This window comes from Salminus brasiliensis, chromosome 20, assembly GCF_030463535.1.
Source record: "Salminus brasiliensis chromosome 20, fSalBra1.hap2, whole genome shotgun sequence".
NCBI classification, from domain to species: Eukaryota; Metazoa; Chordata; class Actinopteri; order Characiformes; family Bryconidae; genus Salminus; species Salminus brasiliensis.
This window is the reverse complement of record NC_132897.1, coordinates 19,455,860-19,744,217: the sequence shown is the minus strand read 5'-3', so window position 1 is coordinate 19,744,217 and position 288,358 is coordinate 19,455,860. Positions and strand designations below refer to the sequence as shown.

Genomic DNA, 288,358 nt, shown 5'->3' with positions numbered 1-288,358 from the left:
AGGACGCCCATTAATAGTGAGACACGTGGCTCTGCTCAACTGCACCAGATCAGATACAATAACAGTTTTAGCATTAGCAAGGAAGCTAGCTATACTACATGTCCAAATGTTTATGGACACTCCTTCTAATGAATGCATTCAGCTACTTTAAGTTGCACCCATTGCTGACACAGATGTGCAAATGCGGACACAGCTTGTCTGGTCCAGCATTGAGCTGTGGAGCAGTGGAACTGCATTGTGTGGAGTGATGATCCAGTGTTTTTGGGATGAGTTGGGGAGTTGTGGAAGATGAGGTAGGGTGGTGATCATCCAGCATCCTGACCTCACTTATGCTCTTTTTGCTGAATACTATTAAATCCTCACAGCAATGTACCAGAATCTAGTAGAAAGCCTTCTTCCCTGGACAGTAGAGACAGTTTCTCCAACAAAAGCAGGATAAGCTATTCTTAAAACTCCTGATTTCTGAAGAAACAATGAATCCATATAGTCCATATAGTGTAGCTCATTAGCATTAGAGATAGTCTCTCTGCCTGCATGAGACTCGTCCACATAACTGCTGAGTGTGTTCAGACAGACTGCAGACAGTTTTAACTCAAGCACTGACCAGGTAACCCTATCTAACAGGTTTACCTTAGGCCAAGACAGGCTAACACTAGCTAACAGGTCTAACGTGGACTAAGACAGGCTCCCCTTTGCTGATTTAACCCAGGCTAACCCTAGCTAAGAGGTTTAACCCAGGCTAACATTAGATAATAGTGTGATAGTTGATCATGTCCATCTTATTCCACCACGTCCGCTTTCAAGAGTTTGCCTCTTCTGCCGGTCATTTAGTTTCTAGTGGTTTAAAGTCGTATGGGATTAAAAGTGAATGCAGTCTGAAGCAGGCTACTGCTGTGGACACTGATCATAAAGGACCATATTGTGGCTAGCTGTGCTAACCCAACATTCAAACAGGCTAGTTCATGTTATTTAGAGCTATTTAGAGCAGTGTTTCTCAACCCTGGTCCTGGAGACACACTGCTCTGCTCATTGTAGTGGACTTCTGCTGTAACACCACTGCAGCTCTAAAAGGGCTTGCTAATGAGCTGATTAGCTTTATCAGGTGTTGGGTGTTGTGGGGTAGCTACCACTTTCAAAGAAGACGAGGACCTGCATCTGTGATTAAAGTCCCTAAGCTTCAACATCCACCCAAACATTCACACATCTGCTCTTAACATTTTGTGGAGGAGAAACTTGGTTATGATTTACATTACATTTACAGCATTTAGCAGAAGCTCTTATCCAGAGCGACTTCCAAAATGCTTCACTATTTACTCAAGAATAACCTCAGCTAGTTTAAATAGACCAAAAATTTAAAGATACCTCTAAGCTTAGACACTACTAAACACAAGTCAATATGGATAGCACTCTATGATCTCCATATTGGTTATGATGCTCTGGTGAGGTAGATGTGTCGGGTATTTCTGAGACTATCAGGTAGCCTAAAAGCTAATTCAGCAAAGAACCTCACTAGAACCTCACTTCGCTTCACCAGAGCTGCATAACCGAGTCATTTCTCTGGGTAAAGATGTTCTGCTGTTTGTTTGTCCTCCACAAAATGATGAGAGCAGATGTTCAGATGTTTGGCTGGATGTTTTAGATTCAGGTCCTTCAACCACAGAGGCAGGTCCTCTTCTCTAGAAGGTGTTGGATGGTTATATGGTGTCACACAGCACTCTGATCTCTTTGTGTTGTGTTAATAACGGTGCTGTTCAAGCAAAGTTCTCCTCTTCTTCCAGTTACTGTAACACCCTCTAACTGAGCATGTTACACGACCCTACTGTATGTACATTATCACTGTAATTATAACAGGTTGTATATCTCTATAGAACCTGTTCATGTTCTTTTCTGCAGATTGTGTTCCTGCCTGTTCACTGAGATTGAGATCTTCAGTCTTTCCAGCATTTTTGATGATTCTAATGCTGCATTTCTGTTTCAGGAACCTGGTTCTCGGCTGGATCTTGGCTTCTGGATCTTCATCTGCTCCACAGAGTCCAGTCTAGAAGATCAGCCTGAGGGCTCAATTACCTGAACTGTCAGCCCACATTGCCTTTGTGATTGCTTCCCACAATACAAAGCATCCACTACCTTGTCCACATTCTCCCACATGACACACCTTTTTTGAATACATTTGCATATTTAATGAGCAAACAGCCAATCAGGAGCAGCAATTAAGATGAGTCTTTATAAGGCACGCGATGTGACCAGTATTCTCGATCGCGGTGAGGACGAGAAAAAGTGTAAAATCAGAGAAATTTCCACCGCGGCCGAGAAGACTAGAGCCGCAGACTAAGTTTCAGCAGCGTAACGGAAAAAACTTGCAAAAAACTGTTTCAAAAATATGGTTGATTTTTTTTTTTTTTTTCCTTTAACTGGAAAGTCTGATGGTGAGGGTTTTCTTCAGGCCTCTCAGGCAGGGGCAGTGCCCCTGGGCCTAGTGCCTCATTCTCCCTCTGGCCTGGGTCACTCTCTGACCCACACAGGATCAGAGAAACCCTTAGGCCCTACCCACAGGGGACAGAGAATGGGGTTAGGTTTGTCTGGGCCAGCCCCACCACTGCTCCTCCACTCTCAGGGGGTGGAGCAGTAGAGGGCACGCCATACAGGCAGCCCCTTCCCTGAACCCACCCACACTGAGTGGAGAACAAGAAAACTGGGCCAACCCAGACATATAAAAACATATAAGAATTAGAGCTGTGACTATTTTAAAGCAGGGTTTCACATTGATGGTTACTTTTACTCAGCTCCTGATTGGCTAAGGTGGGAATATGCTATTTATCAGACTTACCATCAACGTGAAGTCTAGAGCATCAGCATAGATTGATTGGATAGGGATCAAGCTCTGTTTGTCACTATGAGAACAGATAGTCCCCATCTTCTGCTTTGATGATCATCTCAGTCTCAGTTCTGTTGTGTGTTTTAATCACAGTCAGCAGCAACTCAACACACTGCTGCTCAGTTCTGTGTGTAAAGCTCCACCCACACTACACACTACACGCTACTCTCTACTCTCTACTCACACACTGAACCAGAGTTGCAAGTGCACTGCTTTCTGAAGTTGTATGTAGTTCAGTGCTGGTTTTCTAGTTCATGGTAAGTGCTCCTGAGTCCCAGATAATTACATACAGCTGTTCTGAAAATTAGATGTAAAATTCCTCAATAAAACAAGAGTCCCTGTATAAAAATTAAAGAGCAGAAATCTTTATTTCAGAATAAATGAGACCATGAGCTTTTTCTTTTCACTGGACTACTTTAGGATTATGAGCATTGTGAGACTAGTTTTCACAATGACAGTACCTGAAATATGCTGAATCTGAAGTCTGGAATATCAGACAGAATATCAAAACACAGTCTGGAAATTTGGGGAATTTACACTGCTGGACCCATGCTGAAGATACATTTCAACTATATGTTCAAAAGTTTGTGGACACCCCTTCTCATTAGCTAACCCAATCAAGTAGCTTTGGTATGAGTTGTGTAACAGGAGACTCCACCTAATGCTGGGAATGGCTGTAGAAGGTTTGTCCTTCGTTGCTTTATCATCTAACTCCCTAGAGCTGCAGTTCAGAAAGGTCTGCCCGTTACTTTATAGTAATGCTGTTCAGTCTCTAGTTCATAATATTGGTGAGAATCCTACCTGGTGCTTCCACTCTCTGACTAGACACAATATTTCAAGTCCCTGTAGAGAGGAAGTACTGCCAAAAGAATAGGACTCTTTGAAGGAGATAAACATGGACCTATTGGCTCCATACATGGGCTAGAATGTTATACAGCCCCCCAGCATTGAACAGTAGAGCTGTGTTCTCTGGAATGATGGTGCTCCATCTAATTTTTTTCGGATGGATTGGGGATGATGAGGCGGGGTGGTGACAATCCAACATCCTGCACCAGAATCTAGTGGAAAGCTTTCTTCACTGGACAGTATAAACAGTTACTCCAACAAAAGGCATCAAAAGTTTTTTTTTTGTTTTGTTTGTATTTTGTTTTTTTTAATACACTTGATTTCAGAAGAAACCATGAAAGTGCAGATGTCCCAATATTATTCTCCTCATAATGTAGCTGGTTAGTATTAGAGAAAGTCTTCCTGCCTATATCTCCACTTATCTGCACACATGCATAAGTCTAAGCTGTGTGCATGGAAATTCTGGATTTATTGATAGACCAGTGCCAATATACAAATATATGTGATATAAAACTGCTAATGCATGCTAATGGTAAATTAACGAGATTCTGAGAGGACCGATAGTGTTATCTCAGACTAAAACAGACTACCCTTAGCTGAGGAATTTCACTCAGGCTGACACAGGGTGTCTCTAGCTAACAGTTTTAACTCAGGCTCAGATGAAGACAGGCTAGCATTAGCTAGCAGGTTTAACTCAGGCTCAGACAGACTACCCTTAGCTGACATATTGTATTAGCTTGATGTGGGAAAGGCTACAGCTCACCTTTCTGTGTGTTGGAATGTAAAACTGATCTGCTATCAGGAGAGCTAACTCTTTATGTAGCCTACTTTGATCATCCTGTACTTTCCCACTGTCAGCTGTGATCATTCTGAAAGTCTTGTTAAATCATAGTAGGACATGTCAACATTAAGAGACACTTCACACTGAGGGGTTCTCTATAGAACCTGTTCATGCTCTTTTCTGCAGAATGTGTTCCTGCCTTTTCACTGATGCTGGAACATCAACATAACTCTGAGAATGACTTCAGCTCATTAATCTGCTGACTGACAGTAAGAGAACAGCATCTTAATTCACAGTAATACACTGAAAACTGTGTCTAGAGCTGCTGTAATATTGTAGATAGGTTCTAGATAATATATATCACAGCACAAAGAACATGAGGAGAAGATGTCCAGTGTAGAAGATACGTCTGGGGATTAATTTATATTATGTCAGCACTAAATGGGATTGTTTCCCACACCACAAATCCTCTGTTAACTTATCACTGTTCTCTCTTTAAAAGGCCTGTGATATGATCAGTGTTCTCTATCGTGGTGAGAATGAGAAAAAGTATAAAAAGTGTATTTCCACCACAATTGATTGATTGATTTATTTATCTTGGAACACCTAACGGAGGGGGTGAACTTTCTTCTGATCCAGGTACTTTAAATTGCCCCTAACTCTAAAAATCTTCCCATCTATACTATCTATCTTCCTCCATCAGATCTAAGACACTCTTTCAATCAGACTCATGAACACTCTCAGATTATTCAGACAATAAACAGACCAACCACCCTGATCTTTCCCATCCAAAGGAGAAAAGAAGGTGTGCTATACTAGCAAGCACTCTAACAAACCCCAAAACCATTAGGCTTGTCTTACACACTCCCACACTAAGAGAACAACAAAGCAAACAGGGCTGAACAAGACTTAGAGCACATGAGTGAATCAGAGCTGTGACTATTTTAAAGCAGGGTTTCACACTGATGGTTACTTTTACTCAGTTCCTGATTGGGTAATGTGGGAATATGCTAATTATCTGAGTTACCATCAACGTGAAGTCTAGATCATCAGGCTAAGATTGACTGAACAGGCCTTCATTTTTATTAGTTTGAACAGATAATAAACATCTTCTGTGTTGATAATCATCTCAGTCTCAGAGCTGTTATAAGTTTTAATTACAGCTATTAGCTACTGAACACACTGTGACTGAGTTCTGCATGTAAAGTCTACACTGCGCTCTGCACACTGTCTGCAGGTTTGCTGCTTTCTGAAGTTATAGTATGTAGTTCAGTGCTGGTCTTCAAGTTTAGGGTAAGTGCTCCTGATTCCCAGCTAATTCTAAACAGCTGTTCTGAAAATTAGATGTAAAATTTCTCAATAAAACAAGAATTCATGTGTTTATTAAAAGAGTTTATTGTTTATTGAAAAAGAAAAGACAACATGAGTTTCTCCACACTGGCCTACTTTAAGTCTATGAGCATTGTGAGACTAGTTTTCACAGTAATGATAACTGAAATACTGAACCTGAGGGCTGGAATATCAGAGAAAACACAGACTGGAATTTTTAAGGATCAGTGAAAATCATTTTTTCTCTATAGAAGAGTGTGATGTGAGACACAATCCTCATCATTCCAAAACACACTGTTCCCTCCAGCGTTCATTTAGTCCAGTATGAGGAGAATACTCTATTAAAGTGAACAGTGAGAGGATGCACAAGGTAGGAGTGTCTAATAATTCAGTTTTCTGATCATTCAGATTTATTTGTATAAGATTTTCACAATGAATGTTGTCACAAAGCAGCTTTACAGAGATCCGAGTCCAAGCCTCTTTTCAGCAAGACAGTGGAGAAAAACTCCCTCAGATCCAGAGTCAGAAACCTTGAGAGGAACCAAGACTCAAAAAGAGAACCCATCCTCCTCTGGTCGACACCGGATAGCACAACACACAAACCAATAAAAACAGAGAAAAGAAACAACTGGTCTGTTCTGAGAGCAGCAGGTCTAAACAATATTTACTTCCAGTAGAAAACAGAAACATCCAGAACACATCAGTAATGCAGAGCAGTGCTTTATTAATGCTCTCTCTCTCTCTCTCTCTCTCTCTCTCTCTCTCTCTCACACACACACACACACACACACACACACACACACACACACACACACACACACACACACCCCTCATCACTCCAGATCACTTCAGCTCTTTCCTCACTGCTCCAGTCTCACCTTTACCCTCACAAACTTGTCTTGACTGCTGAAGGGTTTTTCTTCCAGACTAAGCTGTTTGTGTAAAAGTGTGGTTAAGAAACGTACAGAGTCAGAATTGATCACAGTGATTGTGTTTAGAAGCAGAAATCTGAGTTATTACACAGAATGTCTCCCTCTGCTGGACTCTGCTATCAGAACTGCTATCAGTAGCTCTAACTCTTTATGTAGCCTACTTTGATAATCCTGTACTTTCCCACTGTCAGCTGTGATCATTCTGAGGGTCTCGATAAATCATAGTGTGCGCTCCATGTGCTGAAGAGACAACTTAAGAAAACAAGACCCCAAACAAGCAAGAGCTGAAGATGTCTCCATTAGGAGATACTCAGCACCTGGAGAAGTTTATGAACCGTAGACTTTAAGCTGTCATTGCATGCAGGAGATATTCAGCACAGTTCTAAACATGAGTGCTTTAATATAGCCATCATTGCTCTGAGGGGGATGGTGTAAAAAAGTGCTGTAATTTCAACTCTGTGAAACCAAAAAGTATGAAACTTCACTTACAGTAAAGTCAGGAATGTGTAGTTTCATCACATCTGATTGGTCTGATCTGAAATGTTAAACTGTGGAGCAGATGAGCTTATCAAGGAAAGACTTTTTGATTTAGATTCACTTTAAGAAGGTTTTGGCCTCACCTTTGTTGAACTACATTCATGGTAAAGAAACACATGCAGGGTTTAATGAGTGAAAGTAGTTCCCAAAGCAAACATCTTTATTCAGATTTACAACTATTACCATTACCAGAACTCCTATCCCCACTACTTTAAAGAAGCCAGAGTCAGTTTCTTCACAGTCAACCATTTAACACTAATTTACTCTGAATGACTTTGTTCAGGTAAAAAAAAAACAAGAAGATCAAAGCAAACAAGGCAGGTGTTTGAGTACCTGCAGCTCCCCACATGTGTGAACACACAACAAATCACAAGTGAAAAATTCCTGCATTTCTTTTATTGAGACAAAGATACAGTGCTCTGAAAAAGTGATATTCTCTGATCTTCTCTGTTATTGCAAATCTGTCAAAGTGATACTTTTTACTAAATGAAATATTTAAAAAGAACCTCATCACCACAAACTGCCTAAAAAAAAACTAAACAGTGCTCGTCTCACTGAACACTGTCAGCATCACTGCATCAGGGTTTACATTTAAGACTCTGCCCTGTGCTCCACTGAGTGTGTGTCCAGCTCCAAGGTCCACCCCATGCTCAGGAGAGCACTGGGGCATCAGGGTCTACTTCTGAGGGTCTGTCCTGCACTGAGGAGCGTAGTGGGACTCTAAACTGCTGTGTATAAAACGTTGTACTGGTGTCTGAACCAGTGAGAGAAAGAAGCTAGATTCAGAAAGAGGGGGGTCAGATGGTTTGGTGGAGTTTAGCAGGTAAAAGGTGAGGAACTGCTTTAGCTGAATCTTCTGGTTGTGCTTCTTGTTGAGGTGAAGTAAAAGTGCTGAGTTTAAAAGTTATGAGATCAGATCAGGAAGAAGACGGCTGAGTGCAGAGATTTCATTGGATTCATTAGCTCTAGTCATGTTACCACAAGAAATCCAGTAGATATCCGGGTCTAAACCCCTAATGAGCAAACACCGGACAACAGTGGCAAGGAAAAACTCCCTGTGGTGTGAGGAAGAAACCTTGAGAGGAACCCAGACTCAGTAGGGGAACCCATCCTCCTCTGGTCGACACCGGATTGAGGACAGTTGTGTTGGATACTGTCGTTATGAAGCTGATACAAAGACTGTCAGAAGGAATCAGCAGCTTGTGAAAGTTGGTCATTGGTGTAATGGCCCGAGGAATCTGGATGATGCTACTGATGCAGCAAGAGGCAAATGAGGTGAAGTGTTGATGCTGACTTGGATGGATGGCTACTGAGTTATTCTGGTGATGAAAATTGCTGAGGGACACGTAAGATAGAGGAAGGTGCTCGTTCAGTCTGACGTCACTTCGAGACTTGACCCTGATGCTGGCCTACAAAGTCAAGAACGGACCAGCCTCTCCGTACTTGATGGCTATGGTCAAGAGCCCTTCGAGCTTCAAGTATGGCTCAGCTCGACCCACCATCCCTCAAAATCCACGGAAGACAAGCGTCCAGACTTTTTTCTGTCCTGGCACCAAAGTGGTGGAACGAACTTCCCTTGGGTGTCCAAAAGGCAGAGTCGATCGCTGTCTTCAAACGCAGACTGAAGACCCACCTGTTCAGAGAATACTTGAGCAAACAGCAGAGTGGTCTCCTTACTGACTTGTGTTTAGTAGAGTCTAAACTTAGAGGTATCTTTACATGATTAGTCTGTTCAAACTAGAGGTTTTTCTTGGGTAAATAGCAAAGCACTTTTGTAAGTCGCTCTGGATAAGAGCTTCTGCTAAATGCCTTAAATGTAAATGTAAATGTAAATGTAATGTAATGTAATGTAATGACTTAAGGAAGGTTCAGTTCAGTATAGTTCAGTTCGGTTCGGTTCAGTTCGGTTCGGTTCGGTTCGGTTCAGTTCAGTTCAGGTTCAGGTTCAGGTTCAGGTTCAGTTCAGGTTCAGTTCAGGTTCAGTTAGCCTACTTCCTACTGGACCATGCTGTTCTGATGTTTCGGGCCATAGACTTTAAAGAACAGAAGAACCTGAAGAGCTTTGAGGTTAAAGAGGGTTTCTTTGGTTTTGTCTCTGATGAAACGTCGCTCTTTGAGCTCTTCTTCAGTTTCAGTATCTTGCTGATAAAAGGGAATTTCCTTTTCTTGGTTTTGCTGGTGTTGTTCTTGGTGTCCACTCTAGACTCTAAGCATGTCCCACAGTAATTTGTTGTAATGGTCATGTCGACACCTTCCTGCTCCAGTTCCTTAGTCAGAGATCTCATGAGGATACAATCAAATGTAGAATCCTGAGCCCTCATGACTTCCCGGAGTAGCTGAGTTTCTCCAAATATGTCTGTCAGATTTTTATAAATGGTTTGACAGATTTGAGGAGTCTTTACATCTTGTTCATCACGAGCAGAATCACCTGAGCTCATGGAGAGGAACCGATGGAGGAGCTCATGTGCTTTGTGTGAGAAGTCAGGGCAGCTGTCCAGATACTGTTTATGGATTTTGGTCAGCAGCTGCACAATGAGAACATTCAACAAGTCAGTGTGCTGATTATTCTCAGCATCCAGTGGAAGGGCAGGTTCCTGGCTTTCAGTGCTAAATACAGGCACCTGCAGGTCTGAAAGTGCTGGTGGAGATCCAGTGGAATTGGGAAAGCTTGGGGAAAACAGAGTGTCCATTTCACTGCTGGTAGAAGTTGCAGAGTTCTGTCTATCATGGCTACTCAGAGATGAAGGCTGCTGATTATGAACTAGCTTTTGTAGATTGGAAATAACCAAATCCACAAGTTTGGCGGACACATGGTCAACAGCAGACAAGTCATGGTCATTTACTGTTTCTTTCTTGTACAGATCAATGATCTTACTGATCACAGCATTTGTACAAGAGTCAAGATCAAAAGGAAGCTCTGCTGATTCTCTTGGCAACGGCACCCTTTCTTTCAAAACTGACAGGAAAGAGGAGAATCTGCTCAGTTTCTCTCCAACAGTTTGATAAAAGCCAACTGCTGCTTCAAAGCTTGTGCTTTTTAGGGGTTCATCCACCTCATCCAGAAACAGGTGGATTATCCACTTGATCCAGTCCTCTGTTGTGACTGGACTGGTGCTTTGAACCCCTTCAACAAACCTCTGCACATCATGAACAAACCTCTCCAAGATCTCAGAAGCATCATCATGGAGGGCTGTGGCTGCTGGTGTTAAAGAGCTAATCAGAAGCTCAGTTACTGCATCAGAAACTCTGTTCTGAAAGGTGTCGCTACACAGTTCACCACTTAAATCATCCTCATGATCTATTGAGGAACCTGTGTCATGTCTGAAATGTGAATCGTCCATCACTCCCCCAGAATCTGAGTCGTTACCTCTTCCTGTGAGGATCAGGAGTCTCCCCTGTAGAGACCACTTCTACATCGGCTAATCCCGAGCAGCTCACGTGTCTCGCTCCTCGTCCTCCAGGAACAGAGTGAAGAATCAACTGACGCACGTCCCTTTATATAGAGTCCCTTTATATAGAGGCGTGACGTCACAACCATCTCATTTGCATATCGTTATATGAGTCTATGAGGTTCTCCGGCAACTGCCGACATTCAGCTCTTTTGATGTACAGAGGTAATCTCAGACTCGCAGGTAAAATTAGTAATGCATAGATTTTTAAAATATATTAATATTTTTGTAATTTTTAATGATTATTTATAATAATTATTATTATTATTATCGTTTTTATTATTATACTATTCTTTAGATTATTATTATATTATTATATTTCTCCTGTTATTGTGATTATTTAGTTCCCTTATTGTTATTTTTATGTTAATAAAATTAATAGACAAAAATAGAAATCTTCAGATCAGCATGAGGAGGGGTTCGGACAGACCATCGTGAGCGCGGGTCTCCGTGTGGAATTTCGCTCGAAGCTTTAGAGTCGACTCTCGATTCCAAAATGAATTGAATCAGAGAATCGACTCTCGTGAGGTTCACATTGAGCGCCATCTACTGGCGAGTCCTGATTTCAAATCTCTGCTTTTAGCTTCAAAGAAAGCGATTTTTAACAACAACAGAATCAAATAAATATCAGTAGTAAAATAACTGAGCTGATAAAGACTCCTTCAACCGAGCCAGAAGAACAGATGTGGAAGTGGTTCTTTTTATGGAGACGAGGGTCTTATTAGTTCTGGATCTGCCACTGCTGGACCCTAGAGGAACTGGCATGGGCTAGTCCATTAATGAGCACAGCTCCAGTCTGCCAGTGTGGTCAGCATGCAGATCATGTAAAGCTCTAAAGTTCTTATAATCAGACATGGAAATTTAAACGAGGAAATGAGTCAAGTATCAAAACTAGCTCAGACTCACTGAGATTGGATGGATTTCTTCCAGGAACTGAAAGTCTGATTGTTCTGGAATAAAGAAACTGGATTAAGTTTTGAGACTGTGTCTGTGCCCCGAATTAAACCCAGACATAGAATATCTAAATCAGCTCGTTTTAATAATTTAATTAGAGCTAAATTCTCACATTCAAACGATAACAGCAGCACCTCAGACCTAAAGCTCAGTCTACTTAATATTAGATCATTAACCTCGAAAGCAGCCATTGTAAACGAAATGAGATGTTTTCTGCCTCACTGAAACCTGGATTAGACCTGGTCATTATTTAGCACTAAATGAAGGTTATAAATATGTACATAGCCCTAGATGATCAGGCAGAGGAGGTGGAGTATGCATGATCTACCAGAATACACTTGATATTATTCAGAAACACTGTATCACCCTCACTTCTTTTGAGATTCTCTACATTAATATATCAAATCTGGTCACAAATAAAAATACATTCACACTAATTAATATCTATAGGCCTCCAGGACCCTACTCTTTTAAAAATAATTTTTAAATAATTTAGAGATGTTGCTGCAGACTTGGCAGTGTGCAGAGACAAAGTTATAATAGTAGAAGACTTTAAAATTCATTTTGAAAAAGCTGATGATCCATTAACAAAGGCGTTGATCTTAGATTCTGTCTTCATCATACAAAACGTAACTGGACCCACACATTACTGTATCATACCCTAGATTTAGTCCTGACCCTGGGTGTTAGCATTGATCATCTAAATATTCTACCTCAAAGCTCAGTAATATCAGACCATTATCTAATCTCCTATGAGCAAAATGTTCATTTGCCCCCCGACACTGTCTAAAGCGTGCAGTAACCCCAATGACCGCTGTACAGTTTACTGAAAACCTCCCAGACCTCTCGACCTTAGCTCACACTCCTTCAGATCAAACAGAGCCAGACAGATTAACAAACGGTCTAGAAAACACCCTTCCATCAACCATCAAAGTGGCACTGCTTAAATGTAAAATGACACGGTAAAAAAGACTCACACCGTGTTGGGCTTGTCCTGAACGCCCCCACACTGAAGAGCTTAGAAAGAAAAAAGACCCAGATTTAGACCACATGTGCAAATCACATTTAACTGAGGAAATGAATCAAGTATTAAAACATAGCTCAGACTCACTGAGATTGGATGGATTTCTTCCAGGAACTGAAAATCCTGATTTTAGATCACATATTTAATCTATATATATAATCTACTCCAATTTCATCTGTTCTTTTATTTCTCTATTATTTCTATCTTAGCTCTTCTTTATCTGAAAATATGAACACTCTACATTTATTTATAATCATCAAACTCTCCTTATTTATCGTGCTAGTCTCCCCTACTATTAAATCAGGAAGGACGCCAGAGCTTCATCCCTCATCATTTAAAATCAGTACAAATCTGTGAATGAGTGAACAGAAAATATAGAGCTATAAATCTGGAGGATCCTGCTGCAGGATTTAGTCTCACACTGATCTTTCTGTGGGATCACTTCTTTACAAACTCTCTAAAGCCTTTCCTTGCAGTGTTGTCTGAGGAGCTCTCAGTCCTTCACACCCGCTCCTCTTTTTAGCCTCTGCACACAAGCGCTGGTCTGGGATGAACCTGAGGAAAGCTAAATCTTTGCTAAGTGACTTTCCAGAAAGTACAAAGCAGCGCAGCTAACTGTGCTGTGAGTGTGTCCAACATTTACACAGTGATGGCAGTTTATAAAATACTACGCCTTCCTGACCTAATGAAGAGACTGTAGGTGGAGTTTACTGCTTTACCTGGCTAGCTAATTATGCTAATGTTAGCTACCAGGCTAGCACTAGCTAATGTTTGATCAGGACTAGTTAAGCTGAACTTCACTGAATGAAAGTCATTGGATTTAACCAGGCTTGTACAGTTTATGTGGTTGTAAAGTATAAAAAGTCAGCTTTTATCCGCTGTGGTAACGAGATAACAGGGAATTTAGCGTAGCGTTGTGCTAGATTAGCACCTAGCTACTAGATAAGTTAGCAGTGTTTACTGAGGGTGGGGTGTGTGTCTTTTTGTGCTTTTAAAGGTTTTCAAAACAGCTCTGACCCATCGAGGCATGGACTCCATGTGAACTCCTGAAGATGTCCTGAGGTATCTGGCACCAAAGCTTTAACAGCAGATTCTGTAAGTCCTGTACTTTTCAAGGTGGGGCCTTGCATCACTGAGCCATGTGCACCCATGACCCTACTTTAGGTTTCCTGGTTGTCCTTCCTTCAAGTACTTTTGGTAGATGCTGACCACTGCATACCTGGAACATCTTTCCAGATGTTTGGAGATGGTCTGAGTCAGTCGTCTAGAACACAGTCACAGTTTGGTTCTCTGTATATTATATCAATAATCACACTGTTATGTAGATAAACATGGATAAGTGAGATGCTAGTTTTGCTACTTGGTGAAGTGCTTCTAAACACTGCCACAAGGTTGTGGGTTTATCTTTTACTGTGATTGACTTTTACTGATGTGGTCAGTGACTTTTAGTTCCAGGATGAGAACCACTGCTTTACAACAACATGAGCATGTATGAATGTGTCATATTTAGGATGAGCACAACACAGTGATGGTAGTAGCAGAGGCTGGAGAGGAAGAGCAGCAAATAGAGGAGAGAATGCAGATCCTGGTTCTTGTCCAAGATGTAGAGTACAGAGAGGAAGAGCCAGGCGAAGAATATATCAGCAAGCGATCAGCTAATCAGAATCAAGCATTTATCCACTTATTGGTCTGTGTGTGTGTGTGTGTGTGTCAAAACAGTCAAATGTCTGACAGCATGAAAAGGAATTTGTGAGAGGAGTCAGCCGTTTTGCAGCACCACCAAAAGTGGTTAACATCAGGCTAGACTGACGCAGGCTAGAGTCTGTGCTGCCTGTAAAAGATGTACAGAAAAATGACAGTCAGGTTATGGAAAGTTGTCATTCATAATAAATCAACTGCAGATGGAAAGAGCCCTCGGTGTGCAGTGGTGCGTGGCTTCTGATGAGTCCCAGTTCAGAGTGGTCATCAAAGAGAAACCACTTACTTGAAGAGGAGAGTTGGCTACTGTTTCTTCAGTCCATGATCCTCTCGGATTCATGGCACCCTTAATTCTAGTTGGAAAGCAGATCCTACAGCAGATGTGTTGGGACAAGCTCAGCTGGGATGGTACTTCACCTGATGATCTGCAACCTCAGTGGGAATGTTGGCTCCTAGATCTACAAAACTTGGCTGATGTTAAGATCCCAAGATGCTACGTTCCATCAAGCTTTAAGAATAAAGAAGCTTTAAAGAATTCCACTATTTCTCTGATGCCAGTGTTTCAGGCTATGGTGCATGCTCGTACCTCAGAGTGGTCAGTGAATCAGGTGAAGTTCACTGCTCTTTAGTCATGGGGAAGGCAAGAGTTGCCCCTACCAAGGTCACAACCGTACCAAGGCTTGAGCTGTCAGCAGCAGTTGTAGCTGTTCGCACCAGTGATTTACTCAAGAAAGAACTGGAAGTAGAGTGTGTACGAGAATTCTTCTGGACTGATTCTAATGTTCTCCTTGGGTACATCAATAATGAAGCCAGACGATTTCAAGTGTTTGTAGCAAACCGTGAGTAACGCATCAAGCAAAGGACAGAATCCATTCTATTGAAGTATGTGGTTTCTGAAGAAAATCCAGCAGACCACGCTGCAAGAGGTCTTACAGTAGAGCAGCTTATATCCTCTGACTGGTTCACTGGCTCAAGGTTTCTGTGGCAAAAGGAGCTACCAAGCAGAGAAGTCAAAATGGCAGAAATCTCAAGTAGTGATCCTGAACTCAAGAAAGCCCAGGTTCATGGCGTTCAGGCGAAAGAGACAAAGTCGTCGTTAGATCGTCTGCACAAGTTCTCTGACTGGTCCAATATGGTAAAAGCTATTGCCAGACTCAAGCGCCATCTGAAAGAAATCAAGGGTCTCCAGCCAAGGTCCTGTGAAGTCACCAGTCTAGAGGAAAGGAGAGAAGCAGAGCTGACCATTATTAAGATCAAGAAGCAAGGTACCCTCTGAGATTAGTAGGCCGCTTAACCCGTGCTGCTCTACGTCTGCATGTTAAACATCCAGTGGTACTTCCGAGGGACATTCATGTGTCAGCATTACTCATCAAGCACTATCATGAGAGAGTGCTCCATCAGAGATGAGGAAAGACTGTGAATGCACTCCGATCCAATGGATATGGATACTACGCTGCAGCAAAGCACTATCATGTGCAGGTAGTTCAGAAGAAGTTCAGAAGAAGCTCAGAACAGCAAAGGATGGCAGACCTCGCAGAAGACAGGATGGAAACCACCCCTCCATTCACCTACTGCGGCATGGATTGTTTTGGACCATTTTACATTGAAGAGGGAAGAAAGGAGCTAAAGCATTATGGGTTGTTACTTACCTGTATGTGTTACAGAGCAGTGCATATTGAGCTGCTGCTGACCTCGGATGCCTTCATCAATGCTCTGCGTTCCTTTTTTCACCATTTTCGGAACAGTATGCCAGATAAGATGTGATCAAGGGACAAACTTTGTCGAAGCTAGACACGAGTTTGCTGAAGCACTGAAAGAGATGGATCAGGAAGAGCTCAGAGAACTTGGATGTGAGTTCTTCATGAACATCCCAGCCTCAAGTCATATGGGTGGAGTCTGGGAAAGACAAATTTGCACCATCAGACGTGTCTTGGCATCCATCCTGGAACAGTCGGCCAAACAACTTGACTTCTCCACCCTACGAACATTCTTGTATGAAGTCATGGCAGTTGTCAACAGCAGACCTCTGACCACTGATTGTCTTAATGACTCATCAAGCCCAGAGCCCCCTACGAAAACCACAGCTTGACAATGAAGTCGACGATTCTCGCTCCACCTCCTAGAAGGTTTGTCAAGGAAGATCTTTATCTCCACAAGAGATGGAGTCGTGTGCAACTCTTTTTACAACCTCTTCTGGATTCGGTGGAAGAAGGAGTACCTTCTGAATCTCCAACACAGACAGAAGTGGATCAAAGATCGCAGAGATCAATGATGATGTTCTCCAATACCACCATGTTCTCCAATACCACACCACATAACCAGTGGAAGAGGTCATCGAAGTATATCCAGAAGCTCATCAGTGACTCCAGCCTTAATAAGAAGGGACAGCGCGTCCCCAAACCTGTCCATCTTGAGAGGACCATCCATAAGATGGTGACGCTACTGGTAGCTGACTGAAGACTCCAGCCTCATCCTCTCTCTCTATTTTTCCATCTGTTTCTTTCTTCTATCTCTATCTCCCTCTAGGTGCAGTCGGGTGACTATCCCTGGGGAGCCAAGACCTGAAGAGAAGAGAAGATAAGGGGGAAGGAGCAGGTGAAGAGGTGGAAGGAGTGAAAAAAGAGAAGGATAAGGTTATGGTTGTTTTGTTGTTAGTGTTACAATACTTCTGTGTCCTATTGAACAAGATCTCATTGTATGGTCTTTTTTTGTGCAGAGGGAGTACATACATCACAAAAAAATATTTTAGGTTAGTCTAGTTTTCTTTATCTTTTTTCTTCCTTTTATGGGAGGAGTTTGAGATTTTGCCTCTTAGTTCTGTTTTGCCAGTCATGGTGTTTCTGGAGAATCATTTATTTCCAGGTAGGATGCCCACTCTTTTCTGATGCAACTCTCAAACTCTGAGTCTGTAAGTAAGGATCTATTAAAACACCATCTAAAGGTTTTATATGTTGGATTTAAATTCCATGTGGTCTCTTATTCCTAATATGAACTGTTTCACATGAAACCTCAGATGAGTTTTTAACCCGTGCAACTGTGATGACTGTGATTAAATTCAGTATATATACGTCTGCCATATGTTGGCACTCCTTCTCCTCCCTCCTCTTGTCACCCCATAAATATTTTTCTATTGCTAACTGCTTTAGACAATGCTCATATGTTATGGATGCCCGTTTTCTTATTAAGTCATCCTCAGAGACAACCTCAGGTGGAGCGGGACAGATGGGCGGTTGAGTGGATGGAGGGGAGTCAGTTGATGGGGGATCTATTTCAGGGATATCATGAACAGTCTCATTAGCTCCAATAGTCGGCAGACTGTCAATGTAATTGTGAGGGACAAACTGTATCCAAAATGTAGATGCTGTATAATTATTACGTGCTTATCTTAAAATACTGTGTCCGGCACTATGTCAGGCAAGCAGAAGGGAGATAGGTAGCAGGCAGGCAAGCAGGTGGTACACAGTGGACTGAATCCAAATTGTTTGTAATCCATAAAGGAGAGGGTTAATCCAAAATCCAATCCTAAATTCCAATTAAGTGTGTTTCAAATTTTTAGGTTAAAGCAGTAAAAACTATTCAACTACTGCATCTTCTATTATCTACCTGAGACTGATCACCATGTGGAAGATGCCATCTTTACCTGAACAAGTGGTCTAAGGCTACATCAAAATAAAAGTACCAGGCTAAAGGCCAGCCTACAGAATAAAATAAGAGTCTAAACCAAAAGCAAATTTAATTAAATTAGGTTCCAACATATCCCGCCCCTCATAGCAACTGCGTGTGGCTATAACAAAATATTCTCACAAAGGGAACCAATTTATCCTTTTATACCCTGAATCCTCTCATACACCAGCATCACCAACCTCAACCTGAACACATAAGTTGAATAGTAATGTTAATAAAATGAACTAACAAAATTAGAGTTTTTAAAGGTAAAATTATTATTCCAAAATAAAAATAATAAGTTGTGATTAAGTGAAAAACAGTTTATTGTCGTTATAATATATATCTTTCTTAATGAGTTTAAGCATATAAAATACAAACAGTCCCATATCATTTTACCATTTATCATTCTACCCAGCATACAGGCAACTACCCAAGCAAGTGTGGATTGAAGAAACTGATCTGGTGCATCAGGACTGCTTTAACAGTACAGGGATGTTTTCAGATCTGTTGCTGTGAGAGAGGACTGTACTGTTAACTGTTGTAACCAACCACATCAGCACCTGCATGGAAACCATTGTTCCCACAAAGCTCTGCAGATATTATCCCAACCAGAAACCCTGGATAAACTGTAATGTTCGGTCCATGCTACGTGCCCGCTCCACTGTATTTCTCTCAGGCAACACTGAAGACTCCAAAAGGGTCCGATACGACCTGCGCAGATACATCAGAAAGGCTAAGAGACAGTACAGGCTGAAGCTGAAGGGGTGCAACACCTCTGCAGACTCCCTGTGCATGTGGCAAGGACTAAGACACATCACAAACTATCAACAGGGGAGCAGAGAGGTCACAACCAGCCACACTATACTACCAGACCAGCTAAATAAGTTCTATGATCGATTTGAGGCACTTAACCCCGAGGCAATCAACCCAATTGTTATAAGTTGCTTCAAGAGAATAGTGATGAGGTCTTGCATACCGTCAGAACCGATCCACTGACCACACAGTCAACACTGCCATTCACACAGCCCTCACACACCTGGAGGGCAAGGACACGTATGTGAGAATGCTGTTTATCAACTACAGCTCAGCATTCAACACGGTCAATCCAACCAAACTGGCAATAAAGCTCCTCACTTTCGGACTGACGCGGTTGTATGTCAGCCAAAATTCTCAGCAACTTCTACAGGAGTTCTTACCAGCTCCATTACGGAAACTGCACCGCTCAGGACAGGAAGGCTCTCCAGCGTGTGGTCAAGACTGCACAGTCCATTTCCGGAGCAGCCTACCCCTCACTGCAGGACATCCAAATGACCAGGGTCATCAGGAGGGCCCACAGCATTATCAGGGACTGTTAGGGACACACTCTCAACACAGCCTCTTCACGCTCCTACCATCGGGCCACCTATACAGTCCAGGACTGACCAACAGTTTTTATCCACAAGCCTGATGGCTTGTGAACACCTCCTCCCACCTTCCACTCTGAACTGGCTGAACTCTGACATGCACCATTAATATGAGCCCACTACATATATCACTGCTACTGTTTACTTTTGTTCTTGCACAATGCCCCTTACACATGCACATGCAGCTCTACTCACACAGCTTGCATATGCATCCATACTGTACACCTACTCTTCAACTTTTTTTCTTGTACTTAGCTTTACTTTAGTGCACTTAGTTTATATATATATATATATATATATATATATATATATATATATATATATATATATATATATATATATATTATACTTATTCTGTTTCTCTCTGTTTCTGAGATTTGTGTGCACGACAATAAACTTTTGAATCTTTGTGAATCTTGTGATCTTTGAATCACAAAAAAGTAGTACACTACACAGTACACTTTAGGTGGACTCCTAGTTGCCGAACACCAAATAGCACCACATAAGGCGAATAGTCTAGTGGTACTACTAAAAATTTTACAAAGGGTATCAAAAATGGATTACCAAAAGTGATATAAATTTGGACATATGGAAGATATTCCCATTCCACTCTGTCAAAAACTGTTTCGGAATGGTCATCAATATTTTGGGCATAGACATTAGCTAAAATGATTGGAAATCCATATAGTTGTCTGGTCACAATAACATATTGCCCTGTGGAGTGTTCTTTAACTCTGACTTAATCAAGGCAGAGAAGTCAGCTCTCAGTGAGGAAAGGATATCAGCTTTCCAGGCTTCGGTGTCCGTGGTGGACTGTGGTCGTCGGTTAGCAGGGGGTTCGTGGTTGTCTGATGTGGCAGGTTTAGGCCCACTACCTCTGGAATATTTATATTTACATTTATAAATGTATATTTACATTGTATCTATAGTCTATCGGCCATAGTTGCAGTGTTTATGGTTATAACTTGGTTTAGGCTTCGAAGTGGACCCCCTAAAATGTATGATTTGAACTAAATATATTATATTTAATATATATTTAATATATTTAGGTATAACAAATTAATTATTTTAGAGCACACATTGACACAGAGTATGAGAACCCATAACCATGGCTCTTTTAAATATGTTACCTTTATATGCCTTTATTTTTACAGGAGAAACAATCAGATCTGCTAAAAACATAAAGTTATATCCTACATCTGACTTTAAACCAAATAACACACAGATTTATTGAGATTATTTGGGATTTCATAAAAAGTCATAAAAAGACAAATGTATGATGTTTCATGGGGTTTAAAAAACTGCACTGTTGCTATTTGAAAGCCACTCGTCACCCAGGCTTAAACATTTGCGTAAATTTCTTCATCTCTGTCAGAAAAGAAGGATGAACAGAAATGAATTGTACAAATTAACTGAATTTAGAAATGAGTTCAAATGGTTTGTAAGCTAATTCCACAGTAGCCCTCACCTTTCAAAAGACCTGCTTTTTCTGAACTTCATTTCTTGAGAAGTGGCCAAAGGCTCAGACGACCCTGAAACAAAGCAGTGTGAAAACATTAATATCATTTACAGCCACAATTATGAACCTCTGTGTGGTCATTTTAAGAGATAATGATCTGACATGTAAGATCCCCTAAATATTATCTTACGTTTGTTGTATTTAAAATATATAGATTCTCTCAAATCCATCATGAGATCACCTTAGAATACGTTCAGCAAACAGCACAACTCGACATGCACCAACTAATGAATGTTGTTATTCAGGGGACTGAGATGTTCTGCTGAAGGCTATTATTAGGACGGTCTTGGTGTGTGAAGCAGAACTGAAACCGAATAAGTGAAACCGCAAGCGTATGAACTACCCCACAACAAGCTTAGTTACCTTTCCTCAGTATAACCTCTGCTTGCCCGTTCTATGAGACATTAAGCCACATAGAATTTAAACATACTACTGCATGTATATAAAAATGTGAAAGAAAAAAACTAAAAGTGAAAGAAATGTAATACACATCACAACTGCATTACTATTATAGACTGAGGGTTTGAAATGCAAAAACTTCATTTATTCAAAAGTAAAAACTATGTTTGGTTGTAGTAGTTAAAATGAGGTTGTCCCCAAAATAAAAATGTAAGTTGTGACCAAGAGAAAAAAACAGTTTATTGTTTTCACAATAAATTATTTTTTTTACTTTATTTGAATTATATTTGCTGTTTTTGGGTAAAGAAATATTTTTGATTATTAAATATATAAATCCAACACATGCGCAACCAGCCACTGCCTCTTCTTCAACTGCTGCCCATGCCACAGCACCAGGCAACTAACACACTGAAGTGATGTAGGGAGAGAAGGAGCCATCTACCCACCCTGAGAGAGTGTAGATCAATTGTGCTCTCTCTCGGGCTCCGGCTGCTGATGGCAGACGGCATGATCTGGAAATCAAACCAGCGACCCTCAGGTCAAGTAGGGGCAGTGGTGGCTCAGCGGTTAGAGCGCCGGGATATCGCTAACAGGGTTGTGGGTTTGATTCCCGAGCTCGGCAAGCTGCCACTGTTGGGTCCTTGAGCAAGCCTTTACCCTCTCAGCTCCCCGGGCGCTGGAGTTGGCTGCTCTGGGTGTGTGTGTACTCACTGCCCCTAACACACAGGTGTGTGTGTTCACTACCAGATGGGTTAAATGCGGAGGACACATTTCGCTGTACAGTGTACACTGTGTACAGTGACAAATACGTGCACCTTTACTTTTACCTTTAAGTGGAAGAGCCGTAGTCCACTGGGCCGCCAGAGAACCCCCAGTTATTTTCATAGTTTCAGTTTTTTAGCTTTGTGAAATATAACTAACAGGTAAAATAATGATCTTTTTAAATGGTTCACTTTTGAGGTTGTTCATCTTTCGCTTGACAAGAAGTGCCCAAACATTTGCAGAACTGTATGATTCTGATTTCATTGTGCATATTTATTTAATTTAACTTTTTCTATTTATTTATCTGAGAATGACTGCTGAGCTGTAAATATGAAATAGGATGAGCCTGTTTCTTACCTTTTCTGTAAATTACTGCCAAAGTAACTGAAATGATGAAGAAAATTCCAGAAAGGACGACAAAGACGATAGACAGCGTAAAAGGGATCTGCTGCTCCTGCTTCTTGCCTGCCTGGTAGTAAATCGACAGCCGCTGCAGTCCGTTCTCTCCATGTATCTGGCAGGTGTAGTCGATGTTGGTCAGATTTGCAGGAATAGAGGATGACGCTCTGGCCCAGTCACTTTGAACAGACACCAGTGAGGCACTCGTGATCTCTGGATTGATCCATGTTACAGTTGGAGGAGGTGTTCCTTTAACTTCACATGTAACAAACTGCTCCCCTGATGGAAGTGTTCGTATGTAGATGCTCTCTAGAGATTGTGGCACTGCCAGAAAAAAGAAAACAATGAAAACCTGTGTGAAATAAGTAAACCTTTGAGATATTGTCTCGTTTTCCTGCTGTAATCCAAATCTATAATGACTAGACATGAGTAAACCATCATAACCTTATTTTTACATGACATCAACATCGCAGTTTACTTGCAACACTCATTCACCAATACATTCACCAATATCTTCATAAGAATCTTCTTAAATTAGTGGCTGAGAAAACAAGCAAAGTCCTACCAAAAAAGTCTACATCAGATTCATGACGTGTTTTTTGGAGCAGGATTGTTCACAGCTCTGCTCTTATATAGATGGATCTCACTGTCCTCGTAAACTGAACAAATCCCAAATGAGAAAACACTGGTGACTGTCAAGATCTGTGTGAAAACTGTAAGGAAATTTCTTTCTAAAAGTGGTTGGTGAATAAGGCCCTAAAATTGTTCTAAAATTGTTCCATTCACAAAATCTTTCCTAAGAAAAACTTTATGAAAAATCCCAAGATAAACATTAAAAGTTCTTCATTGCAGTTCTCCAAAAAAACTAAAGTTCTCTGCAAACTAAAGTCTTTTCTTTAGTTTCTATGAGAAATGTGATATGATATTGAAAAACCATTATTTTCCTTATATAGAAACTAATAATACATATAGTACTTATAGTAATAGTATCTCCTTTTAATCCTGTTAAAATATAGAAATTAATTATTTTAATTTAACTATTTAAACTGAATTGTAAAGGCTGACCCTCTGAGCTCTTACTTAAAAAAAGTCTTGTTGAAAATATTTTTTATACTAATGGTCTTAGAATTTTTTTTTTCAGCTAAGCAAAAAAAAGAGAAATGTTTGAAGATCAATTTTCTATAAATTAAAAATATTTGATTCTAACTTTTATCTTATGTGGGATGTAAAAAAGTAAAGTTAAAAATGTAATTAAATTTAATGTTTATTTATATGGCGCCTTTTACAACAAATGTCAAAAAGCGCTTTACAGAGATCCGGGTCCGTGCCTCTTATGAGCAAGCACCACAATGGAGGTGATGCAAAAGTGGCAAGGAAAAACTCCCTCATACTAAGGGGAAGAAACCTTGGGAGAAACCAATGCTCAGTCCGAGAAACCCATCTGCGTTAGGCCGACCCGCACAGCACAAACAAACAAACAAACAAATAACATTACACAAAGAACTAGACAGAGAGATAATGAAAGGCTAGAGCTAATGTAGGAGCAGGTTATGAAGTACGAGTGCAAAAAAGAGCCTTTAGTGAATCTGGACCCTCATTCTTATTAGAAACCACAAAAAAAATCCATATTTCACACCTTGGATGTTTAACCTGGTTCCTGTATCAGTCTCGTAGTTGTCTCCTTTTGTACTCATCTCAACTCGACAGAAATACTGTTTATCATCCAAGAAGGAGACACTGCTTATCCTCAGAGGGATGTTGTTGCTTCTCGGGTTGCCGGATAAAGAATAACGTCCAATGGATTCTGTGCAGTTCTGTCCACTTTCTGATGGCTTGTTCTTGCTTAGACACTGGAAAATAATTGGACCCTTAAAAGGGTATCTGATTCGCCAAATTACTTTAATGTCCCCCTGATAGTTTTCATATGGAGTTGTGAAACTGCAGGGGATGATGGCATCTTGACCAACGTTTAGGTTCACAGCTTCAGGCACTGTGATTGACCACTTATCAGCAGCCATGAGACCTAATGTGAAAGAAAGCTTTGTTTAATATGTAATTCAGAACAAGATATTCCATTTATAAGCAAACAAGAGAGAGCGTCATTTTCATCTTAAAAAAAGTCATATCATACCTGAAGAGCAGAAAGAAAAGAAGAATATGGTTTGAAAGAGCACCATCTCCACCATCTCGTCTGATTTTTAAGCTCCAAAAGCCACGCAGCCAGGCCCCTCCTCTTTACTGACAACCTCGTAGTTGTGGCTATTTTGGTCTAATCACATGATTCATTCATTAGTGTTAAATTTGCCCCATCAGTTAACTGGTCTAACACAAGTCTAACTGAGCTAACATTTTACTAAATGGTTCTCAGTGACCCTCTGATGCTGCCCATTTTTACTTTATCCCCATGTACTGCAAGACGGGCTGAAGACAAAAATATGGGTAGATATGGGATCTATCCCTTAAGACCAGCCCAGGAATCACAGCTTTAAAGCGTTTCTCTAAACAAGACGTGTGAACAAGAAGCACAGAAACTAGTGATTCTAGTGATTCTATACCACTTCCTCTAGGACCCAAAATTCAACCCACAAGCCACGTATTCCTCTGGTACTGAAGCCCATCAGCCACTTCTGTTGTAGTTTCACATGTCTTGACAGTTATAAACATCTCACGTACCCAAATCCATCTCAAAGTCCTGCATGTGCTTTCATTCAGCACAGACTTAGCATCAATAATGTGAGCATTTTAAAGAATGGAAATAAGAACGCAGCACTGTGTTACACTTGGTCCACACAGGATGGCTTAGGAGGTGTTTGTGGGTAAAAAGCATAGAGACACAGGAAGCAGTGCCCCGGAGACTATTGTTGCCCAAGTGGCTGGGTGGAGGCCTCCACACACCACAATCTGCCATGTGTCGCTGGCCAAATATTCACCATCAGTCTCTTATAGTAAAGACTTCAGAGAATCCCAAAGCCTGAGAAAACCTTAGATCCATTTATTTCATCACATTAAACAAGAAACTACTACATTTTAACAACACTGCCTCTCTCAGACAGAAGACAAATACCCACCACTCAAAGGATTAAAGCTGTAGATGATCTCTACATTTCAACCATCTCACACAGTCCCATTTAACCCATCCATGTAGCAAACACACACACACAAGCCACTGAGGGGAGTGGGTGTTGACACACCTCAGAACCCAGGGAGCAATAGGGTGCTAGAAATGGGGTGTAATGGTGCACAGAAGTCACGGTTTGGCTTGCACCTCATGGTTCACAAAACCAATATCTTTGGCCGGGTTACCGGCGTCCTCGGGCACTGACGAAAGTTCCTGCGGCGTGAAGGCTGTTTTCTGCAGGTGTCAACATGCAGGTGTCAAAGAGTAGCACGTCATCCTTGGCTGCGTTTACGGAGACTGTAAGCCTCTTCATGGAAGTACTGGATCTCCAGGAGTACTGCTGGGGCTACAGGCTGCTGTATAAGTTTGTCTTACACTTTGTGCGACACAGGCTCACTTGAATGGCTGTTTTTATGTGATTTTAAAACAAAGAAGCCGCTCACCAATTAAAGTACAAACTTGCGTAATCTTCACACTATTACTTGCACAGAAAGGTTAGAGGAAAGTTACTGTAAGCTGGCCCTTCTCAATGTGCGATCTAACAAGACTTTTGTTATGAACAACTTCAAATTTTTTAATTACAGAGACATGGCTTAAATCTGGAGAATATAGCCAATTTGTTAAACTCTGTCCCCAAGACTATCTGTATTTTAGTTCCCTGAGAACGTCTGGGGTGGTGAACTCTCCACAGTGTATAGAAACAGCATAAAATGTTCTCTAATCAGTCTCTGAGAATCTTTTGAGAAAGTTTTGAAATTTTGGCTTTTAAGATAATGTATGCAAATCCTGTCTTGTGTATTAACGTGTATCGCCCTCCTAAGTCTAAAAGAATATTTTTAATGAATAAGCGGAATTACTGTGAGACGTGGCTCACAACTTTGATCAGGTTCTTTAACTTGGTGATTTTAATATACATGTAGGTAAGGACACTGAGGTGTTTGCTACAGAGTTTGTAAGAATCACAGAATCAAGACATTACTGGCCCAACTTACACTAAAGGGCAAACACACTGTTCACTCTTGTTTTCTTAATGAGGAATGAGTAGTTAGGTTTAATAGTCTTTTCTATAAGTTACATCTTTCAGTGTGATCCTCCTTCTGTCCGTTTGATGTCTTACCACCTACATTTTCAATACAGGTTTTGTCATCCATTGCCCCTTGTCTGCTGCATCCGGTCTGTTACTTCAGGTTGTGTTCCTTTGTGACTCTTTTAAACTGGCATGTGTGAAGCCCTTTCTAAAGAAAACTCATCCGATTGTAGCACAATTTCTAAGCTTCCTTTTATTTCAAAGATTTTAGAGAACGCTGTCTGATTTCAGCTTGTGCAGTCTCTAGAAGAAGCATTTTTCTATCTGGATTTCACCCTAAGCATAGCACCAAGACAGCTCTGCTCAGAGTTGTAATCTTTTAATGTATGGTGACATGGGTGAGGTTCCTGCGCTAGTTCTTCTAGACATTAGCACAGCTTTTGACACAACTGATCATGGTATTTTATTACAAAGGTTGCATCGTCAATTTCTGGGATGGCACTAAAGTGGTTTCGTTCCTATTTAATCAAATGTCTGCATTAGCATCTCTTACCAGTGGGGTTTCTTTTACACACAGAGCCTGTTGAGCATTTCAGCAAATGCAACGTCTTCCTTTTGCTGCAGAATTATATGAATTAAAAATAAGTCTGTGATATGATCTGGAATCAATCTTTCCATATGTCCAATGCATTGTTCTCAAAATAGCTTTGATGTGGGCAGACTGTCAAAAAAGCATTTCACTGCAAGTTATACTGTGTATTACTATGTATGTGACAAATTTTGATTTGATTTGATTTGATTTGATTTAAAAATCTAGCGAGCTTTTCCTTTTTCAACGACAGGCAACTGAAAAAAGTCCCCTACAGCAAGAATAGAAACTCCTCCAAATGATGTCTTCCTGCCTTTAATCTGCTGAAGCCTACAGTCAACATAAGCAAAGAGCTTCTTGGACACCATATAAATTAATTTATATTTCAAAGTCATTGGTACGGTGGTTTCAATATTCAAACTACCAAGAAACTTGAGTGCAGAATGTTTCCTGATCTGTTGAATGCAGCAGGTCCCCTGAAAGAGGTCAGTAGCACTGTTGGCACTGATTTATCAGTTTGTTCACTTAAACTTGGTAGGCTTCTCAAATTTTTTGCTGCTTCTTTGTAGACGCATTTGATTAAATGAGATTTGCCAGTGCCCAATCACCCAGTCTCCGGGCGCTGGAGTTGGCTGCCCACCGCTCTGGGTGTGTGTGTGTACTCACTGCCCCTAACACATGTGTGTGTGTGAGTGTGTGTTCACTACCAGATGGGTTAAATGCGGAGGACACATTTCGCTGTACAGTGTACAATGACAAATATGTGCACCTTTACCTTTAAAAAAAAAACATTCTCCTTTCTCCATTTCAGAGGTGTCAAGCAACAGAGTACAAATACTTTGTTACCTTACTTAAGTAGTAATTTTGGTTATCTATACTTTACTGGAGTAAAAAAATTTCAGACGTTGTACTTCTACTCATTTCTACATTTTAAAAATAGCCTCGTTACTCCTAATTCTTTTCGTTTTTTTTTCATTCTGGCTTGTCATCATTAAAAATGAAATAAAAAAAAAACCTATCCAGATAAGTTGCGCCATTCAGAAAGTGTGAATTTGATTGTGTTTGGATGAGAAGTATAAACACACCATTCTGACACCCTACTGGTTTGTAAGCGATCCATCGCACCTGCACAGATCACGTCACACTCCAGCAAGGACATGGCAGACGTTTGTAGCCTAGTATGAAGATGCTCGTGGCATCAACACAAAGACTACTTATACCAGCAGACCAACAAGCAACACCTGAGACTAACAAGAGGGCAGGGCTACAAAAGGCATAGGTGGGGAAAAATTACAAGCCCCACTCCTATAATGGCCGCCCAGACCACATCTCTGTGATCCTTATTCCAGCATAAAGACCGTTCATCAGACATGCCAAATCGGGCCAGAAGCAAGTGAAAACCTGGCCCCCCGGAGCAGTCTCTGCTCTTCAGGACTGTTTGAGCACACTGAATGGAACATGTTCAGGGAGGCAGTGACTTCAGGCGACTCCATCAACTTAGAGGAGTATACAGAATCAGTGACTGGCTACATCAGCAAGCGCATTGATGATGTTACTGTATCCAAATACATCCCAATACACCCCAAGCAGAAACCATGGATGACTACAGAGGTGTGCATGCTGCTGAGGACCCATGATAGGGCTTTTAAATCAGGAGGTAAGGCAGCAAAGGCCTTTAAGGACACTGCTGACACACGGCACATGTGGCAGGGCATCCAGGCCATCACCAACTACAACTCTCCGTCTGTCCACAGCTGATGTGTGCAGAACTCTACACAGAGTCAACCCACAAAAAGCCCCAGGATTGAATTGCATATCCAGTAGAGTGCTCAGAAGGGAATGTCTGTAAATGTTCTTAAAGATATCTTCACAACTCTTTGAGCACTGCAGTCGTCCTTACGTGCCTGAAGCCCACCACCATCATCCCTGTGCTGAAGAAGCCCCCAGTGTCTTAAACCACAATCGTCCTGTTGCACTTACACCCATCTATATAAATCTCCACCTGGCTGCACAGTCCGCCTGGCTCTCACCCATCTGGACAGTAAAGACACCTATGTGATAAAGCTGTTCATTGACCTTAGATCCGTGCTCTATAGAGGGACAGAGGAGAGGATCCTGAGCAGCTGTATCACTGTCTAGTTTGGGAATTGCAGTGTCTCTGACAGATCCTCCAGTCCTCCACTAGGCTCCTGCACTCATCCTCCTGTCCTCATATGACACACCCCACAATGGCAGTATCATCTGAAAACATCTGCATGTGGCATTTTTTTCAAATAGAAGAAAAGGTGACAGTACAGTCCCCTCAAATTCATCCCAAAGGTACAGGATGAAGCACCACAGCTCGGTGCTGGAGGGCTTTATAACTCTATACACACAATATTAGCCAGTGGTTTTAATGTGTAACAGATCCTAGAAAGCAGTAATGTACCAGCTGGTTTTCAGTATTGTAAATAGCAAGCACCAAACACTGAGGGTAAGTACTGGTAATCTTCCACATAAGAAAGAAAGAGATTACTGTAGGCCAGTCTGAAAACCCCAGGATCGCCTATAGAGCCGGGGCAAACACCACCCAAGAGACAACACTGCCCCACTTCTCTGTGATTTGGAGGGTAAAACCATGAACAGTACCAACTCAAATGGCGAACAAAACAAACCTTGGACTGGGAAGAGGAGGGAGCTGAGCAAGGGAATAACTAGAGGGATAAACAAAGAGTGGACCAAACAGAAAACCCCAAGGCGTGCTTGGGTGACGTGGGAGATAACAGAACAAAGGACAGAGCCGCACTCTGTATATAAACAGGGGTAGCTGGGGAACCAGCAGCCAGAAACAAAGAACAAGGCCAACCTAACCTAGAACCGGGGTTGCCTTGTGAACTGAGCTGGAAGCGAACGTACCTCGCTTGCCTCTAGACGAACGCAGTGACTAGCTCCTGACCCTGAACTAGTACCATAGCAGGAAGCGAGCGTACCTCGCTTACCTGTAGCATGCCTGAGAATCTCTCTGTAAAAAGAGAGAATCACTCTGTACCAAGTTCTTTACAGTTTTTTCCTGAATGTCGGATATTTGTGTGTAAAACAGTGTGGTCTAATTAGTGGTTAGCCAGGCAGCTAACGCTAGCCTAGTTAGATGCGCTGGGCTTGGTAGGGTTTGTCCTCGGTCTAGACCAGCACTTTTATCTTCTGGAGGAGGTGGAGGAGGAGAGGGAGGAAACAGGACTAGAAAGGACAATAAGGAGTTTAATGAGTTTAACTTAAACTTTGGTTAGCATGTTCATTTTATACATTCATCTAATAAAGCTACGTTTGCCTCTGTGTTAAGACTCTACTCTGGAAAATGGGAACAACACTGGCTTTTTTTTTTTTTTTTTTTTTTTTACAACTTCAGCTCCAGCTTCCTCTTTATTCTTAAGTTGTTTTACCACCTCCTCACTAAGATCCCGCCTCATTCTGCTTGGTTTAAGTCTATTTTCTTCTTATTATACTACAATTTCACGACACATCTGATAAAGTTGTGTTTCATCTAGAATCCAGATTATCCCACGTGTAAATAGAAGGGATTTACAATAGCTCCAAAGGGTATATCCTATTTTATAGAGCGTAGCCATGTAGGATTGAAAAAATAGGTGTGGCAACAGCTCAGTTTACACCTCTTTATTCTTTTAATCTTTATTACCTCTTCGCTGAGATCCTGCCTTATTCTGCTTGGTTTATGTATATTTTCTCATTATTATACCACAATTACACGTCAGATCTGGTACAGTTGTGTTTGATCTAGAATCCCACTTTTTCTCTTGTCTAAATACGACCTCACTGGCTGATCGAATGTCATTTACAATGGTTAAAAACTGAATGCCCCATTTTAGTTGTTTTACATTGAGAATGTCACACAATGTTGCTGATGTTTAGTTTAGAACATTTTTTAAAATGTGCTGTGAAGAGCGATTAGGAATTATTTAAAGAACTTTTATTAGAAGTTCTTAGTCTTCAGGGAACCAGAAATGGTTCTTTTATGGCATCACTCCAAAGAACCCTTTTTGGTTCCTGTTGGCACTGTGGGGGAATCTTTTCAGGCATTTTATGTGTACATTGATTTCAGGCACAGCCAGATGGTGATTTTGTTACTTGGGCGTTACGTTTACTGCAGGATTACAGTGTGTTTTTCTACATTCTTATGGCTGACTGATAGAGTCGATTCTTTAAGTGTGGAGAAGCAAATCCGACTACCACAGCAGCTTTATTTTTAAGAGTGGATGTGCTTTGATTAGTGTAGTAGTAGGAAGTGAAATCTTGCTGTATTAGATTTTGGATCTTCCTTTTATCAACAAGAAAAAATCACTAGGAGTTGTGCTGGAACTTTTAGCTGATAGAAATAGATACAGTAAACAGACGCAACGCTGACAGCACTCAGTACTGAATGTGTGTGGTGGGGATAAGCTGCAAAGGTATGTAATGTGCTATGACAGCTTTACACAGTCAGCTTATACATACGTTAACACAGCAGTTACTGAGAGTTACTGAGTTACATTCTTTTGTACTACAGTATTCAGCAGCAGTATCCTGATAAGTGTTCAGATGTATGTGTGTGAGTGTATATGAAGTGTCTGTGCGTGATGTTAGCAGGGATCTCAGCTCAGTGTGGGTCCAGTGTGGGTCTCAGCTCATTGTGGGTCCAGTAAGCGCATCAGCAATGCGCTTGCTGATGTAGCCAGTCACCGATTCTGTATACTCTGCCAGGTTGATGGAGTCGCCTGAAGTCACTGCCTCTCTGAACAAGTTTCATTCAGTGTGCTCAAACAGTCCGCTCCTGGGGGCCAGGTTTTCACCTGCTTTTGGTCTGATTTGGGACGACTGATGAATGCTCTAGGTAGCCGTAGTGGGGGCGGGGCTTGGCCCGAGAATGTTTGTGTAAAGAATATTCAGCATGTTAGCTCCCCTGGTTTCAGAATCAACATGCTGGTGTAACTTGCTTGTTTTTGTTCATTTTGGATCTTATTTTGATTTCTGTTAAATGAATTACCTGCACTTACGTCCGCCTCCAAAACCGTGACAGAACACCAGACCATAAGAAATGGACGTAGCAGAAAAATCCCGGGCCAGGTGTGCATCAGATGGACACCCCTTCCTGGCCCGCCTGCCCGGTCCCAATCTCAGTGTATGTTCCTGTGCACGTCTCTAGTTTCGTCTCCAATTCAGTTCAGTCTCCCATCATGTCTCCAGTCCTGCCTTGTGTCCAGTCTCCAGTCCAGTCCTGTGTATTGTGGGAAGAAATCACATTTTGGACTGACTGAAGCTCAGATAAATAAATCCTTAGGCTGATCTTACAGACTGGACACACTCCCCTCATGATCTTTGTGCTGTGATGTATTACCTAGAACATATCTAGAACATTTCAGCAGTTCTAGACACAATTTTCGCAGTTCTAGAAACTGAGAACTGAGACACTGCTGTTCTCTTACTGTCAGTCAGCAGATTAATGAGCTGAAGTCATTCTCAGAGTTATGTTGATGTTCCAGCATCAGTGAAAAGACAGGAACACCATCTGCAGAAAAGAGCATGAACAGGTTCTATAGAGAACCCCTCAGTGTGAAGTGTCTCTTAATGTTGACATGTCCTACTATGATTTAACGAGACTTTCAGAATGATCACAGCTGACAGTGGGAAAGTACAGGATGATGAAAGTAGGCTACATAAAGAGTTAGCTCTCCTGATAGCAGTTCAGTTTTACATTCCAACACACAGAAAGGTGAGCTGTAGCCTTTCCCACATCAAGCTAATACAATATGTCAGCTAAGGGTATTCTGTCTGAGCCTGAGTTAAACCTGCTAGCTAATGCTAGCCTGTCTTCGTCTGAGTTAAACCTGTTAGCTAGATTCGTATTCCCTCAGTGTTTAATATCTGCAGACTGTCTGAACACACTCAGCTGTTATGTGGGTGAGTCTGATTCAGGCAAAGATACTTTCTCTAATGCTAACAAGCTACACTATGGAGAATAATATTGGGACACCAGCACATTCACTGTTTCTTCTGAAATCAAGCGTATTTTCAAAAAGGTTGCTTTTGTTGGAGTAACTGTTGCTGGATTGGGTTAGCTATTGAGAATGAGTGTCCACAAACCTTAGTGCAAACATATAGTGCAAATTGATCTTCAGCATGTGTCCAACAGTGTAAGTTCCCCAAATTTTCGGACTGTGTTTTTTCTGATATTCCAGACCTCAGGTTCCATCATTGTGAAAACTAGTGTTGAGCTCCTGCTAGCTGTAATTAAAACACGACAGAACAAAATTGAAATGATCATTAAAGCAAAAAATAATAGCTACTGGCACCCCTTGTGACAAACAACGCTGACCCCCTGTCCCCCTGATGCTCTAGACTTTACTCAGGAACTGATTTAAAATAGTCACAGCTCTGAATCTTATACAGTGAAGCCTGAAATGATTTGTATTATTGGTAATTTTGTTGACTTAATTTCAGTTATTAATCCAGCAATTTTGACAGCAGATGATCCACGTTGCTTTAAGAACTATATACCTATATTCATTTTGCCATGTTTTTCTAAGATATTAGACTGTATTTCATTCAGACTCTGATGTTTCTGAAAGTCATACTGGTGTTCATACAGAATTCAGTTATTCTACTTCTATGGCTCTGCTTTATCTGACTGACAAAATAACCGCTGCACTTGAAATTTGCTTGTAGTATTTTCACAGATCTTTCAAAAGATTTTATACAGTTAATCATATTTTTGCATAACTATGTTTTTTAATAATATTACACATAATTTATTAAAAATCTATGCTTCCAACACCTGATCATGGATGCTAATATTGGTCTGCAACCCGGTCAGATTTATACATGGCATCTGCTTCTCTATTTCAGAAACTTCAGATTCTTACTGTTTATGATGTTGATGTTGATCAAATATGTGTATTTTATAAGATATGATCAAATAATGAAAAATATTCCAGAGCAGTTCATGAATTACTTTACAACAAATTCAGATCTTCCTCCTTCTCAATTTCTCACTTCATTTTATTTAAGATGTTTAAAAGATTATTTGACAAATGTGGTGTAACCTTTACTTCTATTTTTATTGTGATGTTTTGGCTTAGATTACGTTTACATTTAACTTTTTAACTCCTTTAGTTTTGGACAGTTCTTCTTTTTACTTTTTCTACAGTGAACACAGCGAATCACCACGCTGTTGGAACTTACCTGGAGGTGTTCTGCCCTTCTTCATGTGGCGAGTCCCGGTTTCCACAACCTTTCCTTCATCCACACTAACCAACAGAGAAGTGACAATCTCACAATGTGTACATACATGTGCTCCATAAGTCCTCCAGTACTGATCTCAGGACTGAAAAGCTTGAAGTAAAGAGCTTTTTACAAATAATGACTGAAAGAAACCCCACTGAAGGAGCTGAGGATGCTGATCTACATATATTAACTAGGGGAAGAGAACAGGGAGGCAGACAGTGGCATTTGGCTGGACGTTGTTTTGAACTACAGGGTGAATTAAAATAATATTCTCAGTTTATGTATTTAAAGCATCATATGTTCATTATTAAGGTACGTCATTTCCTGTAAAGATTTACTTTTAGAACTTTCAGATCCCAAAACACACTGTCCCTCCGCAGTTGATTTAGTGCACTGTGTGAAAAGCACAAGGCAGGGGTTTCTAATAAAGTGGCCAGTGAGTGGAAGCACAAGGAAGCTGTTTCCACAAACTTTTCAACATGTATCATTCATCAAATTATTCACTAAACCATGAAAACTGAAGCTCTTCCACCTGCAGTGTTTCTCCACTCTGGATTCCAAACCCATTCAACACCAACACCATCCAAACTCCACCCTAACCAGCTGTGCTACACAAGTCATTGACCAAACAGCCAATCATGTTAGCTAATGAGCTAATCAGCCAATCAGGAGAGGTGTTGGAAGGAGAGTGACTCTAAAGAGGAAGAGGAAGAAGAAGGGCTCCATGTTCAGGTAGGCTGCTCCTACATTATCAAACCTGGGAAAATCTAAAGCTACAAGAACTTTAGCACTAGAGTCGCTCACACCTTCATTTCTAAACCTCTGGAGCTGCAACTGTTCATGATTTAAATGTTACTGTGGAAAATATGGGCTAGCTAGCATACATGTTAGCAGTGTTAGCATTAGCATCTTAGCTCTCTGTGGGATAAACAACAAACTCCTGATTTGTAGAGGAAATGTTCAGATCCCTCCATATCATCCATCACTGCCTCCTGGAGGTCTGGAGTGGAAGAGCAGCCCCTCTTTAAATGCTGTAGTTCTTGTGTTGGTGCTCCAGACAAAGAGGAGAGGACTTCATCTCTCCAGATTAGAACCATCAACACTCTGTCTTCCACCTGAGGCCTGTGGAAGCTCTGCTTCAGTCCAGCAGTTGAAGCTCAGCAGTGTTTCCTGCAGCTAAAGGTGTTTAATTAGTGAAGAAGCTCACCTGCTGCTTGTGAAGTTTCCAACAGGACACGCCCATTAATAGTGAGACACGTGGTTCTGCTCAACTGCACCAGATCAGATACACTAACAACAGTGTTAGCATTAGCAAGGAAGCTAGCTATACTACATGTCCAAATGTTTATGGACACTCCTTCTAATGAATGCATTCAGCTACTTTAAGTTGCACCCATTGCTGACACAGATGTGCAAATGCACACACAGCTTGTCTGGTCCAGCATTGAGCTGCGGAGCAGTGGAACTGCATTGTGTGGAGTGATGATCCAGTGTTTTTGGGATGAGTTGGGGAGTTGTGGAAGATGAGGTAGGGTGGTGATCATCCAGCATCCTGACCTCACTTACACTCTTTTTGCTGAATACTATTAAATCCTCACAGCAATGTACCAGAATCTAGTAGAAAACATTCTTCCCTGGACAGTTTCTCCAACAAAAGCAGGATAAGCTCTTCTTAAAACTCCTGGTTTCTGAAGAAACAATGAATCCATGTAGTCCACGTAGTGTAGCTCATTAGCATTAGAGATAGTCTCTCTGCCTGCATGAGACTCGTCCACATAACTGCTGAGTGTGTTCAGACAGACTGCAGACAGTTTTAACTCAAGCACTGACCAGGTAACCCTATCTAACAGGTTTACCTTAGGCCAAGACAGGCTAACACTAGCTAACAGGTCTAACGTGGACTAAGACAGGCTCCCCTTTGCTGATTTAACTCAGGCTAACCCTAGCTAAGAGGTTTAACCCAGGCTAACATTAGATAATAGTGTGATAGTTGATCATGTCCATCTTATTCCACCACGTCCGCTTTCAAGAGTTTGCCTCTTCTGCCGGTCATTTAGTTTCTAGTGGTTTAAAGTCGTATGGGATTAAAAGTGAATGCAGTCTGAATCAGGCTACTGCTGTGGACACTGATCATAAAGGACCATAATGTGGCTAGCTGTGCTAACCCAACATTCAAACAGGCTAGTTCATGTTATTTAGAGCTATTTAGAGCAGTGTTTCTCAACCCTGGTCCTGGAGACACACTGCTCTGCTCATTGTAGTGGACTTCTGCTGTAACACCACTGCAGCTCTAAAAGGGCTTGCTAATGAGCTGATTAGCTTTATCAGGTGTTGGGTGTTGTGGGGTAGCTACCACTTTCAAAGAAGACGAGGACCTGCATCTGTGATTAAAGTCCCTAAGCTTCAACATCCACCCAAACATTCACACGTCTGCTCTTAAGATTTTGTGGAGGAGAAACTTGGTTATGATTTACATTACATTTACAGCATTTAGCAGAAGCTCTTATCCAGAGCGACTTCCAAAATGCTTCACTATTTACTTAAGAATAACCTCAGCTAGTTTAAATAGACTAAAAGTTCAAAGATACCTCTAAGCTTAGACACTACTAAACACAAGTCAATATGGATAGCACTCTATGATCTTCATATTGGTGATGGTGCTCTGGTGAGGTAGATGTGTCGGGTATTTCTGAGACTATCAGGTAGCCTAAAAGCTAATTCAGTAAAGAACCTCACTAGAACCTCACTTCGCTTCACCAGAGCTGCATAACCAAGTCATTTCTCTGGGTAAAGATGTTCTGCTGTTTGTTTGTCCTCCACAAAATGATGAGAGCAGATGTTCAGATGTTTGGGTGGATGCTTTAGATTCAGGTCCTTCAACCACAGAGGCAGGTCTTCTTCTCTAGAAGGATGGTTATATGGCGTCACACAGCACTCTGATCTCTTTGTGTTGTGTTAATAACGGCGCTGTTCAAGCAAAGTTCTCCTCTTCTTCCAGTTACTGTAACACCCTCTAACTGAGCATGTTACACTACTGTATGTACATTATCACTGTAATTATAACAGGTTGTATATCTCTATAGAACCTGTTCATGTTCTTTTCTGCAGATTGTGTTCCTGCCTGTTCACTGAGATTGAGATCTTCAGTCTTTCCAGCAGTTTTGATGATTCTAACGCTGCATTTCTGTTTCAGGAACCTGGTTCTCGGCTGGATCTGGGCTTCTGGATCTTCATCTGCTCCACAGAGTCCAGTCTAGAATATCAGCCTCAGAGCTCAATTACCTGAACTGTCAGCCCACATTGCCTTTGTGATTGCTTCCCACAATGCAAAGCATCTACTATCTTATCCACGTTTTCCTATATGACACACCTTTTTTGAATACATTTGCATATTTAATGAGCAAACAGCCAATCAGGAGCAGCAATTAAGATGAGTCTTTATAAGGCATGCGATGTGACCAGTATTCTCGATCGCGGTGAGGACGAGAAAAAGTGTAAAATTAGAGAAATTTCCACCGCGATCGAGAAGCCTAGAGCCGCAGACTAAGTTTCAGCAGCGTAAAGGAAGAAACTTGCTAAAAACTGTTTCAAAAATATGGTTGATTTTTTTTTATTTAACGGGAAAGTCTGATGGTGAGGGTTTTCTTCAGGCCTCTCAGGCAGGGGCAGTGCCAGTGCCCAATTCTCCCTCTGGCCTGGGTCACTCTCTGACCAACACAGGATCAGAGGAACCCTTAGGCCCTTCCCACAGGGGGCGGAGAATGGGGTTTGGTTTGTCTGGGCCAGCCCCACCACTGCTCCTCCCCTCTCAGTGGGTGGAGCTGTAGAGGGCACACCATACAGGCAGCCCCTTCCCTGAACCCACCCACACTGAGTGGAGAACAAGAAAATTGGGCTGACCCAGACATATAAAATATATATAAGAATCAGAGCTGTGACTATTTTAAAGCAGGGTTTCACATTGATGGTTACTTTTACTCAGTTCCTGATTGGCTAAGGTGGGAATATGCTAATTATCAGACTTACCATCAACGTGAAGTCTACGGTATCAGCCTAGATTGATTGGACAGGGCTTAAGCTCTGTTTGTCACTATGGGAACAGATAGTCCCCATCTTCTGCTTTGATGATCATCTCAGTCTCAGTTCTGTTGTGTGTTTTAATCACAACAAGCAGCAACTCAACACACTGCTGCTGAGTTCTGTGTGTAAAGCTCCACCCACACTACACACTACTCTCTACTCTCTACACACACACTGAACCAGAGTTGCAAGTGCGCTGCTTTCTGAAGTTGTATGTAGTTCAGTGCTGGTTTTCTAGTTCATGGTAAGTCCTCCTGAGTCCCAGATAATTACAAACAGCTGTTCTGATGTAAAATGTAAAGACGTAAAATTCCTCAATAAAACAAGAGCCCCTGTGTAAAAAATTAAAGAGCAGAAATCCTTATTTCAGAATAAATGAGACCATGAGCTTTTTCTTTTCACTGGACTACTTTAGGATTATGAGCATTGTGAGACTAGTTTTCATAATGACGGTAACTGAAATATGCTGAATCTGAAGTCTGGAATATCAGACAGAATATCAAAACACAGTCTGGAAATTTGGGGAATTTACACTGCTAGACCCATGCAGAAGATACATTTCAACTATATGTTCAAAAGTTTGTGGACACCCCTTCTCAAAAGCTAATCCAATCAAGTAGCTTTGGTATGAGTTGTGTAACAGGAGACTCCACCTAATGCTTGGTTTTTGGAATGGCTGTAGAAGGTTTGTCCTTCGTTGCTTTATCATCTAACTTCCTAGAGCTGCAGTTCAGAAAGGTCTGCCCGTTACTTTATAGTAATGCTGTTCAGTCTCTACTTTATAATATTGGTGAGAATCCTACCTGGTGCTTCCACTCTCTGACTAGACACAATATTTCAAGTCCCTGTAGAGAGGAAGTACTGCCAAAAGAATAAGACTCTCTGAAGGAGATGAACATGGACCTATTGGCTCCATACATGGGCTAGAAGGGTATAAGCCCCCAGCATTGAACAGTAGAGCTGTGATCTCTGAAATGATGTTTCTCCATCTAATCCTTTTGGGATGGGTTGGGTAGCTTTCTTCGCTGGACAGTAGAAACAGTTACTCCAACAAAAGGCATCAAAAGGGTTTTTTTGGTTTTGTTTTTATTTTGTTTTTATTTTTAATACACCTTATTTCAGAAGAAACAATAAAAGTGCAAGTGTCCGAATAGTATTCTCCTTATAATGTAGCTGGTTAGCATTAGAGAAAGTCTTCCTGCCTATATCCCCACTTATCTGCACACATGCATAAGTCTAAGCTGTGTGCATGGAAATTCTGGGATTATTGATAGACCAGTGCCAATATAAAAATATATGTGATATAAAACTGCTAATGCATGCTAATGGTTAATTAACGAGGTTCTGAGAGGACTGATAGTGTTATCTCAGACTAAGACAGACTACCCTTAGCTGAGAAATTTCACTCAGGCTGACACAGGGTGTCTCTAGCTAACAGTTTTAACTCAGGCTCAGATGAAGACAGGCTAGCATTAGCTAGCAGGTTTAACTCAGGCTCAGACAGACTACCCTTAGCTGACATATTGTATTAGCTTGATGTGGGAAAGGCTACAGCTCACCTTTCTGTGTGTTGGAATGTAAAACTGATCTGCTATCAGGAGAGCTAACTCTTTATGTAGCCTACTTTGATCATCCTGTACTTTCCCACTGTCAGCTGTGATCATTCTGAGCGCCTCGTTAGATCATAGTAGGACATGTCAACATTAAGAGACACTTCACACTGAGGGGTTCTCTATAGAACCTGTTCATGCTCTTTTCTGCAGATGGTGTTCCTGCCTTTTTACTGATGCTGGAACATCAACATAACTCTGAGAATGACTTCAGCTCATTAATCTGCTGACTGACAGTAAGAGAACAGCATCTGAATTCACAGTAATAAAGTGAGAACTGTGTCTAGAGCTGCTGTAATATTATAGATAGGTTCTAGATAATATATCACAGCACAAAGAACATGAGGAGAAGATGTCCAGTGTAGAAGATCAGTCTGGGGATTTTTTTATATTATGTCAGCGTTAAATGGGATTTCCTCCCACACCACAAACCCTCTGTTAACTTATCACTGTTCTCCCTTTAAAAGGCCTGTGATATGATGTGTTCTCTATCGTGGTGAGAATGAGAAAAAGTATAAAAAGTGTATTTCCACCACAATTGATTGATTGATTTATCGATTGATTTATTTTGGAAGACCTAACAGAGGGGAAGAACTTTCTTCTGAGCCAGGTAACTTATATTGCCCCTAGCTCTAAAAATCTTCCCATCTATACTATCTATGTTCTTCAATTAGGTCTTGGAACACTCTCAGATTATTCAGACAGTAAACAGACCAACCACCCTGATCTTTCCCATCCAAAGGAAAAAAGAAGGTACACTATACTGGCAAACACTCTAACAAACCCTAAAAACCTAAAAACCTGTCTTACACACACACACCCACACTGAGAGAACAACAAAGCAAACAGGATTTAACAAGACTTAAAGCACATGAGTGAATCAGCGCTGTGACTATTTTAAAGCAGGGTTTCACACTGATGGTTACTTTTACTCAGTTCCTGATTGGGTAAGGTGGGAATATGCTAATTAGCTGAGTTACCATCAACGTGAAGTCTAGATCATCAGGCTAAGATTGACTGAACAGGCCTTCACTTTTATTAGTTTGAACAGATAATAAACATCTGTGTTGATTATCATCCCTGTCTAAGAGCAGTCATGAGTTTTAATTACAGCTATTAGCAGCTGAACACACTGTGACTGAGTTCTGTATGTAAAGTCTACACTACACTCTACACACTGTCTGCAGGTTTGCTGCTTTCTGAAGTTATAGTATGTAGTTCAGTGCTGGTCTTCAAGTTTAAGGTAAGTGCTCCTGATTCCCAGCTAATTCCAAACAGCTGTTCTGAAAATTAGATGTAGAATTTCTCAATAAAACAAGAATTCATGTGTTTATTAAATGAGTTTATTTTTTATTGAAAAAGAAAAGACAACATGAGCTTCTCCACACTGGTCTACTTTAAGTCTATGAGCATTGTGAGACTAGTTTTCACAGTGATGATAACTGAGATACTGAACCTGAGGGCTGGAATATCAGAGAAAACACAGACTGGAATTTTAGTTTAGTTTTCTGATCATTCAGATTTATTTGTATAAGATTTTCACAATGAATGTTGTCACAAAGCAGCTTTACAGAGATCCGAGTCCGAGCCCCTTTACAGCAAGACAGTGGAGAAAAACTCCCTCAGATCCAGAGTCAGAAACCTTGAGAGGAACCAAGACTCAAAAGGAGAACCCATCCTCCTCTGGTCGACACCGGATAGAACAACAACACACAAACCAATAAAAACAGAGAAAAGAAACAACAGTGAATTAAGAGAACAGAGCAAATGTTATTCTACAGTGAACGCTTTCATTAAATCCCCACACTGCTGCAACTTACCTGGAGGTGTTGTGATCGTCTTCATGTGGCTTTATGATTATGATTTAGTGGACAGTGGAGCCGCTGATTTCTAACTGTCCTCAGCTCTTTTTACACCTTAGTGGAGTTTCATTTTTATTAAGGAATTATTATTATTATTATTGTCATTATTATTATCTTATAATATTCTATTTCCTCAAAATGATCAGTTCCTTTAGTTTTAAAGACTCAAAATTTACTTCCAGTAGAAAACAGAAACATCCAGAACACATCAGTAATGCAGAATAGTGCATTACTTTATTAATGCTCTCTCTCTCTCACACACACACACACACACACACACCCCTCATCACTCCAGATCACTTCAGCTCTTCCCTTACTGTTCCAGGCTCACCTTTACACTCACAAACTTGTCTTGACTGCTGAAGGGTTTTTCTTCCAGACTAAGCTGTTTGTGTAAAAGTGTGGTTAAGAAACGTACAGAGTCAGAATTGATCACAGTGATTGTGTTTAGAAGCAGAAATCTGAGTTATTACACAGAATGTCTCCCTCTGCTGGACTTAGTGGAAAACTGCTGTCAGGAGCACTAACTCTTAATGTATCCTACTTTCATAATCCTGTACTTTCCCACTGTCAGCTGTGATCATTCTGAGGGTCTCGATAAATCATAGTGTGCGCTCCATGTGCTGAAGAGACAACTTAAGAAAACAAGACCTCAAACAAGCAAGAGCTGAAGATGTCTCCATTAGGAGATACTCAGCACCTGGAGAAGTTTATGAACCGTAGACTTTAAGCTGTCATTGCATGCAGGAGATATTCAGCACAGTTTTAAACATGAGTGCTTTAATGTAGCCATCATTGCTATGTCCTAAACATTATGGTGCTCTGAGGGGGACGGTGTAAAAAAGTGCTGTAATTTCAACTCTGTGAAACCAAAAAGTATGAAACTACGCTTACAGTAAAGTCAGGAATGTGTAGTTTAATCACATCTGATTGGTCTGATCTGAAATGTTAAACTGTGGAGCAGAGGAGCTTATCAAGGAAAGACTCTTTGATTTAGATTCACTTTAAGAAGGTTTTGGCCTCAACTTTGTTGAACTACATTCATGGTAAAGAAACACATGCAGGGTTTAATGAGTGAAAGTAGTTCCCAAAGCAAACATCTTTATTCAGATTTACAACTATTACCATTATCAGAACTACATATCCCAGCTACCCCTGGCTCCTATCCCCACCACTTTAAAGAAGCCAGAGTCAGTTTCTTCACAGTCAACCATTTAACACTAATTTACTCTGAATGACTTTGTTCAGGTAAAAAAACAAGAAGATCAAAGCAAACAAGGCAGGTGTTTGAGTACCTGCAGCTCCCCACATGTGTGAACACACAACAAATCACAAGTGAAAAATTCCTGCATTTCTTTTATTGAGACAAAGATACAGTGCTCTAAAAAAGTAATGTTCTCTGATCTTCTCTGTTATTGCCAATCTGTCAAAGTGATACTTTTTACTAAATGAAATATTTAAAAAGAACCTCATCACCACAAACTGTCTAAAAAAAGCTAAACAGTGCTCGTCTCACTGGACACCGTCAGCATCTCAGCATCAGGGTTTACATTTAAGACTCCGCCCTGTGCTACACTGAGTGTGTGTCCAGCTCCAAGGTCCACCCCGTGCTCAGGAGAGCACTGGGGCATCAGGGTCTACTTCTGAGGGTCTGTCCTGCACTGAGGAGCGTAGTGGGAATCTAAACTGCTGTGTATAAAATGTTGTATTGGTGTCTGAACCAGTGAGAGAAAGAAGCTAGATTCAGAAAGAGGGGGGATCAGATGGTTGGGCTTCATGATGGGGAATGTTAGGAGTCAGATGGTTTGGTGGAGTTTAGCAGGTAAAAGGTGAGGAACTGCTTTAGCTGAATCTTCTGGTTGTGCTTCTTGTTGAGGTGAAGTAAAAGTGCTGAGTTTAGAGAGATCAGATCAGGAAGAAGAAGGCTGAGTGCAGAGATTTCATTGGATTCATTAGCTCTAGTCATGTTACCACAAGAAATTCCGTAGATATCCGGGTCTAAACCCCTAATGAGCAAACACTGGACAACAGTGGCAAGGAAAAACTCCCTGTGGTGTGAGGAAGAAACCTTGAGCGGAACTGAGACTCAGTAGGGGAACCCATCCTCCTCTGGTCGACACCGGATTGAGGACAGTTGTGTTGGATACTGTTGTTATGGAGCTGATACAAAGACTGTCTCTCAGAAGGAATCAGCAGCTTGTGAAAGTTGGCCATTGGTGTAATGGCCTGAGGAATCTGGATGAGGCTACTGATGCAGCAAGAGGCAAATGAGGTGAAGTGTTGATGCTGACTTGGATGGATGGCTACTAAGTTATTGTGGTGATGAAAATTGCTGAGGGACACGTAAGATAGAGGAAGAATTTAAAGAAGGTTCAGTTTAGTTCAGTTCAGTTCAGTTCAGTTTAGTTCAGTTCAGTTCAGTTCAGTTCAGTTCAGTTCAGTTCAGTTCGGTTCGGTTCGGTTCAGGTTCGGTTCGGTTCAGGTTTGGTTCAGGTTCAGTTCAGGTTCAGTTCGGTTCAGGTTCAGTTAGCCTATTTCCTACTGGACCATGCTGTTCTGATGTTTCGGGCCATAGACTTTAAAGAACAGAAGAACCTGAAGAGCTTTGAGGTTAAGGAGGGTTTCTTTGTCTTTGTCTCTGATGAAACGTCGCTCTTTGAGCTCTTCTTCAGTTTCAGTATCTTGCTGATAAAAGGAAATTTCCTTTTCTTGGTTTTGCTGGTGTTGTTATTGGTGTCCACTCTAGACTCTAAGCATGTCCCACAGTAATTTGTTGTAATGGTCATGTCGACACCTTCCTGCTCCAGTTCCTTAGTCAGAGATCTCATAAGGATACAATCAAATGTAGAATCCTGAGCCCTCATGACTTCCCGGAGTAGCTGAGTTTCTCCAAATATGTCTGTCAGATTTTTATAAATGGTTTGACAGATTTGAGGAGTCTTCACATCTTGTCCATCACGAGCAGAATCACCTGAGCTCATAGAGAGGAACCGATGGAGGAGCTCATGTGCTTTGTGTGAGAAGTCAGGGCAGCTGTCCAGATACTGTTTATGGATTTTGGTTAGCAGCTGCACAATGAGAACATTCAACAAGTCAGTGTGCTTATTATCCTCAGCATCCAGTGGAAGGGCAGGTTCCTGGCTTTCAGTGCTAAATACAGGCACCTGCAGGTCTGAAAGTGCTGGTGGAGATCCAGTGGAATTGGGAAAGCTTGGGGAAAATGGAGTTTCCATTTCACTGCTGGTAGAAGTTGCAGAGTTCTGTCTATCATGGCTACTCAGAGATGAAGGCTGCTGATTATGAACTAGCTCTTGTAGATTGGAAATAACCAAATCCACAAGTTTGGCGGACACATGGTCATCAGCAGACAAGTCATGGTCATTTACTGTTTCTTTCTTGTACAGATCAATGATCTTACTTATCACAGCATTTGTACAAGAGTCAAGATCGACTGGATCAAAAGGAAGCTCTGCTGATTTTCTTGGCAACGGCACCTTTTCTTTCAAAACTGACAGGAAAGAGGAGAATCTGCTCAGTTTCTCTCCAACAGTTTGATAAAAGCCAACTGCTGCTTCAAAGCTTGTGCTTTTTAGGGGTTCATCCACCTCATCCAGAAACAGGTGGATTATCCACTTGATCCAGTCCTCTGTTGTGACTGGACTGGTGCTTTGAACCCCTTCAACAAAGCTCTGCACATCATGAACAAACCTCTCCATGATCTCAGAAGCATCATCATGGAGGGCTGTGGCTGCTGGTGTTAAAGAGCTAATCAGAAGCTCACTTACTGCATCAGAAGCTCTGTTCTGAAAGGTGTCGCTACACAGTTCACCACTTAAATCATCCTCATGATCTACTGAGGAACCTGTGTCATGTCTGAAATGTGAATCGTCCATCACTCCCCCAGAATCTGAGTCGTTACCTCTTCCTGTGAGGATCAGGAGTCTCCCCTGTAGAGACCACTTCTACATCGGCTAATCCCGAGCAGCTCACGTGTCTCCCTCCTCGTCCTCCAGGAACAGAGTGAAGAATCAACTGACGCACGTCCCTTTATATAGAGTCCCTTTATATAGAGTCCCTTTATATAGAGACGTGACGTCATAATCACCTCATTTGCATATCGTTCTATAAGTCTACTAGGTTCTCCAGCAACTGCCATTCAGCTCTTTTGATGTACCTCAGACTCGCAGGTACAATTAGTGATACGTAGAAAAAAATATTTATTATTATTATTATTATTATAATTATAATTATAATAATAATAATTATTATTATTATTATTGTTGTTATTATTATTGTTATTATTATACTATTCTTTAGATTATTATTATATTATTATATTTCTCCTGTTATTGTGATTATTTAGTTCCCTTGTTGTTATTTTTATGTTAATAAAATCAATAGACAAAAATAGAAATCTTCAGATCAGCATGAGGAGGGGTTCGGACAGACCATCGTGAGCGCGGGTCTCCGTGTGGAATTTCGCTCGAAGCTTTAGAGTCGACTCTCGACTCCCAAATGAATTGAGTTGGAGAATCGACTCTGGTGAGATTCACATTGAGCGCCATCTACTGGCGAGCCCTGATTTCAAACCCCTGCTTTTAGCTTCAAAGAAAGCGATTTTTAACAACAACAGAATCAAATAAATATCAGTAGAGACTTTCAGTTCCTGGAAGAAGTCCATCCAATCTCAGTGAGTCTGAGCTAGTTTTGATACTTGACTCATTTCCTCGTTTAAATTTCCATGTCTGATTCTAAGAACTTTAGAGCTTTACATGATCTGCATGCTGACCACACTGGCAGACTGGAGCTGTGCTCATTAATGGACTAGCCCATGCCAGTTCCTCTAGGGTCCAGCAGTGGCAGATCCAGAACTAATAAGAACCACGTCTCCATAAAAAGAACCACTTCCACATCTGTTCTTCTGACTCGGTTGAAGGAGTCTTTATCAGCTCAGTTCTTTTACTACTGATGTTTATTTGATTCTGTTGTTGTTAGAAATCGTTTTCTTTGAGCGCCACCTGCTGGCGAGTCCTGATTTGAAATCTCTGCTTTTAGCTTCAAAGTGAATCTCATGAGAGTCGATTCTCTGATTCAAGTCATTTGGGAGTCGAGAGTCGACTCTAAAGCTTCGAGCTAAATTCCACACGGAGACCCGCGCTCACGATGGTCTGTCCGAACCCCTCCTCATGCTGATCTGACACTGATGGATAAAGACCCCCGTGTTGAAGAGCACTGTGCTCCAAGCCCACCTCCACAGGTAGGACTCGGGGCTCTTCAGGAGCAGCTCTGTGAGCTTTATACTGAACTGATGGAGGTTTTATTTTCATACGCTGGGTTTGAACTATTTCTACACACTAGTTTCTGGGTTTAAACCGAAAATCTGATTATATTTAATAAAATAAAAAAATCATAACTGATGATAAAACAGTAACATTAAAATATTGATGTAGTAATGTATTTAGAATGAAAATCAGAAACACCTAATCAATGTGTAATAACTCATAAAGTATTTAAAAATGTAGTTATGAGTTGACGTTGAACTAAATGAAATGCTGCTTCTGCTTTAAAGCTGTTATGATCATAATGATCATTTATGATCACAACTTTTAAAATCACATGAACATCTAACAGTTATCAGTGTCCTTAATATAATGATAGGATAAAGATATAATAATTATAATAATAAGAACATGACAAATACAGTTTTAATGACAAAATCAAGAACATAAAATTAAGAAATCATTGAAAAAAATAACCAAATGTAATAATAATAATAAAAATAAAAAACTATAACAAAAATAACTTCAACAGGCATAAGCCATGAAAATAACAAGTGGACAAAAACAGTAACTACTAATAATAATAATAATAATAATATTCTTCAGGATTCTACATTTGATTGTATCCTCAAGAGATCTTTGACTAAGGAACTGAAGCAGGAAGGTGTCGACATGACCATTACAACAAATTACTGTGGGACATGCTTAGAGTCTAGAGTGGACACCAATAACAACACCAGCAAAACCAAGAAAAGGAAATTTCCTTTTATCAGCAAGATACTGAAACTGAAGAAGAGCTCAAAGAGCGACGTTTCATCAGAGACAAAGCCAAAGAAACCCTCCTCAACCTCAAAGCTCTTCAGGTTCTTCTGTTCTTTAAAGTCTATGGCCCGAAACATCAGAACAGCATGGTCCAGCAGGAAGCAGGCTACACAGTGCTGCACTGATTTTCTTGATGATTGCACATTTGTTAAAGTTTGAACTGAAGGAGGACCATGCCTGAAGCTCTTTCCCTTTCCAAGCTAACCTTCCTAAGTCCTTCCTAAATCTTACGTGTCCCTTTGCAATTTTCATCACCACAATAACTCAGTAGCCATCCATCCATAACGCCCATAACGACAGTATCCAACACAACTGTCCTCAATCTGGTGTCGGTCAGAGGAGGATGGATTCCCCTACTGAGTCTCAGTTCCGCTCAAGGTTTCTTCCTCACACCACAGGGAGTTTTTCCTTGCCACTGTTGTCCGGTGTTTGCTCATTAGGGGTTTAGACCCGGATGTCTACTGAATTTCTTGTGGTAACATGACTAAAGCTAATGAATCCAATGAAATCTCTGCACTCAGCCTTCTTCTTCCTGATCTGATCTCTCTAAACTCAGCACTTTTACTTCACCTCAACAAGAAGCACAACCAGAAGATTCAGCTAAAGCAGTTCCTCACCTTTTACCTGCTAAACTCCACCAAACCATCTGACTCCTAACATTCCCCATCATGAAGCCCAACCATCTGACCCCCCCTCTTTCTGAATCTAGCTTCTTTCTCTCACTGGTTCAGACACCAGTACAACGTTTTATACACAGCAGTTTAGATTCCCACTACGCTCCTCAGTGCAGGACGGAGCCTCAGAAGTAGACCCTGATGCCCCAGTGCTCTCCTGAGCAAGGGGGGGGACCTTGGAGCTGGACACACACTCAGTGGAGCACAGGGCAGAGTCTTAAATGTAAACCCTGATGCTGTGATGCTGACAGTGTTCAGTGAGACGAGCACTGTTTAGCTTTTTTTTAGACAGTTTGTGGTGATGAGGTTCTTTTTTAATATTTCATTTAGTAAAAAGTATCACTTTGACAGATTGGCAATAACAGATAAGATCAGAGAACATCACTTTTTCAGAGCACTGTATCTTTGTCTCAATAAAAGAAATGCAGGAATTTTTCACTTGTCATTTGTTGTGTGTTCACACATGTGGGGAGCTGCAGGTACTCAAACACCTGCCTTGTTTGCTTTGATCTTCTTGTTTTTTTACCTGAACAAAGTCATTCAGAGTAAATTAGTGTTAAATGGTTGACTGTGAAGAAACTGACTCTGGCTTCTTTAAAGTGGTGGGGATAGGAGTGAGGGGTAGCTGGGATATGTAGTTCTGATATTGGTAATAGTTGTAAATCTGAATAAAGATGTTTGCTTTGGGAACTACTTTCACTCATTAAACCCTGCATGTGTTTCTTTACCATGAATGTAGTTCAACAAAGTTGAGGCCAAAACCTTCTTAAAGTCAATCTAAATCTAAATCAAAGAGTCCTTGATAAGCTCCTCTGCTCCACAGTTTAACATTTCACATCAAACCAATCAGATGTAAGAGCATACTTCTGTAACTCCCTGTGGCCAAATCTCACACACTGCAAAACATCACTGGGTAAAATCTTCTTTTAAAAACACGTTTACCAATCAATGTATTTTAGTTTCTTACATTGATTTGATTTGCTGCACTGATAATGGAAATGTCCGAAGTTTGATCTGTAGATTTCCAGCTGTGTTAGTTAAGCTGCTTCCACACCACACACTACCACACTAAATAATATGGCTTTATTACTATAGTATGTAAAGTATAGAAGTGTGAGGTTTGGAGAAGCAGAATTAGGCAGGTAAGCTTATTAAAACAGTGTTGCAACTCCAGTGATATTTAGCTTTGCTGTCTTAGATGGTCATTAACATGTCCAAATTAGGGTCAGCTGGATATCTACAAATGTTGATAACACTTTACTATAAGGAATCATTTATAAAATACATGACAGCCTTCACAAATTTATTTTGAAATAAAGGTTATTGAAGGGAAGGCTTTTGATGATGCATTTGACTGCATTCAGCAAAAGTGTTAGTGAGGTCCGGATGTTGAATGATCACCACCCCACCTCATCCCCAACTCATCCCAAAAGTATTGGATCAGGCACCAACCATCATTCCACAGAACACAGCTCCACTGCTTCACAGATCAATGCTTGGGGGACTTTTTACCCCTCTAACCCATACTTGGCATTATGGTATGGCATGGGGCCAATAGGTTCATGGTTATCTGCTCCAGAGAGTCCTATTCTATTGGCATTACTTCTCCACAGGGACCAGACAACCAGTGTCAGCAATGGGTGCAACGTAAAGTAGTTGAATGCACTCATTAGAAGGGTGTCTGCAAACAAGACAAGACAACCATATTCACCATAAGTGATGGAATCTGGTAAACTATATGATTCACTGTGGAATTGTGCTGTACCCTGTAATGAGAGTTATGCTCATTGTGTTTTCTTCAGAGCAAAAACATCACAATTATTAGCACTTCCAAAACTTTCCGACATTTCCATTGAAAAAATGAGCTCCAACCCTTCCGTCCTGTATCAAATATCTGTACACAACATGATCCCAAAGTAGAAATGGACAACTGAGACCCCTACTGGATTTTTAGGGTTTTTCACTAAACATTAGGATGACTTTATTTGGCCAACTGTGTTACTTAAATATAAATATATAATTTGTCTTGGTGAAATATGGTGGGTGAACACATGTATAACATATAACCCATTGCATACACCAGAAAAGTACACTGACTGTCTACAAATATAAAGGAAATAAGACCGTAAATAAAATGAGTTGAGAATGAGATGGAAGAGTAGATAAAATAACCAGAAATCATTAAGTGAATATTATTTATAGCGGATTACAAAATGCTATGAGCATTCGTACAGTTATGCAAATATGCTTTATGGTCCAGATTAGCGCTGAACACCAATCAACACAATTGAACTTTTTAGAGAGCGGTTTCCACTACAAGGTGCATTCCAGTCACCCCAGGAGTCAGAATTGCCAGCGTATTGTACTTCACAGATCATTCTGACCATTTAAGTAAGATTCGGAAGCGTTAAGGTTGAAGGGAACTCCTGAAACTGCATCGGGAGTGAAGAACGGTTTATCATTATACAGGACGTTGCCATAAAGTTTACCTGTCAGTCATAGCGTGTCTTTAGGGATGAAACAGTAGAGCGATGCCATACAGGAACCACTTGGTTCCATAACAACTCCTCTGATGTGACCATTACATTGCTAAAGAACCTTTGCACCAAGAGAAAGGTCTTTTAGAGGTTCTTCACACTCACACACCTCTATGGTATACATGATTCTTTATGGAACCTAAACTGGTTCAATATGAACCAGAGTTTTAAGTGCGTATGTCCATAAAATCCTCATGTATTCCCAAGTCATGTATTCCCACATTTCATACATAATATGATACATGGATGTAGTTCATTAGTTTGCTAGTTACTTTAGAAAGCAAAGAAGTGTTGAGGGACTGCTGCCAAAGCCATGCATGTCTTACTTGATAGCATTTCATGGCATTCGAATGAAGGGATTTAGCAAAGTGAAATTTTCACTGACTTTCACTAATTTATATATTTGATCTTATGCTACGCTCCTAAAAAGGATCGAATAGTGGATAAAATAGTGAATAGAATAGTGGATCTCAGTCCTAGTCCTGGAGTTTCACTGCCCTGCAGTGTTTTCTCTGCCATATCCACTTTACCTCAGGGTCAGAAAGGGCTTGCTCTTTGGAGGGCAGAGCTACTCCAGGACTAAGGCTGAGAACTACTGGCTTAAGAAAAAAAAACTATTTTTGAAAGGTGTGAGTGAAGAACCCTTCACATATGTTCCATAAAAATCTGTGTTCTACCTAAAACCTTTGCATAATTAAACTTTAAAAATGCTCTTATCTGAAGAGCCAGGTTGTTCTTGTGGGAAGCAAAGGCAGTTGTTCTACGGGATCGCCTTTTAAAAAGCGTACACTTGGTTTTGAAATGTAGGTTTAGAAGAACCATTTTTTTTATACAAAAGATGTGATTAGTAAACAACCCTTACTTATGTAACCACCCTACTGTGTGGTTTTGCTTTCCCAGTCAAAAATGACCGACCCATTATAGCTGATTATAAATCCATTATAATACATACAGCGGGTGAAATAAGTATTGAACACTAATTTTCTAAGTAAATAAATCTCTAAAGGTGCTATTGATATGAAACTGGCACCACATTTCAGAAAACAACCCATCCAATCCACACATAGATGTCTATAAATGATGTGTAATAATGAGAAATGACAGGGGAAAATGTACTGAACACACTAACTGAAATTTATTTAATACTTTGTACAAAAATCTTTGTTGATGATGACAGCTTCAATAATAATTCTTTGCACTCTGCTCTCTGAATTTTTGAGGGGAGCATCTTGTCATGTTCTTTCCATATCCGGATTATGGCCCCAGCAGTGCTCACTGCTCGCAACAGGAGGGTTAAACCGTTTAAAGGTTCTTTACACTCACATCTCTTTTACCAAAAGTTATATGGAATGGCTCAAATACCCAATTGAGACTGCTTTATTTTAAGAGTAGTTATATTAACGATATGATTAAAAAAATAGTGATTTGAAATACAGAAAAATCTATTACAAGGCTGCCTGATGATCCAACAATATACATTTCACTCTCAACCACTAGGGGGCACCATTTATCTCCTTTACCCTCAAAGACTGACTGAACGAGTTTTCTTATCGTCCCTTAATCTGTCCTATAATGTTTTAAAAAGCCCAATTTACTGTTAAAATGACCAAGACATCTCTAAATATTGCTTATTGAAGAACTTGGCACTGTTTAAGTTCTCCAGTCAGACCACTTTTTTTATTATTTGTGTTTATTTGGTTTATCAAATGTGAAACGTCACATTTGCTTCAAAAACAAACAAACAAACAAACAAACAAACAGGAAAACATGCAAAAAAACAATGCAGTAGCTTTTATACAGCACACCTGAGCTGACATAAGCTGTTCATTTATCCGCAACAGCAAACCTCCACTCATTTCCCAACACTGTAGGAGATGCTGGTCCACCTCCGCCTCCACGTCTCCTGTCGGTTTGACGGGCGGTCCCCGCGTCCAATGGGCGCGCAGGGAACGCGGAGGCCGGCCAATCGCGGCGCGTGAAGAGGAGGAGCTGGTCCCGCCCTCGCTCTATGACGTCATGCGCGAACAGCTGGTCCGCTGCGAGACGTGAAAAATGTGGACGAGCACGGCGGTATAAAAGCCCCGCACGGCCGCGATCTCGAGGAGGTAAACACTCCGTGTTTTGGGTCACGATCCGCGGCGGCTTTGGAAGGCTCGAGCTCGGACATGGGCCGCGCGCAGCTCCTGTTGCTCCTCTCCGCCTGGTTGAGCTCCGTAGGAGGTGAGTGGGGGGAAATTCCTATCTCGGCGCAGAGGAGCTGTCCCTCTCCGCGGTGGTGCTGAAACACTTGGAAAGAAGCGCTTGTAGCGCTAGCCGTGATTTCGCTTGGAGGTGCCGCCGCGCACACTTCGGCATCTTTATCCTCTTCTAAAAGCCTACAGTGTTGTCCTGTGAAAAGCAGCTGTGTGAAGAATGAACGAATCACTATATGAGTGGTCCGTCTCGGCGATTCGCTACTTAGATATACATGGACCCCGGTGTGCATGCTATAGGCAGTAGCTCAATGACTGGTAGATTGGTACACACCTAACTATCGCCAGATTGTCACTTTTCTACCTTCTGGCTCCACAAATGCACGAGCAATGCGAAAAGTCAACACGGCAGTTGTTGGAGAGATCGACCACCATTGCAAAACACTAACAACAAGCATTAACAAGCGTAAAACCACGTCCTGGTTTGATTGTTGATGGCACCCCTCAGCTTTTAGAGCTTGTATTTCAATAAGTTTCTGTTGCTTGTGTTGACTGCTCTCAAGTATGCCAAGAACACTCAATGTTCTCATTGAAAGCAGACATACAGGTAGACGTCCCCTACATATCTAGAGAAGATGGGCAAACACCTCTCATGAAGCCTCCTTAGATCTCACCTGAGAGTAGTTTTGCGGGGTGCGCAGTGTTAGGAGATGGTGTCGATACTGGCTGAGATACCTGAGCAAGACAATAAGGGCAGTGTTGTGCCGCGAATGACGGATGAGGAGCACCACTGGCTTTTACTAGCATGCTTGCATTGTGGTGTGTGAGCAAACTCGCATCTTCATAGGTTCAGTTCTGAAGCCTACAGCGGTGCTGGCTTTGGCTTTAGTTGATGCTTATTTTCAAAGGACCTGGAAAAGCATAAAACCACAGAAACTTTCAGTAAGTTTCAGTTTCAGAGTCAGAACTTTCTGTCCAAACATCTGGAAGCGCTCACACAATATAGAATATAGAGTTGAAAAAGAGGAAAGTACAAAAAGTAAACATATATATTTTATTTCATTGCCTGTATATATATATATATATATATATATATATATATATATATATATATATATATATATATATATATGGTATAGTATGGTATAGAACAGTTACATTATGTAGAGGATTATGTAATGCATCTGGTATGGAACCTATACATTATGTGGAGTGGAAGTTAATGTGTTGTTTATAGTAAAGAACCTTTACATTATCTGGGGGGTTCTGTAAAGTATGTGACTGTTACATGGAAATATATACATAACACATAGGGGACAGATAGCTAGATAGATAGACAAAGCATTCTTTGTCATTGCTCAGTATTTGTACAAGGCAACAAAATGTGGTTAGCATCTACCTGAAGTGCAAGTAGTAGCATTTTGCAATAACAGAACACAGTGTAGAATATTCACAGTATATTTGTATTATACTGAATAAATGTGTATGGTGTGTTTAGTGTATGGTATGTTGTAAATTGATGAATGCTAGGTATAAATAAGTCCAGTGTGTGGAGTTCCAGTGGAGTTCTAAGATAGAACAACTAGCTGGAACCTGTTACATTATGTGGAGGTTTACATGATGCGTACAGTATAGAACCATTACATTATGGGGAGGTATATTTAATGTGTATGGTATAGAACCTTTACATTATGTGGAGGTCTATGTAATGTGTACAGCATAGAACCGTTACATTATGTGGAGGTATATGTAATGTGTATGATATAGAACATTTACATAATATGGAGATATACATAATGTGTATGGTACATAATATTTACATTTTTTAGTTTTCATAAAAATAATCAAAAATAATCATTTCCATATCAAACAAAACATTTAAAAATCTCTTCTGGCAGTTAACTGTTAGCACATATTTCTAAAGGAGGCTCTCATCAAAAAGAACACAGAGGCAATTCATAAACATTGCTGGACTGATAAACAGAGCAAAATCCGATACATGATAATCAAGAATTACAGAACTGAGAGGTAGAGCCCTGTCGATTGCCCACATTGATTGCAGCATCAATGAGAAGCAGGAGTATAGTGATCTGCAAAGGCACACATAAAGGACCTCGCCTGATAAGCCATGTAGTCTCGTGGGGGCATGAGTCACAGCAGACCAAAGGAGACAGTTCACTGAGACAGGCTTCCGCAACGGGGCAGCCATAGACAAGAATTGGGTGGGCTGTACCTCTTTTTCTTTGTCCTACAGTGTTGTTACAGCTTGGATATGTCTCTCTTTCTTCTGTCAAATGTGACATTTGATCACATTTTTAAAGGAAAGAGTGAGGAGAAGAAGGTGGGGTGGGGAGGGGGTGAGGAAGGGAGAGTTTTGTTTAACCTCAAGGATCACCAATCACCTTGTGATGAGGACTGATGATCCTTCTCAATTCTTCTTGGAGATTTGACATTCATAAGCAAGCTTTTAGTAAAGTCAGAGAGGCTTATATGTTTTGTCTTTGTGAACAAGCATCAGAATACACTCTTTAAAAAGAGCTGCCCCATTATTTGAGTGATACTATAGAAGAACCACTTTTGGCTTTCTTATAGAATCTAGTCTGAAAAAGATTTGTAAATGTGAGGAACCTTAAGAGGTTTAAAGAATCTCCACATAATATGAAGGTTCATCGACAATTTAATTAACCTTAATTGGAGGTTCTTTAACCCAAGTTTTAATAATGTTCTTTACACTTACAACTCTCATTTCCTAAAATACTGTAGTTTTTGAAATAACCATCCATTGAAAGGCTGTTAAGGGACTCAAAGATAGTATTTCTATGGCATTGTTCAAAGACTTGTTTATGACTTGTTTATGAATGTACCACTCTTTAAATAATAATAAAAAATTCTATATTAAGGTTTTGTCAACTTAAACAATGGTATTTATAGCATCTCCCCAATTACAAAAGTGTTTCTTTAACTAGAACACCTTTACTTTTTTACTAACTGTAACAGACATAGCTTCTCTCTCACTGCCACTCTATTAATGCCTGGCCGAAACACTGATGCTGCACTGTGTAACTTTGGTGGAGCTGAGTGAGACCTCTTGCGAGAGCTGCCTAACACTGCTTAACTCGAGTCATATTTGTACAAAATGTTGTAATTATTCTCTTCACTTCAGCTTGAGCTTTAGCACAACTTGTATTTACAGCAGTGGCTTAAAAGTGAGCCCAGTAGCATAAAAGCCAGTACTCGCATAATGATGCTTTAAAGAGCTGTCGGCTGAAACAAAATAGTTTCACTCATAGTAATGGCACTAAATAGTTCTCTACACTGTAACCTCACTTAACCCCTTAAAAAGCCTATGGACCGCCGGAGGGCTGAAATTCATATAAAAACAATTAATTCCAAATTGCCAAAGAAAAGCCCCACCAGTTTGTACAGAAGTCCCTGTAGTTAGTAAATAATATGCCCTAGTGTGTAATAAGCTTTGGAGGGTTTGATACCATATCATCAAAATGTTGGGGGGCATACTTTATTCTACTTCACATTTAATCCAATTCATGTGTTTTTCTTAGAAACCTTTCCAAATATGTATATATGTTTGTCACTTGTAGAAAGGCTTATGCAGGCATGGTGCCAGCTTGTGAACAGAACCAGGGGTTACCTAAAGGTAACCATAGTTGTCTCCAGACTTTTCTTACACTTCCCTGCAACAGTTTTTACTAGCTGAGGACGAGAGCAAATCTTTTCGTCTGAAATCCTGCGCACTCATGGAAAGCCATTAAAAGAAGAAATGACCCATGAAGAGGTGCTTTGCATTAGACAGAGGAACATTTCTTAGCGCTCACATCTCCTGTGTTAACACTGCATTTAGAATAGATGTGAGAGAGCTTAATTTCCTGAGCTGGGGCGAACAAGGAACATGTTGCTGCAATTGCTGGTCCACAGTGTTCTGCAATGAATATTCCATGTTTTTGAGGCTGACAAAAATGGCTGGCTCCTTCCCCATTAGACTTTTCAGAGAATGTGTTGTGAACAAGAAATTTGGTGCTTTACGGAAAAATAGTAGTGTCATATGATCAGGTAAAAAGAGTAAAATAAGGACATTTCTATGGAGTCCAAAAGGTATTTCCCAAAGCTGGCTGGATACCACCGTATGTTTAGAATGGCTGATGAATCATCTTGTTTCAGGATGTGACACATTACTGTTTGTCCTGCGTATCTGTGCCCAATCATTGCTTAGTCCATGACAAGAAGGAAATTGCATTAAGCAGGCAGATCAGTTTACCAAGCTACACTACGTCATTAGCTTCCCAGACAACTTTGTTCTCTAGGTCCAATTAAAGCCAGCATGTTTAAACTGTTCCCTGGGCATATCTCTATCTTGTCAGCTGCTGTACCTTGTCAGAAGTGTTAATTCATTAGCTTCACAGCTAAGAAGGGCCATTTCCCAATGCTTGCAGATATGTTTGCAGGTTTAGTTTTAGGTTAAGCAGGCCATTAGCTTCCTACACAATGTTGGTGTACAGGACCAGTCAAAACCTGGAAATGTGCCTGGAAAAAGGGGCTTTTACAACATTGTCAGATGTTCTTCAAAGGGCCCATTCATCTGTTGTTAAATTAAGTGTCAAACATTTTTTTCTATTGCTATTAAGAGGAAGTATATTGGGTTGCCTAAAGGGTCTTCCAATACATGGCTCAACAAAGAACAGTCAACTGTGCCAACAATAGTTTTGTAAGTGTGTAGGCTATAAACAATCTGTTTAGCTGAAGGAAGGCTTCCAGAGTAATGAAAATGATGTTTTTTATTAGTGTGTGGTTCTTGAGAGACTCCTGAACGGTTAAACTTGACATAATGTAAAAGGTTCTATTCCTAATAAAAGATTTATTGTAGAACATAAATAAGATGAATTATCTTTATTTGAAGAGTACACATCTTGTCAGTAGCATACTCTTATCGCCTAAAAAAGAGGTTCTTCTAAGGTTCTCCAGGAGAGACAATGGTTACACACCAGACCAAGACAACTCAAAAGAACCATTTGAATGCTTCAACAATTCTCTTCTATGATATGAGTCAAAGACCTCTGTATAGTCTTTAGGGAACCATTTTTTTTATAGCTAGAAGGTCTTTCCCATAGGACGTTGAGGTCCCCAAGACCAGTTGTGATGCTCCACATATCCCCTTAACTTGCCCAGAATCAATTAAAACCATGGAGAGATAAATGGCGCCTCTCTAGTCCCATGGGGGGGATGTTTTAGGGCATCTTTGTTTTGCACAACCTTGATCAGCACATCATCCGTCGCAGAGCTCTGATTGATGCGACGCCAGCGCATAATTCAATATCGTGCCGCACCAACTTGCTAATCTCGTATTCACCAGGAACTAATGGAAGTCTGGCTCTGTGCGCGGCCAGTTTGCGGGAACTCAGACTGTGGGAGGCATCCAATGAAACAGCGTTTGGTTTTCAGACGTCTGAGCCAAGAACGAGACCGACTCACGGCAGGGGCGATTAAAAGGTGACGAAAGCATGGCCCAGAGCTGTCAAAAAAAAAAAAAAAAAATCAATACCAGATTCACAGAAGCACATTCTGCATTTAAATGAGGGGATATATGCAAGCAGAATACTATGCACTTCAAATGCAGAGACTAGTATCTCGAGCTGAATGTTTTAGTATAGGAGGTACCTGAATAATTTATTTACAATTTATTTCAGAGGAGATTGATCTGATCTATAGTCTCCTTATATCAAACATGTGGCTTATTAGAAACTGAATGTAACTCACAATGACTAAAGATTATATAGACAGGATATTATGCATAGGTGGACACAATAAATGTATTGTAACACATTTTACAGTGCTTTCATACAGCATATCTCCTGTCCTACCACATTTCAAAGGTGTTCCATTGGATATTGGAAGTTGAGTGGACAAACCATGTTTTACAGTGTGGGAAGGCCACAGCCTGGTTTACTGTGCTGGAAGTAGTTGTTAGAAGGTGGTAAACTGTGGTCATGAAGGAATACACATGGTCAGCAACAATACTCAAACAGGCTGTGGAATTCAAGCTATGATTGATTGGTATTAACCAAGAAAACACCATTATGCGACCTCCCCCAGCCAGGTTGGATCAATGAATTCATTCAGTTTGTGCAAAATTCTGACTCAACCATCTGTGTGCTTCAGCAGATATCCAGATTTATCAGAACAGGCTATGTGGTTCCAGTGTTGTCCAGTTTCGGTGAGTTTGTGCTCACAGACTTCTGTGGCTAACAGAAATGGAACCTGACCTGGTCTTCTACTGTTGTAGTCCATCCACCTGAGCATCTGAGATGCTGTTCTGAGTCACTGCAGCCTTTGTCACCTCCAACTAGTCTGGCCATTCTCTGTTGACCTCTCTCACTCATAAGGCATTTCCATTCACAGAACCTTGACTCACAGGACGGTTTTCTTTCTTGCACCATTCTGAGTGATCTCCAGAGCCTGCATGACTGCAAATCCCAGATCAAATCAGCCCATCCGAGGCTTACAATCATGCCCTGCTCAAAATCACAATAAAATGAATGAATCAGAAGATTCTTTATGCCTGGACTCCAAAAACCTCACACTCAAACACTTCTTCCACCCCATCATCACATGTAAACACAGCTCCAAGCTCATTACAGAGTGTGTTAAAGTGTCAGGCTCCTCGCTTTTTTCTTTTACTCAGAAAAAGAAAAAAAGGACAGTCACAAATGTCCTGAGATGGCTTGCAGTTGATTTGCCAATTATTTTAAGGCAGGTTTTATGATGGGGGGAAAAAAAAAAAAAAAAAAAGTTTATTTTTCTCAAGAGCAAAAAAGCACCAAGATAACCACCACCAGGCTGACGAGCTAAAAAGCTGCACTGTGGAAATGTTACAGTGCACTGGAGTTCAATTCCAATCTTGGGGCCCCTTCTGCTCTGCACACTTAAATGTTTTCCCTGTTCTAGCAGTCCCGATTCAGCTAATCAGCTAATTACCAAGCCCTTTGTGAGTTGAATCAGATGTGTAAGAGCAGGGGGAAGCACAAAAATGTGCAGCGCAGAAAGCCGAGGTCTGAGATTAGGATTTGATTCCACTGAAATAAAGATGTGACAGAACAGCAGGGACTTTCATGCATTAGTGAAGTCAAGCTGAGAACTTTGTAGTCATCCTATCCATGTGTAAATTGCATGGTTGGTATAGTGTAATTCTGCTCTGAAGGATTGGGGTATGATTCCTTGTTTGGGCACATTGTGCTACATCAATGTACTGTACTTGAGCAAAAGATACCAGTGCCAATGCTACTAATTTGCAGACCTCTGTCACTCGATTAAGTTGTAAGTCATTGTGCATTGCCAAATGCCATAAATGTAATACATAATTAACAGAAGAATGAAATAACGTTCTACCAGGGCCTCATTACGATTTAAAAGAATGACCAAGGCATGGCCAACATACAGTGTAACACAAAAACTGGGCTCAACAATTAATGAGATATCAATAAACATGTAGGACAAAACCGTCTAATGGCGGTTTCACACTAGTGAAGAATACAAGTCTGGGCTCGTTTAGGGGAGGGGCTCATTATTGCTGGTTTACTTTCACACAAAATTTTTTACACGAATTCCATATGAACTGTGGCTCCTTTTTAATGGAGTGATGGCCTTTCACTGTGCAGGAACACCTGCAAACTAGGAGGCATCCTAGTAGGAGAAGGTTTGTAGCTATGCAGGCAATAAGTCTTGAACCAATAGCGCAGCCTCATATGCAGCGCTGGGATCGGATTGCTTCCACACCTGCAGCTGACCACACCAGAGTTCACTAAAAGGGAAGCCCAGACCACAGATTTCAGGAGGACTAGAGATCGGTGTTCTGGGCTGCTCCCGGGCTTGAAATCCTTTCACACTTTGGTACCAAACAAACCAAACTTACAAAGCAAGCGGACCTGAGTCTGGAATAAAAACGCCCTAGGACACATTTTCACTGTAATGTCTAAAGACGGAGTTTGGGTGAGGTCAGATTCCTCTTCTGATATGTGAACTATGAGATTGAATTTGATGAATGGGCTTTAGGCATGTTCCTCCTTCCAAAGTTCATAACTCCACTAAATAGTGGTAAATGTGGACAGTCCAGAGAAGAACCTTTCATTCCACGATGACCTCAGTTAAACCCAGCCTTCAGATGTTCTCTAACTCTGTCTGTCCCTCCACCATTCCAGCCTTCAACCTTTCTGCATTCCCAGACAAAACGGGCCACAATTTGTGACTCAGAAAGCAGCTGATACAGACAGGCCCCCCTCCCGTGTTTACGGAATGTTCATAAGCACAGAACAGACTGCCTTGCAATCTGTCGGTTCATGCGACTCATATTGAGTCATAACTTGGATTCGCACGCCCCACTGGATTTCTTTCTGCCTCTCCATGCGTCGGACGGCATGTTCAGGTTGGAGCGTGCTAAAGTCGGTGGAAATGGGGTGCAAAAACAGGCCACAAGAAGTGTCCTGTGGCCAGCGGGACATTGATAGAGTGGAGGACGCAGGATCCCTAACCCCACCATTAATCAGAATGCACGACTCATTACTCAGGAGCCACACTGGCCATGAATCAAAGTTCTAAAGGCTGCTGTGCCAAAACTACCTCCTTGCTGCTACAAAAGCAAGGAAGGTGAGGACTTCTGTTGGTTCCAGATAAACATCTGGGGTACACTGGGAACACCCACAACATTCACAAATATGGGAATACATTTGGGAATTCACTGTTTTATCATCATCATCATCATCATCATCGTCAATGTTTATGATATTATAATAGACAAGGTAATAGGTTTTGTAGGAAGCTGTAAAAATAGATGTGTCCAGTGCCATGAATGCAAATGCGTTTCATTTCATAACAACCAATAACCAAAAAAGTTAAATGAAGTTTAAGAGATTACATTTCTAATAAAATTAGCTTCCATAAAAAAGTCAATTTTTAAGTAGTAAGCAAATTCTGATTAAAATACAATAACTCAACAAGAGATTAATATAGATTGATGATTACACTATGCAATGCACAAAAAAGTATTGGCATACCTCTAACATTATTTTTTATAATATAATATTTTTAGAAAGTTTGTAGTATGGAAAGTGTTTTTTTGGATAAGATAAAAAAAAAAATAAAATACACGACCTACCACCCTCCAACACACCAGCCTCAAACTGCATTAACTTTTGGAAAAATGCTTTAAGAAACTTGGACATTAAGTTAAACTGTAATCAAAAAAGAGTAAGTGGGTCACGGTTTTAAAGCCTGAAGGCATAAGCAGGCATAAGCACAGATAGTATTTAACATAAAACAAAACAAAACAAAAAAAGAGCCAGAGACAGAAAGCAACGAACATCAACTGCAGAACAAATCTAAAGAGAAACAAACTTACAAGAACCAAAGAGTCCCAGACAGGGACTAAACAGACCTTGAACTGCAATGAAGACCAGACGAAGAACCACTGAAACAAAGACACCACAAACAGACCAGGAGGCAAAGGTGGGAACAATAATGACAAGGCGGGGCGAGAGCGGAGACAGGAAACAAACATAAGCCATGTGAAAATGTGGACATGACAGGGCAAAACAGGCACACAGAGCAGGAAGGGAAACACAAGCGCAAGAGAAAGACACCTGATAATTTCTGTGACACTAAAAACACTACAAATTCCAAAATCCAGTGTGATAAATCATAGAAAAAGACAAAGTGTTTAATGACACACTAATTGGACCAACAAGCCATGCTCAGCATCATGCACTAAATGTCTAAAAGGTTTATATAGTTAAGTTTTCAGTTAATAAACCTGATCCTTATTGCTGGAGCCATGGGCTCCTCATAGCAGCTGCATAGCACTTTGAAAATGTAATTATTTTAACCTTATAAAGCAGATGAAGCCTAAAAGAAGATAGGATGGGTTTTCAGGTAGCTGTTTCCACAGTTTGTAATGATATTAGGAAATGCCACTTAAGTGCAAAGAAAGTTCAAAGAAAGTTTTCCAAGTTATTTTTAAAATAACAAAATGAAAGCACTAAACTGGGGTATTGACCATTCAGGGTTCCCAATATTTTTTGGTTATTCTGAAACCGTAAAAAAAACTGAAATAAAATGTAATCTTGTATACAATATTAAAGAAATGTATTTCATTTTTGTTTTATTTTATTTTACATGTATGCCTTTTGGAAAATTAAATCATCTTTTTCTTGCTTATCTAGTCACACTAAGAGTTATTTTGACCAGATGTAACTAAACATTTACACGCCAATGTAACATTTAATTTGTATTATATATGAGCAAAATGATTCTTACAAATTATTTAAAACTTTTGAACAATATTCATATATTTAGTTATTTGTTTGACCAATCTCCAGTGTCCAAATAGATCTTTTTGAAGGTATTTACGCTCCTGGGCTCCCCCTGCAGTCAAGACATGTAATTAATGATTTAAGCCACCCCTAAAGAACACGCTTTAAACATGCATTTACAGAACCGTCACTGAAAGTGAAAGAAGCATGTGGACTGAGGCGGGATAGTAATAGTAAAGGGTTTTGGGCATATGAGACTCCATATGCCATATATGGTTACGCTGCGTCGCACAGTTCTCGTGAGTGTCCTCGGTTGCATAGTGCAGTTAGCCGTGTAATAATCCTGGACTAGCAACATTAAAGACGAGTCAGTGGAGCATCACAGTGACTCTGTAACAATACTGCTTAATGTTGCTTTAATGTCAGCTTTCTGACAGATAAACCGTCGGATGTAGCCCACTGTCACAGCGGTAGCCTATTACCTGGTAGAGGGAAATGATCTTTTCAGAATAACGCAGCAATACCAAGACCTGCCATATTAATCAGCTCCTTTGCCATCTCAGGGTTCAACATTATTAAACTGGCAGTAGCTTGCACAACCATGAGCTGCCATCCATGATGAAAAACAAGAAAATTAAAATGACACCAGGTCAAGGCTTATCTGCGAGGTATACAAGGCACAGGGAGCCCGTAGATAAACGAGAGCTATAGTGCAAACCTGCGAGAGAATTCAGAGCCATTTAACAGATCATGTTTATTCAGTCCATTTAGGAGGCTATGGCATCAAAAGGGCCATAAAGGGATTCTGTAGCTCATTATTACTGTTCAAGTAGCCGGCCAGAGACAGGAGGAGAGAAGGTAATTGATGAAGATGTGGACATGTCTGGCGTTAGCGCATTCGTCAAAGAGACAGTCTCGCGGCCCCAGCGAGTATTATATTGACATATCATGCACAGTTTGCTTGTCACTGGCTACAGTTAGCGATTTTACACAGATTCAGTAAAGAGAGCATAGGCATGGCTCTTAAACTGCCTGTATGTGGCCCACCCTAACAGCTCACTCTAATAACTTACACACTACTTTCACAGCAGTGACCTTCTATTCGTCCATCAGTGGAAAGGGACCATCGTTAGATCACCACAGACCAGAGGTGATTTGGGTGGAGGGCAGTGACATGGTCATGACATCTTAGTGTGCGGCACTGGTCTGAGTGTATAAAGTACTGTGGTGTTAGCAGGATTTTTACAAATGGCAGTGTCACTGCTGGATTCAGAATAACTGCCCAACCAAAAATAAGCAGGCAAAACCGGCGCTGTGGTCAGACACTGACCGCTGATAAAGGTTCTAGAGGATGACTAGTACACTTCAGAGAAAACATTAAGAGAGTTGTTTAACACATTTGCTCATTTATAAATGAGGATTACTGTCCATTTTTACTTTTGCCCTTTGCATGATTTGGCAGAATTACGAAAGTTTGCTGCTATTTTGTGATTTAAAGCAGGATTAATTGGTGCGGACTGGTATTTTCTGCTCCTGGGCTCCCCCTACAGTTGTGGAGGTGAGGGTAAAGTAATGTAAGATTTTACACAGCGTTATACAGTTCTTGCAAGAGGTGTCGCGCAGCTTTACCAAATTTATATTCGTCAGCGTCAGACAATGTGCAAGACAATGACAGTAAGACTAATCTTTAATCACATCAAAATGATTTGAAATTTTATTTCTGTATTCTAAAGTAAAAGTTTTACATAAGATTTCTTTGGCGTGGCGTGCTGTCATTAATATGCACTATATGTGAAATCTAGGGAGAATTTATAGGAGGAACATTTAAAAAAGTACTATGGTGATAAGGTGGGAGCAGTATGTTGGTGACTAAGATGGTAATCAGGATGTCGTGAATTTGACCCATTGTTGTATGTATGGAAAATGATTATCTGTAGCCACTAACTGCACACCTACAAATGTAACAGTACCAATAAGGTATGAATGAGTGAGAGCCCACCTTGTTTAAAAACTTACACTTAATGCTGCCGTGTCTGGTATAGTGTACTTGTACCAGTATTACACACTACCATGCTTTTACCATGCCATTGCAACAGCTGTGTTGAGAATGGTCTCCTGTGATGCTCCTATTGGGGCTAATTAGCTGCAGCCTTAGATATTCCGCCTACATCTAAGCAGAGCATCATATTGTCGCTGTCATGGAAAACCTTATTTCTTCATTTTTTTGTTTTTCATTTTTTAATGCAATTTGAATCTGATAAATCTTTATATCGGGTTCAAATCTCCTGATGAATGGACCAATAGAAATGCTTCAAAATGCCTATGAATATTTTTTGCAATTCTGGTTGGCTCTCCATATGTCCCTGTTTGTGGACTTTTGTTAGTGCAGCTAAATTCTAGTCAGCAGTAGCAAACAGCTGCCTGTGGAGCTTCCCACAGTCACCTGTCCTAAATTCCAAGCCAAAACAGTGGACTGGCTGTTTTGCATGTCAATCAAAGGCCTTTTTACTATCAAAGTAGGTTGTTCTTGGCCATGCTATGCACTAGTAAAAAGCACTAGATGAAAAGCACTATGACAAAGTCTGACTTGGGACCTGGAAACCTACAAAGAAGACAGATATGGGGGTGTACCTGATAAATTTTCCGATGTGTGCAGGTACAACCTGGCAACGATGCGTTAGTTGAAGTAAGAATGCAGAACTACTGTTTCCGACGCTAGAGGGCACATTCACTTTTGTACCCGCCATGCTGGCTCATATTTTCATAGTGAATCAGACACTTGTGCACTTGAGTGAAGGCCACATTTTGCTCCAGAGGGCGAGTCTGCCAGCCTCTGCTCAGCTCGCTGTGTGGCCCTGGCATTAGCATCGCTTTGCTAATTGCACCCACCCCGGTATATCCGCTCCCTCGCTGACTCACCAGCTGCTACCGGGGGAAAAAGTGCTCTTCATCTACTGTCAGGACCCCTTTCTTCTCTCAGCCTCTCTGTGTCTTCTACCTCTGTCCTGTGTTTTACATGGCCTCAGCAAAGGTGACTGCGACGTTTCCCGTCATCCCCTGGCACACATTCATTTGTGAGAGCACTCAAAGGTAAAAACTAAGCCTTAAAAGCGAGGGCCTGCTTGATTGCGAGATGTGTCAAGACTAATGGCAGTGGAGCTCCTGGAGGTTTAAAATGAGATTGAGCCAAATTGCCACTTGACCACCCCTGCGTTACAGACAAATGCTTTTCGGAAAGTTCTGATCTTTCGGTGGCCCACCCTCTGTTTTTGTCGCTGCTTCAAATGAGAGGATTGATGAGAATTAGGAGAGATCAGTGCCATTAGAAGCACTAATCCGGACCTAATCTGGCACAAGCCAAACAAAAGCTGGCACTGGGACCTCACTAGAACACCCCCCTCCCCATGTGGAGTAGGAGTATTGCAGTTGTTGCAGTTTTTTTCCAGCATATTGAAAGCATGTCTATGGGAGAACTAAGAACTAAGAGAGAGTCTGTTTGGGGAGCTGCCGGAAAACAGATTGTGTGTGTGTGTGTGTGTGTGTGTGTGTGTGTGTGTGTGTGTGTTTGCACATAAAAAAAAAGCAGTGTAAGCCTCTACTCTCCTATTCGAACTTCCACGGACAATATTTGTTCTTGGGGAGGGGGGGAGAGAGATGGAGGATTAGAGAAGAAAAGAGTGTAAATGGGGGAGAGAGAAGCATGGAGAGACAGCGACAGAGAGAGAGAGAGAGAGAGAGAGAGAGAGAGAGAGAGCGAGAGAGCGAGAGAGGCTGACAGCTGCTTTGCCCGCAGCCATGCAGAACGGCGGGTGGGTTGAGGAGGCTGAGAGTGCGACTAGGGCTTTGACAGACAGAAGCATGGGCAGAGTCAGAGCGAGGCAGGAAGAAAACTTTCTCTGCTGTGTTTACTAGCAAGTCAACAGTCCTGCCCATCCTGCCTCTTATTATTAACTGTAATTATTATTTGCATCCTGATTTATAGCTCACAGCATTTTCTGTTTATTGTGCATATATATATATATACACACACACACACCTAGCTTAGCAGAACTGAGTTCTTCACAAAGGTAATGATAGAAACCAGACATCCAAACTGTTTAAAAGCTAATTCACAGAACATTGGTAAACTAAAAAGCAACAACATTAATGTCTACAACATTTTACAATTGCACAGTGGTACAGTTTGTAACTACTGCATTTTAATGGCATTCATGTAAAGAAATATAGTCCTATAAAAATATAGTTTTTGTTAGATTTACCTCTATTTCATCATTACAAACCATACAGAAATTGGTGGGATTCACAATATTTTGCCAATAGACCATTTTAAGAAAAAAAAGTAAACAAGTAAAACAAATACACATATATTATCTATCTATCTATCTATCTATCTATATATATATATATATATATATATATATATATATATATATATAATCTACATCTCTGTCATTATTTGTGACAATATTGGGTAATGGTGGTATTATGCAATCTGTTAGCAATATTAGCTTCATAAAATGTTTTATTAATTTATAATTAACATAAGACAAAATAGTAAATATCTGACTGAATATCTGCAAGCCAATTGCAGTGCTAACAGATACTTCATCATACGTCAAAAGTTTCATGCAGAATAATTGTATTATTATTGTATTATCACACACTAAAACTAGTCAATGTAAGGGACTGTTAACAACAAAGAGTCAAGTAAGATTTCATTAATGCAGACCAATGAAATTTTTTCAATTGCACTTACCTTTGTATTCTTTAGGGAAATGTTCAAGAAAGCCTTTAGATAGATATCTTGTGATTCTTTAGGTAAACCAAGAATGGTTGCCGTCAATTATTTTTATAGATATTTTAACATTTTCTGAATCAAATCAAAATCAAACTACTACTTGCTTCCTTATTTTTAGCCTTTATCAAATTAGGAGTAAAGCAAAAGGCAAGGGAGGATCCCATGCAAAAGAAGAGAAGTTTCTAATTCACAAAGCCTTTTGAGCAAATTCACAAACTACCACTTGTTGTTTATTTAAAACGTGTATTTTCATACATAGTCAGAAGCAGGGCTTCCTATGAGGCCAAACACTATGATTGTGTTGCAAAGCTCTGTGGATCTGTATCCACCAAATGTTGCTCTGAATTATTCATGGCTAAACCACAGGAAGCACCTCCTACAAAGGCCCACCTGTCTTAAAAAAAGAGGATGGGGTGGGATGGTAGAGAAAGCTATACCTAAAGTATTCTCACTCTGGAAGTTAAATACATTGGCTTGTTTAGTTACACCTTTCTCATATACAAATGAAGTTAATGTACTGATCAGCTATTTATCTCAGTGTTACTGAACTCTACTAAAGCATGAGTAGACTGATAAATCACTGTGCTGATCAGTTATTCGTCTCAGAGTTACTGAGCTCTACTAAAGCATGAGTAGACTGATACATCACTGTGCTGATCAGTTATTCATCTCAGTGTTACTGAGCTCTACTAAAGCATGAGTAGACTGATACATCACTGTACTGATCAGTTATTTATCTCAGTGTTACTGAGCTCTGCTAAAGCATGAATAGACCGATAAATCACTGTGCTGATCAGTTATTTATCTCAGTGTTACTGAGCTCTACTAAAGCCTGAGTAGACTGATAAATCACTGGGCTGATCAGTTATTTATCTCAGTGTTTTTGAGGAATGAACTGGACAGTTTCGACAGTGTTGTTCTTGAGTGCTGTATTGGTCTTTTATGGCATGAGGTTACATTATATAATTAAGTGTAAGTGATTTTTTTATTTTATTTTCTAGTATGGTCAGTTACCAGTAATTCTTTGTCTTAATCAGATTAAATAATAATTAAAATGACCTATTAAATAATACAATGATGTTTTATTATGTTTTCTGAAAAGTATAATAAAATTGCATTATATGTATATATATGTCACAAATTGTATTGTCCTATCTAAATTCAGGACAGTGTATTCAGTATTCAGCCATCACAACATTGTTCTGCCAACTGCCTAAAGAACACAGTTTTTCAGTAATCTGAAATTTGAGCTGTTCTGGAATGCCACAATCCACAGCTTTCTATTTCTGGTTAAAATGCTGAACTTATGCACCCACAGATTTCAATGCTTCTGCTAGTGTGGGTCAAAGGTATACCTTTATGTAGGCCACCTAACACACATTGTGCTCGCTGATCTGAAGAAAGAACGGAGAGAAAATAGTACCGTGGCGTTTGATATGGAGTGCCCAACAGCAATTATGCAGACAATTTTAAACAGGAAGACATAGAGCCTTTCATATTAAGAAATGGACATCTGCATGGCCTGCAGAAACTACTCCATGAATATCATACATCAGCAAGAGGACATCTATTCACTCATATTAAAGTAATAATTTGAGGGAAAATATAATTTATACAGCTTTCCCCATTTTTTTTTACTGGAACTTAGAGGCAATTGCAGCTAACAAGTAATGAAAGCTAATATACAGCACCAGTTAGCACTGTGAAAACTACATGCTAAAAAAGTGAGTGACTAAATTATCACACACATCCCTCATGGTGTCTCCCTCATGCGAGACATACTGTTATCTTTACAAACCTATATAGAAATACACAATGAACTATGTGACTTTTCACCAAACATTTCTTTAATGGACATGGCAATGTTAAGTTGTATAGAGTTTTTAGTGTGATGCCTACCTGACCATTTAGGGATCATTTTTGTGCCAAGATGCTTTTGATAAATCCTACCTAGATAGGCAGACCTACTTTATGGTTAAATTGTGTGTAGTATAAATTAAAAGTGTTTTTAAATAATTCCATTTGGTTTCAGATAAATGTATAAAGTATTTATGAGCTAGACCTGTGCAACATCAAATGTTTCAAATAACTGTTATGAAACTTAGACTAAGAAAAAAAAGAAAACTATGAAACTGGCGCAGTGAAGCTCACTTAAGACCAGGTGCACACAAATGAATGCTGTAAAAAGTTAAATTTGAGCACTGAGGATTTTCAGCTGGGAGTGGGATTGCACAGTCATCCTTTTCAGCTGACAAGTGTCACCCATTATCATGCTTACAAACGTTCCTTTGAACCAAATGTAGAGCTCAGGCTGTCATATCTGCAGGACATCCTGGCTCAGCTGGCATCTCTGACTGCATCCCTCAATCATTCACACTTCGTTCCCCGCCTCCATTTTCTCCCACGTTAATGTTAACTTTAAAAAATAACTCACCTTTGCCCACCCAGCGCTGCGGCACAGTCAGGCAGCTGAAACAGGCTCACCCAAGGTCCTGTCAGGTGCAATATACCAAACTCCACTGATGAGACTTTGGTTTTGCTGTGGATTACTTGGCCTGGCCTATGACTTTTCATAGGTGTGAAGCCTATTACACCCAAAAGCCTAGTACGACACCACATGTTGTAATATACACTATGTCCAAATGTACGTGGACAGCCCTTCTAATGAATGCATTCAGCTACTTTCAGTTGCACCCATTGCTGACACAGATGTGCAAATGCACACACACATAGCTTGGCTAGTTCCTGTAGAGAAGTATTGCCTATAGAATAGGACTCTCTGCAGCAGATAAGCATGAACCTATCAGCACCTGCCATGTCATGCTCTCTGGAAAGATGGTGCTCCATTCAATACTTTGGGGATGTGTGAGTTGGGGATGAGGTGGGACGGTGATCATTCAACATCCTTACCTCACTCTTGTCGCAAATTCTCACAGCAATGCCTTAGACAGTAGAGACAGTTACTACAATAAAAGCAGTATACATTCTGGTTAGTACCCTTGATTTCAAAAGAAACAATGAATGACCATATAGTGTATCATATTATGGCCTGTTTTGGGTCCTTCACCACAACATTACCTTACACTCTTGCCGTAATAAATTATTTCAAAAATCATAGAAGAACCACATTCAGATCCATGAAAGCTTTCCAGTGGATGGCCTTTGAAATATTTACTGCATAATTAATAAATAATTATTACATTATGATTTTTATTTTGCTGAAGGACGCAAATTCGGAAAGGTATAGGAATAAACTTGAATGGACTTGGATTCTGAAAGGGTCCTTTAGCAGTGTATTCATTTACACCCAGTGGATGCATTTCATGCTAATTGATTCATGCTGTTGCCGCGTGGCAACAATTATACTCAACGCTAATATCCTCTAAACTAGTTTCATGAATTTTATTTTGTAAGTACTCATATCTAAATATGAAATTATGCACACTCACTTTTAAAAGGCCTTCAGTAGCCAACCTTCACCATATGATTTGAGACTGCAACAGGAAGGCATGTAATTAGAAAAAACGTACACCATTTTACACAAAGTCTTAGCAGTCTGAAAATAAAATAAAAAAGTCTTTTTGTAGTAAGATGGTAATAATAATAATAATAATAATAATAATAATAATAATAATAGATACTTCTTGCTATATGGCAACATGGCCCTTAACCCCAAACCAAAACCTAACCCTAAGTCATCCTGGCCCTAATCCTAATCCCAAACCAAAACCTAATCCTAACATTTATCCTGGCCTTAATCCTAACCTTAACCTAAACCCAAAACCTAATCCTAACCTTAACCAAAAATCAAACTCTAACCATCATCTTAGTCCTAGTCCTAAACTTAACTGCAGTCCAAAACTTAATCCTTTCATTTATCCTGGCCCTAATCCTAACCTTAACCTCCACCCAAAACCTAATCCTAACCTTAACCTCCACACAAAACCTAATCCTAACCTTAACCTCCGCCCAAAACCTAATCCTAACCTTAAACCTCATCATGCCACCTTAATCCCAGCCTATTCCAATACAGCTCCAGTTCCAGACTGGTGCCAGCAGCAGGTCTATAACAGCTGGTTGAGGTCTGTATTAGGCCTGTTAGACAGGTGAACATCTACAGATCTGAACCTTGACTCTTCAAATAAAGTGAAAACCAGCTGAATTCTGTAGAACTCTTCAGTTAAAGTCTGTTTAATGTTCAGAAGCTGCTACATCACTGATGTGTTGCTGGGATGTTACTTGAGGGTTTATTTAATCTAAAAGGAGCACTCTAAATAAAGTGTCACCCTTATATCTGCTTTTTTAGAAAATGCTTGCTGCATTGTATGTGAATCACGGTCAACAACACTTACATAGTAATGGCACTGAACTAGGCTGGTTACCTATAGCAATAAAAAAAAAGCAAATAAAGAAAAAACCCATAAGGTCAGACAAAGCCTCATTTGTCTTGTGCAGATGAAGACTACTGATTGTTCCCCTTAATTGCACTCCTGAGTCTTTTGCCGTAACAACATTATCTTGATCATTTTCAAGGTTATATACAAAGGATTCCTTTACTGAAATCTCTCATTTGCTTTATCCACATCTCAGTAGCCTTTCAGGCATTATTCCTTTACATATAATTAACATGTAAGTGTAACCCAGGAATTTAAATTGTGTATCCCTGTGCTGTACTTCTTGTGTAATTTTTTTAATTAATCCCACACACCACTATATCCACAATGACCTTAACTGACTAGATTAAATCATCTGGGAATACCATAGTATATTTAGAAAGCCTACATCAACAAAACAAGTTTTTCCCATAACATTAAAACCACTCCCAGGTGAATAAGACTGATGATCTGTCAGTTGTTAGAGTTGGAAGAAGTGTTGGAAGGTCTTGTAGGAGTTTTTCTGGTGTGTTGTGGCCAGTACTTGCCAAAGCTGCTCCAAGGAGGGACAACCGGTGAATCGGCGACAGGGATGCAATCCACGGAGGCCCCACCTCACAGCTTATACAACTTAAAAGATCTGCTGCTAGCATATCAGTGCCAGATCCCACAGGACACCTTCAGGGGTCTTCAGGAGTCCATGCCTCGATTGATCAGAGCCGTTTTGGAGGCACGAGAGGAACCTACACAATAATGTTATGACAGCATTTACAGCACATTTACATATATCTGCTTAATCAGCTTACAGCAGTTTAGCAGCTCACTGAGTCACACTGAATAAGAAGCCAGGCTGCTTTTTTATTTAGGCCCAACACAGGACAGCCATGTCATCCACACATACCTCTCTTAGAAGCACAGCATCAGCTAAGGCTGTCTAACTTTCGATGCAAAAATCAATCGGGTCTTTGCTAGTACATAACCTCCCACAAATGTCATGAGCAGACTTCAGGTAGAGGACCTAGAAAACACAAGGAATGTGTAGAATATGGACCTTTTAAAAATCATCCAGGAGTTGTTAGAAGTTCTCTTGTGGATTGTCCCCCTGTTAAAATCTACAGGTAAAACTACTGAAGCTGAATTAAACATAAGCAGGCCCATCTACATCTGCCATAGACCCCAACTGTCCCTGTGATCAATCTGCCCACGGCCCCTGCGGCAATAACTCTTCTACCATCTCCATTCTTTCTCTGATGTAAAAAAATGACATTTTACCGCCTCTGCTACAAAGCAACCAAGAAAGCTCTAAAACAATGATGAAAAAGTGCTTCAATCTCTATGATATCAGGGTTACATCCTTACCATTGTGGCCTCAGCTAACAAAAGCTCCTACACAACAAAGACAGGCCTATAACAATGCCAAAGACCTGCACCATCTAGATGAGATCAGTATGACCTCTGTGCGCTTGGACAGTCAGCAGATTACCGGTCTTTGATAGCGTTCTGGAGGTGTCCCCTCTATACCCTGCAGCTCCAGAACATAATAGAAGCGCTATCATAAAAACTCGGGACAGATCTGCTCCTGGGAGACCAGCGGTTGCTCAAAGTTGTGTGACTGAAAGGCGTCAGAAGATTCCTAAAAGCAGCATCCCTCTCTGTCATCTAATAGTATTTCGGAAATGTCATTAATGCTTAACGACCTGCTCCACAGCCTCATAAAATCCTTGGCCGCCTCCCCTCTAGGGAGACTCTTAATTGGATTACATTTTCCCCCTTCCTCGGCTTTCCATTTTTTTTCTCCTCTCTCTTCAGAATCGTCCTTGATTATCTCTCATCTGATCTGACACTGTGTTGCCTTGCACAGGTCATTTGGAATGAGAATTTCTCCCCCTCACTCTCTCTCTCGCTCGCACGCTCTATCGTTCTCTCTAACTCAAACTCAGAGAAATTTAACAGGCCCCTAGTCATCATTTGTATCTCCTGAAGTCTACTTAAGGAAGTTTGTGTGGTTTCATGTATCACAACCAGCCCTAATTCATTTTTACATGACCCTCTTTATCCCTTAAGAAGTAAACAAGCTGTTTTTTGTTACTGTGCTTTTGAGGCTAATATATGTAAATGACCTCAAAATATGAAACAAGCTGAGAAGCTCTGACTGAAATCCTCTGGGATGTCAGAAAAAATCTGCTTCCGCTTCAGCCACTTCTTTCGGATGTCTGGATCCTTGGGAAAGGCTATAATGATGCCTTTGCTTGGCCACAGCCAGACAGCACGTGTGATTGTTTTTCCCCACATCTTCCTCTCAAATAACTCTGCTACAGATTGTCTGGGTGGGACAGACTGCTGTAGGCTGAATGGATGTTCACCATGTAGGGGAGACGGTGGCACAAACTAATGTGGAGTAAATTGTAACATTCCTTTGGCCATCATCTTATATTCCCATAGCAACATCATCTAAAAAGTTTGATAGTATTCAGACAGATGCTCCAGAAGATTCGCCCTGTAGACCCAGTTTTGTGGGAATTATGAAATGGAATTATAAAATAACAGATTTTTAACCCAGATAATTACCCAACCTACTTGTTAGTACCCTATCACATGCAATGATGCGGACACTGGGAGGTTGGGAACTGAAACGCCTCCTACTACACATGTGCAACCAGCCAACATCTCTTTTTGAACACGTTCTGAGGAAATGGCCGGTCACCCAGCTCTGATGCGTTGCCCCGTGCCGGCCAACATGCATGTTCCTCCCCCGGAAATTCAGTTATTGCTGCCTCCCATTGGCAGCCGTAGTCCGGGAGAGCACAATTGGCCTTGCTCTCTCCAGTTGGGTAGAGAGCTGACCTTCTCCTCACATCACTTCCATGTGATGCTGGCTGGCACAGGCCAACTGTTTTACAACTAAAGCCCTATTCAGACATGATTCGTTTTAGGATTAGGTGTAGTAATGTAGTTGTAATGTAATTTATGACAGATTCACATGGGATATGAAATCACGGCATAAATGACTGAGATGACGGACTGGCTACTCGATTTCCACACTGTCATCACCGCCAAAAAACACATTGCAAAGCAATCTTATAACCCACTTACAGTCATCATGAAATTCTAGTTTAAAAATGAGCTGCTAAGACTTCATAACACATGTGTAGGCTTTAGGCTTCGCTACACAATGACTTAATGCCTAAATCTGCCAGAAGTGTCACGACTCTGAGGAGTCATCTGGATTTGACTGTGGTTTGTAAACATGACCAATCTGAGGTATCTGTGCTATGCACAACGAAACTAAACGCCTCCTTAAGTCTCCATACTTGAGAAAAACTGTGGATGATGGAATATTTACGTGTCAATTTGTACGTGTTTAATATGACATGAGGTTATTATTATGGCTTATTTTACAGAAGATAAAAGGCGTCAGAATCATTATTGACATTGGTTCTTTAAATCTCACACTCAGAGGAGACTAAAATCACTGGTAACAATTACATTACCCCACTTCCTCATCAAATACATAGACACCAATTAAATATGAATTTAATAAAATGAAACAGAATTGAATTATATAAAATTACAAACAATGTGCATCATGGTTGTGTCACCATAACAAAACCCCGAAATATTTTGGATTTGAAGCATTTTTCAAAAGTATACTGTATGCAGGCTTTTTAAACGTGTGGCATAGCAGTTTTGACTGCAGTTAGCAGTCTGGTATTAGCACGCCTAGAACTCCAAAACAAAGGAGAAATAAAGGAGTCAGCACTTCACAGGTGCCATTGTCAGAGACAGCATTTTCCCCCCTGCCATTTGGATGCCGGCAGTGAGGGGAAATTGAGCAGACATGATTGGCTCAAACAGCTGCCACTCAAAGCCTCTGTCTCCACTCGGCCACAGACGGGAAAGAGACAACTGGGCGTGGAAAATGACCTTGAAGTTTGGAAAGTCACAAGTGAGCCTCAGCGTTCTTCTTTCGGAGCAGGCCGATGATTGAAGATATCCTTTTCGGACATACTGCATTAAAACCCATCGTGCCATAAACTTTATTTACAGAGCACTTGGTTAATATCTGTCATAAACGGCAAATCAAATTTCCCCTTGGTTTTACGCCAGGCTGGAGAGCACTTAACGCTGTGCTCTCTCTGCCTTCTTCCCGTTACAAAGGTGTGAGCCCTGATGAATTGCACTGCTGTTAAACTTGAAATATGACTGTGCTGAATTTAGCGTTCATGGTTTTAAAAATAGTCCTGTCGTCAGGAGAAACCGCTGTACTGCTCATTGTTTTTCACCCCCATTTATATTGTCAATTATTATAAGCATACTTATCACTGCAGGATATTTGAGTTATATTCGGTATAATGTTTTATATGCAGTAATATTCTGCTGTAGAGGAATCTATCCTGAAAAAAGACTGCAGCCTTTTTTTCCTTTAAAGAAACCAACCTCTCTGAAATATAAAGACTTGAGAGAAATGAACTTCCTGTTATGGTAGAAAGCATGAAATTGTGATTACAGGTGCTGAAACAAACTGCAGAAAAGGTTTTCTACAGCATGGAAGCATGCAGGTTACCTCCTGTTGTTGATGCCTTCAAGCAATGTGATTAGTCAGTAAAAAAAACCTTGCAGAGAAATAAGAAAATAACATTTTTTTTCATTTTGTATTCAGTCTTGTACCTTGTTGGCCTTCACTGGGTCAAGTGTGGCACTGTACTACTGTTTACTTTACTGGTAAAACCTACCTTGTTTCTAGTTCAATTTCTCCATATGTGTTGCATGTTGGGTTGGACTCTGGTCTGTCTGGGAGGTCCATGAGGCACATCGTAGGTATAGCAGATCTGTGTATATATACATAAAATATACAAGCCATATGACAAAAATGTAAATCTATCCAAAGCCTTTTAGATACCCTATAGAACAGATATCTTCAAATCTAGAGTTGAATCCAACTGTAATCCATGGGAGGTGTGACCCTACATGGCCAAACAATTACACTGACTGTTCCCTTCCATTTCAACTTCCAGCGAGAGTAAAATCCAGGACTGGAAACTAGAATTAAGGTTCAGATTCAAATACCTGCGCTATAGAATAACTTTAGTTCTACTTTGTTTACATGTATTTTTATAGTTTGTATGATTGATCACAAGGATGTGGGTTTAATAATCTGCTTAGCTGCCACTGTTGGGTCTTTGAGTGAGACCCTTTTGTTTTTTGCATGCCCAGGGACATCTCTCTCTCTCTCTCTGGGAAGGTGCTGAGCAATGCTTAATGTACATGCAGGTACATCTATACCAATAGCAGCGCATCCTACATTATTTGGTATACTCCATCTATAAAATGGCCTCTTTGGCGTGGTTTGAGACAAGTGCGATAGTATTAGCTAGCCACATTAGCCTTGTAGTTGTAGTGCAAGACTGGATACCGCAATTGTAAAAAAAAAAAAAACAAAACTACCGGGTCCGCACCATCACAGAATGGTGAAACCTTAGAAATATTTTGGCCCCGCAAGCCATTGCAACTGCAATCTAGAAGAACCTTTTTTGAGCCTGAGTTTTGCTGAAAAACACTGCTTCTGTTAAATCCTGTAGCTTCGATTCTGAGATTTATAGGTTTCTTTGACATTCTTTGACCATTTTGTAACCTAAACAGGTGCTAAGCAAATGATCATTACTATGTATTACCCCATTAACATCGTGCTGCACATTTAAAATCTGGTCCCATGTCTTTTCCAAGAAAAACTGAATTTAAAAGTCAGGGTCCTTTGTTGAATCCCAACACTCAGCTACTTTCAAAGTTCTAGAGCGATCAAAGCAGCGCAGCCCTTTTGTCCTGACACAATTACCCCTGTCAAAACATTGCGGGAGAGGGTGGGAAAAAAAATGAGACACAGTTGCGTCAAAACACAGCAACAAAAGTCTGGCCTCTGTTCAAAGCCCTGACTTCTTGCCTGGCCTCCCTGGAGATACTGTCTCAGATTTGATTTGTCACTGAAAGAAAGCACTCATCGTCGTCAGCTCCTCACCACTTTGTTTCTATTTCTATTCGCTCGCTCTCTTTCTCACTCTACCTCTCCCTTCTTGGCTGCTAACCTGCTGCATCAATTCCAAGCAGGTTGCCATGCAGCACAAAGCCAAGGAAGTTGCCTGCTTATGTGGAGCCGCGAGGGACGTGGGCGATGCAGCGCAGATTTGCAGATTGAAAATGGGCTCGGGCACCACCGACAAGGCATTATTCATTCCAGCACACGGCCTGTGCTGGAATGAAGGCACGGCAAGTGAGCGGCTATGAAGGAACCCGTGGTCACAGGGCGCTTTGTGAATTTCCGTCTTCTTGATATGGATGCTTAAGAGTGGACTGACATGCATACATGTAAGGAGATTTCTGAAAGCCTGGATTATTAGGGTTGAAGAATCCTGCATTGCAAACTTTGCTAGGGGTTTTGCGCTTACGGCCCTTGGATGAAGGTCCAACACACATTTGACTTTCCTCAAAAACAATTCTGAGCACATACTGAGAAAAATTATACCAAAGATTTGTGTAAATGAACAATGGCATGCGAAAGCACAGGCAACCCTGGTCAATTTCACTGTGAATAGTTAAGTAAGTAGAAAAACTGACCACCAAAAGGCTTGTTCACATCATTAGCGAAGTTTGACTATTTATAAATACTCCTCAAACCGTGTCCCAACAATCAGCGACCACTGGCTGCTCTAAACAGCTTCCTAGCAGTAGTAGACGTGAAAGAGGCTATAAGGTCATAGCAAAGCTTTTTCAGAAAGCTGTTGCCTCATTGCATAACGTAATTAAGGCACTACAACGTAATGGATTGCTAGAAAGAGTTATCGAAAACCCATTTGACTACAAAAGACCTTCAGGACGATTTAGCAGACTCTGGAGTGGTGGTACACTGTTCTACTGTGCCGCGACACTTGCACAAATATGACCTTCATGGAAGAGTCATTAGAAGGAAAACTTTCCTGCATGCTCCCCACACAATTCAGCATCAATAGTTTTCAGAAGAACATCTAAACAAGCCTGACAGATTTTGGAACTATTTGGCCCCAGTGAGAAAAGTTACAAGAATAAAGGGTATTACATCAAATCATACTCATAGTTGTGTCGCAGCCAGTAGCATTTCACTGGTAAATGAAAGAATGGATTAAATCTAATACCAGCAAATTCTAGAAACAAAATGTGAGAAACTGAAAATCAGTGGCTAGACTATAAGACAGTCCAAAATCTTGCAGAACTAGAAACCTTTGCATGAACGAATGGGCAAAAATCCCCCCCAAACAAGAACTGGGAAACTCTTGTCTGCTACAAAAAGAGTTTTCAAGCTGTGACATTTGCCAATGAGGGTGTTACTTAGTATTACTATTAATAAAGTCCTTTTCTTTTTTTGTTATTTTGAAACTGTTAAATATGAAAATACGAAAGCAATCTTGCTTAAAACATTAAAGAAACATTTCAGTTTTAACTTGATGCCTCTTGGAAATCAGGTCATCTTCTACTTGCTTATTTATTCACAGTAACAGATATTTTCACCCGAGTGTCTAAACCTTTGCATGACACTGTACTGCACTGTATCTCCTCCAAGTGAATTGTAGCTCTGTGATGAGCTTTCATTTCCACAGAACTGTAGTCTCCAAGAAGCTGTGCCAGAGAGAAGCGATAAAGAACTTAGACATGTGGAAAAGCTGTTCTCCTCCACCTCTTTGCAATTTCACTTGTCACTCCCTGCTTACTGCTCCAGAATATTCATCATGGCCATTATTAATAATTACTTCTCGCATCCAACTGCTCTTTAGCACACAGAGCCTTTGCATGCAGAACTGATTCTGTTAGCTGACTGCAAACAGCAATTTCAAGGCGAGGTGCTGTCTTACTCTGTATTATTTGATAAAAGTCTGTCACTAAATGGGTTTACGTGCACACCAGTGTTCTGGTGTTAGTTACACTAACACTCCCAGTTGCACTATGCTACACTTTAAAAAGGGGCTTTTCATGGGCAATGATTACATATTGCGAACACTCAAATAATCACTTGGAAAATAAATAAATACATAAATACATAAATATAAATAAAATGGTCAAAAACTGAATTTTCATTTTGACTGTTTTCCATTATTTTTTTTTTTTTTTACAATGAATCAACCAATAGAAATCCTCCAAAATAACTTTCTTTTACCTTTATTTCCATTGAACGTTAACCTGTAAAGTTCTCATTTCTGAGATAAAGGCTATATACTGTACATTCAGTAGACCTGTATACAACAATATAGACATAGACTATTCCGGTTGCATGTAAATAGGAATAGACTAGTGTTTTATTCTCATGTCAGTGTCTTGATTCAGCCCAGCTCCTCAGCCAAACTGAGGGCTTAATTGCATGTAAATGTAGTTACTGTTTTTGCTTTATTATGAGCTCCTGCACCTCTAAAGATACTCTGCAGCAGACAGAAACATTTGTCTCATTTAAATTTATGGAAAGAGGTGTAGCTTCACTGATTTACGTTCCTTGCGCATCCCTGCCCAAACTTGCTTGCCTTGCAAAGTCTTAAAGGCTGCCTGAGAACCAGGTGGCTGCCCCAGGCTTCCCCATTTGAGGGCCAGGAAGACCTAGACATTGTATCTCCCGAGAGCTGTGGGATTTTCTTAGGGAAGGGAGGGAGATATGCAAGGCTTAGCAGCTGAAGGATGAAGAGCTTTTGTTCTTCATGCAGAGGCAAGGTCACCCTCTCTCTGGGAGGATGCTGGAGCAGGCCCAGCATGGGAGGCAGGGTAATGGTAGGGTAGAAGACTAGAGCCGCGAGGGGTGAGACGGAGGAGAGGGTGTTGATGCTCAAGTCACAGAGAGCGGAGTGGGAGTTATTCCGGCTTTGCTCCATTACCACAGACCCCGGCCCCGTGGGCCTCCAACCCCATCCAAGCACAGCCTTGGCGAAGTCACAGCAACTTTCCTACAAGACAGCCTTAACCAAGCAACCGTGCTCAATGTATTTCTTTTCTCTCCCCCCCCCCTCTTCATCATTCTTCCAGACTTTTGTGCTCTTCTCTATCCTAGCATGCACTCTGACCTAGTTAGATACTCGCGACTCTTTGGGCTTCATGCATTCTGCCTAAGCAAACTCCCCTCATTCAGTGACTGATTACTAGCGAAAACTTTTGTTTTTCGGGCACAGAGAAAGTGATTTGTGCTCTGAGAGGACAGATAATGCATGCTTTAAAAGCTCTCAATCTGACACACTTTCAAATCGTATTGCAACAACAAAACAGGTGAGACACCTTTATGCACTCCACATCTGGCACAATGCATCAGAGTTCACTACGGATGCAAATCCCATTTGAGGTCGCAGATTTTCTTTGAAACCTTCCCATTCTAATTTGTACACGCTAGCATGTGCCTTTCGCTATCTTGTTGGAGCAGCTGTTCCCAGCAGCTTAGCAACTCCTGAGTCCCAATTAAAAAAGGAAACATGCTTCTACCTCTCCTCAATAATTCAAGTGTCAGACTTTATGAACCGGACCACCGGTCAAGATATTGGTGAAATAATAGGCTGATGGATATGTTCAGTGCTTTTTGCTTCTTTTGGAAAGTATCCACTAGTCGGCTTCCAGTTTGAGAGCAGACTGGCTCATTATGCTGTATCACTGTCATGTTGCGAGAGAACAGCATTGGATATGTCTAATGAGATGATTACCAACTTCCTCTTCTCAGTAACAGCTGGAAATGTGGGTGGAAAAAAGCTGCCACAATGTTTTGGAGATTTTGAAGCAGTACCTCCATGAGGGAATATATTCTCTGTATTTTAGGAACACACAGCAACAGCTTCATTTTTAGGAATCGTAATAATGGGTGCAATTTCTGACAACCCTACAAAGCCATCTGCCACATTATCAGAAATTATATTATTTCTAAATCTGTCAAATTAACAAGCTTTTCTAGCAAGCTTTTTTAATATTAACATTTTACATTTGAATCCTCTTACATAGACCATTTCATATTCATCATATGGATCTAATTAGTGTACAAGGCCATGGATCACTTATATGTTTCAAAATAAATGCAAATCACTGCTGTCCATTGAAAACCATATCACCATTTTTGTCCGTTTTTAGTTTTCCCCATGGTTTGAACCCTGTAGCTGCTCTGCACACTGTGTAAATCACTTTGGATGAAGGGGACCAATAGAAATGCTCTAAATTACATATGTGTTTTTCATTGGACAGAGACGATATACCCAAGTACTTTGTGTAGACTGTAAAAGAACTGCTTCTACTACTTGACATTAGTTCTACACAACACTACTGGACATCTGGCCACAGAACTACTGTGACGTAGTTGGTTCCTTCTGTAAACTAAGATGTAATCTGCAGTTTTACATCACAACTACCCTGTAAATAGAGTCCGGCTAACTTAAATTAGTTACTGATTACAGAGCAGCTGAAATTGGTTCAATACCATGTAAGATGTTTAGTTAGACATTTATTCCCGACTGCAGGTTGGAGCTTCCCCCTATCACATCACATCCCCAGACTGTGAAGCTGTTGACAACGGAGCGCTGCGCTTGTCCTCACTCTTGATGAGCAGGCAGTTAGACTGTAGGGCTGGTATAGAGCTGTGAAATGACACTATGTAGAAACACAGTTCTGAGTGAATCTACCTTTCTGTTCTTTTTGGACACAGAAATGTACCTGGTTTCATAGCTCTGGAGTGGTGCAACTGTCGAACTGCCTGCTTGTTAAGCGACTTAGGAGATCATACATTTGAATACCATCAACACCATAGGCCTCCATGGTCAGGACTCTGAAAAAAGGAGGGGAAAGAACAAGACTAAAATCTTACCAAATAATTAAGTAAGTTTAGCTGCAGCTCATGTACTCATGTGTTTGAGGCTCAATTTAGTATTAACTGTTGACCAAACTGAGATGCAGAACAAAAAAGATGTGAGTTGTGAGAATCTTTAAATTCTTTACAGCGTATATTAATAATTAATAAAGCTTTAATGTAGAATCCAGAGTTATTTAATTAAATGAAATAGTATATGACCAAGAATAAAAGATTTGTCATTCTCAGTAATTATTATGGGTTGATTACACAATACAATAATAAATACTGTATTTCTATCTAAAATTATCCAAAAGTATTGTAGTTTATAATTTTTTTTTTAATTTTATTTCTTCATTCAAAATTAAAATAATTTAATGGTTTAAGGTATGCACATACTGCTGTCAGAGTTAGCCTGAGTTGTCTGAGGGTGTACTGTCCTTCCAGCAGGCCGCTCCCGTGGTCATATTTCCCTGGCGCATATTGATTAGTGGGAGAAGGGGGAGTAAGAGCCATTGGCCAGTGACAGAGCCCTCGGCCAGGCTCTGCAAGCTGTGCAATAACACGGATGGACCAGTTTATCAAACGCCTTCTTCATATCATGCCCTGTTTATTACCCTGCCCGTCCTCATAAAAAGAGAGCTGCTCTCTTTCCTCTCCACTCAGTAACAAGTGACCTCTAGCTCTCAGCAGCCACTCACCACCATATTTAACACTCTGCAGCCATAACAGCACTGGAAGCTTGAATCAATGCTTGCGTCTGCAGTTGGAAATTAACTGAACACATCACGCATCCCACTCATAACTGTTTAAACCATTTCTATTGTTAAACCCCTGGAAGTCTGTTATTTCTATGTTACTTTTTTACATATAAAGACATAATCCTACAATTTAGGCCTCCCTGAAGCCCCCTTGAAGCCCCCCAGCCACAACATTTGGACCGCGAAGGACACCTATGTGTCCTCAGTGTGCTCTTTTTTGAAAATCAAAATATATATATGTATAATATTATTCTTCTCTAAATTACAGGTAGACGGATATATTCCATCAACTTTACCATTGTATGTACTATTTATTCAGTAGTCTTACCTACCTGTAGCTTTCAATACAAGTAGGTCTCTAGTTGATTTAATGGATTTTATTCGAGCCCAGCGATCCATTCTAAAGTTTCCAGCTGGAATGTGTAGCAAAGCATCACCCCCCCCACACACACACCTCTACAACAAAAATCAATTGCTTTCAAGAAGTCTATTCCACCTCTATTTCAGGATATTTGTTGATAATTGAATGGCCATGGACTATTTCCTCACCAAAATTGACTGAGTATTTTCGATCTGGGTAACCACATATAGACGGATAGTCCATTTTGTGCTTCTTCCACGGGGTAAATGCATTTGTGTTTTGGGATGAGCAATGGAGATATAGGTATAGAGAAATGTTCAGGTGAGGGTTTTCAATATCAGTTCTATTATTTTCCTTTCCCGTTTTAGTGATGTTTTATTTACCTGCCAGTCCAGTAAAGTTTAAACAATGCATCTGGAGAAATGGGAAATGTTGGAAAAGGGAAGCTCAACAAGTCCTAGGCTCTTAAAATAACTACCATGAAGAAAATAGACAAAAATAAACCTTATTAATGATAAACTCTAAAATTCTTAGTAAACTATCTAAAATCTACCCTCCTCCAAAAAAAAAGAAACAATTGCAGGTATACACACTCCCTTCCACAGATCAATAGGGTGCCTTGTATGGTGGCATAAATCAATAGCAGGAAATGAAAAGGGCCGCAGTGGTACAAACTTGGAGGAATGACTGTCGATATGTAAGACACACGGATTTGGCGCTGTGAACATATGAATATAATTTTAAATTAGGTTGCCCACAGGGCAGTATAATATCTAAGTCACCGAAGTTGTTTGGGAGTGGTCAATGGAACTTTTGGGGCCTTTAGATCAGTGGCATATCTGGAGGAGGAAGAATGAAGCATATACTGAAAAGAACACCCTGCCTGCCCTTTACCACATCTTCCATGTTCCACAGCATAAGACAACATTAAGTTGTCTGAGAGCTTGATCTTCACATATGATAGGTGGCTTTTTTTCATATACTCACTGGATTAAGCTGCCTTATTTCCTTTGCTTATCAGGCCAGGGTGCATAAATCTGATGTAATATGAGCAGTCTGGAGAAGACTTAGTCTTTTAAGGCTATAGTCAGGATACCCTGTACACTGTAGACTGATGCAGTCACCAGCCACAGCTGTGGTAAGGCCTGCAGTCATAAAACAAGAGCTGTAAAGTGTAGTTAATTTGGACACCCAGTTGAAGGGTCATGATTCAAAAATCACTCTGCGGTTTACGAAGTACATTTGTTAAAGACTTAAAGACTTCTGGGAAAATGTATCTATTGTCAGCACTGACAAATGTGCTTTGAATTTAAATATAACAAATGAGTGTTTAACAATCGCTTCCAAATCAGATCACAGTTGGATTTCACTTGTCCGCATTAAAAGCCAGGTGTATACACTCCAAGACGCCAAGATTGGATTACATTTAAATCCACTCAAACCTCAGAAAGCAGTATTATTCTGATAGAGCGGTTACGGGAATGCGAGAATCATCTATTGTATATACCCCAGAGCACATCTCCCAGAGCACGATAATGATGAGAAACCGTTGTTTTCAGGAGGTAAAACAGAAATTATGTACATGTTGGTGCTCTTTTTACATAGGAAAGTAAAATCAGATATCATCTAGTCAGACTGGGGACGCATTTTAATGACAACGGCAAACAAAATCCAGTCAAAGTAGATCCAGATACTATCCAGATACAAAACACATGTTAATGCCAGGTGTGAACAGGCCCTAGAGTTGTGTATCCTGACCTAAAACCAGTCATTCAAAACCAAATATTTTTACTTTTTGACAATTTAATAGCTACCCTTTAAATTCAAAATTTCATGATACCAGAAGAAACACTCCAAATTGACTTTCATTGTTAAAAAGGTTTTCCTTCTGCTGTAAAGTTGACTTTTGGAGAAATGGGCAGTGGTTTACTGTGTGTTTGTCAATGTGTTGAAAAAAATCATTGAATCATAGCAAAAATGACATTTTCAGACATTTTCAGAAACTATAATAAAAAAACACTGCTGATGCTGTATTTTTAACACTGTAGAACACTTACCTTACTGTGTCACTTACCGAAGTACTTAAATGCCCAAATCACTTAAATATTACTGTGACTGTGAAGTCCACTCCAGAATCCTCCAGGACTGGTGGACTTTGAGGTAGACTTGGAATCATTGTCCTGTTGAAAGCTCCAAGGAACACCCAGTATTACTAAATGACACACAGTGGCTGTTGTAGGCTAAACCCTGGTACAGAACATACAGAACAATTTCTACAAGTACCCATTAACCATTACGTACATAACCTATAATTATTGGAAGATGCCTGAATATTTGTATAACTACCTCATTCACTGTTGATCATTTAAAAATGATAGCGTTTCAGGCATCTTCCAATAATTATAGGTTATGTACGTAATGGTTAATTGGTACTTGTAGAAATTGTTCTGTATGTTCTCACATTGTTCTCACATTATATATATATATATATATATATATATATATATATATATATATATATATATATATATATATATATAAGTAATGATTTACCGAACCAGGTGTTGGATGATCACTAAGTAATAGTAGTCTCCTATGAGAAGAACTCTGGAAATGCAATGATTAAAACTATATAACATATATCAGATTACATTAATGTTTTACTGAACAGATAAACACTTAGTGTACACACACACACACACACACACATATATAAATATATATATATATATATATATCTTACATATCCCCTACTGTATTGCCACCGCTTTTCCTTTCGTCATTTGTTTTTCGTGTATTCACCCGCCACCGTATTCTCTGCCTATTACACCATGTCCAAAGGCAGCCCAGACGGCTGGCAGGTCTCTATTGTATTCACATATTCAAAATTCCCATGTTGAGCAGCTCTCTCTCCAAGGCTCGTGTGTGAAGTGTTTGAGGAGGGCTGTGCCAGCGTGTCGTATCTGCCAGGACATGTGCCCATGTCACACTCTTCACTCGCTGCTTTGAGGACTAACTGTGGAAATCCAGTCAGTGGTGAAGTGAGAGAGGAGGAATAGACAAAGAGGAGAGAGTGAGAGACAGGGTGCACACGAGAGAGAAGCGAAAGCGCAAGACATCAAACAACTTCCAAACAACTCCAAAACTCAAAAAAAGGAAAAAGCTTACCATTGTTTAATTCACAACTCCCAAGGTCCTGCGCTCGGGGTTTAGCTAACCATCTTTGAAAAGTGTCTTTGAAAAGACACTTTAATTGCATTAACCTTTACAGTATTTATAGTATTTAGCAATTAAAAGAGCTTGTTATTCACGCATGACATTCTCTCTCTACTTCTCGCTGCTTTGCTGACCATGAAATGAACCTTAATTATTAAGCCTGTTTTTTGGGGGGGGTTTTTCGCATGAAAGTTTTATTCAAATCGAGCGCACACAAGCACCCTTTAGAGCATTCAAATGCATATTTTTTTCCCTGCACTGTGAGTTCTGCACTTTTGCATTAGTTTCGACAAACAAGGACTGTTAAGTGTGGATCGCTACTTCACATACCACAGGCTGTTGGATTGTTCCTCCAGTTCAGTGAATTCTTTTGCAAGTGATTGCTTTGCTACGTACACTGTGAACTTTGTTAGGTGGCAGCTCAACTGAATTGTGTTAAATCTGATGTGTTAGGCTGAAAGTTGGATGTTTCAGTGGTTCCTTGCCTGGTTATTGGTTTCTTTGGTTTGTTGGAACACCTTCTTTGGATGGTTCTGACCAACAACAACTTAAGCCTTTTTGAAACCCCCCAGCCACAACATTCTAACCTCGATTGACACCCACAGGGTCACACAGTGTCCTCATTTCTGAAAAACCAAAACATGGTCACCCAATGTTATGTTTATGCCATGGTCATTCTAGTGTTAAGATAAGATAAGATAAGATAGTCCTTTATTAGTCCCGCAGTGGGGAAATTCACAGTGTGACAGCAGAAAGGGATAGCAAGACACTCAGTTACAAAAATTTAGATAAATAATTTACACTATATACACAATATAAATAAGAATTAAAAAAGCAATAAACAATATTATTTACAGCAAAAGACTCTTAATTGCACATTGGGGGGGGTATTGCACATAGTATTCCCTGAACATGAACATATGTGTGTGTGTATGTGGTCCGCTGGGAGCAGTGCTGGTTGTGCAGTCTGACGGCAGCAGGAAGGAAGGACCTGCGATACCGCTCCTTCACACACTTGGGGTGAAGCAGCCTGTCGCTAAAGGAGCTGCCCAGTGCTGCCAGAGTCTCATGCATGGGATGGGAGCTGTTCTCCAGCATGGATGCCAGCTTGGTTGTCATCCTCCTGTCTCCCACCACCTGCACTGGGTCTAGGAAGCACCCCAGGACAGAGCCGGCCCTCTTTATAAGTTTGTCCAGTCTCTTCTTATCTGCCGTCGAGATGCTACTGCCCCAGCAGACCACTCCATAGAAGATGGCAGATGCCACCACTGTGTCGAAGAACGTCCTCAGGAGCGCTCCCTGCACTCCAAAGGACCTCAATCTCCTCAGCAGGTAGAGTCTGCTCTGGCCTTTCTTGTTATGTAGCAGAGCTCAGGTAACGGATTACCAGAAGGATTCTCAACTTCTAAGCTAACTTCTAGGCTAATACCTGTGCAGAATTGCACACCCGGACAAGACGTGGCATAGTTAATGCGTGAAATGAATGAGAGTCATATTAAAGTGTCCTTAAGAATTATTGCGAGAGGTTAGCAAAGTCACCCCCACTGCTGCATAGCAATTTAGCCTGGACAGCTAATTTTACATGACTAATTAATTGGGAGACCAAAAGAAAGCAATTAGGATTCCCTTTTGTTTTGCGAGAATGACCTTGTAATGAAGGTTTACAAATAAAGCTTAAGGCCCTCTAGGGTGGAAAAGGGCTTTGACGGTGGGGGTTTGACTAGCGGTTAGCGCCATCTCACAAGGTTAGAACAAACAGATTTCCGCATGTGTATATGCAGTATGTCTGCACGCTTGTCCGTCTGTCCACTGCAGCATAAGTGTTTGATTGTTTGACGCACCTAAATCTTTGGAAAGGCCAAAAGCACAAGCAGACCTTTTTTTTTTGGCATATCTGACTGGCATTAGCAGTGGCCCTTTTTTATTCTATTGTCGAGAGCTCTTAGCTTGATGTGTGCTCATATGAATGGAGAGGAATGAGAGAGAGAGCAAGCGAGCGAGCGAGCGAGAGAGAGAGAGAGATTTGGCAGACCTATTTATTTGCTCTTGCTGAAGCCAGGGCTGGTGTTTACAACCTCTACTGATCCACTCTACGGCACTGGATAGATGAACGATATGAGCCTCATTACTCCTGATTGCGTTTATCCACTTCTAGGCCGGACCTGCCGAGGACAGGCCGCGGCGCTGATGGATGTAAACACAAGCGGGGTCAAACGCAGAGGAATTAGACCCTGCTGAGAGAAGGATTTAAATCATTTGTCAGTGAGTCTGGGTATGATATGCACAAGTGTTTGTTGCTTGGATTTAGTGGACTGTATTGCCCTCTGCGACGTTCACTAATTTTCCATACCCATTTTCTCATCTCAGTCATGATTGGCTGGTTTTTTTCTCCCCAATGACTGAATGTAGAGCTGCTCTCAAGTGACACTGACTGAAGGGCCCTGACCTTGGCAGCTGAGGAGATAGAGATGTTGTTGTCATTGCTTAAGTTGATGATGATGATAATGATGACGATGATATATTGTTCTACCTCTGTCACCAGAATTACAAACAACAGGCATCTTGGACATGCTTGTCCATCTTTGTAACAGGATTAGTGTGCTGAACGCATGCTTGGAGTCCTACTTTATCTCCCTGGTCTTTGGCTGTGGTGTAAGCTTTGGCAGAAGAAGCTTAGATCACTCAAGGATTATTTTTGTCATTCACAAACAGACTTATGGAGTAATGTGTGAAAAAGACCACCCTTCATTTATTTAATTTCCAGTCAAAAAGTCCAAGTTCATTCATTTTTTTAGTGTCAGAAGCCTTAAGAGCTAAATATAATATCAGATGTTTCAATATTGATGCAACACCAGTGAAGCTTGATTTTCTACAAACTCTCCAAGATGTTGTTTATCTAACGCAGGTAGGTTTGATGGTCAGTCTGATTAGCTCTGTTTCTCTGTATCAATGATCTAATGATTTTTTAAAATTCAGTTTGGGAAATTTCAAATTTTTCATTTTTCTTCCATTTGACTTTCTGCCACCAGTTGCAAAACATTGGGTACTCCTAATTTAGGGAATAAAAGTAGCTTATTTAATAAAGGTCATAAATGAACAGATTAACAGGTTAACATTTATATGTAATCGGAGCTGTCAGACAAAAACCTTGGATTCCCCAATTTCTGGTTTTCACTTTTTGACATAATGTGAATCTGGCAGTTGTTCTTTACATGAAGTCAGAATTCATGATGAACGAACCAATAGAAATGCTCCAAAATGACCTGGAATAAAATCTTTTCACATTGACATCCACTGAAAGTTTTTTCTTTCTTGTCCTGTAAAGCTGCCGCCTTGTACTGTACAGCATTCAGCGTTACCGGAGTTCACTGGCCCCTCCCTGCTTACCGGAATCTGCTCTTCAAAAGGCCTTAAGTAGTGGCTAATTGAAAAGGCTTAGTGTAGAAGTTCTGAGCCGTGTGGATCTTATGGTCCTCTGCTGCTCCTGGTGCTGTGCTTAGTTTCTGACTATGTCCTGTCTTGCCTCTTATAGCCCTGATGGCCTGTTTATTGACTGCTTTGTTGTTACTGACCTTGTTTTCTAGAGACTGTGCTTGTGGAAAGAAATCTTTCTGCAACTGCATCCTTTTTATTTATTTGATGTTTCTAATTTATATGTATCTTAGAATCTATTTATTTTTAGAAACACTCATTTGATTTGACAATGTTTATATAGTCAAGCACTGCAGGTAAAATGACATTTTGTTGTTTTTCTAGGTACAAATAAGTACAACGTCTACACTCCTGTTAAATGCAATGCACATTTACTTTTAATTTGCTATTTACATAACATAACATAACATTCTGAACAGTGATGAGCCAACAAATGTAAAAAGTACAACGATCATGGCACATTATTCTATCTATGCTATGTATTTCTCCACTTTTCAGCAAATTATGCTCTAAAATGTGCAGAATGCACATGGCATATGTATGTTTGTTTTCTAAGGACTTTTTACTTATTTTCACTTACAAAAACAAACTTTAAACTTTTGCATACATCTGTATTTTCAATTGTGCACATCGGTTCCACACAATCTAATTATGTTACATCAATACAAATTAAATATGTAAATATAAAAAAAGTATTTATAGCACCTGTGTTTTGTTTGGGCAACATTTCTTATTCGTGTAGAACAAATGTACACCATTAAAATTTATTTTTCTTCAGTAAAGGCTTCACATACTTGCAGTGAAATCTCTCTAAACATGTGTGTATATGTAAGATATGTATACTTACAGTAGGTTAAAAGTGGCTTATTTGGCTTATTTTGGCTATCCATTTAATTCCAATGAAACCCATTGCTAACTTAATTTGAGTGTTTTTCTTTAACTCCATTAGGACCAACAGTTCACAATGTTGGTTGTAACCACTGAAAAAATGTATGTAAATCAATGTATATAATGTATTTTTATGAATAAAGATTAAATGTTGAAGGTATAACTATGTAAGAACTGTTGTACCTAAGGGCTGTTGCCAGATTTGTATCAGTTTGTATCATTTGTATCAGTGTGCATCAGTTCTATCAAAAACAGCTCCCCGATTTAGTAGATGTGTTCTCCTGCTCTCTATTTCACATATATTGCAAGATTAAGTGTCATAACATGAAAGCACTTTGAAATGTTAGCCTGAAAGCTGATAGCAAGGAATGGGTGGGCTAACAAACCAAACCACCTCTTTGAACAACCACCCCTGTCTGGAACACCCAAAGCCATAACTTTACGTAACTACAGCCCAGCATGACTCTGAATCAACAGTTTGCACGGAGTGAGCTTATCATGCATGCATTGGGGCTAGAGTGGCCTGGGTTACTTTGGGATTGCATACTTTTTCTAAGCTTCCCCCCAACCAGCGCCTGATGCTTCAGATTCCTACCTTGGATAGGCTACATTGTCTGAGCTGCATGGCATCTGTTAAACATGGCCATGGCATACTTAATAATGCCAGCCTTGATCAGTCACTCTTGGGCTGCTGGGCCTTGGCTAAATACATTTGTGTTAGGCCCAATGTACAGGGCAAATGACAGAGATGCACTACAGAGATTTGGAGGCCAGGAGCCCGTGCTTTTAGCAAGGATAGAGATGCAGAAACACGAGTTAGGGAGGCAGAAGAGCACTTCCCTTCACTCGCTGCTATTAATTATGGAGCAGCCAGTGGTGGAGAGCCGAGACAGGGTGTGTTTTATGTAGAGGGAAAGAGCTGTCAGAGTGGAGATAGTACAGAAACCCCATGCTCAACTGACAAGACCCAGGCTTTAATAAAAGAAAGCACTTCCCATCAACGTTAACTAGGAACAGGGAGAGCGAAAGGATTGCCAAGCTGTGACACATCAAGAGGGCTTAGTGGGGTGGCACAAGGGGCAATACCCTTAATGCTGGAGGTGACACCTTTTTTTTGTTCTGACACACCTTCGTGTTCTTTTGTTAGATGGGGTTCACAGTAAAACCTGATGAGTTAAGTGAACTCAAATGGTTTGAGAAAACAGATTGCCCAATATTCTAAACGTTCTATTTTATAACTCAATCATTTGAGCTTAAATAACCATTTTTTTTATTATATATATATATATATATATATATATATATATATATATATATATATATATATATATATATATTGGAATGAATTCAGTTTCTGTTAATTGGTAGGTTGGTAGGTAGGTCTTTTACATTGGTGAAATCAGTAAACTGCACTGGATTCTGGGGCCCTGTCGCCCTCCCCTGCCCAGGTCTTCCAGTTTCCAGTCCGGGATTTTGTAATTCTTTCATTCCAGGACTGGATTAAATATCCTGATGAAAATACCTGGGCAGGGGAGGGAGACAGGGCCCCAGAATCCAGCACAGTTTACTGATTTGACCACCGTAACAGGCTTAAACCTACCAATTAACAGGTGAGTTACATGATGTGTTTGAGCAAAAACAGCACAAAACACTAAGGCCAAGCAGCTACACCCCAATATAGATAGATAACTGACCGCTTATGTGGAAGGTAGCCTGGGAGAAAGATTACACACTGGCAGTGAGTGTGCGGTGGAAAGGCACGCCACCATTGAAACAACTGCAGTCAGTATAACTCAACTGAATCAATTCACTTTAACTCAAAATATGCAAAACATTGACTCTACATAAATGAACTGAGTATGTATCTCAAATATTTATTATTGACTAAATCAGATTAGGTGATCCCAACTTTCTGTAATAATTACTTTATATTAACCTAATTCAATATGTAACACCGTTATGGTTCTTTTCTTGAATGTAGGGTTTTAGGGAAAACCTTTAATTGGTATAAACCCTCTACATTATAAAAAAAAAGGTTCTCCAAGCTTCATCAAAAACTGACATCTCATGGTTTTTAATGGATGCCAACATTTTTTTCTATGGCATCCCAGCAAAAAAAACGTCTTGCCACTTTTCTAAATAAGAATATAACACCAGGGGACGCAGTCCGTTATAAAGCTGAGACAAAATACAGTACCATCTTGACATTTGGTGGCCTAGTTCTAATGACATGTGCAACCTTTGCTCAAGACACATGCCATCTAAACAGGGTACAGGTAGTAGGCCCATGGCAACTGTTCAGCTTTCCATGTTGAAACAGTGTCATTCCTGTTCCCCAGAGATTGGTTGCGGTCAATTAATCTGACTGGAGCCTGGCAAACTAATGACATTCTCGTCTCGTGTCCTCTTTGGCTGGACAAGAACTGGAAGTTAATGGCGAGCTCTTACATTCTTGACCTACATCTAGTCTAGGAAAACGTATTATGCTGTTGTTGCCGTGTTTCACCAAAATGAAGCGCCTCTTTTTTAAAACAGCTCTTCAAAGATGAATAAGCCACTCCAGCCAGAAAATCTAACAATGAAAAAAAGCTAGCAGTTAGCCAGTTAGCATGATCAGAAATGCACAGTCCTGAAAAGGATTAGATTTGAAACCCATTTTCCTAGGATTATTCTAGACCTCACCCAAATAAGATAACAACAGAGCTGCCAGACGTTATCTTGGAGTGAGAATTAGGTTGGTCCATCCCCAGTGCTTACAGGTCTGAGTGCCATTATATAGCAATTTTCAATATAGAAACAATTTAATTGTTCATGTGAAGCCATTCATTTTAGCGTTATTTGCGTCCACCAGATTAGATATATATATTTTTTTTAATCCAAGCCGTGTTTCCATGTCTGTACAGAAACCATTGAACTTCCATCTCAAACAGTACTAAATAAAGATGAATTACTCTTTCATGCTCAAATGTATAAATCGCAATAAAACGACATAAATCAATGTATCATAAGTACATTAATTGTAAAAAATAATAATACACTATAATATATAAAATATTGTATATAACATTAAAAAATCTATCTATCTATCTATTATATATATATCTATATATATATATATATATATATATATATATATATATATATATATATATATAATAAGCTTGTAAGCATAAAGCAAGATAAACAATCATGATTTGATCTACCACCATAAACAGATGTTAATCTGTGTATATGGTCATTGTATTTGCAAGCAGTCTGTTAACTAATCATGTTTGACCAAGTTTTTTTATTTACCTTTTGTTTTTCTTCAGTTCTTGTGTTTAATCAGTGTTTTCTGTACTTTTGGACACCTCACACTAGCCAGTGCACTGTTCAGTTTGCGAATGCTTCCCCATTGGTTTGCTGTTGCTATGTGTACTGGCAGTGGCGCCAGCAGGAATAAATTTCATTGTATGCACAAGAAACACCCGATATGTAGGCTACTTGTAAGGTTTCAATGCACGTGCACATGACTACTCAGCGTGCGAGTGACGAGCAAGAGAGAGTTGGCTGTGATACACAAAATGATTATATACTATATTATAATATATATAACAGATAAACGTGCAGTAAAGGTCAGCAAAGCAAACAACAGACTCTCTCATTTAGCAACAGCGTCGGCATAAAGTACCAACAGTATGAAACCGCAAAACCAAACCAAGCTGCTGTATGATAAATAAAGGCAATATTTAACCGATTCACATAATCAAGATGTGCAGATATGAGGGTGATGGCATGCTGAGCATACTTGCTGGCTCCAGACGACCAGATCAGGTTATGATTCTGAAAATAACAGGCCATTAAAGACATGGATTATAAAAATAACTGTTGTTTAACCTCACCCAGCGAACACAGGATATGACCTGAGAACTGACCTCTACACCAGCCTTTCTGCACAACCAAAGGATTGTACATAGTGAGAAGGCCAAACTCTAGATTATCAAACAAGCTAGAACTATTACCCTGCATATGAGAAGATCTGATTATGAGAATCACTGAATTAGATGACGACATTCATTCTGTGTTTTCCCTGTTATGTGCTTGCTAAAATACAGGATAAGCTAAACCGACATACAAAGCGTCATAAAGGTGCAGTGCAGTGACTTATAGCTGAGGACATTAAGAAAAATCCTCGACCCTCAAATGTATTTGCGGCATAATGTTGTGAGTGAACACATTGCTGCCTGCTGTAGTTACATTTTAATTTGAAAGAAAAAAAATGATAAAAAAAAAAATTAACACAATTATAAAAAAATTATATATACACACAATGCTACAGGATTACAGGATTACGGCATGTGCCCTGATGAAACACACACATTTGGACAATCTGTGACTGACTAACATTGGAGCGCTCTCCTTCAGAAGGCCACCATTGTCAGTCCAGTGTGTGTATATAATCACTGAATTCCAGAAGGGCAGTTGAGGGAAATGTGTGACAGTTGGCAGTGCAATGAAAGAACGCTAGCAAAAACAGTTAGCATTAGCATACTTACATAATCCAGTGACTAGTTTCCTTTTTAAAAAAAAAAAAATTAGTATTTCTTTAGGTAAAAAGTGCTAAATATTTTACCAATGTTGTACCATCAGTCAGTTACCATCAGTGCTGTTAACAGGTAGTAATATTAGTAGTGCATGTGGAATCGTGCAGTGAATGACTGTCTCTTTCTTGAAATGCCTTTTCATCTACAGATTTTGTCCAGATTTCATTCAAATGAAGAGCCTCTTTTTAAAAAAACAACAATCTAATATACAACAACTAGCATGAGCAGCCTCCTTATAAGCAACTTCTAGCTTTCTTTTATTACTAGCACATTTTTGAGGTGTTAACAGTGTTTGAGAATTGAGAGCTCAACGATGGCACAGATGCTAGTTAATCCTTAACAGGTCCCTCCTCACAGGGTTAGGAAATGGCTTGGTGTGGAGCTGCAGTAATTTCTCATTCTCCACACTTTCTTTGCACGCACCAAGACGATAGAGGTCCAGGTAATGACGCCGGCAGAGCAGATTACACTTGGCTCTGCTGGAAGAGGCTCTGCGAGTATCTCTTTGAAGGATGTAATCCGGGGATTTGTGGCTCAGAGGTAGAGGGGGTGGGTTGGATGAGTGGTGAGAAGGCAAATTGAGCTCTGGGCAGAACGTCTACCATGTTGATCTGCCTCCAGAGCCCAGTTTGGAGCCGTGTTGCTCCTGACGCAGTGAACGTATCTGGAAAGGTTCCTATGAACTCAATGAATGCAGTTTGTTTGGCGACTCCTGTAATGGTATTCATGAGACTGACCTGCAGAACTTTTTGAACAAGATTAAAGCAACACTATGTAGCATTTGGACCTTAAAATATCAGCTTCAAAATCATAGTGATGGCAAAAAAGCGTCGCCATCATTGCAACTTCAGGCTCAGCATGCTGCTAACTTTAGTGTGTAACTTTGGAGAAGCAAAAACTGCTTATTCATATTCATAATCATATTATACATATTAATGTAAAATCCTGTAATATTACTTTTTCACTTTCAGTAAAGGTTTTGTATCTCTCAGAATGTCCAAGATTGTCCAAAGATTGTACTTTAGGGGTGGTTTAAAGCACAAATTACACTTCCTGACTGTAGGAGGAGCCCAGGAGCAAAATGCCAATTTTCCATATTGATGCTTAAATGTAAAGACACACTTCATGTTGAAAGCTTGTGAGCATGGATATTTAGTTTTACAAAATACTGTAGCAATCTCATAACATTATTTTTATGGTGTGAAAGACAGGTTTCTGTAAACTAGCATCATTCCATTTTTGTCCTTATTGTTCCTATAAAAATACTATATCTTATATAGTGAATCAAGGCTACCTTAATTCACTAAATAATAAATGGGGACAGAAACTCCTTTTTGCAATTTAACAAGATGATATTGCACTTGCATAATGCAGTTTAATGCCTGCTCCAAACTGCGACCATATGCACTTTGAGAAATGAGATTATGCAGAACTGGTATGCAAAGAGCTTTTACTGTTCAGGTTATGGAACGAATGGAACAAATGAATGATGATAATGTACCTCAAAAAAAAAAAAAAAAAGATTATTCTGGGTTTTACAGCACAGCACATACAGAAAATGAGTTCTATGTCTGAGCAAAGTGCTCTAGAGGTCACCAGCAGACAATTTCAGAGCTTCTGAACACACACACACACACACACACACACACACACACACACACACACACACACACACACACACACACACACACACACACACAGTGGAGTTCATCCACTTCGCTGCTTTGGATTATTACCCATTGCTAATGTAAATGTGGCTTAAAAGGGTACAGCTGATGTATTACTTTTGAGATTGTGCTTTTACCCATTTGTTCAGATGGCCCCTATACATGCATGTGCTTTAGCTTTGCACTGTCTTCTTTTCTGGCCTCGCACATACACACACCCCACACCAATACAGAGTGCTAAATACTTCATTCTGTAGACATACGGTCATTTGGAAACTGTTTAATTTCCCATGGTTCAAGATTCAAATGTGTCAAGTGGTTGCACATAAGTGAAATATTTTACACACACTTCATGTCTTAATGTTTGTGGACACCCCGTCTAATGTATGCTATTTTAATGCTACTTTAATTGCACATATTGCTTTATTTTATTCTGCAGGTTCAATCGTATAGATATTTAATGCTAAGCAGTTGTTCTTAGACTTGTCCGTGCCTTCAGAACAGGATTCTAGTGTTCATTCTAAAAGGGGGTTTGGGGCTTTTGCTGAAAGAGTGTTCGAGTTTGTGGGTGTAAGATAAAGAGAACAGAAAGAAAAAAGAAAGAGGGAGAAAGAGTATGGTTCTAGATGCAAAAAGCATTGGTACACAATGTGCTGTTGGCCCCCTATTCTGAAAGCTTTCCCAGTAAGGTGTCATAAGCCGGAGTTTAAGGATTTCCTTTGCTGTTCCAGGCATCTTTCCAGCCACAGCAGGAGATTTCCACAGCCACACAGTGCCGAGCCAGACTCTCCGCCTATTGTTCTGATGTTCTAATCTCTCCTCATGTTTAGGGTGTAACACCAACAACTACTACATTTCCGAGAAGCATTAATGACTTTCAACATTGCAGTTGAAAGTGGTGTGCTAAAATCGGCCTCCCTGCTGATTTTAGGGATGATCTTCCTAAACTCTTTGGATTTTATGTATTTTTCACTTGTAAATTCAATAAAGTGCCAAAAAGGGTTCTTTGGAGCAGTGCCATGGAAGACGTCCTTAAAGAGCTATTTTGTGAATGAGATGTGCATGTGTGAAGAACATTCTAGTATAAATATCCTCAACATAATTATTTGTTTTTTAATAATGCATTTATTGAGTTGTTTAAGTTGTTATTTGATGTATATATATAGTAAGTGTGTATCTTTAGACATTATATGACTGACTTAATCATGCTGATTTTGATTTTATGGAGGGCTTACAAACAATATAATTAAAATAAAAACAAGCCATAAGCTTTGCTTTCATTGGCTGGCTTACGGCAACAGGCTCACAGAAGTCTATATATTATAGCACAGTTTTAACACTATAACAAAAACACTGTAATTATTCCTGAGTCTTACCAGACAGCGTTGCTGTCCACTCATTGTGTCCTCTCAGCGTGATGTGCTGTTAGCAAGCTGAAAATAAAATGATAAAGGGTAGGGTCAGGTTTTGGACTCTGGAAACCTGGTGGGAAGGTTTTACAGATGCAAAATACCTGTCATTCCTTCCCATATAATGTCAGATATCAAGTTAATTTGAGGAAAAGTGAAGCCATCACTCTAGTAAAACAACACACCTGTGTTCAGCCATAGAGCTGGTAAAGGAAGTGGTGGTAATTCTGCAGTAAGCAAGGAAAGAACCTTTCATAAACAGTGGCAATTCAATGTGCTTTTCATAAACACAGACAAATGAATACATTAATTTATACTATAAACAAAAATCAACCCCTATAACTAAACAAAATGGTAGTTCTAGTCCTTGTCTAAAAAACCTCCAGGAGTTAATAAAGCTTAGGATAGCTCGAGTCATTTCCAGCACTCTAAGTGAAGTAGAGCAACAAAGCTTTAAGCCAGGGGTGGGCAATTCCGATCCTGGAGGCCCGGATCCCTGCACAGTTTTGTGCTTTTCCTGCTGAAACACAACTGATTCAACTAACCTGTTAATTGCCCGGTTTAGTAGGTCCGTTAGAACAGGGAAATCAGTAAACTCTTCTGGCCCCCGTTGCTCCATCCCCGTTAATCACAGCTTTGGGAGCTCTTAATCACAGCCCTGGGAGATCATAATCAGTTTTGAGGAACGGTGGATGCTTCCACATTGTGGTGAAACAACAGACCAGAGATCTTTAAATCTGGACTTTAAATCTCACTTCCATTTCTGGACTTTCTGGACCATTGCCAACCAATTACATCAGCTGTCCCTTTAAATTCTAGTAATTACAAAATCCAGGACTGGAAACTGGATTCAAGGTCCAGGTTTGATGACCTGGGCAATTGATGGTTCTCACATTCCTGCAACAGCCTCATCAGAAATCATCAAAAGGTGCATCTCAACTGCAACGGAACACACTGTCATTCTGCCAGCTGTGGTTGATTATCTAATACTAAAGTGTTCACACACACAAATACACACAAGAAACCAGAATGCATAACAGAAACATCCCTAGTGTTAAATTTTTGATTTACACTTTAGGCCAAACTCGGATATCTAGAACTATAGAGAAACACTGTCTCAGGCACCAGGTGGCATATACTGAACCATTTCATGTAATAGATTTTTGAGATAGTAAACACTCTAGACATATGGTCCTTGGTTGGTGTGGTGCATCCGATAACACCAGTACCTACCAGTGAGCTGCCACACCATGTGTGAGACTGGGATTAGATTCCAGGTCTGGGTGACTATGCTGCCCTACACCAATGAGAGTCCTCGGACAAGACTCCAAACACTATATTGGCCCAGCTCTATAATACAAGTAATCCAGTAAGCCGCTCTGGATAAGAGCATCAGCTATGCCAGAAATTTAAATTAAAAATTAAATAATTAAAAATTATTTTGGCAGGTTTTCTGTCAAACCTCACTGAATGACTTTGTTTACATCCTGAACATTTTCTTCTATGGAAATTTGTGAAATCAGTGCCATGGTCTTTTAACAGTACAGGCTTCCTATAAGACTGCACTGCAATGTTTGACAAGCAAGAGCTTGTTATAGAGCAATTTATGGAAAGGTTATCTATTTTCAGTCTTCTGTTTACAACACATTTCACAGACATGTTCCATCTTGTATGTTAGCGGCCATTTCATCTTCTTAGGTGGTGGTAAAAAAAAAACAAAAACAAAAAAAACAGCCCAATCTGTAACTACAGTCTCAACATTTTATTCAGCATTCTAAACACGATTAGTCTATTATATAATTAAATAGAGTGAAAAACAGTAAGGAGCATCATGCAAAAGTTCAGGTACCCCAAGACATCTGAGCTCGATCAGTCTCAGACCTTCATTATCTTGTTAGGGCTATGGCTTGTTTACGGTCATCCTTAGTGGAGACCAGGAAGACTTAACAAAAGAACTGCTTATAGGATTGCTAAAGACAATTCCAAACCAATTGGTTACTGTTTCTTCTTTGAAAAAAAGAAGGAATGGATAAAAGATTATGCAGAAACAATAAGAATTTCACATTCTGTTAAGTTTTAGGTTAAGTTAGGATTACAATTAAGTTTAGGTCATGGTGTAGGTTAGTTTGAGGGTTAGGTTAAGGTGAGAATTAGGTTTAGGTGTAGTAGGTAAAGGTGTAGCATACAATTAGAATTAGGTTTGGGTGTAGTAGTAGTAGTTTAGGTTAGGTTGAGATTAGAATTAGGTTCGTGTGGAGTAGGTTAAAATGTAGGTTAGGTTATGTTTAGGTTAGGTTGAGATTAGAATTAGGTTATGGTATGTTTGGGTTAGGTTAAGATTAGAATTAGGTTTGGGTGTAGTAGGTTAAAGTTTAGGTTAGGTTAAGATTATAATTAGGTTTGGGTGTGGTAGGTTAAAGTTTAGGTTAGGTTAAGGTTAGGTTAAGATTAGAATTAGGTTTGGGTGTAGTAGGTTAAAGTATAGGTTAGGTTATGTTTAGGTTAGGTTAAGATTAGAATGAGGTTTGGGTGGAGTAGGTTAAAGTATAGGTTAGGTTATGTTTAGGTTAAGATTAGAAATAGGTTTGGTGTAGGTTTGGGTGTAGTAGGTTAAAGTATAGGTTAGGTTATGTTTAGGTTAAGATTAGAATTAGGTTTGGGTGGAGTATGTTAAAATGTAGGTTAGGTCTAGATTAAAATTAGGTTTGGGTGGAGTAGGTTAAAAAGTAGGTTAGGTTAAGATTAAAATTAGGTTTGGGTGGAGTAGGTTAAAAAGTAGATTAGGTTAAGATTAAAATTAGGTTTGGGTGGAGTAGGTTAAAGTGTATGCCAGGTTATGGTTAAGATTAACATCGTAACATTCTCTGTTCAAATCGTTTGATTTCTGTGCTTACGTCAGTCATTTGTATCAAATGCATGAGAGTCAAAGTTTATTTGAATATGAATCTGGAAAGCATCTTTTATTCACAAATCTATGAATTCCTTTGGAAACCAAGATGTTGGAAGTGTACACTATAATAAAATATAATGGAAATTGTAAATGGGCAGTTAACTGTGCAAATGTAAAATGACATACATGACTTTTCAGTGTAAATTGATTATATACCAAAACAACAGCAGGTCATGTTTATTATTTATGCTTTCTTTGAAAGCTTTGAATGTTTTATGAATACCCTTCTCTAATTACACAGACAATATGTATACACAAACCCACACACACACACACACACACCCCAAACTCAGTCTGAACTGTGAGGAAAGTGAACGGATATGACAAGACTGTGACCTGAATGTGGGGATTTTTCCATGTCTAGGAGCCTCTCAAAAGTGCTGGAAAATGTGCCTGTACAACAGAGAGAACTGGAGAAAGAGAGAGACATCATCAATTATTGATCCGCCATCAATGCTGAAGACAGAACGTGGCTGCGGAGAGGTTGTGGTGGGTTGGGGAGGGGGGAAGGTGGTATTAATTTTAATGCTCTTCAATCCCAGGCTGAAATTGCAAAGAAGGGCTCCTGTATTGAGCGGCAGTAAACTTTGTTGTGTGCAAGGTATTGACATGAAATGTAATAAAAAGGGGGTCGTGATTTATCGTGGTCTGCTCCATGGAGAGTGCTATGTAGCGGCTTTAGGAGGCCGTGGAGGAAAAATAAAGATGTGAATAGGCTTCACACTCTCCTCAGGAGCCTCGTCTCTCTCCTTCATTTCCATTTAATTAACCCCCCTTTTTCCACCGTTGAATCCCGAAGTTTCTCTACAGTTATTGAGCCGCTGATGCTGAAATGACGGTAATTACAGTGTCGAAGAGGAAGAGCTAGTCAGGAAGAAGGGAATGGCCCAGATGAAGGATAGGTGGCCGGATTGACATGTGGATGTATTTTTATTAATGCTTCCATTGTATCTCATTGTATCCCTCTGTTTGACGAGTGGTGCCCCATCCTTCCAGTACACTTCCAGAGACTTGTAGATATGCACATTTAAGCTGATGCAAACATACCTGAAAAATTCCAGTATTGTTTTATTGCTCCACAGAAGTTTAGAAATTCTGTTCAAAACTTTTCGGGCCTATGGATCAGCAAAATGTCTGGAGGAGGAAGAATGAAGCATTAGCTGAAAAAGAACACCCTGCCTACAGTGAAGCATGGCGGTAACTTGATGATGGCAGTGAAAACCTGCTGCATGTGGAGGGCAAGATGGATTCAATTAAGTATTATGAAACCGGACATGCTTTCTGTAAGGAAGCTGAAGCTTGGGGGGCACTGGACCTTGCAAAAGGACAGTGATCCCAAGCATACCTGAAAGTCTACCAAGAATTGTCTTCAAAAGAAGTCCTGGAAGTTTCTGAAGGCGCCCCCATAGAAAATCTTTGGTGGGATTTGAAGAAGGAGGTTCCAGCAGCAAAACCCATGAACATTAGTGAACTGGGCTGCCCATTAGGAATGGGCACAGATTACTCCAGAAGCTGGTGTTTTGCTGTGCATCACAGCAATTTGAATTAAAGGGTTTGACTAATTCGAAGACTTGAGTCATCATTGAAAGTAACATTTTGTGTTGAAAGTGGAGAAAGCACAATAGTATTTGTGTTGAGCTACTAAAATTGTTCTTGTTTTGTTGGTTTAATGCAAACAGGTTTGTATATTTTGCTAATGAACCTAATTTAAACTAGAGGTTAGTAGAGGTTAGTTGTGTGTTCTGCAGTGATACAGGCCTGCTCTGCTGTCTAAAGAAAGTGCTATTGCTGAGCATAGCTTTAAAGCTTTAAAAATGGGGTAGAACTGCCTGTCTGCCAGAGTGGACAAACCTAAGTGGAGGTCATCTAATTTGACACTTGAGCTGACTGTGTGTCACATCAACACATGTAACAGTCAAAAATCGTCTCCTTGCTTCATGACTGGCATGAGGGCAAATCAGTCTGACAGGGTGTGGCAGGCAGTGGCAGACCCCAAGTTTCACCTCAAATGGACATGAATTTTCCTTGGAGTGGTACAGGACAAATACATACAAATATAAATACAAGCAATATAGCACATGCTTTTCTTTTACATAATGGAGACAGAATTCACACTAGTTCTTTTTCTCAAAATCAGCAGGTCTCTTGCCATCTCCGCACATTTGAGAAATGCAAGTTGGGGACGACGACAACGAGCATGTGGAGGCGGGGCTTGCACTTTACCTGCACTTAATAGGGAACAGGCCATTTCTTTCTGTAGGACATGAATTTGGTTGTACTGAAGAGACGGGAGACCCACTGATGTTAAGGGTGAACATACTCTTCAGAATGCACACTTTTTTCCTCATTCTTAAATAAACACTGAACACCTTTTGGACATAGGACTATGACCATTTCAAATTGCTGGCCTAGCATAAACCATGCAGTTTAATATCAGAAACATGAGCATTCATATCTAATAAAACATTCAAATACATTCAAACAAATTTAGGCTGTTCCAAGCAATAGAACACATTTCCCAGAAAATGTAAGTGTCCATTTCTAAATATAAGCTATCTGCATTCGCACATTGTCCACTGGAAATGAAACATCTAGCATACAAGCTAGTTGCTGCTATTTGAGGTAGTAGCAGCACTGCGGCAAGCACAGCTCCAAATGGCCTTGTTCACGCTGTAATTTTGTTCACACTTTGAGGTCCTTGCGTGAGGAGCCCATCAGTGGGACGTGCCGAGGCCGTGTGAGCTAACAGATGAACAACCTGCGCTGGCGTCATACCACAGAGAGTCCATCAGCTTAATAAAAATGTCAGTGTGGCTGATTTGTTATGTCTGTAAATAACAGAGCCGGGGGGGGGGGGGGGGGACAAGAGTGAGAGAGAGAGAGCGAGAGAGAGAGAGAGAGAGAGAGAGAGAGAAAGAGAGAGAGGGTTGTGTGATGTAGGGATGAAGCTGGAATATAGCTGCCTTCATTCCTCCTCAATGATCCCTCGAACAGCCACGCATTTGCATGCTGTTGTTTGTGGGGTATTTCCACATTTTAAATGTAGCTACATTCCTACATTTCAAGCATAATCTCATAAGAATCCTATGAGCCAAATCCAAATGTTTATTACACACTTTTATAACATAAGAATACATCAGCTTGTTTGCATTGTAGTCACTCTTAAAAATAAAGGTGCTACAATTCTTGTTCCTTTAATATTTCTACACTATTTTTCTCCCAAATTTTAGCCTATTAGTTTCCAACCCCACCCCCTATAATGCTCCCGACACTGGGGGGGTAAGGTCTGACATGCCTCCTTTGACACATGTGCAACCAACCATTGCCTCTTTATGAGCTGCTATCTACACTTACACCACCATCCCCTGGAGAAAGTAAGGTCAATTGTCCTACCTCAGGCTCTGGCTGCTGATGGCAGGCAGCATAACTCAGGACCAGCGAAATGTGGGTCATAATGGCATTGCCTTAGTCTGCTGGAGCCACTCTGAGCCACTCAGGTTCTTTGAGCGATGCTATCGAATAAACACTTTTGGTTCTATTTCTGTAACAGAGATATAAAGATGTGAGCTAGAAGTCCAAGAACCCCCTCTTACCAGTAGAGCTAGGACCGACCTTTTGTTCCCACTAGCAGCAGAAGTACGCAGCAGACATGTTGCTTTTTTTTTTTCAACTTTATGCAAATGAATTATGACCCAGTGAAACGCCATTTTAAACAATTGGCTCCAACAAATTCTTCGGACCAATCTTCAGAGTTTGGTCCGAAGGGGGTCAGAGTTCCCTAGATTCTGCTGTCTTTGAGAGGCTCGTAACCACTTCTTTCTTCTTATATTATGCATCTGTGCCCATATAAAGGGCAAAATACACATATTTTTGATTATGATTTATGATAATGATTTTTGTAAGAAAAAAGAGCAATACATAAAGTATTTGTTTTGGCTTTTACATTTTTTGGTCAAAAGCTGAGCCATGCGACAACGCAACAATGCAGGCAGCCTCCAACTCAGCCACAAGGGACAAACTTGGGGCAACGTAAGCGACTTGTCATCTGCTAGTGTGAACACAGGTTTGGAGAAATTAGATATTAGAAGTAGAGATGTGTATTTATTTATTCATAGGCTGTTATTTCATAACTCCACTTTATTATTTTTTGGCAGATTTATAAGTTGAAATGTTGAAAACTGAAAAATGCTGCTTACTACAGTATAATAAGTTTAAGCCTTTCAGACAGGTACTTGGAAGAAACACTCCTGGTCAAGGTTCATCACTGTTTCAAGTTTTCTTCATTTGTGGATGATGGCTCTCACTGTGGTTTGCTTTGGTTCCAGAGCTTTAGTAATGGCTTTGTAACCCTTTCCAGAGTGGTAGATTTTAATTAGTTTGTTTGGCTTTTTGAGACCTACCTTGCTTTACATAATGCATAATCTGAAACAGAATATAAGGAATTAGGAAGGGGGCGATTACTTTTTCACAACACCATATAGACCATCAACATCCCAGGGACATTTGGTCTTCAGCAAGTGTTAAATACATATCTACGCAAACATACACATGCACATACACAGGCTCTATTAGTGTTTGTTAAAGGCTATGAGGGATGTCAGCCTTTAGCTGATTCCCTCCTGCTGAGATGTCAGCCAGAGGCTGGAGGCAGATTTCTCCAGGCTGTTTCCTCCTGCCTCGCACTGCTATGTTTCGCATATGCAGTAATTGCCACATGCGACTCTCAACAGCATGCTCTATATGGAACGGCTGCATAATGCTTGTTGAGGCGCAAAGCAGCCTTTGAGTAAAAAGCAAGCAGTGAAAGGCGCAGGGCTGAGCCATTGTTTTTTTCTTTCTTTCTTTTTTTTGGCTAAAGCTTTTAGCATCCTCGTGTTCCTCCAGCCCCTGAGGCTAGCTTTGCCTGGATAAACGCTATTCTGGCCAATTAAGCTTCATCCATTGATAGTCGCAGCTTAGGCCTATGCTTTTTGGGGCCTAGCCTCAATGGACTGTGGTGGAAAAGGTTAAAAACCTGGCCTGAATTTAAAAGGGAGAATTCTGTGCAGGGTAAAGAGGACTGATAAAGACTCTACAGCTATTCTGGGATGCAACACTGGACTGGTTTAATAAATCATGCTGGTTAAAATAATATATCCCTGCCAAGAACTCTCAATATAAGAAAATACAGACCAAAAACATTGGAGCAATATGCTATCTCCATCAAATAAGGTTTCCTGTAGATTTTCATTCTTTTCATGGTTAATACTACACAGTCATTACTATAGACTATTATGAGCACCTACTTAATAGTGGATATAACCACCCTTATCATGGTATGGACTGTATTAGGTTAATGATGGGGTTGATGTTGATTGCTCTGTACCACTCGCCGGAATCATCGTTCTCCTCTGGCATCAATGGCGGTGGGGCGCCACCATTAGGAGGCACTTCATGTGCAAGAAGTCCGTTCTCTGTTCCTTTACTATGGTGGCTCTAGAACATCCCACAAAGTTAGCGGCTTCCAAGATGCTTACAACCTTCGTCTGGTACCTTTTGGACATAAGTCAAATCGCATCCTTTGCTCATGACGATTGCTTTGCATATGCTACAACTGACTGGTGTGTTAGCTAATTTTTACAGCAGCAGCGGTTCACAATTTGGTCTTTGTGCCAGGCCTGATGCAGCCTGTGGCCTCTCTGTGGAATAGGTTAAATTGCAGCGCATAGGAGAACGACGAGGCCGACATCCATTTCCAAACTATATCACTCCAGTGCCACAGCTGTCTGGGCCATGGGAAAAGTGAACAGAACCCTAAACAGGAACCTCCATTAGGAGCACTTCCCTTTGCCCTTGGGGAGACAAATAGCAATAAATTGTGTTGAACACACAGGGAATCCATGAATACTGTGGAAAGTAGCCGGGCGGCAGGGTATAAATGTGCCCCCCTCTGCAAATCATGAGAAGATTGCAAGCCATTAGGTCTGCCGCTGATAATGGTGCCATAGGAAGGCACGGCTCATTAAGGCAGATTGCAAATGTCATCCCAGTGTCTCCTCTCTGGCCCTGTGCTGAGGAGGATAGCAGCAAAATTAATTTTGCATAGAGCCCGTATTCTTCTGAACGAGGGCCAAATGCAAACCCGGGTCAGCTTTGATTAAATCACCAGAAAGGCTTCTGAAAGGAAGAACGAATTAGAACCGATTTCCTTAACTCTCACATATAACCCAGCTTGCCGCAACTAGCAAAGATATAGGTCGCCTTTCACTTAACTTAGTGGCCTGTATATTACTAACACCAATCTCCTGAATTTAGCCATGCAGCCTTTAGCAGACTATAAGCTAGTAGTTGCTGAGCTTACGTTGCTAATTGTAGCACTTAAAGCAACATAGCTTATGTACCTTAAAGGAACAGCCTCAAACTCAAATTCAACTTTATTCAAATTCAAACCTTAAATTTTAATCTTATTTTAATAGGGTGAATAGGGTCATTGTCATTGCCACACTAGGCCAGAATGCTGCTACTGCACTATGTACCTTTGGTGGAGCAGTACAGTATTCAACAGTGTTCACAAGCAGTTGATACTTATGACAATGACTACAAAAGAGTAATCTTGATTAAATTATTAAAGTAATGTGCTTTAACGTTATGCCCTTTAGAAATCATGCCATCTTGAACCCCCTTAACTTTTGACAGTAACATATTTTGACCAGGGGTGTCCAAACATTTCCATGCCACTGTATATTTATCTACACATTTACATAAATTCAGTGTTAAGCAGTTTTGTCCACCTATTTTTACCTATATTTTGTCCACCTATAAGTTAAAGTTGCAATCTATAGGGTTTTTAATGCACTATCCAATGCAATGCAGCCAATCACAGCAAGGGTTTATATGAGCTATACGTCTAATGAAAGCATTTTGCTATGTTCAGTTCGCTGACACAGATGTGCAAAAGCAGATATGCAGCTTGTCTAGTCCCTGTTGAAAAGCATTTCTCATAGAATAGGACTCTCTGGAGCAAATGACCCTTTGGCACCATGCCTAGTGCCAGGCTAGAGGGATATTTGCATTAAGCTGTGAAGCAATGGAACCGTGTTCAAAACATTTGGAATGAGATGAGAATGAGGTGGGGTGATCATCCAGCATCATGGCTTTACTAATGCTCAGATCCTCACATCAAATCTCCAAAATCTAGTAGAAAGACGTTCCTGGACAGCACAGACAGCTACTCCAACAAAAGCAGAAGAAACTCTTTCTTAATACACTTGATTTCAAAAGAGCCAATTAATGAGCAAGTGTCCCAATACTTTTGTTTATATATTGTGTACATTTACATACTTCCACTATATTCTACAGGTGTAGTGAGAATGTGCTGGTACAAAATGTATGTACTTGTAGACCACCAGTCTAACTTCTTCTCTCCCCTTTCCCTTTTCCTTAGATTGCCTGTATGTGACGGATTATTTCACCCGGACGCCTCGCAAGCTAAACGCCTTTCGCTCATTTGCCAGCGTGGAGCTGTTCCACTTCAACGTGCCTGATGACACCGTGGTGGCCGTCTGGAACCTCATTACCTTTAAAGAGCAAGGGGGCACCTTCGGAGACAGCTGTCCTGACCGCAATGTGACAGTGTGAGTAGGCCAGGACTTCATACTTCATATCTTCATTCTTCGAGAGGCTTTCAAGGCTTCTTGGTTGTGAAAAGTGCTTTCTCTTATAGCAGCGGCATTGGTTTTCCAAAGCCTGATGCTGAGAACACCACTATGCTGACTTGCTACTCTGAAACAATGTGTACTGAAATGTACCAGAAAATGGGTTCTCTGACTTTGGTCGCTTTCTGCCATCTCCATAAAAAAGGCATTTATTAACTTAGCAGGGGTGCCAAGTCCCGGAACCTCAGTGCAGTGTACACCGGAGATTCATAAATTTTACATGTGAGATGACATTGTGATTAGATTGAGTTTCATACTTGCTGATTTTCAAATGGATTTTCAGCAAGAGCACTGAGCACTCAACCATTCTTTTGTGAAAAATAAAGGAATACTCAGAAGCGTACTCAGAAGGGCACATATTTTTGAAAAACTAATTTTCCTTGCTTTTAATATACAAGTGGTTAATGTAGTATGTAAGCATGATTAACATTTCATAAAGTATCTTCCTTCCCCAATCTACATGATCAACAGACAGAAACTATTCTGCATAAACACCCCTTTTTAATGTATTGTTTTTGTCATGTCATGAAAAACAGCCAATTCAGCCTACATAGTGTAGTACACCTATTCGCACTGAAGTTGTAAGGTGTGTTTCACTCTGCTTTTTGAATCGCAATGAAAGGCAGCCAATCAGAGCACAGTCCATTTACATATGTCAGTCTACAATTCAATAAATACATTTCAACAAGTGCTGTCCCTTCTGTGTCCTCTTGGTGTCCTCTCAGTGTGGTGTGTGGTTAGCTTGCTGAAGAAATTGTAGCCAAGTTAGCTTGTAGACTAGCACCAGGTAATGTCTCTGGATTTGGCTTTCTTAAGTCTTACCATGAAAAAAAATGATATGCCAGAGATTTTTGTAGTCAGTTGCGGTAGTCCCGTTTGTTTTCAAGGGAGTGGACACAATAAGAAGAGATAGCTTTCAGCCTACCATAGACATTTACTCGCTTCCTTGGCTTTCTGAGTTTGAGCTCCTTGAGTTGAGCTGTGGTTATGAGGTCTGGTTCCTGTATTCTGCTAACTATGGAGTCTGGAGAGTATTTGCCACTCTCCACCATATTCTCCTGGCTGTCACATTTGACCATGTCAAAGCTTTAGTTGTGGAAAGGCTTTTGCTAGTGGACTGGGTTTGTGTATATTATGGGGGTGTAAAAATAATGAAGCAACAGTTATTTGTGAGGTTTTGGTACTGCCTCTTTTCTATTCTAGGACATATTTGAAGGTATATTAACAAAAAGCAGCGTGATTCATATAAATAAAATGAGTCTAGAAAGAATTATGTAAAATGAAAAAAAAAAGCAGCTCCATGAATGGACAGCAGGTATAATAATGAAATACAGAAGAGTGTAAGCTGATTTAAGTTTATTTTTTGAATAGTGTGAACACCAGTAGAGGAGTTCAGAGGAAATTCCTTTACACTAGGCTCAAGTACAATGGTGTAATTTATACAGTACTATCAACATCAAAATTCCTCACTTCTCTACAAGGCTTCTCAGCGAGAGTGGCTTTAAAGGTTAAAAACCTGGGCTGAATTTAAAAGAGAGGATTTTACAAAGAGAAGAGCAGTCTGATAGAGACTCCTTAGTTACTTAGGAATACAAGACAGGTACAAAAAAGACAGACTTTAAAGAAAAGGAGGTTCGGAAATGCAAAGTGGCAATATGACAATATAAATTCTACAGCATGCCGTGTGGCTGACTTAAAGTTCCATGCTGTACAAAGTGCTTTTTAACTGACATTTATCTCTGTTCATTTTAGATCCCTTTTGCCCCTCTTTGCCCTTGTGGGCCAGAGGACAATGGTTTAAGTTAGCTGTGCTCTGGGCTAATATCAAAAGAGAGTGATGTTAGCAGCGCACCTTCAATAGTCTTCAACTCCAAACCCACTAGATGTCATTAAACTTCCGTCAGACAGGCTGACCTTGCTTTTGCCTTCTGTTGAACGCATTGAATAACTCATAACTCATGCCTGTGTTAACTATGGTGGTATAGAGTGAGAAACAGCATGTCCTTGAGTTATTTGTACAGCTATGCCCACTAGCGACAGACAAAAAACTACTGCATTCTCAGCAAACAGTGAGTAATGTTCTTGATGCTTTGATAAGGAGACCATGTAGTGGTTCATCTGATCTTATATGTGCAAATCTCTGACCTCAAAATGAAAACACCACAAACAGAAAAGTCGATCTGCTGGACAAAGGGCTTTTTATCATTTGCTGACGTTGCCTTCAGCAGCATACAATCTTAATAGAAAGATACAGTTGTCACAGTTTGTAATCGACAGTTTTATTTTTTTTTATTGTGGAAAACCAAACTTCTATGTGAGCTATGTAAATGTTTCAGCCTCAAAAACATGAAGGGCAAGTTACCTTTTTTTTCAATAATAAGTCATGAAATTATACTGGAAAAAAGGTTACAGTCCTGCATCTAATCTACCTTGCAAGCTCATAATTAAGTAGGCACCTGCCTTCATCAGTGTTTTGCTGAAGTAAACCCATGACCCATCACGAAAGGCTCAATAGTAGGTCTGGCATCCCAGACCCAACCAGCTCCAAGCCCACTACACAGACGCATCATCTACCCAACCTCAAAACAGTAGAACTACATTGTCCTACCTGGTGACAAAGGCCTTCCCTAGCCCCACCTGCATCATTAATGCATGCTCAGTGCTGGCAGTTCCATGTAGACCCTACACATTACTTGTAAACACTACATCCATAACCATAAACCATAAAAATCCACACTGTCACAATTAATGCATGCTCAGTAGCTAAATTTACATTTATATTTATGGCATTTAGCAGACGCTCTTATCCAGAGGGACTTACAAAGTGCTTTGCTATTTACCCAAGAAAAAACCTTAGCTAGTTAGAATAGACTAATAATTCAAAAGAAGCCTCTAAGCTTAGACATTACTAAACACAATACAATAAGGCGACCATAGTACTCTAGCTAGCAGTTCCATGTGGATTTTACACACTACATCAACAGCATATGCCCAAAACAGCCTATATTTACCCATCATGCTATAGCTGTGCAATTAATTACATACTGTACCAATCCACAACCACTGACTAGCCCTTCATGCCTGCCTTAGCACACAGTCTCAAGCAAACAGCAAGGATGTGTCAGACCTAGCTACAAAACCTCCAACACCTTTCTTTACCAGTCTAATATATGCCTGCCACCCACTCTCTCTTACCTCAGTCATCAAATTGGCAGATCTCAACATCTTCTTTTCAAAAGCTCTTCTTCAAATGGATCGGTTAGCTCTATAAAATTAACTACCTTTGTTTAAACATGTATTTTACAAGTTGATAATTAATAAAAAAAATCTTTTGTGGTCTCTGAGATGCATCATATGCACCAAAATAGCTATGTGCACATACTTGTGCAGCACTGCATGAAGGGGAAGTTACCATTGGGAAATACGGCACGAAGGTTGATCTCTGTCTTAAGTTTGCAAAAAGCTAATTTTTTTACTTGTAATGTCAGACATAACTCTAGGGGAACACATTGTAATAATTACAGCGTGCACAGCTGTGTCGCAGCATGAGTGCTAATGAAAATGATGTCTTTGGGGCTTCTGTGAAGCAATATGGATGGCCTGCCCATGGATAGAATATAGTTTGACAGCTTTGTAGCTTAATATCAAGAGAACCAGTGGAAAAAAAAACATTGCTCTAATGGGAGAAAGTTACCTAATCAAATTGCTTTCTTAGATATTGCTTTTATTGCTTTATAGGCAATACATGTCCCTATGCAGTGTTAAGATCTAATGTTCCTTGCTTAAATATGTGGTGTTAGGAATAAACTTTGCATGGCTAGAGGCAGTCATTTATTTTCCAACGGAGCTCTGATGACATGAATCAGGGGACTGTTTTTCCATGAAAAGAGTTGATTTGGGTTTGCTTTGGTCAACAAACAAAATTAAACTGAACTACTGGACTTAAATGGTGCTTATGGTGGTGCTGGCCCATGTTTATGACCTATGGAGTATGTCATTAGGACAGGGGAAGTGAAGCAAAGCAAAGCATACACGAAACCAGCACACACTTCAAACTAGCACAGCTGTTTTGAATGGTTCTTTGAACGATCCTATAGAAGAAACACTTTTGGTTCCATTAGGGACCATGTTTGTAACAAAGATGAGTCTTTACATCAAGTTAACACATTTTGATAGACCTCTAAAATGTTCATCACACTCACATAGCTCTATTACAAACATGGTTCTTAAAAGAACAAAACAATTAAGTTTTTTTAGATGTGGGGGTGTTCCAAGGGCCAAGAACATAAAGCAATATACAAACAAAGAGTCCAGGTGGGTTTCCCAAGGAGTTATCTTTGGGATGCCCTACCCCAGACAGTCAACTAGATAAGTTAGGTCATTAGCAGATAGCTTAAGCCTCCTCCAGTCTGTAACAGTGTAGATTCTTCACACTAATGGGAGGTTTTTGAAAGTGTTATCCATTGCAAAATTCTTTAGATAATCTGGCCACCTTTGTTTGAGTGTTTCTGATTAATTTATAGTTCTAAAGACTCAGTGATTACTAAACACTCCAAATTCCATGCATTATGTAAAAGTGAGCAGGACTTCATTCTGTGATAAAGATAAACACTCTGCTTCCATGACGCCATAACAGCTGCAGTGGAACCAAGCGGAACGCTAAGCCACTAATTAAAGGACCTTTCGAGGCCCTCTTAGACCTTTCTGTCATCTTCTGCATGGTTTTCCTCCCTCTACTCACCCTTAACCCCCCTACTCCTTCTCCAACCACCACTGTCAGGTCCCTTCACCACTGCGATAACGAATGGAGCCAGCCGCACGTTCTGTCGATTCAGCTGTCAGAAAGCAGGCAGGGGGCGCCATAACGAGACAGTAATTAAACAAGGCTGCCTTTGGGTGCTGGGGAGAGATAAAATGGAGAAGATAAGGCCTTGGGGAGGGAGGAAGGCAGCAGGATGAACTGGGGCAAGTAGGAAAGTAGCCACACGCTGCTGCTTCGCGATCAATACCTAAGCACTGGACCAGCCATGACAACTCTAATTAGGCCCAGTACAAACCAGAGAGCTGGAGTGTAGCGGATCTCCAAAGGCCTTAGTGGAACATACTCTCAAGGGTCACCCTTGCTGTCCTGCAAGCCTGCATGGAGGACCCTGTATGGAAGTTTTTACACTGCAATCTTTATGCATTTTCATAGAGCAGCCAAAAATGACTACTGGTGTTGCGGCAATAATTCTAACACAGTTTTCCTTTTTTCTCTAAAGTACTCAAGCCAAGACATGTTTTGAGTCCAAGCTAACAAGCTTTCAGCTAACAAGTTATTGAAGCGTCTGACCTACACTACATTTCCAAATGTTGGACCCCCCGTTCTAATGAATGCATTCAGCTACTCTGAGTTGCATCCATTGCTGACACTGATTTTAGATACGTACTGCCAATAGAATAGGCATCATGAATGATCAGTTATCGTTCTCAAGCCATGTTGCAAACGTAACTCGATCATGCAGATTTCTCCTGTACAACAACCGGAGAATTCAACCCTTCCTCTCTAGAAAGGCTGCCCAGGTGCTTGTTCAGTCTCTTGTCACTTCAAGACTTGACTACTGCAACTATCTTCTGGCCGGTCTCTCTCTGCGCACCATCAGGCCCCTGCAACTTGTCGTCATCTTTAACGTTTCTAAATTCAGCCATGTCTCTCCACTGCTGTGTTCTCTTCACTGGCTTCCTGTAGTTGCTGCTAGCATCAGATTCAAAACCCTGACCCTGGCACACAAAGACCAGCCCCTTCGTACTCGATAATGGTCAAAAGTCGATCAGTAGCAAGAGCCCTTCGAACTTCAAGTACGGCTCGGCTCGACCCGCCATCCCTCGAAATCCACGGAACACAAGCGTCCAGACTTTTTTCTGTCCTGGAACGTTTTCCGTGGTGTAACGAACTTCCCCTTGGTGGCCCCATACCTAATGCCATCCGTGGGCTAGAGGGGTATAAAGCCCCCAGCACGGAGCTGTGGAGCAGTGGAATTGGGTTCTCCAGAATGATAGGGCTCTGATACTAATTTAATACTTTTGGGATGAGTTGGGGTCATAATACTTTTGTCCTTATAGTGTGTTAGAATCTTTTTATCATAAAAAATGGTATGCCTTACTTATCACACACTTGCCTCAAACCAGGTCAAGTTGTTCAGTCATATTAAATAGGCTTGTTTATGTGGTTTTTGGTGGTAGGTGTGCCACAACAGATGACACCACTATCTGCCAGTGAGCTACCACACCATGTGGGAGACTGGGGTTCGATTCCTGGTCTGGGTGGCTATGCTGCGCTACACCAATAAGAGTCCTTGGGCAAGACTCCTAAAACTACATTGGCCCACCTCTGTAAAATGAGTAACCCTGGAAGTTGCTCTGGATAAGAGTGTCAGCTAAATGCCATAAATGTAAATGGTTTCTGACACTGTTTGATTGTATGATATGTTATCTATAAAAAAGTGGGCGAAGTAATCTCTCATAGCTGCAATCTTGTGTAAGAATCTGAGTCACTTTGACAAGAACCAAACGGTTAGAAGCTCTGCAAGATGATGCATTACTGTGTTTGCCTGAAAAGGTTAACATGGCATCTATCTCTGCCCTTGAGCGCTATTAGGTCTTGGGTCTTTGAAAATGTAAAAACCTATTTTGATAACCGAGCCTCTGTTTTTAGAACTGTAGCTTAGAATAGGGGCCACCAGACTGGAGCCAAACAACTGACCTCATGGAGCAGTTATGTAGTGGTAATGAGGAAAAGCATTTGTTGTAAAATCCAGTCAATAAAAAAAATTACAATAACGTTAAAACCATGCGGCATCTTTAATACTGACACTGACGCTTTTTCATTGTCAACGTCTTTGACTACCATGAATAAATGTGGCAGCCAAATGTTCGACTGCATTTGGGGGAAAGTGGGAAATTGAAACTAGCCCTTTGGCTTAAATATATTGCTTTAAAGTCATTATCCTGAGATTATGCAGTGTTTTCTACAAACACGTAGGCAATAACTTGGGGAGCTAAATAATAATCCAGATATGACATATTTCCATTTAAACTGGAAATGTAAAATTTTGCTTGTTTGGTCTTATTTGTTAGGCCCTTTGATCTTTTTTATCTGCTTTGAAGATGATTTTTTTTCCCTTCGCACCCTCATCAAAATGAAGATATCAGCCCGGGCTTTCAGACTCTAATTCCCCTCATATGCTCACTAAGGGACCAACCACTCTATGTATGAATCTCTGTAATGAAACAATGATAGAAAACCCATGCCTCAATTAAAGTCTGCAACCCAATCTGCATTCCGGGCTTGTTTGTTTAGACAAGCACAAGAACAACCAGATTTATGCCATTCATTTGCATAATATCAGATCCAAGGGATGAACACATCAGCAAAGCTAATCAAGTCGTAAGCTGTGAGACAAGAGACATGAACACAAAGAGGTCTGTGGTTATCTTTTTGGGACGTGGTTTGCAAAGGTCTGTTGTTTAATTCAACCTGCTCCTCTGACTTCCTGTATCTACATGGTTCTGCAGCTCATAGCATGAGCTCCAAGTATGCTGATGCAAACTGTGGGCTGCATTAGGATGTCTAGGGTTCAGGAGGACTCATCTAGTTTTACTTTATTAAAAGTACTGTGCTGAACACGTGTAATGTACTTTCCTCAACTTTTTCAATCTGCCTTCCAGCAAACAGTAGCCTGTCTGCTGTCCATGGTCCTGAAAAATGATGTTAGGCTGTTTACACCAGACATCAACAGCCACCGCCAGTGATCAGATCATGGTTGAATTTGGTCTGACTGCATTAAAAGGCAGGTGTAAACACCCCCAGGGGCTCACCGTGATCAGATTACAGTCTGATCGCTGAGACCAGATTCAGAGGCGAGGCCAGAGACAGATCTCAACCACATTCACCTGAAGGGTAAATAAAAAGGGGTTTTTATATTCTCAAAAAAAATGTAAGTGGAAATTCGTCTGCTGACTAGCACTGACTTAATGATTTGTGGCCCATTTGAAATGGTTTGGTTCTACATCTGCCAGCACAGAATGCTGGATTTGGTTAGAAATAGATCAAAGACCCTGCCTGAAACACATTTGTCTTCTGGGGTGTATAAAAGGGAGTGTGTTAGTGCAGATAATGTCATGGTGTAAGTTTTGGGGCAAATCTGCTGGTACATGCAGGTGCAGACTCTAATTTGGGGTTAAAAAGTCACTTGTGGTTTGCGATGTGGAGGCACAAAAGCCCTGTTAAGAACATTTTAAGACTGAAAAAAAAACATCATGACAAATGACTATTTTCTTGTTTTTAACTTAATCTATGCTCAAACTGCTTAATTTTAAAGTTGACATTTAAATTTATATTAAAGGTGTACGGGTTATTTGCCTAAAACATTAATATTCCTAAAATATTTTGAAAATGAGAAAAATAACAAAACCACACATGTGCCAAATGGTGCCTCCCTCTCCCCTACTACAAGGAGCATCATTTTAAGATTGAAAAAAAAAATGATCATGACTATTTTTTCATGTTTAACTTAGTAACAATAATAGCTATTTCTTCAATTATCTTAATTTTTTTTTCTCAAAGAACAAATTCGACTGGCATTGAATTGAGCGGTTAAGTCTAAATTTTGAGAAAACAAATCATGATTTGTTGAAGAAACTTACTTGTTTAAAAGTAAATATTAAAAATATGAACATATCGCTGACAGAAACATACAGGGAAACAAAACAGTAAGCAGGTGGAAGCAGGCTTTCATATGAAAAGGTAATTTGCAGGACAGTGGATTTTATGTTAATTATGAAGTTGTGCTTGTGTTAATTTGCATAAAATGTTCTTGGTAGACAACCTGCTAAATTGGCCACCCCACCAGTGAAAACGGTCTGTAGATTGTTGGTAATTAGCGCCTCTGTTAGTCAATCTGCCCCAAGGTTGCAGACATGTGTGTTCTATCCTTTTTATACAGCTTTGCAAAATAAAAAAAGAAGCCATGACTGTTACAAAAAGCCTCACACATTTCAGAAATTACAGAGAAAAAAATATATTAGACAAAATGCAGATGAACCTAACAACACGTTATTCTGTATAATTTTTATCGACCTATTCGTGATGACATTCACACTAAGCAAAGGGAAGCTGGCATTTTTTAATGATGTAGGAAATTCAATGTTGATATCACACTATTTTACTGGCTCATCTCTTTCTGCCTTCTGACAAAATAGATTAGATGGAAGTAACCATTGTTCTTACTTAACAACCATAGATTAATGGGGTGATACAGTATGAAGCAAAGTGCAGTTATCAGATTTAATAACAGATTAAGCTCTTTTTTTAAACCAGATTTTTATCAGATTGCGTGGGTCAGAGCTAACTGCTGTATGAGTGTCTGTGAAAATAGTGAACCAGGGTGTTATCTTCTAAACATTCAGCCTCTCCAAGCAGAAAAGAGAAAAAAAAAAATCACAAATGAATGCAGCAAAATAACAGGTAGTTATTGTCATGTAGTTCAACAGATCCAGATAGACAAAGGGTTCTGTCACCTTGTCACTTTGTCATATTCTCATAGCAACATCATCTGACTGTATTCAGACAGATATTTCATATAAAAGCAGCGAATTTCATCATTAGTGTGAGTGTTGGTTACAGAATTCTCTCTCTATAGTAGATTATTTACTCTCTCTCACGCTGTAATATACCAGTTTTGAAGTAGATACACAGCATACATCCATCAACATTAGCACTACTGATTAACTTCATCTACAGTGGCGTCTGTCAAGACATGGCTATATTAGGCAGCAAGTGAACGGCCAGTTCTCAAAGGTGATTAAAGGTGTTAAAAGCTGGGAAAATGGTCAAGCATATGAATCTGAAACACTCCGACAACAACCAAATTATGACGGCTAGACGACTGGGTCAGAACATCTCCAAAACATCAGGCAGGTCTTGTGGTGCAAGAAAGGACAACCAGTGAACCATTGAGAACCATTGAGTCATGAGTACCTAAGGCTCATTACTGCGATCCATGGAGGCCCCACCTTCAGAGGTCTTGCAGAGTCTATGCATGCAATGGTCAGATCTGTTGTGGTGGCACCAGGAGGACCTACTCAGTATTAGTCAGGGTGTGTTAATGTTATGTTTGTATGCTTTTACCAGACTTGTTGGAGACTGGTACAACACGCTCCAACCACTATGGGTCAGGTTGTAGTGTTTTCATGAATGTATGCTTATATAGTTGGTGTAAAGTTTACATTTTCATTTGTAGTAAAGATGTGTGGGTTATTTACGTCAAACATTAATATTCCTTAGATATTTTGGAATACGTTTTTGACGCAAATCAATCATCTTCATTTGAAAGTTTGGCCCCAAATTCTTTCCGTATGTCCCTTTACAGAGCATAGTGACATATCCATAGCAATGTAAACACAGCTTTGCTACTGTTGAGCTCAGAAGGTAGATTATACTTTATTTATGCTGAAATATCTCATAACTAACTCTCATTCTCTTACCCATCCCTGACCTCTCTCTCTCTCTCTTTCTGCTTCTTCTCTCTTAGCTTGCTTAATCGCCCATAACTGATACATCCAGTTTTCTCTTAAAAAGTTGTTCTCTGTTAAAGCTTCTGTGTCAGAGCTTCATCGTGTTCGAAGCGGAAGTGCTCAGATATTATGCACTTGCTGCCAAAAATTCAAGGACATGCTAGCTAGCATTTTAACTTAATTATGATTAATCACAGAATATTGTTGTGATTAAAGCTATTACATTTTTGAATAGATCAAAACCACTAAACAAGACCAAAACGAAAGGTTGAGCCTCGCTCTCCCCTACTACTGAAAAAACAAAGCTTTTTCCCCATACTAAAGCTCTGACCTTTTAAGGTGCAAGACAGCACGTCAGCGGCTGCCCTTGCTGATTTGATCATGAGCACTCATTCACAGGGGGCCAAGCACTTCAGCAAACAAGGCTGTGGCAGATCTAGGGTCAGACGTACCCGAGGCAGACGGGTGTCGCATTAATACACTGTATTAATAACATGTATGGACGCAGCACTAATTGGGTCATAACAGACTGCTGTCTGCTCTGCCATGGATAATGAAGCTGGGCTTTGGAGCGCGTCTCGCCAGCCAGCAGTGCATGAGGCACGGAAGAAGTTTGTCCACGGGGGGAAAAAAAGATGGAGCCAGTCGACCCCCCTGCGTCTGATCTGAGAGCTTAGTGTAACGTGCCGGCTGTGATGCCGCTTTGCACTTGTTGAGCGGCTCTGATCTGACGAGCGTGAAATAAATGCAGAATTCCTTCCACAAGCAGCAGCGCCACCTTTGTTGTAAAATCTTAAAGGAATACTCTTCGACATCTGTAACACATGCTCGACTGCCATGGACAGCAATTTTAATGTGTTTCCCTGTCCCAGTACAAAAAATAAATAAATAAAATTAAGGACCGGACTCAACTCATACTTAAAAAACAGACAATCAAGCAGTGTCTAAATCTTTACTGTAGTTTACACCCTCAGAAAGGTTTAAGGGTTCTTTTGTAAAGAAATTTGTACTTTTTAGAATTGAACACTCCAGTAACAAACACTCGAGAACTATTTTATCAGCTAAGATCTGTTTAAGCCTTCACATGGTTCTCCTCTATGAAGCAAAACCTGTGTATATGGAACTTTTATGAAGAAAATGGTTGTAAATATATCTTGCAACAAGCCAAAGAACCTTTTTGGTTTGGTATGACTTTTTGCTAAAAGTGTAGTCTTGCATTTTTAACCTTTTTGGCCCAAACACTTAAAAATAAAACTACCAAAAAGGGTTCCTAATACACGGCCATAAAAAAAAACATGTTTGGTTCCATGTAAAACCTTTCAATTAATGGTTTATTAGAGAGTTTCGTAAATGAGATATGTGAATGTGTGGAACCTTAAAAGGACCTGCACAGACACTATAAACACAAAGGGTTATACTATATAGTATTGAAATGGTTTTTGTTTGTTTTGTGGAACCTTTTTTGGTGCTATACATGTAGAACAGGCCAATATCTATGTAAAAGACCTACGTACGCATCCAAGTTGTCATGTTCAACTGTAAATAGAACTACTGTCTTTACCAGAGAACCTTCAAAGAATATTTTAAGAGTGTGGTGTAAAGGGCCCGGAGGAAATGGAAAGAAATTCAGCATAATAAAAGTAAAGATACTTCAAACCTTTACACCTCTAGACATGGTTTGTTACAAAATCAGAAATGTGATTCATCTTAATTCTACAAAAAAAGCTGGAAATAGTAGGGATGCAACAATCCGATACAAGGATCAGATATCGGTCCTAATACTGACAAATTTATCCACGGCCAGGCCAATCCACGGGACAAATCCATTCACTGAACCTAATTCCCGCACCGGTATTCTAGGCTTTTTATCTCAGGATCAGAGTAACATACAGACAAGATGCACACAGAATAGCAAACAACAGGATTTACCCTAGCTACAGTGCGGTACCCTCAATCTGTCATCAACTATCAGCGAGTAATCCAGCTGAGAAAAACATCTCAAATCCACACACATGGGCTTCAGCAGCCTGCTCTGTTTACTCAAGAGCACCACAGAGAGGGCTGAACTGTTCAGTTGGAGACTTGCACCTGTAATGGAAGATGGCCAAGAGTGAGGGGGAGGGGTAATCACGTCACTGTCACAGCTGGTCTTCCATATAAGCCATATCAATTTTATTATGTTTCTCCAAATATGTAAACCAAATGTGAAAATCAAAGTCACCCTACCATAATCATAACAAACATAACATAATCGTTAAACCCAACCCTAACCAGTAGTAGAATGTGAAATTCTTACCATTTCTGCATGAGTTTGTGTCCATTAATTCCTTTTTAATAAGATCCACAACGGAGAAAAGCAGAATCCTGTGGCGCTGCTGTTTTCCATTCTTCTTCTAGAACATGGATTGTTCACTAGACTGGCTTGTGTGTATCTGGCCACCAGTGGACGGGAGCTCCTTTTGAATCGCAAAATAAACACATCAAATATTGTTCAAATAATACATGCAGATGTTACATATTCGTGTATGAATTTTCCCTTATTTATAGCAGAAAATTCCATTTAAAAAGGTTTGTAATTTAAAAGTGTTAAAAGTGACAAAATTATGGGACGTGAGCAACCTAGCAATGATTGCCACCTAGTACCTGTTATCTATAGGCCATTATCACACTTCCATGTTCATTAATGTGGAGGCGTGAATAGTAGCGGTAAACGTCTTCTGGAGATTCCACTCCATCAGGTTTAAAAATGTTCAATTCCAACTACAAAAACTCAGGCAACCAATAAGACTATAGTTCAACTAAATCAGAGTGAACGCAGGGCTAAACAGTGGGACAGGTTAAAATAAAAAAATGCTAGCTAATTAATTCATTCAGCATTCACTCAAATTGTTTGGTGGTGTAGTCTTCAGTCTGTCCGTTCAGAGATGTGACGTGGGGTTAACATAAAGATCTGCTCCTTCTCTGCTTCGCTAAACAAGCAGATTCCTAGATATCTGACTCTGGTACACACCGCCATCTAAATACTGCTACTTTTCACTCTGAACCACGCTGAGGTTCATGCAGCGGTAAACAGCGCACTGCAGCAGACTAGCAAGGTCACACTAATGTCTTGAACTTTTGTGCAAAGACCAACTAGCCTTTTGTCCATTTTGGAGAGACTTCCAGACATGTTAACTGCCCAAACTATTGTCCACCCAGTAAAGACATTTGAGGGAGACTGAAAACCGGCAAGCTCTTGGTATCGTTACGATTACTGTGAATGCACTGCACTGAAGTCATTATCAACCATATGCTACTCCTGCAGAAGATAGAGATTAGGTTCAAAATGCTGGAGTGTTTCTTTAAAGTGAAAAGGAGAAGGAAAGAAAAAAAAAGAAAAGCAGCGCCTTGATCTTTAATTAGCCTCAGGACACTGCATGGGGTCAAACCTGGTGTCAATCTCAGGGTTCTTTTAGCACGATGTAGATTGCATGGACATGCGCATGGTTGAGGTTTAATATATGAACATAAGGACAGGGAGCAGCAGTGAGGCGGCCCTCGGGGTCCGTGGGGACTAGAGCTAAGCAGTCTTAATATGGAGCTGGGCTCAGCAGCATAAATAAAACGCTTCATCATCAGAATGCCTGGCCACAGCTGGTGTCAGCTCCACCAGCGTCCAGACATGCTTAGTGTAGGAGTGAGGTATCAAACTGTGAATAAGTGAAAGCTGTATTTTTGAAAGTTTTCATTTTAAAGGAATATGTCACTTAAAAACACTGATGTTGTTTGTGTTAGAAAGGGACACAGGTTAGCATTAGTGATTAGCATGCTAAATTATCGCCATTAACCCTTACATTGTTGGCATAGTACTTCTGTGGGACAGTGTTAAAAACATGTGTCCAAATGTTTGTGGATGAATGCATTCAGCTAGTTTAAGTTGTATTTGTTGCCAACACAGACGTGCAAATGCACACAGGGACATATCTAGTGCCTGTAAGAGTAGGACTCTCTGGAGTAGATAAACATGAACCTATTGGCACCATGACTAATACCAGGTGTTTTAATAGATTGGAGTTGGGGAGTTGGGGGTAAGGTAGGGTAGTGATCATCCAACATCTTGACCTGATGTGAATCAAATCCTCATAGGAATGCCTCAAAATCTAATGCTCCATTTCCAAACTCATTAAGCTTAATAAATTGGCATCATGTCCTACATTCTTATTTCCCAATCAGGGATTTTTTATTTTTGTTCCTAATTGTACATTTATCTTCACAGATTATTGTTTTAGTTGTTGTTTTGTTTTGCCCACATAGCCACAAAGACCACAATGACATACCAAGAAATAAACCACGGATCACTTTTTGTATATTTTTTAAACACATTTTTGATATATTTTAGTCTATTTTTCAATGTTAATGTTGGAGAATGATGAATTATACCTGAGCTTGGTGATGTTGTACTGTTAACTATCTGCCACTATTAATATTACCACTATTAGCCATCATTACTCTCATTACTCTGACCATGACTGCCATGAATATATTAAGTTATACTACACCATGATTATTATATTATGATTATGATCAGAACAGTTCGACAGTATGGATGGTTTGGTAACTTTTATCAATAATTTATAAATAGTTCTGACCAGAGGAGGATTCGGGTTCCCCTGGTGAGTCTTGGTTCCTCCCAAGGTTTCTTCCTCCAGCTCTGAGGGAGTTTTTCCTTGCCACTGTCGCCGGTGGCTTGCTCACTGGGGATCTTCGATCTTTCATGTCTTCTTATGTTATTTCTTTCGCTTTTCTGTCTTTTAATAATTACTAATTATGTAAAGCTGCTTTGTGACAACCACAGTTGTAAAAAGCGCTATACAAATAAATTTGACTGGACTTGACATGTTGTCGATAAATGGGGGTATACACCTCTTTGGCCTATACAGCAGTGTTGACTGGCGTCCAATGAGCATGCAGAGGAAGGCCTAGCGCTGAAACATTCGGGTTTTATCAGTGAGTCAAATAAATATACTGAATAATTTACTGTCCGATTTCTCTCCTTTTATCACTTATCATTCCAGATAGAGTCAATGGATCAAAACTTGTCTGATATTTGAAGTATTCTTCACTGAAATCATGAATACATACCCAAAAAATCTTTTAACCCACTCAAAATCCAGTTCTTCATTTATTTCACACAGACAAATCTGTGTGGTTTGGAACATATGGTGTGAAAAATGTTTTAATAGACATCATTCTACAAACAAACAAAAACAAAAAAGTATTTTCTGTAAAGCTGAATGAGGGGGCATTCAGGAATCAAACCCTGGTCTCCCACATGGTGTGGTAGCTCACTGGCAGGTAGTGGTGTTATCTGTTGTGCCACAACTACAATAACTGTTATAACTGTAGCTATAAACAGTTAGCTACCACAACTGGTTTGACAATTCCTTATATATTAAATATAACCAAAATTTGTTTTATGTCCCGCATTACTAGCATTGTTAGTATTGTTAGCAATACCAGTTGATAACAATGCATTATACAGTATTTTGCACCTCCAAACATCATATATATCCACAAATATATCCACAGATATATATTTTATTCCAATTCCTGATTATTTATACTGATCCATTAATAATGAAATGTTCAAGCATCCATCAGAAACAAGCAGCGTAGATCAGCATGAATTTTGCTGGTCTGGTTTGCTTGTGTATTTTGGGATGAAGAGCAGCTGCCTTTGTTAGATTATGTAAGATTATGTAAATATCTGCTAAAAGACACTACAATGTTTGATATCATGCATGTTTGTCACAAAAAGTAATTACATCACAAGTAACAATAACATGTTATGTTATTGTATACTCATGACAGCTTATGATTTTGACAAGATTATGACATGGTTATGTCAATGTTATGTCACAGGATTACTGAAACATATTCCCATCTGCTGTTTTTGATTTACTTGATCTGAAAACCACATGGCACCACATGCTGGTCAGCCCTGTTGATATATTTAGAGAGGCAGTGGCTCAAGCATGGGATCCAAATGTTTGTGGTGAAGATAAGGGGGGGGGGTGACTGGGTTGGCATTGGCTACCCCCCATAACTGGTTGGCTACTTTTCATGAAGCTTCCACTCACTTATCAGCAAGAAAGGAATTCAGCGCATTATAGTCAGCACAGTTTGATTCAGACACCAGCAGAGCAAAGCAAAAGTACATTTAGAAAAACTGCAACTTGGTTGTAATGCTTTCTCCATGTCCCTGACGGATCAATAGCGCCCTCATCTCAACTGGTACAGCAATTACTTTGCTTCTGTATCAGCGACAGAATGTAACTGTCACATTATTTAAGGTTAAGCAGAACATTTGAATAAGAAAGTAAATCAGCTTCATTAGACGTTATGTATGTAGAGGTGCAGGTTAAGGATGCAGTGATGGGTTTTAAAGAGGGCACTTCCTTTTTGGGTCATTTTTTAGGTCACTTTTGAGCCAAAACAAATATTCTGGGTCAATGTTTATGAACTTGGGACCTGGGCCACACAATGACCATTCTGTTCATGCTGTCCTAGAACTGCCACTATTAGGAACAGCCCTTGCATACAGGTAATGATTGCTCTGGAAAAAAAACAATCTGGCCAATTTAATTTAGTTTAGTGGAACCTGCTCCTCTTTTCACACCTCAGATTGGTCAGCAGTACATGTTGAGTGGAGCCTCATAAACATTGGATATCGAGCTGCAGCTGCAATTGCTTACATATTTTATAAGACTTTTATTCTGGACCCCATCCCCCTCAAACAGTTTACTGTTGGCCAGGACTCCCATTACCACATGATGTATCCAGACTGTGAGGATTTATTTTCTTTTGTTTTTGTAGAATTGTTTCCTTTTTCTTCCCAATTTGCTACTGCCAATACGTAACTCCCCTAGCACAAGCAATGCCCTCGATACCAGAAGAGTAAGGACTTAACACATTTCCTCCGATATACTCCAAGCCAGCCACCACCTCTTTTTTTTTTTAACTGCCGCCATTGCGGCATTGCCGGGGAGGGAAAGCGCTGGGTGTCCAGCTCCACCACATCAGCTAACAGATGCCTGTGCTGGCCAACATCACTTAAAAGTGACAATGGGAGAGCGCGCCATCTACCCACCCGGAGCGAGCTCAGTCAATTTGTCCTCCCACTTGATGAGTAGCAGTTAGACCATTGTGCCACTCAAGAGCTGTGAAATTACACTATATAAGATTATGTAGTCACCTCCAACAAAACATGATAACCATCTTATAACCCACTTATAATTAAATGTAATGATGAAATTTTAGTGTGAAAATTTGCAGCCACATGTTCAGAACACTCAGTTACACTATGACTTGCCTAAAGCTGCCAGCAGCGTCATGCTCTCTAAGGAGTCCTTCGGTTCATCTTCTAGATTTGACAGGGGTTTGCCAAAGATCTGAACGACCCAAAAGATTTGTGCTATGCACAACAAAACTAAATGCCTCCTCAAGCACCTCCATACTTGAGAAGAGCTGTAGAAAAAACTCTATACCCTTTTTCACAGGATATGGCTGAATATTTACCCACATGTCGAGTTGCACAGGATTAATTAATAACCTGAGGTAAATTTTTACTGCTTGTTTTTCAGAATGTAAAAGGTGCTGGAATCTTTACTGACATGGGAGTGTGTGTTCTGTAACAATGACTGACATGACGCTGCTCCATTTAGACCTCCCAATGTACAACTAATCCTGGCCCAATAGAGCTTACTTTTTTTTTTTCAAGTCAATCACTTAAAATGTTACATTGTGTGTGCAAATAGTATCTATGATCATTTTCATGATGCAGAATCTTTCTGGGAGTACATCTTGGGAACCACTGTTCGCCCAGTACTGTGAAATGACAGCAATCTCATAATGGCTATGAAACACAAATGTGGTCCTACTGAAATGGACAAAAATGACTGTTTTCAAAAGTAGGAAATTATTCTGATGGTAGCCACGACAGATAATGCATGTAGTGAGCCAAAATTATGCACTTTTCTATTTTTCGATCGGGATACACAAAGTAATTTGCGGTTCAAAAATGTGACAGAAACCTGACTCACATTTATAATTAGGCTGGAACGATTTTGATGCATTATCATATGGTAGTCACTCTGCGCCAAAGCAAAAATGGATGAAAAAATGGCCTCACTGTTCCTCTTCGTTTGAAAGGGTATATTTCTCTTGAGCAAGAATGCGTGGGAGTGTCCTTAACCAAGCATGAATCACAGCCGAAATTAGCTAGCTGTTAGATTACTCAGGTAAACGAGTCCATGACATGAGATTTTGCACTCCTCACTCAAGAAACTTTTAATTCTGGTGCCTGAGCAAAGGATGGACAAGGAGGAAAAAAAGGAGGAAAAGGAGAGGGGGGGGGGGGGGGGAGGCCTGGCTGTGGCGACATGCTTCAGACATATGCGCTCCTTGAGGTTTAAAGTGAGAGGGGAGGGCGCAGTGACTTTCCTAATAACCCTACAGTGCATCAGCAGTTGTGGTTTGAGTTATTACCTGTCAAAGACCCCTAGCCCCCTCCAGGTTAGAGCTGCACTCCTCTGGGATTGCTTAGCTGTCTAAGGCAGGAGGGGGAAAACACTCTATCCACAGTGGTTCTCTTGAAGATTGGGTGTGGATGATATTGTCGCCGCCATAAGGTTACCTTTAATGTCGGCATGATCGTTTTCTAATTTGAATGTATGTTAATTCACCAAGGGAACCACTCTAAGAGTATCAAACACATCTGTTCCTTTTCCAGTTAAGACTGTCCACATTTAGAAACAGTCTCTAGACTCTGGAAATCATAGTTTTTGTGATCTCATAAACCAATGCATACACATATGTCCATGATGGACCAGTAAATCGAGAGAAGCAATCATTGCACCTAACCTGCGGTTGATCCCACAAATCCTCTTACCATCACTCATAAATAAAATCCTACATACTTGAACTCATCCACTAGGGCAAGTTCCTGGAGGGAGCATGGCATTATTCTCGGAATACAATCAGGGCTTTATACTCGAAGGTGCTGATTATTATACAGACCGCCTTGCACTTAGCTGCACACCATTCAAGTAAGAGGCCAGCAGGTCACCTCCCGCCCCCAGTTCCTCAACAAGAAGCCCTCCTGCCCCAGGCTACACCTTGCTATCCTGTCAATGAATGTCATCAACAGGAGTGGACGCAAGGCACAGCCATGATTGGATCCAATGGCAACACTTGACAAGCTAGAATTAATGCAGGGAACAAGAAACAGCGGGTGGTCATGTGTTTTGTACATTTGTATGGACAAAAGTATTGGGACACCTGATCATTCATAGTTTCTTCTGTAATCAAGGGTATTAAAAAGAGTTTATCCTGCTTTTGTTGGAGTAACTGTCTCTACTGTCCAGGGAAGGAATGGAATGGTCCGTCTGGAATTAGGCATATCTGCTCCAGAGAGTCCTATTCTGTTGGCAGTACTTCTCTACAAGGACTAGACAAGCTGTGTATGTGTGTCTGCAATATGTACAACTTAAAGTAGCTGAATGCATTCATGGGAAGGGGTGTCCACAAACATTTAAACAAATAGTGTATATCTGTCTTGAACACATAACAGCAAAAAAGAAAGAGTTGGTGTTAGCCCTGGCTTGTGGGTGTGGTTTGAGGACACTTGAGCCAGAATGGAGGGACACAGAGTGTAAAATATGAGTCTTTCTAGTCTCCAACAGTCTACTGGGATAGAGCATAGGGGTATAAATAGGCTTCGAGAAACAAAACACAGGTGAACACCTTGGCCTACTCAGCCCGCCGATTCATCCTGTCCGGCTCTTCATCCTGCAGGTGCTGCTTGACCACTCCCCCACTGCAACATACCTCAACCGCAATCAGGCCGGACAGCCATTCAGGCTCTAGCCAACTCCCCCTCAGTGAGAGAGGAAATCAGCCACCACTATCTGAGCCATGTCAAATTTACCATACCATACATACCAATGCTAATATCAAGGGTAAAAGGGTAACCAAACAAGTAGTAAGAGAGATTAAGGACCATCCACTTGATGAAAAGACACACTTTCTCAGTGGTGCTCTACCCAGTGTGTAACAGACCTTGTTCAACTAATATACAGCACCAGACTGTGCTTCCCTTCACCACCTGGGAAAACATGGGCCCCATCCCTCTGTCTAAACACATCAGTCTGCAAGAGACAAAGGTGGAGCAAAGTCAGGTGAATTCATCAGTGGGCCCCCACAGAGAACTGCCTTCACTCAGTGAAAGGCCTGTTGGCACTGCTCCATCCACTGGACCATTTCTGGCACCCTTTTTAGATGAGATCAGTCAGCGGGCTAATGACACCCGGTTAATTAGGCCCAAATCTGCATTAGCATCCAGCCAGCCCCAGAACCCAGAACTACATTCTACCTCCTATTTGGTCTTGGATCTCCCACAGGTCACAGTTGTTGCAGTGTTCAATACATTTCGGAATAGACCTGTACATGACTCTAGTGAAGGCCTAGATACCATACCTCTACCCATTCAACTGCATAACTCTTTGGGTTTGCCTTGATCCCTGCTTGCTTACAGGGCTTTAGGATGGCTCTGAAATGCTGCACATGCCAATCGTTGCTATAAATGATTGTATCATTGAAGTAGGCAGCGCTGTATGCACAGTGAGGGCAGAGAATTCTGTCAACGAGTGGCTGCAGCACCAGACAGCTCAAATAGAAGCATTGGAAATTGGTGCAAGCCAAATAGTGTGGAGAAAGCTGTATTTTTGTGGGATGCTGGAGTCAAGGGGATGTGTCAGAAACCCTTTGTTATGTTGATGGGAGCAGTACCTAATCTATATCCGGCACTGGATAGGCACTGACTTTAGACACTGTGTTGATTCTTTGATAGTCAGCACAGACGAGAACTGTCAGGTTTGGGGATAAGCATCATGGGACTGCTCAAGTCACTGTGGAGCATAGCCATGATTTCTACCTGCATTTAATTTGGGAGTATTTGGGAAAATGATTATAAGTCATTGTGAGGTGTTCTGAGATTAGTAGGGCTATGTAAAAGCAAAAACACACTGAAATAATCATTTGGCAGCATGGTAACATTTGCTTTTTGGAATGGCTTGAGGTGATGAGGGTTCTATGACCCAGTTTATACCTGGTCACTTCATGTGGTCAGTAACTGGATTGTTTCCTGATTTTAACCACGTGTTTACACTGGGTAGTCAAATGCATGTGCAGTTAGTCAGACTAAAATCCGAACGCTCTGTGGGACGGAACATGAAAATTTGCTCGTCCATGACTATCTTCCTTATAGACACTGATCACGTTCCCAGCAACGCACTGCATGGGTAGATGTTTCTGTTGGACTGGGACTGGTTTTGGTGGTGGAATGTGTCTTGGAAGAAAGGATAAGTTTACATTGATTCAACATGTGGCTTAAATGTGTTTCGGACCACCTCCTGAAGGGGGTTGAGTATCTGTTTTAAATGAGTCTTGGATGCATTTACACTTCATCCAGATATATCCAGATGTAATCCTGATACTCAAGATGCATAAAGTGATAATGTATAAACAGGGTCTTTTGTACCACCACCAGGTACCATCTTTTAAAAGATTATATCTAGTATATCTAAAGTTCATCTTCTCTATTTGACCATCTTACCTACTAGGCAACCTCTCAAACATGCCTTGTGACCTCAAATGGCCATTGCTGAGTAATTTAGAGCATGACATGAGGAGTAAAACAAGCACTTTATCGCCTCCTATAAACCCACGCAACTGCATGCCTGTGTTGTAGGTGCAGGCCTGACATTTTTAAGCCAGGAGCAAATTCTCCTGCTCTAAGTGACCTAGTTTGTGGGTCGTGATGCTTGACCATGCCCCCACAGCCACAATGGTCATGTAAAAATGACTTACGATTGTTTTTGGTAGGGAAAGAAATTGTGAAATATGTATGATATGGGCCCTCTAAGGTGACTCAACCCAAGGCAGCTTTGCAGAAGGATTTGTGTGGTTAAATATTCATGTGGCGGAGAAGCTAACTTTGATAGTGATGGCTGATGACAATATCCACACAAATATGATCAGTGCAGCCTATCTTCCTGTTATACCACCAATTTGAAACCTTTCAGCGACCCATTATCCAAAGTACACTATTCAACGATTTGTCATATTTGCCTCGTTCACAAACAGTCGCCAGCGTGGACGAAAAAAAAAAAAGAACAGCACACAGAATGTAATTGTCAGCCTTTGTTGTGATTCCTATTCACAGGAGCCTTTTGCATCTGACGCTTGTCAGGGTTGCGATTGACAAACTACAGCAGACTCAGTTCCACAAAAATAATCACGCAAGGTGAAGCCTTTTTTCATGTGGTATGATGCATAGCAGATTCACACTGTCAGAGTCCTTTTTAAACCTGATTGCCAGGCTGAGTCTTAAAGCGCAGCAAGGAAACACACTCTTATTAGGCCTCTATCTCACATCAGAAATAAACAACAAAGGAATTGGATAGTAAGTGTGATGTGCCTGAATTGCAGCTTGTTCATTTTTTTAGCCCAAAAGATTACAGCCCAGATGGAGCATGGCTGAAAATGTTAACAGTAGAGTGTAGCGTCAGAATATTTGTTCGCAACTCAAGTTCATGCATAATTTAGTATTAGTCACTATTCTCAATTTCGCATTTCTGTAAGAGAAAAGAGAAATTGGAGCGTCTTCTGAATTCTAATTGATTTAAGGGTGACTCCCCATCGAGTCCCTATTTCACACACACACAAAGAAGCTGTTGCTTACTCGCAAATATGCAACTAATTGTATGGTGTTTATTTCTTGTTGGATTCATGAAAACAGCAGGGAGAAAAGCACACCTGCAGCTTTAGCACGTGGAGGGCATGGATTATGCTAAACAGGACACACTTTCTTTCTGTCTCTCCAGAGTTTCAGAGTTTCCAAAATGTCTGTGGCTTTTCTAGGTGTCAGACAACTGGCAATATATTGCACATGAAGTTTCTTTAGGGCATTTGTGTTTGTGCAACACTGCACAGTAGAATAGTGCAGAACCACCCCTGCATCCTAAACCTCCCCTTCAGTCCTTTGAGATCATACAAGGATTTGCTTTGCCTTTCTGGCCAGCATTTGAGCAGTTTTATCTGAGGGTTTTCTTGACTTCCACAAATCCCCTTAACTACCATTTCTTAATGATATTTTGGACAGTGGAAAGAGAGCGTTGGAAGCACTGATGTCTTTATAAAGGCTTCCCTTTTTTGTAGGCCTCACAAAGCTAATTCTTAGCCATTTGCTTAGAGGAGCCCATGGTTGTTGATTAGATTAGATTAGTACATGTTTTGCAGAGTCATTGGATGTATGACAGCTGACAAGTCCTGATGATGATCCATGATCTGCCTAATCAGTTCTAATGAGTAAAATGTAGATACTTAGATGTATACAGAGACAGATACTTCACAACTGGGTGTCCAAATTTTTGCACATATTAAATAAAAACAATAAAATACTTCTAATAATAACAACTCTAGCATAACAAAAAAAACTGTCCTCTTCCACATTAATCTGCTTTCCTACTCAGCTCCACAATATCCATCAGTCAATTAAGCTCTCCGTTCAGCTCAATGACAGCAATCAATCATGCTACCACTAAGACAAATAACTACTGTCCAACATACCCCATCAAGCAGAGGAGGAGGGAACTATTTTCCTGTCTTTCTTAACCTTTATTAGATCCTCAGCTAATTCTATAATCACATTACCTTCGCTGATAATTTGGCAATAAGTATCTTATTTTAGTCAAACAGCCCCAGTGTCGAATGGATAAAGCAAATCTCTCTGGCAGATTTATCCACTTTTGCCAGATGGCAGGTAGCAAATAGGAAGTGTCTGTGGTGTAACAGATGTGTCCACTGTGTACCAGGTGTGTCCAATGTGTAACAATTTCATTTGTCTTTCTGTTTGGCAGATATTTCCGGTCGGGAGCCCCTCCAGTGATCAACCCGCTCAACACCCATTTCCCACGGGACACCATCATCCCAGGGTCCTTCGCTGTCACTCTGACATGGACGCTGCCCAACCGCACCACAGGGGTGTTTAATGTCACCAGCCCACTCCCTGGAGACTGGTTCCTGGCTGCACACCTACCAAAGGACGAAGGGAAAATCTCTGTCAAGGTGAGACAGGCAGTTTAAAATAAATAAATAAATAAATAAATAAATAAATAAATAAAATCAACACAGTTCTATGTTTCAGTTTACATCTAAATTCTGAAGAACATATTTACATATTTGATTGAATTTTTATGTATTCAATTTGTTTTTATAGTTTTAAATTTTTTAAGTGATATTTATATGTTTATTGCCTTTTCAATGCATTAGTGACATAAAACTTTAATATAGCCTTTTAATAAAGTACTTACTTGCAAAATTAATCTTTTCAGTAGATATCTTTTTATGTAATTGCAATAATAATACATTTCCTAGACCTGTGGCTTTCATTTCTGAGATTCCATTGCTCTTGAGTTCCCAATCTTTTCTTTCAGCAGAACACCTTTTGTCATAAGTCCACCTTAGCATTTTTCATAGATTAATGGTAAATTATAGAGATGTCCCGATCAAATTATTTCCCCTGGTCAAATGTGCATGTTTAATTTTATTTGTTTAGTTTGATCTGTCCATTTAATCTGTTAATGAACTGAGCTCTAAATATTTAGGAGGGTTAGTCACTAAAAATGACTTTATAAATATAAATATAATTTAAAGTAAACTGTCACGCATCATTAATTTTTGTACAGGCTCACAACATATGTTGAACAGAAACAATATTAGCAGTAAATCATCTATAACCCTTGACGTCATGGTTATCACTGGCGATAACAAAATGCAATTTGATATAAAAAAGTATTAAATACTTCTCACTTGTAACTAAAATATGAAATGTCAGTTGTTAAATGTTATTTTAAAATTTAAATGTAATGAATAAAATAAATAATCTGAAAGTAAAGATGCTAAAACATTCAGTCAATTCCACATTTGTGTTTGTAAGTATAAGAAAATGTATTTCATTACTGAATCTGCATTTAATGAAAAAGTTATTTTTGTTTTAAAGAAAGATAAAACAGCTGTTACAAGCGTTTGTTCTTAATATTGAATCAAGAGGAAAAAATGTGTAGATCTCAACCTGTATCTGTATAAGTAATAAGTCAGAATGCAAATTGCTTTTCTTTATCAGAAAGGAATAAAAAACAAACAAACAAACAGCAGGTTGTACTTAATCCAGGGAGTACTTATAACCTGTACCTTAATTAAACAAGTGCTGTGTGCTCATGCAAAGAAAGTCATTTAAAACACCCACTTTTTTTTAAAACACTTTTTTTCTTACAGACAGACTTAAGATTTACTTTCGTCTGCGGACCAAAATTCTAGCAGTTCTATTTTTTTTTTCTCTGGAGAAAAACAGCCAATAAAATGCATTTACTTCTTGAAAGAACACAATTATTGGGGTTACAGTCAGGGTCAATCATGCATCTTGGGATATGCTTAAATTATAATGTGTCAGCAGTTGCTAAATTAGGGCCTAATAATGGCTTTCTGCAAATCAACACTAATGTACAGCAGGCTGTACTACTCACATTGTTCCCCTTGGGGAGGAAATTGAAATGAAGAAAAAAAAAAAAAAAAAAAGAGAGAGAGAGAGCCAAGCAAATGGAAAACATTTAAAAGAGTCATGTTCTTGAGACCCAGACTAGGATTCATGCGCTAATATTCTGTATAATCGTGTGTAAATTAGCAAGTGATTTGCACTTAGCACCGCCATTATCTTCTCCCTAATGGATATAGAACTAATTTCGAGGCTGCACATAAACATTTTAAAGCAAATGCACTTTTCATTGCTTGTTGAGTCAACAGTTTTCTTTACTGAGCAGAAAAGGACTGTGAAATATGTGGGCTGCATGACAACACACAGGAATAATGGACAGACAGCAGTCTGCTTATTGTTATCGTCACAGAATGAGCCCAGTCTCTCACATAATAGCTTGCATATAGCCTGATTATCTCTGAAGCTTAAAGGAACGTGCCAGCTTTTTCCAGCCTAAGGTTCATCTGTAGCATGCAAAGAGGTAAACAACGAATATCCATGTGGTACCAGATGTAAATATAACTTCTATCCACAGTCGAGAGCAACAGGAAAAGAGTGAAAGTAAAAGCATACAGTAGATACTGACGAAGCACTGGCTGGAAGAGGTGCCGCTGCAGGGATTGCAAATGGCCAAGGGGAGAGGCAATGAAGGTGCTAGCTGGGTGATGTGCTAAAAGCTAACCATACCCAACTCTACTGCAGTCTCTAGACGTAGCTAACCACACACCTTGGACGACTGGACACACAGACACAGCTAGCACATCCAGGACAATAGCACAGAGACGTACAAACAGCTCCGTCAGGCTGGGCTAGGTCAAGTTTGAGCCAAGCTATGCAATGTGGCTGTGAGCTGTTGCAAGGACATAACCCAGCACATCCAATAAGTCAGCACTCAATACCCCATAACGAGAAAGTAAAAAGTTTCGCATAGACAATTATATAAGGTCTCACGACTGGCAATGCATATAAAAGCAAAAACCAAGCCATGAGGAGGAAAGAACTGCCTGTAGAGCTCAGAGACAGGATTGTGTGGAGGCACAGATCTGGATAACGCTACAAAAATTTCTGCTGCACTGAAAGTTCCCAAGAGTACAGCGGCCTCCATAATTCTTAAATGGAAGACATTTGGAACAACCAGGACTCTTCCTAAAGCTGGCTGTCCCACCAAACAGTAGTTGGGGGAGAAGGGCCGTGATAAGAGAGGTGACCAACAACACACCAAATGGTGACCAAAGTCCAAGAAAGGCCACTCTGGCTGCGCTCCAGATGGTCAACCATCACTGCAGCACTCCACCAATCTGGGCTTTATGGCAAGGTGTCCAAACAGAAGCCTCTTTTCAGGATAATACACATGAAACAAGATTCTCTGGTCTGATGAAACCAAGATTGAACTTTTTGGCCTCAAATCTAAGCATCATGTCTGAAGGAAACCAGGCACTGCTCATATATCATCTCTGCAGTGAAGCATGGTGGTGGCAGCATCATGTTGTGATGGGGGGGGGGGGGTAGTAGCTGTGACAGGGAGACTAGTCATGGTGGATGGTAAGCTGAATGGATGAAAGCACAGAAATATTCTTAATGAAAACCTGGTCCAGAGCGCTCAGGACCTCAGACTGGGCCAAAGGTTCACCTTTTAACCAGACAATGACCCCAAGCACATATTCAAGACAACACAGGAGTGGCTTAGGGACAACTCTGTAAATGCAGCCAGAGCCCTGACTTGAACCCAATCGAACCTCTCTGGAGATACCTTAAAATGGCCACTGCCAGCCATCATCCAACCTGAGCTTGGGAGTATCTGCAGAGAAGACAATGGCAGTAAATACACAAATTCAGGTGTGCAAACATTGTGGCATCATACTCAAGAGAACTGGAGGCTGCAGTTGCTAAATTAAGTACTGAGTAAAGGGTCTGAAAACTTATGTCAATGCAGGATTTTTGTTTTTCCTTTTTAACAAATTTGCAAAGATTTAGCAGAAGGTTTTCCCTTTTCATTATGGGGTATTGATTGCAGAATAAGGGGGGGGGGGGTGTTACAACATAACATCTGGAATGATGGTGCATTGGTGGTGCAAAAGCTACATCCAATACTTTTGGGATGAGTTTTTTTTTTAATACCCTTGATCTCAGAAGAAACAACGAATGAGCAGGTGTCCCAATACTTTTGTCCATATAGTATATAAAGGCCTACATCTGAACTGCTGCTAATCAACGGTATGCTACAGATTCAGCAGATGAAAAACTGGACATTCTGGAGAAATCCAAGCAAGTCCATTCCTCAGAGATATTCAATGTTGCTTTCATCCAAAATCCTGCTTTTGGCCATGCACACAGTATAAGCAATTACCCAGAATGCATGGCTTGTGCTAAATGGCTCGTGATCAAACTGGTGAAGTGTGAACTCCATCCAGAGTGAAAAAAAAAATCTTCTTATATACACATGATATATGTGCCCAAAGACATCCCTGCTTTCAAAGTGATGTACTTTATGCCTATTTAATATGCAAAGACTCAACTTCTCTCTAAACCACAGAACATTTATAATTGGCTGCTTATAGTTGCTTTCCCTGTACATGTACATCAGACACACGGCAAACGTTCTCTTTATCACATCTGCTTGAACTATGCAGCTGTGTTTAATTAGCGTTCAACCTGGACATTTAAAGAAACACTCAATGTGCATTCAGTTCACGTAGAATTATTTTAGATTTAGTTTCAAAATATATTAAAGGCCATTTTCATTACCTTTTTTTTCCGTAAAAAAAAAAGCTTATTGGGAGTAAGTTTTCCATGCACAAGGAATTTCAGCACTGCATGATGATTAATTCACCATCACCATCTGCCTTTATTATAAAGAAAAATGTGCTTTTTCTTTGTGTTAATGAAGTTTTTATTAAAATGAATGTGTTCTATCTAAGAGTTTTTCAAAGTCTTCATATAAAACTGGAAAATAGTGCAACCGATTTCTCAAGTGAAGTATTTTAATTACAAATAGCACATTTAGCTTTAAAGCGTAGCCATTTTTAAAGGAAGAAATGTCATATCGGTGTCTGGGGATATCAGGTTTTAGCATAATTTTGGATGTCAGAAAAGAAAACTGCAAAGATGTAAAGATAAGAGAAGTCAATGTAAATTTTGGAGCATTTCTATTGGTCCACTTGCCACAAAAATGTAAAAGACCATTTAAATTATGTGAAAAAGTGGAAAAGAGCAAAACAATGAAGATACAAGTTTTTTGCAGGACAGTGACAATATTTTTTCGAAAGGATCAATATATAACTTGCATGGGGAACTGTGAACACACTGTTTTCAACTCTTTGGAATGATGGTTGGTGCTCCATCCAATACCTTTGGGGGTTGGGGATGAGGTAGTGTGGGATTCATGCAACATTCTCATCTCACTAACACTATTGTGGCTAAATGCAATCAAATCCTTGAAGCAATGCTCTAGATTCTGGTGTAGCGTTTCCTGGACAGTAGAGACAGTAACTGCAACAAAAGCAGGATAAACTCTAAACAGCCTATGACCTGCTGGATGTGGCTGAAAGTGTTATTACAAACTTCTGTTACCAAAGAATAGCCCCAGCAGTTTGTACAGAAGTCCCTGCAGTAACTGAATAATACACCTTAGTGTGTAAGAAGCCTTCGAGTGTTAAGGGTTCAGAATCAAGGGTTATGAACAAGATATGTTTATACCTCAACTCTTTGTGTAAGTCGTGCAAGTTGTTCGATGCCATTCCTTTTCTACATCTGAAGACCGAATACAAGTCTTACATGCAAAAAAGAACCTTTGGTGCTGAGGATACACCCTTGAGGTACACCTGCTGCAACTGCTCTACAAAGTCACACTGTCAGTCTTTGTCCTTCTATATGACTCTCCCACCACCTTGGCTGCACTTCAGACTTTCCCTTTAATTAACTGTAGGGGTTGCAGCAGTCAGGGATGTCTACACTGCTGGATAATGAACAATAATTCTGTTCCTCCTGCACTTCTTGCTTAAAAACACTATTCTTTTTGTTCTTCCTACTGGCATCCAATTACATGGGGCTTTGGGGCACCTTTGGGGGACCTGAGGAGTGACCAAAGCAGGCGGTGCACTCACAGAAGGACCTAGCTGGAATGGATAATTGGTGCAAGGGAGGATACAAGGATAGAGCTTCACTGGAAGAACCAAATTTTTATTCATTGAGCTCTGCACTGCAACAGTGTGGACAGGGTCTGGGGTTTTCTCTCCTCCTCAGAGTGGGCAGAATCAGTGTTTTGTCAGGGGGACAAACCACTCGTAAAAGGACAAGCTGTCTTTTGGATGTTTTGGGGAAAGTACTGCACCAAATGTCTCAAAATTATTATAGGCAACTTATGAGTCTGCATGAAAGCTCTGTGACAAAATAGCTCGAACATTACAAGGTCCAGCACTGACTTATTATCAAAGCAAAGCCATAGAGCCATTCTTCAATCATTTAATGCCAATTGAAACTCCAAAAACTGCCAATCTCAGCTTTTTAATATGCTTTTCTCTGTTAGCCCAGATGGCCTAAATTTCATTGTCATAGCTCAGATGTTCACAGCGGGGGCTGTACTGGAAGGGGAATTCCATAAATTTTTCAAAATGTATGCATAATTCAATCACGGAGATGTAAACAATTCATTCATTGTAGTTTGATGTCAGAGGGTGTATTGCAGAGATACTTACTAACTCAAATTTTCTTACAGTGGTGATAGGAACCAGGGGTTGTGACTAGCTTACACAATTATAGCCAAATACCATCCAAAAGTATATTATCCAGTAAAACCATTGGAGTTTTTGTTTGTAATGTTCAGAATGACAAAAGCATAGATTAAAGAAAGTGGTCTTTGGATACTGTTTTTACTATTCTACATGTTCTCAGTCATGAATATCCTGTAAAATGTTTCATTTAATAAAATATTTAGATGTAGAATATAGTGTACTTTTCATTATCCGGTCTGCATGGTCTGTATATGGAAATTGAGCTGCGAAAACGGCTTTAGTTTTAATGTAACGTTACATTACAGACACAATTCAGTGCCATAAACATTTATATATTTGTGTGCCTCTTATTCAGGGTTATGCTAATGTTTTCGGTTGAGATTAGGTTATGCCTAAGGTTAGGGTTTTGGGTTTGGTTAAGAGTTGGGTTAACATCATAATAGGAAAACTAAATGACTTTATTGATCTCAAAGGAAATTTAGCAGCCAGTAGCAGTTACACAATACAGCTCAGTAATACAATAAATAAATGTACAAAAAAATATGCCCTTGAACGTAACCGGTATGCAGTAATACAGAATAAAGAATGAATAATGTGCAAGAGGTGGGGGTATCAGCAGTCACTTTGTTTGAATCTTAACCATTTAATTATGCAAAGATAATTTGATGAATCGCTGAAATCATCCTTCCATAACAATACCATACTTGCACAGCCATGTGTATTAGCAGGTGTCGTACAGGATTTGTACAGGATTGCTATTAAGGATGTTTGTGATTCAACCAATTGCACAAGCTCATTGACTCTGCATTTATTACCATTAGTTGTAAAAACTGCAGACCTTACAGATTCATACTGGATTACAAACACAGATCCCTTCAGCAATCTAAAATAAGTTCAATTACACTACCATACCAGGTACAACTAATCCAACTTGCACTGCCACCTTGAACATAGGGATGCATATGCATCCAGATAAGACTGATTTGCCCCTGCAGGCTTGATATTGTTAATCTAAGGACATAATATAAGTCAGTGTCTACTTTAGATTTAGTAACTGCAATGAAACGAATACATCAGTCACCTAATTGCAGACATCCTACCCCTCCCGGAAGCTTTGGTAGTCTCCCTCATATGGAAAGTGGCTCTACGGTGCCCGCAAACAGACAGACACAGCAAAAGAGCCAGGATTGGTCTCTCTAATGTGCGAATAGACCCATCAATTCGACCTCTCTCTTTTCACCGTCCATTATTTCCGGTTAGTGTCCTGCAGTGGTCAAAAATACAGTTCATCCCAGACTCCACTACAGTGTACCCCTGTTTACCAGGAGTCACAGTCACAGACTGTTTGCAACAGTGACTTTTCTGCTGCCTATGGTGGTTAAATGACTGTAAAAGACATGCTGAGGTGAGGTAACAGTTGGTGGTCTTGTATTAGAGCATTTGTCATTATTTAAACTAGCTGGTTAGCTGTGCTACTCTATTGCTACTTTATTTGAGTCTTTCGGGAAGAAAGCGAACTTGTGTTGCCTCCCTGAAATGAGTTTTTGGTGGGATGTCCGTAATTGAAGTGCGGGCATACTTGCAGGCCCTCGCAGGTTAAGGGCTAATTGCGTGTATTGGAGGGAAAATCTGGCATGTTGTCGTAGCAAATTTCTTCCAACCCCCCTGGTCAGTATGGCTCGAGTAACTCCGTGACAAACAACAGCTTGCACTGTGGCAGCTCCACTGATGCATGGTACAATAGTGCACAGAGGCTAACCATTATGGCAGTGCTAGAGAGCGCTAGTTTCCGCTCTTTCTGCTGATGAGCTCCGTGCAAGTCTCTCTGCGGCTAATCAGAGGGCAGCTCGGCGGCCGTGCAGTCACATAAGCAGATGGCTATGGCACGGACAGGGAGATGAGAGATAGAGGGAGAGAATGAGAATAGTGGGAGGATGAAATTGAGGAAATCACGGCAGCATGGATGAGCTAGCCATCTCTTCTTTCTGGAGCTGCCATGGGAATTTAGCAGTGACCAGAAGCTCTATGGACTGACAGTTTGTCTCCATCTAACCAGACTCTGAGCATGAATCAGTAGACTAATTGGAAGCTGTCAGCAGCCTGGAGATATGATTTCAACCCACTGCAACAGTGTTCGTTTTGGGCAGATGCCACACAAAGAAAGGGAAACTGTCAGTTTTGTGGCGGTTTGTTTTCTCTGTTGTATTTTTAATTAGCTGTCTTCGACAGACCAAAACCAGTCTGCATTATTAACCCCATGGTGAGGCAGAAAATCAAAGGCACATCTGCCCTTTAACTCTGTCGAATCGAGTGTCTCGCTGGTGATCCGTTCGGAGAATCCGGCAGTGGCCCCTTTAACTCGGTTAAATCTGCTGCCAGAGGAGTCATGGTGTGTGCACGTCCTTGTTGGACACGGTAAAACGAGTCTGCCTGAAGAATCAGTGCTTATTGTGTGCTGCTGTGTTTTCTCTCACCATATAAAACATCCCAGCTCCAGTCTCTTAAGTAAATTATGCAAAAGCTGGATGCAGTCATTAGTTTTCTTTATTCAAATTCAGAGAATACTGAATTGTGAATAAATATTTTGAGTTGAATCGAATCATGGGTGAGTTTCTTGTTATACTTCCGAAGAAATAATAGCCTATTGTTATGGTCACCCAAAAACCTTGTATTTCCAAAAAGAAACCTATTTTTATATATTTATATATATATATAAAATTGACATCAGGGTAAAAAATTTTATTTTTATTTTAATTATTTCAGTGCTCCATTTTAGAGCATTTCTATTAATCCATTTTTCAATAAATTGTGTCATTTTGTGAAAATGATGTAAAGGACAACTGCCAGATTCACATTAGATCAGAAAGTAACAAAATAAACTTGAAAAATGGAGTTGGGGTTTTGGCATGACAGAAATGTTATATTCCTGCTTGTGTAGTTTGTGAGACTAAATGTATATATAGTTTATAATAATAAAATATAGTTTTTTACTGTCTGATCTACTGTCAGTTTTTTTAGGATTACCAAAATTATTTCTATTTGAAAACAGAATAATGAGAGAGATTTTTTTATTATTATTTTCCTACAAGGTCACAGGTTTACATACTTTTCCATATTTGTATTTCCTTATTTTAGTGATAGAAATTTAATTAGTTCATTAAGAGGTGCAGTTACGTTTTACAGTGTATACAAACTGGCCTGAATGCCAAACATTCTAAAACATTCTCAAAAAAAAAAAAAAAAAAAAAAAAACTAAAATGCGACTCAGTTTAGCATTTACAATTTAGAATAGTCCTCCTGTCGTTTCCCAGCAGGAGCCAAAAGCTCCACATAGCCCACAGAAACCAGACACTGACCACAGGACAGCAGATCTCAGCTGGGTGATTTAAGCATAGACAGCTCCAGTTCCACATGCTGACCCGTTTTAACAGTGGTCATTGTGATCATGCACATGTCAACTGCTCTGGCAGCACAATTTAGTGATTTAGTCACAGCCAAATCTTCTGGTCATACCACTGATGATGCGTTGCGTAAGATAGGCTTAAGACGAGACAGAGGTATGTTGACCAAGAGCGAAGTTTGATCAAGGTGTGAAGTCTGCCTTAAGCCCCTAGGTCCCTAGAGCCTTTTGTGGTTCACAGCACACTCTAATAGTGTTTGCAAGAGCGAAGCAGCAGGGAAGGCATCTCTATTACAGAACCCAGGTTGCATGGCAATAAAATTTAATAAGGTGGCACTTAGGCTAATGCAGTCGCGTCTACAAAAAAAAAAAAGGACAGACAATGGCGGTCGGGAGTTAGAGCTGCTGCTAATGTAATACCTTGAGTCTGCACCCATCATCTATGTCATTGCTGAGTTACTAGGTGGCTGTGATCCTGATGGAGATGGGAAAATGTCTTGTACAAATTGTTGCATAGCAGGATAGAGCTGGTTGCTCCAGTACTGACAATGTGGATCACTGAAGGACCTTTGCTTGACATGAAGTAATGGGTTTTCTGAATAGTTTTGAAATCCAAGCTATGCTCAGATGTATTACATGTACTCTGTGCTTTAGAGTTTCAAAATAATGCTGGCAAAGATGCCTTTACACGTTCTTTTGGTTCCACACACTCTCCTCAACCAAACAGCCCTCAAGTGTACGTCTTCAGTATTTTTTGACAGGGAACATGAACTGAAAGGGAACTGAAACTATTCCTTTGCGGTTCTTTTTGAGGTTAAGGGGGCCTTCAAATGATGCAAAGATCATCAGACCATCATGTGGCAGCAGTACAATACATAAAGCCCTGCATTTACAGTTCAGCAGCTTCACATAATGTTCACATCAACCACCAGAATGAGAATTAAAGAAAATGACTGATGGTGTCAGATGGGCAGGTTTGAGTATTTCTAGAATTTTCAGTTTCAGAATGGGGTGATAAAGAAAACACATCCAGCGAGTGGCAGTTCTGCAGTTAATGCCATGTTGATGAGAGAGGTCATTGGAGAGTAGCTAGATTGGTTGGGACTGACAGAAAGGCTACCGTAACTCAGATAACCACTCTGTACGATTGTAGTGATTGCAGTAAAAATGCATAACTAAGAAAACCATTGAGCAGATGGGCCACGGCAGCAAAAGACCAGATCTGGAATCCACTTCTGTCTGCCAAGAACAGAAAACGAATGAATATCAGTTGGTCTCAGTTCAGTAAGGTCAGAATTTGGCACCAACTGAACGCATCCATGTGCCAGAGAGTCTAGGCTGGTGGTGTATTTTTGTTGGCAATGTACAAAATCGTGTTCCAAGATGGTCACAATTTACCATTTTCTAATGATTGCGCCATAAAACAAATCAAAAGCCCCCTCAAACTGGTCTGACAAATGAACATCACAGTGAGATCAGTGTTCTTCAGCGTTCTTCTTAGTCTCCAGATCTGAATCCAATAAAACACTTTCATAGAAAAGGAAATTCTAAGCATGGAAGTGCTCCTGAAAAAATCAGCAGGACTTGCCTGATGGCATCATCATGTCAAGTCAACATGGACCAGAATCTGGAAGAAATGATTCCAACATCTTGTGAAATCCATGCCAAGTAGTTTTGAGAGCAAAGGAAGCATCCCACCCAGCATCAGCATGGTCCTCCCAATAACCTTCTTGGAGAGAGTGTAGATATATGCACCATTAAGAGTGGTCACTTGCTCTCCTTGAACTGCCATTGGCTTATATAGGAGTTTAGTTCCTCATATAGTCGTGGACATTTGTACCACTTTGTTTTCTAAAAAGCAGCATCAGCAAAAGCTGAGCAAACGGGCAGCGCTGAGGCATAAGCAGTGGCATATGGGCTGCTCCTCATTCTGGCAGTTATTGTTTTGTTCGCGCATTCGCGTAAGGTTTAATAATAATGGCATGCTGGTAGAGCGGACATATTTTGCGTCCAGGAAACAATGCTGGTCCGAGGCCAGGAGAGGACGCAGACCGTTGGGGGGAGGGGAACGCGAAGGTTCGTAGGCAAGGCTAGGTCTGCCTTCTTCAGCACCAGCTGTGCCTGTACTTTATGCATGCAGCCATGCACAAACAACAGATGGGGCTCCGTCTCCAGTTTGTTATTTAATGGTGGCAGTGGTTTTTGCTCCCCTTTCGATCCTTATTATCCAGCCGAGAGCTTGGTTCCGCCATTTTGATTCGAGAACGGATGCGTTTCTCTGTTTGCTTAGCGGGGAGCACATCAGAAATCAACCACCTCTGTAATAGAGAAAGGAGGGCCCTGGAGAGCATTGGCAAATAGGGAACTGAATTGTTTAAGAGATGCTCTGTAGCACTGTTAACAAACCTGCTGTGTTTATTCATTAGAAGTCTTGGGTCATTTCGCTTATTTCGGTATACCAGCTATTGAAATGCAATTCCATGTAAATACGTAGTTGCAGGAATTACTTGTGCGTTCATGTTCAACTCTGCCATCGTAAAACCACTAACAGAGTTGATGGTAACAGAGTGTTGAACCCTGTTTCCTCTAGGATTTGTGTCAGCAGTGGTGGCATCTCCACCCCAACAACCAGAGATTATTTGAAAAGGTACAAAAATGACAAAATATGAAATAAGAGGTGAAATACAGTGTAGCTAGACTGCAAAATAAGCCTTTCATATGTACGGCAGCTTTCACCCTCTGTGAACTGGCTGCTTTCCAGCTGAAAGTTACAAGTTGTACAGGGCTAACATAGAAATGTTAGTTGAGGTAACCTGAGCTTAGCATTTGTTTGCTTACAAAAAGACTGGCTACTTTTCTGTGTACATTCTGTGTAGAGTCACATGTGATCTACTGTGGCTTGCTGTGGTCTCAATATGGTTTTAATTTAATGTAGTATAGTAAAAATGCTGCATGGCGGGTTGTGGTGCACTGAAGAATCGAGTGTTCAGAGTCATGAAGTGCCTGGTGTGTGATGGGCTTTACGTTACAATGTGAATGAATGAGCTTTTCGACTATTTTCAAAGATTACTGCTGAATCTACCTTTCTCTCTTCACTCCCCTCATATTTCTTCCTCCCTCTTCAAAAGCCTTCTGCAGAGTTTACAATTACGTTTGTATATATAAAATGTTAAAGTAACTTCCGGAAATACTTTTGCAGCAGCAGGTCGTGACATTTTTTCAAACTTCAAACTTTATACCACATCACATGACAGGCAAAGACAGTATGTGGCTAGCTCTAGAATGCGGGGTACGTGTCTTGCAGATAAACCTTTTTTCCCCAAAAAATTAAATCAATTTGGAATAGTAATGCTAGTTATATTCAACTTTTCATTATTCATATTGCTTTAATGTCATTTATAAGTAATTTAGTTAGAGTTATGTATATGAACTGTGGCTAAAATCTATCTTAAATATCATAAATAATGGAAGGTTGAATATAATTACAATTATTATTCTAAATGGATTAAATAAAGGCTTTTTTGGGGGGACGGGGGTTTATTTGTGAGACGAATCAAGAACACAACACTACCTTTTCATCACATTAAACAAGCTTAGGACAGGTGAGGGGCGTGCCCATCTTAATATTCAAATGGGCTTCCTCAAATATCATGTATGAATTAATATCTGTGAAAAAGTACAATTTATTTCGTAATTTCTTTTATATTTTTAGAATTTAAAGGGACATTATGTAACAATTGTAAAATAACAGCTTATTTAAAAAAAAAAAAAAAAAAAAAAACACTTTCCATTCTGCAGCTCACTGGATACCAGTTGAGTGATTTTAGCTCTGGGGTAACGTGCTCTGTTCTCTTTGTTCCAGTTAACGGTCTTGCGGCAGTTTTTTGTATCAGCTGGAGCTGTTTATTGATTTTTTGAGAAGATCAGTTCAAACATTCTTAAATTAATCAATCCTGCTGGAGATACAAATATGGATGGGTTTCTCAAGATCTTGTTGGGACATTAAACCTTTGATTCTGGCTGTTTTTAAGATGATAAAAGACTCTTTGGATGATGTTTTGATGTGGCCAGTGAAGGTGAGATCAGAGCTCGTTGATTTCAGACTGGGTCTTTAGTGTTTGGTGCTCTGGACTCAAGGTCTGCAGGGATTTTGCGTCGTTCCTCTTTTTTGTCGTTATTTAATTGGAGGACATGTTGCTTCATCCAGTTATTTGTGTGTACAACACACTGTACAATGAGACAGAAAATCTATAGGGCCAGAGATGACATGAGAGCAAGATATATCTGCATGTCATCTGCATGACTGTGTAAAAAGCAATTGAGTAGCTATGTTGATTTTATATATGTCTGTAGAATCATCCAGGGTTCATTATTCATTATTTAATGGTGGCAGTTTTCAGTGACTGAACAGACTGGAGGGGGCTGGTGATAGCTAACCATTAAGATTGGGAACCAAAGCTAGCTTTTGTCTTTTTTTACCAAAACATCAAAGGGCAGAACTTTCCATAATATGACTGCTGGAATGAGGGTTCCCATGCTGGTGTTGAAGGTGTCTTTATGCTCATCTATGGTTAATTTGCTCCCACCAGTATCCAACTTTTACCCATATACTTGAATTCTCAATAAAATAGTCTCTCCTACATACAAAAGCAAATGTGTTATCAATTGAAAACTTTAGACAGAATTTCTCCTCTCAGACTTTATTGAAAAAAATGGAAAATAACTTTTTTTCAATACTCAACCTGTGCTTTTGTTATCACCCACAATGATTCAACAATTAGCAGAGCAACACTACGGAAATGAAAATAGAAATGCTCACAGGAAGCACGCCCGATTGTCGTCATGCTGACAATAAATTGTCCTCTGCATGTCCATACATGAGGTCTTAGTCATTATACAGCAGACAGAAACCACATGCTGAGACTATTTTAGCCCTGGTGGCTGGCAGGATAAGTGATTGCTGGATGGCTAGTAGCGAAATGAATGAGCCCGCTAATCAAGCCGAGAGCGAATTAGACCTTGATAATACACAAGAGATAATGAGCGATGCATGGCTCCACAAACGGCCCGGGCAATGACACCTGCCCAGCGAAGCGGATCCACGAAATAGGCTGTAATGAAATGAGAATGTGTTCCATCACCATTAGCATGGACACCCTCCAGCATGCCAAGGCAGCTGAAGGGACTAGGAGTTGAAGGCGCTTATATGCTAAGGTGCACTCACAATAGGCCTATGATGGTATATGAACATGACACTAATGCAAGCTGGAGTCAAGTACTATGGTTCCAGGCGTAGGGTAATACAGGACGGTGTAGTATATGGGTTATACGGGTAAATTGGGACATGCAAGGCATTGTTTTATCCCATTCCCAAAGGTTTCAGTGAACTTAAAATATTTAATTTTGCTTATTCAGATGGTACTAGCTAAATAGCATTAACTGAAATAAAATAATGTTGTTCCCCTCAAATCCATCGTGAAATCTCTGTACAATATACACTATATAAACACAACAATAAGCCAAAAACAGCTCCCTCTACAAGACCTCTAAAGGTGGTATCAGTGGTGTCTGGCATCAAGACCTTCCAGCAGATCTTGTGAGGTACCTGATGTGAGGTAGATCTGCTGTGAACCAAACTTGTTATTCCAGTGGCCTCCACAGCTCCACATAATGCTAAACAAAACAGGACTCCTTGAACCAGGCCACCTTCTTCTGACACTCTGAGGTCAATTTCTGATACTTGCGTGCCCATTGTAATTGCTTTCACTGGTGGACGGGGGTCTGAATGTGCACTCTGACTGTATTGTGAAACATTCCTCCCACAATTATCAATAAATAAATGATTGTAGCTCTCCTATCTCTTCATCCCAGATGAGATTGAGACTTAATCGCTCTTGTACATCGCACATTGCACATGTGCCTAGAGCCTAGTCCAACACCCTGTTGCCAGTTTGTGGTCGGGCCCTCCATGCTGCTAATCGGGAGCCACCAGTCTAGTTATTTCCACATCCAAAATGTTAACTATTAGGCCCAACTGTTAAGTAATTGTCTAACATAGTCCAGCCCTTCACATGTGGCACTGTTATGAGCTTTTGCTGTTCATTGGAGACTTATATAGTTTTATATACTATATATACTCACACACATCTATTCGACATGTTTCCTGTTAATTATCGAATTTAGAATTCCCTACTGACGTGGTGTACATGGAGCATATTTCCGTTGTAGGTCACTGAAATTTATTACGCTCAAAGATACCATGACGAAGTTTGCGAAGAACTTCATGAATATACTGTGCCAATGGCATTAATCAGTTGTGATCACATTGAACCAGTTACTTAACCATTGTTAAGCATGTTCTCCACAACAGCTGGAAACAAAGGCACATGTTCCAGCTCTCTGTACCAACACAATCGTCTTTGTTGATCACTTGCTTTTTTTCTCTCTCTAAAAAATACATTCGACATGCTTTTGTGTTGAAGAATTAATGAAGATCTAATTATGAGATAACCACAGAGGCAGTGAAAAGCATTGTATAATTAACTGCACAGTACCGCAAGCCAATTAGTTCTTTCTTCTCCTTTCTTTGTTGGTTCCTTGAACAGTGGCGTTTCGGCCCTGGAAGTAGTCGGCAGTAGTTGCCAGGGACTGCCACTCTCTGCGTTATTGTTTTAGCATGCCGAGTTGACAGGCGCAGCGATAAATCAGCCGCTCGTTCGCTACCTTATGTAGTAATAACATGGCTGAGTGACCTCGTCGGGAAACTGTGGGTGATTTGCAGCAGGGTCTTTGACAGGACCGCCGCAAGGAATGGAGTATATCAGAATCAAACACACCCCCCTCCTTTCAACCACCACCAACTTTCGCCCGTCATTGCAGGTGAAAAGTACAGTACGCCACATCGCGACGAAAACCTCTGTTACATCGAACCCTCCTCTGAACCGTGACAGTAGAAGTCAATGGAAAAATAGATAGGTGTTCTTTCTTTCTGCTGGGGCACTGGATTGCTTGCACCTGTGGGTTCTGGGTAATTGTGTACAGGAGACGTGTGGGGAGAATTTCCGGTCTTAGAGAAAGAAAAAGGGGTCTTCTGGCTCTAATGGGATGAAGCAAGGAAGAAAAGGAGGAGGATGGAGGGGGGAGGGGGGGGTGCTTGCTTGCTGCTCGACAGTGATGAATGTCTTTGAGGGCAGGGGTACATGCGAGAAAGAGGCCAGGGGGTGAATGATGAAATGCTGCATTGTAATTTGGCAGGGTGTACCGTAATAAATAACACAAGCTCCTAGGCAACCCCCTCCGTCCCACCCCTTTCCTTCGCCTTAAACTTCCTTTCTTCTTTGCCTTCCCTTCCTCCCTCACCTCATCCTGCCATGCAATCTCCCCATGAAAATGTGTCCTTGCAAATCTATACAGCTCATCTGCTCTCTAATTGTAGCCCGCAACACCTCTGGCTCCTGCTAAAAGGAGCGTGCCTTTTACAGCTTGTGAAACTAATATAGATCTCTGGCCCACTGTAGTCTTTCGCCACTGGCCACCACAAAAAGGCAAGCAAGCATCAGCTGCGGATCTTGTTTCTTGTAGGCGCAGGCCTGGTACAGGCAGTGCTGGAGCAGGAGCTGAAATCGTTTCTTGGCAGTGCGAACACTTGTTTCCTTTTCTGTACATGTTTGAAGCATAAAAGGATACCGCCGTTTGATTTTACAAGAGTCGGAAAGAGTAATACAACTGTGAACTGAGGAGGAACTGAGGAGTACATCGTGTATCTAGGGTAGTTATTGATTAGGTGTGGAAATGCTTGGATTAAGGCAGCTTTCTCACAAGAAAAACTTTTTCAAAAATCATAACATTGCTTAAGGATAGCACATCTAGATGTTAGCTTTGAGTTGTTGAAGCTTAAGACCGTCTCGAGAAATGAAAATCAAAGCCTTCATGACAAGCAGCCGCCTGCATTGAACTTGAGTAAATCCTAGAGAAAAGAGCGGCGTGCAACAGGGGTCAATCATAGGACAGCTGTAAAAGCAGAGGAATGATTATTTTCTATATATACTCTTAAAAAAAAAAGTCTAAACAGGTGTGACTGATTGCTCTCTATCATTAGCGAACAAAATCTGTTTATGTTACCATGGCACCGCACACATTAGACAGAAACGTCTCTTAGCATTTTATTTTGAGATAACATAGTGGGAACTTTAGGGTTTACTGATGTGTAATAGAGTTACCAGCCCATATGTGTGTATATATATATATATATATATATATATATATATATATATATATATATATATATATATACACACACATACACACACACACACGAGCTTAAGCTGCGACTGGGGGAGTGACCGCCCCATGTGCCCAATCATTCCTCTGCTCAGGTGGCTGCCTATGCACTGTGCCAGTAGAGTGGGAAACTTGTGGACAGCAGGTAAGGGATCTCCCAGACTATAGTGCTGCGTTGGGACCTCCCCTCCTTCCCGGCACCCCTCCATTAAATTCTGCAGTTGATGCAGAGAGACTTGCCATTTTAGCTTTAGCTCATCTGGTTGCTCAGATGCAAATTTGTGATTGGTCAGGGTTATGCTGATGTAAACCTGACCATATTTAGCACAGCCCCTTCCACATAGAGAATAGAGCAATACTGGTTGAATCCAGTATACATTTATTAGACTTTAGAAGATATTAATAAGACATACTTTGTACATTTACACTGGGGGCCTTGAGGAGCAAAAAAAAAGGTACTTCAAATGGTTCTTTGAGGGACACCATTGGCTGTATTAAGAACCATGTTTTGTATATGTGAGGAAGAACTAGTTAAAGCACCTTTCTAGAACTGAAAATAATGATTTGACTATTTTTGGTGCTATATAGAGCCTCACTGTGAACCAGGGAAGATGGAAATCCTAAAATGTAACAGTTTACATTTCAGTGGCTAAAAATAAATATTTGAAAACTACAGCTATTAACATGTTTGTTCTCATCGACTTCAGTTGTATAGCAGCGCAGATTTCTAGCCTTTGTAGTTTGCTTCATGCCATTGCACAATAAATATCTTATGTGTCACTCGCTGCTAGTCTTTGGTTTGATCTCCTCGTGCAGTGTGAAGTGCGAGCTGCCAGGCAGTGTCAGGCAAAGGTGCTGTCACACAACAGAGTGATGGATGGCAGTTATAGAAAGCGATGCTTCCGTGATAACTCTTTTATGGTTAAGACAGTAACTGGGCCTCGGCAGTAGCTGCTGTCTTGTCTTTGCAAGTTTATCTCATTTTACAGCCCGACACTGGCAATCAGATCCTGTTCAGCGCGCTGAAAATTGACTGACTGTTTGATTGTGCTCTTTGTCTTGTTCTTCAGGGTCTTCATGAAGAATGTCAGTACCTCTTCCAGCCTCAGCTGATCGTCCAGAGGCTTATTGGGATTTCAGTGCTTTATCCTGGCTACTTCATCGACCAGATGATTCCAGTTCACAATAGATCGGTTCTGTACAAGTGAGTTGACTCTTTCTTTTTACCCACAACCACACAGACAGACAGGCCCATATGTGCACTTAGTCAGGTGACAAAAATAGGATACCCCATGAAAAGCTTTTTAAATATATTTAAACATATGGACATTTGACCTTCACTAAAACAATATTTCAAACCCTTTGCATGACTGTATCCATATAATCAAGTTCACTGGGGAAAAAAGGCCCCTTATTGTGTGCGTTAAAAAGACCCTTATTTTTATTTCAGTGTTAATCCTGTCAGGTAAGAACTACACCATCTTCTCAGATGCCTGCCCATTTCAGTTTGCTCTTTTGTGAACTCCGCACTAATTGTAGCTAGACTTGGTGTGATTCTATTACAGCAGTTCACCTGCTGATCCTGATTGAGAATTGAGATTGAGGTCTGACGATTTTGCTGGTCAATCAAAGTGTCCAAGTCTGCTGTACCAGTCATACACAGTCATCTTGGAGTGTCAGTTTGAGGTTCTACTTGGGCATGAAGCACAACATGAGTGGAATGGTGGACTAAAATGGACAGGGAGACTGGAATAGTCCTTCCTGACTGGATTGATGTTGTTAACCAAAAGGGGATAAGTAACCTTAGGATTTTTTTTTTTATACGGGGAACAAATCACATGTACAGATCCTCAGTGTGCTAAAATCCGTAAAATATGTATATCTCCAAAACTGCAAACTGTAAAACTGTAAACACTGTTAGTATATGGGAGCTTTATAATTTTGTATGGTTTTGTTCACTTGGGTCAAACCAGTAAAAAGCATTAGCATTGACACTGATATAATACATGTGCAACAAAAGGATATATCATATGGTTATACAGTTGCAACTGATTGACTGACAGATTTTATACAGTTTAATAACTGTAATATCCACTAAATATACTGAATCACACTGTACTCTGCTGCGAATAGCCATTTGTTACAGCAGAGGTAGGGGATCTTTGGTCCTGGAGTGCTGAATTTCTGCACAGTCTAGTGCTTTTTCTGCCCAAGCACACCTGATTCAACTTAACCATCAACGGCCAGGTTTAGTCTGCAACTTTCAGAACAAGTCTGAACACTCCCTAATTGTAAAGTTTTATTCTAAGCTATTTTGGACCCTTAATTAAAAGTCCAAACCCACCCCCAGTTGTAACAGGGTTATATTCTAAGCATTTTTTATTGGTCCATATTCATCATACAATGTCCACATCATGTACAAAGCAGCTAGTGTTTTCAAATAGTGTGAACATATAACAACCTGGGCTTTGTTACAATAGCCTGCACAAACGCCCATAGACTAGCACAAATGTTAGCCCTTGTTTCCCCCACCTCTATGTTACACTCATCCTAATTAGTGTCATGAGAAAGCCAGGGTAATGCCAGGGCTTCAAGGGGGTTACTGTTTTTTTTAATGAGTGCATAAATATATGTGACATACAGTGCTGTGCAAAAGTGTTTGCCTCCTTCCAGATGTTTTCAGTTTTTGCATATTTATCAGATCTAAGTGTTTCAGATCATCACACTAATTTCAACATAAGATAAAAACATTGGAGGTTCTCATCATAAAGCTCATAAGTGGCTTAGGACACATCTGAGCCTCGTTTTTAGACTGATACTATCCAATCAATATTTCCCAACAGCAGGACTCATTAAGAGATGATCAAACACATCCATGTGTCTAAACAGCACCAAATAATCATATTTTGCACACACCAAAGCTAGTCTACTGAGAAGAAACAACAGAAGGTTGTGTGTTTTGTATACTATATGGACGAAAGTATTGGGACACCTGGTCATTCATTGTTTCTTCCAAAATCATGGATATTAAAAAAGTGTGTTAAAAAAAATAATCATCCTGCTTTGTTGGAGTAGCTGTCGCTACTGTCCAGGGTAGGCTTTCTACTAGATTCTGGAGCATTGTTTTGAGGATTTGATTGCATTCAGCAACAAGAGCCTTAGTGAGGTCAGGATGTTGGATGATCACCACTCCACCTCATCCCTAACTCCCCAACTCATCCTAAAAGTTTTGGGTGGAGCACCAACCATCATTCCAGAGAACACAGAGTTCCACTGCTTCCAATGTCAGCAATTATGCAACTTAAAGTAGCTAAATGCATTCATTAGAAGGGGTGTCCACAAATATTTAGACCTTTTGTGTGTCTTGAGATGTCTCTAGCATTTCTGTCATACTTTACCAGGGTACCAGCAAACTGCACTAACAGAGGTGTCGTTCCAAACACCCCACACTAGTAACAGGGTTGTATTCTAAGCAATTCCTGGACATTTTTATTGGTCCATTCGTCATTTACTGTTTACATAATACAAAAAGCAGCTTTAAATGGTAAAAATTTAACAACTGGGCCTTTGTTATGACAATTTGCACAAACTCACATAGACAAGCACACATAGGTACACAAATGTACTTAGACAGAAGCCCAGCTGGGAAGGATTGATTTCTCCTCGAATGAAGATGTGGAGGGGCTGTCCTTTTTTTTTCTTCAGGTAGACTCTACAAACATCAGTCTGATGTCTATTTTAAGAGCTGCGGCTTCAATGAGGCTGATTAGGATGCTTGTGCCATTTGCGGCACAGCTCAGCATACTAACAGCAGTCTGCCTTTACCACTCTGACTGTCAGATACATACATACATATACAAACTCACACACAGTTCAGCTCATCCTCTCTGTTCTCATATGTTCAATTATTGAATGCATTTCTCAATTAGCAAGCAATGCATCCTTAACAGCAAAGTGCTGGCTTGGAAAAGGCTTAGGCATTAAATGACTACAGTACTTACAGCAGTCTTGGAAATAGAGCCGGGTGTGAAATTCTTGTTTTAGCACCTTCATGACTATATGCTGAATTGTTGAGCTAATGATAGAAGTACAATAGAGCCATATGCTGAATCTACCTACAGTACAAGCCAAACATATTCAAACCAGCCAAGACTAACTTTGTTACGCAGCTTTTAAAGGCTTTAAACACTATAGAGGCAAATGTCCTTAGTATTTAAAGCCTATACAAGCTACATGACTGAAAGTTAGTACATGAGTTAGATATGTAAATGCTTTACAGTAATTTTACAACAGTTGTGATATAATGTTGTGGACTAAAACATGTTTTTTTAATTACCCATGGTGGAAGGATCCATATAGGGTGCTGTGAGATGAAATAGTCCCCAAATATTTTTTTTTCTAAAATGTATCTCTATTTTGCCATGTTCAACATTACACTGAACATTCCAAAGACAGAAATGGCAATTAAAATGCTATATTTGTGTTCCCAACCCCTGGCTCCTATTACCACCACTGTAAAGCAACTTAAGTAGGATCACTTCTCTAGATTACACCATTTCACACCAAACCACTATGAATTATGGAGATATTCAAAATCTGTGGAATTCTTACTTAACCAAAGAGGTTTTTCCAACCTTTCCCCTTGCAGTATTGCACTCTGACACACTAAATGAGAAACACATTTTATAAATAAGGTCTTATGTAAGGCCTTTAGTATAAACCCATCAGCCATAAGTATCACTGACAGGTGAAGTGACATTGATTATATTCAGGCAGCAAGTGAGCAGTCAGTTCTTGAAGGTGGTTGGTGGTAAAAGCAGGGAAATGGGGAAGCATAAGAATCTGAGCTACTTTGATGAATACCAAATTGTGATGTCTAGACGACTAAATAAGAGTATCTTCAAAACATCAAGCAGGTCTTGATGGGTTTTTTTTTCTGGTGGTTTGTACATATTAAAAAGTGGTCGAAGGAAGGACAACCTGTAAACCAGCGAGAGGGTCATGGGCACCTAAGGCTCATTGATACGATCCATGGAGGCCCCACCTCGCAACTTACAGGACTTAAAGGATCTTCTGCTAATTTCTTGGTGCCAGATACCATATGATGTTTTCAGAGGTCTTGGGGAGTCCATGCCTCAAATGGCCAGATCTGTTGTGGCGGCACAAGGAGGACCTAATCAATATGAGGCAGATGCTGATAATGAAATGGCTGATCAGTGTGTGTCTTTATGTTAATAGCAGGACAGTGATGTAACCAGGGTCTTAAGACCATGTGTAAATAAAAATGAGAGAGAAAGAGAGCTCCACTCGAATGTACCCAGTGCCTATAGCAGGGTAATGGTTCAAGTAGCCTGTTAGAATTTAGCTTATTATGTTATTTACGGAACCTACCCAAAAGTCAATGGTGTAAAATGATATAAGTAGAGACTTAAGAGGTGCAATAAAGACATCATGGGGCCCTGCTTGCACTGCTGAAAGTTACACCATTTCAGCAAGAACTGCACATACATCATATAAAGAATCCAACAGCTCACATTTCATCCAGATTAAGCCACTCTAAGCCTCATATATTAGCGCAAGAGAAGACACAGGGCAAACTGTGCCTTGGTGCCTTTGCAAGACGCACTACTATGCATCAGAAATGTATTCATGCTGCAGCTGAACATGTACAGTACATATTTTGTTTGTAGGCCCGTCACAATACATGACATTATCGACTTATTGTTCAATATATGGACATGACCTAGATCATTTTTGCTGACCTCGATGTTGCCCATTGCATTTCTCTTTGTGTGATTTAGCAGAGAGGTTGATTTTAGCCAGCCCCCAAGTTCTGTTTTCTGGCCTGCTCTCTGTTTCAGAGGAGAGGATGGGTCTGTGAGCACACAGCGACATCTATCATGTAGGAACAGAGTGCAGTGCACATAATGACCAGTGCATCAGTAATAACAGGGCCTCCATACATGCAAAGTGGAGTGCGACAGGTGGTAGCTTTAGTCTGTATGTAGCTGTAGCTTGTATTCCAACATAAGACAAACAGAAATGGCTTTTTCGCCTTGTGACACGTGCGCTTTTACGTCCAATAAAAACTATAATATAATAATCGCTGCGGAAAGGTACACGCGTTGCATCTGACCTTGTGCACGGCTGCAGAACCGCCATGGTAGATTTCACAGCTTGTAATAGAAGAAAATATGTTGTCAGTCTGTCAACTAATAGCTGCTTTTCCCCATTGCCTATATAATAATTTTATCCTAAACGTTCTTGGTTTCGAAGCTGCATTCCACAGCTCTGATGTAGGAACCATGGGCACCTTAGGGCAATTCTAAGTGCCTGTGACAGACAGTGGCCCTATAAAATGTATTGTATGAAGTGTTTTGCAGATTTGTTAGAGTTGTGGGGTCCAGTGCAACATGGCAGTCCCTGGTGGGAACATTTAGATTTTAAGCTGAATGAGTGAGGAGAGCCCCTTAACGCAAACGAGCTGTAATGTCGACTTTGCATAAAAACAGAAATACTAAAGAATACCCCCCCCCCCCCCCCCCCAGTTGGTACAGAAGTCCCTGTAGTTACTGAGTTATACGCCTTGGAGTGTAATAAGCCTTGGAGCGTTGAACAGGGGGTTTAAACAGTTTTTATCTGAATATTCTTAATTACACATTTTATTGCTCTTTAAAAGGGTGTAATTATTAGAATTACTATGCTATTATATTGTAATAATTTCATAAGTTAGTCTTAAAATGACAATACTGTGGTTTATCGCAGTTAAATCTGATATTTAAAGTACTAAACAGTAATTTCAGTTCAGTTTGTGTTTCACAAAGTTTGTCTGTGGATTGTCTGTGAATTGACCAATACTGCATGGATCTTCCTGCTATGAGGAATGACTTATTTATGTTACTGAAAGCTCCTTAAAAAGCTGTAATAAAAGCACTACACACGAAAGCAGCCTGCCTACGCGTACTTATCGCTACAGTGTTGTCATATGCGCCAAGGCTCAATGGACAATTAAATTAAATTTTTATCAGAATTATTATTACTCAGAAATTGAGCTTATTTAATCACTTGTGAAATAAGCATAATGGCGCAGAAAATTGGAAAATAAGGATACATCATTAAGCCTGAGCAGTTTTTATTTTGGGGTGGATTCCAGCGAGACCATTTAAATTCAAAGTAAACCTGTTTACGAATCATCTTCATGGATCGCGTAAACAAATTGTGTCCTGTTTGACTGGCTGCTTGATGCGTTGTTCGCATTATTTAATCACCAAACTACAAAAGAGGAAACAGAGCAATCTGTGTCATGGATGAATAAGTAGAGAGGAATCTCACATTAAGCTTTTGTAATTGGTTCATGTTTATGGATAACAAGAAATCCCCGGCCACTCAGACATTTATGCATTTATTTTTAGGGTTTAAAACAATGTGCAATCTGACATTGTTAGCTTTGACATTGTGAGCAGATATTGGTAAATACTATAGTGTCTATTCACTGAATACTTTATTAGATGCCTCTACCTTGAGTCAGGTTCACTTTAATGAAAATCTACCATGAAAATAATATCTGCTCATATAGTGTATGATTGCTAGTGAAGGCTTAGCTCTGGTGCACCACGAGCAACCACATTTGGAACTTGTTTGCAGGTCTAAAGGGTAACATGATTTAGACAAGCTCACTTAGAACTCACTAACATTACCTTGAGACTTGGAGACTATAGCTCTTTATCACTGGTCGGTTTCTGACCACACAGTACTGTCTTTGGCTGGATATAACTGAACACTCATACCAGGACCACACACACACACACACACACACACACACACACACACACACACACACACACACACACACACACACACACACACACACACACTACCATGCGGTCAGGTTCACTTATTTGATGAGAATCATCTACCATGCAAATAATATCTGCTTAAGAGAAGGCCTGTGGTCAAAGTCTGACCATTGATGAATGATGCCGGAACTGTACCATATATAGCAGAGCTTATAAAGATAGTTGGAGCCCATAAAATGGCCAGAGAAAGTAATTACAAGGCAGGTGTGACTAATAAACTGGACTGTCAGTGTAAATGATCTCTGACATTTTCGTAATAACAGACTAATATATCCACTCAGCCACTTCTCAGTGTTGCGATATTGTGCTTTGTGTTTATTGGCAATTGCAATTTTGCACATTTACTTATTTCTGGATACATAAACAGCAGCAATGACTATTCTGCTCTTATCAGTCATTTTTCAGATTTTTGGCCAAAACCTCAAAACCTCATCTATAACATACCATTTCCTGTATCCATAAAATACACTACATATCCAAATGTTTGTGGACACCCCTTCTAATGAATGCATTTAGCTACTTTAAGTTGAATTCAACTACTTTAAGGGGTTTCCTCCAACAAAAGCAGGATAAACTCTTTTTAATATCCTTAATTCTTTTTAGGAAGAAACAAAAATTGAGCAGGTGTCTCAATATTTTTGTCAACCCAGAACTCATAACATTACCTTCTTCAAAAGAACAAAAGAAAAGGAAAAATGCAAAATGATCATAGTTATGAACCACCAAATAAACGTCCAGTAGTCTTCAAAAAACGTTCAAGAAATATATAAATTAATTAAGTAATACAGATTATTCATATCAGATAATATTGCATTTAAAATTGACCCAATTCACCAGTAGTATCTGTGAAATCCTCCAAAAAACTTCAACCTAATCTCCATCTACCACATCTGTGACCAATACTACTTGCCCATTGGCTTCTATTGCTTCATTTGACTTAAGAGACTTTCAAATAGTTGAGATTAATGTCCACTGTTAGCCATACGCTACATGTACGGAAAAGGCAGTGAATAGTTTGCTGATGTATTCCTTCAAAAAGCCATAGTCAGCTTAATTTCACAGAAAGTGCCTTTTACCACTCTGGAATCCGAATCACTTTGCCACAATAGATTTAGCACAATATACATACAGTATGATGTGCAAACAAGCGGATATGCTTTCAACAGGTCAACAATAAAAATGTCCACATATAACCCTGTATGGTGTGGATATAAGGATGTGCCTATAAGGCCAAAGACGACTCTTTATTAGGAAACAACAGGCCGAGCTAAATCTACAAGTGGAACCATTCTGCATATGAAAAACATGAATACCAATATGCATACTGCACACTGCAATCTTTACAATGGACAATCTCCAAAAAACACTACACTGGACAATCTCCAAAAAACAGCCTCATCCAGATCACAAATCGATCACTGTGTTAGAAGTAATATCTGAGAATGTTGACATGCTCTGAAGGGTGGCGTGGAGCCATGGTAGTTTAAGGGCTCTCATCATGTAAAAGTTTAAGGGCTCTAATCTTCCAAAGGAGTTTATATACTATAAGCTAGTACACAAGCTACACTGCAATGGCCCATCTTAAATACATTTTTTAAATGTTTTAGTCTGGACTGCTTTTTAAATAAGGCACAATGCAGAGCAGTCAGGCATAGCAGAAATAACTTACATACACTGATTAACCACAACATCAGCACTACCTGCCTATTATTGAGTAGGTACCCCTTGTGCCACCACAACAGATGGACTCCACAATACCTCTAAAGGCGTCCTGTGGTATCTGGCACCAAGACGGTAGCAGCAGATCCTTTAAGTCTAGTAAGTAGATCTACCTGATGTTTACGAGATGCTCTGACTCAGTCGTCTAGTCGTCACAATCCAGCCTTTGTCAAAGTGGCTCAGATTTTGACTGTTGACTTGCTGCCTAATATATCCACCCCTTGACAGATGCCACTAGAGACAAAAATAGTCAATGTCACTGGTATTAATGTTATGGCTGATCTGTGTATATAAACCTTATAAAGGCACAATAAACTTTTTTAATATCCATGATTTTGGAAGAAACAATGAATAAGCAGGTGTCCCAATACTTTTGTCCACATGGTGTATCTTTGCACAACTGGTTCTCATCACTCGTTTCACTCATACATCTTTCCCCTTTCCTCTACAGAGTGTTTATTCCCAGCTACATATCTCTGGTCAAGGTGCAGCTGGTTGACTGCAGCACCAGAAACAGAAGTGGCGAGAGCTGTCCGGTGCTGTTGAAGATGCGGGCCAGGGCTCCACCAGTCCACAACTCCAGCGCAGTGGACTGCAGAGACAATGTGCCCTGCGAGCTGGAGCTGCCCCAGCTCTCTTGGGAGCAATGGTACTACATCCTGGTGGAGCGTTACCTCAGTACTTCAGACGTGTACTTCCGCATTGGTGTGCAGGTCAAAGGTATGTGCCTAAAATAGTGTACATAGTGTAGATTTTTTCAATATATAAATTTACTCAATTATCCACAGATACCTCAACTATGTAGTGGAGCAGCCAAGACATGTTTTTGGTGTTGGAGGTTTACCTACGCAGATTTGCACTAGAGCTATAAATGCTTGCCTTTTTCTTTACTATAATGGATGGCAGCACTTGATATAGTAGTAAGTTCTCAGTTGGTACATTATTATAGATAGCAGTCTTGCTTTATCAGAAACTCTGTAAGCAAGTATGTTGGAGATTACTGTTTAAAACAAGTTTTAAAATTATTATTATTATTATTAATTTGTAATTTTACCCCATTTTCTAGCCAATTTGGAATGCCGGTATAAATTACTAGCAATGCCCCCAACACAGCTGACACACTGCCTCTTTTTTAATTGTCCACTGATGCAGCATTGCTAGACAGCCAGTGCGCTCAGAGGAAAGCTTCAATACAACAGCTAACACACGTCTGTGCTGACCAACATTTAGTTCTTTAAGTACAGTAAATTGTAAGGTGAGGCCTTAATGAGCCTTTTGTGGCCATGACCCTGTTGCTGTTTCACTGGTTGCCCTTTCTTGAACCAGTTTTGGTGGGTTCTGGTTGCTAGGCAGCCTGTGCGCTCTGAGGAAAGCGCTGATACAACAGCTAACACCCTTGACAGAGCAAGGCTAACTGTGCTCTCAGAATCCCAGGTCATGCTGCTGCTTGCCATCACCAGCTGGAGTTTAACCAGCAGTCCTCGGTTTATAGTAGCATTGCTTTAGTCAGAGCCCCTGACCTGTTGGCTATATTAGCCTCAGAGCTCCTGTCTAAACCTTCACATACCAAACATGTCTTTGTCTTATTCTTGACTCCAATCAATCGACCAACACTGCATACATTTGCCTTTTTGCTGATCTATTACTTTAGTATATTTTGCCTCTGAATACCAGGCTTTGTTTGAAAACACTCATTTTGATGTTGTGAATGTGTACTACTACAGTATTTTAATCAGTACTTATATGGCACATCATAACAGTTCTATAAAAAGGTTCACTTAAAAATGCTATGCTATGCATGTATTTACTGGTTCCAATGTGTGCAAATATCTCAAACACAGTTTTAATGTAATGAAATTATATTTACAAAACTATTTATCAGGGCAGTAAGTGTTTATTTCTCACTAATATTAGAATAAATACAAACAACATTAATAAAATATGTAGGGGTTGTATCAGTATCATTGCGTTCATGTAGCCTTTAACAAACCACTCCTTAAGAAAGACAAATGTTATATGTAGTTATCATTCAATTTCTGCTTCATTATATTGGCCATTAGAGCCCTATGAGGTCGCAGGTGACCTTGCTTTGCAGAGTTTATTGAAATGATTGCCAATGATTAGCATTCATTCTATTTTCATTTTCAGTTTATTCATCACTTACTGGAATGAGCAAAATGAAATCTCGTGTTACATTTCTTCAGCAGCATTGCTTTGGCTCCAATAGCTAACAAGAAGCGCACACAGCAGTATAATTCTCATTTTCAAACTCCCTAATCCTGCTTAATTTTCTATAACTTCTAGCATAGCGAGCATAAAAAGCACCAGTGAAGACTATCCTAATATACAGTATACACATTATTGCCTGAACAAAAGCATGTGTAGGCTCAAAACGTTTGCCCCAGACTTTCATAAGGCCTATTGGCATTTATACATGGTGTGTTTTAGGAGATTTCCATCTTTGATGAAACCATATTTGATTAAATATATAAATATATATAATTATATAATTTTGAAAATCCTAGAGATGGATGCACATGTGTGCAAGTTTAGATTCTGCAGAGTCCGTTGACATGCACACATGAAATGTGTTCACTTTGAGTTTAAATATGAAGATAGCAAAATTGGATGGATTAAGTTCAGGTGTCCTAATTGTAAATGTGAACAAATCTGTGCAGTGGCCGGGAAGCATAGTGGAGAAATTTAGCTAAAAAGATATCAACTATGGTTTTGAAACTAAACCATTTTTTCCCAGAATTTACTGTACGTGTTTGATATGCAGGGTTTTTTAGTGTTATTTCTATTTTTACTGTTATTATTACGTTTCTAAAACAGTTCACACTATGTTGAATATTACATCATCACAATTTTGTGTTCTGGCAAGAACACTGATTGAACTGACTGACTTAAGTCTGTTGCTCTGCTTCAGTACATGTGCTGGGCTATTTTGCCATGAGGTGACATGTCTTCAGTGTTCTTTTCCATTTGGCTCTTTGTGAGTAATTTACTATCAGATACATTTGCAGTGCACACTTATGTGAGAATTGGTTTGTATTTCTTAAGTTATTAGCATGAATTAGTGGTGTCTACAATAGTGCAGGGGCTAAAACATCAATCCCTTTTCGAGTGGCCCCTTAATGCCCTTTTGATACTTGGTGTTGTGGCACAGCAGCCTCTGCAGAGCACTTTGATGTAGACATGCTGTCATGTTGTGGAGAGAGCGGCTTATTACAGCAGGAAATCCTTCAGATGCCTGAAGACCGTGGCAGAAAAAAAAAAAAAAAAAAGCTACGTGTGAATGAGTCTGGCCATTGCCATTTTGCCAAAACTGTGCTGGAGAGCCCTTCACCTCACACCAGCACCTCTACAAATGCAATGGTAGGCAGGCATTTTCCTGTAGAACTTTTGGATTGGGATGATGGTAATACTGGGGGCAAGATTTAAGGTATTTATATAGTTCTAGCTCTACTTGCCATATAGGATCACTTTATAGTTCAATCATTACAGATTGTAGCCCATCTGTTTCTTTGCATACTCTGTTAGCCTCCTTTCACCCTATTCAGGACCACACAGGTATTATTTGGGGGGTGGGTCATTCTCAGCACTGTAGTGACCCTGGCATGAGAGTTTGTTAGTGTGTGCTGCGCTGGTACGAGTGGATCAAATGCAGCAGTGTTGCTGGAGTTTTTAAACACTGTGTCCACTCACTGTCCACACACTCCTGATCAGACAGAAGCTCTGATCAGATCTGCTGTTGCACCTTATATGTTGGTCGCCCTCTTGTCCTTCATCAGTAGTCACAGGATGCTGGATTATTGGCTGGATATTTCTGTTTGGTGGGCTGTTAGTCCAGCAGTGATGGTGAGGTGTTTAAAAACTCCAGCAGCACTGCTGTGTCAGATTCACCCACTAGCAACACACACTAGCACATTGCTAAACCACCACCCAAGTAATAGCTGCTCTGTGGTGGTCCTCTGGGGTCCTGACCATTGAAGGGTGAAAGAATGCTCACAAATATATAATCGCTGTCCAATGAAAAACTCTCCAAAATGGCGACCAGCAGACTCTGTAGAACTCTTAGGTTGTTTTTGCTCTTTTTTATGTATATATGAGCTGTGTGGACTGGAGGGAAATGATTGTGACATGGAAGAAAAAGAAGAACATTTTGATTTCCATTATATTGGCTCTTCAAAGGGAAACTGCTAGATTTAATGAGGGACCCATTAATTCTTTATTGGGATTTAGAAGCACAAATGTTGAAGGCATTTAGCCTCCACTTGTCGCTGGATGCCAGCGCCCAATTGACTGACTGCTTCTTGATGAAAGCAATTAAGCATTTGGAATTTCGCCACCATACGCATTTTTTCTTCGCTCGGACCAGGTGGAGTGGGGAAATGAAATTATATTTGTTGATGGTGGCTTTGTCATGAATCTTGGTGACAAATTAAAGCTTCGCCTGGCTCAGATGAGGCCACTGTCGTGGAGTGGAGTCGCCATTACAATTGCACCTGATGTTACAATGAAGGGTTGATGAAATCCTCAGTTGTGTGTGTCTTTAGTGAACATGATAAATACAGCAATTGGCTTGTGCAGAAAGTGTGAAATAGATTCAGTTCGAGTGCCTGTGCTATACTGTTGCAGCAGGGCATGGAGTGGCATTCTCAAAACAACAGTACGTTTTGGCAGTTAGGAGCTAAATGATTGTCTTTTCACTGTTGAGTCCCAAACAGGGCAGAGATATTTGAAAGAGTGTAGCACAGACTGTTCAAAGTACTGAGTCCACACAACTACTGTGCACGTTTACTATGTGGGTAACTTGTGTAACATGCTGAATTTACTGGATTGAAATGTCTACACCAGTTTCATACAACGAAGTTACTGTCCAATGGACTGCTCACATTGTTTAGCTTTTTGTTGCATGCTAATGATGTTTATCTTTAGAACCACTGCTTAAAAGTGTTTTAATGACATAAAAGAAATGAAGCGTATATAAATATATAAAAAAAAAAAAACGATCCTAATTAGCTTGTCCTGTCCAAATTCACCGCTTACAAACATTAAGTAGGAAGTTATGAAAAGAAGAAAATTAAATGTAAGATGTGTCTAGAAGGATTAACTGAGCGTATACCATTCTTAAATGACGGATGAAGCTAAAAATAGAAACTAGACACATAATGTGGTACCATTTTACAATAACATTACCATATTAAGGGTTTGTAAATGGTTTAAAATGAGCTTACTAATGGGCATTAATTAGGTCAGAAGTACTTTAAAATCATATAACACTTAATAATTAAAAAAAAACATTAACAGTGAGACCAGATTCATCTATAATAATGATAACTCATAAGATCAATAATTATCAACACAAATCAACAGAATCAGAAATGTGAGAAGACAAAACTGGCACTACATTAATATATGAAATTACTAAATTCTTTTAATCTTGGCATACTGTTAATCTTGGCATTTCCAGCACTGCTGATGTTGATGGTTCCTATTTTATGAAGACGAAAAATGTAATGTTGCCAAGAAGCATCAAACCAAACAGGAGAGGTTCGAATGATCTGATTTCCGACTACTGGGTGTTTAAATTGTTGTAACTGTAATATAAACAGATATCTGATGAAGCTGTGAGGAACACTGACATAGTATGCAAGTAACCAGCATTATTTAAGGTGTATAGACTGTATAAACTGTACAGATGAATGAGAGCTCACTATTAGGGAAGCAATAGGTTACTATTACCCTTCTAACTATGTGCTATAACTACTAATTGATGATTTAGTTTAGTTTATTTACCTTAAAATATAGTCTTATTTTATAGGGGGTTTTGTTTTTGTTGATTTGAAGTACTTTTGCGGTTTGAGGAATTTATTAACCAATGATGACTTTTTACTACCTCGGTTGTGCTACATTAATAGGTAAGTTTGTATGGTTTGTTTAATAATTATAAAATAAAATAAAAATATATTTTTATAATAGACAATTTGGTCCTTATTTATTATTAATTATTATTCAAAATACTTTGTTGCAATTGTCTAGACATAACGTTTGAAATAAAGTTTTAATATCTAGTTTATAATATTTATATCTATATATAGATTTTATCTATGTTGGATTGAACTGACAGTATAGATTCAACACTGGTTAACCCCCACAGTGTTAACCTCTTAAATGTGAGCCACTTGTCACTTCAAGCTTCCATTTCACTGCATAATGATCGTCAGAATGTAATAACTATGAGAAATTCAGTAGTTAATGTAACTTTCTGCCTTATAGCAGATGATGAAGAGTATGCAGAGAGCTGTGCAGGACCTACCACAGTGTCGTAAGGTAGTGATTTACAACTGTGCCAGTTTTAACAGAAAGAAGGCTTGGATTTATAGGAAGGAAAGGAGATATCCTGATGCTATTGCAGCTGAACTAATGCTGCCTCGGTTTTTCTCCAGAGGTCCATCATTCATTCAGACCTATCTGGCTTGCATCTTATAACCCATTAATATGATTCGGAAATTGGCAGCGACATACTGCCTTGTTCCTAAGGTGTGTGTAATTTAGAGAGATGGATCTAAAGCTACTCACTACTCCATTTAGCCATAAGGTATGAAACTTTTTAAACAGTCTGAAGATCGGCTTTGACGTAAACGAGGTGGGAATAACATGTGAACATCTGGAAAGAATGACAAATGACTCCTCTCTCAACATTTCATTCAGTGTCAACACAATTGTCATCCTCCTCTCAGTGACCTAGTTTTAGTACCTTACGTGAAACCATCCCGTGTGGAGGTGAGGAGAATACTCTGAGGTACTGAGTTGGTTGCCTGTATTCAGTTTGAGGATAGCTCGCTAGGTTTAGAGATACCAAGAGATAAGACGAGGATGTCATCAGCCAAAGAAGCCAGGGTTTTTGCTTGGAACTGTTTTACCCTGTCAAGAATATGCTTTAAGGTATATTCCAGTGCTTTTTAACCCGATTCAACACTGCTACATCTATAGTGTGAATCATTTTGACACATTTCCAGGTATAAAATCTGTTTGACATTACTTACAGCAGCAGACTCTCTATATATCTTTTAATGTCCGCATTCATTATTATAGAGCAGTTTGTCAATTCTAAGTCATGGCTCTCATAATCAGAAAGGAAAAATAAATAAATAAAAGATTTCAATGAAACACACGATTGCTCACCTCTCTTTTTAACAACCCACAGTTTATACACTGATCATCCATAACATTAACTCCACTGGCAGTGGAAAAGTGAAAGTATTGATTATCTTCATTTACAATGGCATCTGTCAAGGGATGAACTTATTTGGCAACATGTGAACAGTCAGTTCTTGAAGGTGATGTGTTAAAAGCAGGAAACATAGACAAGCATGAGAATCTGAGCCATTTTGACAAGAGCCAAATTGGGATGGCTAGACGACTGGTATTCAGTGGTCAGTACCTAACAAAGGTGGTTCAAGAAAGAACGACCAGTGAACCGACGACAGGGTCATTAGCATTCAAGGCTTTGATGATGCAATTGATGATCACTGATGCACTCACAAAGGATCTGCTCCAAAGGTCTTTGTGTCAGATACCACAGGACGCCTTCAGAAGATTCCACTGAATCTGAATCTGTTGTGGCGGCACATGACCTTTGGTCAGGTGGTGTTAATATAATGGCTTACTTAACCATACTTAATGGTTTTGTGCAACAAAATGGTAAGTAATTATGCTTAATCAAGGTTCAAGGATCAAGGTTTTCATGTGCTGTCCTCATTTTTTAATGACTGGATCTTCTAACGCATCATCATACTCAAGAACCCGCGTAATAATCCACCTGAAAGTTGCTTTAAAATAGGAAGGGAATGCTAATCGAGAACAGCTGTGCTGACAATGAAAGTAGCTGCAGAGAGTCAGCTTATTAAATATGTTAAATATTTAACAGAGAGAACAAAATACTTGAGATGGAACACTACAATCTTACTCAGCCCCAGTTTGTAAGCCATGGGCTTTGTTCCAGCTAAGAAATAGAGCTAATAATCTCTCATCTAACTGAACGTCACACAGAATACAGCTGCAAAAGCTTGTGCAGTTCTGTGTTACTTATCAGCAAGTGCAACAATGAGGCACAATCACATGTTAAAGCTCATAGATTACTTCCATGCTGTAATAGGTGTCTGTTTTTGCTCAAGCTTATTTCATTGCCCATTTTTAATTAGGGATACCTAGTGGAGCACAGTACACGACCTACTCACACAGGACCACAGGAGCACAGGACCACGGCTTCTCATGCTAGTAGATGGTAGTATGTGTGGCTGGAGGTTTGGCGTTAGAAACAGTGTTTTTTTTTTACCATGCACTATTTTTGCCTGCCATTTATCAATGGTCTGTTTCTAAACACTGGCTCACCGTTTGTTGCATGCACATTACTTCACGTGGTAACAAGTAGTTAGAACAATTTGTTTTATATTTTTAATATTTTTAATATTTGAGTTGAATGAACATAGTCCAATGTTGAATGTTATTGCATTAACAGAAAATACTGTGAATTATTTGGCAACCATTTGGTTTAGTATATCTTGTGGAGTCCCACAGGGTTCTATTTTGGGGTTTATGAAATTGATGTTAATGATGACAATAATGTAGTTATGAGAGCAGATGAATTGTGGGCTTACGTGCAGAGTCTGAGGAGTTGTCATTTTAAGTTACTTAACTTTGACATTAAGGTTTGTAATGATGTAATGACTGATAGGTACCTTCATACCAGAGCCACACTTCTATGTCAGGATCACTCACTGCTGTGCTGAGGATAGTCCATCACAAGTAATATTAGGTCAGTGGTGGTCCCATATTGGGTGAGAGAGAGTTAGTAACACATACAGTAACTGTAGCTCAGTCCTGCTCAGTCCTGGCCCTGGAGATCTTCCATTCCTTGAAAAGCCAGACTGACATCTGGCTCTAATATCTAGATTCCACTGAAGGCTTGTTGGTCTATTTGTGTTAGATTAGTGTTGAATTCTACAAAATAAGTTTTTTTTTTTAGAAAATACAATGGTTCTATATGAAACAACTATTAAAATGCAGAAAGGGCTCATCTCCTGGTTAAAGGGTTCGTTATTCACAAGCAAAAACCTTTCGTAGGTGAATCTTTAAAGAGCTTTTTAAAATGGTACTATACAGCACGTCTGATGTAGCTGAAATAAACCGGCCACTCTAAATTGGTGTGTATTTTCTACAATGTGGCCAATTCTTTACCTTTGTTCTTGCGACATGCTCAGTGCCATCACTGCTGATGGAAGGTAAGCAGGGTTTAGAAGAAGGCCATTGATGTTCAATGAGGCTGAAAAGGGTCTTAGACCAGCTTAGATGAAGCGCACACAAGGGAAACAATTGGCTACGATGGGCTGGTCTACCTATGGACCGTATTATTGCTCTGGGATGAGGAGAAAACGGTGGCGAAAAACTGTCTACCGCTCAAATTGCATTGTGTATCGAGCCATTAATAAATGGGGCATGGAGTTACTGCGGTGTGCTTTATTGCTCTGAAGGCTGAGAGTCTGGCCTGTTCAGTCACATGCAGTTCCAAAATGTGGGCTCTGGTAGGATTTTTTTATACATTTATATCATTTGGCACATTTAAACAAGTGACCAGGTGTTTTATTGCGATCATGCTGATGAAGCTGCAAGCTTATGGAGAGATTTTTCTGGTCAGCACAAAAGCTTTTACCTCTTTCATGTATGTTAAATGTAATATGATTGTCCCCACAATGCATTTTTGAGCATTTCCGTTGGTCCATTCTTAATAAAATGGTCACACAAATGACTCCCTCAAACCTTAGGTGCAGTGTTCAGTTACGGATCTCTATGCAGAAACAGCTGTAATTGCTTTTGCTTTAGCATGTCTTGTGGAGTCCCACAGGGTTCTATTTTAGGGCCTATAGAGCTGATATTAATTGTGACAGTAGTTGAAAGTGAACAGGGGTTATGAAAGACTACAGGGTCGAAGGGGTTAATGGGAAGCTGCTGTTTAAAATGTTCTAAAATAAATATAAAAATAATAATAAAAGATTAATTGACTGTAAAAATATATGACATATGATTGCTGGACCACTGCTGCATTTTACAGCCTGCACAAACTCGTGGACTTTATTAGGGAGAAGCTGGCTGACCAATGTACTATTTCATAATCAAATGCCTCGTTAGCTGCCTGGTTCTGTCTGAAGGAAGATGACCGCGACATAGGGATGTAAGAGTACCTCAATCTTTTCAGAAACTGATATTCATTTTCTTCAAAAGGTTCTGTTGATTTTGTGCTGCAGGTAATCAGATAGCAGTGATGAATGTGTAGTCAGGGAGTTGTGTAGTCATGGCAACTTTGAGAGGCAGTAATTTATTTTTTATTCAGTGTATGTATAGACTGTAGCACCCACAGTACTACTGAAAAAGTGTTTGCTCGCTACTAAAGCAGGATTAATTATAGACAAATATGAAGCAGGAATGCTTCATTTAATAGCAGGATATTTCTGGATGTATACTTTACTGTTAACCCTTTCATTTCTTGAAATTTTTAATTATTCTAAATATTGAGTTGATTTGAGCATAAATTGAACAATTAGGCTTTAAAATGTTGATTTGTCTCAGTGCCACTGGAACACATTTTAGGTAGGTACTGATCACTGGATCCCAGGAACACCCCACAAGACCTAGATGTTCTGCCCCAGTCTTCTAGCCATCACAATTTGGCTCAGATTCTTATGCTTGGCCATTTTTTCTACTTTTAACACATTACCTCACCTTCAAGAACTGAATGTTCACTTGCTGCCTAAATTATATCCCCCCCTGGCGAGATGCCCCTGTACATAAACATAACCAATGTTTTGCACTTCACCTGTCAGCGGTACTAATGTTAGGGCTGTTCATTTACAATATACCACAGATAAAAGCATATAATCCTCAACAACAAGGCCTTCATTGTTCTAGAAAGTTTCCACGACTCTTTGGCTCTGCCCTCCATGTCACATGACCTTGTAGCTCCGCTGTTCCGCGGCTCAAACTTTTTGGTCAGCGATTTTGTCAAACTTAATTCTATTACGCACTATCCTGCTCCCCCTTCACAGACCAATTTCGGCTAACAGCAGAGGCTGGCGTGCTGCCAGCTTTCTCAGCTCTTCTCGATGCTGACCACCCACCAGCTCGACTTCTCCTGTTCCTGCCCTTCTTCCCACACCGCTCACACTCCTTAATTAGTAATATACTCAGGGTCAGTGGAGAGGAAAGATCATCCACAAGTGCAACCGAAAGCTTCCTGGACTTTCAGTGTGCGCGCGCGAGTGTGTGTGTGTGTGAGAGAGAGGAAATGTGTGTGCCAGTGGCAATTTCCTCTGTAGCCCACCTCTTTGTTTAACTGCATATTTTATGTTTTATTTGTGTTTAAACTTAATTTAAGCCTGGCAGAAAAATAATACAGCACTTCATTAACATTCAGTATGTTGCTCCAATAAACCAAACCTACCTTATTATCAAATTGGATCCCTTGTTTGGCAGTGGTTCTGGATGCTTACAGTACCTCTTAAAAGGTGTCTTTAAAGTGATGCCATAGAAGAATACCTCAAGGGATAGTTTCAGGAGAGGCACAGTTTGAGCTCCACAAAGAACCATTTTTGGAATTGTAACATAAGACATGTGAATAAAAGGATGTCTTAAGAAGATAATGAAGATCCACCACATCATCTAAATGTTCTACATACTCCGAGGTCCAGCGAAATCAGAATCAGAATTGGACTTTATTGGCCAAGTATGCTTACACATACAAGAAATTTGTTTTTGGTTACAGTAGCTCACAGTGCACGATAACTGACATTACAGAAGTAACAAACACACCCAACCTACACACACACACACACACACACACACACACACACACACACACCTGTAAACTTAACATGTGCAAAGTTGTATATTTAAAGTAAAGTGCTAAGTGCAGCAGTAAAGAACAGTGCAGGCTGGATTAAATAGATATAAATATGGAGAACAGAGGAGTCACTGGTTAAGACGGTAGTACAGATTGTTCCGAGACACTATCAGATAAATAAAGTGCAGTACAGAGAAAGGAGAGTGAGAGAACATCTGGATAGGATGTATGTATGTAATAGACTGTATTCAGAATGTAGTGTTGTAATGTTCAGCTGTTCATGAGTGTGATGGCGTGTGGGAAGAAGCTTCTCTGTAGTCTGGAGGTCTTGATCCTCAACTGGCTGAAATGTTCAGAAATGTACAGCGAAATGTATCCTCTGCATTTTATCCATCTGTGGTAGTGAAGACACACTAGTGAACTAGGGGCCAGAAAACACACAGACACCCAGAGTGGTGGGCAACTCCAGCACCCGGGGAGCAGAGAGGGTGAAGGGTCTTGCTCAGGAGCCCAACAGTGGCAGCTTGCTGAGCCTGGGTATAGAACCCACAACCCTGTCATCAATAGTCCGGAGATCTAACTGCTGAGCCACTGCCCCAAACGGAAAGGCGGCCAAGGAACTGACAAACCACTATAATAAAGGTTCCTAAACATCTTTGGGAAATTCCCGGGCTTAAATGTTTACTTCTAGGAAAAAAAAAACACTTAATTGGCTTAATTGTTGAGGTTCTTTAAACTTTAAAAATTCTACACTCACATGTCTGTAATAAAAATGGAAGCTTCTTTGTGAAAGTAGAGGTGGTCCTTTTGTGGAAAATCCTTAAACACCACTATTTTTAAATAGTGTAGTGTGGTAATGTTCTGAATTGAACTAAACACTGGGATCCTTTTTCATAGTATGTGAACTAATATTCTTCTAAACTCCCCCTCTTTTTTGTTGATTTTAGTTAAAGCAATAGTCTGTATGTTTTGGGGATTTGTGGATTTAGAGACCTCTTTGGTGAGTGTGTGATTACACTGAGCATGCTGAGGAGTACTTTGTGGTGTGGTCTTCTTTCAGAGTGGATGAACCTGATCAATGAAGGTTACACTCAGTCAGAAGAGTAGTTCAGAGTGGGCTATTCAGAGAGCGCTCAGTCTAAACTGCTGAGGAAAATGTTGTCAGAGGAGAATTTCATACTGTTGTCATTCTTTATCAGCATAATAATTGCAGTATGATTTTAACCCCTTATTACAGAAAGGCTTATTACACACTAAGACAGATTATTCAGTAACTACACAGTCTTCTGGCGGAGCTATTAAGTTTGTAATAACACTTTCGGCACACCTGTGTTTAAGGGGTTAAACCATTCAAATGCACATATATACTGTCTACAGAAACAAAACCTGAATAACCTTTTATAGAGATTTTTTAGAGTAACTAAAAACAAGGACTGCCACCTTAATATGCATATTCACATACTTCATGGAAAATGCTACACTGGCAGAGTTTAGTTGAAACTAAAAAATAAACAAGTGCTTAGAAACATACATTCAGACAGAATTGATGATGTCCTAAGCTCCGTTATGTGTTTTCTGTCTGGACTGGCCATGTTACTGTTTTTCTCCCTCCTTCTTAAAGAAAGTTACAGGCAGAATTACCTGTAGTTTTTTAATTAACCTGGCTGAAATAAGAACTAGCATTTACACGAATGATGAATATAAATATTATTATATTTATATTGTGTGTGTGTGTGTGTGTGTGTGTGTGTGTGTGTGATATGGGGGCATCTTGAAACTACAGTTGGGGGAAAAGTAATCACCAGTCACCAATTGTGCAAGTTCTCCCACTTAAATATCCTTTGTTGGCAATGACAGAGGTCAAACGTTTTCTGTAAGTCTTCACAAGGTTGGCACACACCGTTGCTGGTATGTTGGCCCATTCCTCCATGCAGATCTCCTCTAGAGCAGTGATGTTTTGTGGCTGTCGGTGGGCAACACAGACTTTCAACTCCCTCCAAAGGTTTTCTATGGGGTTGAGATCTGGAGACTGGCTAGGCCACTCCAGGACCTTGAAATGCTTCTTACAAAGCCACTCCTTTGTTGCCCTGGCAGTGTGCTTGGGATCATTGTCATGCTGAAAGACCCAGCCTCTTTTCATCTTCAATGCCCTTGCTGATGGAAGGAGGTTTGCACTCAAAATCTCATAATACATGGCCCCATTCATTCTTTCATGTACACGGACCAGTCGTTCTAGTCCCTTTGCAGAGAAACAGCCCCAAAGCATGATGTTGCCACCCCCATGCTTCGCAGTTGGTGTGGTGTTCTTTGGATGCAACTCAGCATTCACTCTCCTCCAAACACAACGAGTTGTGTTTGTATCAAACAGTTCTACTTTGGTTTCATCTGACCATAAGACATTCTCCCAATACTCTTCCAGAACATCCAAATGCTCTCTAGCAAACTTCAGACGCGCTCGGATATGTACTGGCTTAAGCAGGGGAACACGTCTGGCACTGCAAGATCTAAGTCCCTGGCGGCGTAGTGTGTTACTGACGGTAGCCTTTGTAACGTTGGTCCCAGCTTTCTGCAGGTCATTCACTAGGTCCCCCTCGTGTGGTTCTGGGATTTTTGCTCACCGTTCTTGTGATAATTTTGAGCCCATGGGCTGACATCTTGCCCCTGATCGAGGGAGATTAGCAGTGGTCTTGTAGGTCTCGCATTTTCTGATTATTGCTCCCACAGTAGATTTCTTCACACCAAGCTGCTTGCCTATTGCAGATTCAGTCTTCCCAGCCTGGTGCAGGTCTACAATTTTGTTTCTGGTGTCCTTCAACAGCTCTTTGGTCTTCACCATAGTGGACTTTTCAGTGTGACTGTTTGAGGTTGTGGGCAGGTGTCTTTTATACTGTTAACGAGTTCAAACAGGTGCCATTAATACAGGTAATGAGTGGAGGACAGAGAAGCCTCTTAAAGAAGTTACACGTCTGTGACAGCCAGAAATCTTGCTTGTTTGTTGGTGACCAAATACTTATTTTCCACCATTATTTGCAAATAAATTCTTTAAAAATCAGACAATGTGAATTTATCACATTTTTATCACATTGAATTTATTTTCTCATTTTGTCTCTCATAGTTGAGGTCTACCTATGATGTCAATTACAGGCCTCTCGCATTTTTTAAGTGGGAGAACTTGCACAATTGGTGACTGACTAAATACTTTTTTCCCCACTGTATCTACAGGTGAGTGTTTTATTGAGAGAATAGAGTCAAAGTGTAGCTGGTGCTGGGATGAACCCATCAAAATCTACTCAGAGGGGTGCTGATCTACAATCTACGGGAGAAGTATTGAAACAAGTGATATTTTGGTGAGAATATTAGATTCAAATAATTATTGATTGAATTATTAATATGTTGATGTTGAAGTATGATTACAAAGTGCTTTCACAAACATGGTCCACTGTGGCAAACAAACAAGCCCATTGCAATTCTAATGGCAATTCTAACATGGATCTATGTGACTCCACTTACATCACGTTTTATCATGACAACCCCAGAGCACTGTATTTAGAGATATCAGCAGAACATAGTCATTCTCCATCTTCTCCAGGATTTCTCCAGTTTCATCAGTCAGTATAAAGAGTAAAGGAATAATTATGTATGTCTGCCATGTTTTACATAGTCAGTTCCTACAGACCATATTTGTGAAAAGAAAACATGATCATTTAAAGCACACTTGTGAACTGAAACTTAATTAGGACGTGCAGTGAGTTGCAGTGTTTAATTGTATAATATGCATATTATACAGGGCTCAGGATACCACTAAACGCTCAAACCATTAAATGTTCATTTTTGGTAGACTATGCACAGATATTGCCATCTGACCATTTCTTCACCATCTCTATACACTCTTAAAAATAATGGCCCTACAAAAGGTTTTTTGAGCAATGCCCTAGAACAGGGATGGGCAATTTTGGCTCTGGAGGGCCGGTTTCCTCCACCGTTTGGTGCTTTTTCTCCTGATCCCTTCAACACAAACTCATCCCTTAAATTCCAGGTTTATTTGCTCTGTTAGAGCAGGGAAATCAGCAAACTGTGCTAGACTCTGGCTCCAGTTGCCCGCCCTTGTCATAACCGAACCACTTTTGGTTCCCAAAAATGAGATTGAGTGTTATGTAAAGAACCTTTCAATTGGTAAAGAACCTTTGCATCAAACCAAGACCTTAACAGGTTCACAGACAATGCAATTCACTTCACTGGCTGCTTCACAGCTATTTCCAATTAGTTCTTATATTGTTTATTGTTTGGGTTCTCCTGCATGCACTTTAGTCATTTATCAGATAGTGACTGATCATTCCTTTAACAGTACCACACATCTCTCTCTGCTTACATTCTGCACTGCAATCCATTGTTTTTACATTCTTCATCTTAATACTATGTTCCCACACCTTCTCATTTCAACCTTGTTGTCTTTTTCATCTCCTGGTTGCCATTAGTAACACAGCAGTGGCCATCTTCTTAATAGTATCTTTAATTGTGATCATCACTCATTAGCCCCAGGCTTCAGGGTGCTTTTGTTTCGGCTCTTTGTTTGAGTGACATTCAGAACAGCGAACTGAAGCCGGCAGCCCTGGGATATCAAAAGCCCTTTCCAAGACAATGAGCCCGGCTTTCAGCCTCGTAACGAGCTCACTTCGTCACAAGTCTGTAATTGAAACATCAGCTCTGGAGATGAAGGGTTTTGCTATACGTCAGAAATGCTAGCGTTATTGTCCTCATGTTTGCTAGAGTTGCTTTAGTTATAAAGGGCAAGTGTGAGTTCAGTCACAGTGGCATATTTCTGCTTGCTTTTTTCTTTACTTTTCTTCTTCAAATTACTCTAATTAGGGGTATGAAAGATGATGACCTCTTCACATTTCTGACTAATGCTGCTGTGTTCAATCAGCAAGGAGCTTTAGGGATTTTTAGGAGGGTAACAATGCATCGAAAATTCATGATATCGCCATGCAAAAATGTGCAATGTGCTTTGTGGAGCTCAGGCAATCTATTAAATATGATTACATTAAAGTTTCCAAAAAAAAAACATTCAGGCCATGCACCACACTCCTCCTTGCCTTCCAGCTCTGGTGTCATTAGTGAATTACGCAACAACAGGAAAGTTTTTCTGTATTTAAAGTTTCCACAGAATGCATTTATGTAAATATGAAACTTTGGTTGGGGCAGAAAATACTCAGATGCAGTTTTACAGGCCTATTTACAACCCTGTTATTTACCTTGTTTCCAAGACAATGAGCCCAGCTTTAAGCCTCATAACAAGCTCACATCATCGCAAGCCTGTCATACCTTAGAATGAAAAACACTAATTTCCCTGTGGCCTTGAGAAACAAAAAAAATGATGAGCTCTGCTTTTATTGGCTGGTTGGCTGTGTTCCCATCACAGCTCACAATGTAACAAAAACATTGTAATGTTTCTGTAATTATTGTATTAGGAAGTTGGATAGTGTTGCTGTCCAGGTCCAGGTCCTCTCAGTATGCTGTTGGCATGGTGTGTTGTTAGATGGCACAATATATTTAAGCTGGGCTAGCTTTTAACCTAGCACCTGCTTACTTCATCAACCCTAAGCGGTCCTTCTCAAGTCTACTACTCCGAAACCTGCAGCAATGCTTCCTCTGCTCTGCCCTTCTATGAGTGGTGCTTCACTCATTTGGCTAGCATTAGCTTTTAGCCTTTTTAGCATTGTGTCTACAGGGGGGGGGGGGGGGGGGGTGTGGGTAGACCAAACAACCCATAAAAAAGTGTAATATTACATGAACTAAATTATGCTTCTTACATACATCAAATATTTCTGTCCTGTACATATGTAGAACTGTTGCTCATGTAAGATGATGCTTTTAGTCTTAAACAACGTTGAAATTTAACTCTAAATAAGTATACTTCCACTTAAGGGGATTCTCAATACAACAGCAGTGTGGCTCAATTGGAACAGCAGTGTGGTGTGTAATGCATATGGATATTTGGCTGTGCCACACAAGTCATGTCCTGATGAATCCTCGATAACATGGGCGGAGCAAGAACACATCTGGGCTTTTGGACTGTACGGTTCTTGGCTAGATGTGAACGTTTGAGTGGAACAGTACTTGGGCTGCTACTGATGACATTTCACAAGAACTCTAGTACAGACAAGATCGCAGACTGAGAACCGGTCTTAGTTTAAGTTTAGAATTGTTGCACACATTTGGCTAGTTCAGGCAAAACCTCTCTACATTTGTACTAAACTTCACGAGTGTGCGACAGCTTTCCACACACCTGCAGATATCTACAGAACAAGCCAAGTAATGAGTACTTGCAGCAAAATGTAGTGTATGTTGAGGATTGTGTATCTAGGTCTCTGACTGTTGTATTTGGCTTGAGGTAAGCATTTAGCTTGAGGTATCATTTGGATTCTAGCCTATACAAACTACCTAAGGATATTTTGCATCAAGTAAACAGTGCAGCACTTGGCTCTGGATAAGAGTGTGTGTGAAATGCCTTTAATGTAGATGTACATTTTAAACACATACAGGTGAAGAGACCTGAAAAGACATTAAACCATAAGAAGAACTAACTCACTTGGTCTTTATGAAGTCTGAAGGGACTTTTAGAGGCTATACAGAGACATGAAGATGATCTAGGAGATGAAACAGGTGTGTGGTAATGATGGACAGATGTCAGCGGGCAATAAGCCGGTCATGCTGAGTGCTGGAAGATTAGTGTTATTCTGAGATTAGATGGCAGACAAGAAAAGTGATTTTTAAAGAAGAATGACTGTCACCCATTTCATTGTTGCAGCTGCTTATTTGATGCGTTCAGCCAAATGATTTCAGTGCTAGAAGCTTTATGTAAAGGGGAAAATTGTGTATTTATGTGTATAGAAAAACAATAATGCTAAGTTTTGCTAGTGTAGTGTTTTAGTAAGAAGTTTGTGCTAAGCTAAGGTACACGAACAGTATTGACTATTATGGATTAAACATATTTTTAACATGTATAAAATATCCAATGGTTCCTTTGAAGCTTTTAGAGTAATTCTATTGCTATCACCACTTCTAGCTGCCTGAAACCCACTGGTTTGACTACTGCTTGAATAAGTCAGTGCTTAAAGTGGAGAAGTGCCAGTACTCCACTTATTTACATGCTGACTTATTGAGGGAAAGGGAACCAGTAAGCATCACATAGTGCTTCTTGAGTAATGTAGTTTATATAGTAGGGTCACATGGATGTCTGCTGTGGTTGGGATGTTGTGACTGAGAGGGGTGTTCAAATTATTATTATTATTTTCATGGTATCGACTTTTAAAGCCCGATTACCTTCCAATCCTTAGTTTTGTTGAGCGTAGCGCCATCTGGCATCCTCCAGTAAAGAATCTGAAAACATCCTAAACATTGTGACCTTATTTGGGTGAATAAATAAAAAAGAGCAAACAGGCAGACTGGCAAATAAGGTCACTGTGGCAGGTGGCCAGGAACAGGCAGGTCTGTATAGACTGTATAGATCTTACTTCATTGTAACACAACAACAATAAACAGAACATGTAACGGCAGTTCCAAGAGTGAGTTTTTAGTTAATAATGTCAGAAAAGTGTCATTTAAACCTTTAGACCCGTTTAATGTACACACTATAAAAGTTACTCGTAGCTCATTCAATCTTGTCCAGGGTTCACTGCAAAAGCAATGTGTGCACCTGCTTAAATGCATCTCCACAATATAAAACAATTATTACACATAAGTAATTGACAAACAGCAACAGCCATCAATGATATGAATGAGCTTAATGGTCTGGTAGGCAAGTCAGGTAAGTCAGTGTGCAATACCCCCCACCCCCCACATGTGCAAAAAGGAGTCATTTGCAACGACCGGTAAATAATCTGTAAATAATATTGTTATTGCTTTTTACCTCTATTATTTATTTTGTGTATATATATTGGTAATTTATCTACAATTTTGCATCCAAATGTCTTGCTATCCCTTTTCTGCTGTGACACTAAGAGTTTCCCCACTGTGGGACTAATAAAAGCATATCGTAAAACAGTCATTTTAAGTCATTTCTTGTTTCCAAACAAATTTTCAGAGTGTCTTATTATATAATACTTACATAAGCTATTTTGGTATATAATTATATATAACTACTTATTATATACTACTTACATAAACTATTTTGGTATATAATTATATTATATTATACTGTTTACTAGTGTTAAGTAACAGCATGTCTTATCTTATTATTTGTATAAACGCAAAGACCGAATCGATATTGGCTGACAGTCAGCATGAGGGTACTCTTATCAAGACAACCCTATCAGTTTCTATTAAAATATCCACTGTTAGACACTGCTCAGTCCTCTTGTTGTGTCCAGAGGTCTTTAATGCTGTGTGTTAAACTGATCTGATTACTGATTTGAAGTGCCTGTACCACGTACTGGTGAATACCGGCCCACTTTGAACACTGACTGACTGATTCCATTGTGAATTTCTAATTATGTTGGTGGTTAATCTGACCAGTATATAACTCCCGAGGGTCCAACTAGTGGGAGAATTTGGATAGAACACCACTGAGATTTTTTTAGAATTAAAATTCTATAATTTAACTCTAATTCTCTTATAATTCAAATTTAATTATTTTAATGATAAATGTATTCATATGGTTAATGCCAGAACTGCAGAATCATCTGTATCATACAAATGACATTTGAATATATTTCTAAGTAAGCAATAATAATTAAAATACTAAATTTGGATATCATGGATGGTAAATGTGGTAATATATTGCATTATCAGCTCTCATATCCTGAACATGTGATTAATACTAATAGAGTAAGCACTGATGTCACATTCTGTTGGAATGCACCTCCTTTAGTCTCACTGATTAGCAAAACGTTCTGCAACATGGATGCATTTATTAGAGAAAACAGCAAAACCAGGAATGAAACACGTGATCATCTGCTCAAGTTAAAGGCAGTTGGACTCGACAGCGATCCGTCCAAATGACTAAAGAACCAGTGGTCCATGGACAGCGATGTATAGCCAGGGACGTCCAGGTAACCGAGGCTCAAATCAAACCTCATATCTGAGAGCAGAAAATCGAGTAAGTGGTCGTAGGAGTGTTTTCAGGCACATAGTAGACTGGTTCCTCCAGGTTTGCTAGCTTTCTATCTTAATAGGGCAGCGATGGCTCAGCGGGGCAGGGGTGGCTCAGTGGTTAAAGCACCAGGCTATTGATGACGACTGCCGCTGCTGGGCACTTGAGCAAGGCCCTTCACCCTCTCTGCTCAGTCACTGTCTGTGTTTTACTGGTGTATACGTGTGTGCTCACTGCACGGACGGGTTAAAGACGGAAGCCAAATTACATCTGTGTATAACACTAATGGTATATGGTTGTCATACTTGGACTTGGCATGTCGCTTAATTCACAACTACAGTGGGCTTGTTTTCTTCCTCACCTGTTTTAAAGAGAGGTGGGGGGGACTCCATGAACTTCTACACATTTCAGTGCCGGGATTCCAGTTGTTTCTGTGACTTACAGCAATCCATCTGTCTCTTTAGCTTTCAGCAGTCTGTGGAAGGAGAGCTCTGAATTTCAGCTGAATCTGTTTGTACAGTCAGTCGCACAACAGCTCTTTCCTGTTTGTGTTGGCGGCATTCACACTGAATGTTAACACTGTCTTTTTGCCACTTTAAGTAGTCTTAAGTCTTTTATTTATTCATTTTGATCTGTTTTAGGTTTTCTTTTTTGTTCATTTTGGTATCTCAGTTTGATCAATTCAAAGCCATTTTTAACTAGCAAAAAAGAAATAATATGTCACCCATCTGACACCAACAACCCCTCCTCTCCAGTTGAACTTTTTAAGCTCAGAGCAGCCATTTTTAGTTAAGAAACCGTGGTAAAGATAGAGTTCATCCAGAAAACTGTCAATCTGCTTCTTATCAAAAAGTAAAGCTCAGCTTTGTCAAAGTTTCACACAAACCAAAGCATTCACAGAATCAGATTAATTAACAGCAGCATGCCCGATTAGCTGCTTGATTAACAACTGCATGATTAAACATTTAAAGTAATGAGCCTGTTTTGAAAAGTAGGGAGTGAAAAGTACAGATTCTTTTGAAATGGGCAGAGAAATAAAAAGTTTAAAGTGACAAATACTCAAGTAAAGTACATAAACGTCAAAAATCTACTTCCGTACAGGAACCAAGTACTCACACTTCGTTACGTGCCAGCTCTGTTTACACCATGAGCTTGGCAGTGAAATAAGAGCATGCCTACAATACAATACACAAGTTTAACTACCAGTCATATCTTTTTTTTGCCATTGATGACACTAGCTACCCTTAAAACTGTGCAATGTTTTATGCCTTACTGACCAGCAGAAAGGGTCCAAAATCTCTTTGCAAAGAAATCTTATTACATTAACTTCCATTGATATTTATGATAATAACAGAATGTCTGGTCCGACAATGAAGTTCTTCTACCTATATACTATCCTGGATTCTTGCCACTATGTAGTGTTGCCTGCCCCCAACTTCCCAGTATAAAGCCTCTGTATTAAAGCATTATGGCATTTTTGGAAACTAAGTGAGTAAGCAATGGCATGGGCAAATGGTCATTTATATGTCTAACTTGAAACAACTTCCTCCATATTGGCGATACTGAAGGCTGTGTCCTTTTACCTTGGGGCCAGTAGTGCTGGCATATATTGCACAGAAATAGGCATGACTTTGCAATGACCAACCTTCATGGGACCATGAAATTTCACATGACCGGATTGCATTTTTATTGACTCTCAGCACTCTCCTCAAATTGGATGAGAGGCACTTCTGGAAAAAAGGAGAGGGGGGGGGCTCCCAATGCTGGAGCTAAACGCAAAATTGGATTCATAAATGTCAATGTGTGAAGAAAAAGCATCCACAGAAAGTAGAAGAAAGTGTCCACAGGCTGACCTGGCCCAAAAGGAGTCTGCTGGCACTCTGCACATTGAGTAGTCACTTTATTAGAAACACCTACCATATGGGTGCACTTTGTAAGTCTACAGTTACTGATCGTAGCCCTTCAGCCATCTGATATTGGCCTTTCCAAATGCCAGCAATGCAGCAGTGTCTGAATATAATCTTTGCACCAGCTTTGCTGTGCTGAGAATGATCCAACAGCCAAATAATATGTGGCCAGTGGTGATTTCATAGTGCCCATTAATGGTCAGGGTGGGGGAGTCCTGATTAAAGGAGTCAATGAATGTTGGCTCAAGCTTGGTGTTGCTAAAAAATTGGCAACTTAGCATTGTTTATTCTGGATGACCGTACAAGTTGCTGTGTGGATCTGGTCCTGACACAGAGCCGGCAGGAGCGGGCATGGTGTCAGTCGAGAGATTAGCCACCTGCGAAGGAAGACAAAGCGGCAGTTGTCCTTGATGTTGACACACTGATAGGAGCTAATGGCGGGCGATAATGAGACGCTGACATGTTTGAAACTCACTGCTGTGATGGATGGATGAGAGGAGAGAGGCAGTTTGAGCAGTTTCCCCCTCAAGCCTCTACTGTGTGCATGAATACCAGCTCCGCACTGCGAGCACATTCACATTTTTGCCACAAATTCTCTTTCCTCGTTCGCAAATTGGACTGTGCTGTTGGAATATTTGTTGATTTGGAACGTTGTGCTTTCAGTGCTGTCAGGGTGCATTCCCAGCAGCCTGGCTAAAAGGCAGAGGAGGATGGAGTTTTAGCCAAAGGGGGTTAGCCATATCAAATGCTGGATATGTCCACAGGCAAAAGAGCAGTAGGTTTCCTTTTGATCATGAAAAATAGTACCTCCACATATCTGCTGTAATCAAGTTGATGAAACAGTGAACTTTACAACAGTGCTGTATTTTCATCTTCCATCAGTTTGCTCCTTCATTAGACCATGCTAATACCTGAAAGATAGGGCTGCATGTCAATACAGTTATTGTGATATTGGCCCTTGCAGTACTGATACTGTAGCTGGACACAATATGCAAATGAAAATTTCACAATCAGATCAAATCACCACTGTTGACATATCAACTATACACAATCCAGATGTGTGTTTGTGAGTGTTGTGATGAGCCAGTACATTCAGATGATGCAACATGTGGAAATAATTGTAGTGAGACTACATCACACTGTACATTTAAGCTTGGAGACACCTGCTTTCCTCTAAAACCAATGGTATCAATAAGAAAAATAGTATCATGCTCCCCATTGCTGCAGTAGCAGTCTACACTCCTCTGGGAAGAACAGGTTGAGTACTGATGGTTATGGATTCTTCATCTCATCCCAAAGGTACAGGGTGGGGCTACTGTACATCACTCCAGAAACCACAATTTCATTGTTCCACAACCCATTGCTGGGGGGCTGTGGTGGGCTCCTCCACCATTCAATGCTATGCTTGACACTGGGAATGGTGACCTGCTTCAAAGCATCCTGGTCTACTGGCAATGCTGTTCTATTTAGGTATGCAAGTGCAAAAAATATATTTTTTAATACATTGTAAAGCACTTCTGGTTTGGAATGATCTCCACCCATTAGATCATCTCCATTTACCATATAGGAACACTTTGTAGTTTTATAATTACAGACTGTAGTCCATCTTTCACCCTGTTCTTCAAAAGGTCAGGAACCCATAGGGCCACCACAGAGCAGGAAGTATATGGGTGGTGGACCATTGACAGCACTACCACGACACCGACAGGGTGGTGGCATGTTGCAAGTGCAGCTAAAACTCCAGCAGCACTAAAAAAGTACGCAGATAAACAGATGGTCTGTAATTATAGAACTACAAAGTGCTTCTATATGGTAAGTGAAGCTGATATAATGGGCAGAGTTCAATCTAAACCAGGTGTAGTCATGATATGGTATAATATTCTGATATGATTGTGCATATCACAAATCAAATCACGTAATTTTATGATGACCTAATTTTAGCAGACTCTCTTGAGTATCACTAATGGCTATTTTTACAGATTATAGTGCACACTTCAGGAAAATCCAGTAATACAAGGGCATTATTAGGTAGTGTTTAACCGCAAACTCTCAGCTCTTCATTTAGTTGCTGTCAGTCCAAAAGATCCAAAATGTCTTGGAAAGGGATCCTTAACATTAACTTCCACTGAAAGTCAGGATATGTTTTTTCCTTCTCCTGTAAAGTTGCAGTTTTTGAATGACAGATAACATGTGCCCCCTTAATCAATGTCCTGCAATGTAGTTTTCCTACCTAAATGCTAATCTGAATTCTAACCACCATCGGGTTTTGACTGTGGCGACCTAAAATGACATTGCTGTTTAATAATACATTATACATGTCCTAATGAATAGGCAGCTTAAAGCGAATCAATTTTCAGTGGGCTGTCTGAGAGGCCGTCGGGTTGCTGCAATCATGGGCTTAAGGAGCACTCATTACTTTTCGATGCCTCTGTGAATATAAAGGTAAACAATGAACCCATACACGTACACGTTCATGCAACGGCTTATAAATGCCATTTCCTGGAGCCATTCACGTGGATGTTTTCCGTGATAAAATTGCAGGATTTTTAATTTCCTTGATGGAATGACCTGCCGTTGCCGTTCCTCAATAATTAAAAAAAAAAAAAAAAAAAAAAAAAAAAAAAGAGGGCTTCCACTGTTTTGCATCACTTTTCATTACAGCTAATATGCTTTTGTATGAGTAATGTTTGCACACAGTAATGGAAAGTAGATTCCTCTATGTTGTCACCACTCAGTACAGCATTATTTAAACTCAGACAAAGGACCTAGTCCACTTTTTCATTACGTACTGCAACTGAGTATGTAGTTTGCTTATTTATTTCACTTTCCATTATCCTGCAGTATATATATATATATATATATATATATATATATATATATATATATATATATATATATGTTGAAAAATTTACATGTTCATTGCTTTTGCATTCATATCGACTGCAGTATAATGGAAAGTGAAATAAATAAGCAAGTAAGTGTATGACATAAGTATGACACCCACATATGCACACACCTTGCAAGGGTCTCAAACTCAATTAACTGCAGTTCACTAGCCAGATGGTTTTCTTCAAGACTGGCAGCTGGTGCTATTGTGCTGCACATAGTCAGTTGTAGAAAAGCAGTTACTGACTGCTTATTGGCCAGTTAAAGGCATGCAAGAATGTATACATAGGTCTGTATTTAGTATACAGTGCTGTGCAATTTATTAGAGTGAACCAATATATGGAAATATTTCAGAGATGAAGGTGACATTTTTGTACAGTGTAAATTCAGACATGCATCCTCGCAAGCAATGGAAAAGCTGATAAGTTCAGAACCCAAGTGATGTCATTTATAGATGCTCCCTCTCAGAATCCAAGCGATGTAATTTGTGGAAGGTCCCTTAGCTGTCAGTGGTGAAGGCAGTCAAGAGTTTTAAAGGCATCAATTTCACACAGATTTATGGAGTTCTCAGAGTTACTGTAATGATAAATCACACTCAGATGGACCATTTATGCAATCAATCGTTCAAAAACTACTAAAAAAAGCAATTATATTTTTGTATATATATATATATATATATATATATATATAGATAGGAGGCTACTTTGCTTTTGCTTTGCTCTTGTTTGCCTTCACTGTACTTCAGTGCTGCTACCTGACTTTCCCTCTGAGAATAATAAAGTTATCTATCTATCTATCTATCTATCTATCTATCTATCTATATATGCAAAAAGGAAACTTAGGCGCTCAAACTGCAGCTGGTGGGAAGATTCTCCCTAAGAATTCTTGTATAGCCTCTCCTACATATTTATCATTAAACATGCATTTTGGTGAGTATTATTGTATTGTAATTTTGCTAATATTCATGGTATATCATAATTGTCAAAAACCTCTTATCTTCTGTTTTTCATGAAGAGTGAACTAATAGACCAATAGAAATGGGAATGGATTAAAAAAAGATAAATGTTCACTTCCTTTGAAAATTAGAAAGGTTTTGTCCTCCTCCTGTAAAGTTGCCATTTTGTGGATACAAGGTTTTTGCATGACAGTGACAATATGTAATTATTAATGGAATGCAGTTACCTCTTTGTACACTGATTTTTAGGGCTGTAACAGTATGTACAGTATACATACACACACACACACATACTGACTGATAAACGCAATGCGAAAAACAAATTTCACAAGAGCAAGTTTCACCTGAAAACCTAGAGCTACAAGCCATTAGGAGGTAAATTTTGAATTAGCGTGATTTTGTGGCAATCGTAGTGGATTTTTGGGTATTGCTTGGGTAACAGTAAATTTGTTGATTTTTTCCTGTTGTACCGAACTACTGAGCTGCGATATCCGGACCGCAGTGTGTACCGAATTGTTGTGTTTGTATACCGTTACACCCCTACGACTTTACTATCTAACGTGGTTACTGCCCATCCAGATTTCTAACCTGCTACTTTGAGGCACTGGCTTCATACTTTTGACAAGAAGGTCTGTTGTGAAGTATGATAATGTTGTATACAGCTGTAACACCGAGGTCATGGACACACTATTCCAGAAAAGACAAAAAGCTCTGCATAAAAACAGATTTATAGGAGCAGTCTAAAGCACTATTCCCATTATCTCCCTGTTAATGGCCTAAATGCACTCGGTCAGCACTTGTGTTGATATGACTACGGACCACCAGTTAAATTGTGCAGTCAATTAGCGAAGCGAAGCAAGGTACGGGCAGCTACACAGGACACTACTCTCAGTAAACTAATTACCTGCAGTGTGCTCAACGCAGCAAGGCAAACAAGCACGAATGGAGCCATCGGCGGATGTCACAGAGCTTATTTAACGCCGCAAAGGGCATGAAGGATTGATCTGAAAGTGATTCAATCACTGGTGTAAAACGCTGAACCTAGTTTGGAGGGGAAAAAATAATGCCTGGATAAAAGCACAGCATTTTTTTTTTTTTTTTTTTTTTTATTGTTCATTCACTCATTTCAGGCCGTTTGGTCACAGAATTATGATAGCCGCATCTCTAAATTTTCTTTTCATTTTATTGTCAATCGTATTAAAACTGAGAGCATGAAGTAGAAACGCTATGGCTGTTAAAACAGCAGGAGTTGTGCATTTGTATAAATTTCTACACAATGATGCTGAAGGTGATGATAAAGGGACATTTTTAATGGGACAGTAGGCCCTCAATAAGCTAACAGTATGGTTAAAAGAACTCTAACAGACCCATCCACACACATTTGCATGTACTATTACTGTGAACACTAAGGATAATATTGCACTAAAAGGTGCTAAAAAGGTTTCTTTGAGCGATACCATGCCAGAACCACTTTTGGTTCCATAAAGAACCATTTCTGTAAAAGAGATGACTGTGTGAAGGACCTTTTAAAGGATTAAAGAACCTTTATTTGATGTAAAGAAAAACTAACAATTTAAACATCTTTCTTTAAGGAACCAAAAGGGGTTCTTCTAGTCATTACTTAAAAGAACCCTTTCTAGCATCTTTAGTTTTAAGAGTGTACGCAAAAACTTAAATTATATAGGACATTTGGGAAAAATGTACAATATGGTAGAAACAATTTTGCTAACTTACTGGCTGAGTGGCGGACCTTGTGAAACGTACTTGCGCAAGGACTGCCTAGATTGCTAAGAAAGATTTTTCACAAACTTTTACTTCCACATTTTGCCACAAAGCTCAAGTATGTGTGCAGTCCAGAGAGTAGATGTAATCTTTTAACAGCCCAGCATCACTACCGGCAGCCTCGCCAAGCATTTGTTACTGTGGTGTTAGCTGCAACATTGCAGTGTTGGCATTGCTAATGTGGTGTTAGCATCAATATCATGCTGTTAGCATTGCTACTTGGCCAGCCACCAACCTCGCCCAGCATTGCTACCACAACGTTAGTCACAAGCCATGTTCACAAGGTCCTGGGTCCTTCACGTCTACAATTTAGTAAATATTTGGTCTATGTCTTAAGTCTTTTATCAGGCAGGGTCATTATATTTGTACTGAAAACCTGTGTCTTTAAATGAGGGATGTGTCATAGGGCTAGTCCATGAACTTTCTGCCCTGCTAGACCTGCCCCAGTCAACTGTAAGTGCTCTTATTTATGACATGGAAGCATCTAGGAGCAAAACAGCTCAACCACAAAGCAGTAAAAGCACTTAAACCACTTGGTACAAAAATAATAATAGCCTAAAAAATAGCTTAATAATAATACTAACAATGTTCACATAAATACATATAGGGTGCTTTAGCCCAGACTGCTTTGAATGAGACAATACAGACAAGCCATTTAGAATAGTCAGTAACAAAAACAAGCAATATCAATGCTCTAGGATAAAAAAAAGGTCAAATGGTCATGTATAAATTATGTCCTGAATGATTTTAGTTCATAAAACCACATAAAAGTGTCATAAATATGAGTGTAATGCATGTGTGGGTGATTATCAGAATACTGAAACTTATTTCTGGGCCTTTTTTTAAAAATGTTATTAGGTGATAAGATCTTATTGCTCTGGCAGATAATAACCCTTTCTTCAATCATTATTATTTCTTGTCATAAACAAAATTACCTGCCAGTGCACAAAGACAAACTCGCTTACAATGATGGGGAAAAAAATCAGTGCATTGGATGTTCTGTCAGCCATTTCATAATGTGAAATATTTGATATTTAGATGTTTTTGGTAGTCAAGAAAATATGATACATCGTTTTCTGTTCCAACTTCTTATGAAATCTCAGAAGAAAAGTTTGCCATGTATATTGCATATCATAAAAGAAAGTCTACACACGATTGCCATATTGGCCACACTTAATTGAAGGCCCTCTCAATCGTAGACATCTGCAGCTCGTCTGCGTCCTGTGGCTTGACTTCCTGAATGAATGATAGAATGGGCAACTTTGTTTTTCTCCAGCCTCTGAGGATCTGAGCTTAGCGCAGGATAAGAATAGAGCTCCCTTTGGGGTTCGCAGCTGGTGCTTTCAGAGCTTTCATCTCCATGCCTGAAAAGTGCATCTCAAAAAGTGTTCTCCTGCTCCACATTTCTTCCCCGTTTGAGAACAAGAGGCATCCCATGGAAATTTTTACCTCTCTGATAGTGGCATGGATGGATTCCTGCAAACATTTTTTGGTGGACCATAGCCTCTCTTTCATCTGTCACTTTGCCCACATTGACAAGGAGAACGTCTTGTTCCATTTCACTTTGTAGTTGCCACAAAGGGAAAGATAAAGGCACTTTGGTGTGACACGTCCGTCTCATAAGCGCTTGCAAATGGAACTTCATGCTTAGTTTACTGGGTAATTCGCATTCAAAAGGGAATAACGTGTCTCTGAAATCATGCTGTGATAGTCCCAAGGTGTGCGGACATGAAAAATCCAACTTTCAGATGCCCCCCCCCCCCCAAAAAAAAATTATGCGTGTGACATTAAAGACGTGCACTTTGAAAAGAAAAGGTCAAAAAAGCCTTTGATGAACTATTTTTGGTTTTCTAAAGAACCTTTTAATGGATAATTCTTTAAACCATGTTTGTAATACTTCAGTAGTTCTGTACCAGAGGTAGGACTTCTTTATTGTTTAGGTGTTAAGCTACAGTTTTATTGCTCGTCTTCAAATCATATGACTGTTAATGGGTAGGTTATTATCTGATGTGACTACCAGCCCCTATAAAACTGGGCTTTTTCTCATGGGTGTTTTGCCTTTGCAATTATATAGGAATAATTAATCAACTAAACCGGAAATGAAAAAATATGAAGAAAAGGGACATACTGGTAGAGGCAAATTTGTTTACTGACCATCTGTTGAAACGCATATGCAAGGACTGCCTCTTGTTTGCCTAGCAGACATTTGCTCATATTAACAGTCTGAGGATCTCTATCGCAGCAACCACCAGCCTCGCCAAGCATTGTTAATGTGGCGTTAGCTGCGCTACTGTGGTGTTAGCATTGATCTGATGCTGTTAGCATCAATGCCACGCCATCGCCGGCCTCGCCAAGCGTCACTACTACGGCATTAGCATCCTCCTCGCAGTGTTAGCATAGCTACGGGGCCAGCCACCAGCCATGCCAGACATTGCTACTGCAGCGTTAGTCACAAGCCATGTTCATAAGGTCCTGGGCCCTTCAAATCTAAAAACTAGTACATATTTGCTCTACATTAAGTCTCTTAAGTCTTATAGCAGGCAGGGTCACATGGAATGATACATGAAACATAATAGAGGTCAAAATAAAGAGCATATCCTTTGGTTCGCCATTGTTGAAATGCCACTGAATATTCTATGCAGCCAATGGCGGTCAAGTAAAACTTGGCTTTCCTGGTTTGTCTTGTTTTAATATGATTTTTAACGTATAAAAATAGTGTAGTCTGCAACATTTACTTTCCCATACGAAAGGGGTACATTAATGCTAGGGATGTGCATTCTAAGGTGATAGCACTTGTGTTAATAGATATAACATTCATTAACAGGACGACTGAGCAACTTGCAAAAGAACTGATTTGAGGTCATGTTTTATTATTTAAAAATAGGTGAGGAAATCAACAGGTTTTTTTAATGTTCACTGTAGAGGAACTAACGAGCTAACCCTACTGATCAGTAAAGTGTCAAGTGCTGACTTGGACTCACTGTGTTCTACTTGAGGCATTTTCTGGTAAGTGGACAGTGTGCCAACATGTTAGTTTGTATTTACTCAACCCATTTTATATCTTCCTCAATAGGTACCACTAGGCTGAACACATAAACATAGCTACTTCAGTCAAATATATCAGTTGTATCTAATTATTAACCTGGTTTTACAGTGCCTCTGAACGCAACCCCCACTGTTTGGTATATCAGTCCAATATATGAGCCATCCTGCAGTGTCCGCAACTCAGCATTTCGCTTCCTTGTAAAAGTGCCGCCAAGTGTCAGATTTAAGCTAGCGTCTGTTGGGATCTAAGGGTCAAGATCTCTAGCTAACTAAAGTATTTCAATCAACAAACACTCTTCTACACTGAACACCTGTACGTTTAGAGCAACATTCTGTAGTATTTTTAATGGAAAATGACAGCCTCAAGATGTGTTGTGTTGATACTGCACTGACCCATAATACAGAGAACAGCGTCCCTATTCTTGCTACTTTGGGCTCGACATGCTGCTAACTGCACTATGCAACTCTGGTGAGTCAGGCACGGAAACGCTTGCAGATCGCATTTGTGTAAAATGCAGTAATATTACTCTACCACCTCAGTCCACATGCTACTTTAACTTAGGTGATTGTGCCATATCGCTTAGATTGTCCAGAAATGCGTAAACATCTGTGTAAACATGTCAGACTTTATTACATGACTGTATAGGAAACCCACAAGCAAGAAATTCCAAATCTTGCATAATTCTGCTTTAAAACAATTAAACAAAAATCCACAAGCAAGAAATGCCAAATCTTGCATAATGGTGCTTTAAAACAATTAAAATCCACAAGCAAGAAATGCCAAATCTTGCATAATGCTGCTTTAAAACAATTAAACAAACAAACAAAAATCCATAAGTTTTAAGGTGCCGGAAGGTTTTGGTTTTTAAATTCCAATAAAGTAAATAAATAAAGTGTTGTTGCTGAATTTACTGCCAGAGACAACTGCAGCAATAAGTATTCAGTGCACTGCATGCTGCCACAGAGGAAGACCTACTCTCAGAGATATAGGTCTTAATTAACAAGCTAGGGTTGTTGGTTTTTTCTTCACTTGGCTCTTTAGGATTTTCATTTGCCACATGCTCATTAAAGGGACTCTCGTGGTATGGTGGCAGATGCCAGGCCAGTAAGGGACACAACAATGAATACAGATAAATCTCTTAAAAAGTAGGGGCTGCCCTTACCTTAATCAAACAGTCACTGGTCTAGCCTGGAAAATAAAAGGAAAATGACACATGCAATGAACATGACAATTGGGGCGTGGGGAATCAGATTCGCAGAGGCTAGGAAGGTTGAAAGAAATCAAATGTGCTTCGCACTGATAAGCTTCTTTTTTGACATCGCCCCACCACTTGCTGTCACGGCGAACGGGGAAGGGAGAAGTGGTGGGAAATAAGAGGAGAGAATAACGTTTATCGCTGGAAAGAAAGGTGAAAGAAACGGGAGCAGGATGTGAAACGAGTCTCGTTCACTCTCCACAAGAGCACTCTTCACAGCAGGGGGTTCAAATAGACTCTGTTTGCCTGCGTCTGTTGACCCATCCTTATCAGCACCCTGGGGACTCAGAGAGGCAATTAAAATGGGTTTAGTGTGTAACGTTTTCCACAGACGGTAAAGCTAAGGAACGGCATTCGGTTCAGTTCATGCATGCCAGTGCCCCAAGGACATAAGCTGTAATTCAGCAAGGTATATATGCCGCACACGTATGTATCGCATCAATAGCTCTTAGCTTGGATCAAATCTAATCAAATCAAATCACGTTTATTGTCACGTCACGTAGACGGGAGTAAAGGTGAGTGAAAACGTAGGTGCGTCGTCCCTCACAGTAGTACAAATAAAGAACATATTTATAAAATAGAAATACTGAATATTTGCACATTAACTTAAACTATACATATACACACATTATACAGTCTCACTTTTTACAATATTGCACTGGTAAAAGCAGTTTGAATGTGCAGGTTTGATATATTCCGAATGTTTACATTATTTACAAAAGGCACTGGATGGGTGTGAAGTCAGGTATAGTGTGGGTGGGGACCTTTACATTGGAGGACCAAGCTTATTACAGCTTATGATTTAGAAATCAGCAATTCCTTGGAAAACAATTCAATCTAAGAGAGTAATTCTTAATGGGATATTAAAACCATACTAGGAAAACCACCTTCTGATGGCGTGATCTGGAAGGAAGTCAGATCATTGTTGACACTGCTATGAAAAAATAGATATTCAAGGATTCTTTAGTAAAGGTAATGGTTTTTGGTTTTTGTTTTTTTTTAGATTGGTGGAAAACCTTGGAGGTTCCATATAGGATTTCTTAATATCATCAAAAACATATTTCAAACAACCTGTTCCCAGAACTTCCGACACAATTTAAGTTAAATAAGGTAGTGAGGAATAGAAGGACTTTGTCATATAAGGAACTTTGTTTACAGAAAAGGCTCTTTGAAGAACCATCAATTAAAACATTCTTTAATAAACCAAATGGTGTCGCTCCGAGAAGCCCTTTAGGCACCTTTAAGAGTTTAGTGCATCTTTAATATTACAACTAAAAATGTTTTTTGCCATGTTGTACTCAGTGAAGGGATCTGAAAGCTGATTTTTCACCTCAGTACACCCCAGGATCATCACAGCATGATTTTAGAGACACTCTCTTCTGCACATCCTATTTAAATGCGAATTACTCAGTAAACTAAGCATGAAGTTCCATTTGCAAGTGGTTAGGAGTGCAATGAGTTATGCCAAAACACCAGAAAAATGTATCAGGGTCTCAGAAGATTTTTTGGAAGGACATGTTCATGCAGATATCAGGAACATATTGAATGTTGGTGAAGCAAATCATTTTAGGTCACTTATTGACTAGTCAATGGTTTTGTGTTTTTAAGTGCCAGCGATTACATTGTGTCATTTGTATCAAACATTAATTCAGCATGTTCTGAGTAAGCATTTGTATCATGAGGCAATCTGTTTATTTAAGCAGTTATTTACGTTTGAAGTTAAGTTGTAAGTAAGCTTGAGCTGAGGAGCTGTTTTTATTTGCTCTAACTGTCGACAAACGATAACACAATCAAAAGCATAAAAGATTCCTTAGTGTTTTTTTTTTTTGTTGTTGTTTTTTGTAAAAATCCCTAATTAACTTTCAGGATCATTCTGGACATATACAGTTTAAAAGAACAAACATTAAACTGATTAAGTTCAGGAGTTGAAGGTTTAGTACTATACTGATACTACAGTGAGTCCAAGAAGTATTTGATCCCTTGCTGATTTTCTTCGTTGGCCCACTAATAAAGACATGATCATTCTATACTTTTAATGGTAGATGTATTCTTACATGGAGAGACAGAATATTAAAAAGAAAATCCAGAAAATAAATCTAAGGAATATATATTAATTGATTTGTATTTCATGGAGTGAAATAAGTATTTGATCCCTTAGTATTCATTAGCAGTTCTGGCTTTTACAGACCAGTTAGACACTCCCAATCAACTTGTTACCTGACCTGAAGCCACCTGTTCTCACTAATCACTTGTGTGAAAAACACCTGTCCACAGAATCAGACAGATCACACAGATTTCAAGTCTCCAACATGGGTAAAACCAAAGAGCTGTCACAGGACCTCAGAGTCAGAATTGTTGACCTTCACAAAGCTGGAATGGGCTACAAAAAGATTAGTAAGGTGTTGGATGTGAAAGTAACAACTATTGGTGCAATTATCAGAAAGTTTAAAGAGTATAACATGACAATCAACAGACCTCGGCCCGGTGCTCCAAAGAAGATTTCGCCTCGTGGGGTGGCAATGATGCTGAGAACAGTCAGAAATCGTCCTGCAACCACTCGGCAGGAGTTAGCAAATGACCTGAAGGCAGCTGGGACCACAGTTTGCAAGGAAACAATTGGCAACACTTTGCGCAACAATGGATTCACATCCTGCAGTGCCCGAAAGGTACCCCTGCTGAAGAGAGCACATGTGGAGGCGCGCCTCAAGTATGCCAATGATCATTTGAAAGATGAACCAAGTTATTGGGAGAAGGTTTTGTGGTCAGACGAGACCAAAATTGAACTTTTTGGCCTCAACTCCACCCGCCATGTGTGGAGGAAGAAAAATGCTGCCTATGACCCCAAGAACACTGTGCCCACCGTCAAGCATGGAGGTGGAAGCATAATGTTTTGGGGGTGTTTCTCTGCCAAGGGTACAGGGCTACTTCACCGCATCACTGGGAAGATGGATGGAGCCATGTACCGCACAATCCTGAGGGACAACCTCCTCCCCTCTGCCAGGGATCTGAAAATGGGCCGTGGTTGGGTCTTCCAACATGATAACGACCCTAAACATACAGCAAAGGCAACAAAGGATTGGCTCAAGAAAAATCACATTAAGGTCATGGAGTGGCCCAGCCAGTCGCCAGACCTCAATCCGATCGAAAATCTATGGAGGGAGCTGAAGGTCAGAGTTGCCAAGCGACAGCCCACCAACCTTCATGATTTAGAGAGGATCTGCAAAGAAGAGTGGGCCAAAATTCCCCCTGGTGTGTGTGCTAAACTTGTGGTTAACTACAACAAACGTCTCACCGCTGTGCTTGCAAACAAAGGCTTTGCCACTAAGTATTGAGTGTGTTTGGCAAGAGGGATCAAATACTTATTTTCCTCATTGAAATACAAATTAATTAAAATATATTCTTTAAAATTATATTCTGGATTTTTGTCTTGATATTCTGTCTCTCCATGTTAGAATATATCTACCATTAAAAGTGCAGAAGGATAGTGTCTTTATTAGTGGGCAAACAAAGAAAATCAGCAAGGGATCAAATACTTCTTGGACTCACTGTATACTTAGGACATGTCTAACTAAACCTTCTTACTCTAATGTAATCTCTAATGTAACTAGTTGTGTAATTACAATATGTAACTAAAATGAAATAAGGTGTGGAATTCAGACACAATTACACAAATGTAAGCAGTCAATCTAGAAATCTAGCATATGATAACAGAGGTGTTTGTGCAGTTACACAAATGTAGTAGTTGTAGAAATACGACATGATAACATAAATGTAACAAGCTGTGGAAATCCGATGCCATCATAAAATCATGAAATCCGTATGATATCATAAATGTAAAAAATGTAGGAATCCCAAAATATAATTACAGAAATGTAAGTAGTTGTGGAAATCCGATATATGGTCAAAAATGTAACAAGCTGTGGAAATTTGATATGATAAAAAAAGGTAACAGGCTGTGGAAATCCAATATTTGATAACAAATATGTAACAGGCCATGGCATTCTAATGTGTAGTTACACAAATGTAACAAGCTGTGGAATACCAAAATATATTACATACAGTCATGCCCGAAAGTATTCATACCCCTGGCAAAGTTTGACTTAAATTTACTTTTATTTAACCAGAAGTTATATTTTTGCCTTGAAACGACACAGGCATCTCCCAGGAGATAACACGATGATGTACAAGAGGCATCATTGTGGGAAAAAGTATTTCTCAGCTTTTGTACACATTTGAACAAAAAGTGGCATGTCCAAAATTATTCATACCCTTTGAAAACTGTCACAGTATATGGGAAAATCCAAAGTTCTATACCATTCCAAATAGTCCAAGCTGTTTTAAAGCATCCTAATTACCCTGATTCATTGGGAACAGCTGTTTTAATCAACTCAACAGGAGAAAAACAGCAGCTCTCTGCAGTTGGTTTGTGGACAGTCATGGCTAAGACAAAGGAGCTCACTAAGGACCTGCGGCTGTGCATTGTGGCCGCTCACAAGTCAGGAAAGGGCTATAAAGCCATATCAAAATGTTTTCAAGTTCCAGTGGCTACAGTGCAAAGTATTATTAAAAAATACAAGAAGTTCCGCACTGTGGAAAATCTCAGAAGATGTGGTCGGAAGCCAAAAGTGACACCTGTGCTGGCCAGGAGAATAGTGAGAGAGGTGAAGAAAAATCCAAGGATCACCACCAAGGCCATCCTGGTGAATCTGGACTCTGCTGGTGGCGACATCTCAAGGCAGACAGTTCAACGGACACTGCACACTGCTGGGTTCCACGGACGCAGGCCAAGGAGGACACCACTTCTCCAGAAAAGGCACACAAAAGCCCGCTTGACCTTTGCAAATGCTCATCTGGACAAAGAAGAAGACTTCTGGTGTTCTGTTTTATGGTCAGATGAAACAAAAATTGAATTGTTTGGCCACAATGATGTGTGCACCATTTGGCGTAAAAAAGGAGAAGCCTTCAACCCTAAGAACACCATCCCCACTGTCAAACATGGTGGTGGGAACCTAATGTTTTGGGGGTGTTTTTCAGCCAATGGACCAGGGAACTTGATCGCAGTAAATGGCACCATGAAAAAAGAGCAATACATCAAGATTCTCAACAACAACATCAGGCAGTCTGCAGAGAAACTTGGCCTTGGGAACCGGTGGACATTTCAGCACGACAACGACCCAAAACACACAGCCAAAGTGGTGAAGAAATGGTTAGCAGACAAAAACATTAATGTTTTGCAGTGGCCCAGCCAGAGTCCTGACTTGAATCCAATTGAGAATCTGTGGAGGGAGCTAAAGATCAGGGTGATGGCAAGGAGACCCTCGAACCTCAAAGAGTTGGAGCTCATCACTAAAGATGAATGGGCAAAAATACCAGTGGAGACATGCAAAAAGCTGGTCAGCAATTACAGGAAGCGTTTGATTGCTGTAATAGCCAATAAAGGCTTTTCTATTAATTATTGAGAAGGGTATGAATAATTTTGGACATGCCACTTTTTGTTCAAATGTGTATAAAAGCTGAGAAATATTTTTTCCCACAATGATGCCTCTTGTACATCATCGTGTTATCTCCTGGGAGACGCCTGTGTCATTTCCAGGCAAAAATATAATTTCTGGTTAAATAAAAGTAAATTTAAGTCAAACTTTGACAGGGGTATGAATACTTTCGGGCATGACTGTATATACATAAAAATATATACACAAATTTAAGTAGTTATGGAAATCTGATACATGATCAATATGTAACAAGCTGCAGAAAGCAGATACATGATAAATGTAACAAGCTGTGGAATACTGAAATGTAATTACACAAATGTAAATAGTTGTGGAAATCCGATATTTGATAACAAATATGTAACATGCCATGGAATTCTGATGTGTAGTTACACAAATGTAACAAGCTGTGGGATACAGAAATTATACAAATGTAAATAGTTGTGGAAATCCCCTATATGATACCAAATATAACAAGCTGTGGAATTCCGATATGTAATTAAACAAATTTAAGTAGTTGCAGAAATACAATATTTAATTACACAAATGTATGGAATATATGAAATTCTGATATGTATGTGCATGACTGTAACTGCATTATGTATGTAATGAACTCATGATTCAACAATACATTTAATGTAATTACATTGATTACAGTTACACTGCAATAAGAGCACTGTAAAAATTAAGTGTTACCGAAACTTGCAACATATTATACACTAGTGAAGACTGTAACATTGCAAAAAAATAAAAACAATGTGTGTAGAACAATGTGGTCCTTACTGGTAAAAAAGAAAGACATAACTTCTCCCTGGGTGTTTTTAGCTGCAGTGTCCTTCTCTGAAAACCTCACATATTAAACTTTAAAACCACTTTGTGTGGACATGCATTCTGCATTAGACTCCGAAGATGTTTCAGAACACCCTCATCCATCTTACAAGGTGGAGAATGACCTTGGTTGACGTGGCGCTCCGATAATGCCAAAGAACCAGGGAGAGCTTTTCATCTCCCCCAGACTTTGTGTCTAATAAAGCAGAGACGGAGGTGGCTGGAAAAGCTTCATGTAAGGTCTGCTGTCGAACATGCATCTTCAGCGAGAGGAAGCTGTGTAGGGCCTGCGGGTGCCGGGTCCTGTCTTTTCCGCACGTCTGCAGCTCTAGACGAAGGCTTTGGTGGATCAGAGCCATGCATTTGCTTATCTGCCTGAGAGTCAAGGGACAACATAGACAGCAATTCCTCCCTCAGGAGACGCTGGCATGGCGCCTGCAGACAGTGTTCGCCCTGGAAAGCCTCTGTGCCATTCTATTCCTACAACGGAGTGCTTAACATCCTTCAGCCTCCAACAAACTCCTTTCCAGGCAAATCGTATTCCGAATTCATTGTCGCTGGTGTGATTCCTCGTGGGCCTGGGGAACATGCAGTTCTAGCAGAAGAGTAATTCTCTATGTACTTTTACCAGTGTACTGATGTCAATGTAATTTTTCAACCTCTCATTGTCAGAAACTCTTGACTGGGCATCCACGCCCACTTTGGCCACATGGAAATGTATTATTGTGTAAAAGTGATGCTTCTGTCAGGCTTCCCCAATGAGGGACCGTGAAGAGCTACATGTACCTCAGTAGTGTACTGAAGTATGTATAGTTTATCACTATGTGGGAGAAAAGAGTCTCGCCAAAAGGAATACTGTATATTATTCAACTGAATTCAACCAATCATAGTGCGTCTTTCAGTAAACGCCACCCTTAAATGCTGATCTTCCAATTTTAGCTGTACACAAGAAAACATTCATAATCTATGAACTGTATTTGCAGCCATAGAGGGCAAAGTTTCCTCCGATACCTAAGTGCACTTACAAGCAAGTGTTTATGTGCCAAGTAGACTTATTGTATTTTTTATTTTAAATATTTTTGTATTTTATAATATTATAAATAAGTAGTACAGTATTTCAAGTAGACTTAAAAAGGGCTAAAAAGGGGCTAATATGGCCATATTTCTGTACAGTTGGTTATTTAATATGGTGTAAGGTGTACTGCCTCCATAGTTACATTTTTTACATTAAATAAAGATATACATACGCACTTTTCACCAAGGAATGTGAGTGTAGTCTACCTTTAAGGTGTACAAGTGGACTTTGCACAAGTTAAATAAATGCCATTTGTCCTAGAGAGAAAATTTGAATAGACAAGTGCTGAATAGTCTCTAAAATGTCAGTAAGCTCTGAAAGTTTCAATAGTCAGCACAAAACTAGGAAACACTGGCTTCTTAAAATTATGCATATTCCTGTTGTGTTTTGTTGTCACTTACTGGAATCAGCAAATGAAATCTTGCCTTTCATTTCAAGAGCGATATTGCTTTGAATCCAACAGCTAATGTGAAGGACACAGCAGTATATTCTCATTCTCAAACGGCCTCAAATCTTGCTGAATTTCACAAATGGTCCTAGCACCTCATACAAGTGAGGGCTATTACAATACATACACATTCTTGCCTAGAAAAAAAAAGTGTGCGTGTGGGGGGGGGATTCCAATTTTCTTCATATTTTCATGTTGGCATTTATATATTTTGTGTTTTAGGATATTTCCATCTGTGTCATTAGCTGCAAACATGCCCAACATCTAGTTTAGAGTTTTTAGATTCTGTAGCCATGCAACCCTTACATTCACAGTCATGCAGAAACCTTTTATTTGACAGTAGTTCTGTACAATGCGTCACAGTTTTGCATGACAGCAATTATATTAATTCTCAAATGTGCTCCACTCAAGTTCTTATGAAGGCTGCAAAATGTATCCAATAATGGTGTGTACTGTCGTGTACATTTGAGGGGTAGATTTATATTTGGTACATCTTGGTGAACTTAATATACCTGCAAAATAACATTAGTATCACCAGCCTAATATTAAGTAGATTCCCCTTGACCCCTTGGCCACAGCAAATCTGACCATTCAAGGCATGGGCTACACAAGACCTCTAAAAGAGTCATGTGGTATCTGGCAATAGCCAGACAAGACAATAGCAGCAGATCCTTTAAGTCCTGTAAGTTGTGAGATGGGCCTAGACGGCTCACATTAATGAGCTTTAGATGCATACATATTAATTAAATAAGGATAATGATAAAATACTGAAGGTGTGTGGCTTCTACACAACCTTATTTATTTATTTGCTTGCTTAAAAATGTGGTTGTGACTAGGATTGGATGGTACCCAATTTTTTTATACCCTTTGCTTAGCTAGCTCAGCTACAGATATACGGATATAGCTACAGAGTATTAGACAGCCCAGAGCAGCTGCTGTTAACCAACTGCTGTACTACCCACACAACTGTTGATGCTAAAAACTCATGTCTGAGAGAGCAAGACACTAGCCAGCAGGCTCAGCACAGACCACGTTCCAGCTAACCGAGGCTTAAACGACACATGTTTAGAGAATAAAGCCTCATAGCTGAGAGTTGGTCTTAGGAGAGTTTCAGACTGTTTTTTTGGCACAGTTTCGTAGCACTAGACTGGTTCATCCAGGTTTGCTTGCTCTGACTTTTAAACAAACTCAACACAAGTATGGTGGGCTTAGTTTATTTTTTTTTGCACCTGTTTTAAGAGTATGACATCACCAATCAGTGACCTTCCACAGCAACCACCTCCCCCCTCATGGCTCTCTTAAATGCACATGGGGGAATGAGCTTAAACGTACCAGACAGACAGACAGAGAACAGAAATGTGACACTGGTTTGCTATAGTTTCTCAGGTGGTCACTAGGGCATTGCCACATGGTTGCTGTGGTACCCCATGTGGGTAGTTGGGTGTAACTAGTCTATTTGTATTATCGGAACATAAAAAGGAACCTAACTGGACACATTTTTGCACTCCATTGATAAACATAGGAAAAAAAGACTGTACCATCCAATCCAAAAGTGTACATGAGCCCGAATGCTTTGGAATATGCAGCCATAATCATACATGTTTAAGTGGTTTAAAGGATTAATACAGTGCTCTTTAGATGTTTAACAAGTTACACAGTCTACATGTCAAATCCACATTATCCTCATTCCAGTAAAAGGAGCATCCCTTTTCGTCGCAACTAAAGATGATGTTATTTAATGCATTTGATAATAGACTGTCCTTCAGCACATCTACTTACATTATAACCTTTCACTGGAGAAGACCCTCAAAGCAGATATTTGCTCCAATAATAGTGTCTATTTCGTTATCACTCTAAGGGTTCCTCCACTTGTTGAGATGTCTGAGAAGGGTCAGCCCTGTCTAGCTTGTCAGAAACGGATCCTTCTTGTGTCAGGTTAGTCTTCACTGATGCCTCTAATGTTCCACCTGCCAGAATTCAGGCAGGCTTAATTCCTACCGCCACCCTGGAAGAATGAACAGCTCAGATTTGGTGCTTTGATGAAGATAACGATCTGCTCACAGTTAGGCTCATCATGTGACCGCAATGCACATGTTGCCACTGACAATCCTCGTGAAAGCCGTGTAAGATGTTTTGCAAGTGTCCTCGCCTTTGTAGCAAGACTCCATTATAAAGAGAACCACTGAAATTCATACCGGCATCCGTGAGGTACACAGGGATTTGCTTTTCTCTTTTTTTGCCCGTTACAAGGATTTCAAGGACCTTTCATAAAAGGAACTACTCATGTCAGTTATTCACTGATTGAAAGCCTTTTGTAACCAAGCTCTGCTCTTAGCGAGCATGTGATGAATATATGGTCTTAACAGCTTTCATCGCTGTTCACAAAGCTCTAGCATGGGCTTTATGAAAGTCCAAAATCCTGAGGTCAGTACCTAGTGTTCTGTGCAGTAACAGGTCTGTGCATGGGCTGCGTGGGAGGCTTCCAGAGCACTGAGCCTCAAGCTTTTACATGCCTGCTGAGAGCAAAAGTTGACCTCTCATGAATAATATCCACAAACAGGAATATCCAGACCAGGAAAACTGAATATTTCTCTAAACAAACCATGCTTCTCCGAAACAGCAACTACAGGCCAGCTGGGGAAAATAGACCATTATACAGTAGTAGTAGTAGTGTGTAGTAATAGTATCATTAGACAGCTTCTGGTTCTGTTGTAATCAACGGCTCATCATTCATCAGTCAGGCTACTGTCACACTTACACACTTAGTTTCCACTCCAAGTTTAAAAATGCTCAACTCTAACTTAATGAGGTAACCAATACAACTAGAGTTACACTGAACCAGAGTGAACACAGGGCTGAACAGCGGGACAGATTTATTTTTGTTTGGGAAGAAAAAATGCTAAACTCAGAAGATCAGCCCTAATTCATTCCAACATTGATTCAAACTGTTAAAAACCTTGAGAACCAGACCCCTCACCACCGGATCTTGGTGAGCAGTTTAATGTAGAAATACAATGCTGTGTCTCTTTGCTAGTTGAAGTGACCATGGCGCTCGCTAATGTTACTAATGTTTACATGCATGTGGGAGGAGTTAAACCTGCCAGATTTGTATCTCCTCCAGACTGAAGCTCAGTAAGTGCAGGTCTAGAGTCTGTCCAATCAGAGCTGTGGTGTGGGGTTTGCGTAATGAAATGCTCTGCTCCTTCTCCACTTTGCTACGGCAGGCGTGCTGGCGGACACAAATGTTTTTGAACTTTTGCTTTTTTTGTGCTTCGGCCTAGACAATCTAGTCTTTTGTCCCTGTTGCAGGAACTTCCAGACATGTTAACTGCCATCCTTTTGGCTGTGCTGAAGCCCAATGAAGAATTCTGAGGTAGATTAGACCTGGGCATTAGACTCCGTAAACGGACCGGACAGCACAACCCCAACCCCAACACAACACTCAGTGCATGGTGTAAATATCCATGATGGAGGGGAGAGAGACCCCGATAGGGTCTTGCAGTTAGAGACTTTCCAATTCCCAAACCAGACAATGATGCAGCTGCTCAGGATGCTTTCCACCATCCCTCTATAGAACATGTTGCAACAATGGAGCTGGTCTTGAGAACCAGGTAAGGTTCTCTGTGACAACAAAGAATACAACCTGACTATTTCTACAGCAGTCATGTTGATGTTATTCCCCTGAAGTAAACAATTTCCTTAGGTTTTGTCCATGTTCAGAGACAGGTTGTTGCTTCTGCACCAGTCCATTAGCTGCTGCATCTCCTCTTTGTATGCCGACTTGTCATTCTTGCTGACTAGGGCCACCACGGTAGTGTCATCAGCGAACTTTATGATGTGGTTTGAGCTGTACTCAGCAGTACAGTCATGAGTCAGCAGAGTGAACAGCAGTGGACTGTTTACACAGCCTTGGGGGCGAGCACCGGTGCTCAGCATGGTGGTGCTGGAGATGCTGCTACTAATCCTGACTAATTGAGGTCTTTCAGTCAGGAAATCCAGGACCCAGTTGCAGAGTATTCAGGCCCAGCAGGCTCAGTTTTTCAATCAGAAGCTGAGGGATGACTGTGTTGAATGCTGAACTGAAGTCAATGAACAGCTTTCTGATGGGTGGTGCATGTATTGTCCAGGTGGGTGAGAGCCAGGTGAAGTGTGGTGGAGATGGCATCGTCAGTAGAACGGTTGGGAGGACACGCAGTGGGCCCAGTGAGTGGGGAAGCTGGGTTTCTCAAGGCACTTCATGATCATGGGTGTAAGTGCAATGGGACTGTAGTCATTGAGGCAGGACACTGGGGACTCTCAAAGCACAGGGATAATGGTCTTTAAGCACATAGGGACATAGGGATGACCAAGAGATATTGAAGATGACAGTGAGAACATCTGCCAGCTGTTCTGCACATTCTCTGAGCACTCTACCAGGTATGCGATCCAATCCTGGGGCTTTTTCGTGGGTTGACTGTCGTAGAGTTCTCCGCACATTAGCTGTGGACAGACCCAGTGCCTGGTCATTTAGAAGATGTGTGTGTCTTCCTCGCAGTCATGTTGTTCTGTGCTTGTACCGAGCATCGCCATCATAAGCAGGTGGAGATGACTTGTAGTTGGTGATGGCCTGGATGCCCTGCTGTGTGTCAGCAGTGTCCTGAAAAAGTGTTCATGGATTTTCTTGGCATACATGCGCTTTGCCTCTCTGATGGCCCCGTCAAACCTAACCTTATATATTTTCCTTCGCTTCTCACTTCACCTTTGTGATGCATATCACACCCTCCTCCACCTCCATCATCTTCTTTCTTCTCCAAGCTCACCTCAACTACAGGGAGGGCTCGACTTCTCACGAAGCCATCGTGAACTCCCTGTAACAGCACTTCAGGGCGTGGTCCATACTAGCAAAAGGTATTTTTAAGTAACTGTGCTTTAGGCTTTGCTAGAAATATTGTGTTTTAGGTTTAGTACTCAATACAAAGAAGACTCTTCCATGTGTGACTATGACAATAGAAACTCGTTGCTGCACATGGGCTATACTGTTGAGAGTGCACACAATAGAGAACATTCAGCTGCATAGAACATCCTTAATTTACCTGGTACTTTGGATGAAGTGAATATGTCGAGGGTGAAAGTGTTCTTTAAAGAACAAGAGCTAGAGATCCCACGAAAAAGAAACTGCTGTCAGTGGAATTGGAGGCTTTTGTTCTTTTTCTGAGGACAAGAGAGAAGTCCCGTTTACAGATGGCAAGGAACACCGAGCTCCCTCAGAAAACATCCATCTGCAACCTCAGGGCAAGGTTTTTTTGAGAGAGAGTCTCTCTGAACACAGAATAAGGCATGTTAAAAGTCAGCTCTTCATTTGCAGTTCCCACCAAAAGCATTTGTCTCCAGCTAATAGCATCAGGGACCCGACACCATCACTGCAATAACAGCAAAGTAATTGCTATTCAGACGATCCAATATTTAGAGCTGGAGAGTGGATTCTGAATTGCCATGCAGATGGCACAGCATGACTTTTGGGTTCTTTTTATCACTTCTGATCACCCTTACCAGTACACTTAAAAATTTCAAAAGGCCAAAAAGAGGCAGTGCCGCAGAAGAACAACTATATTTTAGTTCCCATTAGAACCTTTCAAATTGAGTGTTTTTCAGAAAGTTCCTCCACCCCCAGCTCACAGCTCTCATTCTTTTCAGGAGACTCACTTTCAGCTTCTTCTGGGAGATGTTACCACTCCTCCAAAGTTCTGTCTTAGAACATTTTCTGCTTCCCACCATCTCAAGTAATCCCAACACACATTTAACAATGGATTTGAACGGCTTGGATGAGTCCAGATCTCAACATTGTTTTGAGACCACCAGCAGCTTCAGCAGTTTTTGAAAGATGAAAACTTTAAGTGCTGTTTATCTGATGAGGATCGGGTTGGGGATCTACCAGGTGCTTGCCGACACTATAGGTGTTTTCACAGCTATAATTCATTTGCTCTGGTCCAAATCTGTTTGAGCTTACTGGGCAGACCATCTGGGGTGGGAAAAAGAAGGTAAATAGAGGTAGTATGTCCTGTGTTCTGTACTAGTGTGTATTTCTGTGCAGTTTATTATGAACAAGGGCAGAGTTTACATTTGTTCATAGCTGTATTAATTATATGGGCATAATATGGGCACAGCTGGTTCTGGGAGACGTTTGACTCCAACTTGTAGAGAACACCTGATGTTTGGGTAAGATCGAGGCCAGATCCATAATCTCATCACAAATGAACCAGTCCAGAGTTTGTTTGGGCTCGAACTAAGACCACCTCCTGTCAAGGGTTGTTTTGGTCCACATCCAAGCGAGATTAATGTATTCACACCTGTCCAAACTAATTGCACTGAGGCTACAAAGTGCAGATGTGAAAAAGCCCTTAAGGTAAAGTTGCTTTAAATGGTTCTTTGAGTGATGCCATAGAAGAACCACTTTTTGTTCTATAAAGAACCATGTTTGTAATAGAAATGTGTAAGTGTGACGACCATTCTAAAGGTTTAGGGAACCTACACATCTCTATTACAAACATGGTTCTTTATGGTACCAAAACTGCTCCATCTAGGTCATTGCTCAAAGAACCATTTGAATGACCTTTAGGTTTAAGAATGTAGTTGTTAGAAGTCCCACTTTTTTCTTTTTTAATTAGTTTTTGAACTTCAGGTCTGAAAATGTCACCCCCCTCCCCCCAATTTGCTTCCCTTCGCCTTCCCCTTCTTATGCAAGTGAAGGTAATCTCCTCAGAAAGAGCTCGTGAAAGTAAATACTGTGGCTCTAATGGCTGTTGGCTGGATTTTCTTCACTGGCACATTGTAAATAGTTTAAGTGTTTAGTTGATCTGCTTTCCTATGTAAAAAAAAAAACCCTTTACCGTAACCTAAATAAATGCCAGTAAATCTAACGCCATTTATGGATTATTTTTGTAATGATGTTGCAGTCACCCTATAATGTAAAATTGGTTCCAGAAAAGCACTTAAAATCCACAAATGACCGTCTAATACTATTGCTTCATAATCTGAAATTAGGCTGGCATGGCCGTTTTAATAAGCAGTGATACGTTTTAAAAATACGTTCATTGTAATTATTAATTGCAGCAGAGATGAATAATTATTCGTCATAAAGAGAAATGAGACTGTTTCTCAAATAAGGATATATGCTGTTCCTGAAAATAGCATCTTGTATAAATATTTCAGATTTCTGCTACTCAGAGGGGGTTTAATGGGGACTGTCACCTAGAATGACTGATCTTTAGGGAGTCATCTCTCATTCTAGCTTGTATGCTAGGCTTTGAACTCTTAGCTTAGAAACATGACAACAGTAAAACCAGACAAGTACATCCCTCTACAACTGTCAAGCCGTTCCCTGCTCATCAAATTTCAGATTGTTGAGGTGTTAAATTTGATCATGTTACATAAGTGTACAGAGGTCTGCTTGTTGAGGTGATTGTTGACAAAAATGTACTTAAGATGACGATACTAACAGGTAGGTAGTTCAAAACACAAAAGTATTGGGACACATTCATTGTTTCTTCTGAAATCAAGGGCATTAAAACCGGGGTTTGCCCAGGTTTTGTTGGAGTAACTGCCTCTACTGTCCAGGGAAGAAGGCTTTCAACTAGATTCTGGAGCATTGATGTGTAAGGTCACGATGTTGGATGATCACCACCCCACCTCATCCCAAACTCCCCAAGTATTGGATGGAGCACCAGCCATCATTCCAGAGGACAGTTCCACAGCTCAACGCTGGGGGGCTTTATACCCCTCTTGCCAGGCCTGGCATTAGGCATGGTGCCAACAGGTTCATGTTTATCTGCTCCGGAGAGTCCTATTCTACTGGCAGAACTTCTCTGCAGGGACTAGACAAGCTGAATGTGTGTGTGCAACTTAAAGTAGCCAAATGCATTCATAAGAAAGGGTGTCCACAAACATTTGGACATATATGTGTAGCTCTCTTGCCGAAGCTGAGTTCAGCTCTTATGAGGAACGCATTGCAATCATAGAGTACTGTTCATCAATACGTTATTAGGCCTCAGCAGGGAAGGTGTAGAGACCGCTGCTGTGCTAGCTTCGTCTAACGTGCTCTTTCTTTCGCACCTTGTCCCTCTTAGTGCGCTCAGTTACCATAGCAATACAGCAGGGGCTGTGCTGTGTGCTCTGCCTGTGATATTTAGCTTGACCTCTGCTGGAGTTGAGCTTAGTTGAGGGCCAACACCGCCCCCAGTTCTGCATAAAAAACGCTCACATACTGCTTCTTCTGTCCACTACCCTCCTTCACTGCAACTAATGATTATCTGTGTAAGAGAAACCATCTTATGCCTGTACAGTTAATACAGCGGTTCTTATTAGGAGACTGCTGGAAGTATATTTTAGGACTGATCTGCATGTTTATGACTGATGAGTATATGATCAGCACAGACTGCTAGATCTAGTGATCCATCAGCCTGTTAAATAACACAATTTCCCTAGATTCAATACACACTTAAAAGGGAGGTGCCTCTCAGGAGTACTTTTACAACAGTAATGAATCCATGTAGAGCCAACACACCACAGAACCATGTGAATTGTTTTAAATGGTTCTAGTTTATAATGGAAACCCTGTTACAAACAAACTCACAAAATACTTCATCAGAAGCACCTGTACACCTACTCATCGGCCAATCGTGTGGTTTGTAAAGCAGTGCAATGCATAAAATGTATCTAGACTAACAGCATATGGTAATGTGATCATCGTGAATTTGAGCAAGGTAGGTGAATTGAGCATCTTTTTTTAAAAATAATTGCTGATATTCTAGAGTCTCTAGGGCAATTATGGTCTTCGAGGGCTACAACATTCCTCCACAGTTTTGTAGTTGTCCCATCTCTGCTCTTGAGTTTCCTCTAAATGGTGCAATAAAGAAAAAAAATAAAACATCCATAGAGTGGCAGTTCTGTTAATACAAATGCCATCATGGAAAGGCCAGACTGCAGTAACTCAGAAAACCACTCTGTACAGTTCAGGTCAGTAGTAAAAAAATCTTATAAGGCACGGCACATTAAACCTTGAAGTGGGTGGCCTACAACAACAGAAAACCTTTTTAGGTTCCACTTCTTTCAGCCAAGAACAGAAAGCTGAGGCTGCAGTGGGCACAGACTGACCAGAACTGGAGAACTGGAAAAGCACAGCCTGGTCTGAACCAAATTGCCTTGTGTCAACAGTTCAGGCTGGTGGATGTTGGTGGCGTGGTGTTATGGCATGGGAAAGATTTTAATACCAACCAAACAGCCTATATGAATTGACCATGTACATTCGTTCATGGCCACATTTTCACACACGGCTACTTCCAGCATGATAACGCACCATGCAAGTGGCTAAAGAAGTGTTTAAATCTAAAAATTTAAATCTAATAGAACACTATTGGGATGTGTTAGAATGAGAGATTTGCAGCATTGCAGAATTGAGTGAGGCAATCATGTCAACATGGACCAAAATCTTACAGGAATGTTTCTGACATCTTGTGGAATCCATGCTCAAAACAAATAAAAAGGGACATATAGAAACACTCTTTTAAAAGGTGCTTTGGAGTGATGCCATCTTTGATATTTCATGTTTTGAGTGTTTTGATGGTTTTATTTGTTAAATAATATATATACACAGAGGCACAACTATAAAGAAGCTACGGCGGAGAGAAGCACTTTAAAATAACACAGAAAACAACAAACAAATGGAACACAACAGAGCTAGGCAGCTTCATTACTTGGGGGTGCGATTGGCGTGGGCGGAAAGCTGGAGGTGGAAGTTACTCCAGAAACGTGTGCCAACCAACCACCCACTTCTCAGCTGTCCACTCCTCTCATTCATCTTCTCCCAGAACCACTGTGGAAGTTTAATGAAAAATTGCAGCTTGCACACAGCTGTAGCTTGCACTTTCACCATTATCACCAAATTACTTTGCGCTTGGATTCGAGTTATTATGCAGCCACCAGTTCAGCACACGTAACATCAGTTCAGTATTTTTGCAGTCAGGATAAGTATTTGGACAGTGCCACCATTTTTGTCATTCTGCCACTACTGCACCCTACTTTGATGGATTTTAAATGAAGCAATGTGGATGTGACTGAAGTGTAGATTTCCAGCTTTAATTTAAGTAGTTTAGGAAAATCAACCATTTAGGGATCACGGCCATGTTTACACAGTCACTCCATTTTCACAGTCTCAAAGGTAATTTGACAATTAACTGATAAGCAGTTTCCTGTCCAGGTGTGGCCTGTTGCCTCATTATTTCATGTCAAATGAAATAGATAAAAGGTCTGGAGTTCGTTCATGGGCCAAATCAACAATTTGGCACATTCCTAAAAAAGAAGGAATGCACTGGCTACTAATACAGGGTTGTACAGTACAGGGAAACAATGTTAGGCTATGTGTGCAGTGCAGTAATAGTTAAGGACATGATACCATAGTGCAAGGACAACAGATAAAACAGGGTGAGACCGGGTGCACAGGCAATAAATACAAATATACAGCCACAGGAGATTCAACTAAAGTGGATTCTTTCTTTCGGTGAATATCTCCCCATTTCACAACATCTAGTTAAATCAAGAACACTGTGAAGGAGGCAGGCATATTATTGCCAAAGTTTACAAATCAAGAGATGCCTTCTTAACATTCTAAACAGTAAACATATAGGGTTAGCTTTAAAATGTAAACTGACTTGAAAACATCTAAAAATCCTGCCCAATTCTTAAACACGATTATTTGGACAGCTCAAACAAAGAATAACTTGAAAAAGCTGATAGAAAGGAAGGCTTCATAATCTGAAGCATAGAACATCATCTGTCAAACATGGTGGAGGTACTGTTACAGCATAGGCATATAGGCTGTCAATGAATCTAGGGGCCCTGGTCACACCTGGCATCAACACCCACGTCCTGGGTGATAAGTGACCAGGACAAAGAACAGGTGTGAACGCCATAATGAACAGAATAATGTATGCAATAACTGCAAGATCACATGAATAAAGGCGATACTAGCGAAACTAGCTGCCTCCGATCACAAGTGGTCACAGGAGATTCATTCAAGGTGCCAGGTATGAATGGCTCTGTGTTTTGGTGACCATTTGCAATTATTAAGGCCACGATTGTACTCGTCTTGATTTATCTGATATTAAGGCAAAGTGTATGTTGAGCATTGTGTATCTAGGCATCCACACTGACTGTTGCATTTGGCAGAATTTAGCTGAGGCATCTTTTGGATTCTGTCCCATATAATCTAGCTGACTGTTTTCTGAGTAAACACTGGAGAACTTTTGTAAGTCACTGTGGATAAGTGTGTCTGCTAAATGCTGAAAATGGAAAATTGTGATCTGAACACCAGAGACGCATGTTAATACCAGATGTGAACGGGCCCTCAGTTACTGGGGTTTAGTGAAGATGGAACTAGACCAAGTGCATAGAGCAACACTTAAACTTGGCCCTTACAGCCCAGATTAATAATGACCCAAATCATAAAATCGTAATGTTCTTAAGTGGTCAAGTCAATCACCTGACCTCAAACCAATAGAGCAGCTGTTCATTTACTGCAGGCAAAACTGCAGGAAAAACCATTTAAGGCTTAACTGCTTCAAAATACAAAGTGTCCAAATACGTATGGACCTGACCAGAACTATTAAAAAAAATATATATACACAATTTAAAGGCATTTGAATTATACCGTATATTAAACCTTTTACCACCCTGTTACATTCTTACATGGTATTATGTACATGCAAATATAGAGTGATTATAAATATTAATTTCAGATTGAAATTTGTGATATGAATCACAAGACATTTACAAGAAAAAAAACTCCTTAAAACCCATGACCAAGCCTTTCAGCCAACACGTCTGCCCACGCTGTCACTTAGTAACCCTGCAGACCTTTTATTGCCCGCTTACTCACTGACATTATCTGCTCTTTTCACACACTGCTTTTAAATCAATATTAGACTCACAGCTTCTTTCATTAGGCGGCAAGAGATAGCGCACAACTGGGTTTTATTGGAGCCCTGTGTGAGGAGAGAGTTAGCTATGAACAATAACGCCGTAGATAGTGCCAGTAAATTTGAACTGACTACACCTTTTTCTACTTGGTGTCCACTGTCCGATGCACAGATGATGGGTACATACAGTAAATCAACTCGGATAAGATGGTCATTCACATTATATCTGCTGCCATTAGGTGCTATAAAATAAATGTGTGCCTTCATAGTCACCCCAGGTGTATTTGACCTATATATAAAAGCTGTGAAAACAGTGGATTCTAATGTTACATTGGAATTCTGATGCAGTAGAAGATTTTTACAATAATAAAAAAAATGGTCACATCCTGAAATTCTTTTCTATTCTAGGACCTGGTAATGAACCCCCTGTCTTTAATAACTGGATCTGTCAGGTACGTATTACACCACTTGCTTAGAATTCCTGTCCATTTTATCCCACTCTTCCATGTACCAGGTGCACAGCTAGATTTATGGGGGTGCCTATTTCAGAATTTCACCTGCTGTTCCAGATTGAGAATTCCGAATGAGGTCGGGTGGTTTTGCTGCTCAGTCAAAGAAACCCAGGTGTTCCATCATGTCTGTTGAACCGGTGATACACAGGCACCCCATAGTTGTCATCCTGGAATCTGATAGTGTCAGTGTTGTGTTCTGTTTGGACCTGAAGCAAAGTTAGAAAATAAGTGGGATAAAATGGACAAGAACGATCTCTAGCGACTGGTGTAATTCTAGTCTGTCTTGACAAGTTGAAGGCTGTTACCTCAGTCTGATCTCCCAATGAAAACGTCCACATTGGTCATTTCATATCGGATTGCAAAATGACTCATTGCTACGTTCAGAGGAAACTTGATCTCTAGCGAGAAGGAAAGACTACAGGCAACTCCTCGTAGAGTCAACTCACAACTGAGAGTCGACTTGTCAAACCCAACATTATGCTAACCTTAACCTACACCTTAATCTACAAATAAACCTAACCTTTTCGTAACCTTAAGATAAACTTTAACCTACAACTAAACCTAACCTTTTTCTAACTTTAACCTACACCTAAACCTAATCTAAACCTAACCTTAAAATAAACTGTACATCTAAACCCAATCCTAATCTAAACCTAAAACTAATTTTAACCTAAAAATCAAAACCTAACCTTAAAATAAACCTTAATCTACACATAAACCTAATCTTTTCCTAACCTTAACCTACACCTAAACCTAATCTAAACCTAACCTTAAAATAAACTGTATATCTAAACCCAATCCTAATCTACACCTAAACCTAATTTTAACCTAAAAATCAAAACCTAACCTTAAAATAAACCTTAATCTACACATAAACCTAATCTTTTCCTAACCTTAACCTACACCTAAACCTAATCTTAGCCTAACCTTAACCTAATCTTAACTTAACCTTAACATACACCTAAACCTAACCTTAACATAAACCTAAACCTAACCTTAAAATACACCTTAACCTACATCTAAACCTAATCTTAACTCAAACTTAAAATACATCCTGTGTTTATCTACAGCTAAACACAATCTTATTCTACACCTAAACATAATCTTTTCCTTACCTTAACCTACACCTAAACCTAATTTGAACCTAAAAATCGAAACCTAAACCTAAAAAAAAAACATTATTCTACAGCTAAACCTAATCTTAATCTAACTTTACCTTACACCTTAATCTACCCCTAAACCTAACCTTAACCAAACTTTGCCCTATACCTTAATCTACCCCTAAACCTAATCATAACGCTTAATAAGATCGTCCTAATCTTATTCTACATCTAAACCTAATCTTAATCTAACTTTACCCTATACCTTAATCTACCCCTAAACCTGATCATAACTGTTATTCTTAACCTAACCATATTGAAATGATGAATTCTTAACATTTTTTTTTCATTGATGGTCATTCATTTTCCCCCAGCAAACCGCGTGTCTCACAGCAACACCCGAGTTAACAAATTTAAATTTGCCAGTCATAGCAGCCATACACTTGCTCGTTTAACCCTGTGCACTGGTATAAACTCTGTGCTCAATATCCACCCCTGTGGTGTGTTTCCCTCATTATTCACGAAAACAGTGTGAAAAAGTACCTCAGACAATTTAACGCAGCTGAACTCACAAGGCTGGAGTTATTCTTTAGCTTCTGACTGGAATTTTCCCTTCCATTTTAAATGGTGCAGCAGCTATAGGCATAGGTGGAATTTTAGCACCATACTGCGAGATAAGCACACAGGAAACTCTTTGCTTTGTTTATGTCGTTAAACTGACATTTTCATCTGAAGTCACGTCAACCCACATCATCTGTCAAACATGGAGGAGGCATTTTCATGGCATGGGCATGTATGGCTGCCAATGGAACTGGGGTTACTAGTGTTTATGAAAAATGTGACTGCTGATGTAAGTAGGAGGATGAATTCTGAAGTGTACAGGGCATGTGTAGAGTAGTTTCTAATCCAATTCAGTGAGTCAAATGCTGCAAAACTGAAAATTACCCAAAACAAAGTAATGGAACGCTCTTAAATGGCCGAGCCATTCAACTGACCACAACACATATGAACATGCATGCCTGTAAAGTTAATTCTCATTATTTTTATCTAGTCTAACAGCACACATACATTACCATGGCAAAATACACCGTCAGCACAAGCATCTTCTCTCTTTCTTGGAGTTCTTATGGCCCTGAGCAGTGCAATTACTGTGGTGCTTTGTTAAACTGATGCTGTATTAGCCATGTGTCCGAGCCAAAAAAGTGACACTTTGATCTGGTAAGACAGATTTGCATATATTTACATCAACAGATGCTAGCTTTGTCGCGCATATGCAGGAGCCACTAAGCCTGAGAACAGCAACTTGATCCTGGCACAAAAGGTGTTTCTGAGGATGTTGAGTTTGTCGGGTTGGGTTGACTGGTCCAGAGACCTTGCTTAGCAAAACACTGCTTATTCTTAGTTGGTTGTTCAGCACCTAGAATCATGTAATGTGCAAAACAGAAATGTCAGCTGATAAGGAATACAAAGCAATCTGCAAAAAAAGAGGGAGCATTTTGCACTGGAAGCACATGCTGTAGCTCGAGAATGTTGCAAGGTCGAGAGTTTAAGGAGCTCTGGGAGTACCACCTCATGAAAAATAAATACTCTCATATTCTCTGGACTGGACTTTTGTGCCTGTAATCTTTGCTTGTTTATGTTTTGTCAGTGCGTCAGCATACTGGACATTTTGTTTGCACAGAGAGCTGAGAATGTGGGAGTTTTGGAGAGGGTTTCTGCTGAAACATGTTTCTCTTCATGACTGAAGGTGAAGAAGCTGTGGCTCCAAAGGGTTAGGCTTGAAGCTGTGAAGCCCCTCAGCATGAATGCCTCACGCACCCTTTGAACCAAGCTAGAGTTTATTAATTGAACAAAGCAACTCTTCCTCAAGGCAGCTTCTGTGAATACTCTGCATTCCTGTGCTGCGAGTAGGTGCCTAGTTTTACAAGTACTGTGTATCCCTACATTTGGAGAACATTACAAACTTTAAAATGCTTGAGAAATACCGGCAAACTCTTAAAAATAAAGGTCCCAAAAGAGGAACCGCATTGGGTAGCTAAAGAAGCTTACAATATATGTCCAAATGTTTGTGGACACCCCTTTTAATTAATGTGTTCAGCTACTTTTAGAATCACCCATTGCTGACCCAGATGTGCAAATGCACTCTCATATCGGAGGAGGCATGTGTCAGTACTCCCCCTTCCAGTGTCAAGTGCATTACATGTGATGGGGGAGAGTACTAACAAGTGGATTGGGTAATTGCCCAAAAAAAAAATCTGTATTCTCTTAAGAGGTAGATTTCCAGGATCAGGAATGGTTACCACTGTTCTATACCAATGGACAACCTGTCCTAGAACTATTGTAGCCAAGAAACGTTTGGAACCTTTTTCTGTGATGAGTTCCTGCCCCATCACTGCCTCAACATGTGTGAAATGACTGATCCAGTCTTTTCACGTTGGAGTTGCAATAAGAGCTTCCCATTAGAGCCGACATGTGGGCCTGCTGCTGCACCACCTGTGGTCAGGCAGGTGCCGAAGACTGAGCTCAGCTGTTTGAGATGCAGAAGGAGACGTCCCTTGTAGCCATTTGAGGCCTCGTGTTGATGCATCTACCACTCTAAACTCTCCGCAACTCTATAATTGCGTGCCTCAGCCCATCATCATGTTCTGACAGTTTGAGCAGTAATGACGTTACGGGCAAAATGGCGATAATTATGGAGGAGGGGGAAAAAAGGCTTGATTTGATCAATCAGAGACACCTCGTAAATGCAATGGGATTAACATACCAATCAAGGCGTTTTTTTTTTTTTTTTCTCGGCCGGATAAGATAGGTTTCTCCCTCAGATGTCCTCATAAAAAGCAGACATTTTTATAGCCTCAGATCCCCTGCTCTCAGGGTTACTGTTGGGCTGTAAAAGTTTTTAATGGCAGGCAGCCCTTCTCCAGGCTTGATTATTGGCAATTCAGAATCATGAGTCACAAGACGGAGCAGTTTATTAATAATCAGAGACAAAGAAAAAAATGAATCTGCCCAGGCAAAAGGCCCAGGCATATTTCTTACAGATTAATCAATTGAAAGAGATCCACAGTCGCAAAGAGGCTAAAAAAAGGTAATGACCTTTTTGTCATAGTTAAAAAGAACCATATAATTGAGGGCTTCAGTTTAAGCACTTCAGTTGAATGACATCTTTTGGTTTGCGTATTATTTATTATCTGTCAGTGTACGCACTGGTTTGCAGATTAAACCCATAACCGGAGTTAAGGAGCAGTGGTAGAAATCTGAGGAGCTTAGGTTGGACCCAGTTCACCACTGGAAACTAAAGGAGAAGAGAAGGATATATAAAGGTGTAGGATGAATAGGACTTAGAATTTCAGGCATGGCCATGGATATTTCAGCTTGGAAGCTAGACTTGCCCGTGTTGGCAAGGTTTAATAACCTTCACATTTACCATAAAATCATTTTTATGCATTATTAAATGGGTTTTATTAACTAGAAATGGTCCATCTCGTCCAATAGCCCTAGGATGTACAGAATGTTTGAATATTTACTTGTAAAAAGTGTCATAATCTCTTAATATATCCCCAATTATTATTATTATTATTATTATTATTATTACGCTCCATTTATCGGGATCATTGAGCAGCCACTGAATCTACAAATGTAAAAATAAACGCGCTAATATTTAATATCCTCAGAGCGACGCCGTAGAATAACTATTTTTGGCTCCTTAAAGGGCCATTCAGTTAAATGGTTTTAACGTAGCTCTCAATTAGACAGCCACTTTTTTTTTATCTACAGCATGGAAAACCTGTGGAACGTGGACATTCAGACCGTTCGTAGAAAATAAGTAAAGAATGGAAGCATATTGAACTTGAGGGATTCCATATTCTTTCCAAGGTCCACTGGGCCACACACGCTGAAGAGTAGTGCCTCAGTATGCTGAGATACTCTAACATTCTTGCAATGATTCAGCTAGACATCTTGACAGACCCATGCAAAGTATCTGGGTAAAATTGGAAAGGAAGGCTCGAGCTATTCCTGGAGTGAAAGACTCGCAGCTCACGGATGCCCAGCGCTGACAGAAAGAATCTTATAGCCTTGCTGTGACTTGTGCGCTTAGATCAACCTATCAAATACAGTCTGGAGATTTCTAAGAAAGCAGTATCTTCATTTTCCATCTATTTTACCTCCTGCTTTTGTCCCTCCTCATTTTCGAATCGCTAAGTGTATGTCTTATGAATTCTAAAGAGTGCTACACTACTTTACAAAGCTATTATCACTAAAACAATAAGCAATATTGTTTGGTCTTTGTGATGTAAGCTTTTATACCAACAACACAGTATTATAGACACAAATATCTTTTGAACAAATCAGAATTTTTATTTTGTGCCTTCTATGAGCATTTTGATGATTTAGGACAACTTCAGTCATAATACGTGAATAATTTAAGTCATAATCCTAAATCCTGCTTACAATAATGCAGATTAATCTGTTGTCAAGTCAGCATGTCTTTTGATATACGGTAAGGTACAGTCTAGGGTTACAGGGGTATACAATGTTTAGATATAGAATGGTGTAAAAACTAATGGTTGTCATACTGTGTACATGTGTTTAATGCTAGTATTAAAAAAAGCAACAGAGATTCCCACTAGCTCCCTACTATTTTCAGAATTTTGTAAACCAGTCTATCGATTTATGTAGAAAACAATCCGCAGATTAATATAGAATTAAAATGATCATTAGCTAGCTATGAAATAGCTCAAAAAAGCTCCGCCTCATGTGCAGCTGTCTTCGTTTGATTATTCATTTATTTTACAGGGAGACTTTTTAAATACACTTCCATAATGTTTGATCCATAGCAAAGCATGTGTGATACCGTGAAACTATGATACTTTGAGTCCATGATCATACTGCTAAAATCTCATACTGCTGCAACTCTAGTATGCTAACAGTGCAAGAAACAGTTTTTTTATATTGACTTGATTAATGTTATTTTATAATAATTATAATTTAAATATTAAAAAACAGTTTAAGATGTTTTGCTCAATATGTCATAGATAAGACACTTAATAATAATTATTATTATAATAATAATTTATTGTATTATTTATTGTATTTATTGTATTACAGTGTATGTCCCAGTGTTTGTGGACACCCCTTCTAATGAATGCTTTCAGCTACTTTAAGTTGCACCAATTACTGACACAGATGTGCAAATGCACACACACATACACACAGCTTGTCTAGTCCCTATAGAGAAGTATTGCCAGGACAATAGGTAAAACCTATAGGTAGAACCTATTGGCACCATGCCATACCAACCAAAGCAATGCTCCAGAATATAGTAGAAACCCTTTCCTGGACAGTAGAGACAGTTACTACACCAAAATTAGGATAAATGTAATATCTCTGACTTTGGAAGAAATACTGAATAAACAGGTGTCCCAATACTTTTGTCTATACAGTTATCTATCAAAGTTCATGCCCCAAAATTTTACAAAAAGCTTCTTGTTTAATAACGTACAGCTTTCATAAGCATGAAGAACGTTTCAAAAGTTCAAAAACAACCACACATTTTGAAAGTTCTACACCAACCCAAAGTTTCTCCTCCAATCATATAACCCTCCAAGAAACTTTCCTGAGTGTCGTTTTAACCTAATACCCTCTTCTGACCCACTTCTCTCTTCAGACTGCTCCAAGCCGAGTGTCACTAAGGGTTCCTCTGCCATGAATATGCCCCAATCATTCGGCACCGCCATGGGCTTCTCTCTGTCAGAAACCCTTCCTGCTGCCAGCCTGCCCAACCTGTCTCGGAACGGCTCTGATCGGGGCCCGCTGCTGACAGCTGAAGACAGCATCACCTATTTGGCTCCCACCGCCGACACCAATAAGTGTTGGCCTATTCGACCCACATTACGCAACGAGCTGGATACCTTCTCCGTGCACTTCTATATCTTTTTTGGGCCGAACATCTCCATCCCTCCAGACCGGGCGGCAGTGTTTGCCATCAATTTGATGCCGGTGCTGGACAGTGGAGGGGTCCTCAACATGGAGCTCAAACTCAATGTGGTGAGTAGAGATGGATCATATTGCATCTTAACACTTTATTTAGCTACACTTGCCTTCTTAAATGGCATTTTCAGATACTTAAATGCTGGCCAATCTGTTGCTGCACAATTTGCTAGCCCCCTCTACCTAATCCACTAATGGAAAGAGACAATGGTGGTACTATGGACAGTAGAAGAATGGATAGAGATACCTGTAAATTATCTCCGTGAGAGGGGAAGTGAGAGGGGAGCTTCTCCTCTTTCTCAAAGATGAAAGCTTTAAGTACTTTATATTACTATGTTTTGTGTTTTGGTGGTCTACCACTTTTTTGAGGGGGATGCCAGGTTGTTAGAAACTTTTAGAAACTTGTACTATGCATATTATCTTACATCTAATCCCCTCAAAAATAGAATTCTTGAAGGGTGATCTTTGACTTGTGCACAGTGCCATACATCAGTAAAATGGGAGTTAACAAATTCCAAAGAAAAAACATGGAAATTAAAGCAGCATTATGTGAAAAATAGCATTACTTACTCCTGGGCTCCACCTATAGTCAAGAGGTGTCATTTGTGTTTTGAGCCACCCCCTAAAGGAGATCACATCCTCACATGACTTTGTTGTAGTGCTGGCCGTTACTGGTATCAGCTGGCTGGAGCGTTGGAGATGGGTATGCGATGCCTCCAGGCGCTTTGGTTGCCTGGCAATGTTGCATTAAAAAAAATAAGTGGCTTGACTGTGCACGTATCGGAAGGGGTGTATGATGGGGGGTTAGGTAATTGGCAGTCCAAATTGGGGAGAAAATGAGTGAAAATTGGACAAGAGAACTGCAATGAAAGATTGAAAGAAGCATGCGGACCGAGGTGGCAGCATAATATTACAGAATTTTAACCAAATATGTCTCGGATATTCTCGGAAGTTACATATTGCTGTTAGCGGTGTGCTGAGCCTGGAGTAGCAACAGTAGTGGTGCTGTTCTCCATATTGCATCCCATGGTGCATCAACATGATTTTGAAACTGATATGTTAAGATACAAATGCTACATAATGCTGCTTTAAAGTCAGTTGCAGGTCTTTATACCATAATACCATAAAGCCTTTGCCATTGCGGTTACTTATGACCCATGTTCCTGAGTTGCATTCTACCTTACATTAAACAGTACAAGCCCTGAGACGCAGCAGATTCAGGACCACTACCCCTCTATTGTACTTGTTGGCTCCAAGTTTGTAAGCCCTACATCCAGCAAAATGTAAATTGTAAATTGTAAATTGTAAGAAAAGCACAAATAAAGATAACTGGTATTCTGATGGAATTAAAAGTAAACTTTTGTCTGCTGCCCCTGGTTGCTAACTGCAGAACGAACACCTTCCAAATGCCAAATGGCAGTCATCTGGCCTGCTAGGAAATGTACATTATTTAATACTGCAGAAAAACACAGTTTTGACTACGACACCCTTAAAATTAATAGGCTGTCTTCTGACAAACAAACTAAGTTGTTTCTCCAGCTTGTGAGAAAATCACTAAGTTGGTACTTGCGAAAACATATGGTAGGACAATGATATTCAGAAGTTCTTTGACACTTCAGAAGTGTCAGAAGAATTAGCGATTGAATAATTCAGCTCGTCAAATTGTTCCTGCGACTCAAAGGAAATGATCTGGAATGGCTTGCTGGCATTTCCCAGGCTCAGGGTTAGGTCTGCAGGGATTCCAAACACTATCTTGGTGTGGGTGGATGAGAAGTTCCGCACTTTAGCCTGATTAATGACAAATGTTAGCAATCAGGTAAGTGCTAGCAAAGCCTTGATGGATGTAACACCTGACGAGTGCTGCAGCAAATGTCATTGTCATTTTCAATAGTCAAGGCTTGAGCTTGTGGGTCTTTGCTCTGGAGAAGACAAAAAAAAAAGATGCTAAGCTGCTGGATATGATCGTTAATCACGGGTTGAATCGTGACCGATCACTTAAAGAGCCTTCTTGTGAATAACATGAGGGGAATAGCACAAATGTGTCCTCACCTTGATTTGAATGTCAGAACAAGGCTGGGAAAGGTCAGCCGGAATAGGGAGAGGGATCTATTAAGCAGCGCTTCGATCTTGTGCCCGTTCTGTCACAAAAGTGCAGCCACATCCTTCTCACCTCTGTTTCCCCCCCTGGATATTTCATCAGCGTGCATTAATGGATATCTCCTAGAGCGGTATCGGCAGGAGAAAAGGCAAGGAAAATAAGCCGCCAGTGGCTAGGGGTTATTTTAATACGTCAAATATGAAGCTTTCAGTGGCTGAGAGGTGGAACATGTAGCGGCAAGGCTGAATGCTGAAATGTGTCTGAGTGGTCCTGACAAGAGAGGGGATATGATTGTCGGCAATGAAGGAGAAAGAGCAGTCAGTGACAGGGCTCCCCTGACACTGTGAATGTCTGGAACTGCATTTGTGTGAGGAAAAAAATAAATTTTGAGACCATATCGAGACCAGGGTAAAAACTGCACATCAGAGAGTACAAATCTACATTTACTGTATGAGTTCTAGAACTATTTTGGCTTACAGTTTAATATCTTATGGAGTTCCTGTTATCTGTTCATGTTGTCCAACATGCCATTCACCTGCAAATATTGTAAAACACCTGCAAGAGTTTTAGTTTCAGTAAAAAGGTTGAAGTGAGATGAACATAGCATACATCTTAATGTCAATGTAGCTATATTTGGCATATCACACATCTGTAAATCTTGGCTAATATCATATTGTGGGACATGTGGTAATTCCTACTGCTTTTAACTAGTACTAACAATGCACAAGTGGACATTGGTTTACCTAACTAGCTAGCAAACAATGCCCAGTTAGCCTCTAGCCAAATTCTATAGCTGATCTATAACTAGTAGACAGTTCCTGGGCAACTATATTAGCCAGCCATACAGCTAACATTAAATCTTAGCCATGTCAGCTGCAAAGTTTAGTAAGCAGTAACCTACAACAGAGACCCTGTTTACACCTGGTCAGTTGATGTGACTGTGATCTGGATTGTATCCGGATAACATTTTAGCCACCTGCATTTGTAATGCACCTGGTATTCAGATCCGGGTTAGCCAGACTGAAATCTGATTGCTGTGTGGGACGAAATATGCAAATTCGCTCATTGCCCAGCATTTATTGCTGGTGTTTTGATGGTAGTGGGAGGAGTTCTAAGACCGATAGCTACAAATAAAATTTGACATTAATTGTGTTCTACAATTGGCTAAAGGTTTCTGCTAACACACAGTGTTAGCTTGCAGAACTCTCAGTGCTCTCAGTACATGAGGATGCACTTTAACATCAACTCCAATGTTATTCTATACTGCATTTGTCTCGTATTTGTCTTGTGATGTTGAATATTTAACAGCCCTAGATGCAATACACAGTTCACAATGTCCTGAAATCACTTTTTACTGTTCAAGTCAGACTAGCTCAATCGAAGCAAAGTGCAATTAGGAGCAACCCTGTGTCACTCCAGTCAACCGAGGGCGGGTGAAATGAGCTGCATCTCGGAGCTAAAAAGTCATTTTCCTCAATCAGCACTTCGGAAGCTAGCTGTAGATTGGCTTTCCTCTTTGTCATTTAATGGCAGCTCTGGGCATTGTAAAAAAGACCTACTTTTAAAGTTGGAGTAAAGACCAGCCTCTTGAGTGGGAGCCACAGCTGTAAAGTAAATGATTTCCACCTGCTGCCATATGCTGCCGTCTGGGAATTATCTCGCAAGGACGGTGGAGTGATGGATGCCCGCTCCATTGACGTAGCGCAGCTTTATGAGCAGGCCAGTTAATGGGAGCCATTTCCGCTTCCAACCTTGGGCTATTGGACTGCACTGGACTCGTCAGGCTACTCATCAGAAAGTTGGACAAAAGAGCCGAGGAGAAGAGAGGCACCGTCCACAAAATTAGGAAGTGTTTACACTGCTATGATATGTGGCTAAAATGTGTCTTAGACCACCTCCTGACTCTGACTTTGCATCTACAAAGTAGACCAACCAGGTAGGAGTGTCTAATAGAGTGGGCAGTGAGTAGTGTTGCACACTAACATGCCATGACCATGCTGAGTGCTGAGTATGACCCACCACCCAAATACTATCGGCTCTGTGGTGGTCCTCTGGGGTCCTGACCATTGAAGAACAGGGTGAAAGGATGCTAAGAAAGTATGCAGACAAACACATTACAATGACTCAATGTCAATGAATTTTTTCGGCTCCTGAGTTCTTATTATGTTCTCTGATTTGGTCTTAATTACCAAATCAGCACTCGATAACATGAAGCTGCTGTAGAATTCTCGTAGACCTTATCAGCTAAAGCCATTTCCTCAACAGACTGATGTCACCTTTGCTAAGATTCTGACATAAATGCTAAAAACACATGCATATAAGGTCCAGTGCACATGTCAATAAGGATCTACTCATGAGTGCTCCACGAAGCCCTGCTGGATGATCCATTCTCCTGCTGAGCAGAGTGCCCTTCAGAACCCTGCGTTACTCTCCTTGATTAACCTCTGCTTGCTGACATTTCAGGGTTGAGTTTTATGCCTAGCAACAGTGTTTTTCATGCAGGACTGTTGAGAAAAGCTTTGTTAGTCTAGGACCACATAGGGAGCAGGGCTAGTGTGGGTGCAGTACATGGCCGCAGAAGAACTGCGTGCATCCCTCGCCCCCCCCCCCCCCCCCCTTGCCTCCTGGAAGTGTCGTCCACCCCCTCCCCTCCCACCCCAACCCTGTAATTAATGTAAAATGAACACCATTAGAAGGCAGCTAACTTTGGTCCAGGAAAAAAGGCAATTACCTGGCACTAATGAGACTTTTTGGACGAACATAAAGAAGGGCAGCTAGATAAAAAAATGGTGTGTTCATTTCTAGGTATGCTGAGTGATAGCCTCGCTTACACACAAAAATTCAAAGCCCCTTTTTTTTGGAAATGGCCAAACCTTTCTTGGATGAAATCAATGTGCCAATTACACTGCTGGCCAGTGGTTCCAGCACCACACAAGTGGCATTACTGGCTCATTTGATGAAACATCTCAATTTCAGAAGTGATATAATGCAGCTGATAGCAGCTCTGGTGAGATAATGATTTTAGATATTATGTGCCTTGAGGCACAGCTTGGTAATTTTCCCAAGCCGTGGTGTGTCTGCCGACAGAGCCTGCCAAGCCAATATGCTCCCTCCGACACAATTTAGTGTCACATATTTTATTCTGGCTTAGATATAATGAATAGGCCTGCATATCCTCGCAACAGCAGGGGCTGCTGGCATTGTTTTTATTACAGACACGGACAAAAGGTTCAAATTTGCCAGCTGAGCTAAATTTAACTGCGAGAGCTGCACCGCCCAATGCTGATGCCTACGACTTATTGTCTTATGTGGCAATATCTTGTCTGCAATTTCTCGTCAGGTCCAGGGACACATGAATGCAGGAAATAGAGGTTTTGAAGCTCAATCTAATTCAGAGGCCAGGGAATATACAGTGCCATTCATTTCTTCATCCATGTTTAGTCAACAGGAAACAGAACAAGGCTCTTTGCAAGTTTGTGGACAACTTGCCCTTTGTGTTTAATACACATAGGCTAGGATGCCAATATTTTGGTTTTGCAAAAAAAGAGAACACTCTGGGGACACAGATGTCCACCATGGTTAGGACTTTATGGCCGGGTGGCTTCAAGTAGGCCTGTGTTGTAGTTTTAGGACTGTGGTGGTGTGAATGTGCAAGACTGGGAGGGAATATCTAAATACCTCTAAAGCCAAGCAACTATGTCAGTGAACAAATAATACTGCAAAATAGTGTATTTATAGGAAATAGCAACGGACCACACACTGACCCTTGCAGAACACCATAAATCACATTTGTGCAAATAGCATTTACTATTCAAATAAACACATTGATGACAGTCATTCAAACTGAATCTAAACCAGGAGAAGGCACTGAGATTAAGTAGCACCAAAATAGTCACACAGTCAAGACTCAACATACACTGCTGAGTGACAAAAGTAGATAATTGGTTCTCTAATTAATTTCAGTGCCATTACACTGAATCCAGACTGAAAAGCTTTCATGAACACAGTCATTTTGGAGGTGGGCTTTTATCTGAGATCTTGCTGATGAATGGGAGATTTGTTATTGGCCTATAAATGATCAAACAAACAACGGTCAAGATTAGGTGTTTTGATCATGATTAATAAATGCTAGTTTTAGTGATTTGGATAGAATCGGAGGTCACATGAAAAGTTAACTATGATAAGAAGTGGTTGAATGACATTAGGTGCGATCTGTTTACTCTGTAGGCACTGGATCAAGTACACATGAAGATTAGCTTGCTGCACATCTCAGCTGATGAGGCTTTCATCTACAAATACAGCTTTAACTTCAGCTGGGGATTTCATTTCTTTGTGGCCTCCAGTTAGTTTGACCAAAGCCCTGAAGATGAATCTAGGGTTGTTTCTGTTGTTGCCTACTAGAAATGAAACAAACAGCGACTTAATTAAGCCATGTCTGCAATCTGTTAAGCTGTGCTTTCATTAGATTCTGAAAAAAACTAGTTTTATTCGTCTCCTTTTACACTATTTGGACAAAAGTACAGAAGAGTTTCTCCAGATTTTGTTTTGAGTGACCGTCTCCTACTGTCCAGGGAAGAAGGCTTTCTACTAGATTACTGAGCATTGCTGTGATGATTGTATTGCATGATCACCACCCCACCTCACCCCCAACTCAATCCCCAACAACCCATCCCAAATGCATTGGATGGAACACGCTCATCATTCCAGAGAACACAGTGGAAGGCTTTATACCCACTTGTTCATGTTTATCTGCTCCATAGAGTCTTATTCTATTAGCAGTACTTCTTTACAGGGACTAGACAAGTCATGCAGTCACACCGATATAAGAAATGCGTGGCACTTACAATAGCTGAATGCATTCATATGTTCTTTGCTTTGAGCAGCCTCTTTAAGAGTATGCGTGTGGTCGTTGTATGGCACTAGATTTTTCTCCCTAACAGCCAATATCCAAGTGTGAACGGAGCACAGATTGTAGATTTTCTGCTATGTGCTCCAGTCTTCAGGGTGAGATGGAAAGGAGATAATAGTTAAGTCTGGAAGATTATCCATAAATGCATCTGCTGTTGAAGTGACGATTCTTCTCTTCAATGAAAGCCTTGTGAAGCAAGAATTGGTCGGCAAGTCCTTTAAGAAAAATATGTATAATGACCAGGAAGACCATAAAGGGCCGTGATGAGCATGAAAGAAGATGCGAGAAGTATTCATGTTCGTGTCGTAACATAACTTGCATGTGTTCAGTGTTAATAAAAATAAATAAATAAATCATACCCATCCGTCATGCTTGCTGTTCTTCATGGTTTTCTTAGCTTTCTCAAACTTTCTGAGCTATATTAGTTGGTGTAGCATGCTTGCCAGCTATAATGATTACAAATAAATTCCTTGAAAAAATCAAGTATGATGACAGGGCAGAGAAAACAGATGCCAGGAGGAATGATGCCAGGTCTAATAGATCATATTCACCTGTTGAGTATAAGTTGTTACTCAATACTGGAATTGAGTAACAACAAAACCCACAATGATGACATTTAACCACTAAACATGCACACTAATAAATACATTTCTCACTCATGTTGGTTGTAAGGGGTTGTGTCTTTTTATGTAGATAATAAATAAACATCTGCCAGGTGTAGAAATGTTACATATCATTGTGACCTTATTTTATTGAAAACAATTATACATAAAAGATCATTAATTTAATTTGAATAAAAAAAATCATATTTTTTATTAATTTACTGCACTTTCTTGCAGACATTTTTGCAATGAACGTTTTATTTACATTTATGGTATTTGGCTGATGCTTGTCCAGAGTCACTTACATTTGAACCACATTACACAGGTAGGCTGACTATAGACTTAGGAGTCTTGCCCAAGGACTCTTTTTGGTGTAGCATGTTGTGCTTACCCAGCTGGGCTATTAAACCCTAGTGTTCCACAGGGAAGGCAGTGTTACCAAATACGCTGCTACACCAATCTTGCAGTCATGTCAGCAATGCTTTTCAGCTGTTACAACAAATTTGCACCTAAAAGAGTTTCAGCTTTTAACAGTAGTTTTAAAAAAAGAAAATCATCAACATTTAGGTTAAATCGTAAGCTTCATGTTCATCTGAATTACTGAGTCAGGTTTTTTGTCTTTTCTTAAACTCATTATGCTCAATGTTAAATATGGACACAAATACGGACACAGCCTTCGGTCCATACTCTGGCTTGAACTATTGGCTACAGTGCCCCCACAAGCTTTTAGAGAGTTCAGTGCTCAAACATGGACACAATGAGTACAAACACGACCATTGCCATATGGACATGGCGAAGACACCACATTTACGGACATTTACCCCACTATTTCTTTCTTCTTTTTTATAGTACGTACATTATCAGGACCTCATCCACAGTCATCTAGTTTGTTGGTGGCAAAACCTTTTGACTCTGAACTATGGTAACCTAAAGAATGCATGGTAGTATGTAAGCGTATTCGTACGCAAGGCAGTATAAATGAGCCTTCACTCAGATGATAAATAACAGTAAAAATCAAGCATTATTCTAAAACCCTATAAACAAGCTTCCATTGGCCTTGCTCTGGCTGTCATCAACCTTTGAAAACAAGAGAGAATAAATGAGTTGAACAGAAAACAGGTATGAGTATGAGCAATGCACAATGCAAACAGAAGACCTTCCATTAGTGCAATCACAAGCCTTTTTTAATTAATGCAAGATTAGTTAAATCCACTTAAATCAATGGCTCTTGAACAAGCCTGGTCTTCATTCAGTTACTCAGCTGTTCGGGCTCCCAGAGGAAGTTTATTTCACCACCCGGGTGTCAAGAGAAAGCAAAGTGTGTCTTGGTGGGTCAATCTGAGCAGGTTTTGACCACTGCTGTGGTCCATTTTTAACTCCGTAGGCCAGCATCAGGGTTTAAAATCTGATGTTGGCAGCCACAAGAAGCCGGTGAAGGGTACACAGCAGCAGAGTGACATGGCTGAACTTAGGAAGATCCAAGACCTTGAGTCGTGCTACTTCTTCTGGATCAGTTGCAGAGGCCTGATGGCACACTCAGAAAAGCCATCCAAGAGAGAGCTGCAGGGTTCAAGCTTTGAGAAGACAAGGAGCCTAACAAGCACCTGGGGGCCTCTCTAAGGAAAAAGGTTAAAACCTGCACACCGAGAATGCTGACTGCTCATCCACAACTACTAATAGTTAACTTTAATTAGACGTTTAGACCGTCTAGTAGCAACATTAGTTACACAGTCTTGACCTTTCAGCTCGAGCTGTCTAGCTGAATGACCCTGAAAGGTCTCTCAGGAGACTCAATTCCATGGCCACAAAGCGCACAACATTACACTTCACTGCAAACAAGCTACTAGACATGGTCGGGTCACGCAATGTCATAGTGTCTTTAGTGCTGCGGTTCTACTCTCCAGAACACCAAGAGGTTTACTTTAGTCTGGACTGCGCCAGGCCTGCTTCTCATAGCAACTTGCTGACAAACTCATAGCCTGCTGGGTGTGCTACAGTGAGACCCATTATGCTAATTACTTGAGGATTATTCATTGACAAACAATAAATAAATAAAAGAGTGAAGCAATCTGCAAGGATCGAAATGAGGGAAATACACTGAAGACTGAATTTCATGTAAACTCTTTGTGCTTTATACTTACTCTGTCCATAAATAGAACCACCACTCAAATGACTGAATTCAGCTACTTTAAAGCAACACTATGAAATATTGTCATTTCTTGCTTCCAGGCTCCCCTCTACTACTAATCTGACCCTCGATTTTGAGTATTTTGGTCTCTCCCCATTCACAGACATATAAGCCTCAGAAGCCTCATCTCATATGGAAATAACTGCCTGGTGACATTGCAAAATGGCTACCAAGTGAACAGACTTACCTATGAGGGCTTTGGTTATGCTGCGCTAGACGGTTCTTGGAAGTGTCATCCCACTTCTCCAAAGTTCCATGCTGCAATTAGCAGTGTGCCGAGCCTGGAGCAGCATCGACAGCCACTATGTCCTCCCATTTACAAGTCAGTAGAACACAATGATTTTGAAGCTGTTTTTTCAAGGTACAAAATGCTACATAGTGTTGCTTTAAATATAACACATAAAACATCACACCCACTTCAATCAGCTGTGTCAGGAGCAGGAAAAGATCTAGAATGTGCAGGGTAAGGAGCCTCCAGGACCAGGGTTGAGAAACACTGATTTAGAGCATAGCATACAAGCATTTCCCTCATCACAAAAACCCAAACGATTAGACGTCTCTTGACATTTTGTGGAGGAGAAACTTGGTAATGATGCTCTGGTGAAGTAGATGTGTTGGGTATGTGTGAGACTATCAGGTAAGATGTTAGCCTAAAAGCCAATTCAGTAAAGAACCTCACTAGAACCTCACTTCGCTTCACCAGAGCTGCATAACCGAGTCATTTCTTTGGGTAAAGATGTTCTGCTGTTCGTTTGTCCTCCACAAAATGATAAGAGCAGATGTTCATACGTTTGGGTGAATACTTTAGATTGAATGTCTAATACTCTATCCATCAGCTAGCTAGGACTGTGGAGCAGTGGAACTGCATACTGTAGCGTGCACTGTGGAGTTCCACCCAGTTTATCCAGATCCAGAACTATTCAGTACCTGAGCTTACTTATGCTCCAGTGGCTGAATGCAATCAAATGTTCCACAATCTAGTAGAAAGCCTTCCTTGCACAGTAGAGACAGTTACTCCAATAAAAGCTACATCATCTCTTATTTAATACCTTTCATTACAATGAATGAGCAGGTGTCCCAATACTTTTGTCCATTCAGTGTATATAAGCTGTTGTATTTCAAGCAGTGCACATGGGCAGATTAAAGTTAGACTACACTGCTTTATACAAATATATATGTGGCCATATGTAAATGGGTCTATTTTTGGAACATCACGAAGATGTTTACCTCTCATACCGTGTACCTCTCATATCCTGTGAAGCAAAGATCACAGCTGGCTCCTCTTTTAACTGTAGTTTCTAATGTCTTGACCTGATTCTGACCCAAGCGGAACAAAGCTAAATGACAAGTTTGGTTGCTGCCCTTGTTGGCCAATTTAGTTTGTGGGGTCAAGAGGTCAGGGTAGCTTCTGTGTTGATTTTCTTTCTCCATCCAATAAAATTGCATAGAGTTTGTTTAACCTCCCTTTGACTTTGTGGGCTTGTGGAAATGTAAACAGAGTGTTTAGCCAAGTGGCCTGGCCTCTTTTCTGTGCTAATATAAATATGATGGGGCCAGCACGCGCACACACACACACACACACACACACACACACACACACACACACACACACACACACACACACACACACACACACACACACACCACACAAACATACACTGCCCCCTTAGCTACTGAGTTTGTCCTCAAACAGACACTTGCGCTTGATAGAATGCCAAGAGGGGAAAGATGGGCTAATGAGCTGTAGCAAAGGCCAGAGAATGGAACCTGTGTGTGTGTCTGTGTGTGTGCGTGACAGAGAGAGACCACCCTGTGTGAAGGTGAGTCAATGTGCGAGTGTATGTGTGTGTGTGTGTGTGTCTGTGTGTGGGGCGGGGGCGAAAACATTCCCCCCAGGGCGCTCTGAGTGGCTCTTGTAGACAGTTTGAGGTCGAGCCTGATTCAGCCCTGCCAGCCAGTCTTAGGTGATTGCTGCAGGGCCCGAGAGGGCAGTGCTCTCACGGTAATTATGTCCTTCAAGGTGAAGAGCAATGAGAGCATGTGATTTCAACAGCAAGCTAGCGCAAGGACATTTTAGACACGAGAACTGCAGCCACGCTCAATCCTCCTGCTGAGTGAAAAATAAATGCTTCAATGAATAATGATTCATACTTAGAATGTAATGATTCTTCAGCCACTCTTGTGCGATGTTCTTTGAGTTCTTTGATGTTCTTCTATAAAGAATAACATTTTTTAAAAAGAGAGATGTGAAGATGTTTAGATGCTTAGACCCTGTAAGCCCACACATTAGTGGTTCACACAATAACTCCATTACTGTCATATTTCATATCAGTTTCATAGGCCCTAAAATAGAACCCCGTGGGACTCTGCAAGATATGCCAAACCTAATGCTTACCAAATAATAGTTTCTGAAGTTGAATTAATAACTGAACAATAAACCTGGAGTTCAAGGGATTGAAGTAAAGGTTCTTTACCCATTTAAAGGATGTTTTATAGCTTAATTTTCACATTTCGACAGTATGGCAAAAGAATGGTAGGTTTAGGAAAATCAGTTTCAAAGGCCCTAAAATAGAACCCTGTGGGACTAAGATATGCTAAACCAAGGAAGGAAGTACTGTGAAATGAAACTCTATATGTGTGCGCTGTACAGCGATCAGCCACCTGCCTAATACTGTAATAGGTCCCCAATGACCCAATCAGTCAAAACAGCTTAGAGTTGTTAAGGCATGGACTCCACAAGATCTCTGAAGCGGTCTGGTAATATCCTGTAGTCACCAAGACCGGATCCTGTCCAAATGGGCTACCCTTTAATCCGCTGAGTCTTGGCCGACCAGCGACCCTGTCAATGGTTCTCTGGTTGTTCTTCCTTGGAGCACGTTTGATAGGTACTGACCACTGTATGCTGGGAACACCTCACAAGACCTACTGGTTTGGACATGTTCTGATCCAGTCTTTGTTTCTTGTCAAAGTGGCTCAGATGCCCATATGTCCTACTTTTAACATGTTCATCACCTGCTGCCTTGCGTATGTATATTCAACCTCTAGACAGCGGCCATTAGAACCACATGATGAAATCTTATTAACATCACCCCTGTCAGATGTTATGGATGAGCCAAAACATTATGACCACTCACCCTGTCAAGTTCTGGGGTACAAGTTGGATTGTAACTGAACTGTTGGTTCTTGTAATGGGCAGGCTTGAAGGTCTCAGCAAGTTCTGGACAAGGGCCAAGTCGTTATGGCGAGACCACTGGGTCAAAGTAGCTCTGAAACGGAACGGCTTGTGGGGTGCTTCTGGTCAGCAATGGTGAATACCTACTGGCAGCCAAGGCTCATCAATGCAAGGGGGCAACAAAGGGTCGAACTGACAGAAGGGCTACTGCGGCACAAGTCACAGATGGTACATGAGGAGTTTTATTTCCAAAACAAAATCATGGTAAAAAGCAGTCTGGGCGTCACGAAAACAATGAATTCAAAGCAGGCTTAGCTTCATTTCTGGAGGGCTAACTGAAGACGAATGCATTATTTTTTTTTATTTTTTTTAGAACAAACAGATAATACTTTCTAAACAATACAAATACAGACAACAATGGGAGGAACCTTTCCCCTTTTGAACTCTCTAGGTTCCAGTTTTTTGACCAGACGGAATCATCTCTACAAATTCACTGCAGACTAAACACTGCCTCCAGATTCATCATACACTCCATTCGCTCATATTAGTCTATGGCTACTACTGCTCAGGCAGGTGGTAGTAATGTTAAGGCTGATCAGAGTATATAAACCTGACTGTTTGCCTTTTACTCTATGAAATTTTGAGCGTTTCTTGTTATTGCATTATTATGTTTGACCCTTTTTCTCGTACTTCGTCGGTGTCCTTTGCCTTGCCCCTTCTACTCTGCTGGTGTTTTGGTTTCCTGGTTTTGACCTTGTCTTTTTGCCTTTGCCTACACATTGTTTACAGATTTTCCTGGTTTCGGCCCTGTTTGACTAGGCAAAGTGGGCGTTTACTGTTATAAAGTCAGACTATGCTGGTGTGCATGTCAACAGGACTGTAAATGGACTAAGGTTTTATACAGCTCTTGTAAATGTCTCAGTTTTGGTCTTGCTATTGTTTTGACGTGTTTTTTATTGAGTGGAATAAAATTACAAGTGCTGGTCATAAAATTAGAAGATCATGAAAAAGTTTATTTATTTCAGTAATTCCATTCAAAAAGTGAAACTTGTATGTTATATTTATTCATTACACACAGACTGATATATTTCAAGGGTTTATTTCTTTTAATTTTGATTATTATAACGGACAACTAATTAAACTACAAATTCAGCATCTCAGAACATTTGAATATTACTTAAGACCAATACAAAAAATGAAAAGTATGAACATGAAAAGTATGAGCATGTACAGCACTAAATACTTAGTTAGGGCTCCTTTAGCCTGGATTACTGCAGCAATGCGGCATGGCATGGAGTCAATCAGTCTGTGGCACTGCTCAGGTGTTATAAGAGCCCAGGTTTCTCTGATAGTGGTCCTCAGCTCTTCTGCATTGTTGGGTCTGGCGTATCGCATCTTCCTCTTCACAATACCCCATAGATTTCCTATGGGGTTAAGGTCAGGCGAGTTTGCTAGCCAATTAAGAACAGGGATATCATGGTGCTTAAACCAGGTACTGGTAGCTTTGGCACTGTGTGCAGGTGCCAAGTCCTGTTGGAAAATGAAATCTGCATCTCCATAAAGTTGATATTCTAATTTTCTGAGATACTGAATTTGAGGTTTTCATTAGTTGTCAGTTATAACCATCAACATTAAAAGAAATAAACACTTGAAATATATCAGTTTGTGTGTAATGAATGAATATAATACATATAATGTATAACAAGTTTCATTTTTTATTCAAAACGTTTTATTCAAATTTTATGACCAGCACCTGTATAAAGATGTTAAAGAGCCCCCATATGCCCCCCCTCCCTGAGTGCTGAATGAGTATCCCTGAAAATAATCTTAGTCGCATGCTGTAAATGTCCACTGAGTCCAATGTATATTTATTAGAAAGTACAATGATAAGTGGAAGGTCAGCTGTATTTTTCCAGTGCCATCAAGTAAGTCTCTGCAAGATTAATGGCAGGCTATGGTCACTCTCTTCAGGTATAATTAGGTATAATCCAGTCATGCTCAACTGGAATAATCTCAAAAAGAAATAAATGGAAATAGATATTCATCACAAAATTTATAATTAATGGAATAGAAAGAGAATCTTTGATTATATGTATAATATAATATATGAAAAGGTGTAAAAATGTCTGGCGGAACTGATAATTAACAAAAGTTTGAACCCAAAATGAAATGAGTAATGAGTAAGCTGCGAATGATCTCTACATAATTTATGTTATCTACAACCATTTTCGCATGTCTACATGTCGATAAATGACACATTTGCTATTCCAACCCTGGCTTATGTGTCCTCATCAGAATCCGTTGCAGCAAAATCTGAAATGGTCAGATCTTTTTCAATGCTTTTTCCGCATACAGACAGATTTCTGGTCTTACCGAGCTGACGCAGCCTCCCGACTCAAATACATTAGGAGACTACGTTTCGGACACCCCGTCAGCCTCTAGTATGTAGGCATGCATAGCGAGGAGTTTTCACACACAGAAAAGAAAGAAAACTGTATTCCACAAGCTAATACATTGACTATTACTCTGCACTGACATTTCACATGAGCCAGCTCTCTATTTTGTATTATGTACTACAGTGCTGAGCAAAAGTCAGAGACCATACTTCTAGCAAGAGAGATTCACAAGGTTTTCAAAAGCGGTTAAACAATTATTCAGAGAAAATTATTCAGAGTCTTGTACACCTGTACAAGACCTCATAAACCACCAATACTGCCCCCTTCTAATAAACAGCTCTTAAAGCTTTCATCTTTTAGAGTGAGGAGAAAATCAAGCTTTGCCCAGGCTTCAGATCAAAGAACCTTCACAGGCGTTCCTGTTCATGTCTCCACTGTGAGGAGACGACTCGGACAGTCTGAGACGTTGAAACTGTGGGTCTGAAAGGGTGTGGAGATGTTTGAGAATCTTACTGAAAAATGAAAACCAGCAACTCTGAACTCAGTCTTAAAAAAATAAAATAAAATTCATAGCAGATTTCAGCAGAAGAACTGAAAGCAAGATTTCTGGAAAAAAATGGAAACTTTAATAAACACATTAAACAATGAAAAAAAAGTTGGATTTAGTTGTCGAATCTTGTGAAATTGATGGCTAAATATATGTGCTTTCCCCCTTTTCCATTTCCTTAAAAAATGAATAATTTCTGCCTATGGGTTGTTTTGACTAGAAAAAAGGAAATTCAGGCAATTGTTGCTGCTCAAAAAAGGCGACATGTATATTTTTCCCTCTATTTCTTTCAAATTTCGCCTGAAGTTTCAGTTTTTTCAGCTATTTGTTTCAGTCACTATGACACAATTTGTGTAAATATGATTGACATGCCTCCCAGGCAATCATAAATCCTCAGACGCTTGCTTCCTGTAGCTGAGCAACTGTGAAAGGCCACACTCACAGCTCAATACCAGAGCTTTTACATGGCATGCTTACAGTTACTTCTTCTCTTGATATTTTAATGTAATGCGTCAAACTAATATCTTAATTATTCTCTCTCAAAGTGTTACAAGTTAGAACCCAATACTTTGACACACCAAGTCAAATGAAATAAGATGACCTGAAAGAAGGCCATCCTCACAAGCGCACGCTGTCTGCAGACCATCCGTAATTAGTGCCTCTGCCCCAAAGTCTCTGAAAGCATTGCAGATAATTTGTTTGGTGAGATAGGGTTACCCTGAAAAAGCGAACTTTTCTGGCTCGAAGTTGTACATCCAGAGAGTTCTTAATCAGTCTATAGTCGTATCTCATAAATGAAATGGCTGGAGCCAAGTTGAACCAGTGCCCAGAGCGAAAGCTGTAGATTTCACGAGCTGAAATGCAAAGTCATCTGCATCTGTGCTCTAACACAGTAAAGCTGGCCAGCGTTAGTGCCAGCCACGTGGGCTGGGCAAAATTAACATCCGTCGTTAGTTCCTCGTCAGCTGCTGCCCTCGATAACCTTGGCTGATGGTCAGCATCTGGTCACAGGAGCTGTCTTGGGCATTTAATGGCCGCGTTTGTGGTTTGAATGCGGTTTTCCCACTTGACGGCTTGACTCATGCGCTATCCTGTGGTCACTCCGGCGGCAGAACACTTTTCGCTGCTTGTTAATTTTGAGAGTGGTTTGAATGACAGCCAAGGCACTGCCCTGAGCTCAGCTCTGCTAGCCATCAGTCATTGTTTGGAAGTGTACTTCCCAGATTGGGGTCTGGTCCAGGGCCAGATGAACACAGGTGCTTGGCACAGTATCGACATTTTAGCGATCCGCCCTGCATACCAAGCAACAGTGAACACAGCAAACGGCAAGCTGGATAATGGTGATTAATACAGATGCACTAGCTTCTCTTCTGTTGGACAGTCTAGTGCTTTACACACGTGTGTGTGCTTGGGTGTATGTATATAAGTGAAAAAACTGGAGACATTTTAATATGCTTGGATTTACGACTATAAAAAAAGAAAAGTCACCTGGCTAAACCTTTGCCTAGCACAGCAATACTCAGTATCGTTAGCTTGAAATCCAGTTACATGATTTTTTTTTTCTCTACCCACTGTATTGTAAAAGGGGCAGTGGTGGTTCAGCGGTTAGAGCGCCGGGCTATCAGTAACAGGGTTGTGGGTTCGATTCCCGGGCTTGGCAAGCTGCCACTGTTGGGCCCTTGAGCAAGGCCCTTTACCCTCTCTATTCCCCGGGCGCTGGAGTTGGCTGCCCAAGGCTCTGGGTGTGTGTGTGTACTCACTGCCCCTAGTTTACTAGTGTGTGTGTATGTGTGTTCACTACCACAGATGTGTTAAATGCGGAGGACACATTTCAAATACGTGCACTTTTACCTTTACCTTTATTATCAGTTGTAATGCCACAGCTATCCATCACCCAACGAGAGCATAACTGACCTCGCTCCCTCCGGGATGCCCTACCCATCGTTCAGCATGATGCTCGCCAACATGAACGTCTGCTAGCCGACTGCCATAATTGGCAGTTAGTGTTCTCCTGCAAGCGTATTGAGCTGTCCAATGATTTGCCTTGTGTTCACATCTCCTACATGTCATCTAGATACACAAGCTGTTTCCCAAAGCCTAGGCTGCAGCCGCGGTAAGGCGGGTCCTCGGTAGGCCTGTCCTGCAAAAACTCCTTCTCAGTGGCCTATTGGTCCCACAAATATAACAGTCTAACCAGACAGCATTGTGACATCACCAGAAAGATCCCGCCTCTTGCAATTGTGCTTTCATTGTTTCACGGAAGTGAAACTACAAACATTTTAAACATGTTCTTCTCTGGAGGCTTAGTTTTTCGCCATTTTCATTCAGTTTTTTTATGTGTTCTGTATGCAGAGAACTGTGGGTAATCAAGGGCTGGAAAGGATATAGTAGTTGTTGTCCTACAAATCGCTCTGAACATAGGTGGCAATTCTGGGCTGTTTACGAAGGGTTCTTCTCCAGAGAAATGCAGCTTTTGGGACACAGCTATAATCAATCAGGGTGCCCACTCAAACAAAGTTAACTGACCGTGATGATAAAATTTACATGATATGCCGTGATGATCTGTCATAGGCAAAATCCACAGCTGGCTCCTGAGGAGTGTTTCTGATCTGTAGGACAGGTATAGAAAGCGCTAAGCCTCTAAGAGCCTTTAAGATCAGTGAAAGAGGTCCATTGAAAGAGGTTTATTGTAAATGAAAGAGATACCGAGCTCAAGTCTAAAGCAGGTGTAATGCGTTCCTTGTTATTTCTGCTCTGTGTCAGCAACCTGCTGGAATGGAAAAAACACAGGATTTGTAACACCAGGCCTGAGACCTAGACTTCAGAATGCAGTCTGTCGCTTCTGAAAGCCACCAGGCAGACGTGGCTTCTTCGGGGTCCATCATGCCTTGTTGTGCTTTAATGAGGCAGCAGCAACAACATAAGTCACTCAATTATTAAACTGCATTACCCAGAGAGCTCAGCGGCCCACAGCATCTAACTAACAGCTCTGATTAACCAAAGAGGACATGACACTTTCTGTTTGCGCTCTCTCTTCCTTACACACACACACACAGTCTTCCTTTAAACACTCGATCATAGACACACAGATCACACAGTTTCTTACTCTTAATAACACACTCACAAAAAAAAGACAATCTTGCTCTCTTACATTCTATATCTCTTACTCTCTGCATCTCTCAACCACCCACACACTTTTCCTCTAATACTGTCTTGCTCTATTTCTGTCTTTCTCTCTCTCTATCTTCCTTTCTAGACTGGCTAATTTGCTTTGTGTCCTGGATTCGCTTCTGTGTGAGCGCTTTCTATTATTCATGCGCTGTGAGGGAGATACGGGGGTGAACAGCTTTATTTTCAGATTGCTGCAGACATTCAGAGGGCAGTGCAGGAACAGGCAGCTGCAGTAACCCCCAGTAGAACCCACCCCCCCCAGCCTGTGAACTAGCAAATCAGTTACCTTCTGTCAATAGGCCACCTCCTTTATGTCCTAAAACTTACATTTTACTCACTCCAGCTAGGCTGTCGTCAGCATTCGGTCCTTCTCGTTGTATACCTTTGAATTGTACTAAGCTTGCTGAGGCAAGTCTTCAGTTGCTTGGGTTTTGAGTGTAAGGCTGAGTCTGACTCTGACCCAGTTCGAGCCTCGAGTCACTAAGGTTCAAGTTGAGGTCGAGTCTCGAGTGACTAAGATTCAAGTCTGAGAGAAGTCATGAGTCTATTGGGCGTGAGTCCTATTTAAGTCTCTGGGTGGGAATCTGAGCATAGTGCTACCTTTCTGGAGTTACAGGTTTAGGTCTGAATCTGACTCAGGTCGAGCCTTGAGACTCTGTGTTGCGACTGAAAGTCGATTCTTGATTCACTAAGGTTCGAGTCTCTTTGATGTGATTCCAAATTGAGTTGAGTCTCTGAGTGAAGTCTTATGTTTCTGGACTAATGAGTGTAGGTCTGAATCTGACTCTGGGCAATTCATGAGTCTTTGTGTTCAGAGTGAAAATCGATTTGTGAATCACCCAGATTCGAGTCTGAAAGAAGTCACGAGTCTCTGGGGTGCAAGTCCAAATTGAGTCAAATCTCTGGGGTGTGAAACTGAGAGAAGTCTTCAGTTTCCTGGATTCTGGGTGTAAGTGTGAATCTCACTCGGGTCTTGAGTCTCTGTCGTGAGTTGAGTCTGAGGAGAGTGTTTTTGGTGTGAGTCAAGTCCTGAGCCTCTGCGACTTAGAATCGAGGCTCTGAGGTGTGATTCGAAGTTAAGTTTTGTGCTTGGAGTGAAAGTCTGAATCAAGTCCTGAGTCTCAGGTGCGTAAAACTGAGAGACGTCTTCAGTCTCTATGGCAAAAGTTTGAGTGAAGTGTTGCGTGAAGAGTCTCTGGGATGCGAGTTCGAGTCAAGCCTTGAGTATCTGAGGTACTGATTCAAGTCTTGGGTTTTTAGTGTTTAGTCTTATTATTACTTGCAAAGCGCTGCACTGTAAAAAGCAACGTATAAAGATCCTCCTCATAGACGGTTCTATACCAACACAAGTTTTTTTTAAATTATTATTAGAACACACACACACACATCCAAGCCAAGCACTTCTAAATTAAGAGTATATGCGGTTTGTATTATGTGTTCTATAATAGTCTTGCTGTGTTCTTTTTCTATAGTCTTCTGCGAAAGGGGAGAACATGACGGTCTTCGGCTGCCTGAACCACGGGATGCCACTGGCTCTTCGGGACAACTCCTCCGTCAAATGTGAATCTGGTAGGAGAAGCTTAAGATTTAGCCCACCAGAGCTGTGTAAAATCTTGTATGATTCGAGCACTATAGCCCCCTGTTGTACGCCTCATAGAGAACGTAAAAAAAAAAAAAGCAGAGAGATGACTCTGTATTGTATGGCTTGGTAAAGCGCCAGTAAGGCTCACTAAATTGTTTCCAAAGGCTCTCATAGCAGCGTTCAATAAGACCAATTTAAAGTGACGAGATTACATGAAAGGGAAAGGGAACACATGGGGGCTTTTAGGGGGGAAATGGAAACACTTTGGTGTCTGTTTCTGTGGTGGGGAGAAAATATGGAATCTCAGCTGGCCTTGTTCACAACAATGCCATTGGTAAGTGATATGAGGAGGACTATAGACATGTGAAAGAGACTGCCCTGGGAGAAAGAAGGCAGGGATGTTCTCAGGCATTAACTATTATGTAAGTATTAGAAGCAGGTTTATGGAATAGTAAATATCTAGTATTTATTAGACTATAAACTTTATGCACATAAATATGTAGCTGGTAGCGTGTGTATACTGCACAGTAGTTCTGCATACTATGATTGTATAAGAACAGATAGTTGCTGTGTAGTTTCACAGACATGTTACCACAGTATCACAGAGACGTACCTGTAAATACAGCTGTTCTACTAAATTAATTACCTTACTGTAATACATATATACATATTGTCTCCCAACCAAAGAAACAGACACCAAAAAGTGTCTCACTTGCCCCAAATAAGACTTTATTCTAATTCAAATGCTAGTCAGGAAATGCTAATTCATCAAATTTATGCATTTCTAATTTTACACATGAACAATTATTCAAAATACACATTTGTGCACAGCAATGTACAAAGGTTGCAAAGTCAGTTTGAAAGTTCATTTCCAGAAGTTGATAGCAGGGATGATTTTGCCATCTTTAAAGAGGAATAACAGTCTTTCCATTTGCAGTTGTACTCCCTCACAATCACACTAAACCTCAACTCTGCTAAGCTATTTTTGTAGCTGTAAACAAAACTGTTCCTCTTCTTTCTCCCTCTCTTTCTTCTTCTGCAACTCTTCCAGAAGCCGTTTCAGGGTTTCTGTTGTCTGTGAACACCACTACAAACATTACGAAGCTGCGAATCCCATACCCACAGACTGGGACCTGGTACCTCAGCCTCCGATCTCTATGCTTCACAGAGCGTGGGTGAGTTTAGCGGGTCTCAGACAAGCTAAGTTGTTGGAACACCACTGTTTGCACGTTTAACACAATTCCAAACCAGAAGACGTGTGGGTTCGTACTGGAGCTGTGAGGCTCATGTAGCCAACAAGAAGTTTAGACCACAAGGTTCACCAAAAAGCATCATGCTAAGTGCATGCTTAGATCCCTACACAAATTTACCGGAGAACCCCCACATCTGACATTCCCGCTCGTAGTTCTAGCACAAAACTGAGGAAGCAAACATATCTAATCAACGTATTGACTACATTTAGGATAAAGGGGAAAAGCAGTAAATTGAATTTATGCTTGAAACAATGCTTTCACTGAAGGAATGAAAAACCGTCTTTAGCTCAGTACATGGAAGTGACATACCATGACTTTCTTCATGTATTTACTTTCTTGCTCCCGTCCCGACGGATCTGACCAATAAGCAGATAAAACCTCATCACGATCTTTACTGTCTATCATGGTTTGTTGCGAGACAAGTATGGCTCGGCTTAAAGTACGGCTTGGCCTGATCTGCCCTCCCTTAAAATCCATGGAAGACAAGCACCCAGGCTATTTTTCTGTCCTGGCACCGAAGTGGCAGAACGAACTTCCCCTGGGTGTCCGAACGGCAGAGGCACTAATTGAAGACCCATCTCCTCCTTAGGCAAAGGTACTTAGGCAAAGTGTAGTGTTGAGTATTATGGTCTCCATACTGACTTTTGTATTTAGCATATGTAAGCTTAGAGGGATGTTTTGGATCCTAGTCTATACAAACTAGCTACGAACATTTTCTGAGTAAACAGCGAAGAACTTGTGTAAGTCACTGTAAGCTTAAAGGGAAACTCACCATGGTGAAAACTCATTAACTGATTAGAGCAGAGCTAATGAACTATGGGCGTGAATACGCCCTTAGTCCATTTTCTGAGACATGACCACCTAACTGCTAGTTGAAGGAAAATAGGCTGCGATGCAAACCAGCCTCGTGTCTGCAGAAGAGCCCGGGGAATGCTAGGGGAGCCTTGCTCAAGGGCCCAACAGCGGCAGCTTGCCGTGCCCGGGAATCTAACCCACAACCCTGTTATCGATAGCCCGGCGCTCTAACCGCTGAGCCACCACTCCCCCAGTCAATACAAGCTGTAACTTAGCAAACTGGGCCTTGCTAAGTCCACGCTACTGATGTTGGATGAGCCAACACCGCAGTAGCGCCATTTGACAAGCCTGTGCTAACGCCGCCTTAACAATGTGAGATGAAACCGTACATTCCGCTAGCTAACGTAACGCTGCATGCCAAGCCCTATGTGCTCAAACTGTTCTGCCCTGCAGTGGAAAAGCGGACAGGGCGTTTCATTCCCAGGCAAAATAACAGGATTGTAAATAGGCTGATTGTAAATCATGTCTGAGCATTTTTGGCCCCAACAAAAAAAGAATACAGTGAAAAATACTACTGCATCAATTCTAATCCTTACATATGACTGCTATTCTTTCCCTGGGACATCCACTCTCACACACAGTGCTGCATGGCTAACCTCAAACATTGTAGCCTTTTCAAAACACTGACACAAATTAAACAGGAAGGCAGAGAGTTCAGGTAAAGTTTGAGAGCGTCATTTAAAATGGCCGACAGAAACTCTTTAGTTCTCGCTATCACAGTGGGGAATACACCTCCATATCTACTCACTTCAGAAGATGTGAGACATTATCCTTAAACATAAGGTCACCTTTTATCTTGTAGGGGTTTTTTTCCCCTTCTTTTGGGATTACGCAGAATCTGCAGACATGCTTCAACTTCTGAACTCCAATTCAACTTGCAGAGGATTGGTTGTTGCTCCATGCCAGCTATTCTCAGACCAGGAATTTGAATATGGCCTTCTTTCAAAGTCAGAGGAAGGTTGCTTACAACAAGTTTCAGGGAGAGAGTTTATGGTATGCTTTACGCTCTAAAAATGAAGGAACCGACAAGCATTTTTTGGAGCTGTGATGTACAGCGGAGGTGTCCCATCCTATCCGAATAAGTGAATGGACGGAACGAGAGGGGAACACCTGTTTAATGAGTTGGCCTCTGTTTTTGAATAATTGATCAGGTGAAAATCTGTGCTGTCCAACATCTCTGCAAAAGACCTACCACTTTTCCTCCTACAGTCAGTCTCAGTTTCAGTCTGTAGAAGAACCATTCATTGATAATGTTTTGCACTTTAAAAACAAAAATTGAAACCAGGGACTCCCAGGAGACCATATTATATAGGTGGTGGATCTGCAGCTGTTTTTCTTAGTATAACCCATCCAGTTTTTAAATCACTTTCAGTTCTGACCCACTAGCTCAGTCTTCCCCTATTACCCAATGCTGGGAAGCGACCTCCTTGTCTCCCGCATATTTACGAACAGCCGGTAACAAAGCAGCGTTAGACAGCTGAACATTCTTAGCGGAGAGCACATACTGCTAGTTCTTATATGTCAGCTAACAAAATACAGTGATCGCTTGATAATTGGGTCAACGCTTAGACAGCTGCACCACTCAGCCAATGCAAGACTGATATGAAGGATCATATCACAGCTGTCCAATGAAAACCATGCAACTCCATAATTCTTGAGGACAATACAAATGCTCTAAATGGCTTGGAACATTTTTGCCTTCTCCTGTCACCATTTTGGAGATGCATGTTTTGCATTGAGCAGCAATGATATTTAATTTTAGGAAAAAAAACTATGATACCTAAAAGTGTAGGGATCCAAGCAGGGTATGTGCCTTTTTAGTAATTTTGCCCAATGTTCATTCTATCCGCATTAATGTCCTTGTTCTCTATTGCAGGTTTGAGGCGTGCACCAATATAACAGCAGAAGTGTATCTTCGCTCTTACCTGACCCCATGCATCAACGACTGTGGAACCTATGGCCAGTGCAAGCTCCTCCGCACCAACAACTACCTGTATGCTGCATGCGAGTGCAAAGCAGGTGACTGAAGCTTAAATCCGCTTTCCCCCATGAGTTCCCTTAGCCACTCTCGAGTTAATCCTCCAAATTTGCAGTCATCAGGGGCAAGCATAAAAGCCTGCCACTTTATATAGTTTATTTCTTCCTAGAAGCTCACTTTAGCGAGGCATTCTGTCAAAAATGCAGTTTCTGAATTTGCCATCTACATATATATATATATATATATATATATATATATATATATATATATATATATATATATCCAAAAGTTTAAATACAGAAAACTTCTCAAATCCAGCTACTTTAAGATGCATTCATTGCTGACACAGGCAAGCAACTGCTCGTCTAACCTCACAGAAAGGCACTGCCAATAGAATGAGCTGTTCTGGAGCCTAAGGTCCCTGCTCCCAAATGCTAAGCGTAGTCTAAAGGGGTAAAAAGTCCTCCAGTATTGGCCTGTGGAGTAGGGGAACTGCGTTCTTTTTGTTGTACCGCGGCTCCATCCACTACTTTTGGGATGAGCTAGAATACTAGAATCAATCATCCAACAAGATCTCACGAATGCTCTCGTGATTGACAGCCTCTTGGCAATTTCCAACATCTAGTGTAAGGCTTTCCCAGAAGGGTATAGGTTAGTACAGAAGGAGGTATTTGGATTTTCCCCATAGGAATGAATGAGGAGCAAAAGTCTGTTATTTGATATTTGATACAAATACACTGGTAGCACACACCCACCCACCTACATTGAGTACCACAGCAATCGCTATGCAACACCCTAGCAACCATCTCCGATATCATGTCACCTACTTAACAATACCCTAGCAGTCGCTAAGCAACACCATAGCAAAGCAAATCACTTGAAATACCACATTGCAACGCCACAGCAACCATCTAGCATCCACTAAGCAACACCACAGCAACCTCTTAGCAACACCATAGTTACCATCTAGTAATCACTTTGCAATGCCATGGCAAAACCATATCAACCACTTACCAACAAACCCCCCCCCCCATCTAGCAACCACTTTGCAATGCTATACCAACAATATAGCAACCACTAAGGAACAGCATAGCAGCCACTTTGCAACACTATTGCAAGTGCTTAGCCATATTAAACCATATTAATCACATAGCAACACTATCACCCATCTAGCAACCACTAAGCAACACCATAGTAACCACCTGTAAAAATCATAGCAACACCATAGCAACCAGCCAGCAAAAACATCCTAATGACCAGTTAGGAACCACTTAAGCACAACCACCCAGCATTTCTTTCTGGAAATGCACTTACATTTACATTTACGGCATTTAGCAGATGCTCTTATCCAGAGCGACTTACAAAGTGCTTTGCTATTTACCCAAGAAAAGCCTTAGCTAGTCAGAATAGACTAATAATACAAAAGATATCTCCAAGCTTAGACATTGCCAAACACAATACAATAAGGCGACCATAGAACTATTCGTCCAAGTACTCTCTGAAGAGGTGGGTCTTCAGTCTGCGTTTGAAGACAGCGAGCGACTCGGCCGTTCGGACACCCAGGGGCAGCTCGTTCCACCACTTTGGTGCCAGGACAGAAAAAAGCCTGGACGCTTGTCTTACGCGGATTTTGAGGGATGGCGGGTTGAGCCGAGCCGTACTTGAAGCTCAAAGGGCTCTTGGTGCGGATCGGCTTTTGACCATTGCCATCAGATACGGAGGGGCTGGTCCATTCTTGGCTTTGTAGGCCAGCGTCAGGGTTTTAAATCTGATGCGGGCAGCTACAGGAAGCCAGTGGAGAGAACGCAGCAGTGGCTAAATTTTGGGACATTGAAGACGACCCGTGCCGCTGCATTCTGGATGAGTTGCAGGGGCCTGATTGGTGCGCAGAGGGAGGCCAGCCAGAAGAGAGTTGCAGTAGTCAAGTCTGGAAGTGACGAGAGACTGCACAAGCACCTGGGTGGCCTCTCTAGAGAGGAAGGGTCGAATTCTCCGGATGTTGTACAGAAGAAATCTGCAGGACCGAGTTACGTTTGCAACATGACTTGAGAACGATAACTGATCATCCATCACTACACCAAGGCTTCGGGCTTCAGTAGAGGGAGTGACCAGTGAGTTCTCAAAGGTGATGGCAAGATCGTTTCTTGGTTCAGCAGTTCCCGGGATGTTTTCTACATAAAATATAAAGTTGATTTAAAAATTAATGCAAATTAAATACGACTGGAATTTATCAACACTCGTTACACTGTCCTACATCTTATGTTTACATTTAAGTGGTATAGCATCAGAAATAACTCCAGACTTCGAGGGTTAAACTCATTCAGGAATGTAATGCTAGTAATTATCTTTGAAAACGGTTTACTGAGAACAATATCTATTACATCCTTTGCTGTTCGTCTTCACACACTGCAATCAGTTGAAAGGTTAACACGATTTTAATCGGCGAGTTAGTTCATCATTGCACTGTAATCGCCCCTCTCCACAGTCGAACGCCAATCACAGATAATTGGCAGGTTAATTTGGACGATTCAGCGGCACGTATGTCATTCATATCTCTGTGTGAATAAGAGATCACGATCAAACAGACGCTTAATTAGAGGACGTAATGACGATAATGCTGGGAAATATGCAAATCACGGCCTCTCAATTACTTCTCTATTATGGAGCCTTTCGCGAACCGCTCTTTGTTTCTCCCTCGCTATTGCTACAGTCAGCCACGGTTGACGCGTCTACCGCTTTAATGAATATTTGCGGGGGCAAAACAGCTGGTGTTGAAAAACTTCCCCTTTAAGTTCCCTCTGATTCCCTCCACAAGCGCAGGCTTTCTTCTCGAGTGTGTTAAAGAGCGCCGCCTGATCGTCTCTTTTGACACCCAATTAATCTTCAGTCGGGCTGTGTTTCGGAAACGGGGGGGGGGGGGGGGCAACCCATATTTTTTGCTGTTGATTAGGGAGCCATAATCAAAGAGACTGTTCCCGTCCTTGTTTTCCCATATTTCATGTGTGAGGTAAGGCTTGGTGAGGAAAGACTGCAGTGCACCCCCTCCCCCCCCCCACAGTGTTTACATCACTGCATGCTTACAGGATCCAATCTATATTTATGAAGCTGTTTACAAAGGCACACAGATGAGCTTGCAAATGTGGGCCGGAACACGGCCTTGTTTTGGTGTTTGAGGAGGTTCTGTGGGTTGTTTAGGAGCGTGTATATGGCTGTGATGATGGGTCCATGTTTTTAGGTGAGGAAGCATGTGTAGACCGTAGACCCAATGAAATACACAGGGACTTGAGCAAAAATGCTCTTTGAATAGTAGTCGATGTAAAAGAAGAGAAGAGTTTATTCCAAGTCATTTAGAGCATTTTTATTAGTCCATTCATCCAGAATTATTTTAGCTTTACAAAACTAAAATGGAGCGGAAATCTCAATCAGAGGCCCTGTCCAGAGGCTTCTAGATATTGCCATCTCTTCCACACCACCATGGTGTTGTATGTCATTAAAAAGGGTTTTGAAAACTCCAATATTACGAACACCTGCTGTTTGAACATCATACAGTGAAAAGGATTACACTGTATTTAGGTCTATTTTGGCTGTTGCACTGCTTCTTTGATGAATTTCATGTCATACTTTGTAAGGTCGTACTCCTGGGCTGACATGCTTGGGCTAGTGTTTTAAGGTTGTTTCATTTGTCGAGTAGATATTTTCAGGAATGCTGCAGAAAGGCGTGAAAAAGTGAAAGTGATTATTCAAGTGTTCATGTAAACATCATACTCCGATTTCTTAGATTGGAGTAAGGTCCAAAAATCTAATTAAGAAATGTAATAAAGAGAGCTGGATTTTAGCAGAATACTTTTGGCGCAATGCTGGATTTTCCAATTATGTGATAACTCAAGTGTCTATAAATGCATTGAAGGGATTACTGACAAAGTCGGATTTCCTGCAGGTATCGGATAATGAAGTGCATGTAAACGCATTCAATGATTGAGTAAAATTGCATGGATGTGAGGAGTTAACAATTTTAAGGCTTTTAAATGTTGATAGAGCAGCCAAACTGGATGTCTTTTCAATGTCTGTCACAAAGCTGGAGGCATTAGAGGAGCAAGTTGAGCTTTACTTGCCAAAGAAGTAGCTAAAAGACCAGACAATGGAACACTGAGTCAAAGGGAATACTTTTACACTGAACACAGACAAGAAACACCCAGAACAGAAGGGATAAAGTACACACAGGTGGGAACACTAATGACAAGGCCAGGCTGGGACAGGACAGGAGACGAGAAAACAAAACATGGCCAGAAACATGAGAGCAAGTTAATAAGAAGGGGAAACAGACAAACACAAGGGCAGGCAAGATCTTTACAACATTCGTTACATGGTTGGTAGATTGTAAAAACTGCCAAATCTCACATAAATAGTGCCTTGTTTGTATGCTGTTTGTAGGTCCGTTTTATAAATCTTGACCCATATCTCCAAAAGTTTCCAGACATCATAATTTTGGGCACATACAGCTTGTCTAATCTCTAAGAACACCTTGTGCCGCAGCTGTTGGCTAAAAAGTATATCTGTGGAGTGATTGAGCTCTATCCAGGACCTCTGGAATGAGCTGAAGTGGAGATTTTTGACCTGACCTCACTAATGCTCATGGCTGAACGCACCCAAGAGGCTTTTAAACCAGATCCAAACCCAATGACTCAAACCACCTGACGAGGTGGTCCGAGTCGCATTTGAGCCATGTTACTGCTGAGTGAAAGCAACCGTCTCACCAAGAAACCTTCCACCACCAATACTACCAATACAACCAAAACACCAATAATATTTGCAGTGCATTGGGTGACTTTGCATATTCTGTCCCACACAGCGGTCAGACTAACCCGGAGACGCATTTGAATACCCAGTGTAAACGCATGTGGCCAAAATCTTACCAGGATACAATCCAAATACTAGTCACAGGAAGTGACCAGGTGTAAACATGGGGCCTTTTAGAAAACTATGTTCTTGGACGTTTGTCCTAGGTTGGGACGGCTGGGGTTGCACGGACAACACCGAGGCTTATTCGTATGGATTTCAGCTGCTGTCTACCTTGCTGCTCTGTCTGAGCAATCTGATGTTTGTTCCGCCCGTGGCCATCGCCATCCGCAGCCATTACCTGCTGGAGGCCTCCGTCTACATCTTCACCATGTTCTTTTCAACTGTGAGTGCTCCTGTGACTTTACTTGCCATGAAACTACTGGTATATGTTTATTTACTTTTAACGTAAGGTAACTCTCTCCTCCTTTCCAGTTCTACCATGCGTGTGATCAGCCAGGCATTGTGGTTTTCTGCATTATGGAGTATGATGTCCTCCAGTTCTGTGATTTCCTTGGCTCCCTCATGTCGGTATGGGTCACAGTCATTGCTATGGCCAGACTCAAATCCATCATCAAACAGGTAAAGGTCACTTGGCTGTACTGTATATTTATACACACACAATACTGTACAAATCTGTAGGCACATAATGATTAAAAAGTAAGTGTTTATTTACTCAGTTAAAAACTAGCATCCCATTAAATACAGATATTATTCAAACAAAACGTGGTGGTTATACATCACTGTGTTCATTAAAACATCTCCAGAGTTCTCCTCATGAGCGCCTAGTATGATTTATAGTTATCATCCAACACCTGGATTGGTAAATCAGAGCTTAATTATGTTAGATCAGGTGTACAGAATACTGTCTAAATCCACACATTGGCTGGGGGGTGTCCCGAAGAATTCTGGAACCAAACTAGCTCACAAGATCAACTAGCTTTACTGGTAAAACTCTGGAGTTTTACCAGTAAAAACTCTCTTATTGTAATAAACTGTTTTAGATAAGGTGCTTAGGTGCCAAGTCCAAGTCCTGCAAAGTTGGAGGAGTCACCTTCTCCAAGGTACTGATAGCTCATGCTATCTTTTAGCATTTATCTGTGTAAATTCTTCAGTTAAACAAACGCCTCGGTTCTCCCCAGTACACACACACATACACTCACGGTTATGGGGGGATATAAAGCAGTGTAGGATCTGGCTACTCTGCCTTCAAGAAACAACAGCAAAGCAAAACAGAAGAACATCAGTAGACAGCGTTTCATAAGAACATATGATTTGGACATGACCGGGGCTGCCTTACTGCCTCAGAATACTGTCTGAATAGGCAGCATTTGTCACATTTGAGACACAGCCGAAGTAGCTGAATACCAAATTAGAATACCCTAGTTTTGACTTAAAAACTCTTACCTTAAATTCAAAAGGCAGGCCTTAATCACAATGGAGGTGATACGTAATGATACTGGTGATACGTAAACATGATTAAAATCATAATCCATCATTTTTTTTGAAGGAATCATTTTTCTAAACTTTAGGGCACACTGGGATGCATATTTTACACAGGTTTCATTTGGAGCTGTAATAATATAAATATATGAATGTTAGCAATCTGTCATGCTTGTCAGCATCTTGCAGTCATTTTGCAGTAAACACAGACAGAGCATTTTTATACTAACTGTGTGTGTGTGTGTGTGTGTGTGTGTGTGACGGAGAGAGAAGGAGAGACACAGCGAGCACGAGCCATTTCTTTGCTTTACTTATTAGCTGTTCCCCAGACTGGTGAAGTCAGGAGGGAGAGAGAATTAAAGGGATAAAGAATGGGGAGGGAGAGAGTTAGATTAATGTGAGGGCTTATAAGAGACAATGTGTGTGTGTGTGTGTGTGTATTTGAGAGAAAGTGGAAGACACAAACTAGGTGCAGCAGCTGCTCTCCTCCAGGGATAATGTGTGTGTGTCTATGTGTGTTCGTTCATGCGTCTATGTGTGTTCGTGTTTGTGTGCATTTTTGCTGAGAGCAGCAGTATGTGGCTACTAATCAAATCACCCACGTCACATCAGCACCAGTGTGTGGCAGTAGTGGTGGGGGTGGACGGTGAGGTTTTATATATATATATTTTTTTTTTTTTTATTAGAAACTGCATACGCTGCCTGTCTGGCTGAAGCTAGGCCCAGCAGGCTACCCTTAATTGGAAGACTTGTGGACATCTTTAACCCAGTCTGGCCCAGTCTAACCCGGTCTCTCTTCACGCCTCCTCTCTGACTAGGTGCTGTACCTGCTTGGGGCAATGTCTCTGTCCATGGCCCTTCAGCTGGACCGCCACGGCCTATGGAACCTGCTAGGCCCCAGCCTCTTCGCCTTGGGCATAATGGCCATCGCCTGGGTAAGAAGGTTCAGAAACACTGCTGAGCTGTTTAATGATTCATGATCTGACTGTCAAAATACTGTAACACTGCTCAAGAAGTGTTTTAGCAACAGTGCATGGCAAGCTTTTGGTAGCTGTCATGGGGGAACTTTGGAGTTATTGTAGCTTCATCTCTAGAAGAATGCTGAAGGGTCAATACCTTACATATTTTCTTCTCCTATTCCCTTTCCTGAGAACCACTTAGGCCTGTTTTTGGTACATAAACTGGCACAGATATCATTTCTGTGCCTTTAAAGCTTTGTGCTTGTGACCACTGTAACACCTTTGGATGAAAAGGTCTATGTGCAGTTTGCTCCCCAGTGATGCCACAGTCATCCATAACCTAAAAGCCCCAGAGTCTCTCATTGGCCTCGCTGTCTCTTCAGTTTGGAGAGATCATGGTCATCAGATCATCGTCATGTGAGTCCCTAACATGTGCATCCCTAACAATCACTGTGTTACTGTATGGAGAAGCAGTGAAGGGTGCACAACAGTCTGACTGGAGGAAGCTGGACCCACTGTGACGTAGGACTTCCAGAAGGCCAAAGTTGTAGGACTATGGCAATATGTGTGTATGTGAGGGTGGGGTGGAGCTAAAACCATGAAGCTATGCTGTTTGTCTGTCTGTCTGTCTGTCTATCTATCTATCTATCTATCTATCTATCTATCTGTCACCAATGGTTACATTTAGAAGCAGTTACTTGTAGAACAATTGTTGCGAGCAAAAAGACGGGGCATAAAAAGATGTGTTTAAGGTCCTATCCACATGTATCTTGATATTTTTTTATATTTGTATTGAATTAATATGAATTAATTTGACCCTTAATTTACACCAAAATACCTATTTTTGAACTTATATATATATATATATATATATATAAGGTATTTTTGTGCTTATATATATATAATAAATATATATATATATTATATATATATATATATATATATATATATATATATATATATATATATATATATATATATATATATATATACACATATATATATATATAAAATTTATATTTTATTATCTTTATATTTATATATATATAGTCATGCCCGAAAGTATTCATACCCCTGGCAAAGTTTGACTTAAATTTACTTTTATTTAACCAGAAGTTATATTTTTGCCTTGAAAAGACACAGGCATCTCCCAGGAGATAACACGATGATGTACAAGAGGCATCATTGTGGGAAAAAGTATTTCTCAGCTTTTATACACATTTGAACAAAAAGTGGCATGTCCAAAATTATTCATACCCTTTGAAAACTGTCACAGTATATGGGAAAATCCAAAGTTCTATACCATTCCAAATAGTCCAAGCTGTTTTAAAGCATCCTAATTATCCTGATTCATTGGGAACAGCTGTTTTAATCAACTCAACAAGAGAAAAACAGCAGCTCTCTGCAGTTGGTTTGTGGACAGTCATGGCTAAGACAAAGGAGCTCACTAAGGACCTGCGGCTGTGCATTGTGGCCGCTCACAAGTCAGGAAAGGGCTATAAAGCCATATCAAAATGTTTTCAAGTTCCAGTGGCTACAGTGCAAAGTATTATTAAAAAATACAAGAAGTTCCGCACTGTGGAAAATCTCAGATGATGTGGTCGGAAGCCAAAAGTGACACCTGTGCTGGCCAGGAGAATAGTGAGAGAGCCCGCTTGACCTTTGCAAATGCTCATCTGGACAAAGAAGAAGACTTCTGGTGTTCTGTTTTATGGTCAGATGAAACAAAAATTGAATTGTTTGGCCACAATGATGTGTGCACCATTTGGCGTAAAAAAGGAGAAGCCTTCAACCCTAAGAACACCATCCCCACTGTCAAACATGGTGGTGGGAACCTAATGTTTTGGGGGTGTTTTTCAGCCAATGGACCAGGGAACTTGATCGCAGTAAATGGCACCATGAAAAAAGAGCAATACATCAAGATTCTCAACAACAACATCAGGCAGTCTGCAGAGAAACTTGGCCTTGGGAACCGGTGGACATTTCAGCACGACAACGACCCAAAACACACAGCCAAAGTGGTGAAGAAATGGTTAGCAGACAAAAACATTAATGTTTTGCAGTGGCCCAGCCAGAGTCCTGACTTGAATCCAATTGAGAATCTGTGGAGGGAGCTAAAAATCAGGGTGATGGCAAGGAGACCCTTGAACCTCAAAGAGTTGGAGCTCATCACTAAAGATGAATGGGCAAAAATACCAGTGGAGACATGCAAAAAGCTGGTCAGCAATTACAGGAAGCGTTTGATTGCTGTAATAGCCAATGAAGGCTTTTCTATTAATTATTGAGAAGGGTATGAATAATTTTGGACATGCCACTTTTTGTTCAAATGTGTATAAAAGCTGAGAAATATTTTTTCCCACAATGATGCCTCTTGTACATCATCGTGTTATCTCCTGGGAGATGCCTGTGTCATTTCCAGGCAAAAATATAATTTCTGGTTGAATAAAAGTAAATTTAAGTCAAACTTTGACAGGGGTATGAATACTTTCGGGCATGACTGTGTGTATATATATATATATATATATATATATATATATATATATATATATATATATATATATATATATATATATATATATATATTTGGAAACGCCTTTATAATGTATGCATGTTTCTGGCTGAATCTCAAATACCTCCTTACCCTCTATATAGTGAACTACAGAAGTTCTAAAACTATGACTTCTACTGGCGGATTTATATTGTGAACAAATAAAAAAACAAATACTGTTCTATTATAACAGTTATTACTATTTGGAGTAATAATTATATAAAAATATATAAAAATATTTTTCTAGATGTGTATTGAATTAATATGAATTAATTTGCCCCTTTATTTACACAAAAATGCTGTTTTTGAGCTTTTTATGTAAACGCTCTACAAAAGGTGAAGATTTTTGGAAACACCTTTATAATGCATGCATGTTTCTGGCTGAATCTCATATACCTCCTTACCCTCTATATAGTGAACTACAGAAGTTCTAAAACTATGAATTCTACTGGCGGATTTATATTGTGAACAAATAAAAAAAAACACACATTATAACAGTTATTACTATTTGGAGTTTCCAAATATGAAAATTGAAATGTTGTTACTATGCAACCCATGAGAATTCATAATTTCATGGCTTGCATAGTATATAGAGAGTAGTGTGTAATATGGGAGGTTTGGGAGGTCTCACCTCACGAGGTCCTGTCGTCTCATACAAGGCAGGCATTTAGCATTTTAGCATTAAAGCATTTTCATCTCTGTGTGGACATAAATATTTTCAGAAACGGAGGGAGGAAAATCTCAGTTTTTGTAAAAATGGTCCAGATACGTGTGGACAGGGCTTATGGCTATAAAACCGCTCAAGTGAAATCCATGTGAAATCCCTGACTCTCCCAGCCAGATCCCATATAGAGGACATGTCTCCAAAAAAAAAAAAAGGACACATGGTCACCCTTTTCGTTTCAGACTCATCCAAAAAACAAACTAAATGTTTGTGATTGTGCCACTCAATTTGAAATCGACTTGGCAAGACATGGCCTCCATGCAGAAATCAGGCTTGGCAGTTTTTCCACAGCTCCACAGCTGCCCCCGCTGAGACAAGAAGCTGCTGTAGAAATAAAGTTTAGAGAACCGCTCTGCTGAAAATAACGCAAGACAAATGGTCTTTTTATCCGACTTTTGAAGCGATCGCTTGTATGAAATGCTTTGAGGGGAAAGGTACCGCAGTGCACCACAGTCTGAAAATAGCTTCAAGTTTATGATCCTCTTGGTCGTAAAGCAGTAAAAGCGCTAATGCTAAGTGCTAGCTCTGGCCCTTCCTCGACCCGGCTGCCTCGAGCATGCAGCACGTAGGCTATTCACCCGCGACATCCTTATTAAGGTCATCTCGGGTCACCTGGTCCGGCGCGCAGTGCTTTTTTCTCGGGGAGGCGCTAGCATGGAATAATGCGGCCCATGTTTATCTTGGCTAGTGCGCACGAGCATGCTAGCTAAGATAAACGGAGGGCGCTGACATTACCTTATCCAGACAGTATTAGTCATGCCCTTACAGTTCCATTACCAGTCAGCTTGTTCTTTTCGTTAACTCCTCTCTGGGCCATAATGTGTTTCCTGAAGTGAGTAGATAAAAAATAATGGGTGCCGGGAGAGGAGGGGGCTTAGCCGAGGCCTCAGACACAAGACCGCGATGCGAACGCTGGCTTTAGAGAACCCTCCCTCGAGTCGAACGCAGGATATGGGCAGGATGAAGCGGAGAACAGTGAGGGGTGTCTCCATGAGGTGAGGCGGCACAGGAGCATGAATCTCTTGCTGGATGGGACTAGTAAGCCATGCTAATCGATTGAAAGAAGGAGAAAGGAACGGGTCTAGACGACGGAGACTAGAGGGAGCATCAAGTCTGAAAGCTAGACATTTCCACTCTGTGATTATTCCTTTTCCCTCACCTCCGTGTTTATATGGAAAACATGAGCTGTAAATGAGGTTTTGAATAAAGTATAGGCACCAGCATACCCAGCAGGCAACAGAAGTTTCATTACATGAAAATGGATGAGCTCATACATACAGAGAAGGGGGACGTTTTTTTAAGCACTGCTGCAGCTGCAGTGTACTTTATGACACGAGATATTGTAACAGAAGTGTCTTAGGATTTGTAGCAGAGACAGGTTTGCTATATACTTGATCATGATTAGATGGTTATAGATAAGTAACTACATATTACATCTCACTTTTCTAGCCGGTGCTCACTATGGGTTTTATTTTTCTTCTAATCACTTGACGTCTTTTTGAGTCACAAACAGATATGAGCCATTTAGCTTATGGTGGTGTGCAGGATTAATATTAATAAAGTGCCACAGTATGTATTTATGTATCTATTTAAGCTTTATGTATAAACAGTAAATGTGCGATTCTGGTGCTGATGAAGGTGCAAAAAAAGCTCAAGCAAAAAACATTTTACAAGCCTATTTAGTACAAAACTGTAATTTTGCCTTTAAAGAAGAGCTTTTATTGGTGGGTTGTGGCACTGTGACGGCTCACAGGAGCTGTATAGCTTAGCCTAACATAGCTTAGCACTGTACCAGGTAGGTTGTAATTCATTTTTTGCAATTATTGCCAAGTCTTACCGGATAGTGTTGCTGTCCTCTTGGCCTAGCTTTTAGCCCCACTACCTTATCCGCTGCCATTGTGACCTCAAAGCTTCAAACAGCTTGTTTTCGTGGGCTGGTTTTATGTCAATTTCAGGGATTTCAAGTCAAGACTGTTAGGTAACAGCTTTTTGGTTTTGGAACTGGCCTGTTGTGCAGCTCTGTGTTACTTATGTGGGTTCTGGGACATATCAGTATCAGAGGGTTGATGATTATCTTCCCAACTCATTATTCAACTCTGCCAAAGAAAACACAGTTTTTCCCTCCTAGAGTGCATTTAAAGGAGTATTAAATAGTTACATTTTGTTTTTTAGTTCTGCATAATTCAATTGTTAAGATTTCAACAAAGTCATTCAGAGTAGTTTGGTGGTGAAATGCTATTTCCTCACAGTGATGGTGATACCAGACACCTAAAATATACACAGGATGGAGGAGTACGTTCAGGAGGTAGTTAGGCCAAGTAGTACGTAAAGACAGCCTATTTTTTGTTTATTTACTGTACCTTACCACATTATAATATAATCATTTCATGTAAAACTTGTGTATTATCTCTGGTAATTTTTGAGTTGTACACATCATGACTCCTGGTCCCCATAACTACTCTTATATAAAAATACTTCAGCTGATCCACAATGAGACCACAATCTAAATTTGAGGTGGGCGATATGAAAAAAATCTTCACGATATTTAAAGACATGTTCACGATATAAGATATATGATCTATACATGATCACAGACAAAATGCATCAGTAGCCACAGATTCTTTAAAACTACTTTGTTAGACATTGAATACAGCGATTTATATTCAACATCTGCAGTTCTTCATCTAATAAAACCAGTAAGGTTACACTGTTTATAATGAAAGCTACAGCTGATCAGTGTTTTTAATATCCTTGACAGAAACTCACAAAAACAACATTTTATCACAATACGATAAAATATCATCATATTGTCTAGCTCTAATCTGAATTGCTTTTTAGGAATTCCTTTTTAAGAACAGGACAGCACTCACCCAAATAGTGGAAACTGTGAATGTGAAAAGATGATGGAGAGAGAAGGACTAAAGAATGATTCTGCGGTCAAATGCTAGTCCGGCATCTGTAAATGCTAATGCTTTATCAAAAATAAACTGTAGTATTTAGGTTAACATTGAGGTTTCTCTCAATCTTCATGCCAGCTCTTCCATATGGAAATTAAATACCAGCATAATCTAAGCCTAACCATGTCGTCACTGCTTTTGTATATAGCATTTATTTTTGTCTTTCTGTATGTTATTTAGATGTTTCTAATAATCTGATCACAAGTGGATAATGAGATGAATGGCTGTTTACGCTTGCCATTTTCATGCTTCTCTCAAATGAAACCACTGATTTTTTGCTTTTTGACAGTTCTTTGCACATCTTTTCCATGCCACCGTCTAACTGCATTTGTTGTCAGACAAAATGTCTGAGCCTTTGTTTATGTACATGTCTTGGCTGTTACGCATATCTAGGCTGCACAGACTGCGAACGCAGTTTATAAACAAAAGCACCGTAAAGCAGCTGCTTTCGCCTCTGCTGGAGTGATGATTAGGTGGTTCATTAGGTGCCCTTTGTTGTTCTCAGGGGTGCATTGGGGTGCTTTACCATCTAATTAAGCATCTAATTAACATGGTACTATAAGACCAAATGTCCATTGTTTTTTTCCCACCTTCCCTGTCTTCCAGTTACTTGAATAACAATTGTTAAATTATTCACGTTTCTACAAAATTATAATGCACATCACTATCGTTTTCACCTGTACTTTGCACTGAACACATATGCTTAGATTGCCCAGGACGCAAAGCATGAGTTAGGAAACAGGGCTGTTATTTAACACCGTAAATATACTACTGATGTTTTTAAGTTTTTAAGCTATATAAGAAATGTATTAGATTTGAGTATGGATTTAGAAATTTTTGTATGACAAAAAATAACTGCTTTTCACTCTTAATCGGTAAAACTGCCCTTTAATTTTACCACAGAATATGTGGGGTTTTTTTTTTAATAATTGCAAATGTGCATAGATTCATGACATTTTAAGGGGTAATGCCAATTATTTTCCCCCTCAATCAATGATACTGACCTGATTTCACCATGGAAAATGTTCAATTTTACCTTAATTTTCAAACAAAAGATTAAGGTTATAATAAGTATTAAGGCAGATTGTACATGGACTAAGTACTTAAGGGGTAATATCACAGTTCTCATATGCTTTTTTCTCTTTAATTACAGACTTTTCTCTTAAATTACTAACCCCTGATAAAAACAAAAAACTGATTTTTCCCTGACCCATGATTTCACCACAAATATTAATTATTAGAATTAATGTGTTATATATATTAGAGAACTGCAATGAAGTGTACACAATTCTAAAGGTTTTTAAGTGGCAATATGTTTTGTCTAATTTCCCTTAAACTCAAACGAATCCATTAATCAATCCTTGATGATTAGATAGATTTCATCTGGAGATATTAAGGTGATGTGTGTATTTTTTCAGTGGTAAAATGGTGATAAAAGTGGTAAAAAGTAATAACATAAATGATGAAGACATGTGGCTAGTAATTGCAATTATTTATTCATTTAATTAATATGACTTATTCCAGACAACCGCTTGCACATGTACAGTACTTCAACTGAACGCCATCAGTCTCATGCTAGCCATCGCAGATCAACCAAACCCAATTGATGACTGCTTTTGAATCACCACAGAGATCAAATGTTAGCCAGTACATAAAATATAGATAACCCGAAAACTATCCCCTATTCATTGGTTTGATAAACTGGTACTCTCCATGTGCCACTGTTTAATACACTTCCCCCAGCACAGATACATTTAGGAACTTTGGCAGTCATGCATTTCTGCTTTTTAAGCATCCATTAAATTGTATTATGCATTAAGAAATGGTTTCAGGAGTAAATTAAGGTAAATATACATGACAAATGGATATATTCATGTCTCATAGTGTATGGTGTGCTTATCTATTAAGGATCATTTACATCAGCTTGCTTATCATGTTGTTGCAGCAAGGCCTGGCATGGCGAATGTGCACAGACTCGCTCAAATTAAATCAGTGGAGCAGAGCAGAGGGCTGCAGTCGTGTGGAAGCAATGTGTGACGGGAAGAAGAAAAACAGAGAGACAAAGGCAAAGAAACCGAGTGAGAGAGACTTGTGATAAAATTAGCATAGCTATTGCTTCAAGCGAACACCTTTCTCGTTGCTGTTTTTGAAAATCAAAAACAGCAACGAGGTTGAACTTTTAACACTTCCATCATGGCTCTGAAAGTAAGGAAATAAATATTTCAGGGATACCCTTTCTGATGGCAGAACGCCTGCCTGCAGAAAACATGAGCAGGCTCCTGATGGTGTGAACAGAATCACAACGCTGCCAAATATAGCAGAGCCATATGAACCATTCCTGCTCTGCGCCGGAGTTTAATTGTTTTCAGCTCTGAGCTGCAAGAAAGCTGAGGCTAGATTTGAGGTGCAAAACACTCAAATTCAAACATGCCAAGTGTCAAGGAACCATTGATTCATGTGTCGTTCAATCAATATCCACTTTCTCCCAAATCCCTCGCAAAAGTGCTAGATGAAGTCTATTTTACTGATGAATGCTTCTTCTGAATACACTGGATAAGCGAATAAATTACAGAACTTTTCCATTTTGCTTCATTTCTATTCAAGATTATAGCTGTACGCCACTTAATCTCATTTTTCATTGGGAAATTTCACCAGTTTTAATGGATAAGAGACAGCAATTTAATTTCGCTATAGTTCTATGCGGTGGACTCTTTTTCCTTATTGTCCGATATAATACCTGAAAGGCTTTATTGCCAAGATAAAATCTGCAGTCAGTGTTTTGTTAGGCATGTTGGTTTGAGTATTTCTTTAACATTAGCTAAACTGGAGACACAGTATACGGTACGGTGCAGTTTGAGATCTGTTCTGATTGGCTGCTACGTATTGAGTCATCTTCAAAAAGCTGTCTGAACGTTTAACTTAACTGAACGTGTGAAAGGGGAGGAGCTTTACTGCCGGAAGCTGTAAGGGGATCGGCAACAATAGGGGTCAGCAACAATACTCTGCAATAGGCTAGTGCATCTGAGCAATGATTCATTAGTATTAACAGGCCCAAAGTGTGCCATGAAAACATTCCCTACTGCATTACGCCACCTCCACCAGCCTGCACTGCTGACCCAAGGCAGGTTGGGTCCATGGATTCAAGCTGTTGGTGCCAAATTCTGAACCCACCATCTGTGTGCCTCATCACAACTGCGGGGTTTTCAGTTCTACAGTCTCTAGAGTTTACTTCAACCGCGGTCACACTGGGTTTTTGCATTTCCCATCACTTCATAAAGCCTCTGTGAGAGGGGCTGTTAATCAGAGGTGTAAACAGTCCCCCCGCCTTGGTAAAGTAGCAGCAAATGCGCCATCAAAACTACTAAAAACCTCAGAAGAAGAGAACTACCATCTAATTCCACCTTCTGTACCATGCCACCTCTCGATTGTGCTGTAGGATTATCCACTTGAAAATATAATAATATCTTGTGTTACAAAGCCACAACAATCAGGTCATAGGACACAGCCAGAGCAGCAGCGCTATCGGCCAGGGGTCTAAAATTACCAAAAGTTAGACTCTCTTACTATTTATTCGCCCAGAATAAATTTAATTCACCTGACGCAAATCTCTTGAAATGCATGGGATTTTGCATGTGACAATTCATGAACAAAACCCAGTGTAACCAGGGCTTTAGAAGGGTGCAATAAAGAAAAAGAGAGGTCAACAAACAATGGTCACACTGGTTGGAGCTACTGGAAAGGCTACAGTAACTCAGAGAAATACTCTGTAGATCTCAGAATGCACAACAAAACCTTTAAAGCCCGAAACAGGTGGGCTACCACAGCAGAAGACCATATCAGGCTCTACTTTTTTCTGTCAAGAACAACGGAAATTGAAAGCTGAGTCTGCAGTGGACACAGACTCCCCAAACCTGGACAGTGGAAGTCTGGCGTCATGAGGCACACAGATTTTGGCACAAACAGCTTGAATCCATGGACCCAACCTGCCTTGGGTCAACAGTGCAGGCTGGTGGAGGTGGCGTAATGGTGTGGGGAATGTTTTCATGGCACACTTTGGGCTTGTTAATACCAATGAATCATTGCTCAGATGCACCAGCCTATTGCAGAGTATTGTTGCTGACCCTGTGCATCCCTTCACAGCCTCTGGCAGTAAAGCCCCTCCCTGTTAAAACAGAGCTCAAACTGCAATGTACCATATACTGTGTCTCCAATTTAGCTTTCTGTAGAGAAGGAGCTTCTATTAGAAAAGTACTCTACCTCAAACACAGACTAGAAGCGTGCAACTGCAGTGAAGAACATTGAAGAATCATTCATATAAAGAAATTCTGGCCTTGTTTAAGAAAACCAAGTGCATGTGAGCTTAACAGCAGTAGAAGGTTCACATGCATCATTAGAACAAGCACGTCAAGGAAAGACATTATATATATATAGAGAGAGAGATATTTAGTTCTCAGTGACAAGGGCAGGAAGTTGTGGTCCGCGTTCGGAATATCTTCAGACACATTCTTTGCCCTAGATATGGATTTGCGATAAAGGCTTTTCCAGTGCATGAGCATGAGCCAGACTGTACAGTGCATGAGATATGGGCATCAATCAGCGATGACACCTTTCGAGCGGGCTACGCAATGAACCACAAAGAACAGAATGCAAAAAGTGTCGCTGTGTAGAACAGCTCAAGTGAGCCGTTGCCAATTAATGAAAATGTTCTGCTTTATGGTACGCAGGAGCCTCGGCTCGGCTCTGCTCATTGTAAGGCAAGAGGCAGAGAGAGAGAGAGAGAGAGAGAGAGAGAGAGAGAGAGAACACTCAATCCGGAGTGCTTGCACACCGAACACTAGAACAGCACAATGTCAGAAGTTGAAGAATAAAGAAATAACACTGGAGAAGACTCCATGGCCCTGCAAACAAAAGGTCAGGCATGGTATATTAGCTGTGAAATAAAGCAGTGGAGATAAAGAAGTCACCTGAAATTCAATCAGAAAAACCCTCATTTCCCTGTAAGTATATAATAGCTTTCACCCTCTATTACCGGACTAAAAGAGGCATACAGATGAGAGAGAGAAAAAGAGAGATGGCTGGACGTTTATGCTATAGTGGCGAGGCAGTAACTGGAACGTTCAATCTAACAACCGATTATCCAGTGTTGTTGGCGCATCTTAACGCAGTAGAGCGAGACTACGGTTTGCCAAAGAGCATCTAGACAAAGACCAGGACCAATGGAACAATGTGCTTTAGAGCTTTGGACAGATGAATCTCGAGTCTTGCTCTGATGTTATCAAGGGTTTCCTCCTTGCACATTTCCCATCCATCAGATTAAACATGTGCAGTATTTTTCTGATGGTAGATGCTGTACTTTGACATCTACTGTGGTAAGAGCTACTTCTAGATCCAGGGTAACATTTCAGGATTGCTGAAGACTTCTAAACATTCTCCACTTGTAGATCTTTTTCAGGCTCTTCCTTATCACTCATTTGCATCTACAGCCTATGTCCTGAAGTCCTCACAGAGCTCTTTGGAGCTCACCACTGCGAAACCACTGACTTCCATACTTAAGAGCAAACCAAACAAAATGTCTAAGGTTTAAATAAGACAGGCTCCTCCAAGTCTCTCTTACTATGTTCAAAAAGGAAAACATGGGTTTTCACAGGATGTCCTAATTTCTTACACTAGTTAACATCCATGTTTTGAAACCTTGCACCATGTATAAAGTGACTGTGGGTGACTGAAGGTCTAAAAAGACACAAAAGTCAGCATTAATAGTTGAAGGGGCCATTTCCAAAGGACTATACAAAATGGGACAGCCCTTAAATAGCCTGCTGTGGCTTACATGCTTAGCTGAGACACATCTGGTCACTGAAGACTGAGACTAACTGATACCACAAGGAGAATCAGGTGTTCTCCTGCTTGACTGGGATGACAACCTGTAGCTACACTGGCCTTTTGTAAGAAGGATCAGCGACCCCTGTACCCTTAAAAAGAGGTTCTTTAGGGAGCTTTAGTAAAGGCAATGAAACTAACTGGTGCCCTGCCTGGTTAACTAGTACAAGAAAAACATTTTGGAGATGGTTCTATAAAAGAATCTTCTACACACACACACACACACACACACACTATATGTCTACATTTTGGGGACACCCATTCTAATGATTGCATTTAACTACTTCAGTTGCAAGTTGCAACCATTGCTGACACAGATGTCACAGTTTAGTCCTTGTGGAGTAGTATTGTCAATAGAATAGAAGGCAAACATGTACCTATTGGCACCATGCCTAATGCCAGAAGTGGGCTAGAGGGGTATGAAGCCCCCCAGCATTAAGCTGCGGAGGAGTTAACCGGTGTTCAATAGAATGATGGTGAATGATGGAGTTGGGCATGAGGTGGGGTGGTGAACATCAAACATCGTGACCTCACTAATGCTCTTACATTTACATTTAAGGCATTTAGCAGATGCTCTTATCCAGAGCGACTTACAAAAGTGCTTTGCTATTTACCCAAGAAAAACCTCAGCTAGTTTGAACAGACTAATAATGTAAAGATACCTCTAAGTTTAGACTCTACTAAACACAAGTCAGTAAGGAGACCATAGTACTCTACTCTTAACCCAAGCATTCTCGAAAGAGGTGGGTCTTCAGTCCGCGTTTGAAGACAGCGAGCGACTCTGTCGTTCGGACACCCAGGGGAAGCCTGTTCTTCCACTTTGGTGCCAGGACAGAAAAAAGCCTCGTCACTGAATGCAATCAAATCCTCACAGCAGTGTTTCACAATCTAGTAGAAAGTCTTCTCTTTTTTTAATTCCCTTGATTTTTGGAAGAAACAAGGAATGAGCAGGTGTCCCAGTATGTTTGTCCATATAGTGCATCAGCAACAGGGGTTACATTATAGCTATGGGTCAAAAAACCCTTTTTCAGTACTAAATACAGCCATTTTTGCTTAGTGTGTGATCCATGGCATTGCTCTGAAGAACACTTTGACACCTAATGTTTGTACAAATGTGCCTTAAATGCTCTTCTCTGAAAATCCCAAATGATTACTATTTGTCTCGACACTCCCTGATCTGCCAAACAGATGATGCTCCAGGATGTGTCGAATTAAACAGGTTTTTCCGTAACTTTTGCAACTTCTGACAAAATCCTGGTTTGCACTGATAAAAGTAGAGGAGAACATCAAGTACTGAGGATGTGGAACAAAATATAAGGATAGACTTTCCCGATAGGAACTACCTTGTGTGGTGTGTCTACAGAGCGATTGGGCAGCATAGTAGCCCTGGAGAGCACTCTGTGCGAAAAAGTGGAGCCGTGGCTTATCTCCCCAGCTTCAAATGTTACATTAGCATCGCAAAGGGGTCAGAACCCAACTGAAAGTCCACCGCTGCAGCGGCGGGGCCGGTGAAAGAATGGTACTAAATCGGAGAAGTTCCAGGTTTGAAGCGCATCGTTTTTTTATGATTGCATTTCGAACTCGTCCCCGAATGCAGTGAGTGCTCTTGTGAAAAGCTGGTCCACAGTGAAGTGCTTGCATTACTGATAATGGCATCAATGAAAGCCCGAGTGATATGGAATAATGGAGTGTGTAGTGTCGAGGGAGGGAGCGTGTGTGACTGGGCTTAGTGCTCCAGCACGTAGCACTCTAACCCGGCAGTCTTCATAAATATCTGGTTCCATGGAGGTTGAAGCACTTTATAGCTATGAATTCACCATGGCCAACAGCTTAAGTGGATGCATTTAACTGTGGAACCTAGAAGTAGCTCTCAGTGTTTCTACCTTGCAGCCTGTATGTCGTCACAGGACAAGATAGAAACAGTCCTAACTTTGAATAGGATTTGAATGGATAATTTCTTTTCAATACAAAAACAGTGATATGTGGATATATCCTCAGTTTTGTAGATGCTATGATGATGATGATACACTCTAGATAAGGGAAGAGAAAGGGGAAAGGGGAAGTGAACCCTTTGGAATTACTTAGAATTTGGCACAGTTACTAATACAGCGCGGTCTGATCATTATCGAAGTCACAATTATAGACAAACCCAATCTAACTAAGCTGAGAACACACAAACAGTTGCACTGCTCATGTATTTGACTGAGCACATTGAGCAAACATCTAATGCAGGCTAGAAAAAGTAAGTGGAAAGGTGTTTCAGTTAGATTAGAGATTGAGAGGAGACTGAACGTGTGGGTTTCACAGCTACTTTGCCCATTAAATAAAGGCACACAAAGCCTGATTACGGAGTACTTTCTTCTCAAGAGAGGAGCAGAGTTCATGTGAACCACTACGAGCAATTTTTAGCCCATTTACCTCCAACCTGAGGCTTCTATTGACGATCTACTACAACAGTTGCCAAATCAAAAATCAGGGCTAAAATCATGTAATGTGAAAGTGGCATTATAGGGACACAGAGACATAGATATGCTGGAAAAGGCTACAAAGGCTTTGCTACAGACTAAGGTGTGCATCAATCCATGGTTAGGCAAACTGTATATAAATGTAGAAAATGCAAGACTGAAAATTCAACACTCAAACAGTGGGCATCCTATTAAGGGCATTCTATGGTCCGTTTAGTGACGGACCAGATGCTCGTAGAAGTAAAACCAACCATGAGTAAGACCATAAACAATCCAAGACCCAAAACTAGAGAGCCAAACAACCAGGCAGAAGCAGAGCAGAACAGGTATCTATACTTTAACATGTATCAATACAAAGAGGTGATCGTGTACAGGGGTGTATGATCAGTACTCAGGAGAATAGTCTTTGATTGTAAGACACCACAAAGGAAGCTGGTTCTGTTCAAAAATAAAACAATAATAGTAATCAATGCAGAAATCCTGGACAGTGCAAGGAATGTATCATACTTTCTACAAAGCCATTATTAAAATACTAGTCATGCATTTAAATGTTGGTTAAATGTACTTCCCTTAGCAATCAATCCCACATTGCAATAAATAGACCAAGATTCAGTGCCTATTGTATGACCTAAAGCCCTACTTAGTACTTGGTCATCAAATAAGCCATTCATATGCTAATATCATACATTACATTACCGGTCATGTATTTTTGGCCTTGGGCAAAACGCTTGTTTATTGCACTGATGAATGTAGTGAACATCAAATAAAATATATGAGTGGACAGAAGGGGTTCAGGTACACTGAGCAACTACCCTGGTGTGCGCAGTTTATGATTATGCGGGTGTTGCATTAGAAATGTGAAGCTAATGTAGCTAACAGGTAATGGATAATTAGATAGCATTACGAATAAAATGTTTGACTGTCGGAGTACACAAACACAATCGAACTAAACCAATAAAACACACACACACACACACACACACACACACACACACACACACACACACACACACACACACACAGAGAGAGAGAGATGTACATTCTCAGGCTACAAAAAGGGAGTGAACCTCTTTGTTAATGACCTTCAAGAGCTAATTGGCAAAAGGTGTTTTAATTAAGGAAGTGTGGGTTTCACAGGTGCTGTGCTCAGAAAATAAAGGCGTCCGAAACCGGGTTGCTGACAAATCTGTTCAGTAAGGCTAATGTAGCCAACAGGTAATGGATGCTTCTAATTGAGTAAACACTTAGCATTACTAACAAAATGCGGCGAGGCTAATGTAGCTGACAGGTAATGGATGCTTCTAATTGAGTAAACAGCTCGCATTTTGCAAACTGTAAGCCTAAATCACACTCTTATCAAAGCCATTTGTTAAACCATTAATCAAACAGTCCTGTTTATGTAGCTCCAGAAACTGTAAAACATGCTGCATCAGTAAAAACATAGTAGTAGCAGTTACCCTAAAGCCTGAAATATGACTCTTTATTTCTATAGATAACAAAATGCTGTACATCATCAGAAACAATAAAGAAAATGGTTAATAAGTACTTAAGAAGACATTCCCTTTCAGATACCTAGTAATATAATTGGTAGACGGTCCCTTTCCCGAACCAAGCAATGTTATTTGTAGACGGTCCCTTTCCAAAACCAAGCAATGCTATTTGTAGACGGTCCCTTTCCGAAACCAAGCAATGCTATTTGTAGACAGCTCCTTTCAGAAACAAAGTAATTTCATAAATAGACATTCCCTTTCCAAAACCAGCAATGGTATTTGTAGACGGTCCCTTTCTGAAACCAAGCAATATCATTGATAGACGGTCCCTTTCCGAAACCAAGCAATGTCATTTGTTTGCGGCCCCCTTCAATAACAAAGTAAAATCATGGGTAGACATTCCTCTCCCGAAACCAAGCAATGTTATTTATAGACGGTGCCTTTCAGAAACCAAGCAATGTCATTTGTGGATAGGGGCGCTGGCAGGGATTTTGGTCCGTATGAAGAGATATTACACTGGGCCCCACAATTCTGTACTGGCGCATACAATCAATCAGACAAACAATTCTGCAAAAAAAATACTTACAATCATCCTACCCACTCCACCACCATTTTTGTTTAGATGTTGCTTTTGGAAAGACCTAACAATAAAATTTGTAGATAGTCCCTTACAGAAGCAAAGGGAGGTAGTTTGTAGACATTCCATTGCAGAAACCAAGCAATGCTTTAATTGAGCATAGCCATTCATTTTCCACGAACACCAAGTGGTTATTATTTTCAGTACAGGTACCCCTTTTGTATGCTGATACTTAAGATCATTTGTTACATGTATCTTGTTCCTACCCAACATGCTGCCTATCATGTTTTAGTCGAATGAATTCACGTGCATGTGTGTTTTTCAGACTGTGCGCACCATCCGACGTCGCCGTTGCTACCCGCCCACCTGGAAGCGCTGGGTCTTCTTCCTCTTCCCCGGCACCATGATTGCCACGTCGGCCGTGGCGCTGTACGCTTTTGTAGAGACGGAGGAGAACTACTTCTACATCCACAGCATCTGGCACATGCTGATTGCAGGCAGCGTGGGCTTCCTGCTACCACCGCGCGCCAAGCCCGATGCCAAAGTGACCCCGCTGAAGCGCAGGCGAGGCTGCGGCTACCAGCTCTGCGTCAACGAGCACGAGGAGATGGGCCTAGTGGACCCGGCCATCATCACCATCAACAGCATCTGCACCAGCTGATAACACTCCACACATTTCACGATAACACGGACGTCTGTTTGCCTTTTCTCTCCTCCCTTTTGGAATTGAAAAAAAGGGAAAAACAAAGCCAGAGGACTCGTCGTCACACTGTAAATAAAACTGGACCGAGGGAACACACGCGTACACTTGAGGTTTTTGTGTTTTTTCCAGTTTGTCCATTTTACTTTCGCTGTTTTCCGTTATCGCTCCGACTCGAGTTGCCATTCGTTTTGCGTTGCTGGTATGTTGGGATGGTTTGTGTTGGGGACAGTACTGCACTTTTTGTTTCTGTTGAAAAAGTCTAAGCTGAACATGCTGCTACTATTTGACGGTGACTGTACAGACGTATCATGTAATTATTTATTGTTTCTTCTGGAATTCCGAAAAGACCAAAACTACTGCAGAGTTTGGGTGGTGAAGATAGCTCACAGACATATTGATGAATGGCCTGTTCCAAAAGTCTAGACTTCTTGTTGTTCATGGTCTTGCTTAAGTACACACTTGTGCGATATACTGTATTACCAGATATAGCATATAAGTGCCAGCCAGCACTGTTTATGATGTTGCTAGCAAATCCCTCAGTGGGCTTCTTCCTGAAGCAATCCACCAGCTGACAAGCGCAGTCCAAGCTGCCCGGTCATAAACATGCACTTCTTAGACTATGCTGAGCACTAGAGGTGGGCGATATGTCATCATTATTGTGACACATTACTTCACAATGTTTTCTGACTAGATCATGAATAGCCAATAAAGGGAGTTACATAACTGAATTTTGGGAGAAGGACCATGCCCCAAACCCCTTATATAACCCTGCTTTTCAGGCCAACTCTGTGTCAAAGAAACATAGCACCTACCTCCACCCAGTCTCCACCACCCTTTCTTCCATCACGGCGGTGCGGCTCCTCACGCAGACCACAGGAAAGCCAACCCGGACTCCAAGCCAAAAACATCCCGAGTCCACCCTCCCTTTCCATCTCGGAGCGTGGTCCGCACTAGCAAAAACAGATTTATTATAAAGACCCATTCTGAAGCACCTATAAATAATAAGCAGGGCATTATGATTGCACGAACTACACAGAAACACGGCAGCTGATTGGACGTCAGCCCATTATGACATCATTTTAACGGATTTACTGAAGTACCAGTTGTGTTTTACATCGAGCAATGTTCATATAACTCAGTGGAAACAGTGCTAGGTCACAAAATGTGAGGCATAATTATGTTCTATTAATAAAGTCACAGAGGTTGGGATCAGCAGCTCATTGCTTGCTCTTTACCACTGCAGTATTTTTACATATGACCTAAAAAAAAATAAAAATAAATAAAAATAAAATCAATGGCATGCTAATGAGCAATGCAGATTTACATAACACGGAGCCTGTTACGGTGCCCAAATAGACAGTCTACGTCAAAGGAAGACCAAAAGCATTCAGAGCTTTGGGTTCTAGGAAAGGAAGCATTTGTACACTTTGGTAAAATCCAGCAACAAAAATAACAGCTAAAAAGATATTCATGAAATTCATGAATTCATTTAGTTCTGATGACGGTAAACTTCTTTTAAACTGCAGGTGTGATGTTTGCCATGATTCTCAATCCAAACAGATAAAAAAAATCAGCCTGTACGTGCATCAGGACCGTGTGACCAAACATGTTTGAGAATGCAAATAAGGACATGCTGCCTGCCATCAGCAGCCGGAGCCCGATAGAGCACAACTGGCCTAGCTCTCTCTGGGTGGGTAGATGGCTCCCTCTCTCCCTCTCCCAGATCACTTCAACGTGACACTAGCCAATGCATCAGAGCTATGTACCCAGTGCATGGGTATCAAGAGCAGTACATGCAATAGGGGGAAGAGTACCTGGGGGGAGGGGGGAGGACTGGAAACAGAAGGTAGTGCCAGATCTCAAGGAAACAGTAAACCAGGCCAGAGGTCCTAAATACTATTCACGGTATATCTAGCAGCGCACTTTCTGAAAGTAGCTCTTTCTGTTCGAACTCTAGAGGGATATACAGCTAGCCTACTACCACTCCAATGTGGTATTGGGGAAAGGGTGCGTTTAGTGGACATTGACACTGTACCCTTTCACGTTTGAGAAATGGGACACACTCGGACACTTAAAGCACACTAACGTGGACACAATACACAGGAAATATAACTGCAGACTTTGGGACAGGCCATCAGGCACAACTTTTCTTTTCTGTTATTTCCGTTCCTTCCTGAACTTGCACTGAGACACAAAAATGTGATACTGTACATTTTTATATATATAAATATATATATAAATAGTTCTAGATAAATGTCACGACATGTAAATGTATAGTTGTTTTTTTTCCTGTGGAATGTCCGACCGTTCTTTGGATTGCATTTTATTGCCTTTGCAAAGTCGTTCTGATTGTCGATGTACAGAGGAGGAGAAGGATGAGAAGAGATTCAAGAGTTTCCAAGAACAGTTGTTTTGTTTTCTTCTTTTTTTTTTTTTTTTATCTTTTATTGTTTTTATCTTTCTTTTCGAAAACCAATAGGAAAACCTCAGAAAAATCACCTCATGTTTCCTGTTGTATTTACCCTGAGAGGAGCGGGTCAGAAGGGGCACCTTTTAACGCATTAGCGTCCGCTAAAACAAATAAACATTTTATTTTTTCTGTATTAAAGTGGCTCCTATCTCTTTTCCCGGAGAGTTTATCAAATGAGGTGCTTGTCGGGAATACAGCGCGCCATATTTCAGGTCCTAATGGAAGCGTGCGGTCTGGTGGCGTGCTCCAGTATATTGAGGAGATGGGAGGCTGCCAGCATAGGCCTCTGAGGAGAAGAATATAATAAATAATTTGCCCTAACGGAGGCTCGCAGCTCACCACACTGCAGCAGCACAAAGCCAGCCGGTCTCCGCACAGCAGTAGCAACCACCGTTGTGTATGAAGCCAGTAGCGAAGGCCTTCCGCAGGCTACTTCCTAAAGCGATCCCTGACTGAAGTGTTCAAACTCTGCTTGGTTAAACACGCACTTCCTATTAGTTTTATAAGGTGGCATAAGGATCACATATATTTCAACATGTGACAAATACAATATATATGGATATAATGGAATTCCATATGGTCTTATATAGGTCACACATACACACACTATATGGACAAAAGTAATGAGACAGGTACACATTACACTTACAGGAACTTTAATGACATCCCACTCTAAATCCACAGGGATTCCCCATTTGCAGCTCTAAGGAGTTTGGAAATCCTCAGCACTCTGCAACCCTGTGGTCTGACACTAAGCTGCTATGTTTCCTAAATGCTTCCAAATTTTAATAATACCACTTACAGTTGATGGTAGAATATCTATGAGGAAAGAAATTTCACCAGCTGACTTGTTGCAATAGTGGCATCCTATTACAGAACCACGCTGGAGTTCAACAACCTCTTTCTTTGACTAATGAATGCGTGTAAAGGCAGACTGCATGGCTAGGTGCTTGATTCTATACACCTGTGGCAATGGAACTGAATGACAATGCCTGAATTCAATGATTAAGAGTTGTGTCCAAATACTTTTGTCCATGTAATGTATTTAAAATCTATAAACTGCCACATCACATATTTCCGAATGGCTTTCTAAATGGAGAAATTATGGTGTCCTGGGTGTCCCTTACCCAGTGTCTTGCACTCTCATTGTGGCTGTAGCTCGTCGCTGTGTTTACTGCCGGTCACAACCAGGACACAACAGCTTTCACACTACAGGTTTGGGACTCACTGACGGGTCTAGGTATAAGCCAGTTAGACGTCTAGACGTCCAGGCATCAGTGAGCTGTCATGTCATGCCTTTGAACAGAGTGCAGAGTGAACACCAATTTGACTCCGATCTGGGGTTCTTTAGTCAGCAACCTCCCAAAACTGTTTGCCAGGAAACAGCAGGTCCGTAAAACACTGAAGACCCATGTTGTGGGGCATCTGATCCAACACCAATAGTCTTCTGCTGTTTCTCAGGAAATGCATGAGGCTAAATAGCTAAAGTTCACAGAGCCCTACCAAAAATAGCACACGGCTGCATTTTGTCCCTGTCCTTTTTCATAGATCCAAGTGTACCAAACAGCTTTAAAAGGAGTGAGGCGAGCTATAAAGCCTCTTGCTAATTTAGTTAGCACCTCAGTTCTTTTCACCCCTTTTAACATGAGGTGTTGGAACCTTGCTTATTTCTGAAGCAAAGTGTCATGGCCCTTATTTCTTGCCAATTAAATTTCACTTCGTTGAGCAGTTCCCTAAAGCAACACATGACAGTGATGAGAAAGGTTAAAGCAATGCTGTAGGAGATTCATGTTCCATTATCAACAGTGTGGGTGTTGTGAAGAAAAAACAAAAAGTTACAACTGTTGCACGCCTTTTTTATTGCTCAGTAATTAAGCAGTAAACAACAGCGTTCCTGCTGTAATCAGTGTCTTCATGGCCTAAATCAGTGCTTCTCTGTCTTGTTCCTGGAGCACCACTGAGATTTAGTTTAATTGTGTTTGCTTTACCACATCCAGATCAACTGAGAAATGCTGTCAATCACAAATGTAATATTGTTGGCCCATCTGCTAGCTAGTTGCCCCAATCACACACAATGCCATCAATCTAGTAAGGTGAAAGCTACCCTTGAAAGAAAACTGGGACATGGTTACCATGGTATCTTAACATGGTTTGAACATGTTTCTTTAGAGGAAGGAAAACTAACATGGTTATCATGGTATCTCAACATGGTTTGACCATGATTTTTTTGGAAGACTGACTTGATTACCATTGTATCTCTACCATAGATTTACCATTGATTTACCAGTGCCAGAAAAAACTATGACATGGCTACCATGGTATCTCAAGCATGGTTTGACCATGATTTACTATGCCCATGTTATCCATAATTGTTTGACTGAATGAAATTGAATTTTTGACAGAATGAAAACTAAGATATGGTTACCATGGTGTCTTTACCACAGTTTCATCATGCCATGGTAGCCACGTTTTATTTTTGGTGGACACTAATGAATTGCCACTGAGCCCCTGCAATGATGCCCACAGACATGTCGTTCATCACAGTGCTGCTTACCTTCTTCTTCGGCTGGAAGTAGGGCTGTGATGTGGGGATGGGTAGACAGGGCTGCAGGGCCAGAAGCTGCTTGTGCCTGTCCTGGCACAGGGCAGAGGCAGGGACAACTCATTAATTATGCAGGTGTATCTAGACTGAGCTGCAATAAACTTTGTCTACACTGATTAAATGTTGAGTAGGGAGGGAGATTTAAACACTGAATTGTTATTAAGATATTAAATGGTTAAGTCTAGCCTGTTCGTTTCCACCACTCACAAACTACTACACACACCTTTCTCAACTCACAGTGCACTGCAGCACTTACAATTCGCACCTGGGCGGACTGAACCATTTCAAATTCATGGGGGGTGAGGAGGGGGCAAATCAGCTGAGACAGAGGCTCTGGATGTTTACTTTTTCAACAAAATAAATAAATAAATAAAACATTTTAGATAATAATAATAATAATAATTTTAAAAAGTATATGAATAATGGAAATATAATAATTGAAAATATATCTAATCTATTTTAGGGCCCCTGTCAGTAAGCATCCCTTAGAAATGCCCTAACTGGTTACTAAGGTCTCTTTATGATGATTTTACCATGATTTTTGGAGGGGAAGAAAGCAAAGAAAAAAAAAAAATAAATAAATATTTGAAATATTTAATATCAATAAACCAAATCAACATTGCCTACTAATACCATGGTTTTATCATGCCATTGTACCCCTATTTGTTTTGCTGGACAGAAAATGATTACATGGTTACCATGGTATCTCTACCATGGGTTTACCTTGCACCATATTTTTTTTTTGGAGGACAGAAAACTGTGACATGGTTACTTTCGGGGTGCTGCTACGGATTTTGGGCCCCATTGAAAAATTTTACAGTGGGCTCACATACAACGCCCCCACCACTAAATTTGTAACATATATGCCAAAATCCAGCTCACTATATAAAGGACTATTATAGAGGTTGCTAAGGTAGTGAACGATTTCGGAAACACCATTATGTGTGTGAGCTCATTGCTGTTGGACAGCAGAGTGCATCGCATAGAGGGTTGCCAGATTGCTACAGTGGTAACAATGCAGGAAAATCCAGCAAAAAGAATACCATCATTTTAATAACAGTAGACCAAAAATTGTAGTATCTTTAAAATGTGCAAATCAATGATATATTAAAGACATTTAAATAATTGTATTTGCATATGTGTATTATAGATTTTCTGTGGCACAAACTCTAAAGTTTTCAAGTTTTCACTGCATTTTTGCAATACGACATAAGGGCCTTCTGCAAAGGTTAATAAATGAGAATAAACTTGCTAGCAATGAAAGTAGGATAACTATGCATACATAGAAATGAACTTACTTCATGAGCAATGCAGGATCACCAGTCATTTCCATTTCCAGCAGCAGAACTACGTACAGGTGTACTGCAGAACTGTGTACTCTCTGTCAAGTTAACCAGTACATGGAGGAGTCGAATCTCCCCAGCAACTTTAGACACATCAAAGTCTTGATACTCAAGATCTTTCAAAATCTGCCCAATTTACGGGAAACCACCCAATCTGGCAACACTGGTCACATAAACCATCTGTAATGGATAACCAATATAATGGATTATGGCAATTCCATATCTCTACCATGGTTTTTACAATAGAGTGGTATCTATAGCATGTTCCCATAGTATGGTAACTACAATAAAACCATTCAGCTGTGTTCAAAAGTTTGGACGCTAGGATTGGGCGCTATCCACTTGTTTTATGCCGTCATACTATCTTAAAATATTGTTACCGGGTGTGAGGAGTAGCGCAAGTTGTGAGGAGCGACACTATAAATATTGGATACTGCGGAGAAATGTGCTTGGAAGAGGCTGCCAACTACCAGTTCTGCTATGTCATCTAACAAGACGCCTACATCGGCTAGCATCATGCTAATATAGGTCACACTAGTTACTAGCTGCGGCCAAACGCTCAAAAGGTCCTGAACCGCGAGGAAAGCTCCTCTACCACCAGTAGGAATGGACTCCTCTGGTTCCCAACCAGTAGCTTTGCTGGCTTCACTACACCTGAAGTTCAAAATAACCCTTATGTGCCTGTACAGAACTTGTGAACAGACAGAAACAACTACTGCAACTATGGGTTCACGCTAGGAGTCAAGATCGTTGGAAAGAAAAAGTAAGCATGGCTCATTCGACAGTGAACTACAGGCCTTCAGTGTTTGGCAGGGGGTGTGTTAAGATGGATTAGCATCTGCACTACAAATGCAGTTCAGACGCAGCTAAGTGACAAATGCATGCGTAAGCATGTGTGTCATTACCATCAACATAACCTGTCAGCTGGTAAGCGTGACAAGTTACTGGAGCAGCATTTTTGTTAGTCAGTTAGTGTTTACTTGACACACCTTAGAATGGACAACTGTATTTATCTTGCCATAGTTACATAATGTGAGTTCTGTACATGAAACTGACATACAGTGACCCTCAAACCCTCTTTAACCTTCTTTAGTGAGCTGAAAATTGGGCCAAACCCCAAGACTTGTCTCTTGAGTCATTCTGTTTACACCCCTGAAGTTTACAAACACCAAGCCCACGAGAGAAACGCAATGGCTATTAGTATATGAAAACGAGGCTAGCCAGACTAAAAAGGCGAAGAAAAAATGTCGCCATGAGTATCTGTGTGGCGGCTGGGGAAGAGCTGCAATGGCCAGGTAGCTAGCTAACCACACACTGTTACAGTGTCCAAAGCTATGCTAGGCTAGGCTATGCTATGCTACACAGATGTATGTTGGAAAGCTTTCAGGTAGGCAAGTTCAGGACAAAAGTTTTGGGACACCTGTTCATTCATTGTGTCTTCTGAAATCAAGGGTATTAAAAAGAGTTCCTGCTTTTGTTAGAGTGACTGTCTCTACTGTCCAGGGAAGGTTTGCTATTAGGGGGCAGTGGTGGCTCAGCGGTTAGAGTGCCAGGATATCGATAACAGGGTTGTGGGTTCGATTCCAGGGCTCGGTGAGCTGCCACTATTGGGCCCTTTACCCTCTCTGCTCCCCGGGCGCTGGAGTTGGCTGCCCACCGCTCTGTGTGTGTGTGTGTGTGTGTGTTCACTACCAGATGGGTTAAATGCGGAGGACACATTTCGCTGTACACTGTACAGTGACAAATACATGCACCTTTACCTTTTTAGATATTGGAACATTGCTGTGAGGATTTGATAGCATTCACTGACACTTTGTTATCCACTGCATCGATTATGAATTAAACTGAACAAAAAAATAAAAAATGTGCCTTGCACCATTTAAAAGGTGCGATAAAAGCGAGTGTAAGAAGCACACAATAACAAAGAGCTACCTAACAAAGAGTTTAGGACAAGAACATTTAAGAACTTTTTTGGATGGAGCACCAACCATCATTCTAGAGAACCCAGTTCTTCCACTGCATTGAGCTGTGGAGCTTTTTACTCCCACATCTGGAATCAGGCATGGTGCCAATAGGCTTGTGTTGTTCTGCTCCAGAGAGTCCTATTCTATTGGCAATACCTCTCTACAGGGACTAGACAAACTGTGTGTATGTGCTCCACATTTGCACACACTGTCTCAGCAATGGGTGCAACTTAAAGTAGCTGAATGCATTCATTAGAAGAGGTGTCCACAAATGTTTGGACATATAGAGCAGTTTCTTAAATATAGTGATCATGATATAGCTATAGCTTTATTCACTGATAGATTCAGTGCCGTAGTTACTGAATCTACAGCAGTCGTGAAAGTCATTGTTCAAGTTTCTATGAATAAATCTGTAGTGCAAGTGAAATGTGTCCATGTATACATACAGTACAGGTAACAACAGTGACATAGGCCTAGTCTAGTGATTTACCAGTGACACCCAGTCCTTTTTTTCTTGCTCTAACACACCCAGTTTACCTCAGGAACTACTTGTTAATTTGCCTCTTATGCATCAGGTGTGTCGGGAGCATGGGAAACTCAAAAATGTGCAGAGAGTGCCACCCTAGGCCCAGGACAGAGAGCCACTGGGTTAGCCAGCAAGACACAGGTGAGTACTCAATGTGTGCATTACATGGGTTAGTAAATCGCAGTGATTTGCAATAAAAGAGCTTTTATGATGACCTAATCATGATGGCATAAACACTCGCCTGCATGGAATCGCTGACTGTGTGGATGGTGATGCATCTGATTCAGATGAGCTCGCTGAGCATATCTGTTTCATAATCATTAATTCCCCATTTCCACATGCAGCGTGCCGGGATTAGCAAGCTAACAAACCGTGGCCTCCCACAACCAAGAACAAATTTAGTCCTCCCCTCGCAAAACGTCTTCACTCTAATTAATCTCCCAGTTTACGCAGATATTCAGCGGGCCCACAATGGATTTCACACAGATTCATTCCACACTGCTGCCCTCTTTTAAAGACTAATGGACGAGGGAAACAATGCTGGCGATGGCCGGCGTGTGGGCCGGATTAGAGAATAAGAACACAGAGGATGCTGTAAAAACCTCCGAGATATACAGTCGCAGTTCCTTAAAAGGAAAGGTGCCTAAATAGTTGTTTTTTTTGCCCTGACTATACCGGCTAAAAGGGTTCTTACTGCTTATACAGATCCAGTCAAAAGTTATGCCTTCTCATTTTTTAATTATTTTCTATATTACAGATTGGTTGAAGACATCAAACATATGAAGGAACACATTTGGAATTATTTAGTACCTCCAGGCTACGCAAGGCCTATTTAACCAAGAAGGAGAGTGATCGAGAGCTGCGTCAGATCACTTGGCCTCAACAATCGCCCGACCTAAACCCCAATGGGGTGGTTTGGGATGAGGTAAAGGAAAAACAGCCGACAAAAGCTCAGCACCTCTGGGAACCCCTTCAAGACTGTTGGAAAACTATTCCAGGTGACTTCAACATTGAGCTGATATAATAAGAGAATGCCAAGAGTGTGCTCTTGGGAATGCCAAAGCTGTCGTCAACATATGGAATTTGTTAACTGCAGATTTGATGTGTTCAATTAGATTTACAATTTTAAACATCAATTTAGAAAAGAATAAAAAACTTGTTTATCCAAAAGTTGGACTGGTACTGTTCGGTTCAGGAGCCACATTTACGAAATCTTTCCTAAGAAGAAAATTACGAAAAATCTTACAATAAAAGTTCATAAAAATTGGCATTATTATTATTATTAATTATTATTATTAAAAACACACCATGAATCTGACTTTTTTTTTTTAAATAAAATTTGGTTCTAAGAACAAATTTAAAAGAATTCTTAGAAAGCTATTGGTGAATGTTCTTCAAAAATAAAAAGTCCTCAAACATTCTCTTAAGATAACATAACATAGCACACCCTTTGATATGTAGACATTTGTAACCCAGCCTTTGTAACCATTGCAAATGAAGCAAAAACACATTTCCATTCTTAATTCATATGGGAAACCAACAAGACAAATAATTCCTTGGAAAAAGATGAAAACTGAGGTGTGACTGTGGAAAGCCATTAGTTGTAGAAAGTCTTGTAGAAAGTACCAGTGCTGTTAACCTTTAATGCCCTGTCACTTTTATTTACTATCTGGTAGCTACATGCAAAGCAATGCAAACCATCTGCAAAATAACCCAGAAACCACTGGTGGCTCAGTGAAGCTTAAGGGGTTAAGAACTATCTTTAAATCCTCTTTATGGATCCTGTCCCTGATTCTTTAAGAACCAAAAGCGTTTGTCTGTTGCAGTGTTGCAATGAACCCTTTCTGGTATATTTATCTTTAAGACCCTTTTGGTCTAATCATCTTTACATGACACATACATACCAAACCAGTCACATAACGAGATTTTTCAGCATCTATCACTAACTAAAGCTGGAGGAATTGATGGGAAGCTGGTGCCTCATTTCAGGGCTCCCCTGCTGATAAGGATGAATGACAAGCGGATAACAGGAACAGGCATCTAACCACATAAAAGACGCGCTTAAGTACAGCCATGTCAACAGATTACTCTCTACCACGTCTTGCTGGAGGTGCTGCCTGTCCTTTGATAGTGAACTTTTAATCTAAAATGATACAAATAATCCACTGCTAAATTCACAACTGTAAAAGTGCCACTGATTCTCAAAGATCATCAATTTTCACAAAACACACTATAAATCATATTTTTCACAAATTAGATGATTTTTGTTCTCTGTAGTACTGTGCATCCAAAGCAATGACAATTTGGGAAACTCTTTAAGAAGTGCATGTGAGCCCAGAACAAGGTAACCTGCAACATGTAAGCCAAAAAAAAGATCCTAATATATATGAGCCCAAATCCAAGAAGAAAATTAAGCCAAAAGCCATTTATCTACTTACATATAGGCCAAGAGGCACTTACAGGGCATCCAAATACACACAAGCTAAAAGCCAGGTATCCTACTGTGTGAGATAAAAACCATAAAAAACAAGACGTCCTACTCCATTTGAGACATATATTATGTAGTATCCCACTATGTTTACAGCATAAACAAGGTCTCCAACTACACCAAAGCCAAAACCATTATACAAGACTACATCATACAAGACAAAGCCATATAGTATGCAACTGAATCTGAGCCAAAAACAAGGCATCCAACTACATATAGGACAAAAAACATGTCACGTCAGAAGTCTTTGGGAAAAGAAGCATTAATTTGGTTAATGGTTAAATAAATTGGCAAACAATTGGGAATAATATTATTTCATACTCCAGAAATTTTATTTAACCCCTTATAAGTGTTATTGCTTATCCCCCCCTTCACTTCTAGGCACCTTTTTGCCATGACGATACACAGCTTTTTGTTTTGCACATGTATTTAGAATGTCCCAAGGTGTGGCAAGTTTCTTCAACTCTGTTAGCAGCCCTGGGGACACCAATTCCAATGTCAGTTCAGTTTCCCCTTCTGAATAACGATTCCTACTCTAACCTGAACTGTGCAGATAAAATAATTTGGTTGGCTGGATTAACTGCCAGTAAAAGGTGACTAGCTCTGCACTGGAAACTCCCTCATTCTTTGATTTGGACACAATGAATCGTATTGGATATGGACGTTGTCAACCTGGAACTTTCAACTGCTCATATTCACAGTGGAAAGGAGACACATTACAGACTTGGGAAAATGCTGCCAGGATGTTTGCTAGCTAGTTATGTTTATATTTTTTGTATAAAATAAAATTCTTCTCTTTTCTTTCTTTCTTTCTTTCTTCATTTAAAAAATGTATTAATTTATTTTTCTCCCTAATTTAGATTACATTCTCTCCCTCCCCCCAATCATACACAACACCCCCGACACTAGTGATGGCAAGACCAACACATGCCCCCTCCGACACATGCGCAGGCAGCCACACCTCTTTTTCGAACTGCCTCTGATGCGACGCCACCAGGCAACCAACGCGCCTGGAGGGAAGCACCGTATACCTGGCTCTGACGCACCGACTAGCAGATGCCAGTGACAGCCGAAGCTCCAGAAGAGTGATGTGGGGGATATCGCCATCTACCTATCGTCTCTCGCGGCCCCGGCTGCCGATGGCTAGCAGCTTGATACGATCACAGTGAGAGCGCCTTAGTCTGCTGGGCCACCCGGGGCCCTGGAGTTCTTCTTTCATGGATAAATACATACAGAAATAACTTCTGGTATTGTTTGGTGTTAAATGTGATGCAGGATTAGGCTGGCAAGCAGCTTAACTTGCATTAATAACAGTTTTAGCTTTTTTGTATTTTTGATTGTTGGTTAAATCTTTTTTTGTGCCACAAAAGGTTAGAAACCCCTGTCCTAAAAAATCTTTTATTTTACTTACAGCACATAAGCAGCCTGTCTAACATTTCAAGTTTATAAAACATCAAAAAATGACTGTCTATAACACGTCTGTGAACACACTACTCAAAAGTTCTTTGAAATGAAATGAATTTTTATAGCATATGAGCAAAAAGCCAAGTACCCATTACATTTTACCACTGCACAACGTGGACGAACCACTACATTCCACTTACACTTGCCTCGCCTTGTAATAAAGTAAAACATACAGGAGGACTTTTGGTGTGATGTGGCTTCCAGCATTGGAGCCCCACAGCCCTGGGTTAGAAGCTCATTTGCATATTACAGACTGTGAAGTACATTATTGCAAACAATATATTATGGAGCCCCTTGAGAAGAGCCAGGCATTTTACCACATAAATGATGTTTTATAGTAGCGCTGCCAGGCACAGTAATACTCAAGAGTCATCTGTCCACAGCACATTGTCCCAGAAGCCCTGGTCTTCCTGAGTCTTTTTTTTTTGTTTGACAGCAAGGATTTTCTCCTTGCACCCCTCTCCAAATCCAAATCAAACTGTGCAGCCTCCTTCTGATGTAAAACGTATGAACTTTGACATCAGCTGTGGTAAGAGCTACCTGTAATGTCATGTGATGACATTGTAGGATTGGTGGAGCCTACAATAGGCTTAAACTTGCCAGAACGGACTAATTTGGCCATGTTGGCAGTAAGTGATTAAGCAGACAGTGGAACGGCTGATTTCTACTTGTTCTGAGATCTTTTTAAACCCCTTTCCAGACTCATCTGCATCTACAGCCTTCTTTCTATAGGCTTCAGAGAGCTCTTTGGATCTGGCGGTGATGGTGAACTTCACCACTCACTTCAACAATCCAGAGCAAACTAAACTAAGGGTCTGAGGTTTAGATAAGACAGGCTCCTCCAAAACCCTCTCTAACCATGCTTGAATCATCTGCAGCTGATGTTCTGCAGCTGATTCTAATTGTACACATTTTAAGTAGTGATAATTGTGGGGGGTTCTACCTTTTTTCCTCACAGAAAAGTACTATTTTTATTAAATATATATATGTAAAAAAAGATTTTCATGGGGTGTCCTATTTTTTTCAGCTTCTTAATCTTGATTCTTTATGCCACTGACGTTTCTTGCATGCAGACCCACTGCATATGCCACACTGCTGCTACGCTGAGCGTGTAGTCATGACTTATTCCATATTCATTATGTGCTTCTCTTGACCGGAGCCGGTCTGACAGCGTCTCTCAGTAGGAGGCTCAGCAGCTGGTGCTCACGATCGCAAAAGGGGAGGAGACAAACACAATATTTTAATTGAAAGCAGCCTTGAATATTCATAGGCCTTCAGTCGCCGAGAAATGAGTGACAGGCCGATGTATTACTGCAGCACGGAAAAGGAACACACGCACTCAGCGGCCCCCTCGGATCTGGGGACCGTCACAGGAAAAGAGAGGGGGGAGGAAGAAGAGTGAAATGAGAGAAACACAGTTACTCTTTTTAGTGTGTTTTTACTCCGATATTCTGTATTCAGCATTCATATACATCTTCATACGTCATTTCAGTGCAACTCAGTGACATCAACTGAATTAGACAAGCCTTCATATTTGAATGTTTTTATAGCAAAGCAATTTTTAGGCTTCAGTGCAAGATTAAAAAGGTCAAATATCTCAGAGAAGGTCAATTTTGTGCTCTGCAGCTTCATCAAGAAATCATCAAGACATAAAGACACTCCATCTTTTCAATAATCACAATGAGCCTCATTCACTAACTGTTCTTTTAAATTCCACTCATAAGGATTCTCACATTCACCAGTGTTTTCTTATGTATTCAATTTATGAGGACAATGGAATCCATAATTATATGTGCAGAGCTGAGAATTCTTTACAAACTCAACGGAAAATTCCTCTGGGGCTCCAAGTGGCTTAGCCACTAATGCGCGACTTGGAATCCTGAGCTGTGCTGCTTTGCCATCAGTGGCCAGAATCAGAGAGAGCACAACTGTCCGGCACAGGCATCCATTAGCTATTTTGGTGGAGCTAGGCACCTGCCGCTTTTCCCTGAGCAATGCAGGCTTTGCATGTATTGGATCAGACATGTGCTTAACCTCTTAGTATCGAGGGAGTGGGTTAACAGGTGGTGCCAAATTGTGAGAAAAAGTAAGGAAAATCGATAAACAAAAATTAATAATTATAATAATAAAAAAGAAAGATATTGTTGAACGAGGCTCATTGTGCTTCATATGACCACACTCTCGATTACTAAAAATGTGTAAATCTTAAATAATTTAAAAATGTTGGCCATTCCATTGTTTTAATATGTTATGAAGAAATAATCAATAGAAATGGCCTAAAATTATTTGGAAAATAAAACAAAATAAAATATTGTACATTAAAGGATAGGTGGGTGATACAAATACTTGAGGATACTGTTACAAGTAGTATGGCAATAATTTTAACAAATTCAACATTAGAACTATAACCCTTAAAAGAAAAAACAGCTGAAAGCGGCTACATATGACTGTTTATGCAGTTATACCACAATGGTAGTTGTTTACAGTCTCTACACTTGGTCTAAAATTGTCTTTTGAATTGTATGCAGTTTGTTCAGAGTTCAAGAAGTATTGACAATACCAGTGAAATGCCGAGGAACGCATACTGTGATATAATTTATCACAACTGTTGAATAATTCAGCTAAGACCAGATTTTGCTAATAGCTGGTTATTCATGGTCAAGGTAGTTGAACAGCTCACCAGCCCAGACAACTGGCTTACCAGCATAAAGTGGGATAAAGAGTTTGATGGTTTGGTTCATCTACCAGTATGACCAGTAGTAAATCAGCTTGGTCATGTTGGTCATGCTGGTCGATTTGCTTGGGTTAAGCTGTCCAGCGACACTAAATGGACAAAAGTATTGGGACACCTGCTCATTTAGTTTCTTATGAAATCAAGGCTATTAAAAGGATTTCGCCTTGCTTT

The 288,358-nt window shown here is 40.4% G+C and overlaps 2 protein-coding genes across 2 annotated transcripts; one reads left to right on the top strand and one right to left on the bottom strand.

Annotated features, from left to right (window-relative positions):
• Positions 1 to 20,739: 20,739 nt before the first annotated feature.
• Positions 20,740 to 24,750, bottom strand: LOC140542262 (sialic acid-binding Ig-like lectin 15). Its single transcript, XM_072665168.1, has 5 exons — positions 24,705 to 24,750; positions 24,210 to 24,596; positions 22,532 to 22,897; positions 20,963 to 21,026; positions 20,740 to 20,862 (listed from the first exon to the last, which is right to left on the bottom strand). Exons 1-5 carry the CDS (start codon positions 24,748 to 24,750, stop codon positions 20,835 to 20,837), a joined length of 891 nt encoding a protein of 296 aa, XP_072521269.1. The 3' UTR covers positions 20,740 to 20,834.
• Positions 24,751 to 53,476: 28,726 nt separating this feature from the next.
• On the top strand, positions 53,477 to 275,139 carry tmem8b (transmembrane protein 8B). The gene is made up of 13 exons (XM_072664458.1): positions 53,477 to 53,645; positions 110,611 to 110,800; positions 135,394 to 135,601; positions 154,547 to 154,680; positions 163,503 to 163,771; positions 222,944 to 223,323; positions 243,822 to 243,918; positions 244,983 to 245,106; positions 247,916 to 248,058; positions 253,021 to 253,199; positions 253,289 to 253,435; positions 255,115 to 255,231; positions 272,219 to 275,139. The coding sequence occupies exons 1-13, from the start codon at positions 53,591 to 53,593 to the stop codon at positions 272,552 to 272,554; spliced, it is 2,379 nt and encodes a 792-aa protein (XP_072520559.1). The 5' UTR covers positions 53,477 to 53,590; the 3' UTR covers positions 272,555 to 275,139.
• The last annotated feature ends 13,219 nt before the right edge of the window (positions 275,140 to 288,358 follow it).

Coding starts and splice junctions, on each gene's coding strand:
- tmem8b (XM_072664458.1), top strand. CDS start 53,591: ATGGGCCGCGCGCAGCTCCTGTTGCTCCTCTCCGCCTGGTTGAGCTCC. Junction 154,681..163,502: donor AATAGATCGGTTCTGTACAA/GTGAGTTGACTC, acceptor TTTCCTCTACAG/AGTGTTTATTCCCAGCTACA. Junction 253,436..255,114: donor TCAAATCCATCATCAAACAG/GTAAAGGTCACT, acceptor CTCTCTGACTAG/GTGCTGTACCTGCTTGGGGC.
- LOC140542262 (XM_072665168.1), bottom strand. CDS start 24,750: ATGGTGCTCTTTCAAACCATATTCTTCTTTTCTTTCTGCTCTTCAG. Junction 22,898..24,209: donor AACCAGGTTAAACATCCAAG/GTGTGAAATATG, acceptor TTTTTCTGGCAG/TGCCACAATCTCTAGAGAGC. Junction 20,863..20,962: donor AAAAGCAGGTCTTTTGAAAG/GTGAGGGCTACT, acceptor CTTTTCTGACAG/AGATGAAGAAATTTACGCAA.